The sequence below is a fragment of the Hermetia illucens genome, chromosome 6 (genome assembly GCF_905115235.1).
Source record: "Hermetia illucens chromosome 6, iHerIll2.2.curated.20191125, whole genome shotgun sequence".
In the NCBI taxonomy this organism is placed as follows: Eukaryota; Metazoa; Arthropoda; class Insecta; order Diptera; family Stratiomyidae; genus Hermetia; species Hermetia illucens.
The window spans coordinates 75,848,719-76,100,671 of record NC_051854.1 but is presented as its reverse complement, the minus strand read 5'-3'; the positions used below and the strand labels follow the sequence as shown (position 1 = coordinate 76,100,671).

The following is a 251,953-nucleotide window of genomic DNA, read 5'->3' as shown; positions in this document are numbered from 1 at the left end:
GGGCCAATGACTTTCTGAGCATATGGGGCTATCTAACCTAGCAAGATAGCGGAGAATATGATATAGAAGGTACTCAGCAACGTGATACCTCTATAATTGCTGCACTGTGTGATATCTCCCTTTTTTTATATAGGACAGATAATACCTCATTACCATTCGTCAGGCATTGATTCGCTGTCCCCCACTTTCAGCAAAAGTTGATGAACCGCTTGGTGTAATTGCTCGCCTCCATATTTAACCAATTCGGCTGTAATTCCATCGGCTCCTGCCGACTTATAGTTTTTAAGCCGATGAATTGCACGGAATGTTTCTTCTATGTTTGGTGGTGGCAGTATTTGTCCGTCGTCTTCAGTTGGCGGGACTTCCAACTCGCCGATGTCCTGGTTGTTCAGCAGTTCATCAAAATACTTAACCCATCGCTCCAATTTGCCCAGTTTGTCGGAAATCAGATTTCCCATTCTTGTCTCAACAGGATGAACATCGAGGTGTATAAGGTTTCATCCTGCTGACTTGTTGGTAGAACTTCCGCGGTGGTATTGCGGTTGCTGCCTGTACTTTTCGAGTTCACAGACCTACTGGTTCTCCCAGGCTTGCTTCTTCCGTCAGTGAAGTCGCTTCTCCGCTCGACGGAGCTCGCGATTAGTCTCCGTGCAGGCGCGCGTTCTTTGAAAATGAAACGTTATTCGGCATGCGGCATTCTTTCCTTCCGTTGGTAGCTTCCACTTATCGTCTAATTAGCCGTTCCTTTTTTTACGACTAGGGCCATGTATATTTGTGGCCGTATCAGCGATAACGTTCTTCAGGTGATCCTACAGATCATTTGTTGATGCTTCATCTCTAGCATCTTTGTTGACTAACCACAGTTCTTCACACAGTGCTTCCTCCATTTCGGAATTATATGTGTTACGGAGGACTATGCTGTGTTAACTCTCACCTGATTGTCAGAGGGGATTCTATGTGGTGTAGTTGTTCGAGCCCGGAGCACCATGCCAACGAGATAGTGATCCGATTTTATATTGGCCATCTATATGTTCTGACATTCATCAGGGCTGAGAGGTGGCGTCATTTGATCAACACGTGGTCAATTTGGTTGAAAGTGGTCCCGTCTGGAGAGGCCTATGTATGTTTGTGGGCCACTTTCCACGCAAACCAGGTACTTCCAACAACCATTTCGTGTGACACTACTAATTAAATAATCCGCAGTCCGTTATCATTTATATTTATGTGTTAACTATGCGAGCCAACTTATCGCCTGAATACGGGCTCCGTCCCTATTTGACTGTTAAAATCCCAAAATATGATTCTGATATCATACTTGCGACAGGCTTCGAGGGTTCGTTCTACTGCCCCGTAGAAGGTGTCCTTCTCCGACTCTGCAGTCTCCTCTGTAAGTGCATGAACGTTAATTTGCCTCGCAAGCATAAGAATTATGGTTGAGCATAATGGGAACATTGAAACGCCAACAGTGGATAAAATGGGGAGAGAGAAATAGAGATAGCAATCAAATGTCAAAAAATTAACAAGGCCCCGGGCATAAATAATATCACCAAATCAGCGATCCATGGACTATGAAAGCTATCTATAATTTGGTTTCCTCCATCTGGAACTACGAACAAATCCACAAAAACGGTGACAATTACAGAGGTATCACTTTGTACGTCCTATAAAATCTTCAGAAAAATACCAGAAAGAAGAATTAGATTGTACGCTGATAAGATGATTGGTGGATATCAAGGAGGTTTTTGGACTGGAAGATCGACCATTGATCAGCTCTTTACGGTCAAATAGGTGCTAGAAAAATACTAGGAATTCAACATAGATATTCGTCAAACATTCATGGACTTCAAACAGACATATGACAGTATTGATTGAAATGTAGTGTAGAAAGTAATGCTTGACTTGGGAATTCCAGTAGAACTGGTAAGCCTTACCAGAATGACAATGTCCGACACAACAACGCAGGTTAGAGACAATAATAAGCCTGACAGATGCGTTTGAGTCAAACGTCGGGTCAAAAACAAGGATATGGGCTGGCACCTACACTACTCAATCTAACACTGGGGCAGGGTATACGAAAATGTGAACACAAAATGCTGGCTTTTCTCTAAGTCCTGCCAAATCGTCGAATATGCGGACGATATAAACATCATGGCGCAATCTCTCACATTAGGAAAAGATATTTTCATAAACCTCGATAAAAAAGTAAATAAAAATCATGACGCAAATGATAAAAACCACGCCCAATGGACAAAGTATGACGATTGACGAAATAAACTTAGAAAATGTAGGCAAATTTGTATACTTTGGCCAAGAGGACTACACGCAGGAAGTGATACTGCCTAGGCAAGCGTTGAATTTTTACGTCAAGATTGCAGTTGCCTTCTGTGCATCTTCATAGGAATTGGTTCCCATTTATATCATGGCGCCAATGCAAGTAGCTGCATTTATAATAGAATTTTTCCAGCTTGACACCAGAATCAATCGTAGACGATGGCGATCTAAATAATATGGCAATGTCACTTTAAAAATTTCCTACTGGTTATTTGTAACTGGTTGCCTTGTTAAATGATACAACTATGAGATGTATGAGATATTCAAGGACCCTGAAGTCACCAAAATAATCACACTTCATTTTGGAATTGGCTGGCCACATTCAGCGTATGGACGACATTCGGATATCTAAAAGGGTATTCGAAGGGAGAGAAGCAGGGCAAAGACCGATAGGAAACCCTGGAAAGGGCTGGGCGGATTTTGTTGACGAAGACAGCGGATTTCAAAATTGGAGGATGCGACCGATGGATCCAGGTGGTTGGAGGAAAAACGTCCTGAACGCCAAAACAGCAAATGAACTGTAGTGCCTCGACGGCGACGACAAGTTAAAAATGGGAAAAATACAAAATGAGGATATACCCAAAAATAAAAACTATTTTCAAGAAGGAAGGTACGAATACAGAAAGGGGATCTGATGCTGAAATGAAATATATCCAGCGATAAGTTAGTGGATATTTTCAGTGGCAAGGTGGAAAAAGTTTGGGAGAGCAAGCCAAGGTTACAGCCAGAAAACAGAAAATAACAAACAAGCAACGGCCAAGACGAGGTTACTTCACTGGAAAACATCTGTATTGCGTTGAAAGAGCAATTCAATCTCACTGACATAGGACAAAGTTCTATAAAAAGATAAGGCTGGCATATTAGTTTGCCGCTAAAAGCAGAGTTAAACTGAATACGGAGGGCAAAGTACCGATAGGTTGAGTCATGTGCAAACTCAGGGACCAGGGGTCTTCAAGGCGATGCTTGAGGTGGATGTCCTTTCATATTGCGATGTTGCTGTCATGTATGATGAGCTGCTCGGCCTTCGTATACGGGAGGACATAGAACTATATGGGAGTGAAACCATTGATATCATCAAATCGGGGTTACAAATGGTGAGACTGGGCTTCCCAGACGAAAAATCGGAGGCGGTCCTCAATATCAATTCCAGGAAAAACAATACTTTCAACATTCTGATTGGTGATCGTGAGGTCATTTCAAAGTTCATTGTTAAATACGTAAGGCGTCGATTAGACGCAGGCTGAGTTTCCAGTGCGATAATATTCTTAAAAAAACCAGTTCCATTCGTAAAAAAAAAATCAGAAAAACGAAATCGTTGAGCAAACATCTTCTTGGTATTCCTCTTATTAAACAATGTGAGCATACTATATAGTATGTTTCGCAATCTGATAATAAAAGCAGCCAATAAAATTCAAGAAACTCTTTCGTCTAGAGAAAGCTGCCAGATCTCCCGCCGTAGATATCCCTAGGAAGTGAAAAGAATAGTAGGAAGATGAAATGCATTGATTCATAAAGTGTCGGACTCCTGTTCCAAGGCAGACGAACCGACGTATTCCACAAGAGGTAATTTGGAATCATCAAAACGATTTTGCAATATCTCAAGTATGTTCAACCACCTCGCAGAATTTAAGGGGTTTCTTCTTGGATTACTTTCCCACTTATAGATTATGCCCTTCAAAAACGATACCGTTTTATGAGCATACGTCTCCCAGCACTCAATGCGACAGCCAGTCCTATCTTGGTAAGCTTTTCAAGCAGTTTTCTGCGCTGTCTCCAGCACACTAAGAGGATGGTTTCATGAGAATAAGTTAGGGTCCCCTCTGCCTATGTTTACCAGCACAAACTTGAAAATCTTCCAGCAGCATCGAAAAGCACCTACTGCTAAAAATACAAAAAATGTCGAAAATGCAATCTTGAACACTTCGGTAAGAATGCCGTCAAGTCGTCGTCATTGCCGGTAACATCAACTCAAATAAACAGGAAAAAGTGCTGAAGAATTTCATCTATCTTAGCTATGTTGCTTCATTGCTGCATTATATCCGAAGCTCCATAGGTCCGTATTGCCGTTACTGATTAGCTCCTGCCTTTGTTTGAGTAATGAAGTTCCTTCTCCGGTTTTGTATTTTGCATAATTAAGACTTACCACGTCTTAACCTCTTGTATGCTGTGCAATCTGCTGTAGTCTGAATCAGTTCTTTCGTAAACTGCCAATTTCTATTGTCCACCAGACCAGACCACCAAACTATTCCCGTGGTGAAGTTTGCTTTTGGAAATAAACTATTGTGATAAGGCTCATCGTTCAGGTTTTCTATACACATCCAGGTTTTGCGCCTCATTTACCCTTCTTCAAAGAGCTCTTGAAAACGTCAATTTTCCTAACGTTCCACCTGGTAAGCAACCGTCGGACGTAAGGGCATTGAGAAAAGCCGTTCATCTTTAAATAAAATATTATATAATGGTGATCTCCGGCAGTGTAATCATTCAGCACGTTCGATCGCCGCTCTACTGGCGCTCAAGGCTCCGTACTAAAGGCCATGTAGGGGATAGCGTCCCCGCAATCAGGACGCGAGGATGGCAGAATGCTACCAATATTCAAAGCAACGAATATCGCCCTAGCGACCATCTTCCATGCCTACGTGGCCCAAGAATTTTTTTGAACCATGGATTTTGAAAGCTCTGACATTGAAACCTATTTCGGATCCTCCAAGGCACAAAGTTTATCCCAAAATTAGGCACAGGGTTCAGTTTATGCTGTAAACTGTTATTCCCGCGCAGCAAACTCGGATGAAGCCATCTCTCCACCCCTGACCTCCCACTCATAAGTAGACAATAACTCGAACCCAGATGGCACTGTGTCCGATATAATGAAGAACCACTATTATCGGCCTTATCTCTGTACCCCATGCTGACGAGAAATAAGGCAGCTCTTCTTATTCGCACTATTTGCCCAACCAGGTCGTCAGCAGCAGTACACAGATAAGTAGATGTAGATGGATAAGGCTTCTTGACTATTTTTCTACAACTCCAAAGAAGAGACCACCTTAAACCCGGAAAGGGAGCCATGTACGGATGAAAATTACTGACGATTTCGTCATTATGGCAGTGGTAACTCTTAAAAAATTTCAACTCAAAATTAAATGCGGCCCGCTATCAAGCGGTAGTGGACTCATCACCCCCCAATCCGCAAATAAAAGGAACGTCGGTTTTCATTCACACGATTAATTAACTATAATTACTAAGTTAATTCCATTGCAGAATTTTAATTGCTAAAAAACAGTGATTCAATTAAACGCCATAGAGACAATCCCCGTATTATAAAACTTCCTTAAATTTCTTCAGATTCCGGCTTTACTGCAACAATTTTACCTATCTAAGTGTAATCTTGCGGTGTTTCCAACGATTAAATTATTTGAAATAATTAGGACTTGCCTTTTCTTTTCGCTAGTAAATGACGATATTTCGGGAACCACTAGTTCCCTTCATTAGTGCTACAAGGACTTGTAAATATTACTAGCGAAAAGAGAAGGCAAGTCTTAATTATTTCAAATAATTTTGCCTATTCCACAAATTGATTGCTTCACTTATTTGAAAATTCTCCCGAGTCTTTTCCATGGATAGAAAGAAGGGGACCGTTGTTAAAATTCCGAACGCTGCATCTAGGTAAACTTCGGAGTAATTTGAAGTTCAAAACTAAGGTTGAGAAGGTGAGAAGGTTGTATTCTGTCAACGAAACTTTTTCTACTCGGTATGCTATTTGGACTAAAGGACGTGGTGGGCTTGAATGGATAACTATCTCGATTACGCAGATGACATTTACTTGTTCTCTCACTGAAACCTTGGGGAAGTAGTTTTGAATTTGGAGAAGGAGATAAGAAGGCTCGGACTAAAACTTGCCTGCTCACCACACGCTACCTATTCTATCAGCCGAATATTAAAGGTGCCGGACAATACTTACCAACGGTGGCGCTGAACTAGATGTAACCCGAACCCTCAGCTATGCAGATAAATCAACACCAATATTAAGTTAACGCCAAATACCAAACAAAACCAAGGTTCCCAATTTGACAGGCCGCTGTGCTGTTCCTGTCTTCAGCAGTGGAAAGATGACTGGAGGCACCCAAGCAATTTGTACATCTAGATAAGGCTGTTTCTGACGACGATGGTACTGGTCTCAACGTAAGTTGACCTATTACCACCGCTGGATCTGCCTTCACTATTTCATTCAAATTCTAAAAATATTGATACCTCAACAGCAACATCAAATTGAGACTACTCCGTGCCAATATTATTTCTGAGCTGCAATATGAGAGCAGCGCATAAAACGGGACCACCACTGTTACTCATCAACTCATGTCTATGTCGTTTCCTTAGACTGCCCTGGCCTGAGGCGGCGGTAGTGAATAGGTCCGACATTGAGAAAGGTCAACAATTCCATTGGAGGCTATGGCTTGCAGGGCAATTCACTATCCCAAAATAGCTAACGAGCGGGTCGGATCGCCATAAAACTACGCAAAGAACAGTGCTGGACGAATGTAAGCTTCTCGGAGAATCTTGGCAGGAACTTAAGCACATTAGCACCACTTGTGAGGCGTAGTTGTGATTGACGTGCTATACCCTACCTAAAGGTTTACATAACGGGGTGAATAGAAATGGCAAAGAGTGAAGAGTTTCCCGAAATAGCTAGTACTCTGATATATAAGCACGTGTCGTCAGACACTTGCATGAAATTACACTCACGTTGTACCTATACAACCTGCATATGATCTGTTAATGCTCACAGGAAATTCCTGACCTGAAAATTACAATCTTTATAATCTCTCCAAAGGAAAAGTCACAAGACGGAATTTTCCTTGATTGCTTTAGAAGCCCACAATAAAGGCAATATACATGTCTTTTGTTTGCATTGCGCCAATTAGATAATATGCAAAGTTAACCATATCAGCACCTGCCTATCTAACAAAGTACTTCGCACTTGCAAATAGAATGCAACGAATCAAGTTTCATTAATTTTTCTAATGTATTGTAAAAGTGCACCGGATACTAAAGTATGAATTTCTCCTGGCGCGCGACCCTATTAGAAGTATTAGATACTTTTCTGTACGAATAGAATATTTCAGGCAACAGTATTTGTGCTATACTGTGCAAGTTCCACTTGCATATATTTAAATAATCAATTTGGAAATTAATAAAACTTTTGTAGATTCTTCACCTGAGATCCTTGTGTATTACCGTGTTCATTTATCTTTATTTACAACAGCTACATACTATAGAAATCATAGAAGATCATAAGAATCTAAGTCTTTTAAACCTTGGAAACTTAGCTAATTGTGTGTCCGAGTCGCTCAATGGTTAGAACGCTAGGTTACCGTAGCAGAAGATCGCGGTTTGAATCTTACTGGTGGCAGACGGATTTATATCAAGACTGGATGCCGGATACCAGTTGACCCTGCTGTGAATGTGTACTTGAGTCAAATCGGGCTAATCGTTACGGGCAACCGCAATGCTGACCACATAATCTCCTATTGTCTATTGTAATCCTAGAGTGTACCGTTACAGTCGTGAATGAAGTGCTTTGACAGGCTTCAAGGCCCTGATTCAGTTGGATTGTCGCGCCAACGACTATTATAATTAAAGTTAGTTAATTACCGGTGGATAAAATCTGGCTCAATAGGTTACTGAGGGCAGGTCACTTTATCCGTATGGATGAGGATGATCCAGCCCGGAAAGTCTGTAAGGGGAATATCTATGATAGAAAAAGAAGACGAGGCAGACCCCACCTAAGATGGAGCGATGGTGTAGGTCAGGACGCCAGGCAGCTTTTAGGGATATCGAATCAGTAGACCTCGGCGCAAAACCGGGATGTATGGAGTTCCTTGTTAAGGCAGGCCTGGACCGGATCCCGGTTGTTGCGCCGTTGATGATGATGAATTACTGATTGCTGCTCTAGATTTCCAGCTACTCAGATCAACATTTCCATAGAGCAGCTAGAATTAAATCCGATGGCAGCGTGGTCCTCCATAAAACTGAAAATAAAGAAATCAACAATGTTCCAAACTATTTTCACCAGTTTTTCCTGATTTTGGTAAAGGTTGATGTTTCAACTCTATCGCCAGACGGGGTGGAAAATTCATGGAGAGGGAAGGGAAGGTCCCTCTCGTAGAAATCCCCCCCCCCACCCTATCAAAGTTATGGATAGTCAAAGTGGGTTTTTTTGATATCATCCTGGTAAAGTTGAAATTTTTCAACCACGGTTGTTAATGAGAAAAAATAGAGAGAGCATGCAATAGGAAGAAGGTTCCCTCGCTAATCCCGTTAAAAAAAAAGTTATGGAGCTCCACATTAGAATTACTTTCATGTCAAAACGGTAGTTTTTAACTTCATCTTTAACTCCATCCCGGATCTTCTCTCTCAAACTCCATAAGAAAATCACAGCGGTCACCCCCTTAAAAAGTTATAGCGCTTCAATGGCAAGAAAGGGTCAAAAATTCAACCATTACCTACCATTCAACGACAATGCATTATTCACAATAATTTTCGGCAATTATTTAAATTTGCACAAAAGAGACAAATTTGACCTATTACAACTTTGTTAATAATAGTGCGATTTCCACCAAACTTGGTATTATTATGCTGTATAGTATAGCCTACATTACTGCTTGATGATTTTAGGATAAACCTAGAGAGGGGGAGGGTCCTAGTCAATTTCTAAAAAATATATTTATAAGAAATATGGTACTATATTATACTATTATTAACTTTATTTAAATAATAATAAATTTAAATCGGTATGGAGAATATTTAGAGGCCTAGACACCGTGTGCATGAAACACCATAATTTTCTTTTAGATTTTGAGATTGAATGGTTTCTGGGAACTGGTACTTGAAATAATTGACCCTTTTCGGGCAATGAATTTTACTTGTGGTCATAATGTCGTCATTCCATCCTTCAAACCGAGCTCACGTTACGTCGTATAGGAATAAGGAACTCATGATCCACTTGATGCAGAGTTAAGAGTTCTACCCTTCCTGCCTTCGGCAAGAATTTTCACGCTACGATGCCGGGAATATGAAATATCGTGGAAAATCCGCCGCCAGAGAGGCTAGTCGAAATCCAAGAAAATCGAAAATTTCCACGAACCCCAGGTCGACAAAACAGTCAAAGGTGGAAAATCGTCGGATTTCTCTGTCGATCGATTGCAGATGTTCTGTGATGCGTTTTAGGATTATTTTAGCTATTGTTTTTACGACGGTAGAAAACACGCACACCCTGCCAATTGTCACACTCAATTTTAACAATCATCCCCATTATCTCTATGGGAAGTCCCAGGATTTTCGAACAAATAGAAATAGCAAATATGCAGAAACTGCAGATGCAGCGATAACTTTCCGCCGTTTGGTTGCATTGATAGCCGCGATTATTTCTCTCCTGCTTGGAGGAACATGCTATGGTTACCACGGTCGATGCATATCACGAATATCTTCATTTCGGATATAACCATGGTATGTTACCCCACTGGCGCAATCCAACATCTTTGTCTCCACTACCTCGATTCGCCGTTCACTGCGTTTAGTAGTCGGCCAGTATTCAGAACCATAGAGGGCGACGGGAAGAACGTTACTATAATAAGTTTTAGATTTGAGACATTCGCTGATGCGTTGATCATAATGAACACCTGTTGCAGAGCGCCACTTCAAGCAAGTTGTTCTGATTCAATTCTGAGCCTCTTAGGATCCGATCGGATCGGTTGTCAAAAAATCTGTTTTTTTTTTCAGATGTTGAATAAGGTAATCATTCCATTTTTGAACAAGTTACTCAAGATCAACTTTGCTATGAGACGCTAGTAAAGTGTCATCCGTATGGAGCAGTGTGTAAGGTTTCATCAGGTTTTCATACGGTTTAAATCCGTGTGCAGGAAATAAAAAGCAATCAACGCTTTCACACACGCACGGTTCAGTTTCGGTTTTGACCTCATATCTAGTGGATTTTAATGATAAGTTGTTAAAAGTTATCGGATGATATTTGGATGAAACGAGCAGTTTACCGAATCGGGACCGTGTATGCGTGAAAGCGTGTCATTCGGTTAGATTTCGAGCGAAAACGTTCCGAACCAAATGGAATCGTATACGTGTGAAGCGAGCCTAAGGTGTTGAACGTTCGATGTCCCGTGTGCAGTGTCCATAATAAGAACATAGAGGTGGCGCGAGGGCTCTTTTTTAATGAATACCAACATAGACATGAAGTGGCACTTAGTGTTGCCACAAAACATATCAGATTGTTTATCTGGAACACGGTCAAACGCCTTCTCAAGGTCCAGAAATGTAATGTAGGGAGGTCGAGTTCTTTGACCTTAACTTACTAATAGGTATATTGCCATTTAAATTTATTTTAATTTTCCAAATTTAGCTAGGTTTAACTAGTTTTCCAGCCTAGGTCAAAAGATTGTAAAAGAAATTAATTGCGTGATCATCCCTTGAAAGAGGTGCAAATTACAGAGGAGCAATAAGCATAAGGTATTGCGAAAAATATGTATCTGTTAATAAATAGACGTGAGCAGGAAAATTTAAACCAAAAAAAATATCCATCTCGTTTTCCAGAAGGTTTTTTCTCAACTTCCGCTGCCTTTAATAATAATAATAATCGTTGGCGCAACAATCCATATTAGATCAGGACCTTGAAGTGTGTTAGAGCACTTCATTCAAGATCGTAACGGTACGCTACAGTAGACTGTAGGAGGCAATGTGATCAGCATGGCGCTCGCCCGAGATTATTACCCTGATTTGACTCAGGTACTCATTCACAGCTGAGTCGACTGGTATCCGACGTCAAATCACGATACAGATCCGACTGCCACCAACGAGATTTGAACCGCGACCTTCCGTACGACAGCCTTGTGCCTTCCGCTGCCTTTCGCAAGATTAATTTGGAGTCTACACTTTTTCTGCGATTCTTTTCGTATTACCTTATGTATATTCCACATTTGTCACTTCAACGGATGGTCTCGAAATTCATTCCAATCTTTTAACCCATCCTGTTGAAATTTCGCCTTTTCTCCACCTTTTACGACTCTACAATCTGTGGTGAGCACGACATTCATCTATTTCTCCAAAAATTCATTTTATTTGCGGAGTTGTCAGCTGTTATCGAATAACGTACAGATGGGAATAACGCAATACCCATGAAAGAAAAGTCCATGTTCATCCCGCATGGGAGCGATTTCTCTGTAACGAGCAGTTTACGAATTTGAAAGGCCTTCGATATATTTGTACCCGTTACCCCACCTATTTTACAGGAGTTATTTGTATCCAGAATTAACCATTCTAATTTTTTTTATGTATTAGAAGTGGCCCATTTTATATACTTTTTTTCTCAGAAACTTCTGTTCACGAGAAATGTGCTAAATGATTGGAATGGAGCGTATCAAATAATTGTGATTAGAAAAAAATACTTCAGGAGAAAGATTTTTCTATTGCAGTTGGAAAAATTGCATTTCTTACTCTTCAAAATGATTGATACTTTTCCCAATACTTCATCAATACTCAAAAAGTATTTTTTTATGATTCTGACAGGAAACCTAATCAAAAAATCTCAAACTCAAGGTGTAAAACAAGCAAACTGTATTTTGATTCAGTATTTCACTTTTTATAAATAAAATATTATGTTCAGACTGTTTCCAGTTAGGCCATGATATCCTTATCAAAATGTGCAGACTTATTTCAAAAGCTATAAAAAAATGAAAAGAAAAACATTTTCAGACTCTTCGACTCCAATCTTTACTTAGTTGCTTCTAATGACATCACAGATTGAAGATTCGTCTGCATACATGTTCTCTCGCGCGGCAAAACAATCTTTACAAATATTAATTTCCCTTCTACGACCTTCTCTAAATTGATTTAGAGTTCAGAACGCAAACCCACATGTTACCTGGTTTCAACATCTGAAAAATCGTTATTATGTCAATTAACTACTTTTTACTCTATTCTATATGGGAAATGGAAAATTAATAATATTAGTCTTTGTTCTGTCTCATGTTCGATAGTTAACATTAAACGCACATTTATAAAAGTTTCATTTTTTGGCTGAAAAGTTTTTTAAATGGTATCCCGCATAAACACTATTTCGGGAACCATTTGTTCCCCTTTTCAGGCCAAGATGTTCAACGAAGATGCATTGGCGGTAATTTAATAAATATTTGTTTAACCAAAACTGGTGACATCTTCTATTGAATTAGATTTGAATAATAGTAACTTCCTTCCTTCCGATCACTGACATTGATAACATTTTAAAATTGGGTGGCTAATTTGAAGGTCAACACTAAAATTCGAAAGCGTAACATTTCTTATCTTGAGATAAGAAAGAAATTGCAGAACAACCAGAAGTCTCAGAAAAGAAACAAGCACTCAACTCGTATAAGCATAGTGTAATCACATTTTCTGGCAGCGTAATCACACAAGACATTTCCCAAAGTTATTGACCCACTTAAAGTTAGAGCTCTGAACTAGACATCCAAACTAAAAATATGCACTCCAAACTTGCGTAATGAAAATGGGTCGGTTGATCGTATTTTGCTAACATCGTTTCCCTTTGAATCATTGAGTAAATGCCTCAGTGTGCGAATTTACTTCGCAATCATACGCATGCAAACAATTTGAAATCAATTGAACAGCCAAGAAACAATCAATTGAGAAAGCAATCAGAGATATATTATTTATTTGAATGAGCATTTTTCTGATGTAAACCCCATTTAATATTTCAGTAGACGAATAAGTCATTTTGGCAACAGTTGCTATATTGTATTTCTCAGGGAAGACTATGGGTTGTATGCTCCTAGCTTACGAAAAGCCCATCAAAGTCGGGAAAGTTTCGTGCTATAGGAAATTCAGAATGCGGGGACACTAAATTACAAATAACACTCCTAGATACCGAATTTTGAAAGCGAAATCTTAAATCTTAAAAGAAATGGCTTAAACTTAACTAGTCCGACTCAAAATAAAAGATTAGCCTATGTCTTCTATAGTGCACGCAACTGTGAGCAATGGTAGAGGCTTACATTCCGGAGTTATGCTGATGGTGGCAACTTTAGCTTCCATTCCTTAAGTCTCCTAAGTGTGTATATAGGAATGTACGCGCCACATTCCCAATACACATGAGACATACTCAGCAAGATCTGAAATTCTGTCGTATTTTGTAACAAGACGGAAGTGTCATGTGCATGCTGAGTTACTATTTCTATTTTAAGCACAAATGGTTAAATGAACTATGCGTGGTTTACATCGAATTCGTCTAAAAATAACACATGCCTGACACCGTCTTTTTTCGGGAATATAGTTTGTTGCTCGACAAAGCATTTCGACTTGTTGCTAGTATCAATGCACCAGCAACATTATAAACGAATCATTTATTCACGGTCACACGACAGTCTAGTCGAGTATTCAAACCGATAGAGACAGTTGATATTAATCAAATATTGTATCAATGGAAACCATTCCGCCAATAATAAAAAATAACTTTCTCGCGGCCTTCAACTCGGTTATTTCTGGACCTTGAATCAAAGACGTAAGAGTTAACTTCAAGCTTTGGACATAATGAACGTGGCCGAAATAAATAAGCAATTAAACTTAGCTAGGGAGTAATAAATGTCAGTATATGCGCAATTTTTCTTGATACGAAAAATTACTATTTACTTGAGTCCATATCAGACGTTTGCTTGGGCTGGAAGACTCAACTTAGACTTGATTATCAAAGAAACAAATGTAGCGTAATATTAAATCAAGGGATCAAAAATCACACAGGCGATCATTATCATCAGATCATCAAGCGAAATCACGAACCAAGGACTTCCCATAGACCCCATTTACAAAGTTAATGCCCTTCAATTCAGTAAATATTTTAATAAAAAAATAGGATGGATATTTTCAAATGCTTAAACGTAGTATTTTTATTATTATCATTCTTAGACAAAATGTTAGAATGCGTACATCTTCGCCAAATGAAAAATATTGCAATAATCGACCTACTCGATAGTAACAACTCAAAGCAATGACAATTTCTAGTTTATGTAAAAAATGTTGTATTAAATTAGTTCCAAAACAAAGTATTCGATATTCTTCAAAAAATGCAATATGTGAGTGAAACTAGGTCTTAATGTCCTGTGCAACTGAATAGAAATGTAACTAAAGGAAAACCGTATGCATGTAGTATCCACTTAGGAAGGATCACATGTAATCATGTAGGCCCTTACAATAAAAGCTTTTTCCCCAATAACTTTTAAGATGCAGCAGCTTTGCCGGCAGACTGTCGCTTTTTCACGCCCCAATTGTATACTCGAGCCATATTCACTTCGGTTGTTGTAAGCTGATCACTGTAATGGAAAAAATGAAGAGTTTTACTGACCACTAATAATTTGATTAACTACTTATTCTATTGGATAAGGAAATACGCAAAGTTGTAATGAACTAAAATGTCAACAGCTTTCAGCAAATTTCTTGCAGTTGACTATTGTCAATGAGAAAGAAGCTACACCTCTAAACCAGAAAAACAACGCAAATAACACCGGTCCCCCAGATTCTTCATACCTAGTCAATCAATACTCTATATCTATATCGTATAGATCCGAAACTAGTAAAGCTGACGACCAGTCATGGTGTGATGTCAGACCACTCTGCCAGAGCGCTCATCTAATGATAACAACACCTCAGAACCCATCCACCTATGGAGAAGCATTTACCAAGTGAATCCCCCCTATCACCATCTTAAAAGTCATTTCAAAATTGCTAATATGTTCAATCGGGATATTGAAAAAGAATTTAGTGTCAACAAGAGTTAAATCTAATCCATCCGGAAAAATCATCACGAGCCACCTCCCAGACATCACATTATTGATCTTTAGATCCAAGTTATAACCAAGACAGGTTTCCATAACTGTCTACTAATTCTACAAAGACCCCATCCTCGAGGAGGTGATTTAAAAGATTATCAGACACCCGAACCTCACAGACGTCTGAAACTGGTGCTGAAATCACATCTCTTGAAGAATAATACGGCGACCGTGGTGGCTGAGGCGTTAGATTTGCGATTTCCACCTCGTGAATGCTGAAACTACGGTTCAGCCCCCTTTGAAAAAAGTTCCTTCACTGGTACATAAGTGCATACAGACAGAGGATAATTCGAGTAGGGAAGGTCCTTTGTAAAGATCAGGAATCGAGTAAATCTCACTTCCACAGATTCTAATGCATAATAATAATAATTACGACAAGGGACTACTACAACACTAATACCGGTTCAATGCACACTACCCGACCGCGGTCCAGAAGGGGCTGGCTCCTGATACATCCCATAACTACCACCTTGGCAGAGCTAGGCTCACATCACCCCGTCGATTACGACAAGGAATTGCCGGCGGTTCCGGGGACTGCCAGCGTGTCCCGGGGTGTATCGATCATTCGCAGATCGCTCTTCACAGAGCAACTTTCTCGAGGAGAAGATATTATGCCAGCTGGCGGGTCAGAACTACTTGCTCGGGTACCTCGGGGACGCTTCCCCCCGTATTATAAGCGACCCGTTAACAATCGATGGCACGACCCCTAAGGCCACCAATCCCAATTACTACGAAAATTAAACATCTCTCTGGCAAATAATTTGAATCCTAAACTCGTGAAAGAAATGGGACTTATCATCGAACTCCAGTCAAGAGTGGCCAATTATTCAGTGAGAGTCAACCCGTTTTTCCTGAGACCATGGCTTTCACGGACTCTAAATCTTTAATCAAAACGAATTGACATACTTATAGAACCAGAACATTACCTCCAACTCTTGTGCCTGGGGAAAATCAAGTTGGCAAAATTCTCACCGATGTAGCTGAACACAAGATCGATGAACCACTAGAGTGCCAGGTTGGGGAATTTTGGCACACTAAGCAGCTACCAGAAACCCCCGCGAGGCAAAATCCAGCAGAGTAGCAACGACAACGAGTAATTCGCTGCAAGCCTGCCTTTTTCAAACAGTACTGAGAAACTTGAATCTTCAGAAGAATGACAAACTCTAAAAGCAATACATCAAATTGATGAGGTAGACGTACACATGATGTAACGCCAGATTCAAGGAGACAAAGGCTTCCATCTGATTTGATTGAAGGAAAATTCAAACTTATCCTTGCAATGCTATAAACTATGTACAATGGAGTATGGAACTTCATCCGAGCCATATTTAGGTGCAAGATGCCTTCAGAAACTCGCCAATGGATACGTCATGGAATATCCATTAGATTGCGAAATTCTCCGAAGAGATCACGGCTCTATGAATGACTTGATGATTGGTGCTAACAATCTTACAACTGCAAATGAAATCCGAAAACTATTAGTGGTCCTCCTAAAAACTTTAGGAAATTTAGAGAGTCATAAAAATTAACTCCAGGATATCCCATCACAGGATTTGATCTTAATGATGACAACAAAGAAACATCACTAGTATTGATCAGTCATCCGAAAGCCAACGTTTTCCAAACCAAGGTTAACCTCTATGAACAGCATGACGCAACTTAAAGGATGATCGCCTTGGATATAGCGTTACTCATCAGTCCACTTAGCGATATCAATGATGATGGATGCCAAAGTATTTCTTTAGAAGCTGTGGGCACTCGAATATGACTGAGATCGACACTGGCGCTGTGCTACTAGTGCTGTTATCGGCTTTGAAAATATAAGCGAATGGCAATGCACTCTGCGCTTGCGAGGCAAGTTTCGAAATATAAGCCTCATAAACGTTCACGCCTCTACAGAGGAGACTGGACAGTCGGAGAAGGATACCTTCTACGCTACAGTTGAGCGGACCCTCGAAGCCTGTCCCAAGTCTGATATCAATATCATACTTGGGGATTTCAACAGTCAAGTAGGAACGGAGCCCGTATTCAGGCGATACGTCGGTTCCCATAGCTTACATAGGGATACCAACGATAACGGACTGCGGATGATTCAATTAGCAGTGTCACACGAAATGGTTGTTGGAAGTATCCGGTTTGCGAGGATAGCCGTCCACAAACATACATGAGCCTCTCCATACGGGACCACTTTCAACCAAATTGGCCACGTGTTGTTTGAATGCCGCCAGCTCTCAACCTTGATGAATGTCAGAACATATAGAAGGGCCAATATAGACTCGGATCACTATCTCGTTGACATGGTACTTCGAGCTCGAATAGCAACACCACCCAGAATGCCCTCTGACAATCAGGTGAGAGTTAACACTGAAGCCATCCACAACACAGCCCTCCGCAATACCTATAAGAGAGAAATGGATACCGCAATAACCGCAGTCAACATAGATCCTGCAGATGAAGCATCAACAAATGATCTTCACAATCACCGGAAGAGCGTAATCATAAATACGGCCACATACATACTTGGCCCCAGCCGCAAAAAGTTGGTTTGACGCTGAATGTAAGCTAGCAACGGAACGGAAGAATGCTGCATACCGAGTAATGTTGCATTTCCAAAGAACGGGTTCTTAGCAAGAAAAATTGCGAACTCTTGGCCGCGTTCGAGAGAAAAATCCTCCGAAGAATTTTTGGTACCCTACATGAGGATGGACGATTCCGTAGCCTACATAACGACGAAATCTATGAGCGATACCATGACCGTCAAGTTGAGGATGATCCAGCCCGGAAAGTCTATAAGAGCAATATCTATGGTTGGGAAAGAAGATGAGGCAGACCCTGCCTGAGATGGAGCGATGGTGTCGGTGAGGACGCCAGACAGCTTTTAGGGATATCGAACTTGTGGACCTCGGGGCAAAACCGGGATGTCTGGTGTTCCTTATTAAGGCAGGGCTAGACCGGATACCGGTTATTGCGCCCTTGATGATGATGATGAAGTGAAATGCGTGGACATGTTCCGAAGGGGCGCCGTAAAATTAGATACCGTGTGCTGCATCACGAAACAACTTGCAGGTAGTGCAAAGCCTTTCTATGGTCCTGTGAGGGACGTTAACGGCAGACTTTCCATCCACAACGACGAACAAGTTAAGAGACGGAGAAAAAATTTCATCACGATTCTCAAGCATGTAACATCTAATGAAGTCCCACCTTTTGTGGATGAAATGGCTAGTCATCATCACATGCGGATACCGACAACTCCTTCAAACAAACGAGAAATCATTTCGGCCATCAATGCGCTCAAGCAAGGCAAAATTGTGAGCTTCACGGTCTTCACCATCCCTGCACTGTTCATTGCATTATTGCATTCTACTTCGTCCACTCGTCTGTTAATCCTGGGAATTGGGCCTTTCCCAGTAAGTGGAAGAAAACTATGACTGTCAAGATTTCGAAGTAGTGCAAGTACAACAATTGAAGGAGTAGGATTTTTTTTTTCAGACTTTTCGGTTAGGTAGTTTCTGAGAATGGATCCGTTAAAATCATTACTTTCCACCCCTCCCACTCAACCCTCTCTAACAAATGTTAAAACTAAGACAGAAATCAAAAAGTACTAATTGAGACCTTTCATTTGATAACCAACATGACTATATTTGGTGGAAAAAAAATATTATACTCCCATTTTGCATGTATGGGGACCCCCTTAATTTCAACGTACAAGGATATCACTCACTGCATGTCTAAGTGTTCACACTTTCCACCTTCGCGCCACATTTCGTGTAAATCGGTATAGCCGCTTCTGAGGAAAGTGCGTGACAGACAGACAGACGGGCAGACAGACATTGAACCGAATTTAATAAGGTTTTGTTTTGCAAACAAAACCTTAAAAAGAGAGACTCGTGATTCCTCTAACTACCGACCAATAGTATAAACTTCAATTCTGTCAAAAGTCTTTGAAAAACTTATCAACTCTAAATTAATGACCTATCTTGACTCAAACCACTTTGTCAATGATAAACAATACGGATTTCGTTCTATGCACTCGACCGGTGACTTGATGACACTTCTCACGGAAAAATGGAATCATTGTCTTCATAATCACTGCGAGGCCAAAGTTGTTACCCTATATTTCGAAGACTTTTGCCAGAGTATGGCACCCTGCCCTCCTACCCAAACTTCGAGCATTTGGTCTTAAAGCCTCCTACCCAAAAAGCCGGGGTACCTCAAGGTACTATTCTGTCACCCACCCTCTTTCTCATCTTCATTGATGACCTCTTAAGCCGCACTTTCAATTCAATCCACAGCTTTGCTGATGACAGCACCCTTGACTTCATGTATTCGTTTGATTCGCGGCTTGACTCTCGTCGTAGTACATTACGTGTCAACCGGGAGCGCATGTTTAAGTCATTGAATCAGGACATATCCTCTATTATTGCTTGAGGCAAAGCAAATCTGGTTCAGTTCAATGCTTCTAAACGCCATTGCTGTCTCATTTCGAATAAACTATATGCTCCCCCTCCTCATAATCTATTCTAGTCGACGGTATGAATATTTCCGACTCACCCTCACTCAACATACTGGGTATTAACATCTCTAGTAAGCTCAGCCGGACCGACCACATCTGCATTGTGAAATATGCGATGAAATGTTTGGGATTTCTGAATCGTTGCAAAAAATGTTTTTACCATTCGACCTAGCGCAGATCTACAAAACTCACTTTAGACCTCGACTCGAATGCATTTCTCACATTTGGGCGGATGCAGGTATAACTGCACTGTCTGCTCTTGATAATGTTCAACGAAGAGCTTTTGAACTCATTGGTGATGTGACCATTACATCACAAATTGAGCCCCTTGAGCACAGGCGAAATGTTGGATGTCTCTCTCCCCTATCGTTATTACCACGGTCACTACTTCCCGGAAATATCAGGTCTTATCTCTTGTAGAGCCTCTCCCAAACGCAACACCCGGCAAAGTAGCCGCTCCCATCCCCCTAAGAAATCCGATTGTCCAACGTTTCTAACATGGAACCACAGATTCTGGTTGTTTTCTACCCTTTTTTATAATTAACTTTCTGTGCGTATGGGTGGTAACTTCGCCCCTCTGAATGACATACATGAATTCGTCTGTGACAGCTGCGCTTCAAAGCTGTCGTTTGGGGCGCACTCCTCAAGAGATACTGGATTCCCCAAGTACCCAGCCTATCTGTTAAAATTTGGGTATGGGCATACTTACCGCAAAAAGTCTTGATCGTGCTCCACACTTTTCAGATTTGCTATTGCTGATTCCATATTCTGTTTAAGCAGGACTTCGGCCTCGTCCAGCGGATACTCCAGCATCACATTTGCCCCCAGCCACAGACACACGGTCTTTGTCGGCGGCACAATTGTTTTGACGAAAACCTGCTCGCTCAGCAAAAACTGTGTTTCTTTTTCTTCCGTCTGATCCTTGAGAACCTGCACCATCTCCAGCGACTTGATCAGATCAGGGATTTGTTGCTTCAGCCGGCGCCTCCTCGAATCCAAGTTGAACTCCATGAATTTGTATTTGCCGTGCTGCTCGTCCAGCCGTTGCAAAACTTTCTCGACATTACTTTCGTTTTCGGATAGTGCCATGAACTGATCGATGTCTTCCTGCAATTAATCACCACGAAGTATTGATAAATCCATTTCTGGTATTGTCCAAACGAATGAGGTTATAGAGGCGAGAAATTCAAATCGATTTTTTACTCACAACAAATACTGCCTGGGGAATGCCTGCGAAAGATTTTTGATTTTCCGGCAATTTCGGCATTTTCACTGAATCTATTAAGCTCGTCATTTTGGTGGTGTGTATTCAATTTGAAATAATTTTAGCAGATTTTCTACTCCTACGGTGCGTGGGACTATGACAGGAGAGTGCACGCCTCTGGTAGGGCGACAGAAGGCAATGACAGTCCAATTGTCATTTGACCGAGCTTACTCACCGCGCATGAATGACAGCTCTGAAAATATGTACGAGAATCCAAGCGATAAGGGTTGTGCGATAGAATTGAATATCGATTTAAGGGCACTTTTCATACGTAGGTCGGGATCAGTAGGATATCTTTAAAATTGTGATTTCTCGGAGATGGGATAACATATTAATTTGGTTTTTTTTTTATTTTGAAGATAAAGAATGAATTCAAAACATAAAACGCAATCGGTTGTTGTTGTTGTACCACAAAGGTTTGGAATCGATATTAAAATTGCTTTTTTTTAGACTTGATCCAACTTCCCCTCCGTTTTTACCAGAAGAAAAACATATTGTTTTATCGTCCTAAATTAACACATGGTTTCCAGGGCAAACGGAAAGTTGGTGATCCACATAAGCGATACAAGGAAATTAGACGTAGCCGAAAATCTAGAAATTTTTAAAACACCAAAGGATGAACTTCTCAATAGGGATCAACACAACGGTTACTCCTGACTCTTCAAATTCATCAGAAGACGCCCTTGTGAACAAAATTATAATATTAGTTCCATCGGTGAGATGAGTAACCAGCAAGTGAAGAGAGGGTTTAATTATCCGCGCGACACCTAGAAAATTAAGTATAAATAGAACGATTCGGGAATTCCTTTCCTTCTTTTCTTTCCTCATCTAAACCCAAGCACTGAAGAAGGTGACATTTAAATTTCTAGTAAAGTAAGCGGAAAGGGTTTCGGTTTTTTTTATTTATAGTTACATAACTTTACTTAAACAGTCAAAACGAAGATTTTCGTTAACGGATTTTCTAGTTCACATAGTAGTGAGTCAACAAACTTCGCAGAAATGGTGATAACACACCTCCTTGGGACGGTCTCGATAGTTCTGCTGTCAGGTAGCGATCAGCATTAACTTCATCACCCAACAATCTCTGCGTTAGCGTGGCGTAGATCCACTTAATTAAAGATTCATTGGCACCATGCTCTGCGGCGGTATTATAAAGTTTTTGAAGGAGGACACCGTTAAAGGCCTCTTCTTTCTGCCTCGCTGAAATGTTCCAAGGAATCTCGTTTTCTCATTGATAACCAGCGCTGTCGCAATTATCTTTCTCCTGATTGTTGCCAGTGAAAAGGAAGAGGCTTTGGCATGCTACAAGTTAATTCGAATAACCTTTATGGAGGAAGTATGTATACTTTAGAAGAGATGGGGAAGATAAGAAAGCAGTCCACATGAAGAAACGGAGATGACAACAATGTTAGAAGAGCGAATCGAAGTGTAAATGGGCCGTACAACTCAGCGTAGTCATAGTTTAATCGGAGGCATATTGAGATTTAGTCCTGCGATCTGGTGTTAAACTCAAAGTACTCCCTGCTTGTCATAAAAGGCGAAGGATACAATTTTATGAGCTAGCAACCTGCAAATTTGGAAAATGCATTGCTATCTAAACGTCAACAGCGCCTCGGATTTGGATTGACCTGACAGCTACGACCTATGGCTATAGAAAATAGGTTATGATTGGTTTCTGGAATATGCGCACGCTCCTCAACAACGATATTGCGCTCGTTTTCTCCAACTCGAGAGGGAATTGCAACTATAGAAGCAGGACATTCCGGGCCTAAGCAAAGTAAGATGGTGGGACTCTGGAGAGTAATCCTCTCCCTCTTGCGGCAATGTACTTTTGTACCCAGGAAAGCCAAGTGGTAGAAAACGCGAATACGGTGTCACATTGTTATTAACAGCTGCCGCAAGATACGATTTTTTTACCTGGGGGCCGGTTTCTGACAGGATTCTGACTGAAAGATTCCGGTCATGGTTTATTAGCATCACAACTATACGTGCCATGCATCCACGGAGATTTCTGATATAGTGGAGAAGGATGCTTTCTACAAAAAATTACACACAGTTCAGAAGAGGCTTCCTAAAGGTGATTTTGTAATCGTAATAGAAGATCTAAATGTCAAAGTGGGCTCTAAAAGCACATTTCAGACATGCGATGGGGAAACACGGCCTTAGCGAGCATTAGGATAATGGTAGGAGGTTTGGGGATTCCTCCAGCTTCCACCGCCTCGTTATTGGTGGCACATTGTTCGAACACAGAGTTCAGTTGAGTTTCAACTGACCGACACGGCACGAGTAATTAGCACTTCACGATCGGCAGTAGATTTAGGAGTTATCTTCTGGATGTGAGTAGCAAAATATGCGCCAACGTTTGCTTGCATATCGCGTCTGCCACTTCTCGCAAGGTTGGGGAGCTCCGATCCAGGTGCTGCTCGACAGTAGGAGAGTTATCTTGTTGATCGGACGGTAGATACATTGAGTAACCCGCCTGAGAATATCAAAAATGCTCTTTTCGCGGATGATACGCAGGTCGTCGTCGGTCACTTTCCGAAGGGACGTTACAAGATCTGGCTGGCTGCGAAATCGTGGAAGCGGATCGATGAACGGAAAGGATTGAAGGCTCTATTGACCGCTTCGAAGGATAGTGAGTGTGACGCCCTTGAATTCCGATATCTTGCGAAATGCCAGGAAGTTCCACATAGGGCTCGTCGTTGCTAAAGGGAATTTGTAATTATAATAATAATAATAATCGTTGGCGCAACAATTCATATTGGATCAGGGCCTTGAAGTGTGTTATAGCACTTCATTCAAGACCGCAACGATACACTAGGAGGCAATGTGGTCAGCATTGCGCTCGCCCGAGATTATTACCCTGATTTGACTCAGGTACTCATTCACAGCTGAGTCGACTGGTATCCGACATAAAGTCACGATACAAATCCCACTGCCACCAGCGAGATTTGAACCGTGGCCTTCCGTATGACAACCCAGTGCTCTAACCACTGAGCTATCCGGACACTTTGTTATTGCGTTGGTCAAAGAAGCAGACACTGCCATAGATCGCAATGATTATTTCGGAAGTGTATACCGTATCACGACAAAACTTTTATGAGGTCGCAAACCTTCCGATGGTCCTGCAAGGGATGTTAACAACACGGTTCTTAACCTTATCACGTTCGGTGAAGCTCCTCCACTTCTAGATGAAATGGGAAGCAACCCTACAAACAGAAGAGAAATCATCTCGGCCATCAATGAACTCAAACGCGATAAAGCCGCCGGACTTCCTGGTTTCCCCACGGAGTTATTCATAGCTGCACTTGCACTGCAAATCTCCAGATCTCGTATGGAGTGGAAGCAGGAGATGATCGTTAAAATTCAAAAGGCACTCCGACAATTGTGGAAGTATCTAGATAAAGATAATAGCTAAAATGATTTTAGAACATGTCGAAGAACATCTTGGAAGTTAAGTTTGATCGACATAGAGAAGGCTGGTTTCTGCTCTAAATTCTACTACATTAACCACATTCACACCCTGCAGGTCACTTTGGAACAGTGCGTGGATTTTAGATACTCGCCGCTGCTGCGTGAATCTGTCACGTTCTACGCACGGGGTCCATTCCGGAGAAACAAATAGCCCCTATCAGAGCGAGATAAGATGGCGCCAAATGTTACGTGTTGCACCGAGGTAAAAACTGAGAAGAATTTTCGGTCCAAAGCGAAGTTTGTCAGGGTTGCATGTTATCACCGATATCATTTCTTCTTGTTATCGGTGACGCTCTTCATGCTGCCTTCATGCTGATTTGCGGTTTCGTCCAGGACCGTGAACCACAACCGAGATGGCATGTTGCTTTCCAATTGGTCCGGTCCGCCATCTACTTAATACCCCCGATTTTAGAGGCAAATAGAGTCAAACTGAATATAAACACCAATCAACCCAAGACTCCCAATCTTACGGATCATCACACTACTCTTATCTGCATTAATAGGCGTTGAACTACGCCATGTAGTAGAATCCACTCTCCCAAGGTGACCAACGAGTAGGTCGAACCAAGAGCACTTGACCCAGAACGCTGGAGGAGGAGTGGGGGTGTTTCGGAAAGCCCTGGAAGGGTTTGAAGCGCACTTTAGTAGACCGTGTACGATGACATGGTTGACGCACTATATCTCACCCAGAGGTGAATGGCAACCATGAAACAAGACATCATTAACCAACCCAGATTTACATGTACAAAGCCTAGAGATCACGGTCGCCCGACTTCGGGTAGCTGACTATGCTCTCCATATTCCTTTTCTATCTGTAGAAGTTTTGCGTACCTTAATTGAGTCTAGCTGCGATAAGGACATGCGGGGTGGGATAAAAAGTTGCACTGAAGCCATCCCTAGAATGAAAAACATGAATATGACTATGGGAAACAGTAGAGAAGCTTAAGCCTGCCGAACCTGTGAAGTGTGTGATAGGCCTAGCTCACCGTAATATGTCAAAAGGTTCAAATGATATCCTAGAAGCAACGAAATGTTCAAAATTTTAATTTCCACGTGAACAAAAAGGGTTTTCAGCAGATAATATATATATTTGTTTGATAATCACAAGATGTAGTACATATTCATTGAAAATAGACATAAATAACCTTAGACACTTCCTTGCAGTCCTCTGCAACCCCCTCAATTTTACACATCAACGTCCACTTCCTTCTTCCGCTGCAGCTTCTCCTCGATCCTGTCCAAGCGTTCGTTCATTGCCCGCAATGACTCAGTGATCCCACTCTGAATTTCGCTGTACCGTTGCATCGCCAAAATAAGGCTTTCCTCAATTAGTTCGTTCCGCTGGCTTAACTCCGCTGCTGACTCACCCATTTCCTTCAGCTTTTCGGTAGCATCTGGGATGTTGCGGAAGTACTCGGCGCCCAAAGCAGGCTCGAGGCTCTTGATTTTCTCCAACATCTCGAAATTGGCAGCCAACTCGGGTGCCACTGTGTTCACGTAGACCTCCTTCGATTTTATCTCTTGCGTGCTGTCCAGGTAATTCGGATCCAGGTATCGTTCGAGTTCAGCAGTGCGGTCCACCACTTTGGAAATGTTTTCCCGGCCACTCAACGAGCTGGAGATCAGGGTGTTGGCTGAAATTAAGGAATCGACGAGATTCTCCTCTCCACTGGATGTTTTGTTGGAGTCAGGGAGTTGGCCCAAGACGCGGTTTAGGCTGTCGATCCGCTTCTCAATAATATCTAAAGCTTCCATCTTTCGAATTAAGGATCGGTCATATGCTAGTGAACAGAGTTAACAATGATTTTCACAGATCTTCAGATGTAATTCAAGGAAAAGCGAAAATACAGGGAAAGCTGAGAGAATCAAGAAATCTACAAACGTCAGTTGATGATGACAACATACGTGAAGTGTTGTCAGAAGTAACGAAGTCCCATATTCTCGTTCATATGTCAGTTTCATAATTTCGCCCGCAATCCACAAATAGTGGGTCCCCTATTCCATCAAATTTGCTATCATATATGAAACTAATAACTCTAAGTATAAACGAATCTTCAATGTCAGCAAGGTTTTATTCTAATTTTGCCCGAAATGATTCTAATGTAAAACGTCGTAATCCTTTCTAACAAAATCAAAAGATCTTGGCAACCCACAATACTGTTCTATCCTGGGTCAATGAATTAACATGCTCACCACAATCACCAGATGACTCTTCCATCGTTATGAGTTGTTTTATGGATTGTCAAAAAGACGAAAAGTAAACATTTGACAGCGGCTGCTTACAAGGAGGTTGGTTGTTCACAGCTACGACAAAGGAAATAGTTTATTTTGGTGGTCTTATTGGTACAACGCATTTTAAAACAAAAATTGAAACGGATTTACATTATTTTCGTCATTTCCAAGTCGCTTAGTGCGGTTAGAAGGCCATAAATTTATGTTATAACGGAGAATTGCCTTTGTCGCAGCTTCAGATCATGATCATTGTTCGTCGCGGAAACAGTTGCTCTAGTTCGGTACCGCTACGTCCGCAAAATAGTGTCAGGCAAATTCTTTCCGAGTGTCCATAAGGATCCTGTTGTGCATTTGATAAACTGTTGAGTTTAAACAGATCGTTTCTATTCAGTGTGGAATATTGATAACGCCGTGAAAATGTCGATGAAAGACAGCCCGAGTAGGGAATCAACTGCATCCAGTGCCCGGATAAGCCTTTTTACGGACGATTCCATAACCCGGGATCTAAGTATGGCTAGTATAACCTCGTCTGGAAGCCAGGAGGAGTACTTTCGATGTCGTGATCATTCGGAAAGCATCCTCAAAAGGATGCACAACTACTTCGAGAGCGAACAGCTATGCGATGTAGTCCTGATCGCAGGGATCGACGGGAAACGGTGAGTGCGATTTATTCTTAGCATCAGTTGGAAGTTCTTTGTTCCAGAATAACGCAGTAAATATTGCTCCCTGCGACCATTTCCGCTCTCAGTAAGAAGAGAAGCGAAGCGGGCGCATCAGCTTGTCACATGCAAGCCAACAGCTGTATATTGTTGTCATTGCGGATCTGCTGATGAAAACAAAAAAAGAAAAACATGTAAAACGGTGGCTCGCGTCCGCACACTCAGAGCAAATTGTGGAGTCTGGAGATTGTTGTGATTTCTTTTCGCTAATTGGCGTGGGCAAAACAGAGTCGCCAACGCTCGACTGGGTCCAGTCCACTCTGTATGTGATGTCGTCAATTTCTTGAAATCCACTCGCCTCCTCGAGAATAATTAAATAAAATACAGTCGCCGGAAAAGATTATAACTCACTACATTTTTTTATCTTCATTTTCAAGCTTGAATGATTTAATGAACTCTTGGAAGATAGGCCAAAAGGGTATATTTTGTATGGCATAGTAAATAGGGCAACCCAGCGCGTACCACAAGCGTGGTCGCTAACATACAATGGTGCTAAATTAACACATGATCTCGATGTCAAATCTGGGAAGCAATTAAAGTCCAAACCCAAGTCTGACAAAACTATTTATTCTTGTTATTGGTGACGTTTCTACATAATGTCGTCATGGCCAGAGGCCCCAAAGAAAGCAAACGGGGTATCCACCTACATGGATGTAAAAATCCACGGAGATTGGACTCCTCACGGCAAAAATTTTAAAGGTTATCAGAAAAAGATTACGTTTTCGGCGTATTCATCGACACCGAAGTTGCCTTCAACTATGCCTTGTTCGTACGATTTGTGATGTTGCAAACAAGACAGCATGGAATCTATCCGCTACTAATCGTTCGTCGTGTTCAAACAAAAGTCCATTAAATCCTGCTAACACCGTGATATGGAGGACACAAGTATTTTTGGATGGCATAGTCGTGTAATCATCGGTAAGTTTTCGAAAAGTTTATGTGATCGCTTGGGTGCGAATCTGCATATTCGAAGAATTCGCATTTGGTGCTTAATGGCTCGCAGGGGTTTGTACTTACTAGAAATGTTAGATGGGGGATGGGGAAGGGTATAAACTACACACCCGCCAAGTTGCTTTCGTACTATATAACTACGATCAATAACACCTGGAATTTTCACTATAACGGATTCATTGGATGTACACATGCAATATAGAGCCCGTTTTCTGTAGGCATGCGTCATATGGTAGTCGAAGTTGAACTTTGATAGCAGCAGGATACTACTACCAAAGATCGGATGGCTTGGTTGCCTAACTATTATGGGACAATTATCCTAAAATGTTCGCGCATTCACTTGGGAGTACAAAATAATAATCTTCACCAATGAGTCAACGCTGTCGTACGGAAGGTCGCGGCTCAAATCTCACTGGTGGCACTGGAATTTGTATCGTGATTTGACGTCAGATACCCGTCGACTCAGCTTTGAATGAGTACCTGAGTAAATCAAGGTAATAATCTCCGATGAGCGCAATGCTGACCACATTGCTTCCTATAGGGTACCGTAATCCTGTAGTGTACCATTACGGTCTTGAATGAAGAACAGAATACACAAGAACACACTTCAAGGCTCTGATCCAATATGGATTGTTGCGCCAACGATTATTAATATTATTAATGAGTCATTTATGGAAGAGGATGGGACTCCGGGGTGTTTTCGAGGTCAGCTACTATCTCTGTTTAAAAATTCGGCAAGACCGAACGGTATAATCGACGAACAATATATTTGTAGTGCTTTGTATAGGGGTAACATCACGAACTAGAAAAGATGCAGCGAGTCTCGGACTGAACTTATTTTGTGACTAACAATCATTGTGGAGCTTAAAGATGGATGACCCATTTCTTTATGTGAATACATATCATTTAGGGCTTTTTTCTATTTTCAGTGCACCGAAAATATTTTAAAAGAGCGTTTCCTTTATACTGAAATTTCGTTTCGGACAAGGGATATCTTGATATCTCCTTTCTCAATGCTACTTTTAATTAACAACAGTAACTAAGGGAGCACATTTGCGTTATCAAGCAAACTCTCGTTTATAATAAACCGTCCCTCAGAGTTCCATGTATTAATCGTAGCTGGCAAAGTCACTAATGGGCTAGTGCTTTCCAATGCTATCGCATTAAGGGGGTCATTCCGTGTGAAGGCCGATTTTTCGCTTTTCATGCGCTTAAGCATGCGTAATATTTTTTCCAGCGCAATAGCATAGTTTATTATTGAAATACAGAGCAATTTATACACCCATTTCCAAAAAAAAGGTTATTTTCTGCTGGTACGCTAGATGGCGCCGCGCTCATCCTAAAGAAAAAATGTGTGGCATTTTAACGTGCGGGACATAACCACAGTCTGCAAACTAGGATTATTAAAAAATAATGAAAGCTAAATTTTTGGCGCCTTTTTAAACTTTTTTTTTTGTGAATTTTGGTGTTTTTTCACGGCCTCTTCAATGAATAAAAACAAAACTACTGAATGAATCGCAATTATCCTAGTTTGCGGACCGTAGAAATATGTTCTGAATAAGTCGTGAAAATTTCAAAGAATTTCGTTGGATAGATTTTGGGCTATGGTGGCAGCCGATTTTCCACATGCAGTTTCGAGAAAAACGCATTTAAAAAGTAAAATGCGATTTTCAATCATAAAATCTTAAGTGACCATTAATATGCTATACCTAGTCCATAAACCTTAGGTTTCTTGAGAAAACATCTAAAGCCTTGGCTTTAATTCTTATAATTTTAACGAAGTCATTCGAACCTCATTCGGACCGATAAATACGCGCTTTATTAGGGCGATCGACATAAACCTGGCATGTGACATTCTATCTGTTTAACACTGTAGTTTTCAAACGACTCCGAATATCAAAAAATCACTTTGCCCATATATTCTACACTATATCTAGATACAATTGATGCCAAAAAAAGGAAGTTATTCAGTACTCTTTAGATGTCAGACGAATTACAATAAAAATTCATCGCAACCTGCATAGATTATATGCTATTGTTAATGTTTTGTACTGCCAGCATGCACCCTGAGACCTCTTTCCTCATTTATGGTTTCGCTAGCGTCTCTAGCTTATATACTTGTACGGGTAGCCCCCAGACACATCTGGGTTTTACTTCGTACTGTCAATGCTACTAGATCAAACTAAAAGAAGAACTTCATCTAGAAGATAGATCTTTATTAACCTCTTCATTATGGACAACCATAACCTTTGGGTACATATAGATTTGTATAATCTGCAGTGGGCCAAAATCTAACTATGAAATGTCGCAGAACCCCCGGCTGATTAGCACCCGAGGTCCATTGACCGAAAGCGCAGTAATTACCCTCGGCTCAGGGCCGACTGGAGTTGTTACGCCTTTCCTAAAATAGAGTATCCGTCATGAAGCCAGCAAAACTCCATCCTAAAGAGAGTGAGAATAGGCTTGGAGCCAACTAGCGACCAACCTACCCAGTGTAGAAACTAAGACAGGCCACTTCCACTATCCTCGTCTCGACTTTTATTTGAATTTTGTGTTTGCTAGAATCAACAAAAATCCATAATTGTTGATTCTGCAATTGAATAAAGTTCAGATATCAATCTTCCGTAGCAATAAAAAAATGCAGTTCATCAATATGCAAGAAGTGCATAAAAGTGTATACGCAATCAAAATCTATTACTCGAAGCACATGGTGAGAAATGGTGGGCGTGCAGGTACTCGGAGCAAAGTAGCATGAGAGATTCATTGGCTCTCTATGCTGGCTCGGGATTGTACTACTACTATGTACCAAAAGTGTTTGAAGCTTTTAGCGTGGACTATCACTCCCGCCGTTGAAAAAATCTTGTCTGTCTTTTGAAGAGGGACAGACGAATCGGTCTCTAGTCGAGGATAGTTCACAACTATTTGTACATTTATATATTGTCCTTATCTATTAACACTGTTGGAACCCTTTTTAAGGTTTTGTGTAAATGAGGGAGTGCGGGAGGTTGGGAGTGATTATTTCTTTAACGGACCCATTCTCAGAAACTACTTAACCGAAAAATTTGAAAAAAGTCAAGAAGCTGCCACTGTATGGTGCCTAGGCTCCGAAATACTCTCCATACCGATACCTGTTCAAATAAAGTTAATAATAAACACGTTACTATAATTTTTAGTAATTGGCAGGAAAATCCCCTTTAAGTTCCTTCTAGAATCACGAAATTTGGCGGCAATGTAGGCTACAGCATAGAGCATGATCCAACCAAATCTTGTAAAAATCGCACCATTCCTAACAAAGTTATAATAGGTCGAATTCAAGACTTTGAATGTCAATATCACTTGAAAGTGGATATTCTCACATAATATATAATATATAACGTACTACATACTAATGGGACAAATGCACACTCAAATCTCTTTATAAAAGAAATACACAAAACCTTTCATACCTGAAGCGTCTAGCTTCCGGCTTCCCGATTTGTTTTACTTGTATTTTCTTTCTATATTTTTACTTTCCTCGTTTCGTTCCATTGAAAAATAGGATAACCAAAAAGTTCAACGCTACAAACTAGATATGTTGAAAACAAAATCTTATTAAAATCGGTTTCCTGTCTGTCTATTATCAGTCTGTCGATCACACGCACTTTTCTCAAAAACAATTAAATGTGTTGATACGAAATTTAGTGGAAAGGTTGGAACTTTAAATCCCCGCATATGGGGGTGCAACATTTTTTTCACCGAATATAGCCATATAGAATGTCAAATGAAAGTTCTCCACTAGTGCATTCCGAAACAGGTATTATGGGAGGAGGAGTCCGAAAAGGGTCAATTACTTCAAAGATTCGTTCTCAGAAACTCCCAATTTTAATTAAGTGGATCTATGCTGTGCTAGCACAGAGATTGCTTTGTATTGAAGCGAATGATGATCGCTACCTTACAACAGAAGGAAAGAAAAGTTGATGTGCTATCGCCATTTCTATGGAGTATATTGATCGACTCACTACTATGCGAACCGAATCCTTGTGCAGAAATTTACAACGTGCCGTTGATTTGATTGACTGTTGGTGCTCAGGTGTGGATTTTTAGTAAATTCAAACAAAACCACAAAGGTATTATTTGGAAAAAAAGAGAACTGAATGGTCTTTGGCTTTCATCAAAGGTGAATGAAGCCACCCTTCAACTCTGTAAAGAAGTGAAAAACCTGGAAGTGATTCTAGATGAGAAACTTCTTTGGAACAAACATGTGCCTCGTACCGGCGACTTAGGCCTCATGTAGTAATATGGACATATGTTTCTATAATTAGACCAATGCATCGCCGCTTATACTACTGTAGTGTGGTGAGTTAAGGCGAAACAAAAGAGGTTTCTAGCTACACTGTCTGTCCGGATATTATTCAATTCAATATTTAATTATTCAATTTCCAGTCTTTGGATTTTTATATTGAGAGTACTGCAATGAGGGGAGCTCATAGACTAATTAATTTAGGAATTAAAGCTCAACACCGTCTCCGTCGCTAGTAGTGATTTTCTAATTGACATACATATATCGATATTCGGGTTGATGTATACTCCCGGCGCTGAAAAAACTGTTCCCGAAATATCGAAGTATGTCAAATAAAAAATCCCTACTAGCGACAGAGACGATGTTGAGTTTTAATTTCTAAAACCTTGTTGCTAGAAACACTGCGAACACGCATTGATTATATAATTCATTTAGAACTATGGAAAAACAATGGGCGTAAAGGAGATCGGGATAACTGAATCCAGTTTTTGCAATGCCTTTTGATTCTCGAATCCCAATAAATCTGTTTCATAAAAGATATGAAGATATCCTCGAACATAGAAAAAACTAGGACGCACCAGGAAAAAAGAGTTCTGGAGGAGAAGCTTTCCTTTCGAAGAGCAATCAGAAATAGACTTTTCCTCTGGTACAATATGCAACGGTGTTTCAGGATGAAGTGTATCCGCTGCTAAGGCCAGCAACCTGAGTGATTGACGAGCGGTTAAGGAGCAGGTGCATTGCAATCTGCAACGATAGTCAAGTCAAGTCACTTCAAAGATCGTTCAGGGTGTAAAAAATATTGAATTCTATTTCTGGATTCAATACGGTGGAATTATCTGGGAAGTTAGGTACCTTGTTACTGTGATATAGAGGGAAATGAGATCTCAGATCATCATCAACGATGCAACAACCAGTATCCGGTCTAGGCCTGCCTTAATAAGGAATTCGACATCCCGGTTTTGCGCCACGGTCCACCAAATCGATATCCCTAAAAGCTGTCTTGCTTCCTGGTCTACGCCATCGTTCTATCTCAGGCAGGGTCTGCCTCGTCTTCTTTTTCTACCATAGATATTGCCCTTATAGATTTTCCGGGTGGGATGATCCTCATCCATACGGATTGGGTGACCCGCCCACCGCAACCTATTGAGCCGGATTTTATCCACAACCTGGTGGTCATGATATTGCTCATAGATTTCGTCGTTATGTAGGCTACGGAATCGTCCATTCACATGTAGGGGGCCAAAAATTTTTCGAAGGATTCTTCTCTCGAACGCGGCCAAGAGTTCGCAATTTTTCTTGCTAAGAACCCTTTTTTCAGATGAATTCATGAGAACTGGCAAGATCATTGTCTAGTAAAGTAAGAGCTTTACTTCTACGGTGAGACGTTTTGAGCGGAACCGTTTTTGTAAGCTGAAATATGTTGGCTGCCAACAACGGTACGCGGATGTCATCGTCGTAGCTGCTATCAGTTGCGATTCTCAACCCTAGATAAGAGAAATTATCAACGGTCTCAAAGTTGTATTCTCCTATCTTTATTCTTCCCGTTTGACCAGTGCCGTTTGATGTTCTTGGTACTGACGTTGCCAACATATATTTTGCCTTGCCTTCATTGATATGCAATCCAAAATCTCGCGCCGCTTGTTCGATGATGGTAGATTGTACCTCTCGAGTTGCTCTTCCCGTAATGTCGATATCGTCAGCACAGGCCACTAGATTGCCCAGATGGGTGGGCTTAAAGAGGATCATACCCCTCGCATTTTCCTCAGCATCACGGATTACTCTTTTCAGGGCCAGGTTAAAGAGAATGTATGATAAGTTATTCCTTAAAATTGATGAAAAGATGGTGCAACTGATGCTCATATTAAAACAGTTTTTCCATCGCTTTTCGCAGAGAGAAAATCTGATCTATTGCTGATTTGCATGGAGTGGAGCCTCTTTGGTATGGGCCAATGATGTTTTGGGCATATGGGGCTATCTTATAGATAGTGCTCAGCAAGTTGATACCTCTATAATTGCTGCACTGCGTAATATCTCCCTTTCCCCCTCTCGGCTGCCCTAGCAAAAAGCAATTGCGGTGTCTATAGCATTGGCTAAGGTTGCCTAAATGCTGCTAGACACACCAAAATATTCCTTTTAAAGTCAAGTCAACATACCCTAAAGTTTATCTTATCGAAAAGCAGAAAAAACTTACAGAAGTATTGTGGGCATTCCGCCTAATATAAATTCACTAGCTGCATATATGTTCAGAAAAGAAATTCTACAAGATGCTGCGGAATCCAACGAAATTTTTCTATGAGAGTGTCCCGTCCATCATACATTAGATTTTTGGTGCCGATGTGCTCCAGTGGCTTGAAGTAGCACCGAGATAAGTGTCATATTCCGTTAGACGGGGGAGTTGAATATAATGGACCACTATGTTCTTAGTGCTCAGTGGCTATCCTTTCTCTCGATCTCATCTCTCCGTCTCTCTTAACATTTTCTGAAACTGATCCTTGTCATTCAATGGTTGCAAGAGTTGCATTAATTGCTTGAAAAACTTTAGGTTTCATAATAATGAAAAATTTTGCATTTATATGGATATAATGGATTGTACTAGGGTCAGAATGGCTTTTGCGGTCACACTCGCTGTTGAAGTATAGCTTACCTCAGCTGCCTGAAAATATATTGTGTTGAGTTTAGGAACTTTCATGTATGTAATCGTTCTTATCGTAATTAAGGTGTAATAAAGGTGTATGGGTTATAAAAACAAATATTGTTATCTCAATCAGTCATGTTTTTATTTAAAATGAAATGATGCCACCTCCATTGAAAGTGAATTGCATCTATTCTCAATCTGTCCATTTACATCGCCCATTAATACCCATACTCTGCCATTAGTCGCCTTGCATTTTTCACGATTTTTTGTTCATAGTGATAACAGTATTAGAAAATGCATTTTCGTAACTCTCAGAATTAGAACTAATCAGCGTCTTCCAATTGCAACTTGCGTCGGTGATAAGTCCCTGAAATATAACACCATGAAACTGATTTCTTCTCGGACAGAGTAAATTTTTAATATGTCAATTGAAACATAATTTATAAAGTCTCGCTCATTAAAAAGGTCAACAGACAATATTTAGTTTACTTGTGACGAAAGCCTTACGATAATGAAAGCTAATTTAAGAGAACTTTTGCCTTAATCACTTGTTCGGTAAGTGAACGGACGAGAATAGTCGCGCAGTACAGCAGGCGAGAATAACATTTACTACATTTATTTGTGGTTGATTGCCTCCTATGTCGCAGTATTCACTTCTCACGTACTGTAAGCTATACGCGACAATGAATAATGTAAACTGAATTGATAAACGAACTATTAATATTCAGAAATTAGTTGACAAAATCCAGTCTTAATACTTATTAAAGAAAGGCTCACTTATCATAGAAATACAATGCGGAAGGGAACCAAACAGACGCGAATAAGCGTTCGATTTGACTGTAATCCAATAAAATCCTTTCAAAAAGTCAAACAATTAGAGTTTGGTTCAGCTCTCCAAGTCTTCCAGAGAATTTTGCACTCTTCATCAACTGTAAGCCACGCAGTATTTATTTTTTTAAGTGTTAAAGAAGTCCTAGCTTCGCATCCAATTGATGATGGTACGCTATCTTGGGAACTTCCTGCTCTTAAGGGGGTCATCCCGCGTGTCGGATCCGAGGAATCGAATTTTATTTGGCATCAATTGTATCTAGATGTAGTGTAGAATATATTTATACCTTTATCCAGTTCGTCACAAAAAATTTCTAAAAACCGCGTAAAAAAACGACCTTCACACGGGTGAATCCCTTAAATAATAGTTGTGAGAGGTACTTTACTCGGAACTTATGTTCAGCAGGAAAACGTTCCGATACACAATACACAATAGAAAGGAGACTATGAGATCATGACGGGGGGGGCGAGTACAATGGGCCAACGCGGTCTGAGTGCTCAGAAGCTGTAGCTTCTCCCCCACCATACACACACATGAGATCAAAGTCTATTCAATTTAACCCATTATTATCTCTGAAATCCCTACTGAACCGAGTTATAATTTCTTTCACAAATGTCACCAAAAAAAGGCGTAAAACATAGATGATGTTAGGAGCTGTGCAACAGACTGCACAGTATAATATTGCCGAATTCGAAATTGAGCCTGGGATCGAATCGAAAATACAACGACAACTACGACAAGAAAAAGGACTACGAGTTTGGAACCTGGGACTTGCAATCTCTGTTCACAATTGGCGTTTCTAGAGCACCCATTCAACAGGTTAAAAACTACAAAATATAGTAGACGCCACGTTCCAGAAAACCAAATTATTAGGCAGTGAACTAAGTCTAGAACGCGAGAATGCGGCATAGCGGCAAAATAAGAAAACATCGAAATATGTCGCACTGTTAGAAGAACAAATCAAAACGCTGAACCGACACCAGGTCCGGATAGCATTGATGTGAGGCAATGGAGTCAGCTGAAAGACACAACTAAGGCGGCTGCATAGAAAACCATCGGGCACGTGTTTCGGCGCAAAAAGAATGAATGGCTTGACAAAGAATTCCAACAGGCAATCGATAAGACAAACGCTGCATACAAACAATATCAGGAGCAACCCCCGCGTTAAACGAGACAAATATGTAAAATTAAGACGTATCGCTGAAACAGGAAGACGAAACGAAAACATATTAAATGCCGAGGTCTGCAGATTAAATGGTAACTTTAAGATGAAGAATTGCAACAAGATTCCAGCCCAAGATCGTATTTTGCAACGACCCAGCGGAAAATCTTATCGGAGACATGGAGCAGATAAAAAATTGATTGGCCCAATATCGAGCTACTCAATTCGGCAAAAAACGTTGAGGAATAATAAAACGCTGGGTGTGGATGGAATACTCGCGAAGCGACTAGAGACAAGAAGTATGGAAATGACGACCAAGTTTCATGAGGTTATAAATTTGGTCTGATGAAACTGTATCGGAAGATTGGGCAAGTGTCATTTATTCTATTTATAAAAAGGTCAAAGTGCGGTGAAAGGATTGTATAAATCCAAGGGCAAAAACGTGGATTGGTACTCACGATGGAGCATAAAACATAAGAATATCTCCATGTGGTGATCGCTGAGAATTCTTTCTTAATGAAAAACTGCAGACGGAAAAACATGAAGGAGAGTCCCCCGCGCCTAAGAAGGGGGCAAGCTGCACCAACTGGTCCCCAGGTTTGGGTTTGTGTAAGGCTGAGAACCATACACAGGGTCACAAAAGGAATCTTAGATTGGATCGGTTATACAATGACAGACCCGGCAACGAAGTGAACAAACGATTTGAATAGTTCCTCGTGGAACGTGCGCTTGATGCTCACTAAACCATGTGCTCGGACTAGGTTTCCTAGTCATCCAAAAACTGAAACCTGCTTTTATCGGCTTTGATAGCATAAGTAACAACTATACACTCTACAGTTGCTAGGAAATTTCGAAACGTAAGCCTCATTAATACTCACGCCCCTACAGAGGAGGATACCTTTTACTATCGAAGCCTGTCCCACGTACGATAGCAAAAAATTACTTGGAGATTTTAACAAGCAACTAGGGGAGGAACCGGTATTACCAATGACATTGAACTACGGAATGTCCAACTAGCAATGTGACTCAAAATGTTTGCTGGAAATAGCTGGTTTGTTTGGAAAGCGGTCCACAAGCAAACATGCGCCTTTCCAGACGGGACTCAATTGATCGCGTAATAATCAAACCCCGCAACCTTTCAGACTTGATAAAAGTGGGAATATATGGGGGGGGGGGATATTGGTTCGGATTACTATCTCGTTGGCAGGATGCTTCGGAATCGAATGACAACACCATATCCCCCTCTGAGAATCAGGTAAGGGTGAATACTGAAGATATCCATAATAAAGCTCTCCGTAACATCTGTAGAAAGTGCAAATGGATGCTGCAATATCCGCAGCTGACAGAGCTCCCGGTGATAAAGCATCGACAAATGATCTTCAAAAACCTGAAGAACATTACCATAGGTACAACCATCAGTCACAAAAAAAAGGAACACTTGGTTCAACGGTGAACGTAAGTTAGCAACGGAATGAAAGAATGCTGCATACTGGGCAATACAATAATCTCAAAGAACGCGGGCACTCGATGCGTATCACGAGCTTTGTCGAATGGAGAAGCGATTTTACAGTCAGAAAAATTAAGTCTGGGAAAACTAACAAGTCCGTGAACTTGAAAAGTATAGTAAAAACTCAGCAGGATGAAGCCATATACACCATCATTTTCGATCAAATTGGATGTGGGCAATAATATTGTGTCGTGGCGTTCAAACTGATGATCTGTTTGGAGATGATTTACACCATTTATATTTATTCTTTCTTCTAAAATAACCCAGCCTTGAAAGCGGAGCATCTTCATCGCGTCCAGGATCCTACCTACTTCAAAGATAAAGGGGCGTTGGTGGTGGTGGGCGGTGGTAGGCTAGTGGGAGAATCCGTCAAGAACTCCCCGCAACATCGAGAACGTATGCAGAATGGTGTACTTCTGCATGGTTTGAACCAGACTTTGGGAGAGTTCCAGGACATCAAGGGAAGCTATGAGGGATTTAGGTACAATACCTGTAGCCGACAATATTATGTAAACTACAACCGCTTTCTCACGACGCCAAATTTTCTTTAATTTCCCGAGCCAATGGCTTATTCTGTTATGTCTGGTCAACTAACAACAAGTTAGGCTTGTTGTGTGGTCTGTGGCGATCAGTTGGAACTTGCCGGTCCCGATACATGCTGTAAGCAGAACTATCCGGACATGTTCCCGTGATCAGCCCATGCTTGTATGCAAGGTTTTGATGAATCACCTTACATACAGTATTATGCTTGGTTATGTATGTATGTAATGGCTGCCAAAGACCAATTCACGTGTTTACCGTGCATTGCCTTCAACTTCCATTCATCGATCCGCTCTTCACCCCACTCAGAGGATAGAAAAATCAATCCTTCAGCCCACAGTCTGCCTTACAAACAGCCGCATGCAAGGGACTTGCCTGCTCTTTGCTGTAAAAATAAGCGCGAAGCGAGTTGACTTGGCGGCGATGTTGTGCCGCCACGTCAACCACTCCTCTGCCGCCGATATCACGAGGCAGGTTCATCCGTCAGAATTTTTATAATGCATTTGGAATTTGGATATAGTAGTCCGTATTCGCCGCTGGATGTTTTCCAGATCGGTTTTCGGGACGGCACGGCAATATTCCAAAAGCATAAGCCAGTGAACAGATAACGGATGTATTCACTGTGCTTATTTTATTCTTCCCCGAGAGATGCGAAGCATACAATTTGATGGCATCTAAGCATATCAGGTGTATCAGCTCGCACTTAGCGCGTAGGCCATATTTTATTGCAAAACCATGTCCCATCTTTCAGTAGCCATGAAAAGGGGTTCAGTGCCATTCAAAACCAACGAAGACTGAATGAAGTCCCCCGGAAGATGCCTCCCCGTATGTGGATATGCACTGAGGTATTAGCTTGGGATCAATGCGATACAAACGTAGGACATCGATTAGCCAGGTATGCGGGACGCTGTCAAAAGCCTTGGCATAATCGATATAGCACTAAAGAGGTTTCTTGATCCGAATCGGCATCCCTTCTGCTCCTGACAAAAAACACGTGTGACAGACAGACAAACAGTAAACTGATTTTCAAAAGGTTTTGTTTTACACAAAACTTTAAAAATTCAAGTTTTTACTTTTGTGCATCATCGTCTTTGGGTCAATGTTTTTTATCATTCCAGGGTTGACGTGTACGTTGTAGAGTGTTTGCCACTTTGCCTCTATGCTGCTATATGATAAGGTAATATTAAGGCGCGAGAAGTATTACATTTGGAGAGTAGAACATGTTGATCCCTCGCTCCCTGCCTAATCAAGACAACCTCAGAATAAGTGCTAATTGATTTACTTTGATTCTATGTCGTCATATTCAGCCAAAAATGTACGTCTTTGTGCGTCATGTATCTTCTGAATTAAACTTTGTGGACTCGGTACATTGTGAACCGTATTTCCAATGTAAGGTAACTCGATTCTCTAACTTATGCTAATATATTGCCCTTTCATATTGCGCAAGAACTCGTTTTAAAAGTGAAGTTATATGAAAATTTGTCTCACGCGCATATTAGAAACTGGATATGTTCTGTGCATGGACAATAACCACTTCCCTAATTGAATATTTCCCCTGAATTGAACTTTAAACATTTGCGCAGCACGATTGCCTCTTCAAACACTTTATAGACAAAGCCGCATTGATAAGACTTACTTTCATCATTCGTAGACTTTTGTGAGTGAAAAGCGCAATAAACTTTCCGTAAAAAAACGTATCACGCTGTATAAATCACATAATTCGTACGCTTGCGTAGAATACAACAAGCCAAAAACTTATGTGAATCATCCCAGACAGTATTCAGATTTCCTCGGTTTATTGTGCTCTCTTTGGATGCAAATCTGGAGTCAAGGACTTTACTTCCTTTGTTCGATGTCAGGGATTTGTGTAATATGTTTCTCGTTGAAAATTATTGTGGGAATCTGCAATTTTTCAAAGAGACCACAGTCGTCATATGGAAGTATATGAATCGGAATATTTATTTTGAAAATATTGAAAAGTAATTGCAACGAAAGCGGAATGTTTTGATTGGATAAGATCCGATTAGCAAATTTGTGTTTGCGTTGATTGTTTTCTGAATGTAACACGTTACAGTTTACATTCCCAGTAAAGACTTCAACAAAGTTGAATTTCTGATTCTACGTAGGTTGGTTGAAGAGGATTGACTTTGCTTTGTTTGGCAAAGTAGGAATCTTTTGCTAGAACCGGTAAAGAACTGAAACTTCCAACAGGTAAGAGGGTATCCAAAGTCCGAGGAACTTAATTGTAAATATCCAATTATAAATTTTCGAGTGCATAATCGACATTCGACTTTGGAAATGAATATTTAGAGTATTGCACACATTGAACTGATTTCAGATGGTACATGGACCTTCGATGAACAAAGAATGTAGTTCAGAACGACCTGGTTTAATGCTTTTTCTGCATTTAGATACTGGATGAACTTAACTGCTCTCAACATACCGCGTATAATTCAGATGAAAATTTGACGTCGCAAGATTCCATATAGCCGAAGGAAGTAATCTTAACTTCTATAAGCAATCGGTAATTTTTGTGCCGTTGACACGACATAGGTGCTTGGAACCCTCTCTCTCATTCCGTTAATCTGATCTAATAGTTCAGGCATTACATCATAAGATAAGGTCATTCAATTTATACGTTTCTTCTGATCGGTTCTCCTTTCCACAAACAAACCCACGAGAGTATCCTTCACAAATCAAAAACGGGAGTTGGGCGCTTCAGGTGTTTTGTGTATTTTTTTTATAAAGACATTTGAGTGTGCATATATTATGTGAGAATATCTACAATTTGCGAAGAAGCGACAACTTTGACCGATTATAGCTTTGTTAGTAATAGTGCGATTTCCACCAAACTTGGTAGAATCATGCTCTATGCTCCCTACATCGTTGCAAAATTTGGTAGAAAATGTAATTAAGGGGGGTTTCACTGTCAATTACTAACAATTATAGTAATATACTGTCATTACTGTCAAATGAAGTTCATTTGAATAGATACCGGTATGGAGGGCATTTCGGAGCCAAGTCACCATATAGCAGCGGCAGCCTCTTGATTTTCAGATTTTTCGCTTGTGTAGTTTCCGAGAATGGGTCCGTGAAAAAATGATCAGTTTCGACCCCTCGCATTCCCCACCTTTCCAACAAGTATCAAAACGAAGACCCTTAAATTCAATGTAGAATTATGTAACTCACTGTACGCGTGGGCGTTCACAGTTCCCACCTTTTCACCAAATTTGGTGTGAATCGCTACAACTACCTATGACGGACAGACAGTAAACCGATTTGAATAAGGTTTTGTTTCATACAACAGCACTAAGTGCCAAACATTTAGGATTAGACGATCTTACCTATTTAAAATATAAAGGAGCTCTAGTGGCTGTGGCCGGTGATAGGTTTTAGGGAATTTCCAGTTAAGGTTGATAGTGGAGGTTGAATGAAAGTTGTGTGTATATATTGGATTTTTTTATTCAAATCCAATATCGATCCTGCTTCTCATTGTGGTATTCACTATGTGGGAGCTATGAGTAGACGTCTCTTCTACCTAGTGACTGCCCTATTTAACTCTCTGGCAATTAGTTAACTTTTAAGGTGTAGATCACTTCGGTAGAAAGAAGAGGTTGTTAACAGTTCTAATTCCAGGCAAGTGTCTGGAAGTAATTAGCACCACCACAGCACTCCACTGCCAGTGATTGAGTGCAAGGAAATTACGATAATTCATCTGGCCATATCGTGATCCCAGCTGAAGTTTCGTGGTGCTGTTATTGCTGATGTACGAAATTACTGAATTCCTACCTGCTAACAATTAGCAAACCTAATTCGTTTGCTGGATTTCTTTATTTGCAGGTTGTTGAACGGGGGTTTGGTCGGTTTCGGAATCTCTCTCGGAAGCGTGTATTGTCAGGTTTCATGGTGTTGGCTCGAGACCGGGTTTCCTTCGATGTCACTGGCCAAGATTCGAGTCGATGGATGTTACTAATACTATAGACTCGCTGGTCATTACTGCGGGAGCACTGTCTAGCAAACTTAAGATAGATTGTAGATTGTAGAATGTAGATTCATTTTGTGATCTGCTGTGTTGAGTCGTTTGTTAAGATATTGACGTTACTGATCGTTGCGGAGTTGGCGATTGCTGATGCTGTTGGCTTCGCCTGGCTGTCTTGAAACGTCTACCTATATGGGCCTTGGTTTTTGGAGCGCGGATAAATGCTTATATCGGCATCCGTGCCTATAGGTAACCCTGTTTCCATATTTCGGACAGACATAGCCAGGCGTCGTGAAAGGGATGAAACGGGGCCATTGGTATTCTCCAAAGTCCAATTACATGGTTTCTTGCATTTGATGGGTTCGGAATTGAACTTCCAGTGGTACTAACATATACCCTTGGGGCTGTCTGCGAGCTGACTTAATAATTGTTGAACTAGCTGTTTTAAGGGTATTTCTGCTGCTGAATTAGAGGATGTTTGCATGTCTGTGTTGCTTTTACGATGCTTTATGTCGAAGGAAGCGCGGCGTAGGCCTTGTCAGCTATGTTAGGTGCGATTTGTAGTAGCTGACCATTTATCGTCGTCATAATCGGTTGAAGAGCAGATGGTAGGAGGAAGTGCTCTCCATAAGCTACCTTGTTTTCTCTTCCTGGCTGGCGCAATCGTAAGCAGTTATATGGATTATCTATCACTGACTCTAAAATTATGTCACGAACTTCGGTGAAATGCCGTGGTGGTAGCAATGCTATGACTTGAAAATATTGCTGTTGTGGCTCTGTTATGTTACATCTCACAAAGCTTGCCTCCACTATTTTGAACCAAACTTCTGGCGCTTGGGGATTGAAGTCGTTTGCAGGAGTGTTGCTTGTTCTTGGTATTTTTATTGTTACTACTTTTCTGTTTACCTTGGATCCGACAATTCTCCTTTTGAACTCGGGGTCACCATTTTGGGAATTACCCAGTGCGCTTAGATTAGTGCGCGCTAAATTGCCGGTCCCAATACATAAATCCCGCAAGCAGAACTATTGAGTACTTCTTGCGGCTCATATCGGTAAACCGAACATGTTCCCGTGATCAGTTCTTGTTTATGTGCAAGGTTTTGATGAATCACCTTACATACAGCATTATGCCTGTTCGTGTATGGCACCGGCTCTATAACAGAGCAGCTAGAAATGGCCCAACGTATCAAATATCGAACCACAACAATAAACTTTCACTATTAACTTTTAATAAACTCGGGTGAGGGCCACGCCGTCCTGAATAGCACACATAATCCCCTCCATCTAAGCAAAGAACTTCCCAACACACAGCCAGCTGTTCGACAAACGCAAATCGACAAATGACTCGCGAAGACAATTCACGTCTTTATCGTGCATTGCCCTACATTTCATCGATCCGCTCCTGCTCTAACTTCACCCCACTAAGAGGATTGAAAAATTGATCCTTCTAGTTAATTGTTAAGCGTACGAGGTAGATTCATCCGCTTCAGGGGAGGATTTGGATGAAGCATTCGGAATAAATTTTCCACCCCGGTGTTATTGCTAACAGGGCAGCAAAAAAATGTGTCGATAGCGCGTCAGGGACAGCTTGCCGTTACTTTATATCAGAACAGCTAATTCCATGGCAAAATGACCCCGTGTCTGTCTAGAAATATTACCTTGACAAAATGTTCCCGGAGTCACCATTGTGTGACACTCCAATTTTAAGTCTTGTTTTAAGGTTCTTACTAGAATCGATTCGATGTCTGTCTGTCTGTCAAACCCGATTTACTCGGAAACGGCTAAACCAATTGTCACGAAATTTAGTGAGAACGTATGGTCTGTGAATCCCTTTACATGCAACGAGTGGCATCACTTTGCACTAGGTTTAAGGGGGCTCTCCATTTATGTTAAAGGAGGGCGCAAATTTTTTCACAGAAAATGGTTGTGCGGCGTATCAAATGTACTTATGTAACTAGTACTTTTCAAAACTAATGATGATTAATGGCATCGGGTGAAACATAGGGGAGTAAGGGCTCCAAATGAGTGCCCCAAAAAATTCTAACAGGTCCCGTTCTCAGAACCTATCCAACCAAAAAATCTGGAGAAAAACAGAATGGTGCATCCATACGAAACGTAGGCCTCAAAATACATCCCATTCCGATACCTTCCTTAAATAAAAATAATAATTGTATACTTCCATATTTAAAAAAAATACCCAAAACCGCCCTTAACTTCATCCTAGAAGTACAAAATTTGATACTGACAATTCTCCTAGAGTATAGATGAAATTAATGCTGTCTCATCTGCTTGAAACTCATGTTTATATCTAGTATATCTGTGTACGTCATTATGTATGTAGTATGCAGTATCTTCGAAATCTTAGCGATCATTTCCTTCTTTCTCTTCCCCCAAAAGATCTGAGATTCCTAGGATTTACGTAAGTAGCAACTTTACACAAATTGCAGGAGTTGCCAGAATTATTCCGTTGGTGATCGCATTGATGACATGATTATTAACCAAATCTGTATTTAGAGCGTTTATGTAAAGTTTGTTTGAAGTAAGTAATATGCATATTTAAAATTAGGCTCTCGTCATCCCGGAGGAAGCCTAGTGCTCACGTGCTTGACCGAAACATCAAAAGACTTGCAATCATTTGCAATCGGGTAGCTTTTGCCTTCCTGACCAGCGTTTTGTGTATTCCATTTATATCTAGCTATTAGATCTTATATGGTTGTCATTTATCCCTGAATCGCCCATAGTGTCAACCCAGCCTAAGCGCCATCACTCACAATTTGTTGAAAATGTTTTTCAGCTTCCTCCAGGACTTCTCGAGATGCTTGCCCTCCGCCTGCCCCTATGGAACGACCCACTCATCGGGCATCTTGGGATAATTATAATTATTGTAATCCCCCTCCCCCTTGCTTGCTTAGGGCTTGCAAGGTTTTGAAGTCGTAGTGTTCTTCTACCGCATCAGCGTCATATCCAATGAGGGAGTCCTAGCAAGCCTGTGAACGATTAAAAGATCTTGCTAACTATCAAACTTGTTTACCCAGCGTGTAACTTCCTCACTATTAAGATGTGAATAGGCAATAGATCTGTGATTCGAAATTTGTCGTGGATTTTCCCAAACTGATGTGATATCAACACATGAAGCCCTCGAATGAGCCTGCACTTTAGTGGGCTTTTAGCTTTTTATTGATGTCACCTTCTATTTGCCCCTTCCGTATATTAGCAAAAGTAGAATATTGAAGAGCAATAATTTGAAATTGATATTGAGGCAATAGTAATTTCGATTTTTAGAGAACACTTCAACAAATAGGTTCTGGCGCTTCTTGAACTCCGGGTCATTAAATTTGGTACCGCACTCAGATCATACTACCGGGGAAAGAGTTCTGTTGCAAATCGCAAATCAATGCACACTCTCGGATTATAGCCTATAGTTCCCCTTATCATTTGTTGAACTTTTTTTCACGTTTTATTTAGTCAATTCAAAGCGTTATACTTGATTTGAAACTATTTTTTTATTTCAGAATTCCTGCACACCGTCTAGTTCTATCAGCCTCTAGTGCCTACTTTTCAGCGATGTTTACAGGATCTTTGAGAGAAACAAAAGAAAATGAAGTCACACTCGGTGAAGTTCATGGTGATGCACTTCAGATTTTAGTACAATATTGCTACACAGGTACAGCTGGACTACCGCCAACATAATCTAATAAATTTACAACAATATTACTTCATTTTCAGGTTATATAGAATTGAGAGAAGACACAGTTGAGACACTCCTTGCAACTGCATGTCTGCTCCAATTGAATGCCGTTGTAACAGCTTGCTGCAATTTCCTAGCGCGTCAATTACATCCGTCCAATTGTCTTGGCTTTGCATTTTTCGCCGAACAGCAAAGCTGCGGTACCTTATTGAAATTAGCTAGTTCATACACTTGTCAACATTTTATGCAGGTTAGCATCGTGATTCAAAACCACGACTACTGTCAACTAAACGGTTCAATATTTCAGGTTTGCAAGAACCAAGAATTCTTTCAATTAAACTCAGAACAAATCGGCAAACTACTGTCGAGCGATGAACTAAATGTACCTTCCGAACAAGATGTCTTCCATGCATTAACGGCATGGGTCCAACACGACCCTGCTAATCGGGAAAAAGATATTCCTAAATTATTGGCTCTCGTTAGATTGCCATTGCTTCCACCTTCGGTAAAGGATTTGTGATCGTAAATATCTGTTTAGTTTCTAATGTACGTTGCAGTTTATAGCGGATCATGTAGAGTCACTTTGTGGAACATCCGAGTGTCACCAATTAATAATGGAGGCTTTGAAATGGCACTTGTTGCCGGAAAGACGATCACAAATTTCTACAGAACGAACTCGGCCACGTAAGTCCACAATGGGACGACTTTTGGCAGTTGGAGGCATGGACGCTCATAAGGTGAAACACCTTCCTTTTTCATGTAATAGTTTCAACCAAAGCAATGCCCATTGTTTTTGTAGGGAGCCATCAGTATTGAAACATATTGTCCGCGACTCGATAAATGGAGTGCTTTGAAGAATATGACAGCCAGACGGCTCCAATTTGGGGTTGCGGTTATGGAGGATAAATTAATAATAGTTGGAGGTCGAGATGGATTAAAGACATTAAATTCGGTTGAAAGTCTGGACATGAATACGATGATATGGAGCCAATTAAACCCAATGGGGACACATAGACATGGGTTAGGTGTAGCTATATTGGAAGGTCCTCTATATGCTGTTGGAGGGCACGATGGTTGGAGCTATTTGAACACTGTTGAACGGTATTTGCATATATTCTTCATATTGAAACAGATGATAACCGTTAACTCCTAGTTGGGATCCGCTTGCAAGAACTTGGAGTTATGTAGCTTCAATGTCGGCAATGAGATCAACTGCAGGGGTGGCCGTGCTTGGCGGTAGATTGTACGTGGTCGGTGGCCGTGATGGATCAGTTTGTCACAGATCTGTAGAATGTTATGATCCACATACTAACAAGTGGACATTAAGAGCGCCGATGAACAAACGTCGCGGTGGAGTTGGTGTAAGTATTCCACAAAAAGTTATTCTTGTGTGCACACTATGTCAAGATATAAAGTGGCAGGAAATTATAACCATACGAAATAATTCTGCATTTATAGGTAACTGTGGCAAACGGATATCTATACGCATTAGGAGGTCACGACTGTCCTGCAAGCAATCCATCTGTCTGTCGAACAGACACAGTTGAACGATACGATCCTGGAACAGATACGTGGACATTGGTGTGTAATTTTAGCTTTTACATATTCTTAACTACATTACTCGTGTCAAATTTCAGATTGCATCACTATCTATCGGTCGGGATGCAATTGGTGTAGCACTTTTAGGTGATCGTCTTATAGCTGCTGGTGGTTTCGACGGGAACCACTATTTAAAGACTGTAGAGGAGTACGATCCGGAAACGAACGAATGGTCTCTGATAGCGCCATTGAATTTCAGCCGAGCTGGAGCTTGCCTGGTCACGATTCCAAATGTTTTGCCGTCGGCACCAGCTTGTTCAGTGGTTTAGTGATATTTCTAATTTTTTATTTTTACAGTTTATTTTTCTTCCAATCATTCCAATTCATACTGTTATATTTTCCGCTTCTATACTAATCTCGCATGAGTTTTGATTGTGTCGTTTTGTTTTGGAAATTTCATTATATTGTACTGAATGTAGATGAAAAACGAGAGTTCTTCACACAGAAAATTATATTTTAGAATATTTTGAATTCCATAACGAAAAGTGAGTTTTTAAAATAGCTAACAGCAGCACGGTCGAGCGCTAATTCGTGTTGGTGAGTATGTATTGCTTATGCTATTTTTTAATATACTTGTAAATAATGACTTTACTTGACCTACTTTGGGTATACATCGAGGTTTAACGAAAGTATTTTTATTCCCAGTATGTAATATGTACCTTCGAACTGCCCATTGCGAAGATTTATTGTATCATAAGTGCTCTGTCTAACGATCAGAATAGATTTCATGTTTGAATTAAATACAAAAGTAACCGATGACGAATACCTACAGATTTAAAAATGTTTTTATGTGCTCTGTAAAAGGAACAAAATCTTATTAGGGCTAAAAAGGTGATCATTTGCCTCTGCCCTCCGAGCTCAAAATACATTTCAAAAATGCACTAAAGAGAGGTATACATACTTTAAAGAGGGAGTTGGATTAGAAATTACCACAGTAAATATCCGAGTTGACTAGAATCAACTCCTCTCAAATATCATATACAAATCCAAGTGTCTGAATGTAATGGTGCATTTAGGCCTTGTTTCAGGATAAATCTGTTATTCATATGAATCGAGGAAAACCATAGAACAATATGGGAATGGAAAATAAAACTATGTAGCTTCTCCTATTGCAATGTATTTTTATACTTTGTATATATGTATTTCGAGAGCTGCTTACTCTCTTCCTCAGTACTTTAGTTAGTTGAATCATCGGGAAGTTTCTTCTGTATTTAAATTAACAAAAGTTAAAGGTCGAAGATACAAATTGTAAAAGCAAAAAGTCGTTTTAGAAGGTACATATCTGGGTACAAATAGTAAACAGTAAAAAAGTCCACATACATCTAGGGATGATGATCTGATGATAATGACCATCAATTATCAGTAATTAGTGGGTGGCGCAGTACCTATATTTGTCGACAAGTTCTTTAATTAGTCTCGATGCACAGTTCCCCTCATCTGTGTTCATCAATTTTGTCGCGTCCTTTCGCAACATTTCAAATCTCTCCCATGCGTCCAAGGTGTACAACTTATTCACTTGTCGTACCAGCTCGAGATTTAGCCTCGTCACAGAATGGCCCTCCTCCTCAGCATAGCTACTGATGATCGAACCGTGTTGGTTCCTCGTCATTCCCCTTGTATACTTCCTTTATGTGTTCTTGGAACCTCGCCGTGATGAGTCATTTTGTTTGGCCAATGTAGAACATCTTGCAATCATTGCAGTTGGTTTTGTATATTCCACTTTTTTCTTCTTCCGTTAATGGGTCGCTTCCTAATCGTCTTTTAAATGTTGCATCTCTGCTTCATTTGACCACTTTTATATTATATTTTCCTAGAAAAAATGTAATTCTGTAAAAGTATTTGGACAATGGCATGCTAATCCATTTTGTTTCGACTAGAGTGCTTGCTTGTTCGAAGAATGTTGAGTGTTGGTTCTTCTATATCTGGTTTTGTCCTTTTCCAGTATGGCAAATATATCATCGACATTTCTGGACATGAGATAAATCTATAGCAAACACGTCACTAGATACTTTTGCATAACCTTCCTTTGAGGCTCACTTGGTATCCCGGCCGTGTTTCTTGGTGAGGGAAATATTAGAGGATGAGCAGTACCTTTTCCATCATGAACGAATCTCACCCAGTGGCAGCGCAGTCACAGCCAACAGATCCCAAACTACCAGCAACAATCCTCCCAGGCGCGGCTGAAGCGCTCCTTCGGGCCGTGTGAATTAAATTCGATAGCCCTGAAAATTAAAGTTTATGGGAGCCGAAGAATATATGTCCATCGACAAATCCCCGTGTACAAATGCTAACTTCTTCACTCCTCTGATTCCAGATGGCGAAGGTTCACCGCCTGCACTAAGTCAAGGAGGATCTAGGATACAAGAACCGATCGCCAGAGCATTGTAGAAATTGCAGGGGGAGAGGGCACTTCTGTGGCGAGTGTGTAGCTCTAGCCAGGGCAAAGTGGCTGGACCTCAAGAGATTTCTAGTTGGGGGTGGGGGAGCTGCTACCCTTCGTATCTCTATTCTGAATCTTCAGGAGTGTTATTTGAGAAAAGATAGTATAATCTATTAAAGCTCTCGACGACGCCCGACAAAGGCAGCATAGAGAACGTCACTGACAATGAACAGAAAAAATGTCGCCGATAGAATGCAACCCTGTTAAACACCACTTTGCACTTCAAATTCCTCTAGGATTTCGCCGTCGTATGTCGCCTTAATGACACTATTAATTTCTCCGAAATGACACCTCTGCGCAAAGAAACCCAGATACATCCCATGATCATGCTAAACTCCACACTTTGCCTTATAATGATTCGAAAGGTGCTGACCCCAATTTTACCTAATATGACTTCGTTAATTATAATAGGATTTGCATTTTTGCGGTTTTTTTTTGGTTTCACATCGATTATGATGTTCAGACTAATCTTGGGAAGTGAGTTTTCATTAGCATGCATTGCATGTATATACCATCGAAAACGCTTCTAGACAATTAGCAAGATTTTTCGATGATCGGTGCAACCGCGTTTCGATCATGAGTGTTCTTATTTCTGAAGCGATCATGGCGCACCTGGTCCAAAGCAACATCCTCATCTCAATTATCTTGAGGTGCCGTTCAATGTCTTTTATAGTCGACCAGCACTCATAGAGGGCGACAAGGCAAACGGCGCTGAGGAAAATTTTGGATTTGAAACGTTCGTTAGTTCAAGAACGCCAGTTGTGCAACACCACTTGATCCAAGTTGCATTTATGCGTTAAGAAATTTCGTAACGCAATTTACCATTAGTTGATACCATTAATCCGAAATGATTAAATCGGTTAGTTCTGGACAGGTCGCTGCCACTGACAGTGGTAGTGCCTTTTTCATTGGGGCCAGTGGTCGAAAATTCTGTTTTATTCAGTCTCAGATGGTGTTGCATTTCACATTTGGACAAGCTGCTGAAAATCAATCTCGCCGTCTCGAGTGCCATATTGGTATTCTCACATAGGAACCACACATACCTGAAACACCGTTCTGATTTCCGATGCACTGCGTCCTTAAAGAACTACCGTGCTCTTTTTACTAGTTATAGTGTACATATTAACTATAGTAAGTCAAGCAAGCCTATAACCATTAGGAATTTTAATATATTCCCTATTTCCAAATATTTCAACTTTGCATCTGGTATTAAGTATTCTCTCAGGTGCTTCGACATACTTTGCACATGTGCCGGACACTGCCCCCAAAACGTGTATGGAGGTTTCAGCACACTCCGCACAGAACCCGTAGGCAGTATTCGCAGATATCCCTAGCTTTGCTAGGTGATAGTTTAGTCTGCAGTGACCAGTGAGTATTCTCACTATAATCCGGAGGTTCTTCTTGGTGAGGTTTAAACAGCCCTTTGTGTGTTTGTATTCATATCCTCCAATAAGCACCCTGGACAGCTCCATTCCTGGTAGGCTCGCCCAGTATACTTGGCTCAGCCGTTTCTCTTCATTTTTAATATCATAGCCCGAAATCGTTTCAAATCCACAGAAGGGCTCTGGCCCGTGTAGAGGTGTCCCTGAAGAGAATTTGGCCAGTTCGTTCGCTGCCTCATTGCCCTTCAACTCAATATGGGCTGGAACCGAATCCAGACCGTATTGTGCGAGCCGAGGGTATTCAGTCTTTCAAGACATTCCCACACCAGTTTAAAGTTCACTTGGTTGAACCTAAGTGCCTTGATCGCCGCTTGGCTATTAGTTCGGATAACAATATTCTGCCCGCTGAAGTGTCTTTGGAGATTAAAGGAGACACCTTGGTCTATGGCTATGGAATATGCTATTGTGCTTACCCATTGGCTCTAAGTACACTTTCCTTGAAACAATGACCCCGGCACACGCTCTCTCTGGTGTGAGGGATCCGTTAGAGTGCCAAGTAATCAGTTGCTAATTTAAGTCGTATATCACAGCCGCGCTCTCCCAGTTTGCCTTGTTATTCGAACGTGTTTCAAACTTCTTATGGAAGTGAAACCTCGTTGTTATGTAATGCCTTGGTATCAATAATTCGGGTTACCGTCTAGAGTATCACCCTTCTTCTCCGACATGGCGCTTTCCTGCACGTCGTTGCCCCCGATAAGCTCTAGGTCGTTCAGGTTCTGCTCTTCACTGGGCAGCTGGTATACTTCCCTGGTTTATCCAATCCTTTCCGCCTCTATGGACTCCAAAATTCCTTCGGGGACCTTGGTAAGTTTTCCACCCGATGTCTCCTTCGAAGTGTCTTTTCTTTTCCCTGTGCACGTGTACAGGTATATTGCCAAAGTTATAGTTGATATGGCAATTCCGATGTTTGATCGCTTCCAGGGATCGGTCATCCATCCCGATCGTCAGGAGCCTATCCCCTCCACCTTGATTCTCAGCAGTCCCCATAATCGTATAGAGATCCTCATTTTGGGCGATTAGGAGTCCCCATGAAATCTTCCGTTTCTAGTACTGCAGCTTTAGGAACACAGGAAAACACTGTCACCATGTCTGCTCCTGGTATATCATCCCCAACACATGTCGAAAGTTCTGCTTCTTTCCAGCCTGGCAATTTAGGAACTATAATCCTAAGCCACTCCAAAGTGTCCTCCTGCCTGACGACAAGGTCTAGTTTCCTGCTCCTCACGAGTGAGTATTTGCTCGGGAAAGATTTTTGGCAATATGGCCAGTCGAATGCATCCTGCTTTCATCCCTGACCTACCCGGGTTTCCTCACCTCTTAGGTTCGGGTTGGGCTAATCTCGGCTGCTTCCCACTTTCTTGGCTCTGATAAGGATGGCGTCTGTCCTGAGCCTTTTTAAGGGCCTCTTCTGGTTTCAGGCCTTCCTACAGGTAACGCAGGTACCATTAATCGCTTGCACCACTGGGGCCTGTCTCCTTCCCGACGTCTGGTATGATCTCAGACGTGCTTTTGAGCAGTGGTATTTGTGGGTTGTAGTCTTCCCAGCATGCCAATGTTGAACTTGGATCCACACACATTAGTTACCCCCGACTGCAAACTATCCAATAGGCGCAGTTCGCATGACACCCTAGATTGGGTACCGACGTATCGTCTAAATGCGATCTTTTTCCTACTTTGCTGTTGAAATCGCCAAATATGATTTTCATGACGTACGTGGAGCAGACTTGGAGGGTTCGTTCCATTACCATCGCAGAAGCTGTCCTTCCCAATTCTGAAACCTTCTCTGTAGAGACATGAATGAGCATGAGGTTTCGAAATACTCGTATGCCTATGAATTTTAAGATACCATTTTGAGCAAATCACGCGAAAATTATTATTGAGATAGTCCAGGTAGGTGAAGTCGAACACGAGAAATTTTACTGCTAAACTTGGGCTTCCCCTAAAGATAAAAAACGTAGTACATTCTTTTATGTGACTTAACGGTGGTTTGATGCTTTTGTGTTGACTAATATTCCTTATAATAAGCAAATTTTCACAGATAAACTATAAATAAATAAATTGCTCATTTCAGAAAAGATGGAAACCCGTTCGACTAAATGCCTACTGCTACAGGCGTGATATCGACATGGCTGACTATGTGGTCTAACGTAAAACACAACAGATAGTTAAATAACTCGCATATCAATTTCATTTACAATCACAGTGATATCACAAAAACTGAGTAGCAATCTAAGTAGTAAACTAACAATAATCCATTTTACTGAGAGATTAGGTCCTAAGAACTAACTATTTGATTTACAGGTACACAAATACGCATTTTTTATAGTGATTCAATCAATGTTTTACATGAACGAGTATTGTCAACTGCGATATATTCTGATATTTTTCACAATTATTTTTTCCTGATTAGGGAATATATGGATATTTGGTTTTATTGATATACAATATGTTATGTATCTTCGGTTAGAGACTGCTCTAGGTCCTAATAAATATATAGGTTTATTTTTAACTGCATTGAATCAACGATAAAGTTGAATTTAGTTCTTAAGCGATATAACACATGGTGATATAACGAAAAATGTACACACACAACAACAAAAAGTCCTTCAGTCAACTGAGTTAACAGAGAAAGCGAAGCGGAGCTAAGCTTTTATGAGAATTTTAGCAACCAATTTACAAAATACGGAATTATCTTGGGAAATTAGTTTTATATGCAGCAAAATGATGTAGATTTTTCGATCTTCTGAAAATTTTATGATATATTAATTAGAACTCAAGACTGAAAGGTAATCTCTGCATTATGAATGCCAATTACTTCGTTGGTTGAATAAATTCAAAATCCCATTTAGCAAAAGTGAAGTTCAAAGTATTTAGATGATGCATTTGAATCATGCAATCAAATAGCCACTACACATTTGTATAGCCACTGTAATGTGATTCAACATCTCATTTATATTTGCTTCAATAAATATTTGTATGTATGGAATCGATCATGTTTTTATTAATTGATGTGTTACCACAATCTATCTATCCTCAAAACATTAGATAACACGGGAACAGTGAACACAATTTTTTCAAACCTTAGGAAACAGATTTATCATGACGGGATCATCTTCAAAAACAGTCAATAAATAAAGTACGAATACCGACAGTATGGCAATTACATTGGTCTCCCCAAGCGAACGAAACAACAATACTCCCTAAATAGACGCTTGCAGAGGATCAGAAGCTTGATACCTAACACTTGTTGGGTGGGTTGTCTACTTTTGTTTTCACCTACTATTCGTTGTGGAAGGAAGCTAGCAAGATTAATAGACCAGCAAACATCGTTAAGAACTGTTATAGAGAATTAAGCTGAAAGTAATGAGAACAAACCCGAAGCATTCGCACTTAGAAGAATGATTTAAACCAAACAATACACAAACGCCACTTAGACTTCCCACATGTCAGGTAAGTCACTGCAGTCATGTTTAAACAAGATAAAGCTACAAATCCAGGGGGCGGGAAATATTGGGCTGCACATCAATAAAGGCAATACATACATACATACATGCAACGTCAGCACCAAAAACCAACCAACCAGCAACATCAAGCCGCACTGGTCAAACGGGAAGAATAAAGATAGGAGACTATATTTTTGACACCATTGATAATTCCTCCTATCTAGGGCCGAAAATCATAACCGATAACAGCTATGACGAGAAATCCGCGCACGGTTATTGGCAGCTAACAGAACCTATTTCAACACAAAAACTATTTCGCTCGAAACGTCGATGCCTGAGATGGAACGCTGGCGTAGGCCAGCACGCCAGACAGCTTTTAGGGATATCGAATTGGTGGACCACGGCGCAAAACCGGAATGTCTGGAGTTCTTTATTAAGGCAAGCCTAGACCGGATACCGATTGTTGCGCCGTTAATGATGATGAAAAGTTTTATTTATAGAAAAGTCAACCCTGTTAAATTAACAGAATAGACTGAAACTATTCCATGTTTGATGTAAAAGGCGACAAAAAGGGATAACATTTTTGTAGATTAACGATCCGCAAATTTCGAAATTGTGTTGCTACCAAAACGTGAAAAGTGAATCAAACACAGGCTGACTTTCACGTCTATGACCTTTGGTTATCAAAAAGGGTTAATGATTGATCTCAGAAATGCGCGCACGCTCCTCCACAGCGGTATCGAGGGAGAGGAAATTATGTAATTCATCAGCGAAGATCTTAAAAGTGACATTGTGATCTGAATGCCAAAACGGGGTCTGACAACATCTCACTAGGATATGTGACGGATAAGTATATTTTTGGTGATCGTAAAAACAACGGTGAAAGATCTGTAAATTTCTGTAACTTTCACCGCGTCGTCATCGTCACCATATCGTGATCCGCAATAGATTTAGGAATTGTCTTTTGAATATGCGTAACAAAAAAGGTGCTGGAAGGAAATCGTCATGTGATGGTTGTTCACCTTTACTTACGTATCGTTACTTCACCTGCTCGCTGGAGAACAGAGCATCGGCTCCAGTTCTCGGGGATCCGACTGTTACCCAGTAGTGCTATGCAAACGACGTAGACTCTTCCCATCTTACCTGGAAATATTGAGCAACACACTCGAAATCAAAAGTGCTCTTATCCATGCCCCGAAGAGACGTGACAAGACCTGACTCAGGGAAGAAATGTGGAAGTGGATCAATGAACGTAATGTGATGTGGATATGCCACTGGAGCTCCGTTACCGTGAAAAAGTATGAGAAGGGCAGTGAAGCATACACCGTGATAAAATGAATTCTATAATTACGTTCGTCAACTTTGCATCCGTATACCCTGTTCCAATATAAGGCTGATGTAACAGCATTACAAGAGATGCGCTGGAAGGGGACTGGTTTCCTGGAGAACTCCAACTTGAACGGGAATCCCAACGAGACAAACTGAACATTCATGGTGGGACTCCTGTATTTCGGAAAGTCATGAGTGATAGCAGACGCGAATCCGGTGCCGGATTGTTTCTGACAACTACTGAAAGACACGCTCTCTTCACCGGGGAGGCGGTTCCTAACAGAAGATTCCGGTCCAGGTTAAGAAGCATTACAGTTGTACAGTGCTATGCACCCTTGAAAGGGGTAAGGATGCTTTCTACGAGCAATTCCACGCACGTATTTCTGCAGCTTACACCGCCTCGTCATCGGTGGCACATTGTTCGAACACAGAGCCTGTCATAAGGTTAGTTGGATTTCAACTGACCGACAACGAACGAGCAATTAGATCGACGTCTTTGCGTTCAGCAGTAAATTTAGGAGTTGTCTTCTGAGTGTGCGTCACAAGAGAGGTGCTGACATAGGCCTCGAAAGAGATCACCATCTGATGGTCGCTTGTGTATGCCGTCCGCCACTTCTCGCAGGGTTGGACAGTTCCGACCCCTCAACTTCAACGTTGACCGTTTGTATATTCCAGCTGTCACTCGACAGTGGGAAAGCTATCTTACCGATTGGTTGGCAGATACACTAAGTAGCCAGCCTGAGAATATCGATGAACATTGCGGCTCCATCAAAAATACTCCTTTCTCTCTCTTCGCAGCTCTGCAAAATACCCGCTGGTCCAAAAGGGTATATTAATAATCTTGGTTTACTGTTTCACCAGTTTAACGAGGTAATCCACTAACAAAATTTCCCCAGTACCCCAAAAAAACACTGACGTTAACACCTTTTTAGCTGATTTCTGCTTACGAACTCGCTTCGCCACTGGAGATTAGGGTTTTAACATCTTGTCCATTCATGGTGATGCACCGACGCACAAAATCTTTTTTATTTTTTCTTAAACGGTTTCAATAATAATAGTAATAATCGTTGGCGCAACAACCCATATTGGATCAGGGCCTTGAAGTGTGTTAGAGCACTTCATTCAAGACCGTAACGGTACGCTACAATACCCTGTAGGAGGCAATGCCACCAGTGAGATTTAAACCGCGACCTTCCATACGACAGCCTTGTGCTCTAACCACTCAGCTATCCTGACACGCTTTCAATGATGTTGAGAAAGTCGCATTCAGATGCGTTTTTGTTTCACTGTTAAAGAATGCGGCACCTATTGCTCGCACATCTTTCTGAAACCCAAAATGTCACTTAAGATATGGCTTACACTGCCCGCTAAGATTCCTACGGCTACCATTAATTCTTTCTGTGTAGGCGACGATTGATTTTACGAAACCATACCCTGTATCTTTCTTGTTTTCTGAATTTGCCGAGTTTTTTGGGCGTCCTGGACATGGATCGTCATCAATGCTTATACGACCAGTTTTAAATTCATCAGCCTACTTGTGAAGCATTGCTTTCGAAGGAGCAGATTCACCTAGCGCATTTAAATTTTCCGTATAAATTCCCATTGGCCTCCAACCTTTTTTTGCAAAAAGTTTAAAAACTGCACGATGTTCAATGTTTTCAGTTGTTGTAAAATGCACTGACATGCCAACTTAGAATGGGCCGTAAACAAAAACTAAATTTGTTCGAAAAAAATCGTCGTGTTAGTGTCTGTGAAACCATGATTTCTGACTATCAGAGCGCCATCAAACGCTTTATTTATTTTTTTAGCTCCATTTGACTTCTGGACATCGTTTTACTCGTTTGAGGAGATTCAAACCACATCAAAGAAGACCCTAAAGGCGATTCGAATCGATTTTAACAACTGTTTCGAGGACTAGAAAAAGATAAAATGTCGGTACCAAATCGAATTGATTATCAGGCATATTCAACGTGTAGACACTACGAACTATGTATAAACGGAACAATCGTGTGACCATTTATTTTTACATAAAAAATCAACAAAGCCTTTCTTACCAGTAGCGCCGAATTTCCGATTTCCGACGTGTTAGCTCTTAATATTTTTACCATAGATGGAAATTGTTGATTTTTGTATCCACTATGTTTGCTTCATATTATGTGTCCTAATCTCTATTCTGGTGGGAGAAATGCAAACCTCAATACTATTCACAAGTTATATGATTCTCGATTGAAATAGAAGCGACCGAGGAGCAGGAAATGGAGAAACCGTCATTATTAATTATTAATAGCAAGGACATCAAACCAGCACTTTTCATTAGGCAAAAATGAAAATGAAAAGGCAAATCCTCAGTCTACTATGTCACTATTACCATAAATTGAATAGATTGTTTGCCAATATAAACAGGCAAAGAATAAGAAAGAGTAAATAAGCAATACCAGATGAAGAGGAGTACTGTATTGTAAGTTAAAAAAGTCTTTTTTATGTCCACCGTTTGCTTCCAATTTGTGATCACCTCCAGTTACTCATTCCTAAAAACTAGGGACGTTCATCCGGATTTAAAAACCAATTTTCTACTAGAGCGCTACAGAATGAATGCTGAATTTTCCATTTGAATTTTATTCTGAACAGTCTTGAGGTTGACTTCATAACAATGGTGAGAGCTTATAAATGGGAAATAAAATGAAACAAGATTATTTAGAAACTTTTAATTCAAACAATTTCGCAACATTTGGTACTATGTCTATAGAAAACAGTTTTATATCTATTCTATTTTGCAACAATAAAATAAATTCATAAAAATATAGTTTTTCTTTTTCTCTTCACATTAAAAATATAACGTAAAATAATATTGACATAAATATATTTCTTTCAATAGTAAAGCGAAGCATTAAGAAATGATTTCAGACGTGTTTTCGTCTAGATATGCCTTAGAGTTTTACAGAAAAAACATTACAGCCCGAGAAGGCAACTCCAAACTCAATGAACAATATTAAAAGCACTAAATAAAAGATACATACATAGGTACGTGTCAGGGTTGGACCCAAATCAAGTTACTCCATTCTTTAAACTTCTTACCTAAATAATAGTCATTTGTTACAATTTTTTTCTTAAAGAGATCAATCACATTAAAAACAGTCAATGATTTGTATTTCCTAAATTACGATTTTTATCAAAAAATATATTACTCTGTATGGTGACCTCTTTGCAGAGGGTCGAAAAGCGTCTAATCGCAGCGAGTGTTTGACTTTTTTCTTTGGTGTCGCAATCGAAATACAACATAAATACAGGATTCAAATGTAAATAGAAAAAAGATAAATACAAAGCAGAGATAAAACGAGGACGAACATTTTCAATTACATCACATCCATTAGTTTCAACTAAAAACTCGAAAATCCAGGGAAAGCTTTCCAGAAGTGTTTCTCGTCTTAAATATGTGTATTATCACGGTGTGATGGGATCGTTACATTTGGTGAGTATTTTTAGTAGATAAGTGTCTTTGATAGAGTACGTGCAGTTACTCTTCATGACCGTACCAAATCAATGGGTGTATGGTGATTAAATTTTGGGGGCATATAAAACAATATTTGCGGTCAATGCGAATCTTTATGTTCTGAATCGGTCATTTCAAGGAATACCATTAATTTTTTAATGGGGTCTCACATTTGCCGCCAAATCAGACATATTTCGCTTACCTAAGTGGTGTATTGGTGGATTGACGGATCCTGCGGATAGCAAATATGATGGATATCCTTCAAGTCTGCGGTTGTTCAAAAAGTCACGTATGTGTTGTACTATTAAATCGATGGCAACTAAAAGTAAACGGAAAAGAGAAAAGAAAAACTATGTATGGATAGGGGAAACAAACTTCATTTCTTTGAATTATATCATTTTCTAAAAATGACAAAACGTTGTTTTGCTACTAATACTTGACTGCTCGGTTGACTGCTGAAAATATCTAATAAGCGAGAAATGGTTTGCGGAAACACAATCATGCTCAACTGAAGCTGCAAAAGCATTGAATGATTTGAAAGGATCGATAACTATCATATTAGGTAATGTTAAGCGAAATTGGGGTTCCATAATGTGGCGATGCTGACGAAAACATATGGATTAGTTAACGGATTATTCTGCTATATTACAGGCCTGCAGATTATAACTTTAGCGCAGTTAGGTCGTTAATGATAAAAGAAACAATACATACACAGTACCTACTATTTTACTACAGAACAGAACAAATTACCTTAATATTTTGACAAGTGTTTACCTAATAATACGTTCAATCAAATTCAGTTTGATACATACATTGCATACAGGGCATCCCTACGCACTTTTGTGGATAGAGAACGTTTGCTTTACAGTCGGCATTTGTATTTTTACCCTAACGTGGTAACGTCTTGCAAAATTATAAAGCAGCTATCCGTGGTACTTTTTATTGAAACACGCATTAAAGTTATAAATATTTGATAATACAGAAGGGTTGTGCTTTTCCCCGCCCGCAGTCGAAACAAATCGGGAAACCGGAAGCTAAACGCTTCAAATATGAAAGGTTTTGTGTATTTCCTTTATAAATCATTTGAGTATACATTGGTCCCATTAGTACGTAGCACGTAATTATATGCATATATTGATACCCCTATCACCTATTATAACTCTATTAGTTATAATGCGATTTCCACCAAACTGTCCTGGGGTTTTGCAGTCAATTACTAAAAATTATTGTAATATATTATAAACCTTATTTCAGCAGATATATGGGCGGTATTTCGGAGCTTAGGCACCATATAGTGGCAGCTTCTTGTTTTTTTTTCAGATTTTTGGATTGGGTAGGTTCTGAGAATGAGTCCGCGAAAGATTGTAATGAAAATTTTGGAGATAGGAGATCAAGTCGATCCCTTGAGTGGCCGATAACGACCTAGAGGGCAGAGCTATCCCAAAAAGATAAACAAATTGGCAAAATTTGACCGTGAAGGTCCGCCCACAAAGATTGCAGCTCTATCAAAGCTCTCGGTCGACACGTTCTTGCACGCCTCTGTGCTAGCCAGGCTCGGGAATGTGGGGGGGTCCTTTGAGCGCTTTGATCCCTCACGCTTCATTACTAAAAACAACGTGCCTTTTCCGATGCGTGGGTCCGCACCGGATTTTAAAATCGATTTTAGGTAGGAATTCGCGACGGCCTATCGAATGAAAACCAGAACGCGAGCTAAATTGGAAAATAAAAAAAAAACCGGCTCGACCGCGCGCGTGGAGCCGTTTGTCTCCGGACCCGAGTGCCGCGATCAAGTAGGGGAAGATCCACGACGGATCACCGTCCCGATTGCCGTCCCTTCCGCCTCAGATCTTGTACGAGGCGCGGCCGGTGAGGTTCCCACCCTTCCTCGACATCCTCCGGCCAGTTATTCGTTTAGAGGATGTCCCTTTCATATGAATTCCGCGGGAGTAAGGAGGAACTAAGGGGAGGAAGTCCTCAAACTTATCATTACAAGATGTCACCACTTTTCAGCCCCTGTATACTCCCTTTTACATGTTTGGGGACTCCTTCTTAAATTCGACGTAGAGCAATGTAATTCACTGTATGTGTGTTCACAGTTCCCTCGTTCCCACAAAATTTGATGACAATCGGTATAACCATTTTCTAAGAAAAATGCGTGTAACAGGTAATCAATTTTAATCAGGTTTTCTTTTTCAAAGTGGGGGCGATTTTATCAAGATGTTTCGATTTCAATTTGTTTACTTAAAAAAAATTTTTTGAAAAAAATTGAAAATTCTTCGTTCAGGGACTAACTATTATCATAAATAAATGGTTAAAGTTTGCTATTGATTGGGCCTGTAGTTTTTTAGTAATCGTGCCCACCGCAAAAGCACTTTTACGAAAACAAGATTCGGAGATAATCACGTTTACAGTTTGTTTGTTTGTTTTTCGTTTTAAAAATCAACTTGTTTATTTACATCGAGTTGTCGCACATTCTGCAGTTGTCTGCAGACTCCAAAACATCAATTTGATGTTAGCTACAAGCCATTATAGCTTCTTTTGCGGCTGCAGCTTCACGCAGTATATACGGCGAAGAAGGTTTAAATGCAGCGAGGTAATGCGTTATAAAAGGCTATAATTTTGGACCTAATGCTCAGATGTAAATGTGATTTGTTGAGAATATTCTTGAGATAATGTGCAGTAAATTTTCTCGATTTCCACGACCATGAAAACTGTATATAATCCCTCAAGTGGAATGGAACGACGATCTTCACTCATAGTTATTTCAGGCGGCTTCAGGGCGTTGCATGGTCCAAAGATACAATATACATAAAATGCAAAAAGATTGTTTTTCCTTTGGGATTATCCTCTTGTTCAAAACTGATACCGCATTTTGGACTATGCAACGCGGCGCAAACCTTTCAGAGAACCATCCAATTTGTGTTCCGAAAAATCCGCCTTTTCCTTTAAGACCGAGCATTGAGAGCACCTAAAGTGCCTCCTTGAAGTCTGGCCATTGAGAAAGGCAAATTCTTACAATCGCAGGTGAGATTCCTCAGCCACCTGATTACCCCTGGAGGCATCCAACCGGACCTAGTTAAAGTGCAAACAATTTTGAGCTCCCCGCTTTCGGAAACACTTAAGAATCTGAAAATGTTCTTGGGCATGTTGAACTTCTACCGTCGTTTTGTGCTCAAAGCCGCTTACTTGCCTGGGCTGAAGGCCAAAAACTCGCGCCTGATTGTGTAATACCCAGAGGCTGGTCACGAGTTTGAGACCAAGCAATAGCTAGTGAAAGCTATACTTTTAACATTCCCTCAGCAACATGCGACGCTGGCTGTATTCGTCGTACTACTCTACTCGTCGTACTCCTATATTGTAGTAGGAGAAAGCTCTCTAGTTTTATTTTTATTGACTAGTAATGTTAATGCAAGAGGCACTATCCTCTTCAGCCTCACCTATGATAATGACACGAGATGTACAAAATGCCGCAATCCAGATCGAGCAAGCAACGATCGGCACACATTAATGAAAGCCGAAAGACGTAGAAGCAACGTTAGAACCAAAAAAACATCAAAGATATCAATACAACTTTGTGATTGTTGATAATTGCTCCTATCTAGATCAAAAATAGCAACCGATAATAGCTATGGCGACGAAATTAGCGAATGGTTGTTGGCAGTCAATAACCAAGCACCATAGGGCCAAAGCTCCTAATCTTAGAACAATGATCTTGCCAGCCCTAATGTGTTTCTCGATGACCTGAGTCCTTAGCGATAAAAATTCCGAGCTATTAACCGCGTTAGAGAGAAAGGCTAGAAAGTACACGAGCTTAGATCTTCGCTTCACCTGTTCTCGATTTCAAGAGTCAGGGAAGATTGTCGGAGGTGCTACTCTGGGAGAAGAAACTAAGAACTATCATGAAAGCGATAAACGATAGCACAAAATGCCGCGCATTGAGATAAAAATAAAAGCCATTGAGATCCAAAGCAATCTATCAGAGCTCCATCTTGTTGTAGAAAGTATTTATGCTTGTTATCGGTGACATTCTCATGCTATTTTGGCCGGAAGACATGAAGGGCTTCAACGGAACGAGACATCTTTCCTTAAGCCTCCTTCAACACTTCTCAGCGACGTGTCATCGGGGTACGTTTGCCTGATAAAATTCCAAACGAAAAACTTCGTCGGATCACAGTCCAGTTGGCTACCCCATGCAGTGGATGGCCATCGAGTGGGTTGACCCAGGAGTCCAGGGCACAGAGCAGTAGAGAAGGAATGCAAGCATCTCGGCGAGGGAAGAAGCTAATGGGGAGTGCTATTTTTTGCTTCAAATAAACAAATTTGTTGTAGCAGGGCATTGAATACCGCAGAAGTCAATAATGAAGCTAGTGTCAAATCAACTTTATGTAATTAGATTAAATGGTTCAATTACGAATGTGAAAGACAAGAATTACTTTGGAAGGCGGCGTCATTCAAAGGTGTAAAATTGGAGGCACCACTCGGTGAAGATTCGTAGCAAACACAAAATGAACTGGATTTAGACCGATTAATCATATGAACGACTAAATTATCATCCATGATCATGTTCTGTATTTAGTGGGGTCAGCATAATGTGATCTATGAGTCGCTCGAGCCGAACAGACGGATATCAAATCAAATTTCGGTCGAATACCAATTGCCCTGTCAGGTACGTGGGACAGGCATTTCCTAAAAGTACCACTAAAATTGGAAAGCGAAAATGGTTTAAATTTAAATATAATTAAAATAATAAATGACCAAAAGGTCCTCAAATCCATTGCAGAACAAACCAACGTTTTTTTAGAGGACAAGAAATTGTGGAAGTTACGACTCGGAATTGTATCCTAGAATGACAGAAAAATGAAGCATCACAAAATTGTGAAATTGAAAAGTAACGACAGTGTATATTAGATATTCATTAAATAGCTTGGCTATTCAAAGAACCCGCCGTGATAAGTTTTTAGATTTCTTTCTCAAGATTAAAAACATGGCCGTTAGCTGATTTGCCAAAGACTTTGACCTGTTATGGTGACGAAGGGAGTCTTCTCAATTGTATAGTCACCCACGATGAAGCATTGATTCATAATACTGAATTGAAATAAACAATCAAAAAACGAGTGAAAAATATAACTTTCCACCAATAAAGGCTAAAAAGGAAGTTGAAGTCAAACCATTTGGTGATAATGACGAGTCAGGCATCAGAAGACTGCAGGAAATTCACTTGTCAATTCACAAGGTAGGCTTTTAAGGGGTTTATAAACAGCTTTAAGAACCATACATTAACATTAAGTGGAACCCATGTCCTTTAATTGCTCAATTCAGGTAGCAAACCTTGCGGGTCTTACTTAGGTATAAAATGGTATTTTGTCAAGTACGGGATTATTATTTGCATATTGGTACTTAGCACGTAGATTAGTGTATCGACTCCATCAGCAGCAAAAAACAGAAGAATGAATACAACACGCCATCAACTACCCGAAATAGGCAGGAGCACACCGGCAAGCTCGCCTTCAGTTCACGCGGGAACATGTGAATTGGAAGATGAAACAATGGGCGGTAGTGTTATTCTCAATCGAATGCATTATGTGCTTGCACGTGAATGACGGTCGAGGTCGAATATACCGAAAACATTTAGAGCGATTTGCTCCGTTCTGCGTCTTAGAGCGGCATTAGAAGCGAAAATGAATCTTAATCTCAACGTCAAAAAGCGGCCGCAAATCTTACTTACTACGCGACGCTATCTCAACGAGGTTTTGGAAGTAGACATCATGCCTTTTCTGAGATTCATCGGTGAAAACTGCACGCCACTGTTATTGTAAGTTGATATTTGGAGGAGGTTACCGGTACATTCATTTCCTCCTAATATCAACTTTCAATAGCAGTGGCACCGATGAATCCCAGAAAAGGCATGATGTGTGCTGGAAGCGCCTTGGAAAGACGTCCAGTCCAACTTTCATGGGATTAAAAAAAAGAACACAAGTCAGGAACACCACTCCAGCGATCGCACACGAGTTGGAAGAAGACACTAAGGAATACTGGGAGGCGATCCCACAGGAATTCATCAAAAAATTAGTGAAGTAAATGAAGCATCAGATGGAATCCCTGATTCTGCAAAAAGTCCTAACAACTTGTTAGCACTGATGAAGGGAACAAGTGGTTCCCGAAATATCGGTATTTGCAAAAACAAAAATATAAAAACTAGCGAATAAGAAAAAACAAGTTTTTTATTATTTCAAATAATTAATCGCTGGAAACACCGCATAATTACACTCAGATCTATTGATTACTTGCACGTCCTGGGACAGTGTCCGGCACTTGTGCAAAGTAGGTCGATACATCTGGGAGAACACTTAATACCAGATGCAAAGCTGAAACTTCTGGAAGTGGGGAACATACTAAAGTTCCTAACGGTTACAGGCCTGCTTGAGATACTATGATCAATAGGTACACTGTAACCAGTAAAAGGGGCACAATAGTTCTTTAAGGTCGCGGTGCGACTTTCCCTTAACAGAATAATAATAATAATTGATTACTTCCAACATCATCAGTTTAGCGTATACTGCAAAGAGGATCGGAAGTATTGCCGTTTAATGCTCTCCTTTAGAAAATACATGAGATTTACTTTTCAGCGACTTTCCGACATAACCCATATAGACTTTCCAATAGCAGTTCAATACTTCCTGAAGAAGCAGTTGCAATTGAAATGGGGAATATAAGTGTCAAAGTGAATGCGATAAGAGAATCGAAATGTGACTCCTTTTACCATCTCATTTTTGGCGACACAATTGAAACACAGAACCTATAATACGGTCAATTGAATTGAGCGGCAATAATTTTTACATCTGAGAGACCAATATACACTTATCGTGAAATGTGCTATAAGAAAGCAACCATCGAATCGATCCATCAATAAATTTCTTCTAGACATGAAACAATTAAGACGAAATATATGTATCAGTTTTAAAGAGTAACATTCACATTGTGGTTATTCACTTGATAAATAATCTATTCATCATACCAAATGGTAGATTTATCATATTACAATTGAAACACTAGAAATATTTTAAAACATTTATTCACAATACCATCTCGTGATGACTCTACTACAAAATCATGCAATTACGTTTACATCTATTCATACAGTAATATGAGCATTAGAGGTTTGGTAAGTAACCACCCCTAGAATAGCTCTTGTAACTATGACCATTAGGTCATTAGCTCCACTCTTGTAGAGTGGCAGAATAACGAAAGCTATAAGACAAAATATTCAAATTTGAAAAACTAAGTATCAAATAAGTAAATCCCTCTAGAGATTTTTTTATCTTAAAAATGAAGGACAACAGTGGAGTAAAATGGGGCATAACATACATATCCGTAAAAATAATCTTAAATGAAAACTAATGTATTTAACGCTCACTACTTCGTTGTCTTATAAAAGGAGGAGGAAATTAATACAGAATCAAGAATAAATAAATCAATTAATTAAAATTATTGTTTCTTGGTTCTGTCCTTTAAAGAATACAGCACAAAAGATTCAAAGAAAACTATCGAAACAGACTCTCTTGATTGATATGCTAAACTATTGTACGATATGATCAACCATCACCATAGATAAAGTTTTCTAAATTGTAAGACGATATTTAATCAGCTGTGGTGTTTCTGCGGGTTGCGTATTTATGCATAGTTTTGACTTTGTAGAGCAACTAAGAATGCATTTTTTACTTCTTATTTCAACTCCTTATTTGAGATTCATTATTCTGTACCGAGGATAACTCTATTGTGTCTACTACAAAAATACAAAATGGCTTGGGTGGCAGCGTAATTATTTTTGCAATTTTCATCTTTTATTGTCAATTTTTTTCTGTGCAAATTGTGCAAAGCGCTATAAGTTTAACTGATTCTCAACAGTTAGACCTAACCCATTTCGACTGACCCCAATAGATTCGAAATGTAAAAATGTAACTATAAACACGATACACAAAGAAACAAATAAACAACCGACTAGACCTAAATTAATTAATAAAATGGAAGTTGAAAATGCGGTTTCAAGACTAAAAATAGAGTGAAAGCTTAGGAAACAATGCTATGCGAGTAATAATTGATGATTATTTAAGAATTGAAGGTTTTCCGCCAGGTTGTACGCTTCTCTCAAGGAAATGTTTAATTTATTTAGTGCATAATTATATCTGATTTCACGGTACAAGTTTTGGCTGAGGAACTTATTAAAGTCAGCGCATTATCTGAAATATGAGCAAGGATCCATAACAATGGAAACCCCTGAAGTACCTCCAAGAACGATTGCGAAGATTAAAATCAATGTGGGAAAAATTCGAGGCCACAGATACTGGGATCACGAGAAGTACGACCATTTCAGCAGCGATTATTATAGATCCATCTTATGTCTATATAGGAAAAACTCAGGAGGTATTCCTCAACCCAATTAGCTTGCTATTAAGTTATTCATAAACTGATGCCTAGATGGCGATGCATTTTGTCATTTCGCCGGTAGTTCAATCATCAAACGATTCCTTTCTTGATCGGTTTCGAGCAGAGCAGAGAAGATATCATCAAACCCTGCCTTGAGCTTTTGCCCTCTGGAATAGCGTAATCGAAAGCGGTCGCTGTTCGTGTTTCTATTATTTCTATATTAAACTGAAAATCCAACAAAGGTACAAATTACAGTGCGGGACAGAATTGTGTAAATGTTTATTGACAGGAAATGAATATTCTACCCTTTACAAAACTACTAGCGAAATGGCAACCTCTATTCTATATGTTTTTCGTCAACGTTAGTAAACTTTGGCAACACCAAAAAAAAGTTTTGACAGATAACATCATTTCAAGATCGTGTGTTCAAAACCTCGGTAAGCCATTTACACAATTTTTGTCGCACCAATTCCTTGAAGTGAAGTAAATTTCCATTCATACAATTTTTTCGGGTTCTATTCACAGTGAAAAATAAATTAAAGAGTAAGTTTAAATAAATTTTGTGGCAACGATTTCATAACCGTTTGCAGAGTACTCAAATATGAAAAAGATCAACGCTGAAGTAAAGAAATGAGTTCTAAAGGAGCTGCAAGCGGGACATTCTTATCGGCAGATATCTAGCAAATGTAATATATCATTCAAATTTTTTGGTAATATAGCCACAAAATCGCAGTTAAACCTCCCAAGAGCCCGTAGTTGACGAAAACTGATGTTGTTAGAAAGGGACAGATGTACTGATCAATGTTTAATTGCTTCGGAAGAACAAAAAATCCTGGAAAAAGACAACAAAAGCTGCCGGCGTGCTACAACGAATCTCCAAATAGACGGCTGTTAGAGAAGTCAACCGTTGCTATTTTCATACGCGTAAATGAATACAAAAGCCACGTTTAACCGAGAGGCATAAGAAATTTCCACTTCCGTTTGCCAAAAAATATGAAAACGGGACTGGGGGAAAGGTATTTGGACAGATGAATCCAAAATCAACTTTTTTGGGCCTGATGGACCAAAAGCTCCAAACGCCAATAAAAGACTGCCACGTGGTACCTGGAATGAAATTTGGCGGCGGAAAGTAGTTATTTTAGGGATGTTTTTGTGCAGAAAGGTAGGCTGCATCGAATCAATGGAAATATGAACGCTAATATGTATATCAACATAATTAAGTCATCATACATGGCAAATTTGCGAAAGTGGGGTCGAAATGTTGAAAGCACAATATTGCAACAGAACAACAACCCCAAATATAAAGCCAAACAAACACTAGAATTCTTAAGGAATGAAAAAACGTCAATGCTGGAGTGACCGTCACAAATCTTATAGAAAATTTGTGGGACATTCTGAAAAATCTAGTTTAAAAATATTAAAACGCCTTTGAAAACCTGAATAAACTTTGGGAGCGCTGCAATGAATTATGGATTTCCATTTTTTCAAGAAGACTGTTGGAAACTAGCTGAAAACATACCGGCTCCTAACCAGGCCGTTATTAAAGCAAAAGGATTGTACACAAATTATTAGTAATATAGATTTTTTCTTTTCTAAGTAATGCGCCAAAACTATGTAAATAGCCCAAAATGGATTTGATTGTTTTTTACTGAAACGAATTATTGCATCACTTTTCGATTTTTATATTATCTACAATAAATTGTCCTTCGTAAACCAGTGTTTTTTTAATTTATCTCTTAATTTGGAACAATTTATAAACAGTCTAGAATGTGAAGGACATTTACACAATTCTGTCCCACACTGTATGTTCATCAACACCGCCAGGTATACAACTTTTTTGATTTGGTATAGAATCCTGAACGAAGACATATTCCACTGAAAATCGGCTACGATAAAACACCTTAGGAATGTGTCAAATTTCATAAAAAGTCAGAATATCGGAAGCTAGATACTTCGAGTATAAGGCTCTGTTCTTACGATCTAGCAGCTAGAGTGTTCACCACTGAACGTGTCAGACACAAAAAAAATCTTCTATACATTTAATTTGAGAGTATTCATACGATCCAGCAGCAGGCGCACAACACAGATCAGAAGTCTTGCGAAGAATATTTTTTCGCCCTGCAGAAAGGTTTCCCAGTAGTGAAATTGAAAAGTTATTCTTTCGGAACCGAGAAAGTATAAACATTCATATCAGTTTTTTTTTTAGAAATTGTTCCGGAGGCCAATGTAGATCAAAATGTACCTCTCGAGAATTAAAGCATAATTTTCGCAAATATAAATTAGTTCCATGTATAGAGTACAATGCGAACTTCAATTTGATCTGTAATTTTTTAAAGATAGTGCGCCAAGTCACTCAACTGTGAATTTCTCATCGATTTGGATAAATTAACGAATGATTACAATGTTACGCAGAAAGAACGATAGTTGCATTTGTCGATATAAATTTCACATGCATTCACTTCTTATTAGTTTGCATTGATGCAAGAACGGAAAGCTTGCACAAAGTCACACTGGGATGCGCAAGAAACGAGTGTTTTTGGCTTTTGCGATGCGGCGTCTGACACGCTCCGTACTAGACACGGAACTTTTGCTGCTGAATCGTAGGAACACTCTCTCCTAGTAAATGTGTTGAAGAATTCTTTTGTGTCTGGCACGTTCAGTAGTGGACACGCTAGCTGCTGGATCGTATGATTACTTTCATGTATTATGCTGTGCTAAACATCCTGCGTGCTGAATATGCTAGCAGCTGGATATTATGATTAGATCTTAAAGGTTTTGTGTTCATCTAATGTCAGAAACTTTCTATGCCCGTTTTCCTTTCCGTAAATAACTAAAAAATCAATATATTCCTCCATATATTTTCAAATCCCATGATATACAGGGTGGATACGGTATTTGAGGACATACATATAGGTGGCTATAACTTCCCGAAACCATTATTTTCCTTTTTGCTCCTTTTTCAAATAAGACACGGAGGACTACAACTTAACTCAAGAAATAAAGAGACATGCAGTTATCGTCGGTTTATGTGCAATTGATCCTTATTTAGAAATCTCCAATTTTCTTAAATGTGTCCCTTCATTCGTTCATAAAGTTCGCCGTGACTTGGAAACGTCAAATGACGATGCAGAATCTGTTACAAAACGCAGAAAAAAACACGAATAACGTTGTTGTTGTAACACTGTCCAATTTGCAGAATTTATTCAACAAGTTCAAGCGATAATTGACGAGTTCCCTTCAAAATCCCTTACAAGGGAGCTCAATGTTTCTGACGGTTTTATCCATCGAATTGTCCACGAAGATCTCCGGTATAAATCCTACGTTATGCGCAGAAGACAGTTTATGTCGGAGCAAACACGGGAGGTTCCGAGTAGGGGAAGCAAGGATTCGAATAACAGGGGGCTGGTATTGCATTTTCTCCGCTAGACATTGTGCTTGCTAATGACGGAAATATCTATACCTTCCGTAAAGAGAGGGAACAGAAGAATGGGCTATCCGAGGGGCATAAAGTCATGTCGGACAAAGCAGTGGAGTTCAAAGATGTTTGACCCAGAAATGTCAGCTGAAGGAGAATTCCACGATAACAGATACAGTGAAATAAATTTCTGAGCAAATTGTCAGAAAAATCGTCGATGCCTCTATGCCAAGGCGCAAAAATAACGCCCACAGATTACCGAAACCGTAATGGAATAACGAAATCAGTGTATGGAATGCATGGTAATATAACTTTGCAATTTACTTAAAAACTAAGATCTGCGTACTAATTAAGACCTTTTTTATGAAGAGAAAGAAGCCGAAAACCCCATCGTGCAGAGATCTTTGAAAATGCAAGTTCCTCTCTGATTATGGAATGTATACTTCCGGGGCTTAGATTTACTGTAGAAGCAATTCCATTGATGGTAAGGCGCCGGTCTCCTTCTAAAACATCGTCGGTAATGAAAATTCGAGAGCACCGATAGTAACTATAACTTTCGACCATTTCACACCCTTCAGAAAAACTTTTATGCCAGCCGTACACACGGATTTCAGGGAGCGTTCCATACCAGCAAACGTCTAAAATTTCTGAAGGTGTCCCTTCTTTTCGGCAACAAAACCAGGAACTACTTGCTCACTGATTGCTCTAATATAGATTGAATAGAAATAATATGGGCCGTGGGTGCGAAAGAGGACTAGGGGGACCCAGACGGAATTCGTGGTATATATTTAGAGCCTTCAGATCTTGATAACCAAATTCCAGTTCATGTTTGACAGCGCTTGTGTTATAAACTTGGCACAATAATCTGATTGGAGCTATGATTTAGAAGTGTGTTAGAGCACTGTGGCCAGCATTGTAGCCGCTCGGGATTAGTATCCGACTTCCACTGATCATACGATTTCTCTGGCAGCAGTGAAATTTCAACGCCAACTTCCATTGCGACAGGCTAGTGTTCTAACCATTAAAGCACAAATTTAACTGTTCATTTTTTTCTACCAAAAGGAACATTAATTATTAAATTTTCCAAATTAGCACAATACAGTTTAAATAAATACACCCTTGGATTTTGCTCTTATTATTGTCGAAGAATTGTGGACAATGGCAATTGAAATAAATAGTAATAATAATCGGCTTCGAGTCGTATCCATAGCACCCTTACATTTGTTTACTTAATGAGTAAAATTTGTAACAACCAAATAGCCCCTACATTAAGAAATGTTCCAAACATTCTAATGTTATAGAAAATATTTTGAAAGAAGAAAGAATCCGTAACTTACCAATTTGATTTTTGTTTGTCAAGTGAAGCGCTAAGAAATTTGCAAGAGAACGTGACATAAGTAGCAAATTACAACAGAAAGTAGTTATTATGAAATACCAATAAATTTCTACCGTTGAACAGCGTAGCAATATGTTCCATTTTTGCAGATAATTTAAGTTTGAAAAAACTCAAAATTACGTTTATATGGCCTCTAAATTAACTGGAAAACAATTGATATGATGAATTAAATGGAATTTGAAATCTGATCTGATACTTAACCATAAAACAAAGACACTTCAATTAGAGAAGTCTCCTCGTTAGCTTCAGGTGTTCAATACACAGTTTACAATAAAAAGGGAAAGCTTTTACAAACATAACTGTAACGGACGATGGAATAAGTGTGAAGAGAATGCCAAAAATTATGAAATACGAAGCTGAATGATTGCTTTAATGAAGGATCAGCTTTACACTGTAACAAGTTAATTGTGCGAATGATATTTTTCCTTTAACAAAAAACCCTAGTAAATTCACTACTTATTACTTTAATCTATGTTTTTCATGGTCTGTTGAAAGTTGCGCCTTATAAACAAAATATCTTTGAGTTGAATCGGTAAATTGTAAATGATCATAGAGGATTTGTCTATGACCGAATCCACCTAATACAGAAAACATTCCATTAGCCACATTTATATGAAAATTTGAAGTGATGTCAGCACCACTTCTACACCTATTTTCGGAAGAGTTTATATTATATTTCCTTGAAACAGACTAAGAATTCACGGATTAAATTTTCAATTCAATGTATCAAATTGGTGTAAAGAGTCTATATTCGAACATGCATACGTTAAATTCTCGCGATAACGGTAAAGCACGCGATATACTCGAGTGATATGAATCGACTGATTTTATTCAGTCAATTGTTTATAGAAACTATTGAAAACACAATGCAGAAACCAATTTAGTTCTATTTATAAATTGCGAGATAGCGTACAACATGTCATTAAGGAATAAACTGCCAGATGACCAATTTATGTATTTGCAGGTAATAAACTGTAACCAATTATGCTTGGCTTTATAGTGAATAAAATATGAAAAATTTGCGGTTTGTTGTTCGCCATCCTAAATACTGAAATGTATCAGCAGAGAAAAAGTACTGACGCATATAAAAAGCATTATAGGCAGATTCTCAGTAAGATCTTGTTAGATTACAATACAAAGGCTAGAAATTATGTATAAAAGGAATTAAAGAATAATTTTACAATAATCAAATTTCTTTGTAAAAGGAAGGAAATGCACTTTTCACTTAATTTTTGTGTAGACTTTGCTATAATAAAGTATCGATAACTAAAGTGTAAATGAAGGCTTATATCCTGTTATTATTATTATCAATAAATCTAATGTTCACGGTCCCTTCGCTTCAACTGTATTATCGGTGCGGCATTAGCGGTGCATCCGCCTGGTCTAAGGATTTCCCCAATGTGATGGACAATTAGATCAATCGCAACTGCAAAAACAACAAACAAGCAACGGCTGCAGCACTAATCTTTGTCTCTTTCGATCAACTTATTAGAAAAATGCTTTATCATTTCAGTATTTATTTCTTTTTCTTCTAATTTTTTCCTTCTTCTTATTGAAACTGATAAAACGAGTCTGATGAGATATTATTGCATTAAAAAAGAAAATTGTGGATAAAACTTGAAGGGCTCTCATTTAGATCGAGAATTCCATTCAGTATTTGAACTCGTAACAAGAATAAAGAAATATCACTAGATTTTCAACTAATTATGAATAAACAAAGAGGCAAACCGTTTCTCTAAGAATAAAAGTGAATTTTTTCTCAAGTTTTTAGTAAATAAAACAAAACTGAAACAAATCATACACAGCTCTACTTCTAGAAGTTATTTGAAGTAAAGAAGCTTTGATTAACTTTCAATGAAGATATTGGTTAACAAACTATTATGCGTGCCCTTTCTGCTACAACGTCCAATATAAAGTTATCAAAAAGGATACGCATCTTCAATACTGATCTACATTTCAAACAAAGTGTTATGAAAATTGTATAAAATCTATAAATAGTTAAATTGATCATTTGAATTACCTGTATTGTCGGCTCCTCGTGGTATTATAACGTCCGCGAATTTTTTGGTCTGTAAAGTAAGGAAGAGGACTTCTTAAGTTTTTATTATTCAAAACGAATCATTTTAGGGACAAAATGTAGATAGAGCTGTTTGAGTGGTTTCTAAATGAAACAATTACTAAGAAAACTATTATCACCTGAACCCACTTAGGATAAGAGTCGGTGCGTTTGACGAATTACTTTCTTCAAATGTCATTGCTTTAGAATGAATTAAAATCACTGAAGTTGGTGCCGGCTTACTATACTCACTAATTTTAAGGCCATACGAATTTCCGCTAAAAACGATTCCAAGCCCGTTTGAGAAAGCAGGAAGAAAGAATTGCAATAATCTGAATAGTGGCATAACACCCAGGCGCCGCAGGAAGTAACAGTATAGATGATAGTATTCACTATTAATCTGTTATATCTCTACCCCCTGAGATAGTCACCCTCCTTTCAGATGGGCAGTAAGAATCCACTCAAAATATTCGCTTCTTGTCATAAAAGACGACTAAATGTGATATACATTTATATTTTTCCTGTTCACGGCTTGGAGTAGCGGGAAAGTACGAATGCGAACACAAATATCCAAGATTCAAACCTGAGGTAACGAGAGGCTGATGCACAACCCTCTCTACTACTGCCCTCGTCAACATGCCCTTCGAATTTTTTTTTTGCTTTTGGAACGCTATCCATGCGTTGCAAGGACAGATTTATCAGTTGCCACTTTGACCATTATACTAGAACACAGATTCCTTTGTAAGGTTTTGTTTAAAACAAAACCTGATTAAAATCGACTGTAGCAGCGATTGACACCAAGTTTGGTGGAAAGGTGGAAACTGCGAACGCTCACGCATACAGCGAGTTACATCCTTTTACGTCGAACTTGAGGGGAGGTGCCCATAGATGCAAAAGGGGTTAATACTTTTCGAACCTGCTCTTAGTTTTGACATTTGTTGGAAAGACGAGGGGTTCGGGTGGTCGAAATTGATCTTTTAATTAACGGGCCCATTCTCAGAAACTACTCAACCGGAAAATATGAAAAAAATCAAGAAGCTGCCATGGTGGCTAGGCTCCAAAATACCTTCCATATCGATACCCATACAAATAAAGTTAATAAAAAGTATATAAAAAAAGACAGACAGAAGGCAGGCTAATTCCCGTTCTCGATATGCCTGTATTGACCACATCAGCCCTCTCCGAATCATTTTCGAGCAATGTATGGGGTTCAGATGTCTATTTCATCTGCTCTGCATGTATTTTGAGAATGCTTTCAGCAGATTCAATAAGGAGAACGCTCTACCCAGGCGGAGTATTTCAAAAACAATAACAGTTATTGTCAAAGCAACATGACCATGAAAAATTGTCACGTCTTGCATAGAGGTTATATTTCTGAGGAGCCCAAAGAATACACTAGGCATGCATCCTATTGCCGATGTTATCCTTGCTCGTTATCTGTGACATTCTCCATGCTACTCTGATCGGAAGAGGCGGAAAGCTTTAATGGACCATGACATCCTTCCTCAAAACACATCCACTACTCTGATGACATCTGCTTATTCTACCTCAAAGTCAAAGACTTTAGTCAAATGGCTCTACATTAAAGAGGTAAGCAGAGTCACACTGAAGATAAACCCCAACAAAACTAAGTTTCTCAGTCTAACTGATTATCGCACTCTTTCTATTTGCATTAATGAGTTCAACATTGAAAGCGTTGATCAATTTGAATATCTAAATAGCGTTGTTTTTGCTGGCGGCCCTGCTAAACTTGATGTCACTATCAATTAACCACGCCCACATCTTTGCTCTTATCGCTGCCACTATTGTCGAAAGCTCAAAACCTTCGTTAACGCTCGTTTGTGCCTCTCCATTAGAATATTCTGACCTTATACAACATTACATTACATTTCGAATGAAAAACTTAGTCGGGGCATGGGCCAGATACCCGTAGACGTGTTAATCAGAAGTTGAAATGCTAGCGGGTAGACCACATATTAAAAAGGACAGCAACTTTATTAAATGCTACCCCAAGATGCCCGACGAATGAATCGTTCTAAGAACATATGACACAGAATACGATAAGCATCTCGGCGAGTCATGAAGGGAGCTGATACACATTTCAGCAACCGTCAGTAGCGCGTAGGCTTGGTTGACAAACTATGCTCCATTTAGGGGTAAATGGCAATCATATATATCAAGGAGTGGAAAAGACGAAAATGAATGTTCAAATACCGAAAAAAAGCACGTTTTAGTATATGTGAAATTTCATCTAAGATTCATTAATTCCTAGAGGCTTCCGCATAAAAAGGCAAATAGGAGAATGACAACTGGTTGGTTGGTTGGTTATTAGTTGAAGTTATGTCTGCGCGCCAATTGACAGCTACGGGTTTGTTCTTCCAGACAACCTGTTGTGTCAGACAAAAAACTGCGCTTATGTAAAACAAATGTCTAGGACTATCTAGACATCAGACAGACAAATGTCTGTCTTAGCTAAATTTATATTTCAGGGAAAGTCAATGTCTGTGCCAGATAAATATTTGCGCTGTTTCAAACATCAGGCAGGCAAATGTCTGAATCTGCAGACAGTTGTTTGTTGCTGAATCAGACAAATGCTCCCATCTGAATTGTAATTAGTGTCTCACACAGTCCATACATATAAACGCGCTCGTAGATACGCATGCGTCTACAAATTGCACACGATACGTACATAGATGAGCCGGAATTGAATATGAGGTCGTTTGTTGCCAACTTGAAGGCATATTTCACAGTAAATCGAAGTAGTGCATTGAGATGCGCAAAAATATATAAACAGATATACACATAGCCGCAATTTTCAATTCCGAAACATACATACATATGAGTGGAATGGCAAAGTGCAATCCAAATGGAAACATTTATTTGACGCAGTCAAACACATTTCTGTTGCGAGGCAAATACAGACATGTATCTGTCTAATACAGATCAGACGCAAACATTTGTCTGGTACAGCTAAAGTCATTTATCTGTCTGATATCTGACACAGGTGCAGGCACAAAATTTCAAGCATCGAAAATCATTAACGAAGCGCGGAATGCCCGACAACAATCGTAAAACATCCGTCTGCCTCGTCTTCTTTTTCTACCATAGAGATTGCCCTTATAGACTTTCCGGGTGGGATCATCCTCATCTATACGGATTAAGTGACCCGCCCACCGTAACCTATTGAGCCGGATTTTATCCACAACCGGACGCTCATGGTATCGATCATAGATTTCGTTATTATGTGGGCTACGGAATCGTCCATCCTCATGTAGGCGGCCAACAATTCTTCGGAGGATTCTTCTCTCGAAGGCGGCCAAGAGTTCGCAATTTTTCTTGCTAAGAACCCAACTTTCCGAGGAATACATGAGGACTGGCAAGATCATAGTTTTGCACAGTAAGAGTTTTGACCCTATGGTGAGACGTTTCGAGCGGAACAGTCTTTGTAAGCTGAAATAGGCTCTGTTGGCAGTGCGGTTTGATGTTGTTGGTTGATTCGTCTTCGGTGCCACCATATATTTTGTCTTGCCTTCATTGATGTGCAGCCCAAGATCTCGCCCCGATTGCCGCCTGCTCGATCTGGATGAAGGCAGTTTGTACGTCTCGGGTGGTTCTTCCCATGATGTCGATATCGTCAGCATAGGCCAGTAGTTGGGTGGACTTGAAGAGGATCGTACCTGTTACATTTACCTCAGCATCACGGATCACTTTCTCGAGGGCCAGGTTAAAGAGGACACATGATAGGGCATCCCCTTGTCGTAGACCGTTGTTGATGTCGAATGGGATACCGAATTCTCTCAGGGCCGTGTGCAGTTTTACCCTGGCTATGCTATCATAAGCGCCTTTAAAGTCGATAAACAGATGGTGCAATTGTTGTCCATATTCCATCAGTTTTTCCATCGCTTGCTGCAGAGAGAACATGTGATCTGTCGCTGATTTGCCTGAAGTGAAGCCTCTTTGGTATGGGCCAATGATGTTCTGGGCGTATGGGACTATCCGGCCTAGCAAGATAGCGGAGAATATCTTATAGATGGTACTCAGCAACGTGATACCTCTATAATTGCTGCACTGTGTGATATCTCCCTCTTTATGTATGAGACAGATAATGCCTCGTTGCCAATCGTCAGGCATTGATTCGCTGTCCCATACCTTGAGCACATGTCATGATCGGGAAATTCGTTTCACAGGAACTCCTAATATTGGATGGCTATGTAAATACGTCCAAAGGAACTTCTGCGAAACAGTTTGGCGCCCACCATTGCAGAGCCAAGCACCAAGAGGGTAAAGATAAAAACTATCATTTTTTAAGATGATTCAGTCCCTGCACACTGCGCCCAACCTCTTAGTATTAACGATTATTTCAAATATTTTCTTCGTTGATTAATAGTAACCAGCTATTTTGCTCTATAAAGGTGGGAATCTTTAGTTCAGTCCACAAACAGCTCAAACCTTAACCCGATTGAGAAACTCTGCGAAATAATTTTGTCGGAACTACAGAAGAAAAACCCAACAAATCATGTAGAATTGACGCCGATATGTAGATTCCCCTTGAAAATCACTGCAAGAGTGGATGGAAAACGTGGTTAAGCCCAAAGGAGGCGGTAAATTATCACGGTACCTGCAGATATTACAACTCCTCGTTATATGATCGGCCATTTCTAACAAAAGCTCGGTAAATTTATAATTTCGTCCTTAGTTACGGCAATTCCGTAAATTATAGGTTATTTTCCATAGTTTAACAATATTTTATTTGAAATTTCAGTGAAAATGAAAATAATTCAGTGAAAATGCAGACTAGAAAATGTACATTTGGTGATACTATGTTTGCAAGAATTCCGCCAACAGCACAACAGGAAATTCGATGTCAATCCCAATTTTAGTGAATGTCAAAATGGGGCAAATCCATCCTCACTGAAAAATGTGTCAAAGCAGTTTGGAGGAATTCAAACAGGAACCTTTTTCTTAAAAGATGAACCGCGTGAAGGTCGCCAAAAATTAGCACCGTGTAATTTCTGTTTACTTCCAAAAATCACAAAAAATTGAAAATTTTTAATTGTAAAGAAGACATTGTAAAGTCGACATTGAAAAATCCCAAAAAGACAATTTCAAGTAATGTTTTGAAAGGTGAATTTACAGATTCAAGAGATGCATTGACATCAAGGGAAATTAGGTTGAAAAAACACAAACTGATAAAAGCTATTCTTTTTAAGGTTTTGTTGAAAACTAACCCTTATTAAAATCGATTTACAGTCTGTCTGTAACACACGATTAATATGAAATTCTCTAGAAAGGTTGGAACTGTGTTCACCGCAAGCGTGGTGGCATGCGATAAATTACATTGCTGCATGTTGAATTTAAAGTGGGTCCCGACATACCTAAAAGACGAGTTCAATTTTATGTGGAGTAGCAAATGACAGATCGCGATTAGTACTTCCCGAAGCAGGCATTAGTTTTAACATTAGTTGCGAAGGGAAGGTAGCCGGGCTCAGTAAAGGGTCGATTACTTCAAGGGCCCCCCAACTACCGAACCAAAAAATCTGAAAGAAATTGTGTTGGTCCATGCACATGGCATCTAGGCTCGGAAATACTCCGACATACCGTTACGATATCTGCTCAAATAAATTTAATAGTAGTATATTTTGAAAATTTACTGGACAGCCTCTCCAATACATCATAAATCCATAAAAAATTGCAGTAATAGTTAGTAGTAGTTTTAATATGAGGAAGCATTCTTACAAAATTCGTTAAAAATCCTACTATTATTAACAAGGTTATAGCAGGTCGAAATTGCTACAATGGCTGGACCCTTTAAGTAAGTAAGGAACTCAAATTTCTAGCATGAATTTCACTTATATATTACAATAAAACCACTCTAAATCGAATTCTCATTTGCCAGAAAAAATTGTTTGAATATTCAAATAGTTAAATGAAAGCAACCAATCGATTTATTACTAAAAAATTATAATCTTATAAGAAAATCTCTCAATGTTTAAGGTGTTTTATTTTTGCCTAACCGGCTTGTTTCTGAATTTTGTTTAAACAATTTTTTTATTCAACGAAAATAATATTATATTCCACCGAATACATCCTTCATTGACAAAATTTGCAATTTGCAAATGAACGATTGATTGAAGGATATTTTCTCATTCATTATCATCATCATTTCCACCGTCGCTCTCGTTTCTTGCAATTTAGCGAACTTCCTCGAGAAATCGATGTTCAACAAAAATATCAACTACCAGGACATCGTCGTCAATCTGAACGTAGTCAATCGACATTACATCCAGTTTCTAATAGGCTGCCACATTTCTCCTATTTCATTCTCGTTTGTTCTCGGGGTGACAAATAGCCGCCGTCATCTCACTCAAATTTCACAAAACCTTGGAAACAATTTATAGTTAAGTAAAAACTGAAACCCTTTAAACTTTTTTTTAAATTACGTCACCCATGACCCCCTGTTTGTCATATAATTGACGGGTAGATAATTTATTCTGTGGTGTTCCCAATTCCTGGCGGCGGAAGGACTTGGAAGCCTAAGCGAAGCTCTAGGGAAGATTTGGTCGGAGCAGCGTAGATCGCGTAACTCCTGACTCAAACCCAAAGGAGCAGCAATTGCATAACTCCACTGATAGGAATAGCTTTAGTCGGAGCAGCGAAAAAGGCTTAACTCCGGACGCAAACCAAAGGTAGCAGCAATAGCTTAACTCCACTAATAAAAAGGCGGTGCCGAGTTCAAGTTCAGAACTCAATTCTTTATTAACAAATTACTTAGGTTAATTTATACTAAGAAACTGCTTACTAATCATTTGGAGCTAAATCTAATTTTCCCACCGTAATATCCGCAATTCGTAGATTTATCCGTACCCAGGCGATATGTAGATCAAGTTTTGTCTGTGCATACGTTGAATGGTTAGTGCATTTGCGCATGATAAGCGAAGGTCGCCGATAACGTTGTTTAGTATTGTTTGTATGTGAATTCTATTCATACCAGGCATCATCCATATCATATTTCTTTGAATGAGGTATGGATGGCCGAGTGATGGTGACATTGACTGAATTATTGCTCACTATAAATGGAATGTTTACGTATATGGGAATGCAGATAGTTTAGATTTAGTGACTACAATGATAATACTTAGTGTAGGAATATGAATATTGTACCGCAGTGGGCAAATTATTATTATTAATATTTTACAATTCCCCGAAAACAATAAAGTTCATTACTTCTCCCTATTATTGAAGACTTCAACTTATTTTGCCCAACCAATCAGCAAAGTTACCCTTTCTTTGCTACCGTTGCTTTAGAAAAGTACCTCTTGGTAAGCACTTCCCACTATCGTCCCTTTCTTCATTGAAATTCCTATGTCCCATGTTGCTTTGTGAACACACACCTACTTACATAAATATAGAAAGATTTGTGATTTACATTGTGGACCCTTCGATTTTCACTCAAAGGAATTGTAATCTATGGCATATTCCCCCAAAGTTACAAAATATGTTTCGGCTAAAAGGAATTTTCGACTTAGAGATTAAATTTTCTATAGAAAATTGATGAGAACGAGAATGAAAGGCTTACTGGAATTTCGACTGCATTCTCAAAAACCTGCCTTATAACTTTAGCTTTAAATTCTTCTTACAAATCTACTCAGAAAGTTCGATGGTGCGCTCAAATAAACATTGTAATTCCTTCAAATATAATCATTTTAATGGTAATGCAATCTTAACTTACCGGCGAACAAAACTCTTCGAAAGCCGGCTTCACGAAAGTCATATACTGGGTCAATACTTGGTCAAGATCGCGTCCTCTCTCATTGATATCTCGTGGAACTAAGGAGGCATATATGAAAGATTTACATCTAACAGAAAAACATCCAAATCTCACCTCTTCGTGCCAACCTTGTGTCAGAATCAGTATCAACAAACAGTTTCATGTGAAACAGATCCCTAATTGCTGGAAAATAAAATACCAAAATACCTTCGAAAAGCACAACATCCGCTGGATAGATAGTTAATTTATTTTCGAAGTCCCTAATGAGAAGAAAATACTTATTAGCCGTTCGTCCCCAAAAAGATATCGTAACAAAGAAATTAGACTAAGAACTAACCTGGAGTTCGAACGATAATCATAGGATGGAATCTCAACAATTTTGCCGGCAAGTATCGACTGTAACGTGTCATACATTAGTTTCTCGTTAAATGCATCTGGATGATCGAAATTGAAGAGCCCTTTCTTAGCTTTAGCTTTTTCCGCCTCCGTCAGCTCTCTGTAGAAACTATCCTGGCTTATACACACAACCTTGTAATGAAATAGATAAATTGATTGTTATCAACGGAAGTAAACATAAAGCAATTGTTTAATTCTAGTCCCTAAATTGTTATATTTTAATCGCTAAAATGTGTTTATAAGAGAGAAACGAATTTCGAGGTAATTACATATTTTTCCCTGATCAATATATTCTCAGTTTGAAAACTATTATACGATTGATCGCATTCTGCGTCATTTTAAATTGTTTTTAATTTACATATTTTCAAATATTTCAACATAAATCCATATTTTTGCCGCATATTTGTAATATTTGAAATACCTTCGGATGTTTCCGAATGATATAATAATCGTTAGCACAACAATCCATATTGGATCAGAGCCTTGAAGTGTGTTAGAGCGAGCACTTCATTCAAGACCGTAACGGTACACTACAGGATTAAAATACCCTGTAGGAGGCAATGAGATCAGCATTGCGCTCGGCCGAGATTATTACCTTGATTTGACTCAGGTACTCCTTCACAGCTGAGTCACTGGTATCCGACGTCAAATCACGATACAAATTCCACTGCTACCAGCAAGATTTCGAACCGCGAGCTTGCGTTTAGAAATATAAGCCTCATAAACGTTCACGCCCCTACAGAAGAGACTGCAGAGTCGGAGAAGGATACCTTCTACGAGGCAGTAGAACGAACCCTCGAAGCCTGTCCCAGATATGATATCAAAATCATACTTGGGGATTTTAACAGCCAAGTAGGGAAGGAGCCCGTATTCAGGCGATACGTTGGCTCCCATAGCTTACACGAAAACACAAATGATAACGGACTGCGGACTATTCAATTAGCAGGGTCACACGAAATGGTTGTTGGAAGTACCTGGTTTGCGCGGAAAGCGGTCCACAAACATACGTGGGCCTCTCCAGACGGGACCACTTTCAACCAAATTGACCACGTGTTGATCGAACGCCGCCACCTCTCAGCCTTGATGAATGTCACAACATATAGGGGGGCCAATATAGACTCGGACCACTTTCTCGTTGGTATGGTGCTCCGAGCCCGAATAACAATACCACCTAGAATCCCCTCTGCCAATCAGGTGAGAGTGAACACTGAAGCCATCCACAACACAACCCTCCGCGACACCTATAAGAGGGAAATGGATGCCGCAATAACCGCAGTCAACAGAGGACCTGGAGATGAAGCATCAACAAATGATCTTCACAACCACCTGAAGAACGTTATCATGGATACGGCCACAAATATACTTGGCCCCAGCCGTAAAAGGAGTCGGAACGGCTGGTTTGACGATGAATGTAAGCTAGCAACGGAACGGAAGAATGCCGCATACCCAGTAATGTTGCATTCTCAAAGAACGCGGGCACGCGCAGAGACTTATCACGAACTCCGTCGAGCGGAGAAGCGACTTCCCAGACGGAAAAAGGAAGCCTGGGAGAACCAACAAGTCTGTGAACTAGAAAAGTACAGGGAGCAACCGCACCAGGCGCGGAAGTTTTACCAACAAGTCAGCAGGATGAAGCCTTATACACCTCGATGCTCATCCTGCCGAGACAAAGAGGGAAATCTGATTTCCGACAGAATGGGCATATTAGAGCGATGGGTTGAGTACTTTGATGAGCTACTGAACAACCAGAACATCGGCGAGTTGGAGGTCCCGCCAACTGAAGACGACGGACAAATACTGCCACCACCAAGTTTAGGAGAAACAGTCCGTGCAATTCATCGGCTAAAAAATTATAAGTCGCCAGGAGCCGATGGAATTACAGCCGAATTGGTTAAATATGGAGGCGACCAGTTACACCAAGTGGTTCATGAACTTGTGCTCAAGGTATGGGACAGCGAATCAATGCCTGACGATTGGCAATGAGGCATTATCTGTCTCATACATAAAAAGGGAGATATCACACAGTGCAGCAATTATAGAGGTATCACGTTGCTGAGTACCATCTATAAGATATTCTCCACTATCTTGCTAGGCTGGATAGCCCCATACGCCCAGAACATCATTGGCCCATACCAAAGAGGCTTCACTCCAGGCAAATCAGCGACAGATCAGATTTTCTCTCTGCGGCAGGCGATGGAAAAAATGTTGGAATATGGACAACAGTTGAACCATCTGTTCATCGACTTTAAAGCCGCCTATGATAGCATAGCCAGGGTAAAACTGTACACGGCCATGAGAGAATTCGGTATCCCGACGAAATTAATAAGACTGACTAGGCTGACCCTGACCAATGTGCGAGGCCAGATAAAAGCAGCAGGATCACTCTCAAGACCATTCGACATCAACAACGGTCTACGACAAGGGGATGCGCTATCATGCGTCCTCTTTAACCTGGCCCTCGAGAAAGTGATCCGTGATGCTGAGGTGAATGCAAGAGGTACGATCCTCTTCAAGTCCACCCAACTACTGGCCTATGCTGACGATATCGACATCATGGGAAGAACCACCCGAGACGTACAAACTGCCTTCATACAGATCGAGCAGGCGGCGCGAGATCTTGGGCTGCACATCAATGAAGGCAAGACCAAATATATGGTGGCAACGTCAGCACCGAAGACGAATCAACCAACAACATCAAACCGCACTGGTCAAACACAAACACGAAGAAGAATAAGGATAGGAGAATACAACTTTGAGACCCTTGACAATTTCTCCTATCTAGGGTCGAAAATCACAACCGATAACAACTACGATGATGAAATCCGCGCACGGTTGTTGTCAGCCAACAGAGCCTATTTCAGCTTACAAAGACTATTCCGCTCGAAACGTCTCATCATAGGGTCAAAGCTCTTACTGTACAAGACTATGATCTTGCCAGTCCTCATGTATTCCTCGGAAACTTGGGTTCTTAGCAAGAAAAATTGCGAACTCTTGGCCGCGTTCGAGAGAAGAATCCTCCGAAGAATTTTTGGCCCCCTACATGAGGATGGACGATTCCGTAGCCTACACAATGACGAAATCTATGAGCGATACCATGACCGTCCGGTTGTGGATAAAATCCGGCTCAATAGGTTACGGTGGGCGGGTCACTTAATCCGTATGGATGAGGATGATCCCACCCGGAAAGTCTATAAGGGCAATATCTATGGTAGAAAAAGAAGACGAGGCAGACCCTGCCTAAGATGGAGCGATGGTGTGGGCCAGGACGCCAGACAGCTTTTAGGGATATCGAATTGGTGGACCTCGGCGCAAAACCGGGATGTCTGGAGTTCCTTATTAAGGCAGGCCTAGACCGGATGCCGATTGTTGCGCCGTTGATGATGATGATGATCTTGCGTACGACACCCTTGTGCACTACCCAGTCAGCTATCTGGACACGGATGTTTCCGAATGAAAGTTTGAAAAGTGACTCAAATATTTTATACTGTTCAAATTGCGATAAGGCAGTATCTCCGCCTAAACGCTATCAAGGCATCCAGCATATCGCTACTGCAAAACACAGAGAAAATTAACCCACAATCAAATGTTCATCACAGCTTCTTCCTCTGCTGCAACATCAAATAAGTTTCACCGAACATAGTAAATGCGAGTAAAACCCTGAGAATACTTTATCCGAAAATGATACACTTAACATGTTTAGCCCATACGATCTATCGCGTTGCTGAAACGGTTGGAATGGGGTATTCTGATGATCTACTTACATATATCAACCATAAAGAAAAATATTTTTAAAAGCCCCTAGCAGAGTTAAAATTTTAAAAGAGACCTACCCCAACTTAACCTGACCAATATTACTTTGAAAATTTTAATGAAATAACAAGTTGGGATACTGGAAGCTGGACGCTTCGGGTATAAAAGTTTTGTGTTCATCTTATGTGAGAAACTCTCTTTGCACGATTTTCCATTCGTAAATAGCTAAGAATACAAAATATTCCATCATACTTTGCTAAACTCCAAGAGGCACATATGTACAAACATATCAACGATATCAATACTGTGTTCATCGTAAATAAAACAAACATTTTCTATTGCTACATTGATAAATTGATCTTCACAAATTTCCTCTCTACTCCATGCACATGTACATGTTATGTATGTTAATTAAAAGCCCCTGGTAACCAGGTACACACATGTCTATTATGTCTACAAGCTTTATTAAACATGACCTGTTTCACTTTTTGGAACACACATTTTGAGTTCGATCTCCCCTGTTTCACCCAATATTAGAAATAAGATCAGTTTCAGAAAGTACTATTCGAGCCCTTTGATTTTGTACTCCACATGACCATTACAATTACACCCCCCTTTCGCCGCATGTACATTGTGCTGCGTTTGCCGCGAGGGATTGGGGGGAGTGCTGTATTTCAGCGTGATTAGGATTTTGGTGAAGCTGGTGGGTATTCGATCGAGTTTGATTTGATGAAAGATGTTTCCAAAGGCTCTCAATCGGTGCCTGTATCCATTTGCAAGATTTGGATAATTATTCTCAAAAGTTTTCCCGTTGTAGGCTTTTAATTTCATAATTTCTTTTGTGGTGAGAATCATTCTTTGGTGTTTGAGGGAGGTTCACCCGTAAAGGCGAATGTAGTGTCGTGGTGGACTTGGCAAAATCTACATAACATCGCAATTGGGAGGCTGTAAGCTGTCCAGCGTTTTATTAATATAACTCGAGCCGTTGACAGTGGACATTGTAGCATATTTAAGCCTGGGTCTGATTCAGTTCCTATAGAACATTAAGCTTTTGATACTTCACACTGTCTGTATAATGAGATTGGGATATTAACCATCAGCGTATTCCAAATCCATCCTAATTTGGATTTGTTAATTATTGTTAGGTCCGAGACCGACAGGTGAGTCCGGATGTTGCTCATGAGATGGTGGTCTGTAGGTTTGCCATTGTTTATGACTTAAATATCTGTTCCAGAAAGGAGTTCTGCAAGAGCTCGACCTTACCTTATCATCCCATGTTTGGGAACGTGCATTGAAATTACTAACAAGAAAAACGTTTGGTCTGCCCTCCAAAAATTAAAGTAGCTTATTGATTTCTGTGCGAAAAGTGGATACATTGGTTGACGGGGGAACGTATAATGAAACAGTTGTAGTATTGGGTTGGAGGTTCTTAGTGCAAGCTCGATGATGCCATGATCCAAAATAATGCCTCTACAGGCGATTGCGACAAACTCCCAAACAGGTGTTATCTGAATCTTACAATGGTATTAAAATCAGACATGTCCGTGTCCGGTCCAATGGTTCAAGTGGTTAGAGCGCTGGGCTAGCAGAAGTTCGCGGTTCAAATCTCACTGGTGGCAGAGGGATTTGTTATCGTGACTGCAGTGTACCGTTATGGACTTGAATGAAGTGCTCTAATACACTTCAAGGCCCTAATCCAATATAGATTGTTGCGCCAACGATTATTATTGTTAAAACCAAGAATGGTAAAATTGCTACTCTATTCATCGTAGTTGAAAATTTCTGCCAATATCACTATATCGTTATTAATGCTGTTAACATAATATAGTATTCAAGAGATGCTTTGCTTTTGCGTAGACATTGTATTTTATATCGAATGATCCGCACCATTTACTACTATTAATAATAATAATAATCGTTGGCGCAACAATCCATATTGGATCAGGGCCTTGAAGGGTGTTAGAGCACTTAATTCAAGACAGGCATGTGAGCATTCACTCGATTGGCCTGGAACTGGGTATAGACCATAAAACCGTTTGGAACCATTTGCAGAAGATTGGATTCCAAAAAAAGCTGGATGTTTGGGTGCCACACGAGTTGACCCAAAAAAATCTCTTGGACCGAATCAACGCCTGCAATGCACCGCTGAAACGCAACGAATTCGACCCATTTTTGAAGCGGTGATGAAAAGTGGATCACGTACGACAACCTCAAGCGAAAAATATCCTGGTCGAAGTGCGGCGAGCCGGTCCTCAAATACGACAAATACGACATTTCTTTTTCTCCAACACAATATCTACCACCACTGGGAAGGATTTTTTGCAGATGCGCTCGTCGTATGTAACTACTTTCGTTTCGTTTTGGGGAATTCTTTCAGCATGGGTTGGCACTGTGGGCTTCGACATCTTGGAGGCACGCATTGGAGACGGGGATATTGACCGGTCTCTTTGCGTCCATTTCTCCTTTTGGGATATATTCAAGGCAGACATTGTAGGAGTTAACGACGGATACTAATGATCCAAAGCAACGGCTACCGCTTATAATCAGCACATTGGGAGCAGAAATGACCGACTTACGCTTTTGTTTGTTGATAACAAAGGCTACTCATGTAGGGCCAGCATCACTAACTGTTTGACGCTGTCAAATGTGGAACTACAACAAATAAGCACTGGGAAATATTAACACTTCACTAGAACTTCCTAATGCTAGCAAAGTAAACAGAAATAACACGATCCGATATTACCAACGAAAAAATGTACTGTGGTTCGATGCTAGAAAAGTCCGAACAAGTCATATTTTTCGACTACTCATGCACGATTTTTCGAGGCTGCATCCTTTAAATATGTGGTCAACAAAGTAAACATTTCCAGCACGGGACACGAAAAGTTGCGTTGTGGAAATACAGTAAGTGGAATGAAGCCTGGGCTATTGCATCAATTGATATTTTAAATCAAATGTATGTGAATGGGTCCTGATGGCTCAAGTGGTTAAAGCGCTGGGCTGTCGCACCGGAAGGTCGCGGTTTCAATCTTACTGGTGGCAGAGGGGTTTTTTATCGTGACTGGATGTTAGATACCAGTCGACACAGTTGTGAATGAGTACCTGAATCAAATCAGGGTAATAATCTCGGACAAGCGCAAAGCTGACCATATTACCTCGTACAGTGTACCGTTACTATCTTGAATGAAGCGCTCTAACGCACTTCATGGCCCTGATCCACCCTGATCCGATTATTATCAAATGTGTCGCATTATATATTCAAATTAGTTGAAATAAAATGTTTCGAATTGTACATTCAGTACCAATAGTTTCAGGAGCCTCATGCACAGTGGTTAGTCCCCGCTCATTTTGACTACAAGGTTAGACAATTAAGTAATGGGACTGATTTTATTGCCGCGCTTGCGGTAAACCTGCAAACGTCAAATTCCCTTCCCCTTCTCCTCTCCATTGATATATTCACCATTGCTGTAGCTTGTTAAGTTTGCCTGCTGTGTCGTGTTGAGTAGACGTGTGTTGGTAGTGCTCGTCACGAAAACTGAGAAACGAGCAACGCGTCGCAATGAAATTTTGCGCCAGATTAGGCGAAACAGCTTCGGAAATGTACGCTAAAATTGTAAAAATGCATGGTGATAGTGCTCTCAGTCGTGCCCAGGTGTTTCGATGCCATAAAGAATTCAAGGAGGGGCGTGAAAGGTAAGGCACGGAGCCGGAAACCAGTCGAGATACGGACTGACGCGAATGCGCAGCGTGGGTGCGCCCTAATCCATGAAGATCGCTGTTTAATCCATATGATATGTCACCCTGTGACTTTTTTTGTTCCCTGGAACAAAATCGGTGGTCAAAGGAACCCATGTTGAGTCAATTACGGACATCCAAGCGGCCATGATGAGGGTACGGGCGAACATCCCAGTCGATGCGCTCCAGAAATGTTACGAAGAGTGGACAACGCGCTGAAATCGCTGTATAGCTACCCAAGGGACAGTTTAACGAACATTTCGGAAGCTTCATCAGCAAAGAACAGACTGGTTCTTTCTGGGCGAGCATAGAGAATTTAGACCCTTGTTTTCCGTCTATTTGTAGGATTTCGACAACATGAACACTTAGAATGCTATACGCAGACCAAAGAAACAACAATGCAAAACAACATCAGTGTCAAAAGTGACCAAAGTGTTGCCGGAGTTAGAATTGTTTGTTTAGACATTGAGGGATCCTAAATCCGCATCCAGACGGAGCGATGAAAACTTCGAACCGCTTCGACTACGCTGTTCCCAGGGCAGAGATGAGGCAGTGTCTGCCCAAACGCTATACGCTGAGCACTACGCTGTGAAGCATGCGAACATCTCGCTTAATCAGCAAACATGCAATAAACTCCGTGGTACTTGTCCTCGACTAGCCAAACCCAGCACAGCCAGCGTCCTCCCGCACAACACCTCACCCAAAGCCCACGCCGACCTGATTGCTAACAGCTTCCTGGCCGCCCACCACACCACCCGACAATTGTCTGATCCCCCCACAGAAATCACTGTGCGCCAACACATCCACAACCTCACCACCACGCCATCTACCTATGACCAATTCCCGATCCCACCACCCGAACCTACAACACCTGACTGCTTGCCAATACAAGCCATCACATCCCAAACAGTTGAATCCATCATCCTCTCCCGAAATAATAAAAAATCAACCGGCCCCGATCACATCCCAATCATCATCCCAAAAAAATGCGCCAAAATCATAAGCCCTTTCCTCGCTCAACTCTTCAATCTCTGCCTCCTATCTGCACACTTCCCCACTCCATGGAAAGAATCCCACATCGTCCCAATCCTAAAAAAGGACCAACCTTCAGCTTCCCCGGGCAGCTACCGCCCCATCTCCCTCCTCAACGTGACATCGAAAATTTTCGAGCACGTCATCCACGATATCATGCTCCAGCACATCACGGATCACGCCATTATTCCCACATTCCATTTTGCCAACAAACGTGGCCACGGCACCTCACATGCTCTCCTAGTCCTCAAGACTGAGATCCTCTCCCAGTTAAACAAGAACATCCCCACCACCGCTTGCCTCCTAGACATCCAGAAAGCCTTCGATGCGGTCTGGCACGAAGGCCTCACCTACAAACTTTCCCATACCTTCAAATTCCACCCTCAGATATGCAAACTTGTCCTAAATTACCTATCCGACCGCCAATCCCTAGTCCGTATCCACGATACCCTATCCGACCCGTACAGTCCTCCTGCAGGCATCCCCCAAGGCTCAGTTCTGTCAGCAACACTATTCTCCCTATACACCGCCGATATACCGCTCCAACACCCCACCAACTCACCACAAACGGTCAAAACCATCCAGTACGCGGACGACTTGATCCTTTACACCTCGTCCCGAAACATACAATCCGCCCAAAACCGCATCAATACCACAATCTTAACCCTCAACAAATTCCTCCAATCTTGGAAACTCCTCCTCAACCCCAGCAAATGCGAAGCTATTGTCTTCCGCGGTAGAGCCACCTTTACCCGCAAGATGCTAGCCGACACCCGCAACCTCACGATCAAAATCGGAACATCCACCATTCCCTCCGTCCAATCCACTAAATACCTGGGAGTAACCATGAACTCTCGCCTGTCACCCGTGCCCCAGGTTAACTCCATCCTTTCAAAGACCCTAATGGGCCTAAAAATCCTATGGCCCATCCTTAAGAAAGACTCCGCTATCCTCCCCAAAGTAAAACTCTACTGTTATAAACAGCTGATCCGTCCCTTAATCACGTACGGATCCGTCGCATGGTGTGACGTATCCTCAGCTCAAATGGAGCGTCTCCGGGTACGTGAAAGAAGGTTCTTCCGCCTAGCCCTTTCCCAGTCCAAAACCCACTCCAACCAAGCTGTCTATGACGAGGTAAAGTGCTCCCGCATAGACCAAATCCTCCTCATCTCACTTACCAAATTCCTCACCAAATGTCAAACCCATCAAAATAACCTTATCCAGTTTTACTCCAACATACACAGTCATAACGCTATCCCCTCATACCGCCACCATCCCCTCCCTTCAGACCTCCTAACCCTTTCCTCCCAGAATAGCAGTTATCGCAACGGTAAGATGATAATATTCAACCGCCCACACGATCGACATCGCACTGGCCTCGTTTACTCTACCGCCCAATAACACCACCTTCCCCTATATGCATCCTTCCTTCACCCTCTCACACAGTACAACTATCCCACCGAACAACATCAATTTAAGAGGGGTTTTTCCTGACTTTCCCCTCTATAGCATTAAACATAGGATAAGTTAATATTACCGTAAATTAAGTCTAGTATTAAGCAAAATGTTAATTTCTAGGTAAAGTTAAGCTGTTAGAGATAAGTCTAGTATTAATTTTAGTCATAAACTATTTGTAACTAAATTAAAGGAAATAAATCGAATGTGTTAACAAAAAAAAGGCAGTGTCTGTTGAGTCGTCGTACAGGCTTCTGTGGATAAAAAAAGTGAGCGCAAGTTGCTCTTCATTTGGTCCGGTCTGAGAGCAAGTGAATGCGAATTTAGCATCGCTCAACACCTTATCCCACCCACCTCCCAATGGAGGTTGATGGAAATAACATGAATTACATTAATTGGTGAAATCGCACTACCGCCACTTTATGGGCACATTACCTTACACATATCTAAGCAATAATTGCAACTCAAACCAAAAATTACCATACATTGACCTTTTGCCATGTGCGCCGCAGCTGCATCGGCAGCGCTTACAGCTGGGTGCACAATTTCCAATTTGATCCCCCTTTCGTGTTGCATAAAAAAGTACCTCAACCTACCTGCCGTTGTGTGTGATCCATATCTGCCTGCCCCAACTGTTCCATAATACGTTTGCATACTGTCGACTGATGGAAAAATATCTAGATAAACACTTTGAAGTTCCAAGAATAGACGAAATGGCCTCCATACCTTGCCACTCGCGGTACCTCCAGCGACACCAATTAGGAAAGGTGTTTTCACTTCTTCCGCGTCAGTACCATTCTCCTTGATACCGTTTACTCGGACATCACCATTTGGTTCACCCATTTTACACCTCTAGACGACTGCCTGCGAACGTAAAAAACTACTCGGCACTGTCTGGTCCTCCACCAAACAGCTGAAAAATATAAAATGAAGTTGGTGATGATTTGGCCAAGTGATAAGAAGTTGACATTGACATTTTATTCATTAAATATTTGAGTTCGTTTCTTGCATATCTACGAACTGCGCACCCCAGAACTATGCAGCACTAGCTTTTAGGTGGTTGCCTTGGATAAATTACTTGCTATAAAAGAGGGGGGAATCCCCAAAAATGATTGAAGGGAAAAACGTTATTAGAAGATTTGATGCAACCATGGACTATATTCATAGCTCAATTGTCTATCATAGTAATTAAGTAAATGAAATTATTTACAATATATCATGTTAGCTATATTGCTGGAAAAAATAGAAATAAATACAGTAAACTTCCTCTAATCCAGGATCCTGCGGATCAGCACTCCTGGCAATCCGGCACGCTAGGGGTGTCAAGGCCAAACGTGAACGAAGTGCGTCGAAATCCCAGCTCAACAATATCGACAATTTCCAGAAACCTCCAGTTGCCAGTTTTATTTATAGTTCGCTCCACCGAGACGTGATTATATGTTTTTTTTTCTTTGTTTTAACGAATTATACTTGTGTGTGGTGTTAGATTGAGTGAATTTTGCGCGTTTTATTACCCAGCGACATAGGTCCTCAAGTTTACCAGCCTCCAAAGAGAAAACATCAGCCTATAACATTAGCTCAAAAGCTGGAAATTATAAAGAATATTGAAACTGGTCTAAATGGAGGAATATAATATAGCGTCGTCTACAATTTACAACATTAAAAAAATAAAGGAAATTTATAACAGCTTTTGAATGAATCGAAAACTTTGAAAAATCTTAATGAAGGACAAACTTAAAAAAGAAAAAGCCCAAGTCAGGCCAACTAGATTCAGCTTTGTATCTTTGGTTTTCAGACAAAATATTTGAGGGTAAACCCATAACCCGCCTTATAATTGTTGAACAAGCCAAACAGGTTCAACAAAACTTGAACATCGATCTTGCTGGCAAATTTTCTGAAGGCTGGCTCAGACATTTTAAGATTATTCATGGTATCAGAAAATTAGATATTTCTGGCGAACTGAAATCTGTCGGTATTGCAGCTACTGAAGAATTAAAAGTTAAATTCAAGTCTATTGTGTCGGAAAATGGACTGACACCCTGTCAAATTTATAATCCCGACGAAACTGACCTACTGTGGCGTTGCTTATCAAACTCAACGCTTGTTGGTGGGGATGAGAAAAATGTTAAAGGTTTTAAGAAAAATAAAGATCAATTAACAGTACTGCAATGTTCCAATTCATCAGAGAATCACAAGCTAGTTCCTTTTATGATAGGAAAGTAAAAAAAACCTAAGGCTTAAAATCATTGTCCTTGCATTATGGAGCACAAACAAGTGCATGGATGGATCAAGGATTGTTTGGAAATTGGTTTTTCAAAAGCTTTGTGACAGCTGTAAGGAATGATTTCGTAAAATTGAAAATACCTAAATAGCAAGAAAACTGTGGAGCCCATCCAGATAAGGAATAATTTGTATCTGGTAACACATCAGTTGATTACCTTTCTCCAAATATGGCATCCTTTCTTCAACCCATAGATCAAGGGTTGGTCCAGAATTTTGAGTCACATTCATCAACATTGATAATTCATCATCAATGGCGCAACAACCGGTATCCGATTTAGGCCTGCGCTTAATAAGGCACTCCAGACATCCCGTTTTGCACCGAGGTCCACTAATTCGATATCCCTAAAAGCTGTCTGGCCTCTTGGCCTACGTCATCGTTCCACCTCAGGCAGGGTCTACCTCGTTTTCTTTTTCTACCATACATATTGCTGTTATAGATTTTTCGGGCAGGGTCAAAGCTGGATGACCCTATGGTGAGACGTTTCGAGCGAAACAGTTTTTGTAAGCTGAAATAGGCTCTGTTAGCTACCAACAACCGTGCACGGATTTCATCGCCGTAGCTGTTATCGGTTGTGATTTTAGATAGATAAGAGAAGGCAGTCTGTACATCTCGGGTCGTTCTTCCCATCATGTCGATATCGTCAGTATAGGCCAGTAGTTGGGTGGACTTAAAGAAGATCGTGCCTCTCGCATTAACCTCAGCATCGCGGATCACTTTCTCCAGGGCAGGGTTAAAGAAGACGCATGATAGAGCACCCCCTTGTCTTAGACCGTTTTTGATGTCGAATGCTCTCGAGAGCGATCCTGCTGTCTTGACCTAGCCTCGCACATTTGTCAGGGTCAGCCTAGTCAGTCTTATCAATTTCGTTGGCATACCAAATTTTCTCATGGCCGTGTATCATTTTATCCAGGCTATTCTATCATAGGTGGCTTTAAAGTTGATGAAAAGATGGTGCAACTGATATTCATATTTGAACAGCTTTTCATCGCTTGCAGCAGAGAGAAAATCTGATTTGTTGCTGATTTGCCTGGAGTGAAGCCTCTTTGGTATGGGTCAATGATGTTCTGGGCGTATGGGACTATCCGGCCTAGCAAGATAACGGAGAATATCTTATAGATGGTACTCAGCAACGTGATACCTCTATAATTATGTATGGGACAGATATTGCCTCGTTGTCCGTCATCAGGCAATGATTCGCTGTCCCACACCTTGAGCTTAAGCTGATAAACCGCTTGGTGTAATTGGTCACCCCCATATTTTATTTTTGATTTTTAAGCCGATAAATTGCGCGGACTGTTTCTTCTATACTTTGCTGGTGGCAGTATGTGTCAGTTGTCTTCAGTTGACGAGACCTCAAACTCGCGGATATTGTGGTTGTTGAGCAGTTCATCAAAATAATCAACCCATCGCTCCAATATGCCCATTCTGTCAGAAATCAGATTTCCCTCTTTGTCTCGGCAGGATGACTTGTTGGTAGAACTTCCACGCCTGGAGCGGTTGCTCCCTGTACCTTTCGAGTTCGCAGACCTGTTGGTTCTCCCAGGCTTCAGTATTCACTCTCACATGATTGTCAGAGGGGATTGTAGGCGGTGTTTTAACTGAGGCTCGGAGCACTATGCCAACGATATAGTGATCCGGGTCTATATCGGCCCCATTATATGTTTTGACATTCATCAGGGCTGAGAGGTGGCGGCGTGCAATCAGCACGTGGTCAATTTGGTTGAAAGTGGTCCCGCCTGAAGAGGCCCACATTTGTTTGTGGACCGCTTTCCGCGCAAGCCAGGTACTTCCAGCAACCATTTCATGTGATGCTGCTAACTGAATTCGCAATCCGTTATCATTGATATCCTTATGTAAGCTATGGGAGCCAATTTATCGCCTAAATACGGGCTCCGTCTTTAGTCGACTGATAAAATCTCCAAGTATGATTTATATATCATACCTAGGACAGGATTGGAGGGTTCGTTTTACTGCCTCGTAGAAGGTATCCTTCTCCGACCCTGCAGTCTCCTCTGTAGGGGAAAGGGTTAGTTATATTACAGACGTTATTTTATCCAAAGATTATTGGCAACAGATTGTGATGTGAAAGATTTTCATGGACAGTTTTCCATTAAAAATGCCATCTTTGCTATTGCTTTGGCGTCTGAAGAAGTAAAGCAGGACACGCTAATAAAGTCTTGGCGTAAACTTTGGCCTGAAATTTTGGCAGATAATGTACAATTACTAAATGCGATGAAGGAGATAAACAAATTTATCAAGTTTTCTGAAAGGTGCAGTTCCTTCAACGATGCCGAAATTATAAAGCTTCATATTATTCGGAATTTTAAAAAAAGAAGGGAGAAGGCAATGAGACACATCGATATAAGGCACTTCTTCAAGGTGTCTTCTAGCAACGAGACTACGAAAATAGACCTGCAAGAACTATCTTGCTCAATGGGGCAATCACAATAATTAATAATGTATAGAAACGTTTTTCTATTCTAATAATGTGCACTTTTATTTTAATCATTTTACATTAAATATGTAGTACATATTTTGTTTAATTTTAACCTCATTTTTTTCGACATACATCCGATAATCCTGAATATTTGATATTCCGGCATGCGTGAAGACCCGTACGCGCCGGATTAAAAGAAGTTTACTGTAGTTATAAGTTTTTCAGGTTTTATGTAAAACAAAACCTTATTAAAATCGGATCACTGTCATGCGACATCCCGTCAAATCGATGATCATCCAGATCTCTCAAAGTCCCATTCTGGGCGGATCATTATTCAATTACCAACGAGTCTGTGGTCTACGATCCCACTGCGGTTACTTACCGTACAAAGCCAGCACGGTACCTAGCGGATTGCGTCCTCAAACAACAAGCGACGGGGGCCACAGATTCCCACTAACAATTCAGCATTTTGAAAAGTGTAGCTACGTCGACATCACCGGAAGCATCTCAGGTTGAAGCTTTTTGCCTCACCGGTTGCTTCTTCTTAGCAAAGTGGAAAGGCAATCATCCATCGTCTTGCAAATTCAATTCATCACACCTGAGCAGCAATACTTCTCACCAATTCTTCGATATGTTTTCCAGACATCTTGACTTTCACAGGCCACACAAAGCTTGGCCATCACAAATTGCATCATACTCTTAGAAACAGAGCAGCTGTTTGATTCTCTTGGATTGATCTCATCATAGCCCAAGCTAAAATCCTGATATCAGGACTTATGGCTAGATTATTATCTGATTATCTTATAACAGGAAAAAATTTTCTGGTGGTAGCATGGCCTACTAACGCCTCATTACTGGAAGACGTCTCAAATCTGACTTCTCAAATTCATCTTCAGCAAGCAGACTCCAGGGTTCGAACCTCTCTCATTTCATCAAGCACTCTCTGAAGTGGTCAGATCCATACTTGCAAACCAAACCATCCCACCAATGACCTTCAGCACCTCACACCTCTCTTGAAGAAGTGGAAATTCAATAGAACTGAGGCGTCACATATGGACAGAAAGTGGTAAGCAGCAGTAAAATCCGTAAAATACCACCTGCAATTAACGATCGTCGATACGCTTCTCGACCAAGAAGACTTCTCAACGTTTGTCAATGTTACTCGAAACCTGTGAGCCTTTGTTAATATCTATCTCCATCATGTCATCTGTGTACTCTAGCCCAACACAATCTCGCCGGAAGAGATGTTGATTGGAAGATTGGAAGTCGCAGTCATAGGCCACACTTTAAGAAGGTACGAAAACTGCATTGCTAGCTGTGTCATGCGATGAAATCTCAGAGTGGCTAACGAGAACATCGCTCTAGAAATACGTGGCGCAAAACAGTGAGGACGGAGAGTTAATGGTGAATGAGATACAATGGTTAGTTGAACCTAAGGCGAACCAGAAGTCGCCATCCATATTAAGACTTTAAAGCTTCAGTGGACAGGCCAAGTAAGGCGTCTGGATTTCAGAAGAATTCCCAGACGTACCATATAAGGGAAGGTGGAAGGTAAACAACTACCTGAGAAACCCTAGAAAATAGCGTTGAGCGTTTGCTAGTTGCCGCTTTCTCACAGGCAAAGCCCTTGAAATTAACCTCGATCATCACTCCCGCCGAATTTCTTTTCCCAGGGTTAGTAAACAAGACCACCTCCGTCTTTTATTCCGCAACGACAAACTCAACCACCTCTAGCCATGCTTTTATGACGTTAATGGTTTCAATAGCGTACACTTCAACATCTTCAGGTTATTTCGCAACGGTAACCACGGTCAAATTATCTGCGAAATCAAATATTATTGCCCCTTTTGGCACGGGAATGATAAGGGCTCCATTGTACATCAAGTTTCGCAGGAGAGAACCCAACACTGAGCCTTGTTGGACTCCTGCTGGGACGGTGTATTGCTTAGGTCCCTCATCCGTACCGTACCAAAGAGCGCTTTCCAATCCTATCCATTTCCAGTTGGGAGAAATGAACGCATTTTTGACATCCAATATCACCATGGCACGGCATTTATTGGAGGACAATGCGTCTCGAGTCAGCTCCAAAACTGATCGTTGGATAATCTTCACTAAAACGAAACTATCACTTCATCAGGGCGTCCTTGATAAGGAGAATTCTGCTGTAGATGAGCCTTTTCAGAATTTTCTCTACCAATAAGGCAATTGGACATCAAAACTATTTTTTTGCTTTACCCATCGAGCGGAGAAAACTCCTTCTACCATGAACGCGCTAATAATCGGGTCTGTTGTTCGCCTTGTTCCACCAATAGTTTGACCGTTTGGATTCACCGACTCGACGTAGTAGCATGCTCTTACTATGCTTCTCATTATTTGTGCTAACTTTTCTGAAAACGTACCATCGGGATTGTGGTCTCCAAGTAGCATCTACTTCAAAGCTTTTCACGAACCAGCCGTGAGTTCCTACTTCACAGGAAAGGAACACGCTGCACGGCCCATTTTCGATCTGGTAGAAAATCGACTAGTGATTACTATGAGTATAGTGTTCACTGACGAACGAGACCATTCTCCTCGCCAATGTGATACTCAATATCGCCCCTGGTGTTCGTAGTTCGACCCAATCCACAAGCCCCGCGTAGAAATCAGCCGCTAGGATTTTGGGGTTTGGACCTTTTGCTTTGTGAAGTACAATAACTGTACATATATGTAAATACCAGCTATTTTTGCAATGAGGAATCTAACTTTCAGGCTCTTTTATCTTCGGCTGAAGCAGAGTTCGAACTACTGATAGTTGCCCTTTCTGTGCCTTTCTGAGTCCACTGTTCGCGGATTTTTGGAAATCGCGTGGTCTGAAATATTTTTGTAGGGCCTCAACGATCTCTGCCTTCGTCGTGACTTCAACAATGTCTTTACATTGTATGTCTTGCTTCCCCATCAAGCCGAAGAAATTTTCAGCCGTCTCGCCCGGAAACTTCTTTAGCTCCTTTTTGGAGACGTTTGATTCGGCTTACGCTTTCTCCAAGGTCCATCAGTTCCGGATAGGATTTGACCTTCCTGAGAATCGAATGTCGAACCACCTTTTTTAGAGATGTTGATCATTTCGCCAAACTTAGTCCATGCTTCGTCGGTGCTTTTTAGCTTCAGTTCATTGGAGCCCGTGAGCTGTTTGCACAATTTTGGTCATGTTTGTCTATCATTTCATGTCAATCATTTTATTTAGGCATTTTTGAACTTCAAAATTAGCTCAAAAAGGACCCGGGATGTTTTCTCAAGGTTATTGCTGGCACTGAATCGTGGTGCCATGGATATGACCCCAAAACAAAGCAGCAATCAAGCCAGTCCTAAAAAAGCACGCCAAGTGAAGTAAAACATCAAGACTTTTGTTTCTTGGATTGCAGAGTTGTTGCGTACGCGGAGTTCCGGTCCGCGGGCCAAACTGTCAACTAGAAGTTGTACTTGGAAGTTTTGAAAAAACTGAAGGAGAGGAACCGGAAGAAAAAGGCAGATCTTTGACACATAGGCGACTGGTTCTTAAATCATGACAACGCGCCGGCCCGCAACGCCCCGCCCTCTCCACAAAAAGGACATGACACCAGTCGTCCAATGCTCCTCCCTCCCCCTCTCTACTCACGGCAAAAGGGACATGAAAAGAAAGCGTTTTTCCACTGTTGAGGAAATAAAATAAAAATCGCTGGAAGATATAAAAAATCTCAATAAGTGAATTTAAAAACTGTTACGAAGAATAGGGTGATCGTTTCGAGAAGTGCATTGTAGTCAATGGAAAATACTTTCAAAGTTATCAAAATTTTGTGTAAAAATATTAAGAAATAAAGAAGTTATTATTATTTTAGAAATTTACCCGAAAACCCCCTTAAGTTCATCCATGCATGTTGATGTTTATCTTCAACCCAACTCTACATACCTCTCTTTCCAAATCCAAAGCCATTTGGCCAAAGTCCATGACCCGTTGAGAGAGTAAGCAGATGTCATCAGTGTAGTTAAGGTGTTTGAGAAAAAAGGTCATTGTCCATTGAACTTCTCCACGTGCTCCGGCAGGACAGCATGAAGATCGTCACTAATAACAAGAAGAAATAATATCGGTGACAGAATGCAACCTTGACAGACCCCGCTTTGATCAGAAACTCCTCTCGCATTTTACCTCGGTGCAGCACTTGACATTTTGCGCCACCATATGTCGCTCTGATAATAGTTATTCAATTGTTTAGGATAAGTGAGGGATCCTAAGTCCACAACCACTTGTTGTTGGACCGGACCACGTTTCTTTGGTCCGCGGATCCCTCGTTTGGGGCATGGCACCCAAGCATTAAAAAAAAAAAAATTATAGGACAAACGGTTTCGTCCAGGGCAGAGGCAACTCGTCAGACGCTGCCTCACCTCTGCGCTGCTCCCAGGGCAGAGGTGAGGCAGCGTCTGACGAGTTGCCTTTGCCCTGGACGAAACCGTTTGTCCTATAATAGTTATTCGTTTTTCCGGAATGCCCCTTCTGGGTAGAGTAGCCAGATAACTCTCTATTCATGCTGTCGAAAGCCTTCTCGAAATGTTTTCTCTTCGATTAGGAGGAACGGTCCGTATCTATATGTTAGGTGACTAGTCATTTCATCCACATGAACCGGAACATCACCAGATGTGCTACCCTTAAGAACAATGGTGCAGTGTTCCTTCCACCTCTTCAAGATGACAAGTAGTCGGCAAAATATGCATATTTCCGAAAAATAAAAGAATATTTAGTAAAAGAAATGGTTTGGATTTTTCATTTGTAGATTTATCTTGGAATTTGTAAATCGATTTTTAGCTATGTACGAATGGAAAACGTACATATAGGTGGAAGATTTCTCATATAAAATGAACCCAAACCTTTTATACCCGAAGAGCACAGCTTCCAGCATTCCAATTTATTTATTCCCGGTATATTAACTTTCCGAATAAATATCAATATCTCAATGAAATTTGAGATTTAATAAACGCCCATGCCATAAGATTTGTTAAATAGAAGAGGTAACGAACATGGCAAAACTAACTACTTAAAAAAATGTCGCATGTGTTGTTGTTTACCAACAAACCGAAAAATTGCATAAGAGAAGCAAAATTGATTAGTATAAAAGAAAACAATTAGCTGTTTCAGCCCATTTGTTCGCATTTATCAGTTCGCTCTACATCAACCATCGCGCCCAAGTTAGTCAACTTTTGTCATGCATAATGAAGATCTTATTAGTGCTTTTCACCGTGGTTTTGTTTGGTGAGTGCTTTGTCTTTGGTGTCTGTTACATCTACCAAACATTTCGCTAGCTGTGAGCGATGCTTGATACAAACATTCTTCACAGGCACGTTTTCCGTGGTTCGAAGTGGTCGTTATAGAAAAGGTCACCATAATCAGTATAGTTTCGGTCATGTAAGTCGATTGGGATTGCGGGAGATTGCTCAAAGATCTGCCCAGAGAGCCCATAACGCGGTGGTGGATCAACACATCGCAGCACAAAAAGCATCATTCATTGCCAAAAGTGTTCTCGCCGAAGCCGCCTTTCAAGCCGCCGAAACAGCAGAAGTAGCTCTCGCTACCAAACATGCACTTCTTCAGAGCTTAGAAAAGCAGGTTGCCCAGGCGCATCATGCACTAGAAGCAGAAATTTGTCAACTGCAACTAGCAAAACATACTGCAATAGCTGCTAAAGAAACTGCACAAAGAGCCGCAAAACACGTGCAAATTGTTGCTAAAGCCCTAAAGCAGGCTCAGCGACTTGCACTCCAGGCTGCATCCGCTGCTGATCATGCTCGAATCGAGTTGGCCTTACAGAAAAAGATGGTTCTTATGGCTCATGCTCGATTGGCCGCCATTGAGAGGAAACTACACCAAGTGCAAGCGAAATTTGAAAAAACCAAAAAGGCTGCTAACAAAGCTTCCGCTGCTGCACATGCTGCCTATAAGAATGCTTTTCAATCAAAGGAACAAAAAGAGAAGGAAGCATTCCTAAAAGCGGTTTCGAATGCACTCCACATAGATCACGCAGTACAAGAAATCTCGGCCCATAAGAAAGGGTTCAGTGCAGGGGGAGGACATGATGCGATAGCTGAGGACCAAATAGTGAAACTGGGAGGAGAATATCGTCGGTAACGTTAAGGCATTGGCGCTGCGGCCGTCCTTAATTGTACAGTGATATTGCCTTCTTTTTGTAATATATAGTGTGCATGTATTTATTTAAAAGTTGTATTTATATATAAACAAAGAATGTATCTGTTAAGCAGAGAATTTGTTTCATTTATCTGGGTCTATTCTGGCATTCCCAAGGTGTCGCAACTATTTCAATGCAACCAGTATATAAAAATATAGATATTTCCAAAGGTTTGGAGTGTAATATGCAATTTCTACGGGGATCGCTAAAATCGACAGAATTGCTTTGGATGCGGACGGATAGAGAGAGAAAAGTACCTCCTGAATATGGTAAAGGATTTTAGCATGCTATAAGTGGTATTCTTCGGCGCATTCAAGCTAACTAACAAGGCCATGAGGTGTACTCTTGTTTCAACTGAGATGAGATTTTTCCGAGCTGTTAAACAGCATGCGTTTTTTTGTAACGACATTGAATGCGTTTTCTTGGTCAGTCTGCCATGTAAATTGTCACCAGGAGAGCTCAGGTAAGATTTAGCATAGTGGAGTTTTATTATTCTGTTAAAGGTAGTCGCACTGCGTCCTAAAAGAGCTATTGTGCCCCTAATACTGGTTATAGTGTACCTATTAACTATAGCATATCAAGCAAACCTATAACCGTTAGGAATTTTAATATATTCCCTACTTCCAAGTATTTTAACTTGGCATCTGTGTGTAAAGGAGTTTTCGTCTCACTCCGCACAGCAACTGCAGGCATTGTCCGTAAATATACCTAGCTGTGGTGATAGTTTAGCCGGCAGTGACCAGTGAGTTTTCGCACCCGAACCCGGAGGTTCTTCTTGGTGAGATTAAGCAGTGCTTTGCGCGCTTGGGTTTGTATCTCTCCATTAGCACTGTGGACTGCTCCATTCTTGGTAGATTCGGCCAGTCTAGTTCCTTCAGCCGTTCCTCTTTCCTGTCTAGTTCATCCGCTGTATCATTACCTTCCAACTCAACATGGCCTGGAACCCAGAATATCCTTAGACCTTATTGTGCGAGTCGATTGTTTTCAGTCTATCAAGGCATTCCCATGCCAATTTGGAGTTCACCTGTTTGGAGCTAAGTGCCTTGATCGCCGCTTGGCTGTCAGTCAGAATGGCAATATTCCGCCCCTTATAGTACCTCTCGAAGTTGAAGAAGGCATATTTGCTTATAGCGTATATTTCCGCCTGGAATATATTAGCGTGGTTAACGGTTGGTTAAAAATAAGTTTTCTTGGACCAATGAACCCGGCACCCGCTTCCTCTGCTGTGAGGGATCCGTCAGGGTATGAGGTAGTCAGTTGCTGTTCAAAATTTGGCCTGTTACCGCGACGTGTTTCAAATTTCTTAACGAAATGAAACCTCATTGTCATGTTATCCTTTGGTGCCAGTGATCGAGATACCGCCTTGAAAGAATACCAATCTCCCTTCGATTTAGGTAGCTCCCCGCCTCACTGATACTCCCGGCTATTCTGAACATCGTCCTCCTTATCTGCATCTGATACACACGCAAGCCAGTCCAACGCTGAATGTGCAGCGAGTGGCACCATTTTGTGTTGGGTTTAAAAGGGGGATCTGTATCGACTTGCCAAAAGCCAACACGGACGCACACAAGAACGGTACTTTGCTTCCCAATCGTCTAGCGGCGACGGATAGATGGCGAGAATACTTCGAGCAGAATTCAACTGAAGAATATGCTAATCCTCCACTTCCACAATAATTGCCGACATTTGGAGCAGTTCCGCCTGTCAGGGCAACTAGCCTGCACTCAGTATAAACCAGGACCGCTGTGCTTGCATGGCGGGGCTCTGATTGTGGTCACAAAATCAATCCGCGTCCGAAGAGGACCGTGGAATTAAGCCTTCACGGCAGGTACTCACGTTAAACCCCCAGGACTTTCGTGTCAGGGCAACTGAAAGCCCCTGGACTCACATAATTCGGGTGAACTCCTGTTGTATGTGAGGACAGCTCGGTTATTTGCGCTTGGCCCCCCTAGCGGGAGTTTCATGGTGGTTGTGGTTATGCTCAAGCGAGAAGAGACCTTCGGGCCTCGACGTGGTGTTGCGTATCAACACGGGTGCCGTACTCCATAGTTCGGTAGAGATTTAGGTAATTCTTGCATCCACCAGTATGAATGCTAAGCCATGCACTTGGTATAGACTGGTACCGTTGTTGCTTGTCTAAGCGGGGCTCTGATTGTGGTCACAAAATCAATCTGTGTCTTAAGAGGACCGTAGGATTTAAGTCTCACGACAGGTGCCTACGTAAAACACCATGGGCTTCACTGTCAGGGCAACTGGTGCTCAGAGTTGGCGGTGAGGAAGACGGAGCGGCAACCCTGTCGGCCAAACCAAAACCAAGTGGCCGAGGAGAACCTCCATAGTGGTGGCACCTTGAGACGCTGTACTCACTTTGACTTGCCGGTCGTGGTGCAGTAGGCGAATGCTCCAAAGCCTAATCAGAGCGACCAGACCCGAGTCTGCACGGGGATTCATCTGAAGTGACAAATTGGTCACGAAACCTCACCAGGGGTATACTGGCACCATTGGAACCGGGATAGCCCCTGGACTCTCATACTTCGGGTGAACTCCCGCTGTATGTGACTACAGCTCGGTTGTTTGTGGTTGGCCCCCTAGTGGGAGTTTCATGGGGGTTGTGGTTATGCTCCTTAGTTCGGTAGAGATTTAGGTATGTCTTGCATACACCAGTATGAATGCTAAGCCATAGGTAGCCATTGGTATAGGCTGGTACCGTTGTTGCTTGTCTCAGCAGGGCTCTGATTGTGGTCACAAAATCAATCCGTGCCTTAAGAAGACCGTGGAATAAAGTCGTCCAGACAGGTGCTCACGTTAAACCCTAAAGGGCTTAACTGTCAGGGCAACTCAAGTCGAGGAAGCAATAAAACAAATGAAATCGGGGAAAGCAACAGTACCTGACGACATCGCATCTGAACTCTGGAAAGTGAAGAGCTGGGACCCAACACTGTGCCTCATTGAACTCTTTAATCGGGTTATTCAGAAAGGAAGAACACTAGTTGACTGGCAAGAAAGTACCACAGTTCCAATATGGAAAAAGAAAGGTAGCTCAGCAACATGTTCAAATCACCGTCCAATCCGGTTACTTTCCCATACCATGAAGATTTTTGAACGCATTCTTGACAACCGTTTTCGCGAAATCGTTGAAATAACCGTGAATCAAGCCGGATTTGCCAAGAACTCTGGAACTACTGACGCAATACACGCTGCAGGGGTACTTATGGAGAAAAATGTGAGAAGCATCGCCCTCTTTACATTGCATTTCTGTGTGTCACACGAACTAATCTCGTATGTTCTGCGGAAACACTTAGTGTCAGAAGAACTCGTGCGCTGGGTTCAATTGCTCTAGCACGATTCGAAAAATAAAATTGGAAGTGTGGCGGTTGTATCAAAACCGCTTCGTGTCTTTGTTGGTATTCATCAAGGAAGCGTCCTCTCACCACTTTGTTCTTGTTATGGACACTGTCATACGGGACATCCAACGTCCAGCGCCCTATACACTGCTCTATGCAGATGATGATGATCTCGGGCAACTTGTCCAAAAATGGAATGATCGCCTCATGCAACACAGTCTCAGATTGAATCTGAATAAAACTGAATTTTTGTCGACCGATCCCCATGAAATGGGCACAGTCACTGTCAGCGGCAGTGACCTGCCCAGAACTGAGCGATTTGAATACCTTGGGTCAGTGCTAGCAGTCAATGGAGAACTGTGTTATGAAATTGCTTCACGTATTAACGCAACCTGGATGAAGTGGCTTTCCACAACTGGTGTTCTTTGTTTAGACGTACCAACGAACATCTCAAATCTAAAATTTACCGCAATGTCGTCCGTCCTGTCACCCTCTATGGTTCTGAGCGTTGGCCGGCTATAAAAGATGTTCTGATCACAACCGAAATGAGAATATCCGCGATTGATATGGAGTTGCACCGATCGTGGAGAAACTGCAGGAGAGGCGTCTTCGATGGTATTTTCACGTAATTCGCGCTAACGAGAATTCATTTCTCAAAATTAGTCTGAACATCGAAGTCGATGGTAAGCGACTAAAATGCCGCCGAAACAACGGTTTGATACACTGGATGAGGATTTAAAAGCCTCGCCTCGGGGTAAGCAAAAGAATTGTAATAGCCACCCATTGAAATAGAATTAAGATAGCTAAGTTCAACTTAAGCTGGAAATAAGGTAGGAGCGTTGAGATGCAAGTCACTATTGGAAAATGAAAACTAAAAGTTCACGGTAGTGGTATGTAGAAACTTTTTAAAGATGTGTAGGATCTGTATTAATTATTGGCTTTTCCACTGTCTCCAGAGGTTCTGTGAACCTAAATCCAGAATCCGAAAAACCAAATCGTTAGAGACACAGATAGAGAACGAGAGTACTAAATTTAGATAATATGTTTTTTCGTACGGTACGAAATACGAATAAGTTAAAATGCAGGAAGAAGGGAATGAAGTGCTCGTAGTTATCGAATTGGTCTGGAATGGCTCCTATGAACCTTTGGCAAATGTAGTTTGATATTTTGCGTTACTTCGCTACGGAGACAGAGTCAGATTAAGGGACTTGAAACGCTGAATAATTAGATGAACGTAGTGAAAATTCCCTGGTTCTGTAATTACATTAGATGATTCTATTAGCACTTTAATTTGCACATACGAACACTCGCCCCACTGACAAAATCTACTATTTACACAAACCATAATTCATGAGTAGGTAGACTCCTTGCATAATTCCAAGACATACTATCTAAAAATTATAATTTGCATAATATATTACGTGGAATCGCAACGTATGTAATACAAACTAGTATACTCTAATTTACAATATTTGCAAGAAATAAATGTACCAGCAGACGTATTGCAGGCACCCACGTCCACATTCAATTTTCGGTGTTTTTAAAGAGTCCACTTGAAGCAGTCGTTAATTGCTAAAGTGACCGCCGTAACAAATGTACATAAATAAATAGTTTTGTGTGCGGAAACAAAACGACCAATATTTATGATGGCTGACTCTAAAATGTTAGCATTTACTCCAGTGATGCAGTTGGGTGACCGAATCATGAATGTCGACATTTATATTGCATTTAGTTTAGACTTAGTCAAAACTGATTGAAAATTAAGAATTTGTAGGGATTTTCTTTTAATTAACGTACTGAGGATTCGATTGTACTGCACTTTTGCTCTCATCGTAATGCTTCTCCTATTGGGAAGTATCCCAAAGAAATATACGTTACAAAATGGAGAGGTCGAGAAGGTAAATCCATTATAAGCGAAGTTCATCTATATATTTCTGCTCTGTTTGAATTAATTATTTCACCGGCGAAGAAAAGTTTTTTGTTGTTGTCCAGTAATAGGAAAAGTACTCACTTTGTTGGTTAAGATGCTTCTGTTGTTGGTTGTTCCCCCCAAATTCGAAATAAGTACCTATAAATTATCGTCAACGATCCATTCTCTTTGAGTTGGCTTCAGATTCCACGAATCGAACGCTCCAATCACTGCTCAAGCACAATGGAAATTATTTTTTTAATCTTAATTATAGCGTTTTTAGGTAAGCATTAAACTTTATCGGATTATAATATTTTTCAATAATTTATTATTTTTTATTCAAATTTTGGATGGATTTTTCTGAACAGATATCGTTAGAACTGATTCCGTTTCTTCACATCAACGAGAAGATGATGACGATGATTTAAATACATATCACAGCACTGTCCGCGCTATCGGCTGTCTTGAAACTTCCAATCTCGACAAAGTTGACCTTAAAGAGGTTGCACATAGGTCAGCCAAACAAGCCCATACAGCCGTGGCTAGTCAAGAAGCTGCTGCTCATCAAGCATCCTACTTGGCCAAAATTACCTTAGCTCGATTAGCAGCTCAAGCAGCAATAGCAGCACAAACAGCCTTACTAGCAAAGCAAGCTCTACTCGTATTTTTGGAGGAACAGCGAACAGAAGCATCTACCTCCTTTCAAACCGAACTAGCTCAACTGAAAGTAGCAGAAGCTGCAGTGGAAGCTGCTAGCAAAACACAACGCAAGGCTCACAAACTTGCTACCATTTTGACCAATATTTTGAAGAATACTGAGGATTTAGCAGAACAAGCTGTTCAGATGTCTCAATATGCCGAAGAAGAACTTGAATCACAAACAAAAATGGTTGATAAAGCTAAAGAACAATTCGAAGCTATTGAAAGCAAAGTAATCATGACACAAATTGAATTTTCTAAAACAAAGGAAGCAACTGAAACGGCTTCTGAAGATGCCCAAATAGCACAAATTAATGCAGCAAAGGCAGGGGAACATACTAAATAAAGTGTTAGCTACAATAAAGATGCTGATGAATTGACCGATTTCGCATGAAATTGTATATATATGTGACTGATTATGATATTTTTAATATACATAATTGCATTAGCTTAAGTATATAGAAACTAACAATAATATTATATTAAGTAGTGTCTATCATAAAAGTACTGTACTCATTAAAAAAAGCTCTTTCAATTATTACTCAAGAAATAGCTTCTTTCTTGCTTCTTCTGAGAACACGATCCTATGAGGTTGACCACACCGTCAAAAAGTTGAATTCTGACTTGTTGTCGAATGGACAATGACTTAGTTCCTTGACTTTGAACTCCTTTATAAGTATATTGAAGTAGTAATACAGGGTGACGAACGGGTACCAGTAGAAATAGAATTGGAAATTAGCCGCCAGCAACTCGTCCTTTCCATATAATATCCTTGAACCTATATTGTTATAGTTAGCTAACTGAAGTCTAGACATTATGTAAAAATATATACTATTGGAAAATAATAAATCGACAGATTATTCAAAGCAGAGTTTTGGAATATCCCATCAGTAACTTTTGTTACAAAAAATCTATTGCCAAAATTTTAATCGCGTTTTAATCGAAACCACGTTTTCAAAGTTTCAGGGAAGCACTCAGAAAAAGCTACTTAGTCGATTTAGTTGAAATTTGACTCCCTTATTCTACACACCCATGCTGATATGCGAGACCTCAAAAATATTTAGTATTATAATAATTTTTTTTAACAATTTAACATAAAGATACAACGATTTTGAACATTATTTTCGCAAATTTGCCATTTATTATTTTATAAAAATATTGGGTATTTGAGGTTTCACATCTGCAAAATAGAAAGAAATTTATATTTTTTAATTGAGACCACCACCCCATCTTTTTTTTCAAGGACTCCATTTTGACCATAAAATATACACATTAACTAACGCAAAATTAAGTAAAAAAAATTTATCGTACGTTTCAAGGTTCCATCAAAATTATATTTAAATTTCAAAACATTGGTGTATTATTTTCTTGTTCAAAAACAATAATGAAATAACATTAAAATTTCGAGCATCACTTTCTACTACTGCCTTAAGGGGTTTTTCTCCACCCTTTGCCGTCAAAAAACAAGCTTATCGTTGCGAATTGTATTGCATATAATGATTCAATTCCTTTTCAGTTACATAATTGGATTCTTGAAATATAATAAAAAGCTTTTAATTCTATACTGTGAAGAATTAATTATCTTTATATATAATAGATCGGGAAACCGGAAGCTTGACGTTTCAGGTGTAAAAGATTTTGTGTTCCCCTATGTGAGGAGCGATGAGTGCTTAACAGTTCCGGGTGTACATAGTTAAAAATTCCATTTCCCTCTATTTTTTAGAAAACGATTTAAATAATTGATTGATAAGTTGACACTCTGAGTTTAATGTTATTAGTAGCAAATGGGAAAAATTTAACCTACATCAGATATAAACAAGTCGGAATACCGGAAACTGGCGCTTCGGGTATAAAGGTTTTGTGTTGTTTGTAAGAAACTCTTTACGCACATTTTTCCATTCAAGTGAAGAGCTCTAACACACTTCAAGGTCTTGATCCAATATGGATTGTTGCGCCAACGATTATTATTATTATAAACAAACGAACATTGCATATTACCAAATACTATACTTATATATTCACGTATATAAATTGATCATACACATATTTCCGATTTACTTCCTGCACAAAAACATACATATGTGCATATAAAGTTACGTATATTGAATAACGCTTGTTCAATGTACAAATATATCTACCTGAATTAGGCACTACCCCAAAGCTTCATATACATATAAATATATAAATATGCCTGCCTGGAGTAATTGATATTAGAATGGGATCCTTTACACTTTTCAGGGGTCACATTTGGAACCCTCACTCCCCTACGTTTCACTCGATATCAAATATGGGACCATTTTCGATACCCCACATGGCCACAATCTGTAAAAAAAATGTTGCACTCTCCATTCACATATATGAGCCCCCTTAACCTTAATACAAAATGGCGTCACTTGCTGTATTTAAAGGGAACACCAGACCATACGCTCTCATCAATTTTCGTTACAATCAGTCCAGCCGTTTCCGAATAAATCGGGTGTGCCAGACAGACAGACAGACAGACATCGAATCGATTCTAATAAGGTTTTGTTTCACACAAAACTTTAAAAACAGACATTGAATCGATTTTAATAAGGTTATATGTTTACTCAAAACGAAAACCTGCTGGCGAGGCAGAGAGGAATGATTTTCGAGATCATTGGTTTTAATAAAATTTAGTTTGTGATTATCAATGAACAAATATCATTAAGCAGAAATACTGATAATTTCTTTTTCTCTATAAACTTGAACTAAAAATATCACGTTTTGAATTTAATATAAACTTAACAAATAAGATTCGTAGCCGCAAGACAGTATCTAATAATTTCAACTGAAATCGATTAGCCGAAAAAAGATTGCAAAGTAATCGGCACTCGGGCAAGAAAAAGGGTGTTTCATTCACTAGACCGAAGGGTATGTGCCTTAGTTGAAACCCGCGTAAGTTCATATGAATTTAACGTGTTTGCCAAACCTCAACAACCGATCGAGTTTCGGTTTTTTAGACAAATTAAAGCGGATTTGATTGCCTGTTCTGAAAACACTAACGCCCTTTGTAAATGTGTGGATGACGACGCTTGGTCTGCCAAACGTTTGTAGAGGTTTGAAGTTTGCGGCAAGTACTAAACGTGTAGAGCCAGCATAATATGGACGAAGCAAAATACATTCGTAGTCACTTTTGATCACGTTGCTCCGCAGGGTTGAAATAAATTTTATTTATTTTATTTATTTATTTGGGCGCTTTTATTTTGTTTTGTTGATTTTTTATATAAAAATATTTGACTACACGAGAGTTCCACTTATGTATGTAGCTCGTAATGTATATAGCTTACCCGTACTTACCCGATATTCAATTTGATATGGTACTGACATTTTATCTCGTAGTAGCAGTTTTTTGACCAGAAAGGAGACTTTGACCTACTACAACTTTGTTAATAATGGTAGAATTTAAACCAAACTTAAAAGTAAGATGCTTTCTATTTAAGTCTATCTTATTGCAATTTTAGGAAATTAGGATAAGCTTAAGGGGTTGGCAGTAAATTTTCAAAATATAATAATATTCTAGCATTAAATTTATTTGAGTAGATTTCGTAACGAGGAGCATTTTGAAGTCCATGATTTTTTCACTTTTTTGGGTTGAAATAATTGACCTCTTTTGGACCCCCGCACTCCTCCTCCTTGCAATCAATATCTGCTTGGAAGAGTGCTAATCGAAATCTTTCATATGAAACCCCCCTGCATCTACGGGGACCCCCCACCTCCCCTGGAACTCAACATAGAACGATGTTACCCACTGCATGCAAGAAGATCTACAGTTCCCAGCTTTCCACCAAATTTCGTATCAATAGAAGTAATCGTTGCTGAGGAAATTGGCGTAACAGATGGACGAATGGACAGACATAATAAGGTTTTATTTGCAACGAAACATTAAAAATGAAGCCTTCGGATTGTGTTGTGCTAGTTGCCAACTCAAATTGACACCATTATTGGTTTCAAATGGCGTAATTTGACGTAACGAGCTAAGCTATTTGGGATAATTTTATGTCTACTTTCAAATAAGTATACCGTCAGGCCAAATACGTTCGCAGCTTTTACTTGACATGGTGTAAATTACGTTGGTAGGAGTAGTTTGAATTGAAAAAAGCACAAGTTGATGGGGGAATGGCACTGCTGCAAGGCAGGACAATGATTGTCGGGTCAGCTAGTAATGGTTTAAAAAAATGCTCTAAAACAGAGGCAGTCACTTGCATTATAAAAGTTTGGATGGTATGAAACTAAAAATCAAAAAGATGCTAACGACTATCGTCACTACTTCAATCAACTTTTTTATACAAAAATAACAAATACATGGATGGTTGGATGGTTGAAGAGAAAACCCGCGAAATCAGTTGTATTTTACACATTTTATTGTTATATAAGTTATAAAATTTTATGTAGCATTTCTTCAGTTTTTCGTACGTTTTAGCACCCTTTTACATTTTCAATATATTCCTTTCAATTTACAGATTCCCATCCCAACATTCATTTATATCGAACTTTTATTATATAAAATGATTAATTTTATTCCACAAAACTCCAGAACTGATTTTCAATTAAATATTTCAAATTTTAACTCAACTTTCCTAATATTGCGAAATGGTTCCACACAGGTCTACTTATGCTGCATATTGTTGGAAGCAACCTGACGCTGTTGTTGCTGACTGGGATGAACGAGAATTTGCATTCACAATGGGAAAAATTGTATAATATGTACTTTTGTTTTTGCTACCGTCAACTTTGGGTTTGAAATTCAAGGTCGTAGTCAGTGAAAGTAGAAATTTGTGGTACCTAGACCAGCTGAGCAAAGCGAGATATTGCACGATCCAGCTGGACCGCCGCCTGGGTGAACCCGTGTAAAGGCGACAGCTGATGCGAGTGAGGAGGATTGATGAATCGTCTTTGGGGATAGTGGAGTTTGGGAGGCGAAGAAAGTCGGAAGGGAAGTTTTTTCTCTATTCGATGATAGGAGTTGAAAATTGGACGTTATCGTACCTAAAAACGTTTTTTTTTTGTGTGGAAGAATTTGCAGCGAAAGGCTGTAAAAGTTGACCGCCAGAGATTTCATTTATTGTGAGGTTAGTTTTCTAATAATCTCAAACTAGTACATCAAATATTTGGTATAACTACAATTCAGTCAGCAATTACAAGTCAGTATCGATCTTTTGTTCGCTTTTAGGAGGAAACGTCTTTGCAATCCTTTTATGTTGTTTTATGCTTAGTATACTGCCTGCACGGAATCTGCGGGGCTTCGGAATATCTCAATATTCTCAAATTGTTTGAATGTCTAGAAGTTGTAGTGAAAATTGAGCACTTTGGCGATGGGCCTACGAAGGATGATTTGGATGTGCACTTTGTAGAATACCAATTATTTTGTAAAACTTAACCACAAAAACGGTCTGTAAGATACTGGCGTAGTCAGAAGATGCATCGGATAATATATTAAGGGGGAAAACCACATTAGGAGGTTTCCAGAATAATTTTTTTTATTGGATAGATCATTAACTTAGCTATCCCAGAATATGCTGCAGAAATTTCAAAGTAAAATTCGCGCTCCTTTAGATTTTAGGGTAGAACCGAGCAATTATTAAGTACAGGCTCAGGTTCGAGTGCCCAGGAGGTAGTGACTTTATGTTATTCACTTTAGTGTGATTCTGGCATTCAAAACTTTAGATTGTAGTAAATTTGCACAGAAACCAAAACTTTGACCCATGTCTTGCTAGTAATAGCGCAATTTTCATCAAAGCTGGTAGTATTATGCTCAATATTATTGAAAAATTTGATGATTCTAGGATACATTTAAGGGCCGTTAGTAAGGGTTTTATTCTACCCTTTTCTGTTGATTCTTTTTCCTTTGTACCCAACAGACTGTACGTAATCTTCCTGTAAAAAACAAACAAACAAAACACATACAACTCCTTTTTCCCACTTTCTGAACACGTATGTATTTCGTACGACGATGTCCGGATTGCACTTTTGTTCATTGTATATATGAAGGTAAAAATCATGTACCATATGTGAAACGAATTAGCAAGTTTTGAGCAATTCGCGTTCTTTATAGAATTTAATATGTCAAAGTCACGGAGCTCAACTCTATCTAATCTAAATATTTCGAGAAGAAAGAGTAGTGTTGCGAGTGGTTTTGTATAATTCACTGCTTTGGATAACAAAAAGTCTTTTTTTAACGAACAAAAAATCAGAGATCGCAATTGAAGTCTAGTGCATAGTTGCAAAATACAGAATGAAAAAAGTGCTGACGAGGATGAGGGGTAAATGTTTTTCAAATTTGCATAACTTGTTCAGACTATAGAACAATGAGAAACACGATAACCTACCCATTAACTAAGTTTGGAAATACATAACATTCACCAACAAATACAAAAAAAAAGTAACTAACTAATAAACGAAAAAAAAGTAATTAAAAAGAATCTACCACAAAACTTATCGTAAGTAGGGACAAATAAGTTACGACGTAATCAACTATTTAACAACTAATCAAGTATGAAGCGTTTTCTAACCCAAAGCACTTCGTAAGATTATACCGATATCGGTACAAGCACACAAAGTTGCAATTCAAATTATTTGAAAATCACAAATTAATGAACCGAATATTAAAGAAATGGTTGAGTCGGATCATTTAGATAAGCGTATTAGTTTTTGTAAAGTGTGTTGGTTGATTATCATTTCAATTCACCCCATATTTCGCCGACCTTTCCATTAGATTGTGGCGGTGCTAATTACTTCCAGACAATTGCCCGGAATTAGTACTTTTAATTACCTTTCTTTTCTACAAAAGTGATCTACTCCCTAACAGTTAGTTAATTGCTAGAGGGTTGAGTAGAACAGTCACTTTGTGAACACCACAATGAGAAGCAGGATCGATATTGGATTTAAATAAACAATTGAAATGTATAAGCACGGCTTTCATTGAATTTCTGCCACCAACCATCAACCTCATCTAGTCATCCCAATCCCATATCAAACCATATGAGGTTGTCAAAATGGTGACTACTATGCCTCCTAGTTTTAACGCCATGTTTAACATGGAATGCGGCGAAAACTTTTCAACTTCAATTGAACACCGAGGGTATTTGAAGAGCTAGAAGGCTGATTTCCTTTTATATGTGGATATCTTAATTCATGTTCAACATGTTCGTATTTAACAGTCAAATTTTGTTGACAAACGATCGTGGACCAACCCTAGAGTTCTGGATGATACTCCATTGTCTACTAACATGTCTATGTTATATTCTTATATTATATTCTTATATTCTTCTTCTTCTTTTTTATTTATTCTTATATTCTTCTTCTTATTTACTAAAAATAAAGTAAATAAGAAATCTTTAATATTTTAATTTCTTTCATTTCCATTTTGTTTTCAACATCTTCCTGTCTTCTCTGAGGAAGTAGAAATCTTCGAAAGACACTGGCCTGAACACATCAGTGCGTGAGAATTTTGCAAACTAAAACCACTCCCGACTCCTCCCATGACCCGTGGAACCACCATAGGGTATTACATCACGGGGCGGAGTCAGCTCATTCTACCTTTTTCACTTTTCTTCTCTAGGCGGCGTACGTAACCGCCGTTTTCTCATCGTCTCTGTCTCTCGCAATTTGCTCTGGATAGATGCGATCATGGAGTTGATTGCATCCCAATCCTCCTCACGTGCTACCATTCTCCGCATCAGATTTTCTGGTACCAGTGTCTCTCTAGGTTCTAGGTCTCTTCTAGGTTCCACCGTTTTTCCACAAATCTTGGGAAAATAGGTGCTCTGGGACAGTCGGGTGAGGTATGCAATTTAAATCTATGCAGGTACTGGCGATATCCTCAGTGTCTCATGAGAAACTTTTTATCTGCAATGAAGGAGAGGTAGGCTTCGCATTTTGTATGTTCGTCATCTCATCTGCCAAAATGTCAACAGGCACCATTCCCGAGATTATGAACGCTCATCTGAGACAGTCCTAAATTCAAAGCACACCCTCAGAGCAGTCCTTCGGTAGACTGCACTCAGTTTATGAGCGTTAGCTGAGATCTGCAATGCCTTTCCCCAAACTGGGGCTGCATAGAGCAAGATCGAGCTCACAACCCTGGCTACGAGCAACTTAGCAAGTATGTCGTAGCTCGTCCACTTAGTCCCATGAAACAGGCACAATCACTGTCAGCGGCAGTGATCTACCTAGAACCGAGCGATTTAAATACTTCGGGTCACCCTGTCAGCTAATGAAGAATTGCGTTATGAAATTGCTTAACGCATTAAGGCAACCTGGATGAAGTGGTGTTCCACAACTGGTGTTCTTTGTGATCGACGTATCAACGAACGTCTCAAATCTAAAATTTACCGCAATGTCGTCCGTCCCATCGCCGTCTATGGTCCTGAGTGTTGGCCGACTATTAAAAACAATGAACGGAGTCTTGCGGCAATGGTGACACATGTTGATCACATTCGAAATGAAGATATCCACGATCATTATGGGTTTGCACCGATCGTGGAAAAATTGCGAGAGAGGCTTATTCGATGGTATGGCCACGCGCTAACGAGAATTCACTTGCCAAGATTGGTGTGAACATCGAAGTCGGTGGCTTTGGTACGCTATGTGGATATGGATTTAAAAGCCTCCAGATTGCATCCAGATCAGGCATTTGATTGAGCCAAATCTTTCTCAGTATGTGTAATTTTACAGTAGTTGAGCATTTAATTTACTTTATGCTCGAACACGGAAAAATTGAATTGCCATCCTAATATTAAATGTTGTTGAACTCTTTCAATGGTAAATATCAAAATTCGCTGTTCTTCAGATCCCTGTGGTGAAGCCAAGGGATATGGCAATCATATAATTTTCTATATCAGGTCTATGTAGTGAAGCACTCCATATATCGACCATAAATCAAACCACAGATTACTCAAATAAAATACTTTTTTTACAAATATGAAAACTGAAGTTAAAATATTAAAACTATACATTATAAGGATGGAAAACTTTGGAAATAATGTACACTTTAAAAAGAGTTGGATTTAAAACTATGAATACACAACTTTAACTTTGAAATTAGTAGAAATCGTTTTGATGATCATATTCGTATTTTTAATTAACGCAATGGTTCAATGTAATAAGAATATCAATTACATCCATCTTTACGTAAATTAATCCTATTTACATTAAATACTAATAAATCTAGTGAAAATGTAGAAGACATTTAGAAGGTCACAATCTATATAATTGCGACGAACTCCATGAAAGCTTTTGATCTAAGGCTTTGTGACGTGAAATTGTCGGTAGCTTAAATTTCGAACGAAAGAAAAACAAAATAAATAAATAACGCTTTCAACTCTAACCTTCTAGATGAATTCTAAATCTTACATCGAATTGGACGGTTTTTTATTCAAAACAATAAATTTTTACTTTTCGAACAATATAATAAATCTTCAAGGCATTTCCTCCACAGAGATCGTGTATCTTCGTTTGTGGAAATATCAGTTTTTTCTTGTCAAAATAAGGCACATTTCTAGTCAATTATGCTTATTATAGTAATCTTCAGATATGTTCACGATGTGACGCGATTTTTAAACTCGGGATCTATTTTTTAAAGAGGCTACAAAAAGGAATGTTGACTTGCATTTTGTTTTTTTCTCAATATGTAAATAAACGAATAAAACAACGAAGATACTGAAAATCACTTAGTGCTGAAATGAATGCGGAAGTCAACCATTAAAGCTTGCGAAACAATGCACATTAAATATATACTTTTCATCTAGTTAGGTCTTGCAAATGGAATGTAAAGTGTTTTATTGATTTTTTTTTATCACAATATTCTCGTATTGGTTTTTTATTCTGTAAAATATATACTGAATATATACTGAGCACAATATTCCTCGTCGTTTGTTTCTGATTAGTAATACAGTGGAATTATCTAACTAACATTAAGTATGTCTGCTCCAATTTGTCTTCAAACAGTTTTAGTGTAGATTTCGAATCGCCGTAATACGTTGCCAATGAAAGGCCGTTGATTTTCAGGAATGAGCAAGTGTCAACGAAATTATAGTAAAACAGTAAACTCGATTAATAATTAAGGAGAAATAAGTTAACACATGAGACAAATCCTTCGATATAAAAAATCAAATCAACAAATGAAGACAGATGCCCGGAACAAGAAGTCTTTCCGCTTACCAATTGTATATATCTTACTCTCGCTATGAAAACATTATTTAATAAGTCAAATATTTAGGCTATACGGTGTACGTATGTCGTATGTGTTTAAGCTAAAAACTAATAATAATATGTACTATGTACTATAAATATTTGATTTACTAAATAAGTCGTTCTTCAGGTGGTGGTTTAAGTACATTATCCATCTCTAATCGTGGATTGCAATATTCTTGCGCGCTTGGGCTGTAAGTACCTCGCGTCGCTCGTTTATTCCGGGCCATTACAATAAACGCCCCCAAAAGCGCACCACCTATTGCCAATAATACGACGACAACTGGTACAACGATGATTGCAATGTCGGTTGGAGAACTTTCTTGCAAAGCGGCCTAGAAAATAAAATTCAGTTGTTCGAATAGTGAATAGTGAAATGGAATTGATCCATTGATAGCTTGGTTTAATAGAGAAAAAAACACATAGCGAATATGACATTTATTTTACGTGGACTATAAATGTTTAGTAATTCAACTAGTTACATAATTATGGTAGTAATATTGCTACAAACTGAAAAATAAAAAGCCATGAAACCAAGAAAACTAAAAAAGCAGGGAAAGTGTGATATAGTAGCATCAGGAAATAGGTTACTTTGTTAGACTTAAGCTCTGATGCTTCTTCAAAGAATAGTATAGTTGGATGGATTCATGAGAAATCGGAGCGTGTCAAATGTCCACCATTCACCATGAAAGTCAAAGCATTGTGATTCTCACCTACAATTAGGCGCCTATCAGAGCACTTACATACAGGGTCAAGCAGTGGACTGGAAGAAAGACTAACGTGGAATATATAACACCTCCCTGGAAACCAATTTATCTCTCTTTTGGGGGTGATATGTGGCTCTCCAGAAGCCAAGCCTCCTGTCTACTAAGACCGTTAGTGGGTGGTGATAGTCATACCCGGTAGGAGGTGACGATACAAATCTAGACTGAAGAGTCGATAAAACACCTCATCCAATTTAGGATGTATGCGAACCGTTCCCATTGGATAGTTTCGATCAGCGGATTAATAACTGTATTCTAACGGAGCCTTGCCCTTACCGCTACGGGGGCTATGGTACCGTGGGCCTCCTAACCCTATACTAGTGGAAATCATGTTACTACGTCTACAATAAGTTTTAATCGGGACTTAATAACGCACTCAAACTGGTCTATCAGACGGAGGCACATCTCCGCAATAATGAGAGCTAAGTGACTATAAGCTAAAAGGGAGAAGTTAGGAAGTCAAGCAGTGGAGCCAAGGTCAACATTGGCCTACTGCGTAATCCACAAAGGCCCCTGCTCGAAACGCAGTACGTCTGAGGTCGGTATATCAGACGTCAAGAAGGAGATAAATATCAATGTTGCAAGTGCTAATTGGTATCTGCGCTATCTGAAGAAAGGTCTGAAATCAAAAGATGCCTTTAAAAAGGCTCAGAACAGATTTAAACCTTCAACATCGGAGCCAAGAAAGCACGGAGATGCCGAGATCAGCCCACAAGAGGAAAATATTCAACTGGCCATACTGCCAAAAACATTTCCGAAGTAACTATTCCCTCGTGAGAAGCAGAAAATTATTGAAAACCATGTCCATCCAAAAACAGTTTCCTTTTGCATTACCACGTCTTATAATGATGGACTGCGCGGCGGGAAACACGGCGGAATGGCTTAGGATCACAGTTCCCGAAATTACTAAGCTGGAAGGGAGCAGAACTGTCAACATGTAGTAGGGATAATAAACCAGAGACACAAATGGTGACAGAGAGAGATGAAGGAATTAATCGGCCTCGTAATTACTCCATATAATGATACGCGGTTATGGAGAGGCTTCAGAAGCAAGATGGAAGGCAAAAGCAAACTTCTCACGGTCGGGGTAGATGACCGATCCTTGGAGGCAATTTAAAAACGAAATTGCCTTATTAGCTATAGATTTGCCAACATATCTGTGTCTTAGAGAGTTCCTGACTGGAGACCTTGTGACTGTGCAAGTTTCATTTAAAATCAGATTGAGAACACGGGAGGCAGTCGTGGCATCGGGCTATTTCCAAGGAGACAACATCCAGATGTACCAGGAGCTAGTCAGTGAAATTCTGGGGAAAGGCACTAACACTTCTCCCCGACTGCGATGCCTACAAAGAAGCAATAAGTTAGAAAAATATAACATAGGAAACCAGCACTGGACAGGAGGTACTAGACATAATTCTAGAAAATACTCTGATGAACGGCGTGGTCAAGAATTTAAGGATATCGGATGAGTCCTTTATGTAGAATCATAGAACAATCATATTCGGCATTGAGGGCACTCCGAGACGAAAAGAATAGTAAGAAATCCCAAAAGAAAAGATTGGGGCTCCTGTGCAAGGACCTGAGCCCATCAGTGGAGTAGTGGAATTGCAGACTCTGGTAGAAGATCTCAACAAAGTCGTCATCGACATATATGGGGCCTGCTGTCCGGCTAACACAATCACATCATCAAGAGATGCACCCTGGTTGAATAGTAAGCTAATCGACTCGACTCTTCAACCGGCCAAAACTTGGGTTGGGTCAAGATACAAAAGCACACTGACAGTATATAGTACCGTGATCAGGGAAAGAAAACAGAAAAGTTTCAGGGAATTCTGTAAAGGGATTGACCAAACCACAAAAGTATCCAGGCTTTACAAACATTAGCCAAACACGGGCCAGTATTTTTTGTCTATCTGAAAAGGGAAGATGGGACATTTATGGAGGATTTGGGCAGGATACAACTGTGCTTCTCAGAACTCATTTCCCGAGATCCTACCCCACGAAAGAAGGTGATAACATTCGGTCTAACACCCCAACAACGAGCAGAAGAAAAACAAGAACTGGAAACCAATACAAGAGGTATGGCTGGAAGCTTTTTCCAGCCTACCCCAGGGAGGCCTAGATATCATCTTAAGGTCTCTCTGCACCACACATTTTCCACCCGTTCTTTCATTATGAGGTTTTTATAAGCTCACCACGAAGTTCCGAATGGCACACATAAATCCCTCCGTCTCAGCAAAGAGCTCCCCAGCACACAGCCATCTGTTCGGCAAATGCAAATCGATAAATTGGCAGGGAGTCGACTTGGGAATGATGCTGTGCCGCCATATCAAACAAGCGCCTACCTCCCCATTCGAAATTTGACCATAGCAGTTTGTGTCGGCCGCTGGACGTTTTCCAGATCGGTTTTCGTCCACGGCAATATTTCGAATGTATAAGCCAGTGAAGAGATAGCGAATACATTCAATGCGTTAATTTTATTCTTCCCCAAGAGATGCGATTTTAGCACCAACTTTATACGTCGCAGGAATTCGGATAACAGAGCATCCTTCAGGTCAGTAACTCGAGCATGGAGGTTCTTTGAAGAATTCCAACGTACTTGTAAAAATCTGTCTCTGTCATAGCGTGGATGTGGAGGTCACCAATGGTATGTCCAGTTGCATCCGCAAAAAAAAAAATCTTAAAAACTAAAAACGTGTCACCTCAGGTGATGATGTGAATATATATTGCTATCATTAGGAGGGTGTGCGCCCATGAATCCGTAGTATGATGGGTTTATATGAAAGAAAAGATTTTTAATTATAAAATGGCCTCATTGCAAGGAACTGTATGTCTGGGTGTTACCGGTGCCATGAGAACGACATCCGGCGCAGCTCTTAATGCATTGCTCAATTTTCTGTCCGTGCATTTATTTATGCATAGCACTCCAATGAGAACAGCTCATAGACTGATTAGATTACATTTACGCACAAACAGCAACCACAAACAGTAACAGATTGAACTCTATTTCGAGATTCAATTCGGTGAAATTGCTCTCGGACGCCTTAGCAAAACAGAATTCAATTTCCCACATGCTGGGACTGGAACCAGGAATTGGAATGCCAGCAGCAGGCTAATGCTGCTATCAAAAACTGTGAACATCTTTTCCTGTCAAAGACGAACCAGCATACGGAAAAGTTTATCCTGTCGAAAATCAGGGAAACTTGCAAAAGTATTGTGGGCATTCTGACTGGTCATAATTAACTAACTGGACAAATGTTCACAATATGGATTCTCTAGGATGATACATGTCCATCCTATAATGATGAAACGAAAGATTTTCTATGTGAGTACCCCGTATATGGACGCAAGCTGAGGTAAACTCCTGCGACACACCCTATAGAGTGGTGATGTCTAAAATAAAGGGAAAGAAATCACCGCGAGTAATTTGTCTGACAATGCTAGCATTGATAGTGGAGACACTGTTCACGCAAAGATCGAACACAGTCATCGAAGCAATCGGTGCAGCTGGTTTAGAGACCATACCGTGTATCACTGGTAGGCAAGTTTTTGCAGATAATATTGCTGTGGTTGTAGATTGACGCAGCACTCAATGGAGCGATCTGGTAGATCAAGAGTTGGCTGGAAATTGCAGCACTGTTGCATTTAGCACTCTCTCGAATGCTGCCAAATATTTGCGAATTCAAATACGTCAGTAGAGTGTTACTATCTCAATTCATTAGCTTAGTGTTGTTCTATATCGCTCCTGTATGGGTTGCAGCATTATCGACTAAGGAAATCTGGAGAAGCCTATTGCGCTCATACAGATTATATGCCCTGAGACTGATTTGTGACTTTCGAGCGATATCAGACGATGCGGCGTTAGTTATAGCCGGGCTCTTGCGAGTAGACATCTGGGCTGAAGAGATGTTACCAGTCTACCTTAGGAGAACGACAACCCAAGACGCTGTGCAATTGATCAAGATCGAAAAAAGTTCATCATCAACGGTCAGATGGCAGATCAGATGGGATGGCTCAACGAAAGGCTGATGAAGACACAAACTGATTCCAATCATCCGTATGTGGGTCACTCGTCGGTGAGATTTGTAACTAATGTGCAAAAAGAGCTCCTTATTGCGGAAAGGGAAAAACGAGCGATAACCATACAGGAATGATAGCATAATTGCTAACCGGCCCTGTGAAGTAATATCTAACGACAGTTCCGCAGGGTGAGCGACTGAAGGGTCCACGAGTATGGTTTATACGTGAGCGTGAATTTATATCTACGAATCATGCACGTCAGCGGTTTCTGCTGATGTCCTAATCCTGGCTTAGCAAAAAAAAAACAAACAAGCCTTGTTATCGGTTGTGACTTTCGACCCTACAGAAGATAAATTAAAAAATTGCAGCCTCTCTGTTCTCATTTTAATATCATATTATTAATTTCTTTATGTAGATATGGAAATGGGCAGCATTTCGAGGCCTAGATATAGAGGCATTATTGTTATATTTTTCGGACTTTTTGGTTGGGTAATTTCTGAAAACGAGGCCTACTTTACACAAAGGCTTGACAAGAAAACCTGATATTGGGTAGACAAAGAACTATTCTGGTACAAACATGTTTAACCCGCATGCAATGCTTTCAATTCCGTCACCCTTTTTTTATTCAACTACCAAAGAATATTTGAGATATATGTACGTACAAATTTCTGCGTATCTTAATACAGGATTTTAGTAAACTTATTAATTTTATCCCAGACCCATGAAAAATATGATTGAGATGATATCGTCTGAAATTCAAAGATTCAATGTGATGTAAAATGAAAGTACAATAGATCCACAACCGGAGGGAAAATTGCAATGAATGTAAGCAAAATATAATTCTAAAATAAGAAAGAAAAAACTAAAACTCACCGACTCTGTACAATTTTTTCCTGTAAACTCTTCTGTGCAATTACAAATATAATCTGATTCAAATTCTTTGCAATCTTCTATGCATACTCCTCCATTTTGGCAGATATCACTATAGGCGCACATGTCAACCTGGTCACAATTTGGACCACATGTATCCTCTGGGCATTGACACTTGAATGATCCTCGCGTATTTATGCATAAACCTTTACCGCCGCAAGAGATACGTTCCATAACGCATTCATCAATATCATTTTCGCATAATACACCATTGAAACCGGTATTCGTACAATTGCATTCAAATGATCCAATTGAATCAATGCATTGTCCATTATTTTGACACGGTTGAGATTCACATTCATTTATTTCGATTTCACAGTACTTTCCAGTGTAACCAATACTACACTGACATTTCGGCGGTTGAAGAGGTTCACCTGATAAACAAAAACCATTTTTGCAAGGCTGAACCTTACAAAACGGCATATCACAAAACGGTCCTTGAAGTCCTGGCATGCAGACGCAAGTGAAATTGTTTCCAGTTGTGGAGTCTGTAAGAATTTTGTAAAGAATATTTATACCTCACAGCGCAAATGGAAAAACAATTCTAAATAATATTAAACAGGAAATACAAAGAAAAAATGACAGAAATGAATTTGGTCTATAGAAATTAATTTGTGGAAAAACTTACTATATCCATCCAAACAAGTGGAGCCATTATGGCAAGGATTGTTGTCACATGTAACTAACTTGAGGATATCGCACTGTGGACCGGCGTATTCTTCCGTGCAGTTACAACTGAAGCCAGCTACCAGATCCGTACAAGCTCCACCGTTGTGACAGGGCATCGATAAGCATTCGTTGATTTCGTATTCACATAAATCACCTTCATAGCCCGGCAAACAGACGCAACTATAACTCGCAATACCATCAATGCAGGTAGAGTTATTTGTGCAATTTGCAGTCAAACATTCGTCAATATTCAAAGAGCAATCGTCACCTTCATATCCTGGTGAACATTCACATGCATACTCTTCTGAAGGGTTCTTGCAATGACCACTATTCTTACAATCTTGTTCAAAACAAAGAATGCAACCTTCTTCGGGCCTTGTGTTATTCAATTTGAACAATGAACGGTTTTGAACGTTGTCTGAATAAACATCAAGATACGGAAAGTATGGAAGTAGAAGGTCTCCAACTCTAGCTTCTCCTAAACAACCTTTAAATATAGCTCCTGAGTTAGGCCCCTTTGTGATTTGATTAGCCTCTGTTGCTGGCATTCCGCCAAGGTATATCATGTTTTCGCCGGAAAATAGTTGTAGAAATGCATTCCCATCGATTCGTGTAGCTATCAGAGGAGATTGATCAGTAGATTCCTCCCAACCTTTCCAGCCTGCATCCAACATGTTATCTTGCATTCGGATATAAATTCGATTCCAGTCAAATGTTGTCTCCTCTTTATGGAATCGATGCGTTTCCGGCAAATCTGAAGATAGCTTCCACTGAAGAGTCACTTGATCTTTGTATACGGCAATTTCGAAGTACATTTCACCATCTTGAACGTAAAGGAGGGTTCCTCCTGTTTTCGTTCTATAACTTATTTCTATTGTCGGTTTCAGGGGAGTCATTTCCTGCAGCAGGGGATCTCTTGGGTAGAATGCAAACGAAAGAGGATTTTCTTCATTGCCCTGGAATGTCATATTTGTTATACATTCAAATCCATCGTCTAAATTCTGACACACTCCTTCCCCAGGGCATTTGTTTAGTTCACAGAACTGGATATCTTGGCAATATTTGCCCTTGTAGCCTCGAGGGCAAGTGCACTCAATGTCATTCCAAGTATTTTTACATTCAGCGCCATGGAGACATGGTTGCTGCCGACACAAATCATCTGAGACTTCACCTTTCAAAACTGAAGTCGTGTCGATTACAACTTCACCAAAAGGAGGTGGGATGGTCACTTCGGTTTCATTCAGAGGGTAAAATTGTACGGCCATTGCATGTGATCCGTTGCTTACTTGTACATCCTGAATTATTCCTTTGAAATAAATTTTATCTTGTTCTTCTTTACTAAGATTTAATTCCGCGCCGTCTAGTCCAGGTGGAGGTCCGCCTAGATATAGAACTTCAGCGTCTAGTTGGCCGGTGGAAGATAACGTTTTTCGGAAATATTCTGTTCCATTAAGTTTCACCTGAACAAGAGTTAGATTGCGAACTACTTGAATGAGATGGTTGTAACCGTTATCTAATTTATTGCCCCCGACTGTATACGCCTCCGGTGTTCCCGTGAATTTGATCTTAACGAGTAGTTCACCACCATGTAGTTTGGCTGACACGAAGGAATCACCTGAAAGAGGAAAACATTTTCCAAATCTGATAAAACTAAACTAGCTGAAAATCGTACTTCCTGTTCCGACGTTAGTATTATCTTTATTCGGATCACTTCCTAGGTAGAATACTTGACCGCTTGATTGTCTGGTTCGAATGAACATACTTATATCTAAAATTGAGCGAATTGCACGTTTGGCGCTGTCGCTAGTTTTCACGATAACTGCCGTTCGAGTCGTGTTTTCGTGACCAAATGTTGCCGCTGTTATATCTAGAGGAAAAGTACAAAACAATTCAATTAGTGGCCAAGAAAGCCAAGTATATTTCGAGATTTTGAATTAAAAACTGCTCAGATATCGTCTACAAGTTTAATGTTTTATTTAATGGATCAACTTACGTTTCATTATTGAAAGTGCAAGTTTGAAGCATGCATTGAAATGAAAGTAATCCTATATGAGCAAAATCCCAAAAACTGTAGTTATTACTTACTGAATTTGCAAGTCCTTCCTAAATGTGGTCGATGGCAAGTGCACGAAAACGTATACCACAAATCTTTGCATTCGCCATTTGAATTGCACGGATCTTTCTTACATTGTTCTTCTCGTGGACATTCAGTTTCAACATTGACCAATTTCACTGGCTCTACAGTTTCATTCGGGAAAACCCATTGTCCATTGATAACGACATCCTGCATGCAACCAACGAAACTTGACGGGTTGTGCGTCAAATGTCGTAGATATGAGGACAAGTTTGGTATCGTTCCGCCCAAATATGTATCTGGGAATGTGGTATGGCTTCCATTCGTGCCTTCATACGAGTTTATTGGATAAATTGTTTGTTCCTCATTGGCGCTAAGCACTAAATGGGATGAGTTAATTGCAACGAAAACTCGTTGCCACTTGCTATCATTTAAACCAGAACCAATAAAAACGCCTTCCCATTTGTTCAGTAAAGATGAGTGTAAGTTCAAACGACCGTTCACCAGTTCCAAAATGTAGCTGTAAGCGTTTCCAGTGCCAAATGCCAAAATGCCATTGGGCAGGGTTGTTTTGAATTCCAGATTTATGTCGTAGCCTTCATCACGGTTCGTATGCACAGTGATCAAACTGCTCTTAACCAGGGACATAGTCGTGATTTTATCACATATCGCTCCCTGGTAACCATGTGGGCAGGTACAATTGAACTTGTGGTCAGTTTCGTTAACCAAATAGGGCTTGCAAGTTCCGTCGTGCATACAAGGTGAGTTGGCACACCCAGTCAGAAGTACAGAACAATTCTTTCCACCGTACATTGAATCGCAATCGCAGGTGTAGTCATCGCGCTGATCGATGCAGGTACCGTGTTCACAAGGCATATATCTTGAAATAAGAGGATATTTAGAAATATTTGTTAATCCACTATATGTGCAAACGTACTTATCACATTCATCAATTTCTTTCTCACATTGTAAGCCTTCGAAACCTGGTTCGCATTCACATGTATAAGTTCCCACCTGTAATAACGAACAAATGAAATTGGTTGATTGAAAGGCTCTCTGCACTTTTTTCTGATTGGAGTATTTTTCCCAAAGGTAAATAATATATTCTACTCACCCCATCATTGCAAGTTCCATATTTAGAGCATGGGTTGCTATCACATTCGTTAATATTCGTTTCGCAATTCTTTCCAGTAATACCTGGCACGCAGACACATTCATATCTAAAATAACAGAAATGAAAACTTGACTAGAACATGAATGGGAATCTCGAAACTACTGACCCGCTTGCATTTTCGTAGGAAAAAGGTTGCGCAAAGGATGCTGGCAAGTTATGTTTCATACCATCTGGTTGGTTGTACAATTTGTACAACGTCATATTCGATTTTTCCAAACACTGTCCATTATACTGGCATGGACTACTCTCGCATTCGTCAATATCAGTTTCGCAATTCTTCCCTGTATAGCCTGGAAAGCATGTGCACTGATAGTCGTTAATCATATCAACACACCGAGCTCCATTTTCACATGGATTCGATTGACATTCGTCAATATTAATTTGACAAACATCACCGGTGTAGCCCGTAGAAGAGCAATTACACTCGAATCCGTCCAATTTGTCGATACATCGTCCCCCATTTAAACAAGGTTGTGATTCGCAATCGTCAATGTCAATTTCACACAATTGTCCTGTCATACCTGGCATGCAAACGCATGTGAAATTTGCAATCGAGTCTATGCATGTTGAGCCTTTCGAGCATGGGTTCGTCGCGCATTCGTCAATATCAATATCGCACACCTTTCCGGTATACCCTGGCAGGCAAGTACATTCGTAGTCGTTGATCTGTAGAAAAGCAGATTAAGAATTTAATCAAAACTTAAAACCCTCATATGTCTCGATTTTAGAAACGTTTATTCAGGAATTATGATTGAATTAGCTAGCATTTGTGGATCAAATAGTTTACCCGGGAGCATAGGGCTTAAGCGTTTTGAACGATGATGGAAATTGCATCCCAGCAAAATATATGTACGGAAGCTTTGACTGCAAGTTAGTCTCATAATTGAAAATATTCCACGCTTCCAGGAATCGAGTCTTGCTTGACGTAAATGGTATTAAAGCCTAACCAGAATTATTTATTAATGACCTCTCCCTATGCCATTGAAAGAAAAACTAAGAAAAGATGTGACCAATGATGAATTATCGGATCTTCTGTTCATATCTGCAACTTAATGTTGAGGATATCGGTAGATCAAAAGACCACCATTTGTCTAGACTATTAATTTAGTATCAAATATCGCATGAGGTGGTTGTTGGAAGTACCTGGTTTGTGCGGAAAGCGGCCGTTGGCATAGTGCTCCGGGCTCGAATTACAACACTTCTAGAATCGGTTCTGACAATCCGGTGAGAGTAAATACTGAAGCCATCCATAACAAATATAAGGGGAAATGGATGCCACAATAACGGTAGTTAGCAGAGGTCCTGGAAATGAAGCATCGATAAATTATCTTCGCAACAACCCGAAGAACGTTATCATTGATGCGGCCACAAATAATATAAGGGGAAATGGATGCCACAATAACGGTAGTTAGCTGAAGTCCTGGAAATGAAGCATCGATAAATTATCTTCGCAACAACCCGAAGAACGTTATCATTGATGCGGCAATAAACATGCTTGGCTCCAGTCACAAAAAAGTCAAGTCTTAGCCCCTTATGCCCAGAACATCAGCGGTTCATACTATAGAGACTTCACCTCACAAATTTCCCTCTCTGAGAAAAGTGATGGAAAACGGTTGGAACATGGCCATCAGTTGCACCATCTTTTCAACGACTTCAATGTCATGAGCCCTGATCCATCCATGAATTCAGAAATCAACTAATTACATAACTGATGAGATGGTGGGAATTAAGAAAAAGTTGGCAGCGTTTGTGCGCAACACGAAAGCTGCGATTTCCACCAAATTTGATAGGATCATGCTCTATATAAGCAAAATTTTGCGGTACTAAGATTAACTTAAGGGGGGTTTCGCAGCCAATTACTAAAAATTATAATAATATACTATTATTAACTTTATTTGAAGGGATATCGATATGGAACAAATTTCGGAGTCTAGACACCATATAGTGGCAGCCTCTTGATTTCTTTTAGATTTTTCGGTTGTGTAGTTTTTGAGAATGGAACGTTAAATCAATGATCAGCTGAGAAGCGCACGCGGTCTACCACATTCCTCGCGTAAAAAGTCTGCGAAGTTGTGAAAAACGGGCTGATGGGGCTGGAGGAACTTCTGGATCATATTTCGTATTACAGGCGGACACGGAGAGCAACGAAAGATACGTGAAAAGCAGAAGCAACCACGCCGGTAGGTGAGAGAACCATAAGCGATCGTAGCTAGCCCATTGCAGAACGAACTGAGGAAAAAAATGAAAGAGGAAAGGGCATCTGAAGGAGACTTCCCCCAGGTATTGTCCAGGGTTCAAAAGAAGAAATTGAAGAGGGACAGACAGCAACAACACGCCGTGTCGTCAGAAAAACATCTGCTTAAATTAAGATGGACATGACTGGTGGAGTAGAAGAAAAGATAAGCCAAAAGCAAAGCTCAAAAAGTATTGCCGGTGACTTCGACGGCAGTCTAGATGGGTTAGTGTGGAAAAATAAGGATCAGTCATGGATCTTACTTTAGTAAGTGACTAATGAGTCAAGCTCTACAATGGCATGGCAGCGAAAAAGACGAAAAATTACCATCAGGCGATGTATCTCACGATTAAAAAGCAACTCAGAGCAATAAATCCTAATTTGAAGAACAAAAAATGGTTGGTCATCAAAACCACTTGAAGAAGACGCACTTCTGGAATGTTTTTGGGCAATGTTGAATTTACTGGAATAGCAGCAAATAAGATGCCTGAAAAGTTCTAACAAATGCACGAGTAATGGTGGAATCGGAAATAACCATGAGGCAGCCACATTCTTTGAGAATCATAACTTCGAGTACTGGTGAATTCGGGGAAGAACCTATAAGGATGTATGCAGACCAGAAGTCAACGTCGAATATGAATAACAAACCCTCGAGGACGAACAATATTTCCATGTGCCACCATAAAAAGTAACAAGTCCGGAAACCAGAAGCTGAACGCTTAAGATAGAAAGGTTTTGTGTATTGCTTATATAAGAACATTTGAATGCGCATTTGTCCCATTGGTACCTAGCCAGTAATGTTTATGTATTTAGTTTGTTAGATAATTCACTTAAGTGTGATATCCACATGAAAAGTCTTGGAATGCAAAAAATTTACACAGAAGTTTCCACCAAACTATGTTACTGTTGGTGATTCTGGGATAGACTTAAGGGGGTTCCAAGTTAATTAGTTAAAAATATACTTATAATAAATATGCTAATATACTATTATTGACTTTATTTAAACAGGTATCGGTGGGAAGAGTATCGACCTTAACAAGTTTTTGTTTTTGGCTGCTGGAATATTTCTTTAGCATTACAACGCAAAAGAACGAATACTGTTATTTGAAAGGTTTGACAAGAAACTTTTCAATCAACGATCCAAGCTTTTTCAAAAATTCAAAAACCTCCTTTCTAAAAGTTGATAATATACTATTAGTAAGTTTATTTGAGCACATATCGGAATGACCTGATTTTTTTTTTCAGATTTTCGAGTTGGGTAGTTTCAAATGACTCGTGTCTAACTTTGAGTGTGCACATTTTTACTTCTTACCCGCGCATTTTACAATTCACGTAAAAATTAATATTGGGTTGGGGAAAAAGAAATGTCGTATTCGTGATCAAAATTTGACGCTTTATTTAACATACTTAGAATCATCCGATTTAAGTCAAATATGCGCCGTTTTGTTCGCAAACTTGTTGCCATTTAGAAGGCAACTTCATTATCCCACCCTTTATAAAACCCCCCTCCTTATTTGCAAAAAGCTCAGACCGCCAGTTTTCACAAGCCCCTTTTGAGGCCAACTTAGTAGCACCAAGAGCGCTTTGTATGGACCGGAAGAGATGGTAATCACTTGGTGCCAGGTCCGGACTATATGGTAGGTGCAATAGGATATCCATCCGAGCTCCCGTAGCTTTTGGCGGTCATCAAAGATGTGTGATGCTGAACGTTGTCCTGGTGGAACACAACACCATTCCTATTGACCAATTCGCTTCTGGTCAATCGCCTGCTTCAAATGGTCGAGTTACTCACAGTACAGGACCGAATTGACGCTCTGGCCATAGTTGAGCAGTTCATAGTGGACGATTCCCTTCCAATCCCACCAAACACACAACAAAACCTTCCTGGCTCTCAATCCGGACTTGGCGATGGTTTGGGCCGGCTCGCCGCGCTTCGACCACGATCTTTTTCGCATGAGGTTGTCATACGTAGAAGACTTCGACGATTTTATCATTTTCTACGACGATTGGCTTACCAGTACGGGGTGTACCTTCGACATCCACTGCACCAGAACGAAATCGATCGAACCAACGCCGTGCTGTGCGAATCATTACAGTATCGGGCCCATAAACTTCACAAATTTTTTCGGCCGCCTTCGTTGCATTTTTACCTCTCAGGTAGTAAAAACATAAAGTATGACGAATTTCTTGCTTGATGAACTCCATCTTTGACGCGCTATAACTTGAGACTGAAACATACGATCACAACACTATCAAAGAGGCACTTGTAGCGCAGATTGTCGTCTTCAAATCGCCGTATAGTATGACCCGATGCGATAAGTACAACACAAGATATGTTTAAGTGTCGCCATCTATTATTAGACTCGGTACAGTACAGTACATTAATCAAAACCTTTCATTTGATACCCCACATAACTATATTCGATGACAAAAAATTTACATTCCCTCTTTGCACGTGTGGGCAGCCCCCCTTAAAACTCCTTGTAAATTTATGTTACTCGCTGTATGCGTGGGTTTTCATGGTTCCCATATGGCCACCAAATTTCGTTCTGATCGGCCAGACAGACAGTGAATCGATTTTAATAAGATTTTGTTTACACAAAACTTTAAAAAGGGCTCATCTAATATTAACTATGCTGCTTGGTACTCCTAGGATAAACTTAAGGGGGGTTTGAGCAGATATCGAAGTAGGATATATTTTGAGCCTAAATTTCATATAAACGCATCGCTTCGAATTTTTTTTAGGTTTTTAACTTTAAACTTTAACTGTGCACATGTCGGCTCCTTACTCGCCAATTTTTCAATTTATTCCAAAACAAATATCAGCCGGAGTAGGAAAGTATAATACTAGTCAGGGCCTTTCATTTGATGCCACACACGGATACATTAAGTGAAAAACAAAATTACACCCCCCCCCCCCCCTTTGCATGTATGGCAGCCTCCCTTCAAATTTCACCTAAAATTTATGTCATTTACTGTATGCGTGGGATTTCATAGTTCTCATGCATCCACCAAATTTCGTTTGAATTTGTTTAGCCGTTTTGGAGGAAAGTGCGTGTTACAGACAGGCAGACAGTGAATCGATTTTAATAGGGTTTTGTTTTACTCAAAACCTTAAAAATAATACTTTTGGTTCACGACTCTATCAAAAATGCAAATTTTAATTTATTTTTTTTTTCCTTCGTTCAAGCACGAGCTATAAGCTTCTACTAACAGAACATTTTTGCTCTATTAATTTCACATGAAACTGTCATGAGTTATCCTGAGTACGCCGAGAGAATTTTTAAAAGTTTCACAAAGCACTTATCAAATATGTATCTTTTATATGTTAAGCTGTTTGAATAAAATATTTCATTGGATATATAAAAAAAATCGTAAAATTGTACCCGCTTTAAGGCTTTGAAACTCATTTCACTTTTTAAGAATATAAGAAACGTCTGACCATCATTGCGTTCTACGACCAATATATACAAACATTTTATATTTTGCATAATATCTAATATTTCCATTCAATTTTTTTTATTTCTCTTAAGATACATTATTAAAAAGTCGGATTTTTTTTTGGCAGTAATTTAAACAAAAAACAATTAAAAATACAAGGATAAAAAGTTCATTATAGTAATGAAAAAACTCCTTTTCAGACAATTCCCAATGTCGCGCAATGAAATGCTTCTCTGATACATTTTATATGTTGTTGTTTATTTCCCAGTGAAAATATGAAAGTATTTTGCTAGGATGTAAAATAATGATTATTTTTTAATGAAATGCATAATCTTAAACAATGGACTATAATCAAGAAAAGCATAAACACATCGGGGTGGTTAATTTCTGCAATTTTTCACGGGACAAGGTCCAAATATAGAATAGCAAGCAGTCCACTCTGCTTCGAAAGCACGTTGGCTGCCTAGACCAATATATCCATTCACAGACTCTATCAGATAATACTTACTGCTTTCAGAATTCTCCGATGTTTTCCGTATTTATAAAAAAATAATTGACGGCGTTTTGCCAAAGACTAGTTTGAATTATGTTAAATGATAGAAATGAATGTAAATAATATCAAAATAAGTCACGTACCTTGTTAATGCATGTCGCCCCATTTTTACAAGGTAAACTAAGACATTCGTCTACATCGGTATCACACCTTACACCAGTGTAGCCAGGTTCGCAATAACATCGGAATGAGCCTTTGTTGTTAATACAAATTCCATTCCCACAAGTTGGAAGACTTGCACATTCATCAATATCCTGTTCGCAGTTGGTTCCAGTCCAGCCTTCTGTGCATAGACACTCATAATTGTCACCTTTGTTACGGCAGGTACCATTGTTTTGACACGGTGACGAGTGACAAGGTAGATCACAATTCATATTTTCTGGGCAAATACAAGCCCCTCCGAAGCACACCATCGGTTCGGGACAGTTGGCTGAGCTGCATATTTCGATACGTTCGCATCGACTCCCTTCAAAACCAGGTCGACAGAGGCACGTTTGATTTGGTAGACAACTACCTCCGTTCATACATGGGCAATCCTCTTGGAATGCCGATGCACTTGGATACTCACAGTGAAGCCCTTAAATTATTGAATAATTCATAATCAGACGCAAATAACTTTTAATGAATCTAAATTATGCAATTTGGAGTGCTTACAAAAGACGGAAAGTCATCATTATCTAGCTTCTACGTAATATGTATATATATACAACGAACTGATATATTTACAATTTCATAAGAGTGCATTCGCTTGTAGATAAAGTTGTCTACTTTGATGAGCTCGTCTGATATGTTAACACTCCAAACAATTGTTACAATAAAAATCAATTACTTTACAAATTTCATATTAATTTGGATTAATCTAGTCGAACCTGTGAATCCACTAGCGCAAACACATGTAAAATTCGAAACAGTTCCCAAACATGTAGCGCCATTCCGGCATAGAGAGGAGCATGCATTGGATTCGTCTGATTTTGGGGTTTCAGTAGGAACGCAGTAACCTATTAGGCCTAAGAGGGTTTAGCATTACTTTCCTGATTCTAGGTATTAGCGTTTAACTACATTGAAAATTTGTTTACATTCAATATTTTACAAGCAAGTACGTTACTACTGTTTAATTTAAATTATTTCTTTTTTTTTCAAAGCTGAAAGCGCTCAATAGCAATAGCAAATAGTATCTTATTTTGTTTTTAAATGAACTGCTATGTAAGGTATAAATGTGCCTTGACAAATTAGAATCAATGTTAACATTATTTAAGTAATTTTATGACGTTGTATTGAAAATGTTGACACAACAAGATATTTTACGACGTTTATGAAACAATAATTTCTTTTAAATTACATAGATTTAATATGCTTGTTCTTTCAAAACGTTTTAAGATCCGTAAGCGTAGACACGTGGTTGTAGTCTAAGCAAGTACCGGTAATCAGATATTTTTAATTATAAAAGCAAATAGACATTATGAAGATGCAAAAGCTTTAAAAAAAGCATTCTTTTAACATGCTGTTAAATGCACACTTTAAAAGATATACAACAGCTTTACGTAATCTAGATGGTAATAAATAAAATACAATCAAGGCAGTAACTGTACATGAAATTGTCGGCACATTCTATTAATCATAATCAAATAATTATCATGCAGTTAATTTTGATTAGGTTGCTATTATGTGAGACAAGTCATTGTGACTTTTAATTGAAACGTTACACGAAGTTATTCATCATAAGTACCTGTTGATCCTGGCTTGCAGACACACTGTCCACCAACACATTCTGAGTCGATTGGGCACGACGGACACGGCGGTCCCTGTTCACAAAATAATCCCGAATACCCCTGCTGACATATGCATTCAAATGATCCTTTGACTTCCTTACATGAACCGCCATGTTGACATGGTTGTAGCAGACAATTGTTGATTTCGTCACTACAATTCTTACCACCGTATCCAGGAGGACAGTCACAAATATAAGACCCATACGTATCGAAACAAACGCCATTGTTGAGACAAGGATTCATCAGGCATTCATCAACGTTGTCCTGACAGAGAGGTCCAGCGTATCCAGTGTTTGAACAATCGCATGAAAATTTGCCAATTTCATCAACGCATCGTCCATTGTGCTGGCATGGTTGTGATTCGCAGTCATTTAAATCAGTTTCACAGCGACTTCCGGAGAAGCCCAAGATACAGTCGCATTCAAAGTTTTTTCCGCCGGGAGGAACACGACAGGTTCCATTATTCAAGCAAGGGTTCTTTTCGCAAAGCGGATGCACGCTAATTTCAATTTCACAATATCTTCCAACATATTTTGATGGGCAATTGCACTGGAAATCGCCTCGTAGATCTTCCACACATACTCCTCCATGTTGGCATGGTTGCGAAGCACATGGCGGTCCTGTATCAACTTCGCAATTCTTCCCTGCATATCGTGGTGTGCAATGGCATTCGTAGCCGTCTTGTTTCGATAAACATGTACCATATTTCATGCAAGGATAATTTCGACAGTGGTCAATAACGACGGGACTGATAACGTCGATATCACCGCAAGGACCTGGCGCCATTGGACATGGACCAAACTCAACGCCTTGCGCATGGATCGCACTAGAATTAAAAATTAATCCGGGGCCATGAAGAAGGCATCCAGAATATTTGTTTCCCAGAATGAGAACGGCTGCTTCATTTTTTACTTCCTGGTTTGTCAGAAATAAACTGTTGTATGTAGAATTCGCTGAAAAACAAACATAAGCGTTAGAAAACTTTTGAATAAAAAAACACTGGTCGAATTTCAAACAAGTCGGAAACCGGAAACTGAACGCTTCAGGTATGTAAAACTTTGCGTATTTCTTATACATTTAAGTGCACATTTGTCGCATTTGTACTTAGCTCACAATGTCTATACCTCTAGTCTGCCATACTACTTGCTTTAATTTAATTCTAACTTATGTTACTACAGAATTGTAATGCGGAATCCAAATGTTTTGCCAAATCTAAAAAAAAAAACTTCGTAAACGCAAACATTTTGGTAGGATGTTTGGCTTGGTTTGCGTAGACTTGCAGGCGCTTGCCATCGATTCGATCGAGTGTCGGTTTGTTGGACAAATCAAAGGGAGTTTGCTTGCCTGCTCAGAAAACATTAACGGAAACGTGTGCGATGTTTGGTCAACCAAACATTTGTAAAGGTTTGGAGTTTGCGGCAAGCGGCAAGCGCCAAACATATTTCCGATTTACTTCGTGCACAAAAACATACATATATACATATACTGCACGTATATTGAATATCACTGCAAATATATCTACCTGTATTAAGCCCTACCCCGAAGCTTCATTCATATAAATACATACATATGTCCGTCTATGATTACAAAACTAGAACGAAATGTTTCCCTGCGACCCTCATTCATATGAGCTCACTTTGTTGTGGAATTGATATGTTATGATGCCTTCATACAAGTTGTAGAATGCACGAAATTCTCATAAAATGTAAGAGTTTCACATTCTATAACTTTGTTAATAATAATTGGATTCCCTTTAAACTTCCCAAAGTTATGCCTTATGTTATCCCTTATGCTTATCCGGGAAAAATTTCTAAAATTTGCTAATATACTATTATTAATTATATTTGTGCAGATTTCGGAACGGGATGCATTTTGAGGCCTAGATTTTGTTTAGATACACCACTGTGATTTTTTTCAGATATTTCGGTTGGATAGCTTCTGAAAGCGCAACCTGTTACACCTTTTGGGGTTTCATATTTTTAACCCTCACTCCCCTAAATTTCACCCCATTTCAAATATGGGACCTATTTTGAAAAGCACTAATTGAGCCCTTTCATTTAATACCCCACACGATCATATTCTTTCATACAAAACCTTAAAAACGCAACTTTATTGTGAAAAAAAAAATAGTTACATATAAATCTTTCAAAGTATTGTCCATCGCTAGTTTCATCTTTTTCCCATCTTTCTGGAGCTCGAATACCGTTACGATGGAAGTGTTCGTTTCTTGAAGCTATCCACGAATCAAGCCAGATCATGTTCTATAGAACGGAGACAGTAATGACAGGACGACGCATTATCTGGGGAATATAACTGGTGGGGTAAGACTTCCCATATTAGCATCAATTGAAGTCAATACAGTTCCGCAGTGATGGTTTCATTCGATTTCAACAGCTCATAATAAATAACACTCAACTGGTCCCACCAAATATACAGCATAACCTTCGCAGCGTGTATATTTGGCCGAGCCGAAGACGTAGAAGTATGACCGAGCAACCCACAAGGCTTTCTTTTCTTTGGGTAGCTGTAATGAATCCAGTTTTCATCATGAGTCCCGATGCGATGAAGAAAGCCTTGCTTTTTTGCTCCTGGAGTAATCGTTCACAAAAAAAAACGGTGCTCAACGTCCCTCGTCTTCAAATCATTAGGAACCCAAGTTCCTTGCTTTTGAATCATCCCCCATGCTTGCACCCGCTTGGAAGTGGCTGGGCGAGTAACTCCTAATACCGAAGCAAGCCACTTCGAAGGTTTTTGTCTTTTCTGCACGGTGACAGTCATCAACATCCCAAATCAACGTCTTTAAAACAGCTGAACCACTTTTACATAGAGCGACATTTCCGAAATCTTTTTCAGCTCTCGATGCAGCGATTCAGCAAAATCAACCATTTTCACACAATTAAAAGTATATGAAGACACAATAAAATCATTAACGTGTCAAAGGGGTTTGTTAACTCATGTCTCTTGGGCTTGGTTCTTGACGTTTTAGATATATCAAAATCGACCAGCACTTACCGATGGATCTATTGACAAACAGCGAGAACTTAGTTGCGCACTTAATAGCATACAGCGGTAGTTTCGTGACTTTTCAGATTTTTGAGTTGAATATTTTCTGAGAATGGTCCGCTCTACCCCCTTTGCAACTAATGTTAAAACTTATACCGGCTTCGAAAAGTGGTAATCGAGACCTTGCACTGGATACCCACATGTCTATGATATATTCGGTGAAACAAAATGTTACACACCCCTTTTGCGTGTATGGCGACGCTAACATTGATTTGGTGATCAAACGTTTTATTAGCATCAACTAACTGAAATCAATGATAAAATCACATTGTGAGGAGCTCCCATCTCTAGTCACCATAACATATGGCCCATAAAAGCCATAGAGACATTATATTGTTGAAATCATCTGCTAAACATTTCCTATGTATTACTTCGAAAATAAAACATGGTGAAAGAGAGAAGACGGTCAAAGGACGGTATAGATTACAGGGCGAAAATGTAGATTGACACTTCTGATGGAGCATAAAACGTGGCAAACACCTGCTGAACGAACACCAGCTCTATCACCAAACCGTACCTCAACTTGCACGTAGTGAACGCTGGGATTTCTTTTTTTTTACGAAAAGATGCAGACGGAGAAGGATAAAGGCGAGCATAGTCCTCCAGGTTGGGGGGTTGGTAGGATCGACAACCCTACATGGAAATCAATTTGTTGCGATGCCACAAAAGGATTCTTTAACCAACGATTTGCGCGTTTTCTCATGGAAAATACACTCCGTGTAGAGAAAAGGAACTGTCAAGTAGGTAGCCGACACCCTGTCCCAATATAAGGTAGATGTAACAACGTTGCAGGAGATGCACTGAACAGGGACCGGTTTCCTGGAAAAAAAACACTACGCCATATATTATTGTGGGCATCCAGTAAACCATGTGCTCGGAGTAGGTTTCTTAGTCAGCCAAAAAATGAAAACTGCTCTTACCGGCTTTGTTAGTGAACGGCTATGCAATTTGCGCTTGCGAGCCAATTTCGAAGTATAAGCCTTATTAACGTTCAGCGCTTAAGCGATCGACAACCAAAAATGGGCCTCTACAGACGGGACCAATTTCAACTAAATTGACCACGTGTTAATTGAACGCCGCTCTCAGCCCTGGTGAATGGCCAATATAGACTCAGATAACTATCACGTTACCATAGAGCTTCGGGCTCGAATAACAAGACTTTTGGAACCTCGTTTGATAATCAGGTGGGAGTGAACATTGTAGCTTTCCACAACAAATCTCTCCGTTAAACCTATAAGAGAAAACAGTGGCGTAAGAGCCGCAGTTAACGTAGGTCTTGGAGTTGAGGCATCGATAAATGATCTTCACAAACACCTGAAGAATGTTATTATTAATACGGCTACAAACATACTTGGCTCCATTCGCAAAAAGTCAAAACGACTAATGTAAAGTGTCAATGGAATGGAAGAACGAAAACCGAGTGGAGAAGTGACTTCATTGCCAGAAAAAGGAAGCCGGGAAGTATTAATAGGTCTGTGAACTCGAAAAGTACAGGGAGCAACCGCACTAGGAGCGGAAATAAAGAGAAAAATCAGATCCCCGGTCGTATGAACATATTTGAGCAATGGGTTGAGTATTTTGACGGGTTGCTCAATAACCGGAACATCGGCGATTTAGAGTTCCCGTCAACTGAAAACAACGGAAAAACTGCTGCCACCAAGCATAGAAGAAACATTCCGTGCAACTCCCCTTCTCCAATATCATAAGTCGCCAGGATGGAATTACAGGCAAACTGGTTAAATATAGAGACGATCAATTACACCAAGGAATTCATTAACTTATGCTCAAGGTATGGGACATTGCTTCAATGCCTGACGATTGGCAACTAGGTCAGAGAGGATATAACGCAGTGTGGCAATTATAGAGGTATTACGCTGCTCAATATCACCTCTAAGATATTCTCTGCTATCCTGATCCAGATAGCCTCATATATTCAGCACATCAAGGGCCCATACCAAACAGGCTTCTCTCCAGGGAAATCAACAACAGATCAGATTTCCGTTTTGTGGCAAGCGATGGAAAAACGGCTGCAATATGATCATAAGTTGGACCATTTTTTCATTGACTTCAAGGCCGCCTATAATAGCAGGGTAAAACTATGCACATTCATGAAAGAATTTGGTATGCCGACTAAATTGATAAGAGTGACCCTGACAGATGAAAACCAGCAGGATAACTTTCCAGACCATTCAGCATCAACAATCGTCTAAGGCAAGGGATGCCCTATTTTGCACCCTTTTCAACCTGGTCTTAGAAAAAGTGATTCGTGATGCTGAGGTAAGTGAGAGAGACAAAGGCGCTATCCTCTTCAAGTCCACCCAACTGCTGACCTATGCTGGTGATATTGATATCATGGGAAGACCAACTAGAGTACATCTCCGTGGTTATCAAGATGGAGCAGGCGACGATTAATACAATGTTGTGAGTTGCACATTAATGCAGGCAAGACGAAGTACACTGTGGGAACGTTACTACCTAAAACCAAAGAAGCAATAGCATCAATTGGTCAAATGATAACTGTAAAAATGGAAGAATGCAACTGTGAAAGTGGTGATAATTGCTCCTATCCAAAGTCGAAAATCACAACCGATAACAGCTACGACAGTGAAATCTATGCATGGTCGTTGGTAGTCAAAAGAGCCTATTTCAGCTTATACAAAAACTATTCCGCCCAAAACGCCTCACCATAGGGTCAAAGCTCTTACTGTACAGCACGAAAAATGACCATTTGCTTGTGGATAAAATCCAACTCAATAGCTTGCCAACGGCGGGCCACTTATCTGTATGCGTGAGGATCCAGAAGAAGGCCCTGCCTGAGATATTAAATTTGTGGAGCGCGGCACAAAACGGGGATGTATGGAGTTCCTTATTAAGGCAGGACTAGACCGGATACCGGATCTTGATGATGAAAGTGCGAATGCCATGAATTCGGAATAAAGTTAGTAAACCTACTAACAGATATTGTTGGCGATATCGCCATGGCGGAAAACTACAAACCTGCTAGCAACTTGCCTACAGACATACACACCAATCACAGGAAGATTTAAGTCCCAGCAATCTGCGGTTAACTCGATTTGAAAATGTAAGTTCCCTTACTTGACAATTCACCACCGTTAAACTAAAATTGGTAAAAAAGAAAACAAAACAAAATTGACACTTTTTTCAAACGTTCTTTTTTTTTGTGCACGCCTACATTTTTTCTCGATTTTTAAGGTTTTATCTCAAACGAAATATTAAAATTGGTTGGCTTTCTGTCACTTTTTTCCGAAATGACTGGACCGATTGAATCGAAATTTGGTAAGGTGGTGATTAGTATAAATTTGTGTGGAGCTTAAAGGGGTCACATAGATACAAATAATATTATTTCCCCCACTTTTATTCGGGTGGTGTATCAATTGAAAAGTCTCAAATAGTACTTTCACGAGCACTATAGAACGTAATATTCGATTATCGGGATTCTGATGATAGACAAAATTATGCGTAGAATTGCTCAGTCGGAGAAAGATCCTTTGTGCTAATGGGCGTAAAGCCATATTCAAGTGAGAAAACTTAATGAAGGTGGTTGCTCGTGAAGAACACTAAACGAGTGGCAATTCTCTTGGCAAAATGGAACAAGAGGCAAATGGAATGCATGGGGTGGGGAATGGGTGCTTGGCAGAATAGAAAATATAATGAGACTGATTATTTCCTTATCCAGCTTCTAAGTGGGCATACATAGAGGCTTCCAGTCTTACCTGCACAAAATTGGGAAATCACGATCTTCTGCCCCTTTTATTTTACAATGGGGTTGTGGACGACACCAATAATACCGTTTTTGCTCGTGGAAGTTAGGAGAGACTGGATGGCAGGGGATTCCATGAACTAACATCGCATCTTCTTTTCTCCCCATTGGTGAAAGAAATCTCCTGACTTCTCTCCCTAAAGCGGCAGAGCGAGAGGGCTAACTCGAATTAATATGACAAACGGTTTCAGGCAAGTTCTCTGTCGACGGAGTTGTGTTTAGTTGGAAATCTAACACTCTTTGCGAAAATGCATTTACTTACTTTACCCCAAAAATTTGTATTGTAAGGTTTCATGGTAATGTAAATCGAATCAGATCTTCAATAATATAGTTTGCAATTGACAATTGTTCAACCTTTCGTTTCCTCTTTGCTGTTAGTTTAATTCCTGAACTATCTAATAAGGTCCCCCACCTCTCCGCGTGTTTTCTCACGCTAATTTTCAAACAGCACCTACCCTAACAGAATTTTCCCTTGGCTGAGCATTCGTAACTAATTCCTCGAATTTATGGAGCGATTCCTTACCTCAAAGGGCTTGTATGATCACAACATTAACATTCATTACATCAAAGTTCCACTCCGCATAACACAACTTACCTATTATTGTTGATTTATGATCGATGATTAAATGCAGATTCCCATATTGATAAAGAAATTCTATTGTATGCCACTTGTTGTCCAGGAGTCTCTCAGGAATAATCGCTTGAACGCTTTTCTGCGGTACGTCCAAAGAAACGGTTACATTATCTTTTGATACGGTTAACTGCAACTGTTGTCGATTGTATCGTTGAGTGAGAATTTCACCACCTGAAAAAAATGTAAAGATAGACATAAATCCAAATGTTACTAAAGCGATTTTATGTTGTCTTTTCATTATATTCTGTTTGGTGTTTTCTTGCGTAGCTTAAAGAGACGCGAAAACAATGACCAGCACTGGACCATTAATTTTATGCGAATTTACATAAGAGTACTTAGAAAATCATTGATCCAAATAAAGAGGGTCAGAAAATTGGATATTACACTCACGCTTGTAAAGTGCGTTAAATTAGAAATAATGGGACCGTGAAAGCATCAAACTGCGTTACGAATACCACGATTTATTATTACCTGTTCAGAAAGCCGAAATTGGGAGCGGTCATAAATTCGAAAGCACGCGAATAATGTTCAACATGTAGTCATTTTCAATATACCATACATAGGTCGGTCACACCCGATCTACTCAGAACCATCTGAACCGATTGTTATGAAATTTCGGAAGAAGATGTGGTCTGTGTCTCCCTTTACATGCAGCATGTGATATTATTTTGAGTTGGAATTAACAGGATGAATCCCCATATATGCGATAGGAGGGGTGTAATTTTTTTATACACAAAATATGGCCACGTGGGATATCAAATGAAAGGGCTTGGTTAGTACTTTTCGAAATAAATTTATTTTGACTATTTTTGATATTGGATAAAACACAGTGAAACAAGTCTCGTTTTCAGAACCTATCCTATACGAAATCTAGGTCTCAAAATACCTCTCGTCCCGATGCCTGCACAAATAAATTTATAATAGTATATTATCATATTCTAGAACCATCGTATATCCAAATAAACTTACTAAGAAAATCTACAAAACCTATTACACCTGAAGCGTCTGGCTTCCGGTTTCCCGATTTGTATAGTCTTCGGTTTGGGGAACAGTTGGTTTTCGATTAATGGAGTTAATCTGATCCAGGTTATGCTGTTTAATATGACTGATGCTTATTTAATATTTGAAAATAAATAGAAGGAAGCACCCAATTCAGGGCTGATTAGTTTTCTCTGCCCTGGCCGAAGCCCTATTTTAGAATTTAGATTCCTTTTCCTGGCATGCAAATGATTATATATATAACCAAGTGCACTACCTCGACGTTTTAAGGGTGATAGTTTAGGAATTAGTGCCTCGTTAGAAGCTCAACTAGCGCTTTCAAATCTCCAGATTTATTCACAAAGATTATCGCCTTCTTTAAGATATTGATTGGCCAAAACTTTCCGCGACATTGTTTCATCCAGACAGCGAGACACAAAACGATACTTACCAAAAATCCTATAATATTTAATATAATATACGATAAATAGCACCGAAGTGAGCTTCTTGTTCTGTAGCCTTCGTTCCGTTCAGTGGCGATGTCGGCTTGTTTGGATCGAATGTGTAGTTTTTTCGTTGCAGATGGAGTCGAGAGGCTCTTAAATCACCGTCTAGTCGATAAAGCTATCATTGTTTCAGTCGCCTTTTTGTTTCCTTCCCACCAACTTCGATGCTTAGGCCAACCTTAGCTAGTCTCTTGAAGGTTTTACACGATCAGTAGAACCGCGTCAATCATCCGACCTAACATCCTGGCCCAAACGCTCACCATGAGACGTTGTTTATTGTCTTCCATTAATTGGCCAGTGCTCAGGACCATAGAATGTGATAGGGAAAAAAACCTGCGGTAAATTTTAAGGTTCAGATATCGGTTGTTTCGTCGATTATAAAGAATGACACTTCATTCAAGTTCCGCTGATATGTAAAACTATTTCATGACGCAGTTCTCCATTGCCTGATAGCATTGATCCGCGATATTTAAGTCACTTAGTTATTACTGCTACTGCTTCATTAGGGTCGGTTATCAAAAATCCCTTTTATTCAGACTTAGACCGTGTTGCATAAGACCCCCCCCCCCCCCCTTTATTTTGAGACGCTAAGAAAACATCATGCCCTATGCAGGGCAGTGTGTAGGATACTGAACGTTGTTTGTACCGCGTACATGACAACAGCAAAGAGGGGTGGCGGGAGAGCACTTTCTTGATGAATGCTAACAAAAGCATGAAGCGCACACTTCGAACTTTAGTCTGGGGATTGCCGTTAATAAATTTAACCCTCCGCAAGGGTTCCTTTGACACTAAGTCTTACTGCAATGCATTCCAAATTAGTTTATGTGGCACACGTTCAAATGCCTTCTCTAGATCGAGAGATTCAATAGAGACAGGAATATGCTTCTCATGGTGTTTCTACACCGCGTTATACAACCTGCATTGCTTCAATACTTCCGAAGTTTTTGACAAAACCAGTTTAATTCGCGGTTATTTGAATGATATTGTGAATGCTTTTATCAAGAATGGGATAATAACGGTAATTAGATCATTCTGCTGGATTACCTTTTTTTGCATATTGGAACGGTCGTGGTTTCTTGCCAGCTAGATGGTGTTCCATCCTCCTTAATAGCATGAGTGAAGAAAGCATTCAGCCAGTGTATTGGTTCCAAGTTCTTTGCTTTTCAGAGTTTGGCTGCCATCCCGTCTGTGGCACAATCGGGTGGAATTGACAACAATATTCTGGAATCACTCAGGGAAATATTTTTATCGAAATATCATTCATTGGTGTCGACCAAAAAGCAGAGAATAAGGTCGATTGTTTCTCTTCAAGGAACACTGGAACAATTTTATCGTGTTAAAATCGACATTATTGAAAGTATGTCTTGGAACAGTCAAGTTTGAACGTGGGCTTTGAGAACTTATAAGCCTATTAGAACAACATCACTTCTAGATCGTAAGGGTAAGCTAGGAGGCAATGTGGTCAAGCTTTTATCAACCAGCACATACTAGAAAATTTAAGTGATTGTACGAACGGGTGGCTCAAACAATGCTAATGCTCAAAAATGTGTGAGAGGGTGTGCGACTAACCCTGAGGAGGGTCTCTGACCTAAGTAGAAAAGAAGAGTGTTAAGGTGGTTGGTGTTCAGAATAATCTCAATACCTCACCCTCGATGTTGCTAGGCAGCAAACGAAGAGAAAGAGCTGGAAAGTTGTTTTACTTTCAACGTTCCTGAACCGGACATTAAGAAGGTTTGCCAACAAACGGGTTGCCGGCTCTAATACGGGCTTAGGGTCCGTCACGCTACAAATATCGGCTCTTTAAGCAATTCAAGGGAAAGTGCAGCCTACATTTTCATCTGAATTTTTAAATAAATCGCAGTATTTTAAAGCGACGATTGTGCTTATTATTATGTCATACGGAAGGTCGGGGTTCAAATCTCGCTGGCGGCAGTGGGATTTGTATCGTGATTTGACGTCGGATACCAGTCGACTCAGCTGTGAATGAGTACCTGAGTCAAATCAGGGTAATAATCTCGGGCGAGCGTAATGCTGACCACATTGCCTCCTACAGTGTTCTGTAGTGTACCGTTACGGTCTTGAATGAAGTGCTCTAACACACTTCAAGGCCCTGATCCAATATGGATTGTTGTGCCAACGATTATTATTATTATTATTATTGTGCTTATCAGTCGTTGGATCAATAGTTGCAAGATATTTACATACCTCATACAAGAACCATGAGTTGCTGTTTCCTGTTCACTTCTTAGTGAACAGACAACTGGAATTCGAACCCCACTTAACCATAGCGCCGTCTCCTCGGATACCCCAGCATTTTATGAAGGTAAAAGCAGAATCTAATGTTAACACCCACCATATGCTGCTGCAGAAGTTCCAACATCAATTCGTCTGGTAGGACTGAGTTACGATCCCTGGAAGAAGCATAAAATCCATTGCTGCAATTGAGAACAACCTATATGATCACACCTGGCATAACACAAGCTTTCGAAGAATCAAGACACCAAAGAATGTTAAAACTCCAAGGCGGAACTCGGATTTGGCAAAATAGAAGGTAACGACAAGGGTACTCCTCAACCAAGCTTTAAAGTTTAATTCAGCCCTTGGCTGCAACTGGTACAAAGAGACTCAGAAAACTCTAAAGTAAAATATAAAGTCGGCTGAAGGATCATCTTGGAGACGCTTTTGGGAAGAGACTAACTTTCTAGAGGGGACCTCAAATGTGACACCGTTCCTTAAAGAGCGAAGAAACCGCAAATCAGTTGCTTGAAGAACCTCCTAGGCAGCATCCAAAATATCATCGCAGGGCCGACAGGTAAAAAACCCTCAACCGAAAAATTGGATCGGCATTCAACTCGTTTTATAGATACAAGTCTGTGGTCCAAATGGTATTATTACTGTTCTAATAATAGAGGTAATGGATGCCATTTGTCTACATATTCGGCATATAAACCAGGAAAACCCACCTACGCAGACGCAAAAACCTCCCGATCGATCGAACATTAGGAAGTCAATGTACAACAGAGAATACGACTATACTTTAGCATATCCATGGACATCAAAGGTGCCTTTAATTATGCCTCATTCTCGGCGATTTGTCACGCCCCCAAGTTGGAGTGGAAAAAGATCCCCATACTGGTCGAACAGAATCCTATTGATGCAGGATGTCTTAAAGGCTACCCACAGGGTAGATTTTCTTTCATTTTTTATGGCTCCTGGTAATGGACACCTTGCGATGGTTTCCTTAACAAAACTAGAAATCCAGCAGATAGTTCTGTGGCTGTAGGACTGCGATAGGTAAAACCTGAGGATTCTTGGATCCATACATCCATAATAAAACCCATTTTGAGATATGCGTGCATCGTCTAGTGCCCGATACTTAACTTTATTAACAGCAGGAAGCTTCTGCCGTGGATTCAGAGGCTAGGTTGCGTAAGGAACAACAAATACAGCGCCAACCGTGGCACTCGATCCTTAATCTAACCGCCATTCATTTAGAGGAGAAATGGAAGATAGCCAACGACGCATACAGGCTAGACACCATTGGCGTATGGAAAGCGGTGAATCGATACGGTCATGCGTGCATTTGGAATTTACTTGGAAAACATCAGGTGGCTCTGATATCTGCCCATTATATGTTTCCCAGATTTCTCTTTGAAAAGACATAGTCGATCGTAATCGTCGAAAGGGAAAAATGGTCAGGTGTCTTTTGGAATTATATACTCAATAATCTACATTGACGGGATCAGTCATAATAGACGTGTCGGCAGCAGGAGTGTTCTCGGGAAGTCCGATTATAGAACTGGCCCCATCTCTCGGAAAGATGACGATCATATTCCTGGCGGAGATATACGCTGATTCAATGGCAGCAGAACATATTGGCGACAAAAAAGGGGGTAGCACTATTCCAATCTGTTTCGTTTCAGGTAACGTTATCAGTGTTGAGCAGCAACGAAATATTATATTAAGCCAATTGGTGTGGAATTGCCACCAGGTGCTATTGGAAATTAGCCGACTGAATGGGGGCAAAGCATCCGAACATCCTTGGTAATGAGGCCAGAACCAGTTTTTGCAATCCGGCAATCCCCTATCAAGTCTACTTTAAAGGATGAAATTCTAAGGATCCAAAAAATATGACGGGACACTGATCCTTAAACTATCACATGGAAAAAATGGGATGGTGATCTCGGCTCGGTGGAGAATGACTAGACGACCCTGCACCCCATGTGCAGCTGCCCGGCCTCCTCAGATCAACAATGATACCTCGGTAAAGTTTCTTTCAATGAATAGTCTGCGCACTCTCTGTCTCTCAAGAGTGTTTTCAAATTCATAAAATCCTGGAAACGCCATACGATCTCCTTGAACGTAACTGGCCGCGAAAAATTACGACGTCCATGGTGTAAATCTTTTATTGTTAATAATACGACCGAAAAATGCCATTTCATGAACATTTAATATACACTTCACGACATTGATCACTGGACCACGACTGTTCAAACAGCATGGGTAAGTGCTGCTCCAATGAAATCAAAATGTTATTGGCATACGAAATGCATCCAAATCGCTGGAAGGACTTCGCTGCAGCTAATTTTCCATTACAGCCCATTATGTTTCCCTCACGGATTCAGGTTAATAGGACACATACTTATGTACGTCAGTAGCCTGACAGATTGTTCATATCACTTTTAGAGAAATACTTTTAGCATCCACTTGAACAACATTTATTTCCTTATCCACCTTAACAAATATAAATACCAGTTCAATTCAAATCTAACGCGGCTTTCACAGCAAGAACGAGTATCGAAGTATATTACAAAGCGTACCTACATCTGGATTTGGAGAAATTTTCAACTGTCATATGTGCCAAATCAAAAACCAAAGCATAGGAATGTTCTATAGATCACGTCAATCGACATTTGTAATAATTAAATCCAATATTCTTATCCCCAATACATACATCCATCTGCAATATTTCACAGGTGTCTAGAAATACTGACAAAATAAATTTTCATTTGTAAAGTGAATTGCCTACTTCGATTCGCTTCAAAGATACAGATAAGATTGGCAGGCAAACCGACGGCGATACCAAGGTAGTAAGATAAAATTCTTGCTTGATGAGATACAGGTGCAAAAATTGGATATTGATACTGAAAAGCTGCGCCCATACAGATTGTTGGTAAGCCAAAATTTTCATAATATATTATCAATTCAAAGTCAAGTCAGATGTATAGAATATTAGATAATAGGACAGGGACGCGGACTACAAAGTTCGATTCAAAAGATGAAGATATAGTTCATCAATTGAACCTAAGTGGCTTTGTTGACGGTTCGTCGCTAAAAACCCAAACTGACATAAGACACAAATGTTACACAAGCCCTTATGATGTGAATGTAAAACTAATATGAGGGGACTAACAAAAGTTTGGTAAATTAATATAAAAATGAACAAATGATAATTTTTGCCTACCTTTATTAATTCTTATCAGTCAATATTTTTTCCACCTAATTTCCGTTGATTTCAACAATTTGACAGTTTCCGAAAGGGTACATTTTGGCTTTAATTAAAAACTTTCGTTCGCTTCAGCTAAAGTCGAAATGCGTGGAGAAAATGCATCGGTTTCCTGTTGTACTGACGGCGGAATTTGTGCAAGGTTAACATAACCAAATGTGCGTTTTCTGGCCTCCATGTTCCCTGATCTTTTTGAAATTTCACATAAAATATCACTAAACTATGAAAAACAACGCACAATTTATGAAATTATCCTAATTAAAAAATCAAAGTGTCAAATTATTAAACTTTTGTTAATCCCTCCTTACAGTGCAGAATTTTCACATTCTAATGCCAATTACAAGCCAAGCAAATTAGAACAAGCTACGGAAGTCACGGCATTCGTCAAACTTGACACGTCCCTCCATAACTCTAGAGAAATACTTTTCGAAGAAAGAAAGTTTGTTAAATTGTCAACCTAGTAGACTCGGACATATGTTGACGTAAAATGAAAGATACACACGTTGAAGTTTTGATGGATACCTCTAATCTATCCCATGGAAGTTGGCAACAAGTGGAAGTCGACATATCCCAAACAAAAATTTAATTTGGGCCTTAATAATAGTAATCATTGGGGCAACAATCCAATTAGATCAGTGCTTTAAAGTTTGTCAAAATACTTCATTCAAGACCGTAATGATACACTACAGTGGACTGTAGGAGGCAGTGTGGTCAGCATTGCGCTCACCCGAGATTATTATTACTCTGATTTGACTCAGGTACGTAGCTGAGGCGACTGGTAGCCGAGATCCCGACACGATAACAAATCCTTCTGCCACAAGTGAGATTTTAACCTAACCACTTGAGCCAACCGAACACACCAAAGCTGTTAGGCTTAAACTATTGGCGCTTTTACGTTGAATATAATTCGTGTGTTTAGTGCAACTCTGCATGTAACCTACACGTCGTACTTCCGTAACGGACTCAGGATGGACGCTAAGAAGACTGGACAAGTTATGTTTAATAGGAGCGTAAGATGGAGCAGCTACACACTGCCAAACTCATCTGGGGTAGATATCGAGCTGGTACAAACAGTCAAATATTGAGGAGTACAATTCGACTTCAAGCTAACGTGGAAGCACCACATCCAGTAACAATATCAAAAATCCTGCAGATTGCTCTGATGCTGTGGGACTGCGATGGATAAGACCTGAGAACTTTCTACAAAACTGATTCATTCAATGTATGCATCTATAGTAAACCCTATTTTGAAGTATGGTGGCCGAATTTTGCTAAAAGCAGGAAGCTACTGTCCCAAATTTAAAGGCTCGGTTGCCTAAGAGCAATGAGTATTATGTCGACCGCTGCATTTCAAGCTATACTAAATGATGTTCCTTGGCAAACTTTGAAATGACATACTCCGTCATAATCACCAAAAGAGAAGAATGGTCGATAAATGACCACGAGACTTTTTGGATTATAGACTTAATAATCACGGACGTGTTCTCAGGAAATCCGATAATGGAAGGCAACGTTATCAGCACTAAACAGCAACCATATATGAAGCCAGCTGGTGCAGAGTTGCCATCAAGTGCTACTGAAACTTGGTTGACTGAATGAAACGTTCCCGATGTGGGTGCCAGGGCATTGGAACATTGCTGGCATGGGGGAAGCTGACAGACTGGGTCACCAAGGGTATGAACTTACAATGGTACGCAATTCATATGCAGCTGCCGGCCTGCTCAAGGATTTGTTCAATGAGGAGTCTGTTTACTCTCTAGAAAATATTCCCAGATTCATAAAAGCCTGCGAACGTTGTAGGCGGGAGGCCAATGAATAGCCGATCTCCGGGAATACTGCAAAGGGCCTAGCAAAAAGCCTGAATTTTTGGAGCTGCCAAATTAAATTAACAGAATCAAATTATTGGGTAATCTAAAAAAACTATGAATGAAAAATTTCTACCTTTCAATTGTTATATGTGTGAGCCTCGTTAATCAATAATAGCTTGACAGATGCGTTTGAGACAAACAGTGGATTAAAGCACTGTTCAATCTGGCACTAGAGCGGGGTATGTAAAGTAGAATATAATAATAATCGACGGTGGGGCAATCCAATTGGGTCTGGGCTTTGAAGTATGTTAGAGCACTTCATTCAAGACCGTAATGGTATACTATATGATAACTTTACATTGTTGGAGGCCATGTGGTCAGCATTACTAGAACAACACCAGATAATGTGTCTCTGAGAAGGCGGAAGTGGTAGTGAATAGGTCACACAGTGGAAAAGTAAGACAACTCCATTGGGGATTATGCTATGCAATGGAATTCATTATACGAGAATAGCTGACTGGTGACGGCGAACAGTGGAGGAAGAGTGCAAGTTTTTCGAAAACTTGTAGGGGGAATCAAATTGAACTTCTAGGAACCCTAGGTTTGAAGCCATTCCCTGTCTAAACTAACTGACCTAATCATTCATCTAACTCGAACACCAAGGTCTAAATGAAGTTCCACCCACGTGGTGTTCATGCTTTAATTAAAACAAAAAGAGAAGACAAGAAAGATGGGTATAACAATTGAAGTATTGAGCTGTCAGACGATCTACTAGTTTTCTAAGTCCAGTTTTATGATACTTCTTGAGTGTTGGTTGAATTTGGTTGGTTGGAATTTGGCCTCTCTAATTTTTCATCTTACAGATCAACCGTGTAAGACTTAGATCGCAATCACTTTAAAGTAACAATTGTGAGATTCAGATTGAATCTCCACAAATTCCAATAGATTCAGCTTTCATTTAGTAGAAATTTTGAATTATAAAATGAAAACAGTAATATTAAAAGCTGCATAAAAATCAATTTAAAAACTAATCCCGAAATACCCATTTTCACCTGTTTATACTCCACAACGTTCAACCTACCTCTACATGATCGCAGACTGATTGCTGAGTGACCCCAAATGGGCATCGGAGTGAAAAGCCGTAAATATGCGGAGCCATTCAGGTAGACTTCTTTCGAATCGACATTCGAGCCCAAAGATAAAATTGGAAGTAGAGCTGTCAAAGAAGAAAAAGAAAAACATTAAAAATTTAATTCTAAACGGAATGAAATAAATGATTGATGATAATCGTTTTTTAAATAAATTCTATCAAAGAGTTTAATAGGAAATTAAAGAAAGGTAAATTTTGATGTTTTTTTATTGCTGATGAATGGAGTAATTCTAAAGTTAATGAAAGACGTTACTAGGATTTTTTGAAGCTTTAAATGTACTTTCATGGATGAAGAAATCACTAATTATAAATCAATTTTGAAATCATCACAACAAAATTTCTGTGGCGAAGAAATTTATTTAGTCGTAAACTGAAGATATAAGAAGATCTGTAGATTGGCAGTAGTGAGCTAGACCTTTGCATGATATTACTCATCGCATCGTGGCATCATAAGATGGAAGATACATCATTTGACAAATCTGTGACTTATTTCCGGTTTCGTACTCTCCTCCTATTTGGCTTTGTGATTATAGTCTTTCTAGTTTTGATGTGCATCTGAGTATCCAGAACCATAGAGAGAAAATCCGGGGCCGAGGGAAAGTTATGCGGAAAAATGGTCGCCGGGCTGAAAATTATACGGGCCTGAAGTGAAAATTATGTAGGCCCTCTATTATCCCTTTCTTCATTGGAATTACCATTACTGGCCCCTAAGAAAACTTCGGGCCCGGGCGAAATCCCCCTTCCACCCGCCCCCATCAGGCCTTTGCTATATATGTATATCTCCTCTGTAATTTTAGGGACCAGTTGTTCAAAGCTTAGCTTTCTGGTTTTACGTCTATGTATATAAATAAACCACAACAGAAGGCAACATTTCCCTCTTAGTATCATTGTGAAAAAATGCTTAACGAAAAGTTGCTGTCAAATTAATATGGGTCTCAGGTATTATTCAATTATACAAAATCGTAACTTGAGTTGGGCTAGTTTTGTCTCTTTTTTTGACGTAAATTCTGAGAAAGGACATGAAAGAATATTTTATTGATAGACCGTAGAAGCTTAAATGGATTAAGGATAGGAACCAGATTTTTTTGTTGGGTAGGATACGTGAATGCGTTTCCATACAGTGTTGGACTTCCGCAACGATGCATTATGGGACTACCAACTAAACACCTCTAGCCCGGAACCTTTCGGAAGACTACCTCGCCTTCAAGTCAGAGAGCTCCTTTCACCAACGGGCAGGGAGACGAAGTTGGGAGTTGTTAGTTCATACAAGAGAAAAAGTGTGATGGACGTCGTCCCCTACTTCATTGCGTAACACACAATCAGGAGATCGTGCCTTCCAAATCTTGTGCAGGTAAAACTGATAATCTAACCATGCTTTTGATTTAGCGAAACTTTGCTGTGAACTTTCCAACCAGGCCAAAGTGAAAGACCGGCGGCATGTTGCAAGGTTATGACACAGTATTCTTCATCGATGGATCAAAGATGATCTGTGAAGTCGGGCCGGGAGTTTTCTCGAAAACACACAGCGTATCCGAGTCGAATGGTTTCCCCGGTCTCGCCAGTGTATTCCAAACGGAATTACTTTCGATACTGGAAGTCTGCTGATGGCTGGAACATGATCCGAACCCCAAGCGTAACATAGCCATTCTGACCGACAGCCAAACGGTCTCCAAGCTGATGGGGCAGTGCAGAAACGCGTTGAACAGTCTGGGTGGCACGCTCAAGGGCACCCTCCTCTGGGTCCTCGGGTATAAGAGCACTGGCCCATAGGGGACCATGTCGCCAGACTGGGGATACCCTACAATTCGTATTGCCGAAGCTTCAGAGAAGGCGGGGGGGGGGGGGGGGGGGGGGGAGGGGGGGCCTCAGGTACTTCCTCCTGGGCCCCTCGGAGCGGTCACTGATACCTACCTACCAGCTGCAACCATACCCGCTGCTGCTTTGATTTGCTCGAAGAAGCTCATTTTCGGGTCAATTGTTAAATCAGGGTATTTAACAGTTGTAAGTTATAGAGGTATCACGTTGCTGAGTACCATCTATAAGATATTCTCCACTATCTTGCTAGGCCGGATAGCCCCATACGCCCAGAACACCATTGGCCCATACCAAAGAGGCTTCACTCCAGGCAAATCAGCAACAGATCAGATTTTCTCTGCGTGGGAAGCGATGGAAAAACTGTTGGAATATGAACAATAGTTGCACCATCTGTTCATCGACTTTAAAGCCGCCTATGATAGCATAGCCAGGATAAAACTGTACACGGCCATGAGAGAATTCGGTATCCCGACGAAATCAATAAGACTGACTAGGCTGACCCTGGCCAATGTGCGAGGCCAGATAAAAGCAGCAGGATCACTCTCAAGACCATTCCACATCAACAACGGTCTACGACAAGGGGATGCGCTATCATGCGTCCTCTTTAACCTGGCCCTCGAGAAAGTGATCCGTGATGCTGAGGTAAATGCAAGAGGTACGACCCTCTTCAAGTCCACCCAACTACTGGCCTATGCTGACGATATCGACATCATGGGAAGAACCACCCGAGACATACAAACTGCCTTCATCCAGATCGAGTAGGCGGCGCGAGATCTTGGGCCGCACATCAATGAAGGCAAGGCAAAATATATGGTGGCAACGTCAACACAGAAGACGAATCAACCAACAACATCAAACCGCACTGGTCAAACACGAAGAAGAATAAGGATAGGAGAATACAACTTTGAGACCGTTGACAATTTCTCCTATCTAGGGTCGAAAATCACAACCGATAACAGCTACGATGATGAAATCCGTGCAGGTTGTTGTGGATAAAATCCGGCTCAATAGGTTACGATGGGCGGGTCATTTAATCCGTATGGATGAGGATGATCCCACCCGGAAAGTCTATAAGGGCAATATCTATGGTAGAAAAAGAAGACGAGGCAGACCCTGCCTAAGATGGAGAGATGGCTTAGGTCAGGACGCCAGACAGCTTTTAGGGATATCGAATTGGTGGACCTCGGCGCAAAACCGGGATGTCTGGAGTTACTTATTAAAGCAGGCCTAGACCGAATACCGGTTGTTGCGCCGTTGGTGATGATGATTTAACAGTTGGTTTTAACTCTATAATCAATTCACCAACACATATGGGTCACAGGGTCGGAATACTCTTTCTGGTCAAAATAACTCACCATCATAATCAACCGATATCCGGTCTAGGCTTGCCTTAGTAAGAAACTCCAGACATCCCGGTTTTGCGCCGAGATTCACCAATTCGATATCCCTAAAAGCTGCCTGGCAATCTGGCCCGCGCAATCGCTCCATCTGAGGTAAGGTCTGTCGCTTCTTTTTTTAAGGTTTTTGCCAAACAAAACCCTATTAAAATCATTTTACTGTCTATCTGTCTGGTGCTCAGAGGTGGCGATGAGAAAGACGGGGCGGCAACCCTGTCGGCTGAACCGAAACCAAGTAGCCGAGGAGAACCTCCATAGTGGTGGCACCAGGTGACGCTGTATTCACTTTGGCTTGCCGGCCGTGATGCAGTAGAAGAATGCTCCAAAGGCCTAATCAGGGCGATCAGACCCGAGTCTGCACTGAAGTGGCAATTTGGTCACGAAACCTCAGCAGACCTCAGCGGACAGTTCGGTTATTTGCGGTAGGCCCCCTAGTGGGAGTTTCATGGGGGTTGTAGTTATGCTCAAGCGAGAAGAGACCTTCGGATCTCGGCGTGGTGTTGCGTTTTAACACGGGTGCCATACTCCTTAGTTCGGTGGAGATTTAAGTATATCTAATTGCTTTAGACTTGTACCGTTGTTGCTTGTTTCAGCGTTTGATTGTAGTCACAAAATCAATCCGTGTCCTAAGAAGACCTTGGGATTAAGTCTTTCAGACAGGTGCTCACATAAAACCCTCAAGGACTCACTGTCTGTCTGTCTGCCACATGCATTTTTCTCGGAGACGGTTATAGCGATCGACACCAAATTTGGTAGGAAGGTGGAAACTGTGGACGCTCACGTGTACAGTGAGTTACAGCCTTCTACGTCGAATTTAAGGGAGAATCCCGATACATGCAAAAGGGAGGCGTCAATTTTTCCCGCAGCACCTAGATTTTCCGAGTGACAAGTTCATAATCGTGTCGCATGGATTCCCATTTACTTCATCGACCGATTGATTGATTTTACAGACCCCATTGCCTCCTATAGCGTACTGTAGTGTACCATTACGGTCTTGAATCAAATGCTCTAACACACTTCAAGGTCCTGATCCAATATGAATTGTTGCACCAACGATTATTATTATGATACTCCTTCCGTGTAGGTTAGCAAATTCTACCGTCCACCAGTCCATAGAAGGCTTGCCATGGACGAAACTACCACTCCCGATGTGCCCTCCAGTGCAAATCTGCCTGTTCCAAAAGTTTCGACGAAACTCCCGATGTTCACCTTCACGACACAAGATGTCGTCAGGGATCGATCCTGTGTTTAAAAATACGAGCTCGTTTCTGGCCGTCATTTCTTGAATCCGTTTTCCCCTGGAGTCTGGTTGAGGCATGTCCCATTTAAGGTCCCTAGTATTTAAGTCACCTCCTACCAGAATTCGCCCCTTCGGATCATGTCGACCGCGTCCTAGCTGTTTCCAATTCTGCTCTGAAAACTGGACACCGCCTCGAGACCACAGTATGTGCAACCCTCTCACCACATATCCCACGATCCCTGCAGAGAATGAAACCCTTATTTCCGCTGCAGATATTCGCTTTATGACCTACCTGGCTGCATGCTGCCCTCCTATCCGTTGCCCTACAGGTTGCAGCGGTGTGCCCATAGGCATCTATAACACTTCGTGGGTACTGCCTCCTACACACTAGACACTATCCAACCAATTCGTTCATCATAGGATCTGGTTTTCCTGTAACCAAATTTTGGCATTTTATGACATCTGAAAGTAGGGTTCGCGAAAAAATGACAGTGTCAAATCCATTTATGTAGTTCGTCCAATCGTTTGTTGCTTTTCATTCATGAGTGTTTGACAGAAATGTGTTACTACTGGTCCTACCTTAAGTAATATTCAGATAGTTGACCTTGCCCCTAAATGCAAGAAAGTCTATTTATCCACTAATGGCATAATCTCGAAAAGCTTATACGCCCACCTGTTTATAAATTGAATATGAGTGTGTGTTGATGTGTTGATCTGTTGTAGATAAAAAACTCATAAACTAAAGATATATTAACAATACACTAACCGGACAATACTGATTATCATTTTTCGTCTTGTGCACTGAATTCAACAAATGGTCAAGTCACATGGTGGCATCACTTGGCTTCCATGATAAGGTCAGAACAGTCATAACAATTCAGTTTTTGCTAATAATGATACGTAATCAAAACTCCCCATACGAATACCCAAGTCCACTTGCCCCCCATCATTCTGCTAAACACTATTCTCTCCAATCATTGAACACGCGTTCGATAAAAAATATTTTACTTTTGATTTTATCGTAGTAGTTTGTTTGCTGAGCACTTGACTCCATCAGTAAATAGTGGATAACGCATTTTCCACTTCTTTTGGATACTTTTAGATATTGAAAGCACGAGTTTAGACGATTTGTAGTTTTACAATATTTGGATCGAGTCAATAGAGTCGTTACTTGGAGCCTATCTCAACAATTTTAATTTTTGAAGTGAAACTTTTTCTTGAAATAAACGTTTACTCTACCTTGAAATGATTCACGCATATTGCACGGGAAAGACCTTGGTATCAACTTTTCAATATGAATACAAATAATGGACGTAATGATGGTATTTGACCATTTATTGTTGAATAATCCATTAAGTGTACGTACATGAATTCTGGCTTATCTAAATTAGCTACAAAAGATTGATGGAACCTTTGATCGCACTGGTTCATTCATGTGAAATTTGTCCAAAAAGATTGGTATATTATGTGTTGATTATCAAGGTAGCAAGTAGATTAACTCTGAGTTTAGAGTGTTGTTGAATGAAGAAGCTAATGGAAAATTTTGTGTCGGAAAACGCCGTCAGCTTGCTTCGCAACAATAATGGCAATGAAAAAATCAGAAGAATGGAATGTGATCAATGTCGCCTCCAATTTATTTACGAGAACGTAATTGCAGTAGACTATACTTTATTCAAAATTTATTCTAACATTTACCATTCTGCTTCTTTGTGGAATGAAACACAAAATTACATATATACACCACCAACTACCAAAATATAATTAAAACATTGAAAGAGTCAGGGATGAATTTCTGCATCTTTTTCTTGGAGAACTGATTGACCTCATTTCAGCGTATAAAGCCATCGTTGTTTCAGTCGGATTCTTGGTCGATTCCCATTGGCTCCGATTTCTAGGCCAATCTCAGCTAATAATTCCCCGCCAGGATGAATTACATGCCCATGCCATCGAAACGGTCTCTCAACCAATTTTCCCTAAATGTTACGCTACTCATCTAATACAATATGTTTCGTTCCATTACCGGGAAGCGCCGTTCATTGTTCTTGCTAGTCGACCAGCATTAAGAACCATGGAGGGGAACAGGGCGAGGGACACTGTGATGGACTTTGAATATGTACTCACAAAGATCACAAAGAATGTAAATTTTTGCAGGCCGCGGTCACTGACAGTGTGTGCTTGATTGGGGTTGGCCGTCAGAAATTCTAATTTTTTAGATCGAGAACCGTGCTGTTGGGCAAGTTTTCCGAGATCAGCTTTGTTGTCGGATGCTAGGAAAACGTGATTTACAATGTGAAGACAGTTGGACGCTGAATGTCCCCGTGGGACGTACATAACATGACTAAAGAGAAGTGGTAGGAGACGCAGAACAGTTTTAATATACCTGCAAGATTTCGAACTTTACTCGTCCGCCATTTAAGGTTAGTCAAGAAGTGGTCCAACTAGTTCCTTTAAAATCTCACAAATACGAAATATCATTGAGTTTTTAAGGGTATGCTACGATAGACATAATACAGACAGAACGTTAAAAAAAACGAGAAATTATTCCACTTTGAAGCTGAGAGGAATTTAGAGAAATTACTTTTTGGTTAGGGATAAGTGGGGCTGAGTTCACCATCTACTTAATGGAGGGCCACACTAATTTGCGAAGCAACACGTTCCTTCGGGTTAGTGTACGCGCCACTCTTTCCTTGGATGTTTGCCCAATACTTCTACTACTTTATATTTAATGCAATATAATTTACGCCTTTGTCGAGTTTTGAATGAAATATAAATAGAGCCAATGCCATCTGTAGTAGCTTTCGGTTTCGCTCCGCAAGGTAGAGGCGCGAGACCGCGTCTGATGAGATCGCCTCTGCGTTTTTATATTCAGAAAAGTCTAAAAAGGGGCCATCATCTGGAGTTCTATTGATCGTTGTGAGCCATGGTGAGTCCCATAAGTTTCATCAAAGATGAAAGGAATTTCACCATTATTGCAACTGTATACCGCATCACGACAGAGCTTACAAATGATCTTTTCGAAGGTCGTGTGAGGGACGATAACAATGGGCTTCTCATTCGAGTGATAGCCAGCCATTTCAGCAGAATTCTAGACCGTTCTAAAATTCCACTTCTGATGGACGATATTGCAAGCCATGCATATATGCTCTCCAAACAGGTGCGAAAGTCCGCTTTGACGGTCTATCGTGGGAATGTAAGTTGATGCCCCTGCATTAAATCCTGGGAATCTGAGATTTTTCTCAATGAGTGGAAGTACGCCTGATGAAAGGGGGGTGGAAAGAGAGGGGAGGAGGATTCTCCCGGGCCCGGACTGTTTCGAGAGTCCAGCATGAACATTTCTATGGAAAAAAGGGATATTAGAGGGACCGGCGTAATTTTTACTTCAGACTCATATAACTTTCACACCGGGCCCCATTTTTCCCGTAATTTTTACCCCAGGCCCGGATTTGTTCTTTACGACCCTAAGTGGAAGAATGGGATGATTGTTCAAATTCGTTGTCTTGAGTACAAAAATCGGAGTGATATTTACGCCCTATTATCGTAAAGAAAATAGTTAAAATAATTGCAGAAGGCATCAAAAACATATCGAAAGCCTGATCGACATTGATTATGTCATATTTCAAGTTGCTGAACCGGAGACTGAACGCATTTGGAGGCGTGCGTGCAAGGACTTGTTTATGCACAGGACGGGTAGGTCATCCGGGTTTTGCCCCGAGGTACACCAATTCGATATCCCTCTAACACCCATAATAAAAGGGCAGAAGGATGCGCCCAAGGGAGAACGATGAATGTCAAAACCCGTAGTGATGCCAACCGCATCCGAGTGCAACCGATTACAGCAGGCTCTTTAGGATCGAGGGCTCAATCCGTTCAGGGGAAACTCAACAAGTATGAAATCTCCTCCGATATCCAAGTTGGTGAGACACCAGCTCCAAAGGAGCTCCGGAAGCGTTCCAAAATGTTCGCAAATAAGAATGGAGGTCACCCTGGAGAAAAAGGCTTCGGAACAGAAGTCGGACTTGGCAGAGTCACCCTTCATTTTGCTTGGAGTTCAAGAGAGTTGTTTCGAGTGTCTCTTGTGCGGACATCTGGCGAGGGCAGGGCAAGAGCAGCTTGTCGGTCTGACTGATGTAGTTGGTGTGGGAAAAAGGGTTACATTGCCCGAAAATGTGAGGATCTGAAGTGCATGTTCGATGAAATAAAGGTCATACTGTCGGAAGTGGTCTGAGGCTTGGACAGATTGGTCTTGCATGCAAAAGGACAGGGACCAAACGTCATCGCCAGTGACTTCAATGCATGGGTCACAGAAAGGGGAAATTCACTGAGAAATACAAGAGGATGGATATTGGATAACAATGAACATATTAATAGTTACCTTAAAGGTGAGTTTGGCTCGGTCGTGGATTGGAATTCTGTTAGTCCTTCACTAGCTAGACAAGTCTTGGAACGTAAGTAATCATTACACACTGGTCACCAAACAATCGTTCTCGACTTGAAGAACAAGTAATTGTCTAAGAATGAGTAGAACAAATGATGAGCAAACATGTATAGATAGCTCTTTGGACCAGGGCATTATACAAGAGACACCCTCGGAGATAGCCTTCCATATCTCGGAGTTCATTGCAATGGCATGCGACTCATCAATGTCGGGTCATTATATTTTTCCCAGTAGAAGGCCTAACTGCTGGTGGAACCGTGAATTACCTGTTCTTTGGTCGGCATTCATCCGACCGGACGAGCGGTCTAGAGAACAATTCGTAGGATTGACCAGGAGGTGAAGCAACGTGTCTTGTAGACACGTTGCTGGAAGAAACATCCAGCTAGCTATACAGCGAAGCAAGAGGGACTACTTCAAACAATTCTACGCAGATATAAACCTATAGGGAAGCGCCTACAGGGTTATCATGGAAAAATTCAAAGGCCGGCCAGCTCGACAAATTACATGTCCTGATCTCCTACTGAAAATTGTTCAGGGTTTGTTTCTTCAGCAGAGCACCAGCGGTAGTCTTCAGAGACTCCAGTAATGAAGAAAGAAATATAGGAGATTTGCAGAAAGCTAGGAGACAACAAAGCACCAAGCATTGACGATATACCAAATAAAACTCTTAAGTTGGCTGTTAAGTTGAGGCCGGGCATACTTGTAGAGTCTTTTGAAGCATGCTTGATGAATGCAAACTTTTCTAAAATTTGGAAACGCTGAAGGCTAGTTTTGCTGCCTAAACCTGACACACATCCTGGTGAACCATCTTCCTACAGACCTATATGTCTAGAGACTGAGGAAAATGCTGGAGCGAATAATGCCAACCAGGTTGCTACTGACCGGCAATTTGACTGACGTATGGTCAGATCACCCGTCGAGGCTATCAAACTGGTTACTGGCTTAACTAAAAGTGCGATTCACGGAAAGGGTGTGTTAGGAGCACTATTGTGAAATATCATGTATAATGATGTCCTGAACATTTCACTTACTAGCGAGCCCACAATAAGGGATTACGGCAGCGACTAGCGGTGATTGTTGTTGCCAACCATTAGGGATGTGGAGTTGTATTCATCCAAAGCAATCACTGGTATAAAGAAGTGGCCAAAAGATGCAGAACTTGAACCCGCGGAGGACAAAACAGAGACAGTGCTTATCATAAAGCGGTTCGCATCAAAGTTGAGAAAGACATCATCATCAGCAATCAAACACTTTGGAATAATGATAGATGCGAGGTTGAATTTTATCATGCTTGTATTGCAGCGTCCAATGCTGGCATGGTCCTGGGAAGAATGATTCAAAATGTTGAGGGCTCACGATGCGCTCGTAGGCTGCTTATATATAGAGTGGGACCTCTATACTGCATATCACATGCAAGACTCAAAAGGTGAGCGCAGTTTATTATTATAAGTTTAGATTGGACAGCTCACGGACTATGTCTTCTTCCATTGTCCTAGATTTACAGAAGAAAGCAAGGGTTTATAGGAGACATTAGAAGCAACAGAAGAGACACGTCTAATTGGAGAAATGCTTGCGCGCCAAGAGAACTGGAATGATGTGAAGTACATGTTGGGTGAATGCAGTGCAGGTTCAGAGAGAGGCACAGGAGGCGGGAAAAGCGCGGTTGCGAATGTTTCGATGGATTCTTAGTCCACATGTTTATTGGATACGTGAGTTCACTTTGTTGTAGTATTGATGAATTGATATGTTATGATGATGTATCACATGTATGTTTTAGAAAGCACGAAATGCACATGAAATTTAAAAGTTTCATCTTTCACCTAGTTGGATTTTCTTCCAACTTCCCAAAGTTGTGCCTTATATTATCCCTTTTGTCCTTCCAGCATGAATTTCTCAAATATGGAAATAAATAATACTATTATTAACTTTATTTGGGCAGATATTGGAACGGGATATACGTTGAGGGTTAGATTTCGTTTAGATACACCACTGTGATTTTTTTCAGATTTTTCGGTTGGATGGTCAGACAGACATCGACTCGATTCTAATAAGGTTTTTTTCTCACAAAACCTTAAAAAGAAACAATTTTTGAAAATTATGAGATAATCTAATGTTTTTCATTCATACAATATGAGAAGCATTATTATTTGCCTTTTTGGGAACTCCTAAGAACGGCTTGAACTTTATGACTGTTATTTTATGAATGGGGATTATCATGATTTCCTTCCGATTTGTTGGTTTGAGAGTTTCTGAAAACACTCGTAGTTCAGGGATTCGTTATTTAAGTTCACCCGTTTCCGTAATTCCCGAATGACTCGGTATATAGAAAAATCACTTTGCCCAAATATTCTACGCTATATCTGGACTTAATTGATGGCAGAAAGTCGATTTCGCGACATCGTGTCGATCGCGACACACTGGATGACCCCCTTAATTCAATGAAGTAAATTCAGGAAAAAAAATTGATCTAAAGTCCATTCTATCGTTAGCAACAAACAAAATAAAATAAATAAGATATCATAAGTTTCTATAATTATTTTTGTTAGGAATGGAACATTTTCAAGCAAGCATTTTCAGACGAACAGATAGACAAGAAAGAGAAAAATATGGTTTAGTTTCTATCATCCCTCTCGATTTTTGTTAAATAATTTTTAATGAAGATTCTGTTCTGTAGGGTCATCCACGACCCGGCAGGCTTGTGAGTCCCGCCTGAATAGTTCACATCCCATCCAGCCGCCATTTGGACTGAAAGTACCATCCATGTATTAGAAATAGAACGCTCTCTGCCCTTACGGCTTGTACGCCGATCCTCAGCGGAGTGGCTCAACGGACACACGTACCGATTTTACTTATTTCCTTTACGGCTGACCGGATGCCTGAATCATTTTTCAATTGATCACCGACCGCCTGAGCAGGCCAAACTGACAAGCCAACCGGATCCCACCCAAGTTCCTGCCATAACTGCAAACTGTTCAGACTGGCCTGATCGTGCATGGCTGCCTTTAGGCTACTATAAAATAAATTGTTAACTTGATAGGGTGATGCTGCTCCAACGTTAAACCTTTGGCATAAACCCACGTACAGACTTCTATTGACTTTCAACATTTCCCATAACAGATGATTCACTCATCAAGTGAGGCATAAATTATTCTTACGCAAGAATTTCATTTTAAACTTGTTAACAATTCAAAAAAAAATTCTTGCTTACAGTGAATACAAAGCCTTAGGAAACCAGTCAGTTTTATTTATGTTATGCGCAGACCGCTTAAAAATAGCCAATTTGTTGTTTATTGTAAAACTAGTTGAGAGACGAGGAGCTACAATCTACATTGAATTCAAGATATAAGATGTTTTGGAGTCCTCAGCTTACATGATTGTTAAAGCCTGAGAATCGTCAGAACAATGCAAGAATTCTGAGACAAGTTAACTTCTGCATAGAATTAATTGCAAAAACAACAAAAGGGTCCATAGAGTTCTTTCATTTCAATATTTTGTCACTTTGGAAATCGGCCATGAATATCTGATAGTTAAGTTCCCGCACTTAAGACTCTACTAAAAGCTGTAAATCAGAAAAAGCACACTTTTGTCAAGTAAATTGTAAAGACACTTTAGTATGACAGCATTTTCGTAGATAAATCAAATGTCATATATGCAAGCATTCTAAACTTCGAAATTCTTAGTGATTATTTGTTTCACTACCGTAAATTAAAGCAATTATGAAACTGGCTTGTATTTTTTGTAGATTATCTATTGGGTTGTTGTACTAGCACCTAATAACTCCTGCTAGTTGATAACTGCTGTCATTTATGACCAAGCTAAATATTAGGAGTCGCCAATCATAGTTGAATTTTATTAAATATTTTCTCAATATTTGTTACTTTAACTGATGACACATACATTTTCCAACCTTGATCTAGTTTAGATCTATCAAAGTTGACACGTAGAGTAGATTGGTAATCAAAACTCGACGATTAGATAGAAAGATGGAAGTAATCTCCTTATTTAACTGGGTCCGTCAATAAAAGCTAGCCAGTTCGGAAAAGTGAACAAAGTCCTTGGCACTTGAGTTTCACATAATTCATTTTACAAAATTCGTCTGTTTTATGATCAAAGCATCTGGACTTACACCGTGATGGGCCTTACAACAGTAATCGAACACTAATCGAAACTGAGATGAAAGAAGTAAATTCAAACTGAGAAATAACTATAATAGTTTTGAAAATTCTCGTTTCGTTTCTGTATGGAAACTGTAAAACAGTTGAGTTTTCAGCATATGTTTACTAATATCTTGAGCATGCGTGGTAATTTTCCCAGCCCGATAGCATAGTTCATTATTGCAATACAGAGCAACTTATAAACCCATCTCCAAAAAAGGTGTTTTTTCTGCTGTCACACTAGAGGGCGTTGTGTTCATCTTAAAGAAAAAATGGTAGGTGGAAGCTACTCATCAATATGGCCTGGAAAGCAAACCTAATTAATCGCTTTAACTTCTATGATAGTAAAAAACAAGGGCGAACCCCCTTAGCAAGTTGTACGGAACATGCAGAGAAAATTTCCCTTATGAGACTGTCAGAACCTTCTTTTGGCATCTAAAAGTGGTAAATCATCAGACAAACTATCCTCTGACTGCCCACACTTCCCTTAAGTTATCTAAGGAAAGTGCATAAGAAGCAGCACCAACTAACCGGAGGAAGACTTCACTGGAACGATACCAACATCGTCAGGATGTCGAGTTACCTGTTTACCCATGTGGAGACACGCACCCGGGGTAGAAAAACTGATTTTATTTTTTCGTTAGTAGTAGCATTGCCACTTTTCAACTGATCGATAGGTGGCGGTGATGATAAGTGAAGTCAATGTTCAATTCTAATTAGCTCCTGCAGTATAATCATTACAAAATGACCAGTAATACCATTGTCTAGGCGATAATGATCATGCGAGACGCAGGAATTACGGCCCATATTTTTAGGTTACTCAAGTCTAAACAAGTCGGGAAACCGGAAGCTGGACGCTTCAGGTACGAAAGGTTTTGTGTATTTCTTAGTACGTAGCACGTAATATATCCATATATTATGTGAGAGTATCCACTTTCGGGTGATATTGACATTCATAGTCTTCAATTTTCAAAGAAGCAACAAATTTGAGGTATTATAACTCTGTTAATAATAGTGCGATTTCCACCAAACTTGGTAGGATTATGCTCTATACTAAAGCCCATATTACTGCAAAATTTCATGGTACTAGGATGAACTTAAGGGGGGTTTCTAACCAATTACAAAAAATTGTAGAAATATACTATTATTAACTTTATTTAAACAAATATCGGCATGGAAGGTATTTCGGAGCCCAGGCACCATATAGTGGCAGCCTCCTGATTTTTTTCAGATTTTTCGGTTTGGTAGTTTCTGAGAATGGTCCCCTTAAAGAAGTGATCACTTTCAACCCCCCGCGCTCCCCACCCTTCCAACGAATGTCAAAACTAAGATCGGCTTTGAAAAGTACTAATCGCGACCTTTAATTTGATACCCCACATGACTATATTTGATGAAAAAAAATTTTACACCCCCCTTTTGCATGTATGGGGACCCCCCCCCCCCCTTAAATTCGACGTAAAAGGATGTAATTCACTGTATGCGTGAGCGTTCACAGTTCCCACGTTTCTACCAAATTTTGTGTCAATCGCTATAACCGTCTCCGAGAAAAATGCGTGTGACGGACAGACAGACAGACAGACGGACAGACAGACAAGCAGACAGACAGACAGTAAACCGATTTTAATAAGGTTCTGTGTTTACATGTACATGTACATGTTGTGTAAACACAAAACCTTAAAAAAGGAGTAGAAACGAGGCAGTTCTAGAATTTCATGTGAGGTCCGGGAGAGATCCATATCGAAAAAACTAAATTTAAAGAGATCACAGAAGGGCCTGCACAATTTTAATCACGGATCGAAATTTTCGCTCTATGGCCCTGCCAATAACTTATGCTCTATCATCTCACAAGCGCAACGAAATACAATGTTTTTTAGGTAACTTTTGGCAAGGAAATCTCTGGTTCAAAACCGTGTTCCAATGCTACTATATACTTGAGTTAAGTTTAACAAAACAGCAAATCAAAGCTGAACTGTAAATCTTCTTTTTCTTCCGCCTTTGTCCCACAAGCGGGGTCGGCTCGTCGTGATCGATTTTGCCATCTGACTCTATCGAATGCCTCATCTTGGTGAAATCTCGAGGCTTTTAAATCCCCATCCAGCGTATCAAGCCACCGTAAATGATAGAAGATTTTTTCTTTTCGCTGCTGGTTATTTATTTTGGTGCGTACATATACGTCTCTGAGATGCATTGAGGAATGCGAAAATGAATAACCAACAGCGAAAAAGAAAAACGAAAAAATTGGAATAGAGCTTTAGTCGTCTGCAAAGACAAGAGACGCAACGTTACTTGCAGCATCCTCTCCGATCCGTGAATAAAGTTTCAATTTCTATAGATTTTAAGTTGAATATCATTATCATCATCAACGGCGCAACAATCGGTATCCGGTCTAGGCCTGCCTTGATAACGAATCCAGACATCCCGGTTTTGCGACGAGGTCCACCAATTCGATATCCATCGATCCATCTTAGGCAGGATCTGCCTCGTCTTCTTTTTCTACCATAGATATTGCCCCTTATAGACTTTCCGGGCTGGATCATCCTCATCCGTACAGAATAAGTGACACGCCCATCGTAACCTATTGAACCGGATTTTATCCACAACCTGACGGTCATGGTATCGTTCATAGATTTCGTCGTTATGTAGGCTACGGAATCGTCCATCCTCATGAAGGGGGCCAAAAATTCTTCGGAGGATTCTTCTCTCGAACGCGGCCAAGAGTTCACAATTCTTCTTGTTAAGAACCCAAGTCTCCGAGGAACACATGAGGACTGACAAGATCATTGTCTTGTACAGTAAGACCCTATGGTGAGACGTTTCGAGCGGAACAGTTTTTGTAAGCTGAAATAGGCTCTGTTGGCTGACAACAACCGTGTGCGGATTTCATCATCGTAGCTGTCATCGGTTGTAATTTTCGACCCTAGATAGGAGAAATTATCAACGATCTCAAAGTTGTATTCTCCTATCTTTATTCTTCCCGTCTGACCAGTGCGGTTCGATGTTGTTGATTGATTAGTTTTTGGTGCTGACGTTGCCACCATATATTTTGTCTTGCCTTCATTGATGTGCAGCCCAAGATCTCGCACCGATCACCGCCTGCTCGATCTGGATGAAGGCAGTTTGTACGTCTCGGGTGGTTCTTCCCATGATGTCGATATCGTCAGCATAGGCCAGTAATTGGGTGGACTTGAAGAGGATCGTACCTCTTGCATTTACCTCAGCATCACGGATCACTTTCTCGAGGGCCAGGTTAAAAAGGACGCATGATAGCGCATCCCCTTGTCGTAGACCGTTGTTGATGTCGAATGGTCTTGAGAGTGATCCTGCTGCTTTTATCTGGCCTCGCACATTGGTCAGGGTCAGCCTAGTCAGTCTTATTAATTTCGTCGGGATACCGAATTCTCTCATGGCCGTGTACAGTTTTACCCTGGCTATGCCATCATAGGCGGCTTTAAAGTCGATGAACAGATGGTGCAACTGTTGTCCATATTCCAACAGTTTTTCCATCGCCTGCCGCACAGAGAAAATCTGATCTGTTGCTGATTTGCCTGGAGTGAAGCCTCTTTGGTATGGTCCAATGATGTTCTGGGCGTATGGGGCTATCCGGGCTAGCAAGATAGAGGAGAATATCTTATAGATGGTACTCAGCAACGTGATACCTCTATAATTTCTGCACTGTGTGATATCTCCCTTTTTATGTACGAGACAGATAATGCCTCATTGCCAATCGTCAGACATTGATTCGCTGCCCCATACCTTGAACATCAGTTGATGAACCACTTGGTGTAACTGGTCGCCTCCATATTTAACTAATTCGGCTATAATTCCATCGGCTCCTGGCGACTTATGATTTTTTGCCGATGAATTGCACGGACTATTTCTTTTATACTTGGTGGTGGCAGTATTTGTCCGTCGTCTTCAGTTGGCGGGACCTCCAACTCGCCGATGTTCTGGTTGTTCAGTAGCTCATCAAAGTACTCAATCCATCGCTCCAATATGCCCATTCTGTCGGAAATCAGATTTCCCTCTTTGTCTCGGCAGGATGAGCATCGAGGTGTATAAGGCTTCATCCTGCTGACTTGTTGGTAGAACTTCCGCGCCTGGTGCGGTTGCTCCCTGTACTTTTCGAGTTCACAGACCTGTTGGTTCTCCCAGGCTTCCTTTATGAAGTCGCTTCTCCGCTCGACGGAGTTTGTGATAAATCTCTTTGCGCATGCTCGCGTTCTTTGAGAATGCAACATTACTCGGTATACAGCATTCTTTCGTTCCATTGCTAGCTTAGATTCATTGTCAAACCAGCCGTTCCGACTCCTTTTGCGGCTGGGGCCAATTATGTTTGTGGCCGTATCAATGATAACGTTCTTCAGGTTGTTGTGAAGATCATTTGTTGATGCTTCATCTCCAGGTCCTCTGTTGACCGTTAAAATCCCCAAATATGATATGAATATGCTGATTATTGTACGGTTGCCACAAAATGTATGTAATGCTGTTGTTACTCATCCTTCATGTGCAACCTATCTACTGCCACTTCCGCTTTCTCATCAAAATGGGCACGGGTAACTGTTTCAGGTCACGGCATCTAGATAACAAGGCGCAGATATAATATGCTGATGCAATATAATAACACGGAAATAATATTGACGCGCCTCAAATTGATGTGGTGTTGGGCGAACAAACGCAGCAATGATACACAAATTTTTGTCAGTGTCAGCACCCCAAAGCCAAAATGTTGCTAGACACAGCAAACTATTCCTGTCTGAATCAAACCAACATATTGCAAAATTTATCCTGTCGGGCAGGAAAGTTTGCAAAAGTATTATGGGCATTCTGATTGGCCTGAATTTACTAATGAAGAACCGGAATCCACGGAGTATTTCCTATCTGAATACCTCAGCTATGGACGCAATCGGCATCAGATCTTTGGTGTTGCAGCAGGTAGCATTACACAGCACCACTAACGCAAATGTTGATGCATAAACGTATCAGGGATTTGATATTTGGTTAGACCGGGAGTCGAATACAACGTGCCACTACTATCTGAGCGGTCAGATTCTGTTACCTCCCCACCTCAAATACACAACCACACACAGACGACAAACAAGTGATTAAATAATTAAGCAATTACAATTTAGGTATTTAAGGGACTAGTCTATCTAAATCTATGAGCGATACCATGACCGTCCGGTTGTGGATAAAATCCGGCTCAATAGGTTACGGTGGGCGGGTCACTTAATCCGTATGGATGAGGATGATCCCACCCGGAAAGTCTATAAGCGCAATATCTATGGTAGAAAAAGAAGACGAGGCAGACCCTGCCTAAGATGGAGCGGTGTCGTAGGCCAGGACGCCAGACAGCTTTTAGGGATATCGAATTGGTGGACCTCGGCGCAAAACCAGGATGTCTCGAGTTCCTTATTAAGGCAGGCCTAGACTGGATACCGGTTGTTGAGCCGTTGATGATGATGATGAGTCCCGGTTATAATTAAAAAAAAAACAAATTGTTTTAAATATTTTGATTTCTTATACTTTCAGAAATTATCTCCTAGAATTTTATAGAGAAATTCGAAAACTTAAAAAAGTTACAGCAGTTTAAGCGCGGGTACGTTGCCGTCGTTTGAGAGGTAGTTTGGCCAATTTCGGCGGCTATTCCCCCTTTAAAATACCGTTATCCTACATTTATACACTGTATACACTACACACCAAAGCGTTGTAAAAACCTATATTAAAAAGGTACTGAAAAAAAGCATTCAATATCAATCAACCTCGGGTGATATTGAGATTCATAGTCTTGAATTTGTGAAGAAACGCAAACTTTGACCTGTTATAACTTTCCACCAAACTTGGCAAGATCATGCCTATATAATAGCCTACATTATTGCACGTGATACTAGGATGAACTTCCTGGGGTTTTTGCAGCCAATTACTAACAATTATAGTAATATACTATTATTACCGATATCCTGGTATGGAGGGTGCTTCGGAGGCTAGGCACTATATAGTGGCAGCCTCTTGATCTTTTCCAGATTTTTCGGTTGGGTAGTCTCTGAGAATGGGTTCGTTAAATAAATGGTCAATTTCGACCCCCACACTCCCCACCTTTCCAACAAATGTCAAAACTAAGGCTTGTTTTATAAAGTACTAACCGGGACCTTTCATTTGATACTCCACATGATTATATTTGGTGAAAAAAAAATTACACACTCCTTATGCCCTTAAATTCGACATAAAAGGACGTAACTCACAGACGGACAGACAGACAATAAACCGATTTGAGTAAGGTGTTTTACACAAAATCTTAAAAAGTATGTGAGAAAATGTAATGGATTTAAAGGAAATCAGCATACTGCTGAACAAAGTAGTGAATTAGCTGCATAATTGGACGAAGGAAGCTCGTTTGGCCAAAAATCTCAGCAGCAGGAAGAAGAAGAAGAATATCTAAGCTCAGGAACGCTTTTATATGGTCCAGGGGTTGCGAATTACTCAATTACAAATGCTCTTTTAAATATATCAAAAATTGATGCAAAGCTTTAAACGCGATTTCCTCAAAATTGATTTTTTTTTTAAAACGGCACTGAGTTAATCTCCGCAGCCACTGGATAGTTCTTTCTGACTCCTGAATCAACCAGAAAACTTCGGAAAAGTTGAAATGAAAAAAATTGGCAGAAGAATAAAAAAGAGGAAAACCTTAAAAACGGTCGAAAAATATATTGGCATATGTGGTAAATATTAATTCTTTACTCGATAATAACTAGAACAAATCTCTACTACTTTTCTCCTTTGCACAAATATATTTCAACTTTAAATTCAAGATATACTTTCTAAACCAGAAATTAACACCACGCAAATTTCAGTGCTAATTTGGTACATAAAACTCAAAAAACCTAAACGAGATACGTTTAGATCAAGCATTTTGTCACCATTTTATTATTTCATTCTGCAAAAATAGAAAATATTTTTCTGTTCCTAATACCAATCCAAGAAAAGTACACATTTGGAACTTGTCGACCTAAATTATAATAAAGCCGCCATTTAAAAATCTACCGGAACATGTTTGTTGAATGAATAAGCAACGACCGTACTTGAGGTCGAAAGAAAGAAATCCGGCACTGGAGGAATGACAAGAGAGAATTTTCCAAGCTTCATCAGGAAAAATATTTCAATAATTTCTAAAACAAAATCATTTTCAACAAATCTTCTGGAAAAAACCCTCGAGTGGCGTAAGTAGCTACTCCATTGTAGGTTGAGCAAGATCATGACCACATGATGTTTAAATATAGTATTATTTACCGTTGGCCGTTGGGATATGCGAGATGTTTGAAAGAAGGTCAACTACGTAACTTGTGCTGTGTTCAAGATCAAGATGAGCTTATTGCCAAAGTAAACATGCTACCTTTCGTTTTGCATGCGGAGCACAGAAATATCGAAAGAAGTTGGAATTGTAAACTGGATATAATTCGAGATGAAATTAATTCAGTTTATGTGGAATATGAATGCGATGAGAAATTAAGAGCATTTTTTTGAGATATGACCTTTCAACGTTCAGACTTCGAAGGAAAAACAGAATGAGGTAGCGACGTTCTTACATTCACAAGGCATTTGGGAATGCCGAAATCGACTTTTGGATCATTTATGTCCGCAAGCAACTCAATCTCTGGGGAAGAGCAGCAGGATTGGAATCTTTCATGTTCCGACAAATTCCAGTATACGTGAGATAGAAGCACTCCGCCCCGACTGTGCATTTTTGCACGCCAATTATATTGACGTACAGTCTGTTATCACTTCTTGAAAAAAGGCCGCATCATTGATGGTTTGACCGATTTGGCAAATCGTTCACGGAAGATTTTCAAATGCTATAGCAAGCCTTTGATGATGAAGTGATGAGTCGCGTCAAAAAATTCACTAATAGTTATCGAAATACGTATTTACTAACTATTAAAATATATTGTAGTAGGAGCAAGCTACCTAGTTTTATTTTTATTCACTAATACCAAAAAAGCTCGCCAGACGAGGTCAATCGTTAAGGTAATGCTCACTGTTTTTTTCGATTCGAAGGGTGTCATCCATCATGAATTCCTCCGACAAGGTGAGACAATCAATCGTTATCGATACCTCCAAACTTCATGCCAAAAGATTCATCGGTGGAAGCCAGAATTTTGGGCAACAGACGTGTAGTTTTCGACCACGCGCCTTGTCATACCGCACTCCTCATCCGCCAGTTTTTTGCCAAAAAACTCAATGACAACCCTTCCCCATCCCCCTATTCTCTTGAGCTGGCTCCGTGTGACTTCTGGCTGTCAATACCCAATGAAAGGACAGCGGTTTCAGACGATAGCTGAGATCAAGGAAAAAACGCTGGAACAGCTGAACATCATTCATGAAACAGAGTTTTTCAGATGCATGAAACATGGAAATACCGATGGGAGAAGTGTATTCCCTTCTAAGCGGAGTATTCGATATTGATATATAAATGATTAAAAACTAAAACGAAATGTTTTCCCGTGACCTCCCATTCATATGAGCTCATTTTTTGTAGTATTGACGAATTGGTATGTTATGATGACGTCATATAGGCCTTAGAATGCACAAAATTCACAAAAAATGTAAAAGTTTCATCTTCTATAACTTCGTTATGCTTTATGTTATCTCTATTGCCTTTATCCTTCTAGCATGAAGTTAGGGAGAGTTTCCAGCAAAATTTCTAAAATATTTTAACATACTATTATTAACTTTATTTGTGCAGATATCGGAATGGGATGTATTTTGAGGCCTACATTTCGTTTAGATACACCACTGTCATTTTTCTCAGATTTTTCGGTTAGATAGGTTCTGACAACGAGACCTGTTACACTTTTTGAGGGTAATATTTTGTGCCCTCACTCACCTACCTTTCACCCGATATGAAATATGGGACCAGTTTTGAAAAGTACTAATTGCCTCTTCATTTGATATCCCACATGGCCATATTCTGTGAAAGAAATTTTGCATTGACATATATGGGCAGCCCCCCTTAAACTTAACACAAATTGGCGCCACTTGCTGTATGTAAAGGGAACAATTTTCCAATTTTCATGAAAATCGTTCTAGCCGTTTCCGAAAACAGACGGACAGACAGACACAGACTCAATTCTAATAAGGTTTTGTTTCACACAAAACCTTAAAAATGTGCGTAGAAAGTTTTTCACATAAGATGAACACAAAACCTTAAAAATGTGCGTAGAAAGTTTTTCACATAAGATGAACGCAAAACCTTTATACCCGAAGCACCAGCTTCCGGTATTCCGCCTTGTTTTATATTAAATATTTGATAAGTTAAAAAAATATTTACTCTTATAAAATCAAGTATTTTTGAGGTTTCGCATACGGCATGGATATGCGATTCTTGGGGATTTTTTTAAATTCTTATTTCGCCGCAATATCTATTTTTACTTAATACCTAGACCTTAATCTGCTACCTATAACGTTAGGTGTTCGAGAATATTTTATAGAGGATACGGTTGAAGAAAACGTGACCAATAATGATTATTCGGAGTCATAGTCGTAATCGTCACTTTCATATTTAAGGATGGGTTTTTTTCCAAATTAAACTTGACGGTATACCCATAAGTACGGTCTTGGCCGTTGAACTTTCTGCTGTTTTTCGGGCCATCAATGTAGCCTTCAGAATAGGTTCGGAGAAAGTTGCTATCTTTACAGATTCTCTCCATATCTGTAAATTACTCGAACAAACTGAGTTGTCGCATCACCTAGTGGGCAAAATATATGCCCTTGCTCCCGACCCCCTTTTTAAGTCACAGAAAATTCTATGGTGTCTGGCGCATGCGGGGTACCCACTAAACGAACTCACCCATGTTGAGGATCTGGGATCTGGACCTACCTACTGTTAAAACAATTCGGAAACACTGCTTTGAAGCATGGCAAGAAGACTTTCTGGTAAAAGCTGGAATCAAAGGACCATTTTTCTTCAACTTTCACACAACTCTACCTATAATTAAACCGGAAGCCACACGTACACTTACAGCCTTCGAAAAAATTACTTAATCGTCCTCAGACCAATCATTACTATAATAAAGTATTCCTCAAGAGGTTTGGAAACATAGAGTCGGACAAATGTAACACTTGCAAGGGAAACCAACGAACACATAATTTTTTGGTGCAGGGAGTATGCCCAGGTTCGGGTTCAATTCATAAAATGCATTGAAGTCAAGAATTTCAGGTCCACCTGAGATCCAAAAACAAATTGTTCAAGTGGCGTTTGGAATTCAAAGTAATAATATACAATGCAGCGAACAATCTAGACTAGATCTAGACAATACTGAGAACATTTACTCCCACACCGTGGTACATTAGAAACTTCAGTATTCACCGTGACTTAAAGATTTCATCTATAAAAGACGGGTATCTATCATCTGGGGCGGGCTCTCAGTACCGCTTGGAGAGAAGATATTTTTTACCTTTTGGAAAATGTAAGAGGTGCTTGACATTAAGCCCAAGTTTGTATATTTTCTCCAAAATAGGCTCCCAATAAGACGGAAAAGAAAACCCGATGATTGTCTGACACTCCCTGTGACGTCACGGAGCGAGAAATTCTAATTTTATCTACGTGAAAGCATACGGTTTAGTGTTTATTACTTGTTACTTTTCGGGTAATCAATCAGTTTTTAACAGAAAAGTGGGAAATTGCTGCGTGGAAGGACAATCTTTCAATTTACTTTACGTTTCAGTATAGTAAGAAACTGTATGGAAAATTCTGGGAAGTTCAACGTCCCAAAAATAAAAAGTTGTCAAAATGAAAAGTTCAATATGTTGCAGACATATTTGTCAATTATGATTAGAGTTCAAGTTTAAAAAACGTGAACTCACACTGAAATGATCCTCAAAATTTAAACCTGACTCCAAAGAAACCGAATTTAGTCGGGCCATGCGATCCACTTACGAATGTTTCCTTTTGGGGCAGCTAAAAAAGCTTTCAGCAGGGTTTTTACGGAATTATTTGTTCAGCAAGGCACGAAACAATATTTGAATATTTCTTTCTTCACATTTGGCGAGTGAAATTAGCTTTAAGATTTTGAACTATCAGCTGCCGGTCTACTGAAGTTTCTTGACGCGATTTGTGACGTCATACACAATGGCGCGTGCTTCTCAGTGCGTTTTAATGCGCTTGAAACTTAAAATGTTTATAATTTAAAAGTAAATTTGTTGACGCTCGATGAATAGCAGCACTATCCATTATCAGCAATACACCATTGATGTTTTTCAGTTTTTCTTGTAGTTTCTTAAAAAAATCGTTGAACTGGGTTACATCACAGTTTTATGCGCTGACGATTTTAAAGTGGACTATTTTTTGATTATGAATCTATATTATAAATATTACATTTCTTCCCGGAATTGTTAGTGCACGGTTAGAGCAAAAAATGTCAGCACTGAGATCAAGTTTGCGTAGAGATTAAAAGCGCTTTACTTACAGCGAATCGTTGACCTCGTAGCATTCAAAAGTTGCTTTTTTGTGTTTTTCTCTCCCTCAGGGCATTTTGACGGATTCATTTTCTGAAATACATATCATACGTCTATGAAATAGTGTCCTTTATCTGTTTCTGTATTTTTCCAGGGCTTTCTTTATACATGCATATTTTCAATATAACCAAGAACCTTTGTATAGAACTTTTTCTAATCTAGGCGAACCTTTTTGTTTTCCTTCAGGACCCCGTCATCCTTCTGATATTTTTTGAAAAAAAAGTAGAAAAGTAGAAAGTTGCCTGTTTCAAGCTTAAAATTTCGGAGGCCTTCTTGAAACCACGTTTATTTTCATAAATTATGAGGAATATTTCTAGGGCGATTGATGATGGCTCTAAATGACAAACCGGTCTACTTCTTGGAGAAGGATTGAAATCGTCAACCCATCGATTGTCACTGCCAGTGGTTATATATAATAATCAATTTATTATGAAAGAAGGTGATGCACGAGGACGAACTTCCGTCAAAGGAGTTCGCATTATACTAATATTGACATCATGTTTCAAGCGTTCATTTCGTTAATTCTATTCATTTCATTTTAATTATATTTTAATTTTTTTTATTGCTTTTTTCCTCAAATAGAAGAGTGGCTATGTGCGTTCGTCAGTGGATTCAAATACACCCTTTGGTACGTGAGTTTTTTGGCTGTTTTCGATTGTGAGTTTAGATATCATGAATATCAACTTCCTAAAACTTCTCACTTTTGTTGGCAAATAGTATATTTTCCCTAGCTTCAAAGTTTGTGATGTACCACTAACGATTCAATTTGAAAACAATTCCCAAGCTTAAACAATTTTCCTTTTTGCACAGAAGCACATTCTATGGAAAATTATGACAAATTGATCATCATTAAACAAAAGCCGCACACCACAAATTAGATTATTGAAACATGTTATGTACATATGCATATTTCACACAATCCCGATATTAATATATGAGCGAAAAGATGACTGGAAAACCTTTCTCCGCTCAGTATACGAACGGTCGTTAGCATTTACAATTTCACAAATTCCCGATAATAATAGTAGGTAAGTAGTGCGGTGAGAAATTATCCACAACGTTTCACTCTTATTCTGATAACTATGCATTTTCGAAACTTGGTACGCATGGCCGTTGGTGTGTGAGGCCTTATTGTTTCAATAGAGTAACCAGTCACACACAATCTCCTATCTGTTCGCTTCACTTTCAATCGCGAGATTCAGATACAGCCATTGCAACAACTATGTGTGTTACGTACGGTTGATTTTCCATAACAATTTGCAGTTTTCTATTTTTTTATGCCACTAGTTGATGCTAAAGCTTCGATTTTTATTTGAAAAAAAAATGTGTTGCATTGTCTTCAGTAATAAATGAAACTAACTGTGAATAGGAGAATTAAAATTAATTGTGAAAAATATGCCTCGAGACATCAATAGCATCGAAATTGCCGTACCATATTTTGCAACTATTGTAGCCTCGTGTTGTTATAGCGGGATAAGTGAAATTGTCAAATATAGCAAATCAATGACAGCACAGATTGCATCTGCCTATGTACAAAAGCAGGACTTTCACAGAAGGGAAACTCACGTTGAGTTTGACTAAGTGTAAGAAACTATTAACGTACAACATCAAAAGGGACTGCTGACAGCCAAAAGAAGCCAGAAAAATAGTTTTCAAGTACACCCGTCACGCTGAGTGGGGATGAGGTAACTTCTGAGCTGTTAAAGTCTCTGGGTGCAACGACTCCCGAAGAGAACCCGCGCGATCTTGGCCTGCGCGGACTTGGGATCGTTGGACAAAGTACACAACGCTTACGCGCACCCCGTGGTCGCCGGAGTTTCCCGAGACACAACTCGGGAAGTAGACGAGCTCAAGGCCATGGTGACGACACTGGCGGCCGTCGCTGTCACACAGCTCGCAACGACGATTGGTACTTTGCGTTCGGGAGGTATATCTCGATCGCAATCACGGTCGAGGTCTGCTTCCCGAAATGGGAGTTCGAGTAGCCGCACGCCGGGATCCTCATCGGCCTCGATGATTTCCTGTCACCATCGTAAATAAGGAGCTCCAGCGACTAAATGTACCACCGGATCACGTTTAACACAAAAAAAAAACTTAATTCGCTGAGTGCCTCGGCAACGGCTACCCGAAGCGCAATACCCTGGCGCCTTACAATCTCTGACCCCCTAAGCAGACGCTGCTTCCCGGTCAACACGGGCGCTGAGGTGTTGGTTCCCATACCCCGTTCGAACACTTTAATCTTGCAAAACCTACGACTGCCGGTCGCGAACTCTTCTCCCATCCGCAGCCATGGATATAGCCAGGTGGACGTGAGTCTCGGACTGCGCCGAAAATTTTCGTGGCATTTCGTTCTGGCGGATATTAGCATCCCCTTATTAGGCGACCCTTTGCGAGACTCGCATGGATTCAAGTATTGCCTCATAATCATCAACAAGTTTACGCGGTCGCCTGAAGCAATACCTCTCTTTGACATTACGGCATGAGCATGTACCGAGGCCCTCTGTAGAGAGTGGATTCCGCGCTTTGATGTTCCAGCCGTTATCATCACGGACCAGGGAATGCAATTCGAATCAACTCTTTTCGTGGAGTTTACAAAGCTCCTTGGCTTCAAAATGCATAGGACTACTTTATACCATCCACAGTTCAATGGTATGCTGGAACGTTGGCATCGGACGCTGAGGGCCACCATATCGATCGTCGTGGTCGCGGTCCTTGCCTTTCGTCCTCCTCGGAATCGCAGCCATCCCCCCGGAGGTGGTGTACAGAGAGAATCTGCGAAATACCATAAAAATAGCGTTTGCGCTACATGAAGATAATGACTCACCTAGGCGTTGCGAGCAAGATCTTCAGCATATGGCTGAAACATTTCTAAGAGAGAAGGATCCACGGGTAATTATGAACAACCAATGTTAGCTATCATTTGAAAAAGGTTTGTAGTTCTCCAAAAAGTGTTCAAAAAGTGACATGTTTCCTCCCGCCATCAAGATTGAAATGCCTTCAACGAGGGACCAAAGAACGATGGTGAATGAGAATAGTTAACATTGCATTCATGAAAAAAAGGAAGAGATCCTTACACTTTTTCCAAGTAATGATAGATAATACACGAAGAAAATATTAAATTGTGTTTTGTGTCCGAGTTTGTAAACCTTTTCCTATATGTCCAGTGAAATACAGGAATGGAACCGTCTATGAAACTAATGCGGAATCGACAGTAATTATTATTTTTTGATAAAAAACCCCATTTTGTGGTAAATACAGTTTGGATTGGAAAATCGTGTTACCCGCTAGATTCGTTTACATCTGTGTGTTCTTTTCGTATTTGTGTATCTTTTTGGGACTCTGGCATCAGCCGGTACCGGGCCTGGTTCTTAATTAACCAAGTGGTGAGTTCCCTGGTTATCTTTATTTTTATTTGTTTCTCAATGCAACTGATGCAATTCTGTTAATGATTACTTCAACTAATCTTTTCATATTGTCCTCCCTTCACCTGATTGAATGACTAGATATAGAGACATAGAATTCAGAATTATTTATTGCTTATTAACACATAAACTCTATTGTAATTAATACCAAATTAATACTTATTTATACACTGGGATTTTGGCCTATATAAGTAATACTGAGTAGATAAATGGAAATAAAACAAAATAATTACCAGCGTGGCGCCGTGCCTTAGTTGGTTAAAGCGCCTGTCTAGTAAACAGGAGATCGTGAGTTCGAATCTCGCCGGGGCCTGCATGTAAGGTGGTTCACCTTCAACATTTTGATATTATACTTGTAGAATCGAAACAGGGAATACCTGAGTGGGGAGAACCGTCCTCCGGTCCTGCTTGAATGATCAAACTTCGTCGTGGCCCAGCTTAAATTTTTGGTCTTCCCATAAATATATGAGAAAGAAGGGTATACAGTTTTTTTCACCAAGTATAGTCATGTATGCGGTATCAAATGAAAAGGCTCGATTAGTACTTTTCGAAATTTATTTTTGATAATGGCTGAAACACAAGGGAGTGAAGACTGAAAATGTGTGCCCCAAAAAGTGAAACATCGCTCTCAGAAACTATCCAACGGAAAAATTTTTGGATGTTCCCCCGCAAATACTCTACTAAAGTGCCCCGTCGACACTCTCTTGCACGACTGTGTGCTAGCCAGCGTCGGGAACAGCAGTCTGTTTTTTGTCTGTGACCAGAAATCGCAAGTTTCTTGATCTCTAACCGTGTTAACGGCTCTTTTCTCAGACCACATTCAAAATCCCAGAATCGCATATACTTCAACCTGAAAGACCATAGTATATTGCCCCAGGGGAAAGTACTCATCCTCCAGAACCCTATTTTGTTTTTGAATCATGGGTGTACAAAACCCCAGTATATCTTATCAACCATTCTTCTAGTTCATTCCTTCTCCACGTTTCAAAATAACTTCATTAAACAAATGTATAGTGTTCCGAGGATCAGAATGCATTGCAAAAGCTGGATTCAATTTTGCCTATAATTCTTGACACTTACACCCGTTGTTTTCAATAATTGAGTAATACATTTAGATCCGCGCCGAATGTTATGCCCATAGCAGCAGTATTAGCCAGACATAGAGTTTGTTGCAGTGAGTGAACATCCGTCTTAGGTCTAAGTACTCGATTTGAGGAAAAGGTCCGCCTGCATAGCCCATAAGCTGCGAGAATTTCTTTCATCTTTACCTCTACATGTTTATTCCAAAAAAGTTTCCTCTATTTGGATTTACTGAAAGTCCGTGCCTGAGGCACCCTGTTAATCAAATAATCGCCGCCTTCTATAATACTATATTCGATTGCGAGGTCTCGATCAACAGCTAATACCAACCAGTACACCCCTTTGAGGCAGTCTTTTGTTGCTTCTGTTGTCAGTTAACTGTCAACATCCACTTCAGCGTACAGTAATCTCTGCGTTAGCATGGTATAAATGCATTTAACTAGTTTCCAGTTAAGTTCTTCTAAAGGAGTCCTCAGTCCTTCAAGGAGCTACATTTTTTTGCAGAGGAGCTCATTGAACTTTATCCACTCTTTTTCCTGGAATTCTGTTTTTTTATTACTGTTTGTTCATCCGCAATAGGGGAACTAAATTCAAAGTAAGGGTTGTCTGACAGTGTGACTTCCTCTAGCACCCGCCAGTTTCCAATCAACTATAACATTTGAAGTACAAATTCTTAGGTCAATTACATCACTACTGCGCTAATTTACTTCACAGTCATGAGTCCAAAGGAAAATGCTTTTCTTCTTTAGGATTGCATTTGCTTATTCCCCATACTATTATGTTGTATATGTAAAAATTCACGACAACTTAACCACGCATACGTTGCCAGATCCCCTAGCTCCTGAGTCAGTGCAGGATACAGATAATCATAAAGTAGGTACAGAGGCAACTACGGCGTTTTCTCTTTTACCATTACTAGATTTTGTTAAACCGAACTCGTGGGTCTTGTTCGAAAAAGATGTAAGAGAAGCCCCTACAAACTTTGCTGGCCTTACTAGAGTGCCTTGACCGCTACTTGATTACTTGAAGTCACAGGTGGATTCAAAACCTGCAACTGCTGGAACAGTCTAAATCTGTAGCTTCCGAGTTCATGTATTGAGCACTCTTAGTGTAGTTGTGAATAGGTGATATTGGTGTCAGGGATACTTCACTCCATTATGAGTGAAATAATGGAAGGAGCGTTGGACTTGGCATAAATTCAACCAAATCGGAGCTGATGTTATTCACCACCAAGGAAAGGGTAGTCGAATTCCACCAGAACAAAGATTGGTTCTTTTATCTCATGTAAATTATCTGGGGGTGATCCTGGATTCTAAGTTAAATTGGAAATTGAACAAAGAACTTGTTAAGAAGGCTGCTATGCCTGCCAGAGGACCTTTGTAAGCAAATGGGGTTTCCGACCGAGGTTGGTTCGCTGGATGTATACAGCCGTGGTTTGTTCTATTTTAACGTACGGTTTTATTGCGAGTAAGCAGACGCTGAACGAAAAATATAATTGAACGAAGCTTAATAGGTTTTGCAGTCCTGCCCGGCAGGTGCTTCTAATGTAATTCTAGACCTCCACATTAAATACGCTGTCGCGTGCAGTATTGTCAGACTACGTGAGTCCAAATATTGAACAGCGAAGCCCTATGGCCAAAGTAATACCCTATACGAAGTAGCTCAGGAGTTCTAAGTGTTTACGAGAAACTTTGCAGTGAATTTCGCACCCAGTATAGTGGAAGACAGCTGACGAAGTATTCTTCACTGACGGATAAAAAATGTTATGTGGTGTATGTAATATACAAAAGTGATATCACCTTAACGCGTGATATTGCATTACCATCGCTGAGCACGATCTAAACATCGCAACATCACCTAACATTACGGGCATCACCGCATTGCAGAAGTGATATTTTAATATGACATCACCTATCATTATCGTATTAAAAAATAATGTTGTAATATACAATCAGCTAACATTACCGTCCTTCGTAGTACATACAAGTTGTGACGGCAGTTACGGATGCCGACGCCGAGTATCCGGGCTTGGGGTTGGTTTTTGTTAGCTTTAGATTTGCTTTAGACTAACTTTTGGGTAGCTTTTAGGAGGCTTCAGGCTCGCTTGGGCTAGAGAATTATTTCGGATGCATGTGAAAAGAGGATTCAGATTCTTGACTTTTTGTAATGTTATGGATTAGAGTGAATGTTGGCTACTGGTTAATGAATGTACAGCGTTGGTCTACATAATATCTCCTAGTACAAGCAGTCAAGGCAACTATCGAGTGTTAATGCCGACTGTCGGTTGCGAATCCCTTCCCTGGGCTGATTTCGATATGAAAAGATGATTACAATTTTGTGTACGATAGATCGTCTAATTATGTCAAGCAAAGAAAAGATCTCTTTTGGCAGACCCTTACCGGTGGATGCACTTTTCATAGAAAGGTGAACCTACTACAACACAAGATTTGATGACAAACATGGATGGCCGGCCTAATGGGAATCAAATTTCGAACCAGGGGCAGGAGAATGAGAGGTTCATATTGAGCCCCATCAATCAAAGCATCGTCACGTAAATCTTCTTAAGCATAGATTTGGATTTTAAATTCCTCCATGGGGAGTCACGTTCATCTCCAAATATTTCATCTCCATAAGATGTTCCCCTTTCCATTAATAGATTATGAAGGTTATCTTTTCAAAAATAATGTATGCATGCTAGCAAGCTATGATTGAAGACGAACAGACCTTATCTCTTACGGTAAACATTACATGGTATGTCGCTACAGATCTGACTCAAATTAAAATTCCGAAAAATCCCATTTTATCTATTTCAACAGTGGGCGTTTTCTTCAAACATCTACTACATATATGCATGCACGTTCTCTATTCTATTGCGCTTCAGAATTGACTCATTATTTCAAACTAACAAAAAACAAGATTCTCAGATAAAAATATTTAATGAAGTTACATTTCCGAACACACCATTTACAATGTTTTGGGTATGCTACAATCTGAAATCCGGGAAATGTGTAAAGCATGCCTGAATACAACTCCCTAGTAGAGTTTATTAACCGAAGTTGAACACCTCAATTTAAAACGCAGGAAAGATGGAAGATATGTTTGCCGACTGGCTATGTTTTGATAGTAGCAAAAGTCTTGTATGTTGAAGATTCTAGTTTTTGTTTGCTCATAACAATTACCTGACCTAACAATCTGTAACAGCGTCGTTTATTATCAATGTTGTCTCATCTGCGATTAAGCCACGGAACATACATCCAGTTGTAAAGATATTTTGAATCTGAATCTTAAAGTGGCTTAGACAGGTAAAAACTGATATTCCTGAAACTTAGATTATTCAGACCAGTTGGAAGCTAGAATTCTAAGTTCCATCAAACTTTTCGTACGTATTTCCTTAAACCATGTCGGGAAGTCACTCTGAAACTCCAGACCTCAAAGCATCTTCCTCCCAGAGTCTTACAAAATGGGACAATAAACAACATAACGTACATAAAGTAATCATACCTCTACGGAGCACTGACCTCTTCCAGTCTATTTTATTATTTGTGAAGTGCCTGCTACCTGTAGGTAATTGCTTTACAAGATGAATACGTCGTTTGTTCACTTCGCTGACCGCATCGCGTTTAGCTGGAATTTTCGTTGAAACTACTTTCCAGAAGAAGCCTGTAATTTGAAACCATGTGGTAATCGTAATAGCTGAGCCTAAGTACGAGTAAATAGGCAAGTAGGCTCAAAAGCCCATGACAATTTTTCTCCATTATCCATCTTGTACGTAATGTATTCTAGTGCGTTGTGCGAATGGGTACAGTCCCCAAGAGGCAAGTAGTTGTCGAAATTTGCACAACAAATTAAATTCGAAATTCAAATGCAATCTGAGACAATTGAATTGATTTTCCATGTTTCTAATAGTACAATATTTCATTCAAATACAAACACACAAAGAACAAGAGAGTACAAGTTAATAGGCTTTCGAGGAATTAAATGACAAAAATACCCTCTAAGGGTAGATGAGGGCCGGCTTTTGTTTCCCATAAAACACCAACATAAACGCAATGCAGTTTATATAGGGGTTTGTCTATTTAGGAGGCATCAGAATACATCAGACTTCGAGGTGAAAGTGTTCATTGGAAAAACAGCTTAAGTTCCTGCGCTTATAGTAGGCCTCAACCTTTGAAAGCGATTTCATTTCATTTTGCTTGGGATTCACTTAGAAGACTGAAACCATTTGTTAAAAGCAGGAAATACATTTATGGGTGACAAAGCATAATGGGGCATATTGGAATTAATTCCTTACTTTTTTTAGCCTACATGTATTTCCCATTTGAAAAGATGCACATACGTGAATAACCATGAATAACCATTCAAAATTATAGGAGTCATCCCAGGTTAAACTCTACCTAATTTTCCAACACTTTTTCGCAATTCTAGGTGAACAATTTCGCTTTTTGTCAGCTCAAAGTAGTGTCCTCCAATACGTGATGATGCAATACGCTGAAAGTATTCCGTGCTTGTCGTAAAAATCGACAAAAAGGGATAAAAATTTGTAGGCTAGTAACCTGCAATTTTCGGAATTCTGATGCTAACGTCAACAACGCTTTGAATAAGGACTGGCCTCACCCTATGATATTTATCAATCCAAAACATTTATAATTATTTAATAGAATATGCGCACGCCCCTTGAAATCGCTATCGAGGACTCCAGAATTCTGACGATATAAGCTGGACATTTTAGGCCTTAGTGAACGGAGATGGTGACACTGTGGAGAGTAGAGTACTACTCGCCCTCTTGCTGTTGTACAATGGGGAGCTTGGTGGTAGCAGATGACAATCCTGTGTCAGACTGCTGCGGACGATTCCTGGAAGGTGAGCTATCTTGAACTGGCAACCTATCTCTGACAGGATCTTGATTGCAAGATCCAGGACCACTAACCGGGATTTCTGATAAAGTGGAGAAGGAAACTCTCTATGAGTAACTACACGTAATTCAAGAGAGGCTTTCTTAAGATGCTATTATGATAATTATAGGTGATCTAAATCACAAATTCTAAACAAAACGCCCGAGAATATTGGTGAGCACTCGGGCCGCCGTCAAAAGTGCATCTGACTCTGATGAAATTGTCGCCTACGTGCCCAAAAAGACGTTACAAGATCTGACTGACTGCGGCAACGTGGAAGCGGATAGGTCAGCGTAGGGTGCTGAGAGCTCTGTTGATTGTTGCGAGTGGTAGTGAAGATTTCAGGTCAGTGCTCGCTATTTGGCAGGATCTAAGGATCAATGAGGATGTTTACTAATATAGTTGTGTAAACACAAAACCTTATTAAATACGGTTTACTGTCTGTCTGTCCGTCTGTCTGTCTGTCGGTCACACGCATTTTTCTCGGAGACGGTTATAGCGATTGACACCAAATTTGGTAGAAAGGTGGGAACTGTAAACGCTCACGCATATAGCGAGTTACATTCTTTTACGACGAATTTAAGGGGGGTCCCGATACATGCAAAAGGAGGGTGTAATTTTTTTTTTCATCAAATATAGTCATGTGGGGTATCAAATTAAAGGTCTCGGTTAGTACTTTTCGAAGCCGGTTTTAGTTTTGACTTTTGTTGAAAACGTGGGGAGTGCGGGTGTGTTGAAAGAGGTTATTTTTTTAACGAACCCATTCTCAGGAACTACCAAACCGAAAAATCTGAAAAAAAATCAAGGGGCTGCTACTATATGATGCCTAGGCTCCGAAATACCCTCCATACCGATACCTGTTCAAATAAAGTTAATAATAGTATATTACTATAATTTTTGGTAATTGACAGTAAAACCCACTCAAGTTCACCCTAGAATCACAATGTAGCTATGTAGGCTACAGTATAGAGCATGATCCTGCCAAATTTGGTGAAAATCGCACTATTACTAACAAAGTTATACTAGGTCAAAACTGTTGCTCCTCTGCAAATTCAAGACTATGAATGCCAATATCACTTGAAAGTGGCTATTTTCACATAATATATGCATATTTTACGTGCTACATGCTAATGGGACAAATGCACACTCAAATCTCTTTATAAAAGAAATACACAAAACCTTTCATACCTGAAGCGTCTAGCTTCTGGTTTCCCGACTTGTTTTTGTTAAGACCTAGTTTCTTTCGAAGAAGATAGTAGACGCTACTCAATGCACTGCGCCCAAATAGCGAGCTCAATGTGGGGATTGAAGGAAGAATGAAAAAAATTGGGGGTATCAAATTAAAGGTAACGACTAACACTTTCCAATTTTGGACATTCTCAAAAGCTACTTAACCGAAAATTGAAAATATCACGGTGCTGCCACTATATGGTGACTACCTCTCAAAATACCCACCATAGTTAATAATATTACTATATTTATTATTATTATATTTTTTAAAATTGACCACTTCAAATTTACCTTAGTCTTCAAGTTTTGCAACAACATAGCCTATAATATAAAGCATGATACTACCAAGCTTGATGCGAATCCACCTGTTACTAATTAGGTTGTAATTGTTTCTTTTGCCCAAATTTATTGTAAACCAAAACACTAGATATCAATATCACACTAAAGAGAGTGATCTGAGGTTTATACAATACAAACTATATGCAAATATTATAGAATAGCCCTCACTCAAATGTTATTACATCAGAAATACACAAAATACCTAAAGCACTGAGCTTCGGGGCTTCGACTCGTTTTTGAATTTACCTTTAACTTATTTTTTCTTTTTCTTTTCTTTGATCGGTTGCGAGATTTTATTCCATCATTTGCCTCAGCTGGGTGCAGTCCCGACTCTTTCAAATCACCATCCAGCGTATTAAGCCACCGTTATTGTCGACTTCCATGTTCAGACCAATCTTGGCAATTGACTCCTCGTTAACGCGAATTGCATGACCTTACCATTGAAGATGCTCCTCTCGCAATTTTTCCACTGTCGATGCAATTCCACATTGGTCGCGGATATCTTCATTTCAGATGTTATCATGGTCTGTTACGCCGCTAGTCTAACGTAACATCTTCGTCTCCATTATGGCAAGACGTCATTCATTGTCTTAGTTGTATAGTATATAATTGACCAGCACTCAGAACCATCGAAAGCGACAGATCGGACCACACTGCGATAAATTTTCGAATTTAGAATTCGTTGATACGTCGATTATAAAGAGCACCAATTGTCGAACGCCACTTCATCCAGTTTGCGGTAATGCATGAAGCAATTCCATAACACTGTCTAATAGCATTGACCCGAGATATTGAAATCGCTCAGCTTTGCTTTAGACACTAGAAAAATATCATTTGCATAAAGTAGTGTATAGGGAGCTAGACGTTGGATGTCCCGTGTGATAATGTTCATAACAAGAACGAAGAGGAGTGGCGACAGGGCGCTTCTTTGATGAACACCGACAAAAATACGAAGCAGTTTCGATATTTCCCCCACACTTCGATCTTTACTTTTCGGATTTTAGTAGTAGAGCAATTTAACCCAGCGCACGAATTCTTCTGGCAGTAAGTGTTGTCATAGAGCATACCAGATGACTTCATGTGTTCTATCTTCCACAATATCCCGATTGAGAAATTCACTGAGCCACACGCTTTCCAGAGCTCACATGCATTCTGTTACTTTCACCGACTTTATTCGTCCTCGACATCAGTGAAACTGACAGGTAGAATTGCTCCGAAAATCAGCAATGCTTGTGGAAGTGGAGGATGAACTAATTCTTCTTCTGCTCGAAATATGCTCATCATCTATCCGTCGCGGCTCGTCGGTCGGTAAGCAAAGTAACGTTCTTGCAATTAACGCAGCAGAAGTATTCAATATCCTGCGTGCGTTCGTGTCGGCTTTTGACAAGTCGATAGACACCTCCCTCGCCAACCCGAAAGCCCAGTTTATCGTAAACATCTTTATAATGAACTGATAAGGCGACCAATGCCACGAAGCAACTCCTGGATTCGTTTAGATAGGAAGTTTTGAACCACCCCCTCTCCTGACTTAGCGCCTTAAGATTATAATCTGTTCACTTCTCTGAAGGGGTACTTTCGTTCGATGACTTTATAGTCACAAAATATTAATGCCATGTTTTTTTTCGCTGAAATTGTTACAAAAATTTCAATTGGAGTTTTTCCCTCCACAACGAAATAGTGGATGGTTGCGCCGGTTTCCAATTTCCGGGAGGTTAGCTCGAAATTTTTCGTAAACGATGTGAATCAGAAGTTTTCAGCATATTGACCTCAAATTGGTCTCATTTGTAGGCAGCATCGAGAAACAATATGGCTGTGAGAGCCCCAGTACATTATTTTCTGCACGTGCCTCGTATTAACAAACTAAATGTCACGTGATGCCTCAAGGTAGAATCTTGAAGAAAATTCAGGCCAAAAGTGTAGTTTGCCAGGGTATCCTGTCACCGATACTTTTTTTCCCGTTATCGATGACATTTTACATGCTGCCTTAACTGGAGGACGAGGTGGGGCGCAATGAACTTAAAGAAATATGAAGCCAAAAGTTTATTCCGTCAGGATAGAATTCTGGCAATGGTACATTTTCTTCACGTTATCGATGACATTCTACATGCTACCTTAGCTGGAGAATGTGGAGTGGCTCAATGGACCATGACATAATGACATCTAATACACCTCCACTACGATATTGACATTTGTTTGATTCCTCACTGAGTCATGGACCCTGGGCAAATAGTTGTGAATCTGGAAAAGGAGGCAAGCAGAGTCGGACCAATGAAACCGAGGTTCTCATTCCGCACTCTTCCTATTTACATCAGTGGGGAGAACATCAAAGGTGTTCATCAATTTGAGTATCTAGGAATCGGACTTTCTACCGGCAGCGAGATAGAACTGAATGTCTAAAATTTGGTTACACATTAGACAAGGCCGACAACTACATTACAGGTTATACCACGATCCCAGAATGGCCATCAAGTGAGTCGCTCTAGGACTATATGGTGTAAAACAGTAGAGAAGGAGTGTAATCTTCTCGGAAAATGCTGGTGTCAGTTGAGACATATTGCCAGGAATTAACAGCTACGGCACGTAATTGTGGTTGAGGTACTATGCCCAACGTAAGGACTTATGGCAACCACCAACAATTTGCCCATTAGCTTCTGCATTCTCCTAGAGACCATATTTGCAAAATAATAATTTCATAAAGTAAATTTACCATTGCAAATATGAATACTGAAAACAGTCTTAATGTACATCTTATTAACTTGCGTCTTGAGAGGAAACTTCATCAAATAATCTTAGTTTCATTTGGTAGTTAAATGAGCGAAATCGTTCCATTATACAATCAAAATATTGGAGAGGTAGATCACCTCAAATCAAGGCCCCGGCGAGATTCGAACTCACGATCTCCTGTTTACTAGACAGGCGCTTTAACCAACTAAGCCACGGCGCCGATGAGCTTGTCTTAGACCTCCTAGTTGGAACAATGGATTTAATTCCATTTCTTATCTCCAGCCATTACCCACCATCATTTATTAGTATCATACGTAGTGAATTCAATAGAAAAATAACAGGTATTAATTCTCTGTTAATTATTCGCATGATTACAATACACTATCTGCTATCTGTAAATTGTAGTACAGATAAGAGTTGCACCCCGTTAAAATGGAAAAAAATGTAAGGAACTGTGAAGTGGACTCTGATGAACAACCGCAAAATTAACTCTAAAGACTCGACATGAGAGGTCAATTCCAAATTCTGATTGAGTATAAAATACCTTTAGAGAGTGAGATTGAAACTCACTCAGGTCAGGGATATAGAATGGGATCATAGTTAAAGCCAATAATTTAAAAGAGGAATAAAATCTGAAGAGAATTTTCTTTCTTAGCTAACAAATTTTATTGAAATTACAATAATGCTGTATTTTGGGAACCACTTGTCTCTTTCAGCACTGCGCTAGCTTCTAAAATTCAAGTTCCCTTCATCATGAATTTATACATAGAAAAGCGACCTTGTATTGCAGGAGAAAGCATCGTGATGAAGGCAACAGTAGGTTCCTAAAATTAAGTTTGTGTAACTAAAAAACTCTAGACAAGAATGTAAATTCTTGAAATGGACCATATCATAAAATTTGTGCTGATCAAAACTTGTCACCAAGTTCAGCAGCTCTCAAATGTCTTTAAACCTATCTTGAAAAAATACGTGCTCGATAAACATATACATTGCAGTGAAATTCTTCGTAACTTGGGCGAGTCAGCTAATCCGTATAAGTGATGATCCAGCCTGCAAAGTTTATAAGGTTTCCTACAATAGGAAACCAAGACGAGGCAGACCCTGCTTCAGATGGAGCGACAGTGTTGATCAGGACGTCAGACAGCTTTCATGGATATCGAATTTGGCGCAAAACTGGTATATCTGGGGTTCCTTACTAAGGCAGGCCTAGACCAGATACCGGTTGTTGCGCCGTTGATGATGATGATACTTCAATGCAACACGTGACACTTTGTCCCATCCAATATCGCTCTGATAAAGTTATTAGTTTCCCCGGAATCCTGCGTGGAGTACGGCAGATGTACTCCCTATTCACACTATCAAAAGTTTTCCAAAAGCTATGAAGAGCAGGTGAAACGCACTGTTCCAAAATGATACATAGGATGTTGACGTGGTCAATCCGGAAAAATCCAGAACGGAAGCTAACCTGCTTTCTGCCACGCAAGTTTTCGAATTGTTTTTTGATGCATTCTAGAATTATTTTAGCTATTATCTTTGCGGCATCAGGGAGTACACATCATCCCCTTCTTCCAATTTCTGGGAAAGGTTTCGGATTCTCAGGATTTCCGTACGAGTTTAGGAGATTCGCCACTTCATCCACAAGAGATGTAACTTCATCGTTCTTCATCGTTGTTGTTCTTTTCATCGCTTCAGTTGCTCGTCATCGTGAATTAGGAGTCGACATTTAACGTCCTTCCCAGGACAATCGAAAGGTTTGCGATCACATTCAACACTTTGTTGAAACCATCAGGATTTCCAGCGATATCTTAGTTCGAGCGCATCACTCTCGCCATCAATCGCATTCCCTTCCGTTCAAAGATCCGCGGTCACTATTCTGCAGTCAGCCAGATTTTGTACGAGAAAAGAGCATTTTTGATAACGGCTTATCGATATTCTTTATGGAGTTACTCAGTGTGCCTGCCGTCCGATCGACAAAATACCTCTCGAACTATTGAGCGATCAGCTGGATCATGCCAGCGGTCGATGTTGAACTTGGGACATCGCAGCTTTCCAAATATGTGAGAAGTGGCGGATGCAACACGTAAATGAACGTAAGTCACCACCACCTGGTAAAACTTTTCGAAGCCATTGTCAGCGCCTCTCTTGTCGCGCACATCTATGAGACAATTCCAAAATCTGCTGCTGACCGCAAAGTGGTCAATCAGATTGGTGAATAAACTGAATCCCAATTGACCATATGGCATATGGAATTTTCGCTTGAGTTGGAGTATGCGAACATTCTGCAGATCACCGATGCTGTTGCCCAGAAACCAATAATAATCTGTTTCCAATCAATATCCCTATCCGAGGCTTTATTGACGTTTTGGTATTAGTAAAGTTTCGAAATGTGAAGGTTGCCACAAATTTCTATTCCTTTTGGTTGCCTTTTATGTGAAGCAGTGAAGAGATTGAGTGTATTCTTAAACCCCAACTCACAGGACTGAATGAGATTTGAGCCTTTCAGTTTCAAAGTAAATTTTAAAAATGTCCCGGTGAATTTCTATATGAAACTAGCCAATTATTGAAGCAAGTTGCCCCAAAAGTGATCGTAAAACACGATTTGACATAAATAAAAGCAAGTGAATTTTAGTACTTTACTGTTATTGACTTTATTTGACATGGGTGCTGTTTTCAGACCTCGATTTCTTATAGGAGCGTTTCCAAGAATGAGTCCTATCGGTGTATTTTTGACCTCTTACTACTCTTTATCAAAATCGATGTCAGAAGTAGAACCGATTTTAGAAATTACCAACCAAATCCTTTCGCTTGATATTTCCATGTGGCTATATTTGGTGAAAAAAATAACTCGCTTTTCATTGCATATACAGAAATCTCTCCTTGAATTGCAGAGGATTTAAACACTTTTTATATAAATCAGTGCTCCAATGAAATCTTGTTTTCATATTCAAAATTCGATAAGATGATCACTGAATACTTAAGAAATTCCTCGAACGGACAACCAACCATTGATCAACTTGTCGTGCTCCAATAGATGCTGGACAATTGATAGAAATTGATATTGGTATCCATTAAACATTTCCCGTATTAATTAGAGTTCCAATCTCTAGGAAAACTTCTCTAGGTCACATGACAATGCCAAATTTAAGAACGCAAGTCAAGCTTAATTTGACAAATACATTCCAGGCACAAATTGAGCTGAATCAGGGTAAGTCTTGTCAAACAGTAGTTTATGTGCACAGTACCATGTCGCGGTCCTCCAAAATCTCCAAAACAAAAATATTATTAGGTTGTTGCAAATGAAATGGCCGTTTTGGAACTAAAATTTGAAACGACTGTAAAGCTTACAAGCTTACGGTCGGCGAAAGGTCCAGTGAATATGGTGGATGAGGCAGAGTCTCATACTGCAATTCGTTCAAATTTTGAACCGTTGTTCTGGACACAGTTAGATACTAGACAGCTACCTCACTCCCCCTTGCCCCTCAAGGGGGGAAATCAGTGCGAGTACACACGATTTCAAATTGTTTTGCCCTTGAGCATGAGCGAGATGTACCGAAAACCCGATCAGCTGTGTTTGACATACCGCCCGGACTTGCCAATGTATTGGTGAGATAGGCACGTTTTTGCTTATGTATAAGTGAATACGTGAAACAACTTTTTGCTATATGGGTGAGCACGCCGTAGTACCAGAATAGCAAAAGCTCACCGATCTCTCTCTTACCAATACGATTTGCCGAAGATTGTGCCTTTTCCTTGTTTAGCGTCTCTGATGTGTACAGATAAGCTTCTGCAAGCACATTTGCAAGTGGGGTCATTTTTGTAAGGGTACTGCCTATAGTAGATCTACTGTGGTTCTGGATACATGGAATCGCGCATTGTCGTTAAGGAGTATCATACCATCTTTGTTGACTAATCTCGGCCGTTGTATACTCAATTTTTGGGTGCATTTCTTCGAGTTGGGCACAGTATTTCTGTGCATTTATCGTTTCGCCAGGTGCCAAAAAAGAATAGTGGACAACTCCGGCTGTATACCACCAAACAGTCCCCATTACCTTCTTCGGATAGAGGCTCGGTTTCGGCATATGCTTCGGTGGCTCATTAACATCTAGCCTATGCGCTGATCGCCAACGATTGTCGTATAATATCCACTTTTCATCACATGTCACTATTCTGTGCAAAAAGGGATCGGTTCTGTTGCGGGAGAGTAAAGAACTGCAAATTTCCATTGGAAGCACCATGTTTTGCTTGCCATGCTTTTTCACCTTTCCAAGTTGTTGCAAGTGCCGGGAAACTGTCAAATAGTGTACGCCCAGTTTCTCTGCAATGTCTCTCAAAGGCTGACGTGTGTCGGATTCAACTAGCCAACGCAACTCGTCGTTGTCAATCGATGGTCTTGGATGTCCACGTGGCTCACTTTGAAGGTTTACGGCGCCTGACCGGAATTTTTCCAACCATCGCCGTGTGGTTCGTTCGCTTACTGTATCAGCTCCAAATGCGCTGTTAATGTTCCTGATCAACTCCGCTGCTTTATGACTGAGTTTGAACTCATACAGAAAAAGTATACGTTCTATTCACTGTTATCACAACGATGGTCAAAACTGAAATGACACCTTGATTAAATGTAGAAGTATCTATACTTCATTATCCGACACCAACAGCGCCAACTGGTAGTGGTTTGATACAGCAAAATCGCAACTAACTTCACTTGATTGCCAAATCGGCCATTTCATGTGCAACAGCCTAATATAAATATCATTATGTCAGCTTTTGTGAATTCACGAAATAAGCCAATATAAGACGCAAACTAGGTAAACAGCGCCCACCACAGAAACCCTGCCTATTCATAATGCAACACTACATTGTCAGATCTATTAAGCCGACGGAAGACAACACTTTTGCGGAAGTCCTCAGCGAAATCCGTTACAAAATCAAACCCGAAGACAACGGAGCGGAGGTGTCTTCCATACGTAAAACGAAGGGTGGTGGAGTCTTAGTCGAACTAGGCCCGAAGACTATAAATAAAGTCACGTTCTGTGAAGCAGTCAAGCGGCTTCTAGGAGAAAAAGCTTTGGTTTCTAGCCTGGAACCCATGTGTGCTTTAGAAATCCGAGACCTTGACTGTCTCACGGAAAAGAACAAGGTAGAAGAGGCCATCAAACGCGAATGCCCGGAGGTAACCAATGTCCGGATTGGTATCACCTCCGCAAACTCCCGAGGCCAAAAACTCGCTGTGGTGGAAGTTGCCGAGCAATACGCGAGGAAGCTTCTAAACGCGAGGAAGCTTCTAAACAGCGTAGGATAGTGTGGATAGTGTGTAGGATACGAATTCGGGCCGCCCCAACCAAATGTTACAGATGTTTGGACTATGGGCACACATCTGCAAACTGTCGGGGACCTGGCAGAAGGGCAACATGCCGTAAATCCGGTCAGGCTGGCCATAAAGCGAACAGCTGCAATGAAAAGGAAAGTTGCGTCCTATGCAGGGACCGTGGCGCGACTGATGAGAGCATTGCGCACACTGCGGGATCGGGGCGGTGTCCAGTTTTCAGAGCAGAACTGGAAAGAGCTAGGATACGGTCAACATGATTCGCATCCTACAAATCAATATGCACCGGAGTGCAACTGCTCACGAGTTGCTAGCGCAGTTCGCTGCGGAGACCAAAGCTGATTTAGTACTCATCAGTGAGCAGTACCGAAACAAGGGCCCAGTTTCATGGCACCCAGACATATCAGGTACCGCTGCCATCTGGCTTCGGGACGGCACCCTCCTGGAGGTTCTTGCTCAAGGCCGAGGGGACGGCTTTGTCTGGATTCGGTGTTCAGGGATAACGTTTTTTAGTGTCTATCTTACGCCTAATGAGACGATGCCGGACTTTCGTCGTAGGCTTGAGGCTTTGGAGGACGCTATCTTAAGCACGGATGGGCGGATCCTGGTCGGAGGTGACTTCAATGCTAGGGCACTTGAATGGGGCATGCCTCACACAGATTCCAGAGGGAAACGAATTCTGGAAATGGCGGCGAGAACAGGACTGGTAGTTCTAAACACCGGATCCACCCCAACGTTCCGGCGCCCGGGCTGCGAAGGAAGCATTCCAGACGTAACCTTCGCATCGGAATCACTGGTGGACGGGTGGCGAGTTCTGGAAGACTTTTCGGCAAGTGACCACCAATACATTGCTTTCGAAGTGGTGGACACAAACTCTCGGTGTGCGCCACCCCAGCGATCTTTCTGTGTATGGAACGTCGCGAAAGTGAACACCGGGAAACTCTGGGAACAGGTGGGGCCACGCTGAAGGGTACTCCTGGGGGCGGTGGCGCCGCTGCTGACACTGTCGTAAATTCAGTTATGAACCTGATAACGACGGTCTGCGGAGCCCCCATGCCCAGGAAGACATCGAGGCGCGGCAAACCTTCCATGTATTGGTGGACAGTGGAAATCGCAGAGCTCCGGAAGGAATGTCACAGGCTCCGCCGCTTAACACAACGTCTAGGCGACCGGGAGGAGGCAGTACCATAATGATGGAGTACAAATCAGCCAAAAGGAGACTCCGCAGCGCAATAAACAAGAGCAAAGCTCGCTGCTGGCATCGACGAAGTGAATGGGGATCCGTGGGGACTCGGTTACAAACTTATAACCCGAAAAATCGGGGCTCTGCGGAAACCCTGTTCACTCTTCCCTGCGCACCCCGTATGGGATGGTGACGTCGGCGCGGAGGACTGTCCACTTTTCTCTGTAAGAGTTGGAACAGGCAGTCCTCTCTATGAAAAACAAGAAGGCGCCAGTACCCGATGGTATTCCAGCAGAGGTGTACAAACTGGTATTCCAACACCGGCCAGACCTACTGCTCGGCGCATTCAACGTTTGCCTGAAAGAGGGCATTTTTCCTGCTCGTTGGAAAGTTGCGAGGCTTGCGCTGATCCCTAAAGGGAAAGGCGATCCCGAACTGCCGTCTTCATACCGCCCGCTATGTATGCTTGATACTGCTGGGAAAGTGCTCGAAAAGCTCATCAGAAGTAGACTCGCTGAAGCGATACGCGCTGCCGGAGATTTATCTCCCCGACAGTTTGGTTTTAGGGCAGGGAGATCGACAATTGATGCTGTCATGCAGGTCGTGGACGCCGTTCGACGAGCAGAGGCACATAGCCGCCGAACTCGACGGGTGGTGCTCCTCGTAACGCTTGACGTCAGAAACGCCTTCAATTCCGTAAGATGGAAAGACATTCAGGCACACTAGACAATACCTTCAACGTGCCGAACTATCTCTTACGGATTTTGAGGGACTATCTGAGGAACCGCTCCCTGCTCTATGAAACACTAGAGGGTCAAAGGTGGATGGAGGTCACATCGGGGGTAGCACAGGGATCCATCCTAGGGCCGGACCTCTGGAACGCTACCTATGACAGTCTGCTTAAACTCGACATGCCAGAGGAGTCGCGCCTGGTCGGCTACGCAGATGATGTCGCAGCGCTTGTTGCTGGACGCACTGTCGAGCAGGCGCAAAGCAGACTCGGCATATTGATGCGACGGGTAGGCGGATGGATGACTACTCATGGTTTCAACCTTGCACTGGAAAAAACCGAAGTAGTCATCCTGACTAAGAAGAGAATTCCGACCCTGCGTCCCATAATTTTCGGCGAGTCGATAATCGAGTCAAAATCGGCGGTAAAGTACCTCGGGTTGACTCTTGACTCAAAGATGAGCTTTTCTGAGCAAATCCAAGCAGCAGCGAACAAGGCTGCGGCTGGAGTTTCGGCGTTAAGTAGGCTAATGGCAAACATTGGGGGTCCTACGTCTAGTAGGCGACGTCTCCTGATGAGTTCAACGCAGTCTGCCCTGCTCTACGGCGCAGAGGTATGGGCTGGCGCTCTTAAGAAGGAGGTATATCGTAGACGCCTCGCGCAAGTACAGAGACGGGGAGCTTTACGGGTAGCGTCTGCGTACCGCACAGTCTCTGAACCGGCCGTGATGGTGATCGCGGGAGTTATCCCCGTTGCCCTTCTTGCTAGGGAGTGTCAGGCCATATACAAGCGCAAGGGAGATGAGCCAAGGGAGGTGGTTGCTCGCGAAGAACGGCAACACACTCTAGACGAGTGGCAGCTCTCTTGGCAAAATGAAACTAGAGGCAGATGGACTGTGCGGCTCATCGGCAACTTAGGTGCGTGGCTGAATCGGAAGCATGGTGAGACTGACTATTTCCTTACCCAATTTTTAAGTGGACATGGAAATTTTCAGTCTTACCTGCACAAGATTGGAAAGGCGCGTTCTCCGGATTGTGTGTTTTGCAATGGAGTTGTGGACGATGCCCACACTTTTTTTTCTTGTGGAAGGTGGGATGGGGTTCGTCAGCAGCTCTATTTAAACACAGGAGATCTCTCTCCAGACAACATTGTGGAAGAGATGCTGAGGACTGCTGATAGCTGGAACCGTGTTGCCCATTACGTTCAGGCCCTTCTCGTTGCTAAGAAGATAGAACTCGACCGGTGGAGGAGCCGGATGGCAGGGGGTTCCTTGAACTGACAGTTCCCTTCCTCCTCTCCCCTCCCGTTGGTGAAAGGAATTCCCCGATTTGAAGGCTCCGCAAGGCGGGAGAGTTCGGGGCTGGCCCGAAGTAATGTGACAAACGGTTCCAGGCTAGCTCTCTGACGATGGGGAGGTGTTTAGCTGGTAGTCCGACGACGTACCGAATCGGGAGTCCAACACTGTGTGCGTAAATGCATTCACCTACCCTATAAAAAAAAAAAAAAAAAAAAAAATTGTCAGATTTATAGAATTAGGTGGAAAACTGAAGCGTCCTGAGGAGAATTATGAAAATGTCACAAGCTGCTTCAGAAACTGAAGAGCGCAATCAAAGGATCGCGACTTTTGGAGGCGACCAAGCATCCTTAAGGCTATAAAGTGTGGATGGCAACGATAAAAGTACTTCGAGGAGCTAAATTTTCCAAACTGGGATTTCGAAAGAGTAGTTTTTCACGATGGGTTCGTGTTTTAATCTGCCAAAACAAACTTACCCTTACAAAGACCTAATGAAATAAAAATCGTTACGAGCTTTTATTTGTTTATAAGTATTACATCACACATCAGAATTAACAGCTTCGTTGAGCAAACATCATATAACCTGGGACGTGACTAAATTCCACAAAATACGCTTTCCATAGAGGAAATGGAAAACATCATCGTGCAATTCAATTTAAAAAATTTCACCTAAAAACATTATCTATCCGAAAGTAGCATTAGCATCTTAACTTACTTTCCGAGCAGCTTAACTCTCTATAATCACTTTAAGCACTGAAGGAACTTTTGCCAGTGATTCATTTGCCATAAACGCTGACGTCTTCCAGCAATGCGCAATGCTGATCGCGGCTCCAAGCGGCCTTAGAAGCTGCACATTTGAACAAAGACATTAAAGATTTCGTAGACTCAACAACGTTAGCTTCTAGATATCCATTTTTATATACAACATAGTACCTTAGGCAGCAGCGAGGCTGAATATGGTGAGAGTGAGTCATGATTTGCATACGAATCATTCCGTTGAATGCCGCACGTATTTAACAGTATCATTCGCTTGCGTAGCTTAATTGTATAAGCCAACCGCTTAGCATACCAACGCGATCTTATTTTGACCGTGGAGGTTTCGAAGCGAAGGAAGTTAGCTGGATATGGTACCCTTGGGTGTTGGATACACTCGTGATTTCATTCAATTTGCAGTGGTTACATGAAAGAAGTACAGCCCGGAAAGGTAATCCAAAGCAAGCGAGGTTCAAGTAACTTCTGAATGACCATATCTATGATAGGTAGTTTGCAAGAAGCAACCCGCTGTCTACAGACCAGTTTTAGGAAGGAGTTGTACATTGAATATGAGATAAGCAAATAGAACTTCTGCATTCATCAGCACCTTGGAAATTCCTTAATCGATCCTCATAACTCCAAAACAAGCGTTACACAAATGTGAAGGCGACTGGGAACACATTGTTCCCAATCAAAGCACCTTCTCAAGAAAGCGATTCAACTTCATAAACCATTTTATTGCGATAAAACTGTTCAGAAAGAATTTCCAAGCAAACTGCCATAACAAGCAAATTTGCGACAGCTGCACGTTGGGCAATAAATTCTCAATTCAACAGCCAACGAGTGACGATGCGACCTACAAAAGGAAATGCGCCAACCAACTTGCCACTCAGCAAATTTATATTTTTCTGCATTTTCTACGGAAAAACGTATTCACAACATAAAACACAATGCACACATGTGTACAGAGAAAATTGTCTATTGGGAAAACTAGGGAAAATCTAAGGCCGACAGAATGCTTGATGTGTGGGAAAAACGAGCGCACAATTGATCAACTACCGAGCATTCAACAGCTTGTGGAAGGGTCTTCTCAGGTGAGGGTCAGGTGCCATCGTCAATGGCGACCCGGTGTCCAAACACTAAATCTATGAATGTGGTGTAGTAGTAAGCAATGAGCGACAAGTCCATCAAGTTATGCCGCAAACGTAGCACCACGGCAACGTTGGAAACTTGTATGGAACATAGTAAACTGTTGTTTGTGTACAAAAACTACCTGGTGACTAGGACTGGTCAGGGTTGGACTTTCAGGTGTTATAAAATAGTGACGCAAATTTATGGCGCTTCTCAAAAAACTAGGTATCTATATAAATAAGTGTGAAGAATGAAGAGGGTTTCATGGACAATATCTTGATCCATTTATGAATTTTGACCAGAAAATTAAAAAAAATACTAAAATTTCCAGAAACGGTCAAATATAAATGAAAATTTTGTTGTCAAACCTAATAGGTGAGTAAGAGCGACTGACCTATTCATCAATTAGCGCGAAAATTCGGTTCGAGCTGTTGCATTTTAAGGCTTCTGGGGAGAAAATAAATAAGATATTCAGACTCCCTCAACGATTACCTACCTTGTCGTGGTGAGGGAGCTCAGCAAGGAAAATCCTCCAGGAAACGGGAGGTGACACCTGAAGCCAAGCGGTAATCGAAACCCCAAGCCAAGGTGTGACTACCGTGCCGAACGCTAAATGGCCACAGGCGTTAAGATGTGGCCGTGAACGGTGAACTCTGGGTACCAGCCGATCTCCAGTTTCAATTAGCCTTGTCTCGGCAAAAAGGCACTCTGCCGAAATCGACTTACTTTTCCCAATAAAACTGACACCATGGCTGGCTGCCATGAGAAACTAAAAAACAGAAATCCGTTTAAAAAAACAAAAATTAAATCTCAATCGTGACGATGTAAACCCGAGTGAAGGGGCAACCCCAAACTGATCAATGCGGAACCTGGGATTAGGCTCAGATTCTCCACTTACTCAACTGGGAACCAATCTGATTGGGACTCAGTCCATAACGGGCGAGCCGTAGGAGGCTCCTTCTGTCAGCACTTCCGACACCGGGCTCAAATCGACACCAACTTATGAGGCTAAAGTATTGGGTAAGCATCTGTCCTCGGATAGCAAACCGCCTACGGGCAGCTCACGGGCTGCACCAAGGTGAAGGGGGAAGGAGCATCTAGGGCAACTGCGGCTAAGGCAAAACCGAAGCGGCAGCGGTCCGCAACTCTTCGACACAGAAGATAGCCAAAAGGGCTCGGCTTTAATTTGCAGCCAAGGCTATCGAAGCCGATGCATGGGTCTTGCACAACAACACTAATCCATCCGGTTACGATACTGAGCAGGGTGAACAGCTTATAAGGAGACTCCTGCTAGCTGTAAGGACTGCATTCTCGCAAGGCGTTAAGCTTTGCTTTGAGTCGGTAGGTGTATACCGCAAAATGTTACGGCTAAACTCTGCCGACGAGAACACGAACGGGCGGCTCAGGCAGTACTGCTCCTCCCCCAACGATGGGTGGGAGGGCGCGGCTAACTCTGAAAAGGGTCTCTGAATTGCCATTATTCAAAAAGCGCTTTCTGTGGCTTCCAAAAGTAGAGCGACATGGTGCTGATGGAGGGTGCGCAGCTAACCCTCAAAAGAGTCTCTGAGCTCCCATCGTTCAAAAAGAGGTTCTTCTGGCTCCCAGAAGAAGAGCGTAATGGTGGTCAGATTTTGGAACAACTTGTTGTCTAGAATAATCTCAACACCTCCACCGATATGCTGCTAGGCAGCAAAACAGGAGAGAATGTTATATGCGCTCTTGCATGATGGTGTTCTCAAAAAAACTTCAGTCTAATTTGGATAATGACCTATGTGATGACGACAGCACAACGGTCAAACTAACCATAAAAAATCAACAGGGAGATAAAGAGATTCTAGGGTGCTCCGTATATTTCCCCCACGACGCAGAACCGATCTGCAGATCCTCAATTGGGTAATGAACTCACTATCTTCAACGTGGTCAGGCAAAACGTCATCGACATCACGGTGGCGCCCCCTGATATTGCGGCTCTGGTCAGAGAGTGGAGAGTATCAAACGATATCACACTCTCGGATCATAGGCGTATTGATCGTAATGGGCACGGAGATACCTACGGTCACTCCATTTCGGAATCTGCCGCAGGCACAGTGGGCGACGTATAAATCATGGGAAGCGCATCAAATCCATTGCTGGAATTGAGACGACAACACAGTTGACCACAACCAGCATGAGAGAAGCTTTTGAAGAAAGCTGTCCACTCAAGATGCCAAAGAAAGATAAAACACCATGGTGGAACTCGGATTTGGAAAAATAGAGGGAAATGACAAGGGTACTTCTCAATCATGCTCTGAAGTCTGATCCAGCCAGTGGCGATCGGTATAACGAGGCACAGAAAGCTCCAAAGAAGCGCATAAGATCGACTAAACGATCATCATGGAGATGCTTTTGTGAAGAGACTAACTCTCTTGAGGTAACCTCAAAGCTGAAGCGGACCCGTGTTAAAGAACGTAACCAAAAGCTGGGTTATTTACGTTTACAGATCGGGAGGTACACAGAAAGCGGTTAAGAAATGGCAAACCATTTGCTTGAAGTGCACGTTCCAGGCAGCATCGAAAATCTCATCACGGAATACAGACCTCAATTTAGAGACTGGAATCTGGCATGCAAATTAGTATCACTAGAGTGAGTAAAATGAACATTTAACTCGTTCCATAGATACAAGTCTGCAGGTCCCGATGTCATCATCCCTGCGATAGTAATAGAGGTGTTATTTTGAGGAGATCTAAGGTCAATTTCGCAAAAGCACGCTATTATACTATTATTAACTTAATTTGAGCAGGTACAATGGCAACTTGTGATTTTTTTCAGATTTTTTCGTTGGGTGGTTTCTGAAAATGGATCAGGGAAAGAAATGATAATTTTATAGCCGCCACATTCCCCACCTTTCCAACAACGATTACAGAGAGTAGTGATCGAGTTATCCCACTATGCTAAATCCTAAATGATCTCTCTTGGTGATGGTGGCAGGTCCCGCGACAGGCCGCCAAGAAAATGCATCCAACGTCGTTAGAAACAATATGATCGGATCGGGTTACCAGCTCCGGGAAAATGCTAGGGCCTCACCTCAGTCGACGCGGCAGGACGGACCGCGGTCCTGTCCAGAAATGGGCAAGGGTTCTTGACGCATTAATGGCGTCAGGGCGTAAGTAAGTTAGTCCGAACAAACAAATACGTGCCGTATTAGCACCCTAACCCTAACGAGGAACTGGCAAGAGCCAGAAGCCGGAGTCGGAAAAGACGCATTGATATCTGCGTACTACAAAAAAACCAGAAATGGGCAAGGGTTCTTGACGCATTAATGGCGTCAGGGCGTAAGTAAGTTAGTCCGAACAAACAAATACGTGCCGTATTAGCACCCTAACCCTAACGAGGAACTGGCAAGAGCCAGAAGCCGGAGTCGGAAAAGGCGCATTGATATCTGCGTACTACAAAAAAAATCGATGATGTGTTGCCAAGATCTGCGACTTGAACGCGAACGCGGTAAAAATGGCTATAAACTTCTTTATTTTGGTATCTCACACACTCAATGCGGTGTTGGCATCGTCATCTCAGAGGGTTTCCGTGATGCCATTACAGAAGTCGAACGATCTGATAGCCGGCTGATGAAGTTCACCATTATATTAGATGATCGCACTATTCACTTCTTCATCACATAGGCCTCACAGACAAGGCGAATTGATGCTGAGAAAGATGCCTTCTAGCGACTTCTCGATGCCAAGGTCTGTAATGTGCCTGTTGATGATTATACCATAATTGGAGGTGGCCTTAATGGTTATGTGGGTGAAAAAGCAGACGGTAACAGGTGTCATGGGGTAGGGGTTTGGAATGTGCAATGAGGGTGGCGAGCATATAATCGTTTTCGCGGACACCCATGACCTTGTACTTATGAATACATGGTTCATCAAATGATTGTCTCATCTTCCTACATTTTATAGTATTACATGGATTTCGTGAGAAGAAAGGAGAAATGATCTCCCATATGCAATTACCAACCATTACGAATGTGGAAGAATCGTGGAACCAAATTAAAGACACGATCCACAAAGCTGCTCCTGCAACCTCCGGGGTTACCAAGCCGACTAAGCGGTATATCTACCGAGATACTTGGCTTTGGAATGACGATGTTCAAATGAAGGTCCGTGAAAAGAAATGCCTCTACCACAAGTTTCTCGACGATAAAAAGCTCTCGCCTATTAGCGAATTTATAAGAATGCCAATCCAGAAGCAAAGAAAGCGATCGCTGTCGCCCGACCGGTCCATTGCAAAAATCTTTATGTAAGACTGGACACTCGGGATGGCGAGGGAGATCTGTATCGACTTGTCAAAAGGCGACACGAACGCACACTGGATATTGAACACTTCTGCTGCGTTAATGACAAGAACGGTACTTTGCATGCCGACCATCGAACCGCGACGGATAGATGGCGAGGATATTTTGAGCAGGTTTGAAGAATTTGCTCGTCCTCCACTTCCCCAATCATTGCCGACATTTGGAGCAGTTCCACTTGTCAGCGTAACTGAAGTCGAGGAAGCAATAAAACGAATGAAATCCGGGTAAGCAACAGGACCTGACACATCGCATCTGAACTCTAGAAAGCGAAGAGCTGGGACCCAATACTGTGGCTCAGTGAATCTTCAACCGGGTTATTCAAGCAAGTAGAACATCTGGACTTGGACTGACAAGAAAGTACCACAGTTCCAATTAGTGCCAGGAGAACTCGGGCGCTGGGTTCAATTGCTCTACCACGATCCAGAAAGTAAAGTTCGAAGTGTGGCAGGTGTAATAAAATCGTTTCGTGTCTCTGTTGATGTTCAACAAGGAAGCGTCCTCTGACCATTCCTCTTTATTCTTGTTATGGACACCATCACACGGGACATATGACGTCGAGCGCCCCATATACTGCTTTATGTAGATGATGTTTTCCAAGCGTTTAATAGCAAAAATGATCCCGAGCAACTTGTCCAAAAATGGAATGGCCGCCTCATGTAACACTCTCTCAGATTGAATCTGAATAAAATTGAATTTTTGACGACGGATCCCAATGAAACAGACACACGCATCTAGATCAGGCATTTGATAGACCCAATTGGCGAAACCAATCACGACGAACCGACCCCGCTTGTAAGTGGGACAAAGACTGAAGAAAATTACCAATTAAAAACAAGTCGGGAAACCGGAAGCTTGACGCTTCAGGTAGTTCTCCATTAGGTGACAGTATTGACTCGAGATATTGAAATTGCTCAGTGCTGTCAGCTTCAGTAACCTGCACAGAACTGAGCGAATTAAATATTTCGATTCAATGCTAGCAGCCAATGGAGAACTGCGTAATGAAATTGCTTCACCCATTAATGCGACCTGGATGAAATGGCGTTCAAAAACTGCTGTTCTTTGTGATCGAGGTATCAGCGAACGCCTCAAATCTAAAATTTACCGCAATGTCATCCGTCTGCCGCTCTCTATAGTTCCGAGTGTTGGCCGACTATAAAAGACAATGAACGGCGTCTTGTGGTAATGGAGACGAAGATGTTGAATTGGTGGTGTGACACGTTTTGATCACATCCGAAATGAGGATATCCGCGATCGATATGGGGATGCACCGGAGATACAAACAAGTCGGAATACCGGCGCTTCGGGTATGAAGGTTTTGTGTTTATCTTATGTGAGAAACTTCTATACATTTTTTTATTCGTATATAGCTACAAATCCAACATATTCCTTCATATTTTTCCAAACTACAAGACATGCGTACATGTCACAGGCATAGATATTGTTCTAACCCTAAACAAACAAACTGCCTATTACCGAATACTGTACATACTGTGCATATATAAATTGATCGTACTCATATTTCCGATTTACTTCAATCGCAAAAGTATACGAATGTATATATATAGTAAGTATAATGAACACCGATGGTTTAATATACTAATATATCTATCTGGATTAACTGCCCGCAAACTTCATTAGCACGTATATACACCTACATACACACATATGTCTGGCGGGAGTAATTAATATTGATATACAAATGACCCAGGAACTTACAATAAAATGTTTCTTTGTGAGCCCCCATTCCTGTGTTGTGGATTTGAGGAAATTGACGAAATTCACAATAAATGGCAAAGTTTCACTCTCTATAACTTTGTTAATAATAGTTGGATTTTCTTCAAACTTGACCGAATTGTGCCTTATGTAATCCTTTATAAGAATGCAAATGCAAATAGCATCAACTTAAGGGGGGTTTCCGGCTTATTTTCTAAAATATGCCAATGTGATATTATTAACTTTATTTGTGCATATATGGGAAAAGATAGGCCTAGATTTCGTTCATATACACCACTGTATTTTTTTTCAGATTCTTCGGTTAGATGAGGTTCTGAGAACGAGACCTGTTACACTTTTTGGTGCTCATATTTTAAAACCTCACTCTCCTACTTTTCACCCGATATCAAATGTGGGGCCGGTTTCGAAAAGTACTAATTGAGCCCTTTCATTTGGTACCCACATGACTACATCCTGTGGGAAAAAAAATTGTACCCTCCATTCACATTAATGAGGAGCCCCCATTAAACTTAACACAGAATGACGCGACATGCTATATGTAAAGTAAAAATCAGACCACACGCTCTCACAAATTTTCGTGACAATCGGTCCAGCCCTTTTCGAATAAATCGTGTGTGACAGGCAGGCAGACGGACAGACAGACATTGAATCGATTCTAATAAGGTTTTGTTTCACACAAAACCTTAAAAACATATAATCACGGCTCGGTATAGTGAACTATAAACTAAACTGGCAACGGCTGAGTAAGTATTTTCTCGGCATTTTGATTACGGTGGAGGTTTCTGGAAATTTTTCTCCGTCGGGGTTCTCAGTATTGTTGGGGTGGAATTTCGCGGAATTGATGCATAAGAACTGAACAGACGCACGTCTATGTTTGACACGTGTGACAGACAGATCGATTCTAATAACGTTTTGCTTCACACAAAATCTTAAAAAGGGCTAGTGAGAAGTAGATTCTCCATGAATGGAACTTTAATATTTCTTCGAATGTCAATTATTCTCGTCAAATATGACGTCAGCATCTTTTTTGTATGGCTTAGGATGCGATAAATTCGTAGGAAATTGATAAGATTGAACTTCTATGACTTTAACACTAATAAAACTTGGCACGTGTATGCACAAGACTGTCCTATATGTCAGTTTAGTACAGTATTTAGTACTCTTAGGAGGTTTCCAGTAAATTTCTAAAAGTTGGTAATATACTATTAGTAAGTTCATTTGAGCAGATATCGGAATGGGACCTAGATTTCATCTAAGCGCACCACCCTGATTTTTTCGGATTTTTGATTTGGGTAGTTTCCGAAAATGAGCCCTGTCTCACTTTAAGTGCGCACACTTTGGCCAAAACTAATGTCAGTTTCGGAAAGCACTAATCGAGACTTTTCATTTGATACCCTACACGACTATATCCTGTGATTTTTTTTTAAATCCCTCTTTGCATGGATGGGGAGCCCCCCTTTTAACTCCAGCTAAATTTATGTCACTCGCTGTATGCGTGGGATTTCATTGTTCTCATCTATCCACGAAATTTCGTTCGAATCGGTTTAGCCGTTTTGGAGAAAAGTGCGTTTCACAGACGGACAGTAAATCGATTTTAATAAGGTTTTTCTCCTTTGTACGGTAATAGGGTCACAACTATATTTTCTCTTGGCGGAAAAATATCCCCAATTTGACTGTTTTACCGTCGCCACTTAGTATCAAATTACCGTGTGAAACAATTACTTCAGCTTTTTCTCGTCAAAGGCTGTAGTAATCAACCAGGGGTCATGCATCTAACCCCGGGGGTTACCCCAATGACGCTGATTGTACGCAACAGTAAGTTTTCGGCGAAACAAGTGACTATTGTAAGGACTTCGCACACTTCTATTTAGTAAGTTATTCCCTGGAAGAACGTTCCGATTGCTGAATTTATTATCTCAAACCCTTTTGAAGGCCATTTTTATATTTCTTCAGCGGAATTTTCTATCTGCATTGGGAAACTGCAACATATAGAAGTCGTTGATATTCGTGACGAAGTGAAACCATTTTTCTTTGGACTCAAAACCAAATCTTCAAAAAGTTTAGCTTCAAACTTACTCCCAAAAACCTCACCAAAGAAACTATTGAAAAAAATAAAAACATAAACATAAGTCTTCGGTTATTTTATTCCAACCGTAATTTTGCCCTCGAATGCGGCCCTGTGGGAAGCCCTTTCAGCTCATACCTGTCGCATTCCCTTGTCTTCGACAGGTCGTGAACGTGGCCACAGGGTCACCGAAACGAGCGCATCACACTTTGGCAATGAACGCAGAAATCGTGCTCTCCAGCTCCATTTCGTTCGTTACAAAACGTACTAATTTGGATGTCTCACGAGCCGCGAATACGCAATTCAAATGTACACAAACCACTGAGGTGGTGGTCGTGATGTTGATAAACTTCAAATCTGGTCTGGACCCGCCGTCTTCGCCGCGCGATGATGCTTCGGCGGTTGAGAGGAAACCAGTTGATTCTTCCCAGTCCGCGGGTCGCGGCCAGATACATTGAATGGAAGTTGACTTACCGAGACAAACCAGCAGCGAAATTGTGGGCGGCGATGGCGGCCGGAGGACAACAGCTTCTATTCCAAACAGCATTTTCTCCGCCGCGTCGGACACCACATGAACGTTAAACGCTGTTGCACTTTGCCAATGAATCACAAACTCCTCCCTCACAGCCTCACCTCACTTTTACCTTTCTTCGCACGCTAATTAGTAGAACACGCACACACTGTCACTCACATTAACAACTCACGCAAAATCAACTAGAAAATGATCGGAAAATCGAAGTCGGGAACGTTTGTTGATTAATTCGATGAAAGCCCGGGAGGCGGAAAGCTGCGAAACCGGGGAAACGGAAAATTCACGCGAAAATTTCACCTGGTGCAGACAAAAACGTGCAACACAGAAGACTCGACAACCTGAGAGTGGTAACCGACCAGGTAAAAACGCCCGACACTCCGAAGCACAACCACCAAACGACACACACTCTCGCCCGAAACAAACTGAAGTTGGCAATCCGCCGCTGCTTCAGCGAACCCAGCCGTAGTTATCGGCGGCGCAATCATTGCCTGATCAGCGGTTCGGTTGCGCTGAATACAGGTGAACAGCGGGCCGGCTACAGGTGTCTTCACTAACCCGGCGCGTTCGCATTTGATTTGAACGTACAGTTCGGGTCATATTAGTTGTACCTGTTCCCAGAGTTGGATATTGTTGAAAAAATCAAATAACAGTTAAGTATTTTTCACTTGATTCTGAGGTGGATGGGGCTGATATGAGTTCTGTGGGGGATAACCTTTCGATTTGATTTGATTTTTTGGCAGAATTACGGTTTCCGTGATCCCACGATTTGATCGCTTCAGGTATAAAAGGTTTTGTGTTTCGCTATGTGAGGAGCATGACGTAGTTCTCCATTGGTTTATAGCATTGACCCGAAATATTGAAATCGCTCAGTTCTGGGCAGGTTACTGCCATTGCCAGAACTAAGCGATTTAAATATCTCGAGTCAATGCTATCAGCCAATGGAGAACTGCGTAATGAAACTGTTTCACGCATTATCGCAACCATGATACACGGGATGGGGATTTAAAGGCCCCGCAATTACATCCTCATCAGACATTTGATAAAATAAAATGACGAAACCGATCACCACGAGACGACCCCGCTTGTGAACGGGACAAAGGCTGAAGAAAAAGGAAAAGCTGTGAGGAGCGACGGGCGCACAACAGCTCCGTGTCACATAGGTGAAAATTCCAGTGCCCTCTATTTTTTAGAAAGCGATTTAAATAAATCATTTGATGGAAACCCCTGTATTGGTAATAGTCAACCTCATACGCTTCACACTCTGAGTTTAATGTTATTAGCAATTGCCAAGAATGTAACCTACATCAAATATAAACAAGTCGGGAAACCGGAAGCTGGACGCTTCAGGTACGAAAGGTTTTGTGTATTTCTTAGTACGTAGCACGTAATATATCCATATATTATGTGAGAATATCCACCTTCGGATGATATTGTCATTCATAGTCTTCAATTTGCGAAGAAGCCACAACTTTGACGTATTATAACTTCGTTAGTAATAGTTCGATTTCCACCAAACTTGCTCTATGTTATACTTTATATTTCTGTGAAATTTTGTCTTGCTAGCATGAACTTAAGGGGGGTTTTGCAGTCAATTATTAAAAATTATGATTATATACTATTATTAACTTGATTTGTACAGATATCACTATGGAAGGTATTTCGGAGCCCAGGCACCATATAGTGGCAGCCTCTTGATTTTTTTCAGATTTTTCGGTTGAGTAGTTTCTGAGAATGGCCCCCTTAAAGGAATGATCACTTTCAACCCCCCGTACTCCCCACCTTTACAACAAATGTCAAAACTAAGACCGGCTTCGGAAAGTACTAACCAAGACCTTTCATTTGATACCCCACATGACTATATTTGATGAAAAAAAAATTTACACCCCCCTTTTGCATGTATGGGGACCCCCCCTTAAATTCAACGTAAAAGGATGTAACTCACTGTATGCGTGAGCGTTCACAGTTCCCACCTTTTTACCAAATTTGGTGTCAATCGCTACAACCGTCTCCGAGAAAAATGCGTGTGACGGACAGACAGACAGACAGACAGACAGACGGACAGACAGACAGACAGACAGTAAACCGATTTTAATAAGGTTTTGTGTTTACACAAAACCTTAAAAAGGCTAGGGAGAATTAGATTTATCTTGAATGGAATTTTAGTATTTCACTCGAATTTCAATTATTCTCGTTAATTATGTCCGGATAGCTGAGTGGTTAGAGCGCAAGGCTGTCGTACGGAAGGTCGCGGTTCAAATCTCACTGGTGGCAGTGGAATTTGTTTCGTGATTTAACGTCGGACACCAGTCGACTCAGCTGTGAATGAGTACCTGGGTCAAATCAGCGTAATAATCTCGGGCGAGCGCAATGCTGACCACATTGCCCCCTAGTGTACCGTTACGATCTTGAATGAAGTGCTCTAATACACTTCAAGGCCCTGATCCAACATGGATTGTTGCGCCAACGATTATTATTATTAATTATGACGCCATCATCTTATTTGTATGGCTTAGGATGCTGTTAATTAGCACGGAATTGGTAAGTTTGAACTGTAATAATTTTGACACTAATAATTGGATTTTCATGAAATTTGGCATGTCCATGCACGAGGCTGTCCTCTATCTAGTAAACCTAGGATAAGCTTAAAGGGAGTTTCTTAGTCAATTCCTAAAAGTTGACAATATACTATTAGTAAATTTATTTGAGCAGATACCGGAATGGGACATCTCTCGAAGATTATATTTCACATAAGTGTTTTACACAAAACCTTAAAAATGGCTGCAGATAAATAGATTCTTCATAAATGCGACTTTAATATTTCACGCGAATGTCAATTATTCCCGTTAATTATGACGCCAGCATCTTATTTACATGACTTTGGAAACAGTAAATTTGCGCGAAATTGATAAGTTTGAACTGCTATAACTTTGGCGTTTATGGCCACATTTCCACGAAATTTAGCAGGTATATACGAAATATTGTGTTCTATGTTGGTACAAAATTTGGAATTCCTAGAATGTATTGAAGGGGGGTTTTCCAGTAAATTTCTAAAAATTAGTAATATACCATTAGTAAGTTTATTTGAGCAGATATCGGAATAGGACATATTTTTAGGCCTAGATTTCATCTAAGCGCACTACCCTGATTTTTTTCGGATTTTTAGGTTGGGTAGTTTCCGAAAATGAGTCCTATCTCACTTTAGGAGCGCACATTTTGGCTCCTTACTCACGCACTTTGCAATTAACGACAAAACTAACGTCAGTTTCGAAAAGTACAAATCGAGATCTTTTATTTAATATCCTACACGACTATACCCGGTGAAAAATTTTTTAAATCCCCCCTTTGCATGTATGGGGAGCCCCCCTTTAAACTCCACCTAAATTTATGCCACTCGCTGTATGCATGGGATTTCATAGTTCCCATCCGTCCACCAAATTTCGTTCGGATCGGTTTAGCCATTTTGGAGAAAAATGCGTGTGACAGACAGACATTGAATCGATTTTAATAAGGTTTTGTTTTACACAAAACCTTAAAAAAAAGGGAAAAAACAAAATCTCTTTTCGTTTTCGAAAATTAAAGATTGAAGTTTTGGAATTGGCCCCTAGGCCGAACATGTACTTCGTCACGGTTCCGGTGGGCACGGCTTTTGCGGATGGATTTTCGTAAATTCAATGTAGAATTATGTAATTCACTGTTTGCGTGAGCGTTCACAGTTCCAACCTTTTCACCAAATTCAGTAAACCGATTTTAATAATGTTTTGTTTTACACGGAACGTTAAAAATTGACTACAAGAATCAAGGATGCAAACGGAAAAAGCCAATCAATAGCCACCATCAGGCTCTTGATACAATGTCTCAAATCCAATATTACCCCAAAAACCATGCAATAAGTTGTCGCGAAGAAACAATAAACAAGTTGAAAATCGAACTGAAAAAAAAAGATAAATAATATTATCAAGTCTTTTCACTGGAAATTGGAGAATATATTTCTTCAAACCTGAAATTAGTTTGTGCCATAGAAGGGCGAAGATCGCCGTTAGGGAAATCATAGTCAACGCAAGTAGAACCTTCCAATGCGAGAAGAAATACAAAGAGTTTCCTCACGAAACAAATTTTGCCAACCCCTCTCTCGCCGAACTTATCTGTTTCCCTTAGTCTTACAATCCATCTGTGCTTATGTGCTTTAATGATTCATCATTCATATTTAAGGGGGTCATCCCGTGTGAATATCCTTTTCAAGATTTTGTTGAAGTAGTATTCGTTTTTATATTGGTTGCAAAAGAGAGGAGTGCAGGGATTCAAAAGTGGTCCATTATTTCAACCACCCAACTGAAAAATCTGAAAAAAATTATGGTAATCCGTACACGTGGTATGTAGGCCTCAAAATATTCTCCACAACGATATCTGCTCAAATAAATTAACTGAGAACCCCCCTAGAATTCAATGTCGGGTATATTCAACGCATATTCAAACCACACTGGTCAAACGAGAACAATAAAGATAGGAGGCTACAACTTTGAAACCGTTGAAAATTTCTCCTTTCTATGGTCAAAAATCACAACCGACAACAGCAATGACGATGAAATTCGTTCACGGTAGTTGGCTGCCAACAGAGCTCATTTCAGCTTACAAAAGCAGCGGTGATCGCTTCGCATGAGTATAACTCAGCATCTTCGAGATGCTTTGCGACAACAACCAGCGCTATATCATCGGCGTAGCCCACCACCGTGGCTTCCTCCGGAAGAGGAAGATTAAGAACATTGTTGTACATGATGTTCCACAGCAGTGGACCCAGCACGGTGCCCTGTGGGACACCCGCAGAGACAACGTATTCCTGGGGTCCGTCATCGGTGTCATACCAAAGCCTCCGTTCTTGTGAATAGCTGTTGACAATAGCTGCAAGATAAGTCGAAACCAATCTTCGCCAGAGATTCCCGTATTAGATTTCAATTGGCCGAATTGAATGCATTTCTCACATTCAGAGTCGCTACTATGCAATATTTGCTAGTACTGCCCTTTCCGTGGATTGCATCTTCGGCCAAACCAGTAACCATTTTGATGGCATCAATGGTTGATCTGGCTTTACGGAACCCATACAGCCCATACAGAGTCGCTACTATGCAATATTTGCTAGTACTGCCCTTTCCGTGGATTTCATCTTCGGCCAAACCAGTAACCATTTTGATGGCATCAATGGTTGATCTGGCTTTACGGAACCTATACAGCCGATTTGAGAGACCTCGCTGGCTGTCAGCAACCGGGAGTAATCTATTATAGATTACTCGCTCTAGCATTTTGCCCACAGTGTCCAAAACACAAATAGGTCTGTAGAAGGTTGGCTCTCCTGGAGGTTTGCCAGCCTTAGGCAGTAGCACCAACTTGTGTCGTTTCCATGATGCACGAAAAATCTCCTCGGATATGTACTCTAGAACAACTCAGCGAACATGTCCGGTCTGAATTTCACGGCAAGCTTAAGGGCCTCATTCAGCACGCCATCCAGACCCGGAGTTTTGTTATCTCCTATCCTAACGCAAATCTCCAACAGCTCGTCACTGGTGACTGGCGGTATTGCCGTGTCGTTCAGAGGTCGCTGGAGGCTGTCTATGCCCTCCTCTTGCTGAGGGAATAACCCCTGGATAATTTTTAACAAGAGTGACGGGCACGTGATCTGCGGAGATGATCGGACTCTGAATCGCCCCATCACGATTCTATAGGCGCTCCCCCACGGGTTTACGTGCGCTTCTAAACAGAGCTCCTTAAAGCATTCCCTCTTGCTCCGTTGGATGGCGAGCTTGAGGGTTTTGCGGACTTCCTTATAGGCGCGCCCTTTTTGCCCTCGGTCGATTCTGATTACCGCTCTTTGAGCCGCTCTTTTGGCTCGGTGACAGGCTGATCGAAGGCTGGTCAGTTCAGCATTCCACTAGTAGTTTGGTCTTCTACTGGGAAATCAGCACCTCCTCGGCATGAACGCGTCACACGTTTTGGCGATGCATTGGGCGACATGGGCAGCTCTTTCCGTGAAGGCGCCTGATTTATTAGGTTGGTCTAACCACACCTCCATGAAGGTCTGCTCATCCAGAGCTTTAGCGGACCGGCCTGATATCTTTCTCGGTTTCGGGCATGATGGTATTATGCCCGGTGACTCCACCCATAGCCCAAAGAAGATTGCCTGATGACCACGTGCCAGTGCAAAGGCTGACAAAAGTTAGATTTACGATTGAGGTAGACCCCCGTTTCTGAAAGGTGTTTACATATCCTTCGTTGGCCAGAATTATATTCAACTGTGCGAAAGCGTCTAATAGACTGCGGCCCTTTGCATTTGTTTCTCTGCTACCCTACTCACGGGTCCAAGCATTGAAGTCACCAGCAATCACCCTTGGACTACGACCCCTTGCGTCAAGAACAAGACTGTCAAGCATTTCCTCGAATTTGAGCAGTGTCAGGCTTGGTGGGGCGTAACAGCTGTACACATATACCCCGTTTATTTTCGCCCACACAAAGCCGCTGTATGTCTGACCCCCAGTACATTGTATGGCTTGTCGACCACATGCCCATATCGCTGCTCCACCAGTCGAATCTGTAACCCATAAGCCACCGTGACGATTTCTATAGGGTTCGCTAATGATGGACCTCGGATTCGTAGATGCTCTGCTCGAGTAAATTTTGAGCGACCCTACAATGATTGAGGTTTATTTGAATAAACTTAATTTTTTCATTGAAGTCAGCGCCTTCCTAAATTCCGGGCATTTAGTACTTGTGGCAATATGCCGGTAATCCCGTCCCTCACTTCCTTCGCACAATAAGCATTTGGGGTCCCTATTGCACGCTTTAGCAATATGGCCTTTCTCCCCATACCTTCTGCATCGATCGGACGGATCAATGCCGCTGGTGCATGCCTTCGCGAAATGGCCAAACGCGAGGCACTTGAAGCACCATTTTAGAGAAATCTGTTCTCTCAGACGGCAAGCAACCCATCCGATTTGAACCTTCCCGGCCGCCAATAACTTCTGCACGTCTGTCTGTCTGTCTCTCTGCAGCACACACGTTTCTCAGAAACGGCTATACCGATTGACATGAAATTTGGTGAGAAGGTGGGAACTGTGAACGCCCAGACGTGCAGTGAGTGATATCCTTCTACGTTGAGATTTAGGGGGGGCTCCCCATACATGTAAATTAGGGGTGTAATGGGTGTGGGATATCAAATGAAAGGTTTCAATTAGGACTTTTCGAAGTCGGTATTTGTTTTGAGATTTGTTAGAAAGGGGGGAGTGGGGGGGGGGGGGGGGTGGAAAGTGATGATTTCTTTAACGAACCCATTCTCTACCCAACCGAAAAATCTGAAGAAAAAACCATGAAGCTGCCCAGGCCTCAAAACACTCTCCATATTGATATCCGTTCAAATTAAGTTAATAATAGTATATCATATTTTTGGGGAAATCGAGTAAAACTTCCTTAATTTCATCCTAGAGTTATAAAAGTTGATAGTAGTACTCGTATAAAATATAATATGAAGCATGTTTTCTCCCCAAGTTTGATGAAAATCGTACTATTAGTAACAAAGTTATAGTAGCTCAAAGTTGACTTTATCGTGTAAATTTACTGCAACTAAATATCAACATCACACTAAAGTGGGTAGTCAGACATGTTAAATACATATACATAACGGGTTACGTACAAATGGGATAGTTCTACCCGCAAATATACTCACAGAAGAAAAAAACAAAACCTTTAATACCTGAAGCGCCCAGCTTCCGGTTTCCCGACTTGTTATGTTCCTAGGACTGTGTTAGATCTACTCTTAGCAGGCTGAGTCAGTATGACTCCTCAACCGTTTTCCCCCGTTTTGAGTTTTATTAGTCTCATTCCAACTCCATGGAAAGGATTTGATTCAAAAATATTAAGCGAAGACGGCTTTGCGGGCAGAAGCAAGTCATCAGACGCCGCCTTACCTCTGCCCTGGGAGCAGCGTGACCGAAGCGGCTTGCAGATATTAAGTGCTCCTTTATATAATTCGCAGAACACACCCTGATTCAACCAACGATGCGGCTGCTTGTCTATTTTTTTGTAACCCAATATGGCCCTGAGCCCAGAATACCCAGAACTAGTTATGCAGCCTGGGCATATTACATTCACTATGACAGCCTCGTCCCTGCTTCAAATTTGGATTTTAGTGCCTAGATGGCCTGGTTATCGGTTAGAGTTGCAATGTTCTGCTTCTAGGAATTCATTTGAAACTCCTTCTTCTGTGAGGGAGCCGTCTCTGTGCGAGGTTATCCTATGTTGGTTTAGGTTGTTATTACTGTACCTTGGTATCAGTACTTCGCAAGTATTGCCTGGAAAGATTGCCGAACTCCTTTCGACTTTCCGACTCGGTGATACCTCCAAACCATCTCGAGATTGCCCTTCAACTGCTTTGGGATATGGATATGAAGGGTCAATGCTAAGGGTACGTCTGACGACCCCGGGGAGTATGCTCTCATGGCCCCAGCAATACTAATACCTACCTATAAGCTAGTTTCTGGAAAAACTACCCGCAGTTAGGTATTCTGTTTTCCATTTCATTGGCAGAGTCACCAAACGGCGCAACTTAATTTAAATCATTGTAAAGATAAACAGACGTAATCATTGAAATCCCATTTGTTCAAATGAGCATTGAACTTTATTTTTTTAGGTACAGCAAACATTCTAGGTTCTAGCATTTTCATACCTTCCTTAATAGAAGTTCGCCCATTGTTTTATGATGTCTGTTAAGATACTTCCCATAGGTCGTTGATATTTACCATATCACTGTACATGTGAATCTCCATATGAACGCATATACTCGTAATGATTATGAATTATCTTTGAAGGTGGAACTGATGTGTCTACCCAATTGTAAATATCGGAAAACACATTTTGATAACACATTAGGTGGAATTTCGAGTGCATTAGATTTGTTGTTTCTGTATCACTGTGTTTGTACAATGGGGAATTAAACATCGTAGAGGAATCAAAATATACTTTTGGCAGAAGTATGTATGTAGGTCGGGTGTTTGGAAAAAAAGTTCCAAGGTAAAAACATATATTTCCCCGGAATATAAAGCGGGCAATAACTCCGCAGGTTAGCAGTTCTAAAAAGTTAACTTCCCTGTGAAAAGCTGCTTGCGCTGAAATCCATTGGAAATGGAGCACGCCCTCAGTAAACTACTATTGTTATTTGGGCTTGTCGATTATGCATTCGGTCACGGCATGATGATAGAGCCAGTGGGGCGACAATCTCGTTGGCGGGTAGATGACACGGCTCCTGTGAACACAAATGATAACGAATTGTTCTGTGGTGGAATCACTGTAAGTCAAGATTTGATTCGTTTTTTCAATAATGTCCTCCTTCTAAAAATAGTCACTTATATTTAGTTTAATTTGACTTCTAGAGAGTTTGATATTCATCATCATCAACTACCCAACAACCGGTATCCGGTCTAGGCCTGCCTTAATAAGGATCTCCAGACATCCCGGTTTTCTGCCGAGGTCCACCAATTCGATATCACTAAAAGCTGTCTGGTGTCCTGACCTACGCCATGGTCGTCTACCTCGTCTTCTTTTACTACCATAGATATTGCCCTTATAGACTTTCCGGGTGGGATCATCCTCATCCATACGGATTAAGTGACCCGCCCACCGTAACCTATTGAGCCGGATTTTATCCACAACCGGACGGTCATGGTATCGCTCATAGATTTCGTCATTGTGTAGGCTACGGAATCGTCCATCCTCATGTATGGGGCCAAAAATTCTTCGGAGGATTCTCGTCTCGAACGCGCCCAAGAGTTCGCAATTCTTCTTGCTAAGAACCCAAGTCTCCGAGAAATACATGAGGACTGACAAGATCATTGTCTTGTACAGTAAGAGCTTTGACCCTATGGTGAGACGTTTCGAGCGGAACAGTTTTTGTAAGCTGAAATAGGCTCTGTTGGCTAACAACAACCGTGCGCGGATTTCATCATCGTAGCTGTTATCGGTTCTGATTTTCGACCCTAAATAGGGGAAATTATCAACGGTCTCGAAGTTGTCTTCTCCTATCCTTATTCTTCCTGTTTGACCAGTGCCGTTTGATGTTTTTGGATGGTTAGTTTTCGGTGCTGACGTTGCCACCATATATTTTGTCTTGCCTTCATTGATGTGCAGCCCAAGATCTCGCATCAATCGCCGTCTGCTCGATCTGAATGAAGGCAGTTTGTACGTCTCGGGCGGTTCTTCCCATGATGTCGATATCGTCAGCATAGGCCAGTAGTTGGGTGGACTTGAAGAGGATCGTACCTCTTGCACTTACATCAGCATCACCGATCACTTTCTCGAGGGCCAGGTTAAAGAGGACGCATGATAGGGCATCCCGTTGTCGTAGATCGTTGTTGATGTCGAATGGTCTTGAGAGTGCTTCTGCTGCTTTTATCGGGCCTCGCACATTAGTCAGGGTCAGCCTAGTCAGTCTTATTAATTTCGTCGGGATACTGAATTCTCTTATGGCCGTGTACAGTTTTACTCTGGCTATGCTATCATAGGCGGCTTTAAAGTCGATGAATATATGGTGCAACTGTTGTCCATATTCCAACAGTTTTTCCATCGCTTGCCGCAGACAGAAAATCTGATCTGTAGAGGAGAATATCTTATAGATGGTACTCAGCAACGTGATACCTCTATAATTGCTGCACTATGTGATATCTCTCTTTTTATGTATGAGACAGATAATGCCTCGTTGCCAATCGTCAGGCATTTATTCGGTGTTCCATACCTTGAGCACAAGTTGATGAACCACTTGGTATAACTGGTCGCCTCCATATTTAACCAATTCGGCTGTAATTCCATCGGCTCCTGGCGACTTATGATTTTTTGCCGATGAATTGCACGGACTGTTTCTCCTAAACTTGGTGGTGGCAGTATTTATCCGTCGTCTTCAGTTGGTGGGACCTCCAACTCGCCGGTGTTCTGGTTGTTCAGTAGCTCATCAAAGTACTCAACCCATCGCTCCAATATGCCCATTGTGTCGGAAATCAGATTTCCCTCTTTGTCTCGGCAGGATGAGCATCGAGGTGTATAAGCCTTCATCCTGCTGACTTGTTGGTAAAACTTCCGCCTTCGGGCCTGGTGCGGTTGCTCCCTGTACTTATCGAGTTCACAGACTTGTTGGTTCTCCCAGGCTTCCTTTTTCCGCCTGTTAAGTCGCTTCTCCGCTCAACGGAGTTCGTGATAAGTCTTTGCGTGTGCCCGCGTTCATTGAGAATGCAACATTACTTGGTATGCAGCATTCTTCCGTTCCGTTGCTAGCTTACATTCATCGTCAAACCAGCCGTTCCGATTCCTTTTGCGACTGGGGCCAAGTATATTTGTGGCCGTATTTATGATAACATTCTTCAGGTGGTTGTGAAGATCATTTGTTGATGCTCCATCTCCAGGTCCTCTGTTGACTGCGGTTATTGCGACATCCATTTCCCTCTTATAGGTGTCGCGGAGGGTTGTGTTGTGGATGGCTTCAGTGTTAACTCTCACCTGATTGTCAGAGGGGATTCCGGGTGGTGTTGTTATTCGAGCTCGGAACACCGGGAGTTTGATATTACTTAGTTAAAACTACTCAAAATCATTTTAAAAAGTTAATCCAATTTAATGTCCCTCTTCACCTTAGGATATTACAATTTACTATACCTAACTTCTGTGCACCCTTCGGCAAGAAGTTTCGAAAAGATAAAGAATGGCGGGTTTTATGTTAGTACAAGTTCCGTTGCAAACATACATATAAACGGTCTTATAAGGGCTTTGCAAAGAATAAGTTTAGTTTTAGTGCACAGACTCAATCTCTTGCGAAGAATAGATTGGATCCGACTAAGTGCATCGTGTTTTGCTGACAAATAGCTTAAAGTATGGATTAAATCTAGAAGGGCTTATCTTCAAAGAAGCTAGCAAGTCCAACATCGACCTAAGAGGAGACTAAAGGGAAGAGAATATACCTTCAAAACCAGCCGTAGCTTTCATGAAGGGTAGCAGTTCCCCCCTTCCCAATTCGTCAGAAAACAGGAAACTTCCACAACCTGCTTCTAACTAGAACTGGGCAATTATAAAGGAAGTGATTCAGGGTCCCTTCTTTCTCTTCAAAAATTCTACAAGGCGAATTGTGTTGTATATTGAGTTTGGTAGCATGGTCCTCCATAGGCCCCTACAGACCGTCGTAAACCTCTACGTATTTAAGTGCGCCTGGTCCAAAAACTCCTGTGACCCAGTCAGTGGTTATCAAGTAGTGCAAGAAGACTCCATCCTTGATAGTCGACGGGGAGATCTAGACTGCGCATATTGGGGAACAATTGCGAGAGGAGCCTTGCCCGGCCCGTTGGTCTCTCTTTGTTCCTATGATCGGGAATCAAAAGGAAGGTGGCTTTGAGCATGTACATTAAAGGCGTCCACCGTATCACCACCCAGTATCACCTGAACTTCCGGTTCTTTGGATTCTGTTATAGTTGGAAAGGGCCTGTACACATCTAAAAAACTATCCTTGGCCATAGACTTCACCTCTCCATAAAAGTGTTGTTACAGATGTAAAGACTATACACGTCTTTTTAACTTTCAGTTCTATGTTTAGTCTCCAATTCAACTTAAAATTCAATATTTGTTCCTTAAGCCATTAAAGATAAAGCATCAGCTCCATGGGTTAGGACCTCCACGATTCTTCTTGTAAATCTAGGCAAGCAGTTAATGTATGCTGTTTATAGTGTAACAGATAGAGAGCCGCTCTATGGATTTGGTTTTGGACAGGTGGGCTCAGATTAAAAGAAGAGCGACTTTTTCATGACTGTCCTGAAGTTGTTAACTAGATGCACTCCAGTGTCTTCAGTAAGAAAAAAGTGAGACTGATTGGCTTCATAGCTACACCTGCTCGTTTTTTGTATCATAACCACGTGCACTCGTCTCTCCAATAATCTATAAACAGGGTTCTGTTTCACAGTCCTTTTGGTTGCCAGGGAAGTGGGTTTTACTAATAACCGCTGGCTTTCGCTAAAAGATTCCGTCCAGGAATCCTTCGTCCTCCTATTTTTAAAAAAGGATGAAACCTTACGTTCGAGAAGGCTGGAATGTCATTGATATTTTGGGTATTCTGTAAATACTGGAGCCATGCCGTTCCCTGGCAATCTTGATGACCGACTTATACATCTCTAAGCTGGCACTAGCATATAATGAAGAATTCTCTGGTCAGTTTCGCGAGATTGGACAGGTTTTTGTCCCACAACGGGTAATGTTTTTTCCTGGCACGGGACTTTGACTGCTTGTCGTAAAAGGTGCCAGAAAGGGAAGATAGCAAAGATTCGTGCTAGCAAATTGCCAATTTTGAAATTTCACAGAAACGTGAGCAACCCCTCGGATAGGGGCTAACTTGACAATAACGACATTTGGCTATTGACAATGGACTATAATTAATAATATAATAATCGTTGGCGCAACAATCCATGTTGGATCAGGGCCTTGAAGTGTGTTAGAGCACTTCATTCAAGACAAGGACTATAATTAGCTTCTGGAATACGTACATGCTCCTGGACAACATATGGAGGGTCTCCAGGGTCTTTCTGCAACTCGAGTGAGAAATCCAATGATATCAGCTGGACACTGTGGGCCTAACCGAAATAATATGATGGGACTCTGGAGAGTACTCCCCATCCCTCTTGGCAGACGCGAATCCGAAATTGGATTGTTACTGATGACTACCGCAAGATGCTTTCTTTTGATCTGTAAGCCGATTTCTGACAAGATTTTTACAACTTGTCACTTCAGATGAGTCCCCGTGCAGACTTGAGTCTGATCGCCCTGATTAGGCCTTTGAAGTGTTCGCCTACTGCATCGCGACCAACAAACCACGGTGAATAAAATGTATCCCTGTGCCACGTGATAATAGCGAAAATAACCCTCGAATGCATGAAGACATATTTAGAAAGCTTGTTCGACAGAGAGGAAATCGGTATCGGCTCATTTTCGAACAGTGGGTGTGCATCAGATCTCCGTTTTACCTGCTCTTCATTGATTTCGAGAGAGCTATTGACAGCTTGAACGTGGAGTGTATCTGCTGTGCTCTACGCTGAAGGGTCATTCCAGAGTAACTAATTACTTTTATCAGAGTGAAATATGGATGGATAAAATCTCAGAAGAGTTCCTAGGCGGAGTTCGTGAGGATTGCATCTTATCAATGATATTATTTTTTTTTGTTTTCAGTGACGTTCTTCACCGTCACAAATTGCAGTGCTGGATAGATTTATGTTAATAATCAAATCGAAAAGACACTCACTTCTTTCATTAATTTCCGAACTATTTCAAAGCGTCTGCCTCGTAGTTGTATCGCAGACTATCAACAGATTGGCTTTGTTCGATGTGGTAGTAGACGCCTGCACCTTTTTGACTTTTTTTTGAAGGTTTCTATATTATTGTGATGTCGATATCTTCCTCTCGGAGAAAGACCACCACTAGCTGTGGCTTAGCGTGAGTGTTGCAGCTTCAACTGCGTTACTGTTATAATATCACACGGTCTCTTATGGTTAAATCGACAATCTTTGTCTAATACAACGGCTCGTTGGCGGCATTGATTGGGCCAAGTTGTCATCCGGCTTTCAAGAACGTCACTGTTTAGCATTTACTTTCCTGATTCTGAACTTCACTTTTCAGTCCAACTTTTCCAGCGCCTTCAAGCAATTTCAAATTATGCTGTTCCTCCTTCCTGTTCATCACCTCATGGAAGACCCCATAAGGCCCTTGGGGTTTTGAAGGCGCAGGGATTGGATGAGCTTGTCTTTATCGATTCGAATCTTCGGCAAGGTCTCCTAGAAATCTCATCATGTGGAATAATCTTGATCTTAACGCCTTCCTAGGCGTCGGTAATCTTAGCGACGCGCAATATGAGAAAACCACTGGAAAACTGGTCATCGTATTCTCTGATTTGAAATCCGCGGACCACGTAGGAGGAATCGAAGTACATACATCCTAGTGTTCTCCCTCACTATCTATGTCTCGTGATCGATGACCGGCTACGACGCTCGGAGTTGTCACGTGTCAGCACTTTTCCCCGCTTCGCAGTGCATGTTCCATCAGCCGGCTATTGCTGGTTCTCTGTGTTGCTTGTTGGCATCCAAGCTCATCATGATATCGATTGCATATGAAATAGGTATTCTTCGCCTTCTGCCGTTTTCGCAGTATATTCATTGACATCGGCAGGTCCGTAGGAAGACAATCCGAACCCGGGGTAAAAATTATCCGGAAAATGTGCCCGGGGGTCGGGAGTGAAAATTATATAGCCCTCTCTATTATCCCTAGTTTTCATTGAAATTTTTTTCAGAGCCGATCCAAGCACCGAGAAAACTCTGCGCCTGGTGGCGAATCCCTTTATTCTACCTTCACCCCTCTGGCAGGTCTGAACATCGATATTTAGTGAGGTCCTTCTCGTTCCGCTCGGCAACAGTACCGGTCTCTTTGCTCTTCGTAATCTTATTCAGTGTGGGCGAAGTATCTCATTGTTGAGAACTCCCTTTTGCATTTGGTAGGAGCAATACAAAGTGAGTTGCATTGCAATGTGGCCGAATTCACCTGCCACTGTTTTGCACAGCAGCACTTGGCTATAGTTTTTTTGAAACAGCAGAAAATAGTCAAGGATGGACTGTCTAATGGGTCTTGTCATTGAGTTGAGTAGGGCAAGCTGGTTTAATCAACGCGATTGAACGGGGTTAGCTTTTGTCGATTATCCGCCGTATCGCCTAGCAGTTGTGCTTCGAGTTGAAAATGGCACCAAAAATGAGGCACTCCGATTTTTGCTAGGAATTATTCATTTCTAACATGCCTGGGTTGGTGTCACTGGGGATGAGAGACCAAGGATGGAGGATGTTGAATGTTACGACATTTAACCCCATCCATTCATGATGAGTTTTATGTTCCCGATATTCATTTATTTGGGCTGAACCAAGCGCTTCAGCAATCTGTTCATATGCGTTAGAAGTTAGAATAGGGACATGTTGAACGGTGGTTGTAGAAAGTAGCTTCCTTGGAAATTTGGCATAAATACCGCCGAAGTGCTCAAGCTTTGTAGTTTAACTCGAGAAAGTTCGCGATTTCAGCAGATACCTTTCGAACTACCATTTCTTTGCAGGCTGGGCATCTACTGTAATTAGCTGGATGTCCGGTTTGACCGCAGTTGTAACATAACGTCTATATGCAGATGCCTTTTTGGGTATTTTGCACATCTCTGCAATATTGCACTACACTTCTTCACAATTTCTGACTTTAGACAAGGTTTCTTTTTAATAAAGAACGCCATTTACCCTAACTATTTCATATAATTCCTGAGAGGGCTGAAAAGTGAGTATGGAAAGCACTGACCGAAATTTTTGGGGCTATTTAAGGATGTGTTCAGGGAGGACTATAAAAAGTTTGGGTACGTTATTATTATATTCTGTAATCGTAGGAGTCCTCACCTTATTAGGGTACTACCCGCCAGAGATTCAAAATGTTTATGGTTTACATAACAAGTGTTCGATAGAGCTCGAGATGGACTTGCTGATAGACTGCTTGAAGCTGACTGCTCTTAACGCCAAATGCAAGCAATGGACCCAAATCGGGTCGTTATGATGATTTTGTATAGAAACAAAGCTGAAACACTACAAATATGTGTTGATGCGCAGTTAATATATATTCTTTTAAATTACATTTCTCTCTAGAACACTTGGCAAGTACATAATGGTAAATGTGGAATTTGCGGAGATGACTTCGGTCTACCTACGCCAAGGCCTCATGAATTCGGAGGCGAATATGGAAGCGGAGACATTGTTAGAGTTTACAAAGCGGGCACAGATATTCCAATAACAGCGAACCTAACCGCCAATCACAGAGGGTACTTTACCTTCGATATATGCAATATGGACTACAGCGACGAAACCGAGGAGTGTTTCATAAAATTGAAAATCGAAGACGGTAGCGATAGGTTTTATCTACCATCACCTGAGTCAGGAACCTACCATACCGCCGTCTTTATTCCACGATACATAGTATGCGACCATTGCGTACTTCGGTGGCAATATACTGCAGGTCAGTATCGAAAACTGGATGCATTTAGAAGCGATTGATGAATCCATTTTATACTACCTTTCTAGGTAACATGTGGGGACCATGTGGCGATGGAACAAGCGCTCTGGGTTGCGGACCTCAAGAAATATTCAGATCCTGCGCAGACATTCGAATTGAAGATGCAGGGCACAGATACTTTGGATTTCTGTAAGTAATTGTTAAGTTTTCTAAATAAAAAAACGTTACAAAAAATTCAATAGTTTCAATGGTGAGAAATGAAGAGAATGATATGCCAGGTTTTCATCAAAGACAGATCAATATCCTATGTCTGTCTGAAAAAGGAAGATATGACATTTACTAAGCATAGAAGGTAAAGGTGCGTCCACTTTTTAAAATTCATTTCCAGTGGTACTATCCCACAGTGAGAGCCAGTACCATTTTGACGCCCCGATAACGGGCAGACTGAGGAATAAGGAAAACTGGAGACTAACTTAGATCGTTGAAATCAATCAATCATTGTTTTTTTCCAACAATACCTTAAAAGCTATTCTAAATCCTCTTCTAAGGGTGGTAAGGAGCAATGCAGTGTTAAATCATATTCCAAGGACGTGGAATCATTGAACGGGTTCAACAGGAAGACCATGGAAGGAATAAAAAAGGAAAGAAAAAGAAAAAGCTGCAGGAATTGGAACGAGCCCGGAAAGCGCCACGGACGCGTGGCTTAGTTGCACTGGTGTAAACTAGAGCCCTCCTCGCGAAGTAATACTTCACGGTGGTCAGGCGAGGATATGTTCGGAGAAGTGGGGATGGTTTTAGTGGGCACACACACTGCTGCAACCTGGCGCAGCAGCGTCTTTTTAAAATTTCCATCTCCACCCATAAAAAGAAAAAAAAACGATGGAAATACACGGATAGATAGGTGTACTTACTTCAACCTTCAAAGGAACTATAAAAGGTAGGACAGGTATAAAAGGCAGGTCATCACCAAGGTCGCGAAATTCGGAAAAGTATACTGATAGTCCCCGGAGATGAGCGTAGAAAGCAGTAAACTGGAGCTGTGTTTCTTTCACGGGGAGGACGCATAAATGAACTCTGTGTGAACTCACATTAGGAGCGGTGGAATATCGGTCACAATATCAGGGGACCGATATGGGGCATCAAGTTGTCCTATATTAAGGCAATAGAGGAGAAAAACACCCAACCCCCATATGGCAAAATCACCACGAGAAACACAGGTAACACCCCTCCTCCACATAAGGTAAATGAGAATGCGGTCAAACGGAGTAGAGATGAAGTTAGTGAGCCAGCAAGCAACCAAGAAAAAAAAGCCTCTTCGTCGAAGGAAGCTGAGCTGACGTTCCGGACGTGTATGTGTGTATGGTGGGGGAGAAGCTACAGCTTCTGAGCACTCAGGCCGTGTTGGCCCATTGTACTCGAAGGCGTTCCGGGCAAAGTTCGATTACAGACTCAACCTTGACAAAAGTCGAAGAACCTACAGTTCGTAAACCCAAGCAATGGACAAAGATTGGCAGCAAAAAGCGGCGAAGAAAAAGAAAATTTATTCGATTATAATCATTATTTTAAAGAAAGCAGACATATCTTACGCCGATATGCTTCCTACAATCAAAGCTGTTCTGGAATTGACAGGTTTGGGCTGTAGTGTATCAGCGTCTTTTTAAAATTTTCACCTCCATCCATAAAGAAAACTATTCACTTAATACAGGACAAGCACATGTTTTTTTTAACAACAGTAGGACTTACACCAAACTTCACAATATTATGCCCTATGCTATGTTTTATTCCGCTACAAAAATAGCTTCTTTACCTTTTTCACTCCGTTGGACTATAGGGCGTCCCCACCGTTAAACTATGCTTCAGTTTCATTAGCATTACACTTAATGCAGTGCAAGTGATAAGCTTACAGTAGCAAGACAAACAGAAGACGAATACAACTGGAAGTTGATCACAAGACAATGAAATCAAGGGGCCTGTGTGTGTTTTCTAGGAAATTTAATTTTTTTTTCTAACTTTGCCACAGATCGTCGTAAGTCCGTTTTAAAAAAAGAGGAAAGTTGAATTAGTCCAATCTCAAAAGCCAAATAACACCTAATAGCAGCCACTATTAATTCAGTGGATTTTTGGCTCCAGTGAGAAAGGTGACTTAACCCATCTCATTCTTGTGGTATTTTACTATTGTATTTTAGAAAACCTAATAGTGTAGTAAGGTTCTACGCACTAGCAAAGACTTCTGATGCAAAGAAAAAGGAGGCTATGAATATGAATTGAATGGATTTTAGGAGCGGCTTTCTGAAAGTGATCCTGATAGGTGCTTTAAATGGGTTAAGGTCATCATCATGGTACGACCAATTAGGTTTGCTACACGATGCTTTTCAGAGAGGCGTCTCAACAGTTCTACTCCTCCAAGTTTAACATAGGAAGATATATTCATAAACAAACTGACATTTAAGGTAGTGACAGCCGTCTTTCTGACTGGACGACCGATATCTTCTACAGTTTTCCAGGCAAAGTGCATGAGCCGCTATTTAAAATGCCCCTTCCTCTGGGACGAGTCTCAAGATCGACATAAGCGTAGCAGTTTGCTGGTCAGGGAAGTAGAAGTTTCCAAAAATTAGAATAAATAAATGTGCGATATATATGTCTTTCCCCAAACTTACAGGTAGTCACAGGTCTTTCAGTGATCCAATAAAAGGCATTAACTGTTAAGGTTGAGAAAGCATTTCACCAAGTTTGCCAACTACATTATGATATCCTGTGAGTTCCACCTTCCATTTCCTCGATCGAACAGGATCCACGGATCACACCCTCGATCAATGTTCCTCCTGTCTCAGATGTATAGTAAGGCGTGGTCTTAGAAGTTCCAACCCTGCCTTGACAACATTAGGCTATTCTAGTGGAGGATGCCCCTCATTAGTAAGAGTTTTGCGGAATCAAAGAAAAGGAGGAGGGAAAAAGGAAGTGCTCAAATCAAACAAAATTTAGCTGAAATACATTTGTATAATTTACTCAGCACTAAACAAAACAAAGATAATTTAATGAAATGCAAAAGCTAATATAAATTTTCAAAACATAATAAAATGGGAAAATGAAGTAAAAAGATGTGAAAAGATGATAAAAGTAAGAGAAATAAAGGAGGCAATAAGAATCAAACAAATTAAAGTAAAATCATGGAAAAAAATGAAGACGAAATATTATACGAAATGATAAAATTACATTAAATATATATAAAATGTATATAATATAATAATAATAATAATCTTAGATTTAACTTAAGCAGATTTTGTATGAAATATAATGAACTCCTTTCTATTCCATAAAAAAATCAATTTTCTGGCTATCTAAAGATTGGAATGGTGCAAAATAAAAGAGAACAATGTGTACTCAAGAAGGATTTTTATAATTGGAATCATCCGAGGCTGGAAAGAAACCTATTGTAGCTCCCAAAAAGTGGTCATATCTCTGCACTCGGCCTAACATCATGCTTAGAAATACCAAAAAACTTCTTAGGCAAAGAAAACGATTTTTTCCATCAAACCTAGTACTTAATAGGCTAAAATCGTCATGAATTCGAAAGTACTCAAGTAGGATGATTATTTCAAATCAATCATAATTTTTTTCCTACGGTCAAATGATATCGCACTATTGTCACCTTTATTAGACTATTTTTTTTTAATCTATCCAGATTTTCACACTCAGTTTCTAGCGACCTTGCAATCACTTCCTTTCTGTTCAGATCCTTGTACTCACTTCGCAGCGACGTTGCAATAACTTCTTTTCCCTCCTGATCTTCGCACTCACTTCCCAGCAAACTTGCAAGAACTCCTTTTCTTAGTTAAATATTCGCATTGACTTTCCAGCAACCTTGCGACCGCTTTCTCTGTCCAAAAAATTTTTCGCACCGATCCTCACAACGATTTAAGATGAACCATTCTTTGCCAAAGACCAGAACGAGCTCCCGTGCTGCATCCCGTTTATCAGCTGCCAACCCAATCAATAGGCCTCGGTCCCGGTAATAACTGCTCTTGCTACACATCATGACATGCGCATACAAACTGTTCCTTCAACTCGTTGTCTCGCCCAATAATGCAGAGACCATAGTATATCTAATAGGCAGTACCGAATCTCAATGGACCGGACTTGCGAATGTATTGGGGAAGCTTAGCGTACATGATTCCATGATTCCATTCCAAGATGCCCATCCGTTCGAAGGTAAGTACTGTTTCTGCCCTACTGCGCTCCTTGTTCTTTCCCCCTTTTTTATTGGAACTTTCCTCCCTTGCATTCTTCTCTATTATTCCTTTAGCCACCTCTGGTGTTTTTAATGGTTCTTATTTCTGGACCCTTTTCAGGTTCTTAATTCCTCTTATCAATGCTGGGATCTACAGGGCTGGGCACTAGTATTTGCAGTTGCGTGGTGGGTGGCTTCTTTCCCGTATTGATCCCTTTGTCAATTTTCCTCGTAATTATCAACGGTAGTGAATGATTTTAAAAAGTTTTTTTACGCTTGAAAATGAAGGCTTTTCAGAGTTTTAACGAGATACAGATCTCATGAAATTAAGCTGGAAACTATTCCACAAAATACCTCGTCCGCCAACCAAAGTTTTCTTCAAAATCATACTTAATTTTCGTTGCCTTGTCAAATGCTGTGATATGTTATGTTATAATTCATAACAGAACTCCAACTTTGTAGCGTTGCTAGCTCGCCGCAGTGCTCTTGTCATCGCCGTATTGTTTCCTTCAATATCGTAAGGAAGCAAGGCCCATTTTAAGCGACCTCAGCTTGTACAGGACATAGGCTTTTTAGGACTTTTAGTAGGCTTCAACCTGCATCATCTACCTATGTCGCTTTTGGTGCAGGGTTACTTATTCAATATTGACATCTAACCTACCACTGTTAGGTTCAATTTCGCGCAAATTGTAACTTTATTATATATCCTGCAAGTAGCTTCCTAATACGAGTCGCACGAAACTTAAATCGTATCCTGTCAGAAGTTTGATGTGATAATTCAAAAACTGATGTAGTCCTCTCGACGTAAGTCGTTTTCATTTCATAAACTCTTAAGAAAGTGACTGGACTAGGGAGGATAAGTTAAGCAGAATTTAGACGACCTAATTTTTAAGAGCAAGACCGCAGGGTTTACGAAGTATAGAAGCTCCTTCATTCCTACAACCGGATTTCTCTTTGAAGTCCCCAAAGAATGGTTTTCCTAGTGTCCGAAGTTTGACACTAGCTAGATCTAGGCAATCACAAAAAAAGTATCTAACTTCAACAATCTGAACAATGATGAGTCTGGTGGCCTGGCCCTCTATATGCCAGTGCACAGTGCGAACCACAGTAACACCTTTGGCGTTTGCGTACCTCTGACCAAAAAGCTTTTGTCATCGGATTTTGTTATAAAAAAGCTAGATCTTCCATGATGAGTGAGTCAGTACAGTCTCCAACGGGATGCAGAATGCTCTCATCGCCGCTGCAGACCAGCCTTGAACTGTCGGTAAAGAATACTGTGTCGTAACGCACTAACACATCACCGGTCCTCTACTCTGCTCTGGTTGGAAGTCCCGTAACAAAATTCCTCTTAAAGTTCGGTACTCCACGTAGGATGTTATTATCATCGTGATGTTTCGTTGAGTAGTATTCCGACTCACGGATTCAGAGAGCACTGAACGATCCAGGCCCAAGGTGAGGAGATGTAAGAATATATTGAGGACATCTGTCGGATAGGAGTTCAAAACCTCCATTACTAATGTTCATACAGCTCTTTGGATCTTATTAAGCTTGATCCAAATGTGTTTCTTGTACAGTGTCGGCCATCGGCGCAAAAAAGAACACACGTTAGGATCGGACGGAACACGGCTGTGTATATCTGAAGAACTATCTTCTGCCTCATGAATGTCTCCTTGCAAACGTAAGAATCCATTGTTAATATCCAATGCAAGTTGGTATGTATCCGATATTAAATTCAGATAGTTTACATTGCAGAAAAGTGATTTGTCCGTTTATCCTCGGGATGAAATCATTTCGATTAGAATTTTGAAGGGTCCTTCCAGATTATTACGCAATATACTCTTGCATTCTGGTTAGAATCTCCTTGATGGCGTTGGTACTCACGTTATTGAGTGTTCCCCTGCCTCCAGGAAGGCAGCTGAAGTATTTTGCTTGTAGTGCAACGACCGCTCAACCTTGTTAATTACCTTGTAAAGGGGCGGTCTCTGTAGCCTTTTGAATTTACCTTAGCCAAGGGTTTCTGAAAGGTTTAGATTAGCAAATTACTTTCTGGTGGTCTTCAATAAAGTAACCATATTTTTAACTTGAGTACTGATTTGCTAAATATTTCTGATACTGAGTACTGATTTGCCGTAATATTCCACCATAACTCACAATTATATTTTCTAACACAAATCGACTTTGGAGTAGATATCAGGATCCTTTCAAAATCATTGGAAATAGCAGCGCATTCTCGAATCTATCATTCTACAATTATCTTTCTTTCGACTCAAACGAAACGTTTCAAAAAAAGAATATTTCCAAAGATATCGACGTAAGAAAAACGCGTGCTTGGATTTTCCATTTTTCGATGAAATTGCTTCCTTACAATCATTTGGTCATTGGATTTTACAGCGAAGTCCGGAAACAAATTGAAGATATCAGCTTTGTTTTTATTGATGTCCCAATATTTATTTTATTATTCACAATATGTTGAAAACTACCGACAAACATAACGATAAGATAGTGAAAATCTTTTCAAGTGAAGGTAGGTATAAATAAAGTGGAAGAAAGTTCCCACACCGTAGTATGATAGTAAAGTTTGTAGCAATTAAGAAAATGTTCCAATTCGTGGTTAGTCTATTCATTTTTACGTGCCTCGTGCAAGTTGCTAGTTTCCACGGAATGCTTTTGGATCCCGTAAACAGAAGCTCTCGATGGCGCTTCGACCCTTTAGCACCAGTGGATTATAACGATAATGAAGGCTTCTGTGGTGGTTTCTATGTAAGTTCTGTTTGGCTCAATATTGCATTTATTCCTGTCATTGTTGACCAATGGGCCGTGAATGGGATGGGACCTCCTAATTGTGGGCATTAGATCATGACTTGAAAAAGCATTTAAAATGTGAGGACATCATCCGGTCTGAGTGAACGCTTCCTTGAATATTCCTCATTGAAGCAAATTACGGTATTAAAACCCTGCAGAACAATGTTGCATGTTGCTGCTACTGATTTGGACAACATTAGCAGTTATTAACGAATCTTAAATAGCTCGCTAGAAAGCAAAAGATACTTCTACGCCGATACTATCAGTGCAACATATAGTAGCATGTCATCATCATCAACGGCGCAACAACCGGCATCGGTTCTAGGCCTGCCTTTGTAAGGAACTCGAAGAATCCCGGCTTTGCACTCCTCCCGTTGTTGGCTCCTTGGAGCTTCTGCACTTTTTTGGTGTTGGAGGCTTTATAGCAATATCTCCCATTCCTCCTCTCCTCCTCTTTATGCCACAGCTTTCTCTTTGGGCTTGCATGATTGACTCGTTCCATCCTTTTGGTAGCAATAGGTATCTGCGGCAATGGGGTCATCGTAGGAGTATGTAACAGTCCTGCGTTCACAGTAGATTAGGATATCGAACCCAATCTGTCAATGGTGTTTCGCAGATGTCTTCAAGGTTTCGGACCACCACTTTAATATTACGGTGAACGTTGTGTTATATTTATGGTCCGTGGTGCGTGGTGGGTGGCTTCTTTCCCGTATTGATCCCTTTGTCAATTTTCCTCGTAATTATCAACGGTAGTGAATGATTTTAAAAAGTTTTTTTACGCTTGAAAATGAAGGCTTTTCAGAGTTTTAACGAGATACAGATCTCATGAAATTAAGCTGGAAACTATTCCACAAAATACCTCGTCCGCCAACCAAAGTTTTCTTCAAAATCATACTTAATTTTCGTTGCCTTGTCAAATGCTGTGATATGTTATGTTATAATTCATAACAGAACTCCAACTTTGTAGCGTTGCTAGCTCGCCGCAGTGCTCTTGTCATCGCCGTATTGTTTCCTTCAATATCGTAAGGAAGCAAGGCCCATTTTAAGCGACCTCAGCTTGTACAGGACATAGGCTTTTTAGGACTTTTAGTAGGCTTCAACCTGCATCATCTACCTATGTCGCTTTTGGTGCAGGGTTACTTATTCAATATTGACATCTAACCTACCACTGTTAGGTTCAATTTCGCGCAAATTGTAACTTTATTATATATCCTGCAAGTAGCTTCCTAATACGAGTCGCACGAAACTTAAATCGTATCCTGTCAGAAGTTTGATGTGATAATTCAAAAACTGATGTAGTCCTCTCGACGTAAGTCGTTTTCATTTCATAAACTCTTAAGAAAGTGACTGGACTAGGGAGGATAAGTTAAGCAGAATTTAGACGACCTAATTTTTAAGAGCAAGACCGCAGGGTTTACGAAGTATAGAAGCTCCTTCATTCCTACAACCGGATTTCTCTTTGAAGTCCCCAAAGAATGGTTTTCCTAGTGTCCGAAGTTTGACACTAGCTAGATCTAGGCAATCACAAAAAAAGTATCTAACTTCAACAATCTGAACAATGATGAGTCTGGTGGCCTGGCCCTCTATATGCCAGTGCACAGTGCGAACCACAGTAACACCTTTGGCGTTTGCGTACCTCTGACCAAAAAGCTTTTGTCATCGGATTTTGTTATAAAAAAGCTAGATCTTCCATGATGAGTGAGTCAGTACAGTCTCCAACGGGATGCAGAATGCTCTCATCGCCGCTGCAGACCAGCCTTGAACTGTCGGTAAAGAATACTGTGTCGTAACGCACTAACACATCACCGGTCCTCTACTCTGCTCTGGTTGGAAGTCCCGTAACAAAATTCCTCTTAAAGTTCGGTACTCCACGTAGGATGTTATTATCATCGTGATGTTTCGTTGAGTAGTATTCCGACTCACGGATTCAGAGAGCACTGAACGATCCAGGCCCAAGGTGAGGAGATGTAAGAATATATTGAGGACATCTGTCGGATAGGAGTTCAAAACCTCCATTACTAATGTTCATACAGCTCTTTGGATCTTATTAAGCTTGATCCAAATGTGTTTCTTGTACAGTGTCGGCCATCGGCGCAAAAAAGAACACACGTTAGGATCGGACGGAACACGGCTGTGTATATCTGAAGAACTATCTTCTGCCTCATGAATGTCTCCTTGCAAACGTAAGAATCCATTGTTAATATCCAATGCAAGTTGGTATGTATCCGATATTAAATTCAGATAGTTTACATTGCAGAAAAGTGATTTGTCCGTTTATCCTCGGGATGAAATCATTTCGATTAGAATTTTGAAGGGTCCTTCCAGATTATTACGCAATATACTCTTGCATTCTGGTTAGAATCTCCTTGATGGCGTTGGTACTCACGTTATTGAGTGTTCCCCTGCCTCCAGGAAGGCAGCTGAAGTATTTTGCTTGTAGTGCAACGACCGCTCAACCTTGTTAATTACCTTGTAAAGGGGCGGTCTCTGTAGCCTTTTGAATTTACCTTAGCCAAGGGTTTCTGAAAGGTTTAGATTAGCAAATTACTTTCTGGTGGTCTTCAATAAAGTAACCATATTTTTAACTTGAGTACTGATTTGCTAAATATTTCTGATACTGAGTACTGATTTGCCGTAATATTCCACCATAACTCACAATTATATTTTCTAACACAAATCGACTTTGGAGTAGATATCAGGATCCTTTCAAAATCATTGGAAATAGCAGCGCATTCTCGAATCTATCATTCTACAATTATCTTTCTTTCGACTCAAACGAAACGTTTCAAAAAAAGAATATTTCCAAAGATATCGACGTAAGAAAAACGCGTGCTTGGATTTTCCATTTTTCGATGAAATTGCTTCCTTACAATCATTTGGTCATTGGATTTTACAGCGAAGTCCGGAAACAAATTGAAGATATCAGCTTTGTTTTTATTGATGTCCCAATATTTATTTTATTATTCACAATATGTTGAAAACTACCGACAAACATAACGATAAGATAGTGAAAATCTTTTCAAGTGAAGGTAGGTATAAATAAAGTGGAAGAAAGTTCCCACACCGTAGTATGATAGTAAAGTTTGTAGCAATTAAGAAAATGTTCCAATTCGTGGTTAGTCTATTCATTTTTACGTGCCTCGTGCAAGTTGCTAGTTTCCACGGAATGCTTTTGGATCCCGTAAACAGAAGCTCTCGATGGCGCTTCGACCCTTTAGCACCAGTGGATTATAACGATAATGAAGGCTTCTGTGGTGGTTTCTATGTAAGTTCTGTTTGGCTCAATATTGCATTTATTCCTGTCATTGTTGACCAATGGGCCGTGAATGGGATGGGACCTCCTAATTGTGGGCATTAGATCATGACTTGAAAAAGCATTTAAAATGTGAGGACATCATCCGGTCTGAGTGAACGCTTCCTTGAATATTCCTCATTGAAGCAAATTACGGTATTAAAACCCTGCAGAACAATGTTGCATGTTGCTGCTACTGATTTGGACAACATTAGCAGTTATTAACGAATCTTAAATAGCTCGCTAGAAAGCAAAAGATACTTCTACGCCGATACTATCAGTGCAACATATAGTAGCATGTCATCATCATCAACGGCGCAACAACCGGCATCGGTTCTAGGCCTGCCTTTGTAAGGAACTCGAAGAATCCCGGCTTTGCACTCCTCCCGTTGTTGGCTCCTTGGAGCTTCTGCACTTTTTTGGTGTTGGAGGCTTTATAGCAATATCTCCCATTCCTCCTCTCCTCCTCTTTATGCCACAGCTTTCTCTTTGGGCTTGCATGATTGACTCGTTCCATCCTTTTGGTAGCAATAGGTATCTGCGGCAATGGGGTCATCGTAGGAGTATGTAACAGTCCTGCGTTCACAGTAGATTAGGATATCGAACCCAATCTGTCAATGGTGTTTCGCAGATGTCTTCAAGGTTTCGGACCACCACTTTAATATTACGGTGAACGTTGTGTTATATTTATGGTCCGACGAATGCAACCGTTTGCTTTAGACAATTTCCCACCCTGAGTATTTTTTCTAGCACTGAATCTATTCTCTCATATTTGTCATGCACCTCTTCTTCCTTGTTGTGCCCGGTAAAGGCTTTGCCACTATCAATACTTGTTCGTCCATGAGTGGAGAGCGTAACAGTTCACGACTTCATCTAAATAAATCCCCTTTCACCATTTCCTCATTGTCACTTGTAAAATTATCTGCTCCGATCTTCCCATAATCAATCAGAGTAGCGTCAATATCCTCTTTGTCCTTCAATGTTAATGTTAATTTGTTAATCGTCAGATTTTCACTTCCCGCTACCGCTAACCTATTCCACCAGCCATCCTTTCTCGTCTTTGAACTGCCCATCTACTAAACAGTAGACATCCGCCGAAAGTTCGGTAAGGTTTTAGTAACAATTTCCTCTGAACATCTCCTGAGTTAGCTGGGCTTATTCAGGGCCTCCACTCACCTACGCTTCTCCCGTCTCGGGATTGCAATAAAGTTGCGTGTTGGATTCTGAAATTCGCAGGAACCGTTCACCTCACCCAACCAGTCACAGCCATGCTCTGGTCGTCGAATCACCGATGCGGGGAGAAACGTAGGCGTCCCACTAGCGCGTGCGTGTGGAAAGTCCGCTTCCAAGGCGCAACTCATCAGACGCTGCCTCTGCTTTAGGAGCAGGGTGATCGAACTGGTTACCAGATGTAGTCCATTCCCATTTATCAACCAGCAAACGTGTCATGGGTAAAAATTATACCCCTGAGCATTTTTTAAAAAAAAAATTTGAACTTTGGGTGCTCAAAAAGAGGATGGATCAGAACTGTGGGAGACAGTTTCTCTCCAATTGATCCGTTCCACCATTAAGTCGGTGGTGGATTTAGGGCTCTCTCAATTTCAAAACGAAAATTAATTGAGCTTTGGCCTGCGGAAGCCAGAAATATTAGGTGATATTTCCCATGACTATAATGATATAAGGGAGCGAACTGCATCTAATAACCTGGGCAGAGGCAGAGGCAGAGGAAACGTCTGATGAGTTGCCTCTGCCTTGGGTGAAACCATAGCCAGCCAAGCCAAAGACAAAGGCATTTTGAATGCCGTTCCAGTGCAATATTTTCCGCCGAGTTGTTTAAAGCTTGATCGCAGAAACAGTCCTTATTGAATTTGGGTGCCAACGCTCAGTTTTCTGCGGGTAGATGCATTACTTAAGCGAAGGTAAGTGACTATCAGATGGCAGCCCCTTTTGAGGCCGATGTCAACACTCCTTTTGTTATGCGGAGGACAACTTTTAAATCTTCTGCTGATCACAATGTGGCCGTTCTGAAACTCAACTGATTTTATGGCAGGCTCTGTAATCAATTGAACGAAACTACAAACCGTTCATCATTATTGTTGCGGTTACCAGTACCATGTTTCCCCATTCCATCTGCAAACAAGGTTTATCACCTTGGCATTTAGTTTGCCCACCAAAATCACAATGTCACCTTTAGTAAACATGTCCTGAGTTGCGTGCCATTGCCCAAAGAAAACATACTTCTCCTTTATATTTAAAACCTCCCTTGGTGCGTAGTGCTGTCAAATTGTGATGCTCCTTAACCTGGACCGAAATCTCGCAGGTCAATTGGCACAAGTAATTTTATAAAAATGAATTTGATAATTTGTGGTCATATTTCAATGTCATTTAGATTAACATGAATTTACTCCCAAAGAATCAATGGGTGATACATGATGGTAAATGTGGATTATGTGGAGACGATTATGGTTTGCCAGCACCCCGGCCCCATGAATATGGTGGACTTTATGGGAACGGAACGATTGTTAAAGAATATGCAATGAATAGCACACTTTCTGTTGGCGTACTGATAACAGCTAACCATCGAGGGTACTTCCTATTCGACTTATGCAATATGGACGATGACCACGAAAATGAGGACTGTTTTCGACAATATCAGCTCAACCTGACTACGGGTGAAAACCGCTTCAGTGTTAAAACTACAAATCGGGGTTGGTTCAACACTACACTTGCTCTTCCCGAGAATGTTATATGCGATCACTGTATTTTACGGTGGACTTATATCACAGGTAAGATTTAAACTCTTAACAGACTAATCATCCTTATTATTTTGACATAAGGACAATGATAGATAATAGATTCTTTTTCATAGAACTTCTCTGAAGCTGTTGAGTTAATGAAGTTCAGAACATATCATAATTGGTAGCTGATAAATAAATTTTCTAACTGGATTATTACCTGTGACTTTAGCACACAGAATTTTGAGCATTGGAGGTTTCAACGCTCTGATTTCGCTTCCATAAGATGGCACGAGTTTCATGAGGCATGGAACACTAAGTGCCAAGCATTTAGGCTCAGACCATCCTACCTACTTGAAAGATAAAGAGGCGCTGGTGGCGGTGGCTGATGGTAGGTCAATGGGAGAAGCCGTCGAGAACTCCTCGCGACAACGAGCATCTGCATGGTTTAAACCACACTGTGTGAAAGTCCCAAGACATCAAGGGAAGCCGTGAGGGATTTGGTACAATACCTGTAGCTGACAATATTATGAGAACTACAACCACCCGCTCGAGACGCCAAATTTTCTTTGATTTCCCGAGCTAGTGGCTCATAGTTCACATTCTTCTCCACGTATGTCCTTTCAATGTTGTTGTTATAGGGGACAGCAATATCAATAATATACGCGGAGTGAACCGTCTTGTCAACTAACAGCACATCAGACTTGTTCTGTGGAATATGGCAATTAGTTAGAACTTGCCGGTCCCAATACATGCTGTAAACAGAACTATCAAGTAGCTTCCGGCTCATTTCGATAAACCGGACATGTTCCCGTGATCAGTCCATGTTTGCATATAAGGTTTTGATGGATCACCTTACATACAGTATTATGTCTGCTCGAGTATTGCACCGGGGTCATAGCAATGGAACCAGAAATGAGATGGTGCAACGTCTCTAACACTGAACGACATATTCAGCACTAATCGTTCTCCACCCGTTCTTCCATTATGAGCTTTTTATAAACCCGGATGGCGACCACGCCGTCCTGAATAGCACACATGAATCCCTCGGTCTCAGCAAAGAGCTCCCTAGCACACAGCCATCTGTTCGACAAATGCAAATCGACAAATGGCGACCAAAGATAATTCACGTGTTTACCGTGCATTGTTTTCGACTTCCATTCATCGATCCGCTCTTGGCAAGACTTCACTCCATTCAGAGGATTGAAAAATCGATCCTTCAAGTTAAGTTCTAAGGTGGTTTTCAGTACCGGCATACAGCATCTAATTACATCAAGTGGGTCAGTTCGCACTTAGCACATAGGCCATATTTTATTGCAAAACGATTCTCTCTAGCACCATTCAGTAGCCATGAAAGAGGGTTCAGTGCCATGCAAAACCAAAGGGCACTCAAAGAATCCCTTTGGAAGATGCTTCTCCGTATATAGATAGGCTCTGAGGTGTTAGCACCCTCAGGTGGAAGCACTGATAAAATGGTATACCACTCTTCCATGACTGTCGCTAAAAACTTTATTAGTTTCGGAGCGATGCGATACAGATGTAGGATATCGATTAGTCAGGTATGCGGGACGCAGTTGAAAGCCTTGGCACAATCGATGTGGCAACTAGAGAGGTGACTTTGGCCTCTAGTTGCTTGTCCTACAACTACCGAGTCGATAATAAGCTGCTCTTTGCAACGCCTTACTCCAACTCGGCAGCCCTTCTGTTCCTCGGAGAGAATGTTGTTCGTCTCGAAGTGTGCATTGACCCTTCCACTAATAATGGGCGTTATGAATTTATCGAGAGTTGTTAAGCAAGTAATTGGCTTTGTGTGTGCGGTGACCTGCACCATGTCCTTTTTAGGGACAAGGTAATTCTCGCACGGAGGAAGGATCGAAACTCCTCCGGCCAACTAATGAACTGATTTATGCTATGTCGCAACCGACTGTGTATACTGATAAATTTCTTATACTAGAAATGCTGCACCCGATCCAGATCAAGGCCTCTCCAGTTCGTCGAGCTGTTTATGGCTAGTCGAACCTCCTTTTCGGTAACATCCGCAAAATTCATGCCAGGCGTATTGGCATGGCGGGAGCCTTCAGCGGTGATCCACGCAGCATGCTCAGCATATTGGGCGGGTAACCCCCAAAGTCTACCCCAATATTCTTTCGCTTCCCCCACCGAAAACTGTACTGTCTGGACGCTCTGTTGGGATTGTGTTGGAGTTGAGTGATCTGAAAAAACTCCGCTGGTTCCTCACATAAGTTGCATTCTGGACACTGGAATGTCTTTCAACATACCATTGTAACCGACTGCATATGACAGAAAGTTTCTGCTTTAATGTGTCCAGAATTTCTGTAAACCCTGCTGTTATTTCTCACCCGTCTGATGGCATTGGCAGTGCTGATCTGAATCAGTCTAGCAATGTCCTGCCTAAGTGAATCCCGTCGACGTTCCAGACGAATTTTCCATGGTGAACCCCTTCGCTCATTCAAAGCAATAACGCGAAAGCGAATCTTCTGACCGTGCAATCTGACAGCCGTAACTGCGCACAATGCACAAGTGATTGTAGTTGCAGCAGCGACATATCAGCAAGCAGTCGAGATGCAATCTCAGCATTGATTTGAGATAGAATTCCCGGAGTTGCTGGAGATGCAAAGAGCCTAAAAATACATGGTCTATGCAAAGGATTCATTTTCCAGAATTCTATACACGTTCTTTGGAATTCGCCCCGAACCTCAGCTGGACGGTGGAGAAGAGTGCTTCGGTGAGTACTGAAATTGTTGCCTCTAATGCACGTGGTGTTATCGATGCCGTCGCCTCTGCTCCCATGGACTCTTAGTCATCAGTTTCCACGATGGACTCAAGTCGAATACGTTCCCTGATGGTGGCCGGGATTGTGTCACTAGGAGTAATAAAACGACACTGGTCTGCCACCTGCACTAACATCATCACACAAATGAGAACAAATTTCAATGAAGCTGTGCAAAATTCAAGGTTTGCCTAAGCAGTTTCACTCCTTGTGTATAGTCTCCTTTGTTTGCCTCTTTTTTGTAAACCGTTTAAGCCACTTTACCATCAAGCCATCAACTGACAATCAATACAACCAAGCAGACTAAACAAAAGGAGATTCATCTTCCAGCGTTCGATATTGTAGGACGACGAAAAATCATTGCGGATGTTCAACCGTCTACGGTAAATGCGCGAGAAAAATTCTGCAAAAAAGATAAGATTAATTCGGCCAACGTCAAAATAGGAGAAAAGCCAATTTGCCTTGGTAATTCCGAGGTTGTAGTTTCGAAACATAGTAAGTGAAGATGGAAACAGGCCCTTAGTAATCTGATGATCTTATCGATATGCCTGACTTACTGGAAATTCCACAGGCAGGTAATCAATAGTTTCAAATGTTGAGACTTCAGAAGAACTAACCGGCTTCAGACATGATATTGACTGGGAGACTCGGGTTAAGAAAACTACCCCAATAGTACAATGATGTCGCGATCTCGTTGCTCCAGCTTAGAATTCCGGTCGCCATTAATATTTGTGTTCATATTTGTGCTTGTCTCGCTGCTGTAAGCTTATCGAAATATTGAGTGCGATGATATTGAAAGTGAAGTACAGTAGAAGAAAAAATAATAACAAAGAGACTGCGTAAATGGCCTGCACTCAGGGCTGTAGAGAGAAAATAGATGTGAAACTAATGCGTATTATGCTATTATGCTTTTTTCTTTGAAATTTCCGGCCCCGGATCCGGCCCCGCACGAAGCCCGCCCCTCTTGTCACGTCTGCTGGTACTACATGAAGAAATGAGCAGAAAGCATACAATAGTAGAATATTATACTACTCAGGTGAGAAAATTTCCGACACAAAGAAGAAGAAAACTTTTTACAAAGAATTGAACGCAATCCAGGAAAGGATTTCCAAGAAGGACATCCGACTTGAGTACAATTGAAATTGAAGCTGCACACTCCCTGCAGAAAGCAGAGAGATTGGTTTCCATTCTGGATTCTCGTATACCGACCATGGACAGAGCATTAAATGTGGCGAATAATTTTATATCTGAGTAGCCCTGTTTTCGTCATTGGTGGCTCCGAACTCAGTATGACTTAGCGCATTAACAGCGTTAGATACAATTTCGTTGCTTTCTCCAAAGTCCGCATCTTGGAAAGTCCTAGAAAGAATAAAACGCGCGAAAGTTGAATTTCATATGACCGCCTTGCGCCCTAATCGCCCTATGTAACTCGTGCGGGCATCGATTGGTATAAATTTTCAATAAAATCGTCCCGAATTTCATTAAGCCATATCTTTTCTAAAGTTTTTTCTAGATTTGCTTTGTTTCTTATCAATCTTTGATGCACTCCCCGCTTCATGAACGCCCATAAGTTCTTTATGAGGTTAAAACCTGGACTGTTCCCTGGCTATGGCAGCGACTTTATGCCTGCTCCTCTTTCCAAGATGTTATCATTAAACGTTATCTAGATGTATCTGTTATCTAGACGTAATTAAAATTTGAAATCATAAAAGTGTTGAGTGCGAAAATTTTTTTGTGGGGCTATAACCCAGTTTTCATTCAGGCGAAAATTTCAGTTTCTTTTAAGTAAACAGTGGTGTTCTAATGGGGAAGGAGACTTACTTCAACTACTATTAAGGAATGCAATTCAGTGTAAAGGCCGAACAATCTCAATAGAGTGTGTATATGAGGGATTAGAAATGACTAGAACAGTCAATCTTTAAATCGAATACTAGTGCCCGTGAAGTCAATTTTTCGTCTCGAAGATTCAAAGCCATGTTTGGTTGCATTAAAACTTAAACTAACTTTTCTTCTTCTTCTTCTTCATACAAATCAAAATGATCGGCATTTTTACTTTATTCATTTACAGGTAATTCGTGGGGGAAATGTGCGAACGACACATATGCTGTAGGATGCGGACCTCAAGAAAACTTCCGATCTTGCTCCGATATAGCCATTCTTCCTAATGCAGTTCAACTAGATAATGGAGTAGAAAATATTCCAGAAGACCCACCCGCCGAAAATTAGAAAAATAACTTATGCAACTCTAAACTAAATACACCTGGTTTCTGGAGGACTATGTTAAACTCCGTTGAAATTTCGTTAACTAGAACAAACAGTACCACCGATTGTAGAAATTTATTTATTATTATAGTATATAAGCAGACATTAAGAAGTACCTTAATATTTATATTAAACATTAATTATTCAAAAACAAATCTAGTATATAAAAAAATTTAAGTTGTTTGTATATATTTCCGTTTGTAATTGATAGACTCCAAAACCGTTCAACCGATCGCAATGAAAATTAGTGCGCTTTGACGTTTCGCTAAGAAATGCGTGGCATGTATTTTTTCACTGGGAAGGTCAGTTTGCCACCCAGATTCAAAGTGAAAAGATAAATATGTCAGATTGGTTCACTTCTTTTTGTACCTGAAGCAAATCCGCAGTTTTTTACAAACGTACACACAGACCTGACGAGAGGAGGATGGGAAGGAGGTGATTCCTCCCAGGCCCGACGTCTTCTTGGGGGTCAGAATAGTAAAGCCTTTATTCCGGGCTAAATGGATATTTAGGTAATATAGAAGGGACCCCAAATCTTTCAACTGATTTGGGGATCGTGGACAAAGCAGATGAAGCACTAAAATGAGCGCCCGTGGTCAAACCAGATTGCAAGATGCAGGTTTGTGTTCTCTTGGTAGACTGCGTGTATTTGTATAGTTGATATAATTCTATTTTTACAGTGAACCAGAACATGCTTCGAAAGCTACCTCTCTTCGGCCTGTGATTGCAAATGACCAGCAGAAACTCAAGGAAGTTAAGTTCATTGTTAGTACTTGCGCAATTGGACGTGGTACTGCTAAACCAAAGTGATTTGAATACGAACCGAAAAGAACCTTTTGGTTCATTGTGTCATCGACATTCGTTGACACTCTCCTGGTGCACAATATGTCTTAAAACACTTCACCTACCAGTTAATTCTTTTCCATAAACATGGTGTCTGTAGAAAACCTCTAGTCACAAATGGAGAGATTATTAAGTCGTCTAGAAAAAGAGTTGTTCCAGCGAACTTTCATAGTGGTAAGGTTAAAGCATTAAAAAGTTGGGGAGATAATAGTAAGACCCGCAGTAAACGGAGAAGAGCTACTGGAAATTTAAAATAGGATGTGATGAAATGAAACTTCGGGTCCAGAAGGAAACGTTGATAGAACCTTCAAGGACGCGGTAAAGATAAGCCCAGGTACTTTTGCCAAGTTGAGAGAAGATCTTTGTAGCATTATGGCTGTAAGCGAGCCATTCCCTTATTGTCTGATATATGTATGTATGTTGAAATTTGTGTTCATGCTTTTATTTGTTACAGTGATTATAGCTTAAGAAAAGAATTAAGTTTTTTCCTTATTCTGAAAATTTGTAATCTTTAACGTACAATTATTTCGGGGACCACCTGCCTCCTTCAACATAATTAATTGATCTGTCTTAAATTAGGCCTATTTATAAGATAACTTTTAAGTCTACTAATTACTATATAATTGTTTTCCACTTTTCCCATCCTTTCCGTTTTCTCCTCTATGTTTTATTACCTGTTGCATACCTTTTTACCAAGCTCGTTGGGCAGTTTCCTTCGTCGTGATTTAAGGTCATCTGCCTTCCTTCTTTAATGATGCATATGCTTTCCGCTGCATTCAAAAGGTGTGTTTTCTGCACCCGCTTTATATGTCCACATTATCCATCGTTACGGTATGTCCCTCTTCTTTTCTCAGTGTAAGTATGTATGTTTTAAGTATTATGGGGAAAGTGTCAAAGCGGATAATAATTTCGCTAGTTAGTTGATGGCCTGACGGTTTTTCAGATTAGCAGCCTGATTTCTATCATGCGATCTCATTACTGAAACATAAAATTAGCTACCGTCTGACTGAAAATGTGTGGCCGATTACAAAGACTGATATCTCCACTTTCCTCTCGAACGTGGCCAAGAGTTCGCAATTCTTCTTGCTAAGAACCCAAGTCTCCGAGGAATACATGAGGACTGGCAAGATCATAGTCTTGTACAGTAAGAGCTTTGATCCTATGGTGAGACGTTTCGAGCGGAACAGTTTTTGTAAGTTGAAATAGGCTATGTTGGCTATCAACAACCGTGCGCGGATTTCATCATCGTAGCTGTTATCGGTTGTGATTTTTGACCCTAGATAGGAGAAATTATTAACGGTCTCAAAGTTGCATTCTCCTATCCTTATTCTTCCTGTTTAACCAGCGCGGTTTGATGTTGTTGGTTGGTTTTTTTTCGGTGCTGACGTTGCCACCATATACTTTGTTCTTGCATATCAATGCAGCCCAAGATCTCGCGCCGCCTGCTCGATCTGGATGAAGGCAGTTTGTACGTGTCGGGTGGTTCTTCCCATGATGTCGATATCGTCAGCATAGGCCAGTAGTTGGAAGTCGGATGGAAGTCGGCTCTGTTAAAAAAGTGAGGTGGGTTCAAGGACTACATCGCCTTCGCGGGTATTCCACAGTGTTCTGTGCTGCTTTCACTATTGTGGCATATCATGCACACACAATAGTATACCCAACTTTCAAACAGCCAAAGCCATAGATAGCGTTAACATTGAGAATTACATGATCCACTTTAAAGTGGTAATGTAATGATACTACAACGTCTAATTTCAAGCAGCCCCAGTAGTATATTCTACAGGAAATATCCAGCAACAGTATGGCCCAGGCAATAATGACGTCGAAAGTAGTTGACTCTACTAAGGCCGAATTTTCTTCAAAGATTCAGAATAGACAAAGCTCGAGGTAGCCAAAATTAAATGAATAATAGAAGGGCCCAAATAATTTTCATCCAGGTTGCGCTAATGTGTGAGACAATTTCATAATGCAGTTCTCCATTGGCTGATAGCATTGATTCGAGATATTTAAATCGTGCAGTTCTGGACAGGTCAAGGAACCCATCTTCGAGTTGGCGATCTGAAGAATGCTCTCTTGTCCGAATCTCTGCGACGTATAAAGCTGCTACTGAAATCATATCATTCGGGGAAGAATGAAATCAGTGTATTAAATATATTCGCTATCCCTTCACTGGCTTATGCATTCGGAATATTGACGTAGACGAAAACCGATGTGGAAAACGTCGAAAATTTCGAATGCATCATTCAAATTCTAACGTGGAGCGGATGAATTTGCCTCGTGACATCCGAGGTAGGGGCGTAATTGACTCACACGTGCTTATTTTTACAGCAAAGAGCAGGCGAGTC

The 251,953-nt window shown here is 40.7% G+C and overlaps 9 protein-coding genes and 2 non-coding genes across 22 annotated transcripts; 6 read left to right on the top strand and 5 right to left on the bottom strand.

Moving 5' to 3' along the window:
• Window positions 1-14,239: 14,239 nt before the first annotated feature.
• On the bottom strand, window positions 14,240-21,125 carry LOC119660295 (prefoldin subunit 3). The gene is made up of 3 exons (XM_038068767.1): window positions 20,927-21,125; window positions 20,429-20,826; window positions 14,240-14,690 (listed from the first exon to the last, which is right to left on the bottom strand). The coding sequence occupies exons 1-3, from the start codon at window positions 21,011-21,013 to the stop codon at window positions 14,597-14,599; spliced, it is 579 nt and encodes a 192-aa protein (XP_037924695.1). The 5' UTR covers window positions 21,014-21,125; the 3' UTR covers window positions 14,240-14,596.
• A 4,399-nt stretch (window positions 21,126-25,524) lies between these two features.
• Window positions 25,525-26,368, bottom strand: LOC119658710 (dynactin subunit 3). Its single transcript, XM_038066325.1, has one exon. The coding sequence runs from the start codon at window positions 26,210-26,212 to the stop codon at window positions 25,643-25,645; it is 570 nt and encodes a 189-aa protein (XP_037922253.1). The 5' UTR covers window positions 26,213-26,368; the 3' UTR covers window positions 25,525-25,642.
• Window positions 26,369-26,711: 343 nt separating this feature from the next.
• Window positions 26,712-54,968, top strand: LOC119658707 (kelch-like protein 5). Of its 2 annotated transcripts, none has more exons than XR_005250274.1 (10): window positions 26,712-27,345; window positions 46,803-46,954; window positions 47,017-47,228; window positions 47,286-47,483; window positions 47,536-47,715; window positions 47,778-48,079; window positions 48,132-48,339; window positions 48,437-48,559; window positions 48,616-49,114; window positions 54,531-54,968. XR_005250274.1 is itself a non-coding variant. In XM_038066317.1 (10 exons), exons 1-10 carry the CDS (start codon window positions 27,107-27,109, stop codon window positions 54,603-54,605), a joined length of 1,914 nt encoding a protein of 637 aa, XP_037922245.1. In that variant the 5' UTR covers window positions 26,712-27,106; the 3' UTR covers window positions 54,606-54,968. The 2 variants fall into 2 exon arrangements, 1 of the variants encoding a protein (XP_037922245.1); XM_038066317.1 differs by having other exon boundaries at window positions 48,616-48,840.
• On the bottom strand, window positions 35,482-95,087 carry LOC119658709 (uridine-cytidine kinase). 6 transcript variants are annotated; one of them, XM_038066320.1, is made up of 9 exons: window positions 94,875-95,087; window positions 94,745-94,810; window positions 84,118-84,308; window positions 83,895-84,040; window positions 83,742-83,839; window positions 75,977-76,025; window positions 73,898-73,927; window positions 60,924-61,040; window positions 35,482-35,640 (listed from the first exon to the last, which is right to left on the bottom strand). In XM_038066320.1, exons 1-9 carry the CDS (start codon window positions 94,989-94,991, stop codon window positions 35,597-35,599), a joined length of 858 nt encoding a protein of 285 aa, XP_037922248.1. In that variant the 5' UTR covers window positions 94,992-95,087; the 3' UTR covers window positions 35,482-35,596. The 6 variants fall into 6 exon arrangements, with proteins under 6 accessions (XP_037922248.1, XP_037922252.1, XP_037922246.1 ...); XM_038066318.1 differs by lacking the exon at window positions 35,482-35,640 and adding an exon at window positions 59,921-60,482; XM_038066319.1 differs by lacking the exons at window positions 35,482-35,640; window positions 73,898-73,927 and adding an exon at window positions 59,921-60,482.
• Window positions 95,088-104,031: 8,944 nt separating this feature from the next.
• On the top strand, window positions 104,032-105,037 carry LOC119660171. The gene is made up of 2 exons (XM_038068577.1): window positions 104,032-104,126; window positions 104,212-105,037. The coding sequence occupies exons 1-2, from the start codon at window positions 104,087-104,089 to the stop codon at window positions 104,997-104,999; spliced, it is 828 nt and encodes a 275-aa protein (XP_037924505.1). The 5' UTR covers window positions 104,032-104,086; the 3' UTR covers window positions 105,000-105,037.
• Window positions 105,038-110,151: 5,114 nt separating this feature from the next.
• Window positions 110,152-111,548, top strand: LOC119659828. 3 transcript variants are annotated; one of them, XM_038068120.1, is made up of 3 exons: window positions 110,152-110,299; window positions 110,394-110,593; window positions 110,679-111,548. In XM_038068120.1, the coding sequence occupies exons 2-3, from the start codon at window positions 110,554-110,556 to the stop codon at window positions 111,353-111,355; spliced, it is 717 nt and encodes a 238-aa protein (XP_037924048.1). In that variant the 5' UTR covers window positions 110,152-110,299; window positions 110,394-110,553; the 3' UTR covers window positions 111,356-111,548. The 3 variants fall into 3 exon arrangements, with proteins under 3 accessions (XP_037924048.1, XP_037924046.1, XP_037924049.1); XM_038068121.1 differs by having other exon boundaries at window positions 110,158-110,299; window positions 110,376-110,593; XM_038068118.1 differs by having other exon boundaries at window positions 110,156-110,593.
• Window positions 111,549-119,919: 8,371 nt separating this feature from the next.
• On the bottom strand, window positions 119,920-213,991 carry LOC119658660 (protein crumbs). 3 transcript variants are annotated; one of them, XM_038066213.1, is made up of 15 exons: window positions 213,525-213,991; window positions 156,203-156,337; window positions 146,285-146,494; window positions 138,803-139,798; window positions 137,946-138,083; window positions 137,160-137,653; window positions 137,032-137,097; window positions 130,956-131,515; window positions 130,790-130,895; window positions 130,613-130,689; window positions 129,687-130,555; window positions 129,274-129,468; window positions 127,561-129,216; window positions 126,876-127,420; window positions 119,920-121,553 (listed from the first exon to the last, which is right to left on the bottom strand). In XM_038066213.1, the coding sequence occupies exons 1-15, from the start codon at window positions 213,595-213,597 to the stop codon at window positions 121,329-121,331; spliced, it is 6,345 nt and encodes a 2,114-aa protein (XP_037922141.1). In that variant the 5' UTR covers window positions 213,598-213,991; the 3' UTR covers window positions 119,920-121,328. The 3 variants fall into 3 exon arrangements, with proteins under 3 accessions (XP_037922141.1, XP_037922138.1, XP_037922140.1); XM_038066210.1 differs by lacking the exon at window positions 137,032-137,097; XM_038066212.1 differs by lacking the exon at window positions 137,032-137,097 and having other exon boundaries at window positions 129,274-129,459.
• Window positions 184,482-184,555, top strand: Trnat-agu. The gene has a single exon. It is a non-coding gene; the product is annotated as a tRNA-Thr (tRNA).
• On the bottom strand, window positions 194,654-194,727 carry Trnat-agu. Its single transcript has one exon. It is a non-coding gene; the product is annotated as a tRNA-Thr (tRNA).
• Window positions 213,992-222,670: 8,679 nt separating the features above from the next.
• LOC119659624 lies at window positions 222,671-230,883 on the top strand. Its single transcript, XM_038067824.1, has 3 exons — window positions 222,671-222,909; window positions 230,292-230,658; window positions 230,724-230,883. Exons 1-3 carry the CDS (start codon window positions 222,745-222,747, stop codon window positions 230,846-230,848), a joined length of 657 nt encoding a protein of 218 aa, XP_037923752.1. The 5' UTR covers window positions 222,671-222,744; the 3' UTR covers window positions 230,849-230,883.
• A 6,548-nt stretch (window positions 230,884-237,431) lies between these two features.
• On the top strand, window positions 237,432-248,901 carry LOC119659491. 2 transcript variants are annotated; one of them, XM_038067609.1, is made up of 3 exons: window positions 237,432-237,643; window positions 243,391-243,763; window positions 248,572-248,901. In XM_038067609.1, the coding sequence occupies exons 1-3, from the start codon at window positions 237,449-237,451 to the stop codon at window positions 248,727-248,729; spliced, it is 726 nt and encodes a 241-aa protein (XP_037923537.1). In that variant the 5' UTR covers window positions 237,432-237,448; the 3' UTR covers window positions 248,730-248,901. The 2 variants fall into 2 exon arrangements, with proteins under 2 accessions (XP_037923537.1, XP_037923536.1); XM_038067608.1 differs by lacking the exon at window positions 237,432-237,643 and adding an exon at window positions 240,739-240,950 and having other exon boundaries at window positions 248,572-248,899.
• Window positions 248,902-251,953: the final 3,052 nt, after the last annotated feature.

Coding starts and splice junctions, on each gene's coding strand:
- LOC119660295 (XM_038068767.1), bottom strand. CDS start 21,013: ATGACGAGCTTAATAGATTCAGTGAAAATGCCGAAATTGCCGGAAAAT. Junction 20,827..20,926: donor TTCCCCAGGCAGTATTTGTT/GTGAGTAAAAAA, acceptor GATTAATTGCAG/GAAGACATCGATCAGTTCAT. Junction 14,691..20,428: donor CACGATCAAGACTTTTTGCG/GTAAGTATGCCC, acceptor TTTCCATTACAG/TGATCAGCTTACAACAACCG.
- LOC119658710 (XM_038066325.1), bottom strand. CDS start 26,212: ATGGAAGCTTTAGATATTATTGAGAAGCGGATCGACAGCCTAAACCGC.
- LOC119658707 (XM_038066317.1), top strand. CDS start 27,107: ATGTCGATGAAAGACAGCCCGAGTAGGGAATCAACTGCATCCAGTGCC. Junction 47,484..47,535: donor TGCCATTGCTTCCACCTTCG/GTAAAGGATTTG, acceptor TGTACGTTGCAG/TTTATAGCGGATCATGTAGA. Junction 47,716..47,777: donor GAGGCATGGACGCTCATAAG/GTGAAACACCTT, acceptor TTGTTTTTGTAG/GGAGCCATCAGTATTGAAAC.
- LOC119658709 (XM_038066318.1), bottom strand. CDS start 94,991: ATGGGTGAACCAAATGGTGATGTCCGAGTAAACGGTATCAAGGAGAAT. Junction 94,811..94,874: donor GAGGTACCGCGAGTGGCAAG/GTATGGAGGCCA, acceptor TTTTTCCATCAG/TCGACAGTATGCAAACGTAT. Junction 73,928..75,976: donor ACGAGGAGCCGACAATACAG/GTAATTCAAATG, acceptor CAAATTTCTTAG/CGCTTCACTTGACAAACAAA.
- LOC119660171 (XM_038068577.1), top strand. CDS start 104,087: ATGAAGATCTTATTAGTGCTTTTCACCGTGGTTTTGTTTG. Junction 104,127..104,211: donor TTTCACCGTGGTTTTGTTTG/GTGAGTGCTTTG, acceptor CATTCTTCACAG/GCACGTTTTCCGTGGTTCGA.
- LOC119659828 (XM_038068120.1), top strand. CDS start 110,554: ATGGAAATTATTTTTTTAATCTTAATTATAGCGTTTTTAG. Junction 110,594..110,678: donor CTTAATTATAGCGTTTTTAG/GTAAGCATTAAA, acceptor TTTTCTGAACAG/ATATCGTTAGAACTGATTCC.
- LOC119658660 (XM_038066213.1), bottom strand. CDS start 213,597: ATGCTGTTTGGAATAGAAGCTGTTGTCCTCCGGCCGCCATCGCCGCCC. Junction 146,495..156,202: donor CAGTCTGCGATCATGTAGAG/GTAGGTTGAACG, acceptor CATTTTTTTCAG/GTGGTGAAATTCTCACTCAA. Junction 138,084..138,802: donor CTGCAAGCCAGGATCAACAG/GTACTTATGATG, acceptor AAACCCTCTTAG/GCCTAATAGGTTACTGCGTT.
- LOC119659624 (XM_038067824.1), top strand. CDS start 222,745: ATGGAGCACGCCCTCAGTAAACTACTATTGTTATTTGGGCTTGTCGAT. Junction 222,910..230,291: donor TGTTCTGTGGTGGAATCACT/GTAAGTCAAGAT, acceptor ATTTCTCTCTAG/AACACTTGGCAAGTACATAA. Junction 230,659..230,723: donor TCGGTGGCAATATACTGCAG/GTCAGTATCGAA, acceptor CTACCTTTCTAG/GTAACATGTGGGGACCATGT.
- LOC119659491 (XM_038067609.1), top strand. CDS start 237,449: ATGATAGTAAAGTTTGTAGCAATTAAGAAAATGTTCCAATTCGTGGTT. Junction 237,644..243,390: donor GCTTCTGTGGTGGTTTCTAT/GTAAGTTCTGTT, acceptor TTACTCCCAAAG/AATCAATGGGTGATACATGA. Junction 243,764..248,571: donor ACGGTGGACTTATATCACAG/GTAAGATTTAAA, acceptor ATTCATTTACAG/GTAATTCGTGGGGGAAATGT.